This window comes from Nyctereutes procyonoides, unplaced genomic scaffold (genome assembly GCF_905146905.1).
Source record: "Nyctereutes procyonoides isolate TBG_1078 unplaced genomic scaffold, NYPRO_anot_genome, whole genome shotgun sequence".
In the NCBI taxonomy this organism is placed as follows: Eukaryota; Metazoa; Chordata; class Mammalia; order Carnivora; family Canidae; genus Nyctereutes; species Nyctereutes procyonoides.
The window spans coordinates 36,921,916-37,140,431 of record NW_026575131.1 but is presented as its reverse complement, the minus strand read 5'-3'; the positions used below and the strand labels follow the sequence as shown (position 1 = coordinate 37,140,431).

The window sequence follows — 218,516 nt, the reverse complement described above, 5'->3', positions numbered from 1 at the left end:
ACTCTGAGCAGTGTTACTGTGGGCTGTCTAAGGCAACAGGCCCCAGCTCTAGTCCTTTGTCAGACAGAAGGGGAAACTGAGGCCCAGAAAAGGAAAGAATGGTTTGAAGTCACACCGAAGTTCAGCACCAGGTCTCCATGTCCCAGGCTCTTTCTGGCATGTGGCAGCAGCCATAACAGCACCTGCCTTATCTACCCTGGGACCTCCCAAAAGCCTGGCAAGGGTACAGAACACGCCCCATGCCCTACCCCAGCTGCTCCTCCCCTACACTTAGTGGCTATGGCCGGTGACCAACCAACACCCTCCAAACGCTGGAGCCACTTGGGCGTCCTCTTTATTGCTGTTCTCCAGGTGCTGGCATAGAGTCCCTGGGCCGAGGGGCCCGGGCTGTGAGGGGCAGGTGGCAGTCCCTCAGGCAGTAGACGAGAAGGTGCATTCTGGCATAAAAAGTTTTGGGGAAAGGATCCTGCGTCTGGGAGTTGACAGCGGTGAGGGGAATGGCGTGCACTTCTTAGCCAAAGACACTCTTGGCAGGTCCAGCTTTGGGCTTCTCAAAGACAGTCTCCGAGCCAGTCCGGCTGCCGCTGAACACTGATGGGGCGGTGGAGCCGGCTAGTTCTGTGGGGAGGACACAGAGGTGTGGGCATGGGGTCTCCCTTTACCGGGGGAGGGGGTGTCCCCTGAGCTCAGGAGCTCTGGATTCTCAGGGAATGACCTCGGACCCCTCGCACTGTCGCCCACCCCCAATGACACCCATCCACACCCTCCAACCCCACCACCCAGGGGGATACTCACCACACTCCCGCATGACCTGGTAGGTCTTGGACTTGATCTCCTGGTTCTTGGCTAGGTTCCCACGGGCCCCCTTCAGATCTTCCTCCTTCACAGGGGGGCGCTTCTTCTTGATGGGGGCATCCGGAGCACCAGCCTTGGAGAGCCCAGAGCTTCATCTTACAACCCCAGGCCTTGAGGCTCAAAGCCCCTTCCCACCTCTGTGCCTTGGCCCTGAGATCCCTTTTCACCAGTCACTGAACTCAAGTCAGTTTAAGGCCCCACTCCTCTTCCAGGAAGCTTTCCCAAATGTATTCCATCCACCACCTGCAATCTCTCTGTCCTTCTCCCACAAACTGGGAGCTTGGGGAGTGTGGCTGCTGTGGCCTCACACTGTTAGCCTGCCTGACCAGGCTCAGGCCTGGGCACAAAGGGCAAAGGGGAGAGGGACTGGTTTGAGGTGGAGTTTTAAGGGCTTAATTCCAAAACCTGCTCGCTGGGTGGCAAGGGGTCCCTTAGGGATTGTCTTTCTCTCCCCCATATTGCCAGTGTTTACCTTGTGTGTTTTGGGGAGGCAATAGGGTAGAGCTAGATGCCCATGAAGTCAGCCCCACCCACGGAGCAGGCAGCAAGGAGAACCCTCCACTTAGCATGCTGGTCGCTCTGTCCCTCCAGTACTAGGCATACGCAGGCTCAGCGCTTATCCAACCCATCACCCCCAGGCACCCATGAGTCTGAGGCCTCATTTCTTCCTAAGCCCTGGGGACAGGTGCAGGGAATCCCTGGTCCCCGAGCCTGGGCTGGGCTGCTGGGGCAACACACTACACACTGTACACGGAGACCTATCCTGCTGGGGAGACGCCAGAGCAGAGCTGCGTACCTACAGACCCAGCCTCACATGGATGTGTACATACACACTCACGGCTACACATGGAGCTACATGCAGTCAGCTTCCTCACACACACAAGCATACACAGAGATTCAAAGTATCATACATGTTGTCTCTACCCCACTGGCAAACCAGACGATACCACCAAACCCAAGATAAATAGGGATTTGTCAGCAAGCTGGGGCCCAGGCTTGCCCTCCCTGGGCCCTGGCCTTTCAGGGGCTGCAGACACTCCTCTTTACACCTGGAGTTCAGCTCAGGACACAACTGTCGAGAGAGGACAGCGTCCAGGTTCCCAGCCCCACCCTGGCACCCACCCAGCCTGCGCTGGACCCTCCTACCTGCGACATGGTGGGTGCTGTACGAGAGCTGTTTGAAGGTGCTCCTCTGGCAGGCAGAAACCAGTGGAAGGGATCAGAGCAGCGCCAGCCCTCCGGGGCTTATATGGTCCACTTGCCGGTCCAGAAAGCCACTCCCCTCCTTGACGGGCTTCCTGATGATTCAGGTCCGTACTGCCTGTAGCTTCAGAGTTTATTCTTAGAGATGAGAGGGCTGGCTAAGCACTGCTGCCTGGGGATGGCAGACAGCCGGGGGGACCCTGTGCCCTTGGGGACAGCTGCTCTATGCAGGCAGGAGGTGCCGAGCCTGGCAGCGAGCAAGGGGGGTGTTGATGAACGCGGATCTTGGAACAAGTGTGGCAGCCTGAGCTGTCCACCTGGGATAGTCCATCCCGATGTAGTGGGTGTCCCCGAGGGAAGTGAGGGCCCTGAGCCAGGCTGGGCCATTCTGAGCTTGTTTTCCACTCTTCTATCCGCCACCCCCACCCTCCCGCCCCCCTCAGATTCCAGAGGAAAGAGACTTTCCATCTCTGCACAGCAGCAGGGCAGGAGCTTCCTGTGTCTGAATCTCAGGAGCATTTGCTCACAGGAGCACAGCCCCCCACAGTTCATAGGTGAGCACCCGTCCCGAGGGACAGCCGGACAGCTGCTCCATCTGTGTGGGCTCTTGTGTCTGACCATGGTCTGGCTCGCAGTGCAAGTTTAGCAAGGGACGAAGAGGCAGGGGGTCAAGTGCCCAGGAAGGGCCAGGGAAGGGCACAGAGTCTGGCTGGCTGAAGGCACCCACAGGTACCAGGCCTGAGGACACTTAGGTTGCCGGAAGAGGGTGAGTGACATCTGAGCCCATTCTAGCCACTGAGCTGTGGAGAGCGCGAAGGGTCCAAGGTTTCCCCTGGAGGTCACTTAGCTCTCTGCTACCTACTAATATCCACCCTTAAAGGGGAGACCATCGGGGTGCATGGCAGTGCTCTCCATCTGCAGTGGGTGTGGGGAGTGGATGTGGGGGGGTGTCTGCCACCCCTAAGTTCCTTGTCAGTCTGTGATGGAGATTATTTTTATCCTTGGAGGCTCCAAGCAGACGGAACCCCACCAGGCCTGACATTTGGTTATCCCCAATGCCACTCCACACATGCCCGCCCAGTGAGGCAGCGAACAAGCGAGCAAGAGGGCCAGGAGGGCCAGGCTGCTGTTGTCTGGCCGCGGGGCTTGGAGCCGGTGCACGTCTCTCAGGACGAAGCTGGAGGGGAAGGAGAAGGCCGACGTGGCGGCCAAGGCGCTGCAGATGTCGCTGGCTTACCAGTTCGTGACCCCGCTGACCTCCATGACCATCAGGGGCATGGCGGACGAGGACGGCCTGGAGCCCGTCATTGACAAGCCCCCCGAGGGTAGGGCTCTGCGAGGGGCAGGCGGTGGGCGGGAGGCTCCTGGGGGCCCCAGGCCTCCGGGCCTTTGACTCTCTTCCCTTTCTCTCCCTTCCAGATTCCCTGCCCTTGGGTGAGTTTTTAAACCAGGCTGGTTTTCGGGAGGGGCTCCTGGGGCCCTGCAGGCAGCTCGGCCCCCCAACCCCGCCGCTGCCCCCGGGGTGCCTGGGGAGCCCTCACGCAGCTTCCATGCGGGCCTCCGGGAGCCTGCGTCTGCCCGCGGCCGGGCCGGGGTGCCCAGGGGAGGGTCAGCCGAGGCCGCGGTGGCCTCCGGGCCCAGGGTGCCTCGGGGAACGAGGCCCGGGCCTCCAGGGGGTGGTGAGGGTGACGCTGGCCCACGTTGTGTCCTCCGCAGAGATGGTGGGACACAGAAAGAGTAAGTGGCAGCGCCCCACCGCCCCGCGTCTCTACCTCGCCCCTCGGGCGGCCCATTCAGCCCTGAGCCGCGCCCCCTGAGCCGCGCCAGCGTTGCGTTGCCCCAGGAGGAAATGACGGACAGCAGGAGGCTCGCTCACCGCCTCTCCCGGGACCCTCACCACAGCCCCCTGACCAGGCCTGAGTCCCCTTATGCCACCAGCTCCGCCAGGCCCCCACGGAGGGGACAGCTGAGGGGCTGGCTCCCCGGCAGGCATCAGGGGCTCGGGGCCCTCCTGCTCTGGGGCTTCAGGCCTGCCGCCTGGGGGGGGCTGGGAAAAGGAGCCCGCAGCCCCAGGGAAGTGGGGTACCATCTCCTAAGTGCCGTTCCCTCCCGCCAGCGTTCAAGCTGCCGGCTTCACAGCCTTCCCCGACTGGATCCAGTCCCGACATCCAGCAGTTGCCAAACCAAGTGACCGGAGGCGAGTTCTGGGGGGGGTGTGAGGGACACCCCTGCCCTGCTCCTGGCCGGCCCCAGCCCACCTGCCCGATGCCCAATCTAACGGACTACTCCATGCTATGCCCCCAGTGGACACTGACCCCCACTTCCTCATCCACGTGCCCCAGAAGGAGGATACCCTGTGCTTCAATATCAATGAGGAGCCCGGTGTGATCCTCAGCCTGGTGCAGGACCCGGACACAGGTACTCGTGACCTCACGGCCTCTGCCAGACAGAGCGGGGCTGCACTCCTGCGCCCTCGGTGGTAGCCACCGACACGACAGTGTCCATGGCCTCCACTGCCCACAGCCTGGGCCCCGGTCACCTGCTGAGCTCAACCCACCTCCTTCTCTCCCATCGACCTGCCTGGGCCCTAGGTGGCACCTGCTCTTGGACGTGTGACCCCTGCAGGCACCCAGGACCCTGTGCTTAGAAGGGCCCATGCTCGGTTTAATGCTCTGCTCTAGTTGTCTCGAAGTTCTTAACAGTTTTTGAGCAAAGTCCCCTCACTTTCATTTTGTACCAAGTTCTGCAAATTCTGGAGTAATCCTGCCCTGCCTTCCCCCTCACCTTGGCTGAGGGAGCCCGAGTCCCTCCCCCAGCAGTGCTCCCTGTCCGACTGTCTGTGGGCCACTCTCTCCCTGCCTCCCTCTGAGTCCGATCAGGCGGTCTGCAAGGATTCGTTGAGCACCTCCTAGGGGCTACAGGTGCAGTAGGGACTGAGCCAAAGTCCCTGTGCTTGTGCAGTTTGGCCAAGGGAGACAGACAGGCAAACACATTCTCAGATGACAATTTGAGAGCATGAGACATGCCATGTTGGGATAGTGAAGGCAAGGAGGGGGCTTAGGGCTGCTCAGTTGAGAGGAGGCCTCTGTGACCTGCTCCTGGGTCAGGGATTAGGGCGACAGAGAAGGAGCACGCCCAAATCCTATCCTCGGGGAGACAAGACCCCTGGCCTGGGGGCCCAGAAGCAAGGGCTAAGCAGTAGGTAGTTAGCCCTGTAGGAGTGGGGAGGGAGAAGTGCTGTGTGGCCTCCACTCATCCTGAAGGCCCCCTGGCGAGGGGGGAGCCTCAAAGCCAGTGTGGAGTGTGGGTGTCTCCCAGGAGGGGGGCACGGCATGAACAAAGGCAGGCTGGCAGGCATCTAGCGAGAGCTGGCCCCTCCCTCACCCGGATGGCCCCTCACCCTCCTGCAGGCTTCTCCGTGAATGGGCAGCTCATCGGCAACAGAGCCGGGAGCCCTGGGCAGCACCAGGGCACGTACTTTGGGCGGCTGGGGATTGTGAACCCCACGACAGGCTTTCAGCTGGAGGTGACCCCTCACAACATTACGCTGAACCCTGGCTCGGGTGGACCCGTGTTCTCCTGGAGGGACCAGGCTTCACTGCGGCAGCATGAGTAACCAGGCTGGGGCCTGGGCCTGGTGGGGGGGCGGGGGAGGCAGGTGGGGGGAGGCCTGGGGAGGGATAAGGCAGGAAGCCCCAGAGCCAGCTCAGCTGCCTGAGCTTGCCGGGCCCTCGTCCCCTGAGCTACGTCACTGAATGTCATCCGTGTGGCCTCCGTGTGGGCTGGGCAGACCTGTTGGGCCCTGTGGACCACCCCACCCGTTTCCCTCCGCTCCTGGACCCTCGCTCCAGGCCGGGCCGCCTGCGTGCCCTTGCCCAGCGGTCCATTTTCATCACCACCACACAAAGCCAACCCACGTCCTGGGCCCAGCGCCAAGGCCACCTATTCCCTGAAACCCACCTCATCTCTTCTCCGCTGGACTCGAGCTCTCTGGGCGTCTCTTTCAGCACCTATCTTAGCACACCTTGTGCTTTTGTTTGTTCCTTCCTCCACTCACTCATTCTCCCAACTCTGCCAAGTACCAGAGCGGATGCTGGGCAGCAGAGCTTTAGGAAGGAGAGAGCAGAGTCCAGTGTGGAGGACACAGATGATGAGTGGCAGTCAGAGAACACGGACTTTGATATTAGAGAAGCTGGAGTCCAAGTCCTGCCTTTACTGCTTAGCAACTGTGTGGCCTGGACCTGGGCAAGTCCCTGACCCTCTCTGAGCTTCACAGGATCAGAGTGAGAACAAATGATGCAGTTTGTATGGAGGGCTTGGCACAGTGCCCAGCACATTGTAAGCCCCCCCGCCCCCAAAGCAGCATGTAGCAGGTAACAGCCCTCCATCTGGGAGCGGGGGGCGTGGTGCTCATGACAGCTGGATCCAAGAGGAGCAGGGCAGCTGCATGGAGGGGCGTGTGGTGTAGCTGCACCTGCCCCCACGGCCACCTTGCCCTGCAGGGTGGTAGTGACCATCAACAGGAAGAGGAACCTGGTGGTGGCTGTGGAAGATGGGGGCACGTTTGAGGTTGTCCTGCACCGGGTGTGGAAGGGGAGTGCCGTCCACCAGGACTTCTTGGGCTTCTACGTGCTGGATAGTCACCGGATGTCGGCTCGGACACACGGGCTGCTAGGTAACCAGCTGGGCAGGCAGAGGTAGTGGGGTGCACTGTGGCAGCCAGGGGGCTCACCATGGCTCAGACTTGCAGCTGGTCACCGGGGCAGGCCCTTCTCCAACTCGGCCATCGAGGCTCAGAGCTCCAAACAAGGCTGGTCCTGCTCAGGGTCTCGTCCCTCAGAAAGGCTGTGATCAAACACAAGGTGAAACTACACCTTAAGTGGGTCTGGGGGCGAGCAGGGAGAGGTCCGATTGGCAGCAAGGTCCAAACAGACCAGATCCCCGAGGCCTCCTGGGTGGGGTGACTCACTGGCCCACTGCTTTTCCTGGTGGCCTTCCTGCAGCACTTGCTGCCTGGGGGCACCTACCCCTAGGACCCTCTCCCCAGCCAGGTTCTTGCCGAATTAGTCCGAGAAGGTAGGAGGTATAACCGGCTGCCAATAAATCTGCTTTCGATGCCAAAGGGGTGGCTTTCGATGCCAAACCGTATCAGATACAGTCCCGCCCTTAAAAAGACAAGCATTCAGGCCAGTCTGTGACTCCCCAGTGAGCACCTGCTGAGCCCCGGGCCCCCCAGGATAACTGCTGCTTCCAATGTGCCTTTCCAGGACAGTTCTTCCACCCCATTGATTATACAGTCTCTGACCCCCACCCGGGCTCCGACCCCACAAAGACAGATGCCACGATGCTGGTAAAGAGCCACCAACTGACGGTCACCAGGTAGGTGGCTGCTCTCCCAGTATGTCTGCCCTTGACATTCCTGTCATTGGTCGGGGCCTTCCTCCAGGTGTCACAGAGGTGGAATGGGCTTCCTGTGGGGGGTTCAAAGGGTAACCCCAGCTTTCTGTATCTCCCCAGGGGCTTGCAGAAAGATTACAGCAAGAACCCCCGGCACGGGGCTGAGGTGACATGCTGGTTCGTCCACAACAATGGGGCGGGGCTGATCGACGGCGTTTACACTGACTACATCGTCCCGGACATCTTCTGAGCCCCCTAGGCGGCTCACCTGTCCTTTCTCGGGACCATGGCAGAGGACAGCATCCTGACCGGCTCCCTGTGCCACACCTCTCTGGTCAAGCTGATCCATGTGTCAAAGGCCCCATGACTTCCATTAAAGGGAGGCTGAGTCTAGCCCAGGCTGGCTGCTTTTGGGGAGGGAGAGTGGCAGGGAGGCAACCCAAGATATTGCCCCTCAGAGGACTCTGAGGTCAGAGCACACCCGGAGGCCGCCAGGGACCTACTCTGCCCCCACCCCACCCTATTCACTGCAGCTGCCCCATTCCACGCCCGCTGAGCACCTGGAGTGCCCCCTGCACACAGCTCCCCTCAGGGACACTGGCTGTTTATACCGGCACCGTTCTAAGTGTCTTTGTGGAATTAACTAAATGCATCTAGATTCGAAGCCCAACAGCCCTCAGGGATACCTGTGCCACACCCAGCTATAGCCGAGGAAACGGAGCTTAGGGGACTTGTCCAAAGTCACTTGTAAGTGCCAGAGCTGGGCTTTGAACCCATGCTGCGTGGTGTCAGCATCTGTGAGCTTAATCCCCTATGCGGTTATTCCCGTCAGGCTGGGCAGCGGATCACAGCCTGTTGGGATTTCTCTCTAGATATTCCAAAGCATCAATAAGCATATGAAAGGAGCATAGAAAGTACATACAGATCGGGGGTCCCAAAAAGTCCTGTGGGAGCTGGATGCTACACCCACTGGCACACGGTCCCTGGAGGCGGTTCCAGGGCCTTCCCCTCAGCTCAACATTCCAGCTTGGGTTTGCGAGCCCTGAGAGCCAGGACATTTCCCAAAGGCAAAGACAGCCTTGCCCAAAAGTGGTGATTTCAGGGAGCTAGCAAGAGCAGCCCACTGGCTCATGGTGAGGCCTGAAAATGATGCCCTCGGGGCTCCTTCCCTGGCGTCTTGAGAAGCACTGGCCCTCTGGTGAAGGTTGATGGGCCTCTTTTCCAAAGGTTTCTACTTTTCCTCCGCTGGTTTCCGTGCAGTTCCCACTACAACGGAGGCCCAGGAGGACCCAGATCAGTAACTCAAATCTTGAGCTCCAGGGCTGCCCTGGGCCCCGGGAGCACAGAGCTCTGGGGGAGGGGGCAGTAAAGAGGGGGGAAGAACAGCGTTTCAGAGCCCAAGCACCGACTGGAGCCTCCTGGGCGTTGTAAGGGAGGGAGAGCCCGGGACTGCGGGATCGATGGCTGCTGCCCGGAGAGACAGGCCTTCCCTCCTGCAGAGCGGAAAGGCTGTGAGCCCCAAGAGCTCTTAGATTCCATCTCACTCGCCACCCTGCACGTGACTCTGGGTCCCTCCAAGTCCCCAGCTGTCCCTCCAGTGCCTGTTGAGCAGCCACAGAAGCCCTGGGTAGAGTTGTCCCTCCCAACAATGTCCAAGTAATCGGGGACGAGGAGGCACGTAGAGGAAAGGGCCAGGGAAGCTCCACAGGCAGCCACGGGGCTCCGAGGGGCTGCTGGACAACTGTTGGGAGGACAATAGTCCTGCCAGAGACACACACCCAACCCCCCCCCCGCCCCCCGCCCTATCACCCAGTGGTCAGTGACCACAGATGCTGAAAATGACTGCACAAACGAGATTCCCAGGAGCCAGGAATCCCGGGACCAGGCTGCAGGGCTGGGTGCTCCAGCTCCGAGAGCTGCAGGGTCGGGTCCCTGTCTGTCCTGAGCTTGGTGCCAGCCGGCAGCAGGGGTGTATAAGGATTCCAGAGGCCTGGGGAGCACGGGACCCCAGCCAGTCTGCCACACGGGTGGTGGCCACCTCGGTGTCTGCTTCATTTGGACCAACGTTGTCTCGTTGACTCGGCAACTCTCTGTCATTGCTTCTGTGGCTCCAGCCACTTCCCGCCACTAATCCACTTCTTCCTCATGGCTCCTGCTGCCTCATGGAGTCTTCTTTCTGCCTTTTCAGCCTTTCTCTGCTCCCAGCAGTCAACTCTCTCTGTCCAACTCATAGTTGGATGTGGAGCTTTTTAGCCAAGGACATAGGACACCATCAATTAGCTGCCCTCTGCGCAGGCGGCCCCATCCACACCAATCAGTGGTGGCTCCATGGGAGGATCACCGGGTCACTTTGCTCAGAAGAGCATGAGTATGGCAGGCACATGGCAGCCATGTGGAAGGTCTGGAGGCTGGCAGGGCCGTGGGGTGGCCCAGGAGAGACTGGGCTCTGCCTCAGACGCTGCCATTGTCCAGGAAGGCAGGGCTCCAGCCTCAAAGGAGACTCTTAGGGGAAGGAGTGTCCAGGAGGTGAAGGCAGCTGAGTCCCTGGCCAGGCCCTTGGAACACAGGGATGAATGGGATGCGGCCTGGCTCTCTGGGAGCTCAGTGTAGACGGACGGCCTGACCCAAACATGCAAGTCTCAATGAAAGGTAGTGATGGAGCAGGCCCTCGGGAACTGAGAGCCCGGAGCAGGGCTGTCTGGGTCAGAGAGGGGACAAAACAGGAAGGCTTCTGGAGGCTGGACTCAGGTCTGGCAGGAAGAGAGGCACGAGGTGCAGACAAAGGGGGTGTGCCAGGGGGAAAGAGTGAGTTCAGAAAAGCAAGCTGAAGCCAGCTCACAGAGAGGGCTGGAGCGCAGGACCTGGGCTTTGTCGTTCCCCTGGGGCCTCGAGAACCCAACGAGGGTCGTGAGCAAGGGGTGCAGCCCCTTGTGGAGAAATGAGCCTCAGGGCGACAGGCCCGCTATGTGCCCTGGCTGCCTGGAGAAGGCTGGAGGGCTTCCATCCAGGAGGCCAGACCCCAGGCCATGTCAGTGGTGCAGGTAACAGGCAATAGTGCTGAGATGCCCTTGGCTTTCAGCAGGACGCCACACCCTATGAGCACCCCCGCCCCCCAGGGAGCTGAGGGCCCATTTGCCAGCACACAGCGTCTGCTTTCTCCAGGAGACTCCATGTCCCAACACTGTTGACAGTCCCCATGGGCCCTCTTGGTACAGACAGATCCAGGACCTGTTATTCCACCCACGCCCCAGCTTCCCCAGGGGAGCCCCCCGCCTTCCGCTCTTCCCATCCTACACTGCAGGTCATTGACCCCAGTTGGAAAACACCAGGCTCACCATATAAGGAGCATAGGCCGGGCCTGTGTGCTCAGCGGTGGCATCTGCGTGGTGGCCCTGCCTCATCTTGGCCCTGCTCTCTGGCTTGGTGGCCTCTGGCTTTCTGAGAAGCCCCTCCCGGCCACTGGGGGGAAGTAGCCCCGTCTTCGCCCTCTGAGCATGTCACATGGGCAGAAGCGACAGGATGGACAATCCTCTATGTGGCGAGAGGAGGAGGCAGAGGGCTAGGCAGTGAGCTGCAGGGGACAGCGTTGGGTGTCGCGCTCTTAAATCTCCTGTGACCTGCATTTCCCCACCTGTCAAATGGGTGATGCACCAGAAACAGCTCCCCTCGCTGAGGGGCTGTGCAGGTCCACATCTGAGACAAGGACAGATGACTCCAAGAACGGCTGAGCCACGCCTTGTGGGGTGCACTGGTGGTGGGGGCATTCTGGGGGTTTGGGGCCCAGGGAAAGGCAGAGGGAGTCAGGGTGTGTGGGGGCAGGGTGAGAGGTAGTTTGGTTCTCCCAACCCTGCTCTCCTGGGACACCTGGAGACCTGCCCTATTTGGGCCTCAGTTTCCCCATATACTCGGAGTTCTTCCTAGTCTGAAGTGGCTCTGGGTGGGTCCTATGTCCAGAGGCCCCTCAAGAGGTATGTGTATGGGGGATCTGCTGGACCCTGACCTCAGCCCAGAGCCTGCTCCCAGGCTATGGTGGCCTTGGCCTTGGCCTGATTCCTGTGTTTGTCTTTGTTTTTGCAGAATGGATCCTCCCAGAAGGGGTGAGAACTTTCACCAGGGATGGGGTGGGGTGAGCAGGGTAGGATGGAGCTGCTTGCCCAATAGCAGAAGGGGTGGGCCATAATGAAAGGGCCCTCCCAGTTGGCACACAGCTCCCAGCCCTGCCCTGACCGACCCCCATGTGACTCACCAACTCTGGGAAAGAATGCCACAGAACATGCCCGCAGACCTCTCTGGATGCAGCCCGTGGCCGTTCTTCCACCAGCCCTTCCTCTCACAAACATACCTAGCACTTGCTCGGAGCAGGCCCTGAGCACCAGGCTGGGGACACACATCCTCACGAAGCATCTTTATATCCTGCTCCACGCAGATGCTCCCTAGACCTTCCCTCAGTCCACTGCCCCCACCGGAGAGGAGGTGTTGGGGACTTGAAGGCCCTCCCCACACATTCTCCTTGGCACAGGAAATAAGTGCCAGTTTGGGGACAGAATCAAGCAATTACCAAAGCAGAGGAGGAGAGCCGGAGTGTGTGTGAATGTGATTTCTTTCAAAGTGGAGGTGAGCCGAAGAGCTAGGGCAGGTGCTCCCTGGCCAGAGACGTGGTGCAGCTGGCGCACGTCTGATCAGAAAGGCAGGACCTGTCTGGAGGACCCTGGAGCCCTGAGGATGACTGTCCAGAGGGTGATGGGGAGCACAAGAGGGCTTAAGTGGGGAATGGACAGTCAGACTGGATTTTTAGAAGACCTCCCCTGGCTACAGCTAGCTGCCCAGAAACACATCCAGAGTTAAGGAGGCAGAGCAGGGCCCCTCCCTCTCCTTGTTCCCCTCCCCTCATCTTGGCACCAACACGCGCAATACCATCCAGCATGAAGTTCCTTCTCATGGTGCAAAACCCCTCCCTAAGTGGCTTCTGGGTGCTGAGCTCTAAGGCCGGCTGAGAGGGTCCTGCCCTCCAAGGAGCCCCTGGTCTTTGATGGGGAAGGAGGCGCTCAGAAAGGCCAGAGCCTTCCAGAACCAGGGTGGCCAACTGAATGGGAAGACCGAGGAAACTGAAAGGGCCACTCACCAGGCAGAGGCCCTGGACTCTGCAAGGGGCACCCAGAAGGAGAGCAGCCAGGTGTAGGGGCTGCTTTCCCAGAGGCTGGTCGAGCACTGTCCTCTCCTGCAGGTCAGCAATGGCATCGAGGTCTACAGCACCAAGATCAGCTGCAAGGTGACCTCCCGTTTTGCTCACAATGTCGTCACCACCAGGGCTGTCAACCGCGCAGACACCGCCAAGGAGGTGTCCTTTGACGTGGAGCTGCCTAAGACGGCCTTCATCACCAACTTCACCTTGTGGGTGTCGCCATGGCTGCTGGCTCCAGGCCAGAGTGGCGGGGTGGGAGTGGTCTGGCTCAGCATGAGCCCCCAACTCTACTCTCCTTCCTTGCAGGACCATCGACGGTGTGACCTACCCCGGGAATGTCAAGGAGAAGGAAGTCGCCAAGAAGCAGTATGAGAAGGCTGTGTCCCAGGGCAAGACAGCCGGCCTGGTCAAGTAAGCGCGGTGCCCCCTCGGCCTTGCGAAGAAGGGGCTCAAGGGCTCAAGGGCTCTCAGAGATGCAGACAGCGACAGCCACGGTCATGGTCACTGAGAATATTTCATGGTTATAGCAAAACGTGTCTGTAATGCTTACAGCATTGTCCCACTTAGGAGTGGAGGCAGGCAAGGCTCGGAGTGGGGAGGGATTCTCCTAGGGGCTGGATCTGAGCCGAAGGCCCAGGAAGGGCAAGCTCGCCGTCTGCAGGGCAGTGTTGTATCCCCTCCAGGGCCTCTGGGAGGAAGCTGGAGAAGTTCACAGTGTCCGTCAACGTGGCTGCGGGCAGCAAGGTCACCTTTGAGCTGACCTATGAGGAGTTGCTGAAGAGGCACAAGGGAAAGTACGAGATGTACCTTAAAGTCCAACCCAAGCAACTGGTCAAGCACTTTGAGGTAATCAATCACCCCTGCAGCTGCTGAAAGTGCAGGGGTGTGGTAGGGAGTGGGGGTGGGGAGGGGTGTTGCTGGAAGCGCCCTGGGGCAGACCCCAGAGCAAGGTTGAGAAGCCACCATGGCTGAGGAGCATCGGAGCTGAGAGCCAAAGGAAACGCTTAACTGACTGAGACACTCAGGCTCCCCTGGGAGAATCTTCTAACTCACTGGGGAAATTTTCTTGACCCCACGAAGCTGTTTCAACTCCAGACAACACACAACTAACAACCACAAGTGATGCTTTCTTTTCTTTCTTTTTTTTAAAAAAAGCTTTATTAAGATGTGAAACTTTATTGTAAACCATTTTACAACGTAAGTACACAGTCTCTTCCCTTTCATTTCAAAAATGCATTTCTGTGAATCTTAACACCACTGATGAAACACCCCCACCGGAAGGGCAGTGGAAATAGGCCATTGTTTGCTCGCACAGTTCTGAGTTCTAATAATCATCATGGAAAGTGAAATCAAGTAAGACCAACCCACCCACCCACCCAGGAGCTCAAGGTGCTGACAACTGTTGGACTGGAAGTCCCTTGCCCTTCAGAGCTGCCAGTGTTTCACAGGGTAAAACAGAAAGCTCGCCACTCCTGGTCAGAAGTGTGTGCAACTTCTAAAAGCCAGCCCTACCTACATCCAATAAGGTGGCTGCTTTCGCCAATGAGAAGTTCTCAGAGCTGTCTATCCCTGGCTGCAAAAAAGCCAGTAAGTTATTGTCTGGAGGGCAGAGTGGGCTCCTGGGTAGCCTTCCGTTGGGGACTCTGAGCTGCAGGCTAAGGACTAGATTGCCTAGGAATTGAACCTTTATAGGTTTTCCCTTTAAAGGCATGACAGGTCACCATTTGCCTAGGACTCTCAGTTGCCAGGAAGAGGCATAAGTTAAAGCTTGAGGCAGGAGGCCACCAGAGTGCCTGAGGGTTAACAGATGGGCCAGACCTTCACCTCAAAGGTCTTCTGAGCAGACCAAAAAGCCACTGCCGCCCAAGATCTCACCAACATCCCCGCTTGCCATTGTCAACATCCCACTGACAGCAAAAGGAAATAAGGCCAATGATTCCTTCCATTCAGACATGATGGTTATACCTCATCAGGTTAGTTCCATTAGGTACAGGAAACTTGTTCATGACTTACAAGCTTCCGCCATGGGTGGCTTGGCCAAGGTCCACATCTGGACAGATCAGATGGACAGCACACAACATCCAGTTGGTGTCCCATGGTTTCTCAAGCACTGTGCCACTTGCCATGTGGCTTGGGTAAAGAGCTGTACCTCATAAGGCACCTAGGGGCAGGTGGTGAGGAGACTCATCCCAGGGAAGGAGGACAGCTCGGGAGGAAGTTCTGACCATGACCCTCTGCATATGGTCTCTTGGGACAATTGTGCACCACAGACAACCCCCAGTGACTGCAGGAAACATTCTAGGGAATACAAACTCTGTGCATGTGTGTAGGTACATGTGCAAGTGGAACACGTGTGCATGTGTGTGTGCGTGCATACACACACACACACACACACACACACACACACACACACACACACACACACAGGAAGGGTAGGGAAGGCCTAACCGGTGAGGCCACGCTGTCCAGTCCTAAACACCACAGGGTCCTCTATAATTAGACACTCGTCTCCTGGTCAGCCAGCTCTATGTGGCCCAGAGACTAAAGCCCTTATTGAAACTCAGGATACAGGGAAAAACCACCCCTCACTAGCCACCACTTTGTTCTCCAAACCCACTGGCCAGTAGGCCCTGGGACAGGCCTTGGGATGAGCGGATTGTTTGGGACCTATGTAACCCCCACCTTCCACCTTCCAGGGTCTGTGGTTCCCTGATCCGCTGTGCCTTGAGCTCAAGACACACAGCTCTGATTCTGAGCTTAGGAAGGTGCAGGAAAATAGTGGTGGGCACAGGTGGTTCATAAAAAATAATGAAATAGGAAGGAAAAGTAGGGAGAGCCAGTGATGCCACGAGGGGCTAACACAGAGCAGGCACATCAGTTCTGGTCTTCCCCAGCACCTATTCTCAGGGGAGACATCTCACCATGGCTAGAGGACGGGAGGGGTGAAGACCAGAAATGAGGGCAGAAGTGGTCATGGCCTCCAGTCTTGCACGTAGCCTTCCCTCCTGCCGCAGACGCCCATGGCGGCAGAGTAACCATCCAGGGTAGCAACAGGGCCCAGCTCCTTTCAGCCCTCTGGTTCTGGACTGCTAGGGGAAGATGGGCTGAGAAAGCTCCCTGCCCCTGCCCATGGCCAGGTGGGATTGTGAGAGGGAAGACAGGTCCAGAGCTTAACAACTTGACTCTCATGCCACAATTCAGACCCAATCTACTTAAGGGCAGCACCTTGTATGCAGGTCTAAAAGGAAGGTTCTGGGCCCGGTGGCCTCCCTGCACCTGTCTCACTTCTAGTTTTCACCTTAGTGGTGTAGTTTTCTGTTCCTTAATTTCTGTGGCTGCCTCTGGGCCATGATAAAACACTGGCCGCTCCACTTCCACAGCAGGGTGAGTGCCCAGGCCAACCCACTCCACTGTGGTCAGCAGACTCCCAAAGCTACAGGGGCCTGTGGCCATGCAGAGGAGTGAGTGCCTCTCCTTGGGGAGGGGGCCCAGGCTTAGAAGCATCTTCCCTGCCTGTGGATGCAGACAGTGAGCTCTCGTCTTGACCTGTCCCATCTCCAGCTGCCCTGCAGCTTTGGAGGATACAAGAGACAGGACCACCAGGCCAGGGAGGTGGTTCTCAGACTGCTATGCATAACAGGGGGACAACACTAAGCCGGCAGACAGGGGGCAGCCTGAGAGGAGGTGCTGGTCTGGCAGCTGGTCCAGAAGGCTCCACTTTGTGCCAGGAGCCAAGGAGGCTCAGACTGAATTCTAAACTTCAGATCTGGAGACTGAAGAGGGTCAGGGAACACATAGGGGTAGCTTCACGGTCTCAGTTTCTCTGGACACAGAGCTCTAGGCTCTTTTCTTGGGCATGTCTAAGACCTTTAAGCTGCCAGCAGAAAATCCAAGCGTCTGGACAGAGTGCTTCCTGTCCCACTTGCACCAGGGCCCTAAGGATTGGCCTTCGGACCAGCTGCCTCCTGCTCAGGCCTGACCTTTACAGAGCCACTGGGTTTGTTCTTTTCAGGTAAGGGCTTATCTCCCTTCCTGTTGGGACCATTTCCCTCATCTTACCGCAGGTTACCTAAAAATATTCCAAATAAAAAGCTCCCGACTTTTTCTTCCCGCAAGTTCACATCCCACAGAAGGCAGACAGACCCATTTCTTTGGGGATTAAAAAGAGTTCTTAAATACAATAGTATGAAAATATAACTTAAAAATATAAAAGTCAACAGCATACGGAAGACTTAAAAATCTATGTTTTGCCCATTAGTCCCATAGGAAATAAACACATACTCAAAAAACATTAACACTGTGACAGCTCATAAAACCGGCTTTAGAAATCAGTAGTTACAAAGCCATTTTGAGTAAGAAAGCATTGCGGTTCCAACTTGGTCAATGAGTGACTTTTAGCCCAAAATGTGTTACGTCTTCACACTCCCAGAGCCTGAGGGGAAGGCTCTACCTGGTCTGCGTGTGCGTTTGGTTTTCCTCCTCAATGCCACCCAGCCAGACACGGGATGGGGCCTCTGGGTCCCTTGCAACACTGTTTGGGACAATGACAGACAAACAAAACGCCTCGCTTGCATATTTGGTCAGTGTTTGTAGTGCAACTGATTGGGGACCTCTGGCTGCCTTGAACCCCTCGGCGCTGGCCCGTCCTCCCTCTGTCAAGTCACAGTCGTCTGGGAGTGGGCAGAGACAGCAAGAGGGGTGGAGGTAGAAGAGGAGGGGCAGAGAGGAGGGAAGGAAGGACACTGCGGAGCCGCCACGTGCCGACCCAGCAGCCGGCTGGGCCCCCAAACCTGACCCCGACACAGGAGTGTGTCATACGGGCAGCCCAAAACGGTGTTTCTTTTTCTTCGCAGGCTTCAGAGGGGTCAGTCTGCGCAGGTCCTCCTCCACATCGGACTCCTCCATCTCGTCATCGGCTGAGATCAGGATCTGGGGTGGTGGAGAGGCATGGCCTAAGTCACCCCCAGTGGGGCCTTCTTCCTCTGCCCTCCCTCCACCCTGGCAACAGGGTGCTAATGCCTCTAGAAGGTCTCAGAGCCTCAGGTTTCTTTAGGAGAGGGTGAAGGGGAGGCCACTTTACAGAGTGAGACCACCCAGACATCACTCACTCCCAGGATATTCACAGGCTACTAAAGCCAGCACCAAGTTGACATACCCGCCCCTCTGTAGTGCTCCCCGCTTCTCCATCCAACCTCCAGCTGTGATGGAACCCCAGTTAGAAGAGACTCAGCAACGAGCCACACCCTAAGTCATCCTGGCAAAGAACCCCGTCTGGACACAGGGTGATACAGGTCCTTGAGGTTGCCGTATAGACAGCAAAAGCAAACTGAAGAGTTCTTTTCGAAAGGAAAAGAAAACATCTGTAGAGCATACATGAGGCAGGCAGATTTCAGAGCAGCTGCTTTGAACCAACTCTGCAACCTGTGAAGACACATGGGAGCCCTGCACTTTTCTGATCCCCTGGAATGACTCAGCTGTGGAGCAAGGGCATCCAGGGCAAAGACTCATTTACTGCCGACCTGCTGCGCCACTTGCCTGGCTCTGCAGACCTCTGAGCATCAGGAAAGGACAGGGACGGGGTATCTGTGCAGGGGAACATGAGCTCATTCTTTCCCAGGGGCAGGATGGCTGTACCACCTCTTTCTGGACCACTCCCTGGGTGGGTCCCTGATTAAACTTTCTCTCTGGCTCCCTATCTACTGCCTATATAGGCACACCTCAATCACAAAGCACCTTGCCCAGCACTGGTACCTCTTTTCATGTCATTTCATCCTACCCTATGGGACACATGCTGCTATGGCTATGATATGTTTCACAAACCCAGATGTCACCCCATGTGGCCATGACTGCTGAGTGGCTGCTTCTTCCTGTACTGCTATTTGTCATTCATCTAACGTTTGCCAGTCTGTTATGACAGGATGGGCCCCGCGCCAGATCTCAGGGACATATAGAGAAGTTATGGGTTTACCCTCTGTCCTGCTCCTCTATTCAGATTTCAAAACTCCCTCCAGGGTGCCCCCAGGAGTCAAATAGGCTGTTTCAGGGTCCTCACAGGGCTTTGTTAATGCCTCAACATCAGAATGATTACACAATGTTATAAGGAGCTATTCAGACACCTTCATCCAGTCTGAAGGTCTTTCAGGGAAGACATTACCTCAGCCATTTCTGCAGCCCCATCCTGACTGCAGAGCTCGGCACACCATGAAAGCTGAGGCCGCCTCTCAGGAGGCAGCCTGGCCTCACCTTGCAGCATGAAGAGGTACAGGCTGCCCAGAGAGCATAACTTTGCTCCACACTCCGATTTATGACCTTCTGTCTCCCTGAGGTCCCAACCTTTGAACTCAGGAGAGCTGACAATAAGGGGAGGTGAGGTTACCTATGTTTTAGAAGTTTCTAGCGGGCTTAGCCAACACTTCTGCTGCTCTGCAGTGGTAGGCAGGGATTTAAACACCTTAACGCTTAAAGGCAATGATCAGGCCCATGAGAATCCTTGTCAGCTTCCCTGGAACACAGCAGCCCCTCTTTTCTCTGTCCTCCTCCACTGGCAGAGGTCCATACTGTCGGAGGCAAGTCCCTGCTGCCCCATCGGGTGTTCCACCTCCCTGTTGTGGGATGGCCAGGGCCCGCAGGAATGCATCCCTGCTGGATGGAGGTGGTCAGCCTCTTCTTCCCCCACTGCTGAGTATTAAGAGGACTAGAGGTAAATGGAGGCCAGAGACGTCCTCAGGTCAGGGTGCAGCAGAAGGGCTCGGCCCTACCTCAGACTCTGACTCCTCGTGGGATGCAGCCCTTCGATAGCGGACCTTGCTCCCATTCCTCGAGTCCTGGTTGGCTCCCCTTTCTTCTAGTTTAGCTTTCGTCCTCCCTTTTCTCATGAGGAAATTATCCACTACCCAAAACATCAAAGCCTGTGGGGAGGAAATGTGCATGTTACTCTGGGATATGCCATTCGTCAAAGCAGAGCAGACCCCACTGCCATTCTTCCCACATGCTCCAGATTTACCATGCCCAGAACAAGGGGAAGAAAAACTTCATCCAGCCCCCCTGCTCTCTAACAAGCTTACAAAGAGATTCCCACCATCTATGTCCTTTGCTTCCGCTTTCCTATCAAAGAGAACCAGCAGGAAAATCCTGACCCTCTTCACCCTGAGTGCTGGTAACTGATAGGGACAGCCTGTCTTGGGCTTTTGCCTTAGCTGCTGGCAAGGTTTCTGGGCTCCTGGCACAGGCTGAGCAGCTGGCCCATACACTACCATGATGGTCAGCGTCAAGTGACTTTATTGTTCCTTCTTACTATTTCTTACTTCTTTCTAGCCAGTGTACTCAGGGGTTTCTCTTGGAGCTCTGGGGTCAGGGATAAAAGGAGTGAATTCCTACATCCTGATCTAGAAGTCGCTCGTGGTGCATGTGGAGAGCCTCCTGGGTGGGAGGTCCCCCGGCAGGGAGGGCAAGACAAAGTTCCTAGGATCCTCCATCTTGCACAGGAGGCTTAGAGCAGGGACCTGCCTGCTGAGGAAGCAATCCTACCATTTCCAGGCCTGGGGTGGGGAGGGGCCTGGGGGCTATGAGGAGCTTTCTCTGTCAGACTCAGAACTTTAAACAGGACACTGGAAGGCAGAGAGCACACGGGGGTAAAATGCAACATGGCACTGACATTGACAAAGAAGGGGACGATCAGCATGACGATGGCCAGTTTCAGGTCTGGGTTTTCAATGGGATTCAATAGGGCCACCTGTAAAGAGAAGCAGACTCCGTGAGGTAGGGAGAGATCACAGAGAAGGTGCCTGGGGGTCGGGGGGCAGCAACACAAATCACCCATGAGGCCCTGGGCAGGGTGGCTTAGCTTAGACAACACCTCCCCAGAATCCTGATGGGAACAGCACCTCACACCCAGGGCCACACAGTCCACCCCCAGGTATGACTGCTAACAAGGGACAGACCTGGAGAGAGCACTTGGAACAGTGAGAGCTTTAGTGGCTTTCCCAGTGCCGTGCACATGGGAAGTGTAGTGCACTTACAACCACCGAGCAGAGCAGGGCCCACCCACCAGGAGGCGCAGAGGGCAGGGCTGGTATGGTTTCGGGGAGTTGGGGGGAATGAAGTCGATGGATGTTCATTATAGACACTAGCAATGAGGTGCCAGGCCATGTTCTAACACAAATCCTGTATCTCAACCACCTCCCGAAGGACAACAGCCCTGAAAAGCCTTGGTTTATTTTCTTTTTTTCTTTTTTTTACTTTTTATTTATTTATGATAGTCACACACAGAGATAGAGAGAGGCAAGGCAGAGACACAGGCAGAGGGAGAAGCAGGCTCCATGCACCGGGAGCCCAATGTGGGATTTGATCCCGGGTCTCCAGGATCATGCCCTGGGCCAAAGGCAGGCGCTAAACCGCTGCGCCACCCAGGGTTCCCTTTGGTTTATTTTCTTAAAAAATAAAACTAATAAGTAAGTAAGTAAGTAAGTAAGTAAGTAAGTAAGTAAGTAAATAAATAAATAAATAAATAAATAAATAAATAAATAAAACTCGGACACAAATAAAACCCAAGAAAGCCAAGTTCTGAGCTACTTAAAGGCTCTTTGGTTGGTTTCATGTGACCATTAGGATGAAATGGGCAGTGGAGGCTTCTATCTACACAGCACCATGGCCAGAGGGCAGGGCCAAGAAAACCCTGGGAATGTGTGACCAGCTGCTTCCTGCAGCAGCAAAAGGCTCCATTAAACCACTGGCCAAGAGAGGGGTGTGAGGACATATGCAGATGAGGAAAACACCCTCCTGACAGTTATAGTCATGAGGCCTAAAAACTATAGCAGCTAGTATGCAACCTGCGAGGAAGGACTCTTATTTCCATTGCCTTTATGTATCCCAAAGCCTAACCTAGAGCAGGCATTTGCATGATTCAAGTAGATGGATGCTAAGTGAAAAACCAAGTTCTTGCTCTCAATAGGCTGCCATGCCACACAGAATCCAGACTGTATTCATGGAGGTGGGGGGAGAAAAAAAAAGAAAAAGAAAGAAGGAATCTGGTTTTCCAGTAAAGCTGGGGTGTGTGAGTGGTAAGGGAATAAGTACTAAGTACTGTCTTGCTTAGCATCCCAGGGAGCTGCTAAAGAAGGGACAAGAGGCAAACCTTTTTCCACTGAAGTATGAGGAGGACGATGAAGACGACAGACTTTTCAAAAATCATGATCACGATGTAAAGAGCACACTGCCCAACCCAGGCTCCGCACTGCAGAGGGTCTCCTGCAGGGACAGTGGGTGCGCAGTCACGCGGGGTGCAGACACCAAGATCCGATTCCATGTCCCTGCCCCATGCCCTCCCGTGAGCCCTCAGGCTCCCAGCCCACACCAGAGCCCTGGCTCTAGAGCCATTTCATGGACCCCTGATGCACCCAGAATCACTTCAACCCAAACAGACACATGCGGGTGGGTGTTTCAGACAAAATCAGAAGATTCCTAATTTGGAGATAGCACAGTGGTGTTTCTTTCAAGAGATTCTAAGATACAATTAAAAAGACTAAAGTTAGTAAGTGCTCACTGCTGGGGCTCAGAGAGCTGGCTCTTTCTCTCCACTGGCAGAGCTGTGTGAAGTGAGTGCTATTATTATCGGATGTTGATTTTTCCAGTGACCGTGAAGCTATCCATCCTCTCCTCTGACCATAGGCTGGCTGATGTCTGTGACTACAAAGGCAGCACACCACCTCTCTGCTCATCTGCTACCCTGAACCACCCTCCCCGGCTGCTCTTGCTGCTCTCAGCCCTGACAGCAGACCCCGATTGTGTCTATATGGGGTAGCCCAAAACAGCTTTAGCTGGGGACAGGGAAGGTAAGCAGGAAGCCCTCATGGCAGAGGCAGGAGAGGAGGCACTGTGCCTTGGGGCTGTGACAGAGGTCCATCTGTGACCCCATCAGTCACTGTGCTTGAGAAATGGAGAAACCTAATAGTCCAGGCTGGGGCACATGCAGGCCCTGGAGGGCCTCCAGAATGTTTCAATAGGGACTAGAGGCAGGGTGAAAGACCAACCCCAGGGACAGATCTATATCCTCAGAGACAGGCAGAATGCATGGGATGGGCCCCCAGGGAGACACACATGCCTCCCCAAAGTGGGAGATTGAGGGAAGGGCTGATGGTGGGGACGCCCCGGTGGCCTGCTCTGGAAGCCCTACTGGAGTTGTCTGACCATTGCTGGCCAGGAAAGAGGGTGGAGGGCAGCATTTCAGGGGAGGTAAAGGCCCCAATCTAGGTTGTGAGAAGAGAACTTGGCCCAGAGAGAGGGCTCTGATGCTACGGTTTCTGTAGCCATCCCTGCCCAGACATGGGTGTCAGAGGAGGCCCCAGCCCAGCCAGAGCCTGCCAACTCTACGCAGTGGAAACGCAAGTGAATGCCTTCATGCAGCTGTAATGGACACACCACCAGGCCATTCCCTTTTCTGGAAAACCTCGGGAGAAGGGTGCAGAAAGCATGCAGAAAGCCATCAGGGCTTCTTCTAAGCTTGTCCTGTCTACTTTCACTTCTCGGATTGGACACATCTGAGCCAAAAAAACCACTTCAGAAGCACTATCTCTCCTAGCCAGATTTTTAAGGGAGTGCTGGAATCCTTTCAGTTCACTACGTGACCTTACTGAGAAAAGTTCTCAAAAATAACAGATTAAAGTATTTGTTAAAAATCATTAAGATTGGAGATAGAATGTATTAGTAGGAAAATCTCTGAATGGGGACTGGCGTGTTTCAAGGAAACAGACCAAGGGTCCAAACTGCATGTCAAAAGAAAACCTGTCTGCTCCAAGTGTTTGCTCCATCGGTCCTTAGGTTTGAAAATGACCGATGAAGGGGGACAGGCTGTCCGCACCCCCTGTGCTGCCCAGCGCATGGCTGAGTATCAGCGCCTCAGCTCAGCTGCAGCTGCATCCTCTTTCATTTACTTGCTTTAATAAGGTAAAAAACATGGTGAAAAAAAAAGAAGAAAAGTCCTCTGTAAATGTGCTCCCACACTAGCTCCCTCTGCTGCATCCAGACCGCTGGCAGCCCCTGCGGGGTGAATGTGTCAGCTGCTTTGCTTTTCAGGTCTGTCTCACTGGAGAACCTTTCAGACCTTCCCACTGTCTCATCATCACAGGCATTCCCAACGTGTCCTGCTCCTTACCACACTGCACCACCTTAGGTAGATGGGGGTTTTGTTTGTGTTGAACAGCTTTTTAAGGGGAGATCGCATGGTACATGCGATGGGGGATGACAGATGGTACATGTCTGTCTCCCAAGGCTTCAGGAAGGGAGCAAAGTCTAGAGACCACTGGTGCCTATGGGACACAGACCCTACTTTCTGGGCTTCTGAGTAGTGAAAAGCTCTCTGGTCACCAGACTGCAAGCACACCTATCACCTGGAGATGTCTCACCCCTCAGAGCTGTGTGGCTTATTCCCCAAGTCCCATGGGCTTGTTGGCTTGTTGTTCATCCTCTCCTCTAAGGACAAAGGAAGCACCTAGAAAACAAGCCCTTCTTCTTTACTTAGCCGAGAAGAGAGCTACGGGGCCCTACATGGAAATATTGCCTCAAGAAGACAGGCCAGTTAACAGGTGTGGTAGGTAGAATAATGGCCCCCACAGAGACATCTACATCCCAGTCCCAGGAACCTGTGAATACGTTAGGTAACATGGTCCAGGAGAAGTATGGCTGCTAACTAGCTGCCTCTAACGGAGAGTATCCTGCAGTATCCACCTGGACCAGCGTACTCACGAGGGCACTGGAAGGAGGTGCTGGAGGGTCAGTATGATACCATGTGACAGGAGCATGACTGCCTGCTGGACCTTCAGGGGGAGGAAGGGGCCATGATCAGGAAGTGCAGGCAGTCTCTAGGAGTGAGAGTCTCCAGAAGGAGCCAGTCCTGCCGATACCTTGATTTTAGCCAGTGAGATCCATGTGGGATATCAGAACTATGCAGCTATACGGTAAGAAATCTGTTGTTTGAAGCCACTAATTTTGTGGAAATTTGTTATAGCAGCGACAGGAAAGAAGAACACAGACAGAAACAGAAATCGGTGCGCTGTTTTTCCTTAGCCCAGTAAGGGAGGACTCAGGATGGACATCCGGAGACACCCTGGTTTGAAGACTATGGTTCCTAAATGCAGTGGTGGGAAGATGAGGGTGGCACAGAAGCAAGAGGCTCAAACTACCACTGCCTCTTCCTCCTAATGTACTCTTGGGGATGCAAACCCAGTATGGTGGGAATGGGTGGTGCTCCAGGACCAGATGTGCCCTCCCTCTGGCTGCCAGGTAACTGGCTGTGGGTGGATCTCCCATAGCACCAGTCACTATAACTGAGTCGAGAGCACTGCCTTCCAGGACAGACCTCAATAGCAAGCATAAGAAGCAATGGTCTTAGAGGTGGAAGCAGATAAAGCCATGCCCACCCCCACCCTCAGCTGTGCACTGGCTTCTAGTGTCACTTAACCCCTCTGGGTACCTAGCCTGTAAGTGAGGATGACACCGCTGTGGTCCACATGTGTCCTCCAAGCTGACGGCTCATGACTCGGGGTTTCTCAGAAGCCTCCCCTCGAGTCACATGAGCACACACTGTGTGTCAGACACTATCTTAAGTCTGTGACTCATCAGGCATCAAATAACAAGACTAAGAAAAGCCCTCCCCTGAGTTCATCTCCCTTCAAAGGAGACAGTTACTTAAGATTTCTAGAAATACCCAAGGCACTCATAGCCAGCTCCACTGATCAGCTCCCTTTCTACATTAGTGTCTTGTGAGTCTTAAATCATCTAGGAGTGAGCAGCCCTTTGACCCAGAGGCATGAACTCTGTGAAGGTGTGACCAGGAAAGGAGGTGCAGACCTAGAATTCCCTCCCTCCTATCCTGGGTGTCCTTCCGTGGCCGAGACCCCACTGATGTTGTCCCCACTGAGACCAGGAGCTCCTGCTCCCAGACAGCAGGGGGGCCAGGTGTGAAGGTGGGAGAGACCTGTCGTTGCCCCTTACCCCAGGGCATGGCAAGGCCTAAAGAAGGCACTCCCACCACAGCCCTGTGGAGGCTACAGCCAGCCGCTTCTCTGGGAGTACAAAGTAAAGGGGGCAATGCACTTGTGGCTCTGAGAGTGTGAGGGAAGCTTCCTAATTAGGCTGTTGTCCCAGGGGTCTGAAGAGAGGGGAGTGGGTCAAAGATGAGCCAACACCCACAGGACACCCGTTTTAAGGCGTATCTCTGCGAGTGAGGATGGACATGGTATTCCTGGTGACTGTATGTGCCCAATGCTGGTGAGGCCAGCCTCTAGTCAGGAGACAGTAAAGAGCCCCGAAGTGGGGGGATGGACCCTCCAGTCTCGACTTGCAGCCCCTGTAGCGAGATGGCCCAATGACAAGACAAGCACAGAGACACGCAGCAGAAAGAGGGCCACCTTCCTACTGAGCATCTCCCAAACTGAGAGCCATCTCCATTTCTCTAACGAGTTGGGCAGGTCGTGGGAGCTTGGGGAGAAGCTTGGCAGAGTGAGGTGCCTTAACAGCCTGTAGGTGGGGCCCTCAGTGCCCTCTGCTGGCAGAGGCAAATGCTGTGCCCCTCTCTGCGTCTAGGGTCTCTTGGCTCCTGCCATCAAATGGCAGTGAAATGTACACCTACATACTACAGATGTGTGGCATTCTGACACCAGCAGGGGGATGGTTTTCAGGCCCCAGAACCAGCCCCACCACTACACAGAGGAGACAGCCACCAGCTTCTGAACCTTCAAATTCATAGGCCTGGAGAACTGAATGGGGCAAGGAACAAAGCCCTTGGAAGGCCCCTCCACAGCCCCATCCAATGTCCATGCTATATTACCATATTCGCCAAAGCGCAGGGACTCCCACTGCTGCCACTCCACCAAGACACTGACAGCACGCACACCCACGTAGATGAGCAGCATGCCCACGGTGGCGTCCAGGAGGAAGTTGATGAGGTACCTGGGAAAAGAGGACACAGCAGTACTGTCAGGAAGCACCCTCCAGGGAGCAAGGGCCCCTAAGCCCAGCCCTGTGTGCTTACCAGGGCCATCTTCAAGCCTGATGACCTGGCACTTGGGCCTGTTCTGGGGGGGAGGGGCCTGTGCAAGAGCCTGCAGGGCTCACTCCCAGGAGCCCCAGCAAGGCCTACCCATGTTAGCATGCTGACACTCATCGGGGTCAAAGAACTTAAGGGAGGAGCAGACAAGACATAAAGATCTCAAAGGGTCCTACCAAATGAAGCCTTGACACAAGACAGAGCACCTGGAAACAGCCAAAAAGTCAATATGGAAACAGATCTTAGTTCATTAAATCTGCTCCATGACGCTGTTCATACCCACAGCCCCAAGGAAGTGCTGCTCCAGGGTAGTTCAGGACATAGCTTCTGAGGTTTCTTAGACCAAAGAGGGAAGGGCCTTGTGGCCCTTGCTCATCCTTGTGTTTCAGAGCCTGCCCTGGAGGCAAGTGTGAGTATTTCTGGAGAGAGCTTTACTCCCATGGAAAAGGCAGGATGATGGAAGGAGAGAAGTGTCAGTAGAGCACGCCCCACCTTGATCACGTGTTCTTGTAAGGCCTATTTCCATGAGTCTGACACACATCTCTTGCCTCACCAAGGAAAGGCCCTCCCTCAAGGGCCCTGTCCCCAGAACTTGCTGGGCATCTTGACCATAAGCACCAGTTCTCCAGACAAAGCAGGAGACAGGCAGTCACTGGGTCAGATACCAGCCTTCGGGATGCCAGGTGGCTCAGAAAGCTCGAGTAGTTCCAGATGCCAAAGACCAACTGTGATGCCTTCCAGTTGCTGAGGCTTGAGACACTTCATGCAGACTCAGAGCCCCCAGCCAAAGACAGAGGCTTTGGCAACATGCACAGCAACACAGTCACTGGAGGGAGCAAGCCCCTGCTCTGGAATGGTGAGAGAACCAGCTGGGCGGACAGCGGTTTCCCCTGCTTGCCCTTCCTCTTTAACATCACAAGGGGTCACTCTCAGACCAGAGACCAAGGCATAGAAACGGCTTCAGAGGCAGTTTCGCCAGGCTCACAGCTGGCCCCGGGCTAAGCTGCTCTCAGACTCTCATATCTAATTGGTTTCAAGTGGTTCTCACATCTGAGGCTCACCCTGAAAGTAACAAGAACACCTGATATAAACACACATCAGTTCATTCATTTCCTCACCAAATATTTACGCCTACTGTGACCAGGAAAGGAGGTGCAGACTCTACCCAAAATAGATGAGGCTGGTGGGCTGGCCAGCTTCAGGCCCCAGCTCCAACACTATTGAGATGTGTGAATTTAAGTTATGCCCTCTCTCTGCCTCAGTTCCCCAAGCTGTAAAATGAGGATCACCGAAGTATCTAAATGATAGGGCTGTTATCAAAATCAAATAATACATGTGAACAAGACTTGCCACATAGTAGGTACTATACAAATGTGTTTGAATCATTACCCCTCAGAGTCACAGAACCCTGGATGTCATAAAAACTTAACTCCCTCCCAAAGCTGTCCAGATGGAACAAGGAGCAGAGCACCCAGCCCACGGGACCCCAGCAGCCAAAGGGGGCAGCTCATCCCCCTCTCTAAATTTCTGCTCTCCTGAGCTGAAGCTGGTTTCCCTTCCTGGTTTGCAGATTCCCAGGATGCCTCCAGGCCAGCCCAGCCCAGCCCAGCCTGTCCTCCACCTGTAAAAAGTCACAGGGCAGACAAGAATGGCAGGACCTGGGACAGATCCCAGGGCCTACTCACTCTTCCTCAGGGCTGGGGCCACCTCTACTCCCCCAGCACCACCTGCTCTTCTACCCAGTGCTGGGGCTCTTACACCTTTCCTAACTCTTAACAACATCTCCAACTGAACCGTTAACTCCCAGAGAAGTGACCCTAGGGTTTCCAGTGGTGCTTATATAATCAACTTCTGAAACTTTCACAGGCATCCTGGGGATCTGGTGGGGCACACAGGACAGGGGAGCAAAGTGGGCTGAGTCTGGCCTCTCAGTCAAGTGTCTTCACCATACCAAGCTCCACCTAGGGCCTTTTCTCATCCAGGCTGAGCACTCAAGATCTGTCAATAGCCCCTTCTCCATCCTGGCTGTGATTCAGTTTGTCAGTGACCTTAGAGCTGTTTCATCTTCTTTTTGTAGACAGGCAATGGAGGTGCTGCAGGGGAGAGCCATGTGGCCGAGGAGTTAGGTTAGTGTGGCTGTCAGGAGTTAGGTTAGTGCCTTCAGCGCCAGCCCCTGCCTCTTAGTCTATCCTGATCAACAATATCAAGACGATTCACCAGAGGATGACTCCAGCCTGCTGGGGGGCTCGAGAGTTGGAAGGACAACAATCTCTCCTAACCATCCCCCCTACAGGAGGATCACCTCTTTAATTCCCTACTTTGGGACTACACACAAACATCCAAACAGATCACAACCTATCTAGGTCTTAGAGAAAGATCCTGAGCAGGGAGACTTTATAACTTCCTTCTGAAATCCAGGCCTGGACTATATCTATACAGTCACCAAAAAAAGGAGGCTTCAAAGAACCTTCCAGTCCAAATGATCTTAAATATACACGAAGCCTCTTGGCAAGGGATTCATCAGCCTTCTGCCCCACTCTTTTAAAGACAGGGCAGATCAGGACTGGACAGGAGTGTGGGGGTGGGGTTCCAGGCAGAGGGCAGCTAGCTGGTGGGGTTGAAGGCCACCAGCACAGTATGACTGGAGCAACAAGTCTGAGCCAGGAGGGTAGGAGATGGAGCCAGAAGGCAGGTGAGTTTCCTTTCCCACTAAATCTGCTGAGAGAGGCACCACTTGGGGTTTTCAGTCAGACTGTGAGGGGCTGTGTGGAAGGCGCACTGCAGTGATGAGCCAGAACCCAGTTTGAAGGTCAAAGAGATCAATGGTGGCCAACTATGGCTGTGACCCAGAGTGGCTGGCACCACAGAAAAACCCCCATGTCTCCCGTTCTAGCAGGGACACTCCTTCACGGCACTACGGTGCCCTGCCAGGGGCTGCTCCCTGCTGGGAGGCATAAGGGCACTAGAACACCCAGGGCCAGAGCTCGGATGAGCAGAAAGCCAGTGGGCAGGGCGACTGTCAGCCAGCAAAGCCCTGAAGGCCCACTGACAGCTGTGTATTTGAGCCCATGGGCAGCACACAGAGGATGGTCTCTTAGGGGAGCACAGAGCCAGAGGGAACGTGACTGACAGCAGAAAGCGAGGTCAGTCTACGTTTCAGTGGAGGGGTGGGTGATGTCTGTCCTCCAGTATGGGCCACTTACAGTGAGCAAGGGTCCTCTTCAGTAAGATCTGCTAGGTACACATTTGCAAAGTGGATGAACAGCATTCCTATGGCTTGTTTGGAAGTATCTAAAAACCTGTACAAAAGAGGATTAGCACTTGTTATCACACTGACAGGAGGGTTATATCCAATTTGGGGAAAATGAGAAGTCTGAAACAGGAAGAAAGCCACTGGGGAGAGATCTCAACCTTCCCATTCCTAGTCACCTCTTTCGGCGTCAGTACTAACTCAGGCTTGGCATCTTGGCTACCTTTCGAAACCTTTGATAACACACTGCATCTGAAATCCCTAAGACGCCACTGATTTAGAACACATATTTAAATTAGGTGCGTTTACTTTTTCATTTTTTGTCATTTCAAAATGAAATGCTGGATCACAGCTTTGCGATGAAGTCCAAGGCGCCTCTATTTTAAAGAGCCCCAGTTCCACGTCCCTCAGAGCTAAACGTGGTTCAAGCCTAACAAGACACACAGATCCAGCACTGTGCTAAAGCCCTAGAGATTTCTGGCTGCAGCCACTCAAGCGCTGGGCTAGATCGAGGTGGGCAAACTGCTTTGGTAAAGGGCCAGAGAGTAGGTATCTTAGGCTCTGCAGCCACTGCTCATCCTGTCAGTGTAGTGTGAAAGTGGCCACATGCCCTGCCAGTCCTGTGACACATCAGTGGTGAAAATGGACAGTGGGCCACACTGGGCCCGTGGGTGGTAGTCTGCCAACCCTTGGGCTAGACGGCAGGAGTTTCAATAAAGAAGAAAAACAAGCATGTTAGTTCTGGGGACACCCCGCTGTCCTGTCTACAGCTGGCCTTTAGTTTCTCCTCTGCCATGAACACCTGGAGACCGCTGGTGCTCTGTGGCTGAGAGATGTCTCTCTCAGCCTCCCAGCCTGGGCATCCAGGTTTGGGCTGGGGCACTAAAGGGGATGAAGAAGGGGTACACAGGCATGGGGCATCAGCCACAGAGTCTCAGGACTGAAGAGACCCTAGAGATTATCTAGATCAACCCTGGGACTGAAGCTTGAAAATCATTTCCTAAAATAATGGCAAAGTAGAAGTCCCCAGAGGGCAACATGTGACCCATGGAGCACCCCAATTCCAGATGTTCCCCGGGTCCCCCGGCCCAAGTGAGATATCCAGACTCAAGAGAAACTGATTGGGGAAAATGAAAATAAGAAAGACCAAATTCACAAATAACACACTGAAGGTCAATCGAGCATGTGCTCCAAATGCTGGAAAGGCGCCTTCAGCACACTGATTTATCTGGTCTTCTCTGGAAGGGAAGTGGCTGTTTTGTTAGCAGAGCTGCAAGCCTAAGACAGCCCAGGAGAGTCAGCTCCTTGTGGACATGATGTCCTGAACAGCTGGCTGTCTCCTTTTTCCTGGAGTTTTGTCTTTCAAGGTGGTGTCTGAGGTTCTAGCACCCTTTTATGAAGGAAAAACTGCCACTGAACGGTCATCCTGGGACCAGAAAGACTGGTTCCAGGGGGAGGAGTATTGATATGGTATATGTGACTAATCTCCACATTGAGATAATGTTTTGCTTACACATACGGACTACAGAACCCAAGGATTTTTCGAAATCTAACAACAAGGAAACATAATTAAAGGAGCTTGCAGCACACACTGTTTCTGTCCAACCTCCTGTTTTCTAAAATTGGGTGGCTGTGTGATGACAGGATAAAGGCAGAGCTCAAAGTTATCTGGAGGAACAGAAGTCTTTCATATATGACGTAGTTCCTGATGATTAATTCAACTAAGGGAGTCCAGCACTTTGTCATGCAGAATCGGTCACACTGCACCCCCTTCTCCCCACCCCCCCCATCACAAACTCCAAAGTCAACAGCATTCTAGAAGGGTGTTAATATTTCAATACGCACCATATCCTCCACGGCCGTCTCTCGTGCTTTGGTTCTCTGAAGCGCTTGACTGAAAGAAAACACACACATTGAGTAGCTTGCCAGAGTGACACCAAAGCAAAACGCATACAAGTGGCATTATCAGTAGTACACTTAGGGTTTGACCCTGTAAGTTACTTGCTCTTTCAACGTGTGACAAAATACAATAAGCTGTGAAAGTCACAGAGGCCCTGCCCTGCTGATGACCAGTACAGCCTCTTCAGAACTGGACACTTAGGAAGAACAGCTCCTCACAGCATGTGGAAGAGTGTATTTTTGTTTCCTTTGCGACAAGGTTCTCTCAGAGAGCACCTGGAGCCCACAAAGTGGAATGCAGTTACTTCCAGTTTCAGGATATGTTCTACACCCAATGAGAGATCCATTCGGCCACCCATCCGCCCTGCCAAGTATTCACTTGGTGCCCACCCCGAGCAGGCACTGAGAAAACAAAGACAAACGCAGCTGTCCAGCAGGAGAGCAGGCATGTAACCATCCAGTGAGGCAAGTGCCAAAGGACAGGTCTGTCTGAGGTAGAGCGAGGGCACAAGGGAAGGAGAACCACCCCCGTCTGCCTAGAAAAGCATTGCTCAGGAAAGGCTTCATTGGTGGGAGGGGACAGAGCACACACCACGAGCTCAGAGGTACAGGGACATAACACAGCAGACAAACTGAGCTGGAGCCACATGATGGAGGGTCTTAAATGCCAGGCTAAGGAGTCTGTAACGAATTCTGTGGGGAAGGAAAAGCCAAGGCAGAGGGCTAAGCAGAGTCAAAGACATGGCTGGAATTGTGTTTTAGAAAAATGGCTCTGAATTGGGTAGATGGTGGGTTTCTGGGGCTGGAGAACACACTGGCTGAGCCCCAGCACCAGGCAGGGGTGCACACCGCTACAGAATAGCTGGGGTGTGTGGGGTGCTCATTCAGCAACAGACTGACCTCAGATGGCAGAGGGCCACCCAGACACCTTCACCTCAGGTCTGCAGACACAACTTCAGGCATACTGTCTCCATGAGTCTAGCCACTAACACCAGCCTTGAAAGTGCTGCATGCGTGATGCTGCTCCTCACAGAAGTACCAAGGAAAAGACACACCAGTGCAAACCCAACGGAGGACTCCTTGTCACGTGGGCGGCGAGAACCAACTTCTGGCGGAGCCCCGAGCTGCCAGTGAGGGTGCAGGAGGAGGAGGGGTAGACAGGGAGGGAGAACTTGGTGCCCAAATCGATCGACCCTACTTCTCTAAATGAATACAAGCAGCCTGCAGTTTGCAAAGCAAGGACTGTCTATACACAGAAACAACAGGTCTTGTGTTCAGAGACACATTTGGGATAGGCTAAAAAAGCAAGAGGAACTAACTGTAAGGAGCTCTGTCATTCTGTTGATACATCACACAGCCAATATATCAACAACGTCAAAGGATCTGGAGGTGGGGCCAAGAGGTTCTGCTCACCCAAATGGTTCCCAAAGGCAGGGGGCCTCCTCCCCACAAGTATGCTAGTCTCACCGGGTACTCGCGAAGGAGATGCACATGAAAGTGGGCCAGGACAACCATCTGGAGGGAAAGCTCCCAGTTAGAACCAGAGCCACGTCATGCTCATTTGTGCTTCTGCCTTAGGGGAATCTGTCCCCATCAGTATAAAATAAACACCTCCTGAGGAGAATGCCCTCATTCTAAGCAAACACATGCTGCAGTACCAGAATGACTGTAATTCACTGGCAATTGGTTTAGGGAAAAAAATTACCCGCTATAAATCATATAAAGTAACCACATGATAAATGGCATAATTATAATACATTGGAAGCAATAAATGTAACATCAGCTACTATAAAATAAACCTGTTATTTGTATTAATATAAGACATATAAAGAGAAGCAAATGTGGTGGTGTGGGCCAAATCGTGTTGACACTCCAACTCACTTGTTGAGGCCCTGACCCCCAATACCTCAGAATGTGGCTGTAGTTGAAGACAAGTCTTAAGAGAGGTCATTAAGGTAAAATGAGGTCATATGGGTGGGTTCTAATCCAACACAACTGGTGTCCTTAGAAGAGATTAGGAGCCACACAGACTGAAGGGCAACCATATGAGGACCCAGGGAGAAGGCAGCATCCACAAGCCAAGGGACAAGGGAATTGGAAGAATCCAGCCCTGCCCATACCTTCACCTGGGACTTCCAGTCTTCAGACCTGGGAGAAAAGAAATTTCTGGTGTTCGAGCCACTCAACCTGTGGTATTTTATGGCAGCCCTAGCAAACTAATGTGTGTGGCAATATGATAATCAGAGAGCCTAGATGAGGGGATATCTGAGTATTCATTTGTTAAATTGCTACTTAAGACTTTTCTGTAGGTTTAATATTTTTTTCAAAATAAAAAGTTGGGAGGAAAACATACTGTAAAAGCATGCACTAGTACAACTAGTACAATAGATGGACCCATCTGGCAATATCAATCAAAATTTTCAGTGCCCAGGCCCCTTTAACTTGCAATGCACTGCCATGTAGGTGTTCTACAGGCATTACTGCAACATGTGCTAACACATACATGGCTCTTCACTATAATGTTGTCCTAACAAAAACCCAGAAAGAAACCAATGTCTGTCAATGGGGGATTGGGGATTCACATCACGGTATGATGCAGCATTAAGCTGTCACTGGAAACAAGGTAACCTGCATGGGTTCATGCGGAAAGGTTTCCAAATTATATTCATCAATTGCAAAATAATGTGTCTCCCATGATTCTGTTCATATCCATTTTTTTTAAAGATTTTATTTATTTATTTGACACACAGAGAGATTGAGAAACAATGAATGCACAAGCAGGGGGAGCTATAGAGGGAGAAGCAGGCTACCAACTGATCAGGGAGCCTGATGTGGGGCTCAATTCCAGGACCCTTGGGATCATGACCCAAGCCAAAAGCAGACACTTAACTGTACCCCAGTTCATGTTCATTTTTTAAGGATATGTAGTTACGTTGGTGTTATGCATGCATTTTTTTCCCCTAGAAGGATACGTAACTATTAACAAGGGCTGCTTCTGATAAAAGGAATTATGGTTCAAGGGAGTAGAACTTCTGTATCATTCTGAATGGTTTAAAACATTCTTCTATATTCACATTGCTTTTATTTCAAACAATTAATGAACAAAAGACAACCTGTGTCAGAGACCTGTGCTAATATAGCAAAGTGGAACATGGGGGACACCACGTGGGTCATGGGGGCTCTGGGATAAGAAGGGAGAAGAATGTGTGCACATGCTGGTCCATGCTTGGGGCCTGGCTTCACACAGGAGCACCTAAGAGAAGATTCAGAATGCATTCAGATTCTCCTAAATGGAGGAGTGTGACTTCTGCCTTCTTCCTCTCCATCTGCCAGCCCCTCTCCCTAGAATATTTCAGTGTCTAAAATCTTTTTATTTTTTAATTAAAGGCAGAAGAAACATTAAAAAAGCTCCTCCAGATCTATCTAACAAGGCAGGAAAACTCAGGAAACTTCATTCACCTATGCAGTTGCACTGTACTAAAGGGCCTGTGGTGTGACAGGCCCTGTTCCGGGGACAAAACAGACAAAATCCTTTTGCCTTCCTTGCATTCTCGGGGTGGGGAGAGCGAAGAAAATATGTGGAGAGTGTGAAGACGGCGACTGTGACACTAAAGCGGGAAAGGAGAGAGGTCTGCAGGTGAGCCAAGACCCATGGAAAGGGAGGGGAGAGTCACAGGGGTTGGTGGAAGAGCCCTCAGGTGTAGGGGCTGGGCCTTTGAGCAGCAGGAGTGTGGGCATGAAGTCAGATCTCCTCAGCCTCATGGCCAGGGTGACCTGGGGGCAGTCATGGGGCAGGAGGACTGTGGCCCACAGTAGTTGTGCTCAGAGTGGCCTGAGGACACTGCAGTAGAAGCAGGGACGCAGATCAGACCACCGCAAAAACGCTGGGGGAGTGGGTGCCCAGCCCAGGTGGCGGCAGGAGAGGGTGAGCGATTAGAGGTGGGACCCTGGCTGTACCTTCAGCGGTGAGCTCACAGGATTTGCTAACAAGGTGGATATGGCTGTGCATCCAGGATGACTCCAGAGGTGGGGACTGACATAGTTCTGCTCATTTCTAGTTTTGTTTTGGTGATGGTGGCTGGGGGAGGGGTGTGGTAAACTGGAAGACACGAGACATCTGTGCACAAGAAACAAGGAGCTGCTCCTGAGTCCCTCATGGATGGTGAGCTAGGCACCCGGTCCCATGGAAACAAGTCTGTTCCGTGCAGGAACCTGGCAGCTGCTCCCTGGAAGCCATGAACAAGAAGGCTCATGCAGAGTGGCTCAGGCACAGCACTAAGACAGCTGATCTTTGCTCAATTAATGGTGTTTCTGCAGGATGCAGAGAACTCAGATGGAGCCAGAGGCCAAAGCAAGATGCAATCCTTTCTAACATATCCACCGCATAGCCTGAGGCAGGAGGCTGGGGCAGAGGGCTCAACTCAAGTGTAGGTCAGGTCTCTGAAGGCAGGACAACAGACCCAGAATCCCATGCTGACGGCCTGAAAGAACCCCTAGGAGGAAAAGGAAACAGCAGAGTGAAGGATGGAGATTGGGGACAGGGGAGGGGCTGCAGGGGTGTGCAGTACTCAGCAGTCCCTGACACCTGGCACACCGGCCCCATTCCATTCCTTCAATGACACTGTGCTTGGCCATCTCCAGGCCGTGGTGGGCTCCTAAGCAGGTGCTATTTATGCTCATGTCCTGAAGAGAGGCATAGGGTCCTGTCACCCCTAAAAAGGAGCAGTGGCCATGAACCAGACAGATACAGCTTTTGAGTCCTGTCTTTGCTACTATCTAGCCATTTGACTTTGTGTAAAGAGAGAGAGAGAGAGAGAGAGAGAGAGAGAGAGAGAGAGAGAGAGAGAAGATAGAAAAGGGCGCTGCCAGGTTGGCATCAGGATTAAATGAGAACAAACAGGTGGCAGGGGCTGGCACAGAACATGTGTTCAGGAAAGTGACCTGCACTCAGCGGTCCCTGCCTTCCCATTCCTCCTCTCAGTGTCTACTCTCCTTAGGTCCGGCACTGAGACACCCTGTCTTGGTCTCTAGGTCTCTGTCATCTGCAACCTGACTTCTCCATGGGACCCAAATGCTAGGAGGGTCCCAGGATTCCCCAACCCTGCTGTCCTCCCTAGGCTGACTCCTTGTGCTCCTCTGGGTTTCTCTTCTGCCTCCCCAAGGTTCTGTCCTCCTTGCACAGGCTCTCCTTCTTCCTAGCTTCTATGCTAGGGCTCTCCAGCCTCCTCCCCACTCACCCCTTGCCGCCCAATCCTGCCTGGCCTCACCACTGCTTCATAGAAGGGAAGTGTCATCCCTTCTGGGGCTCCTTACTTTCCTCCCACACTTAACTGTCAATCTCCCCTGCCAACCCTACAACTTGTCTTCTAGATGTGTCCCTTTCCCCATTTCTACCACCAAAGTAGTCTAGGCCTCATGACTGCTTTCCTATGCTAAGGAGACTGCCTCCTAACAGGCTTCCCTGCCCCTGGCTCCCCAACTGCCCCAGCAACTCACTTGCACTTCCTTTCAGTTACAATGAGCAGTAGCTATGCTGGGGACCCAGCATCCATCAAAACAGCCTGGTCCTTGTGCTCAGGGAACTCTCCATCCATTACTCTACACATCATTTCACTTGCCTAAAACACTGCTCCCCTTCTTTCCTAATCTTACGCATTTTTGAATTAAAATACATTTTTGGGAAGAGATGAACATATGGAGAGTATATAAAATTCAGAGTACATTCTTTTGCTTGGTGTTTGGACAGTATTTCCTTTTTAATCCCTTTTTTTTCAACATTATATTTAAGATAGGTCTACTGTAAGCAGCATATAGGTGAGCTTTCCCCAAAAGTCTGGCTTTGCAATTGTAGTAGTGGGTTGAACGGTGGCCTCTGAAAAGATACATCCAAATCTTGCTGTGCCCCCCTCCCCAATCCCTGTGGATGTGACCTTACCTGGAAAAAGGATCTTTGCAGGTGTGATTAAGTTAAAGAACTTGAGACCAGATCATCCTGGATTAATGAGGTGGGCCTAAATCTAATTACAAGTGTCCTCTGAGAGAGTAGAAGGCACACGGGAAGGAAAAGGCTTTGTAAAGATAGAGGCAGAGACTGGAGCCTTGCAGCCACAAGCCAGAGAACCCCTGAAGAGGAGGGGATGGGGAAGGATTCACCCCCAGGCTAGGTGTATGGCCCTGCCAACAGCTTGATTCTGGATTTCAGGCTTTCATTATGGAGAGAATTTCTGTGTTATTAAGCCAAGAAGTTTGTGACTATTTGTATGGCATCCCTAGTAAACTAATAAAGCATTTCTTTCCTTTTTCTTACAAAAAAAATATATTTTTTAAAAGATTTTATTTATTTATTCATGAGAGACAGAGAGAAAGAGAGGCAGAGACACAGGCAGAGGAGAAGCAGGCTCCATGCAGGGAGCCCAACGTGGGACTCCGGGTCTCCAGGATCACACCCTGGGCTAAAGGCAGGCACTAAACCACTAAGCCACCCAGGGATTCCCCCCCAAAAAAATATTTAAACAGAATACAAACATACTGAGTGAAAAGTCTCCCTTCCATCTGAAATCCCAGCCTTGTATCCTTTTTCAGAGCTAACCACTATCACCCAGATCTTGCGTGGCCTTCCAGAGACACACCAGGTGAGTCCAAAGAGGGACAGACAGATTTCTCTTCAAAGAGAGACAGCTGGTCACGTGCTCTACACACTGTTGGACCCCCGCTGCTCTCACTGAATGGCCCCCTGCCTAGATTTCACCTACTGTACACATGGCTCTACTGCTTTTGTTAGAGGCTCTGTGGCATCCCACGGACTGGCTGTGCACCACGCAGTGAACATCCCTGCCACATGTTGTCTGAGCCGGTGTGGGTGAATGCCTAGTGGTAGACTCGCCACGTCAAAGGTTACACGCGCGCAGCAAACTAACTCTGTCATACCACCTCTCCAGGGACTGCTGCAATTTGCATGACCGCCCACTTGCCCATATCCTTGCCAGCAAGGACCAGGAGCAAACCCTGACAATTCCATCACCATAGAGGCTGCCTCTTCATGGCTGTAATATATGTACTCACTGGGTCACTTGGGTGCCTAAGCACCCACAGGGCTCACCACCACCCACCACCTCTGTCATGTGTACTCTCAGCTCATAGCCTCCCCTGATGGTACAAAGCACAGTGCACAATGCTCTAGAAGTTCTGCGCTGTGAGTGCCACACAACAGGAAGACAGCTATGGCTTATCTGATTCTGTCTGTCCCACACCAGCAGCCATGTCACTGACTGCTTACATACAGCTGTCGCTTGGCTTTGCATACATCTCTCCAAGTCAGCATCTACAGGGTGGGGACCAGGCACCCCACTTCACTCTCCCTTTCAGAGCCTCACCTGCTGTGAGACTTGCTGCATGACTGAAGAGAGCTGAGTTTTACATATAGGCATTTCCTTTTATGTCACAAGGAGGAAGACAGGAGAGGTGGTATCAAAAAATCATGGGCTGATAGGGGTGTCTCGCTGGCTTAGTCAGTGGAGCATGAGACACTTGATCTCGGGGGCTGTGAGTTCAAGCCCCATGTTGAGTGTTGGAAACTGCTTAAAAAATACTATCTTAAAAAAATCACAGGGCTTAGAAGGGGAACAATTACCATGCAGTCCTATTTAGAAACTGAGTCATAAAAAAGCACAACTGTTCTGAAATTAAACCATACAATTTAAGAGAGCTGTTTGACCAATGCCAGGCGTAGTATGAGAGAAGCAGAGTCTAATCCCCTCAGTGTAAAGAGTGGTGAAAATGGTGGGGAAGGAGTATCTGTCCAGGGTCACAGTTAGTAGTGGGCCTGGGATAAAATCAAGCCACCTGAGCCAGTCTCTTCCTCCAACTGGCCCTGGCTGGGCCAGAGACCTCAAGCCACACCTTGCTGGTTCTATAAGCCCAGGGCTCCCAGTGCACAAAAAGGACAGAAATGGTCCTGAGGACAGGGGTGAGCAAATACACCCTCACTGTAGAACCAGCAATCAAGGAAAATGTTTCTGCATTTTCCTTAAATTATAAACCAGTCAAGCGCTATCCCAAACCTCCTTAATGCCCACTAGTGGTGGGAAAAGCCCAGAGGTACCAGTTTCTTTAGGGCAGGAAAAGACCCCAGAAAAGCCACTGAGGCAGACAACTGGTTGCCTTCCCCAAATCCACCCATCCCCTTTCTTCCTAAGAACTTAGCTGCACAGGTGACAGACCACATTCCCAGACACCTTTGCAACTGGGGGTGGCCACAGGACTATGTTCTAGTCGAAGAGAGTGTGAAGCCCAGGGTGGGCTCCTTTTCAAGGAGAAATGAAGGGCCCAGTGATTCTTACGGCAAGGAACTAGTGGAAGTCAAGCTGGGGTTAGTCTGAAGTTTAGTCCCCACTTTATCAAAATAGTTATTATTTTAAGCAAGTCACTTTTTCGGGTCTAAGTTTCCTCAACTGTCTACTTAAGAGGGTCAGCATGGGGAGAAAAGTAGCTGTGGCCACCATCACTAGGTACTTATTACAGGTACTTTACAGAATTATTTCTAACCTTTATGACAACACTGAAAGGTGTCATTCTCATTTTATGGGTAAGGCCAAAGGGTTTGCCTTGAAGCTATAAATGACATAAGCAAGACCTACATCCAGGTCTCTCTGACCGTAAAGCCCGTATTTCCCCCGCTGTCCTGAGGAAACCTAGTCCAAAGGCAACAAAAGTTCTGGTATGGGTGTACCATAAGCCAGAAGATCAGGCCCCCGGATTCCAGTCTTCTTCCCCTTAAGCTACCCTGCACATGAGCTGGAGTGAACAGAGCATGACATGCCTCGGTCAAGCCTTCCAGCGCGTGCCCCACCTCCCCCTCCTCAGGGAACACAATTCAGGCTTTTTGGGTTGGCACACTGGGGCCCTCCCCCTGGCCTGGCACCGTTCATCTTGGTCCTATTACCCAGATAGGTCATTTTGGCTTGGGAGGGCCCCCACGTTCAACTCTTAGGCATCCCTCCACATTTAGTTCAGGCAGTTCTACGACCTGCCTCCTCTGCAGTGGAGCTAAGCATCCTTCTGTCTGGCTACGAATGCATACCTTTGGATTTACATTTCATGTGCAATACAAGGATCTGTCTCCTCCACCAGGCAGTTAGTTAGAAGCTGACAGAGACCTTGTCTTATTCATGTTTATAACCTTAGCACCTGGCCTCGTACCTGGCAGGAAGCAGGCACTTAACTACTAACCAGAACAAATGGAGAACACACTGGAAGAGCACTCAAGTCAGGGGAGGCAAGATCTTAGTGCACAGGGTGCAACCTTTGGTCCTATACCTCTCTGCAACACTTACTGTGGGCCAGGGAAGGTTGTTTAACCTCTCTGGGCATTCATCTGCCCCTGTGGAAAAGGGAAGGAGTTTCAGTAGCTACCTCCTACAAGTGGTAATGAGATAATATATTACCGTACTCAGGAAGCACTGGGCACATTTCAGCAGGAAGTAGCAGGGCTCTTACTGCTGGAGGAAGACCCAATCCTCAGGCACAAAGCCCAGCGGCAGAGAGCAAGAGAGTACATATCTGAGTATAAGCTGTGCATCTTGAGTTTTTCTTTCCTTTTATGTTATAAATCACTGTAACAAGTTTGGAAACTAAGGAGAAGTTATCTAACATGTAACCATCTGAATACAACCAAACCTGTTGGTTGTTACAATGCCCTCATTCTGGTTCCCAAGCTCTTTCTGGCCTGTACATTCCAGATGGGTCCAGGACCAAGCCCTGTACCCTGGCTGTCAGCCTCCATCAGCTCTCACCAAAGGCTGGTCGCTCAGAAAATTCTCCAAATGCAGGGGCTCTGTGAGGTGAGCACACAAGAGCAGTGACAGGCATGACTCACGAAGGGTGGCAGGGCATGCCCTAGGCTGCAGTGGCAGGGAGGGTAGGGGGGTGGGCAGGAGGAGCAGGAGAGCCTTGTCATCCCCAGGGCAGGACACATGGGTGGTGCAGAACTGCCAAGGGACTGGCAGGACAGATGCCCAACACCAACTGTGAAGGCTCAGAGGACCTTCTGAGGTCCTGTCCCATTCTGCCTCCTGCTACTCTCAGCTGATGAGAGGAGATCCACTGTGAAATAAAGTCTGTGGGCACAGAATTTCTTCTATAATCACTGAGAGTCAGGAAAAGACTAGAACTGATGTAGCACTGATTCAAGAAACACCATGAGACAAGACACCTATCCCTGAAGGAGGAGGAGCGGAATAGCGGAAGAAGGAGCAGGTCGGAGCTGCTGCCCATGTGGGCAGGTTGACAGGCACCCCGAATTCAGCACCTTTCAGCACTACTGCCCACTCTGGGCATCCTGGCCTTTGTGCCAGCCCCTTGCTTGGGCCTGTCCACCAGGACAGAGTGCTGCAGGCCCCAGGTCCTTCTCAGTCCCCAGCCACCTTTCTGACCTGCACTGCCCCCTGCTCCCTTCCGCTATTACACTGGGAAGCAAATCGATAAACTACCACCATCCTGTCAGCTAGAACAGTGCTCCTGGTGGCTTCACACACTCAAAATCAAGACATTTTATTATTTTTTAAAATGGTAGATATGTTTTTTTTTAATTTTTATTTATTTATGATAGTCACAGAGAGAGAGACAGAGAGGCAGAGACACAGGCAGAGGGAGAAGCAGGCTCCATGCACTGGGAGCCCGATGTGGGATTCGATCCCGGGTCTCCAGGATCGCGCCCCGGGCCAAAGGCAGGCGCCAAACCGCTGCGCCACCCAGGGATCCTGGTAGATATGTTTTTTAAAGTTTTAATTTAAATCCCAATTAGTTTCAGGAGTACAATATAGTGATTCTGCACTTCCATACATCACCTGGTGCTCATCACGACACCCAATCACCTATTTGACCCATCCTCCCACCCCCGCCCCTCTGGTAACTATCAATTGGTTCTCTGTATAGTTATGAGTCTATCTCTTGGTTTCTCGCTCTTTTTTCCCCTTTGTTTCTTAAATTCTATACGAGTGAAATTATATGGTATTTGACTTTCTCTGACTTATTTCAGACTATGCTCTGGCTCTATCCATGTTATTGCAAATGGCAAGATTTCATTCTTTTTCTATGGCTGAATAATATTCCATTGTATGTGTATATACCAATTCTTTATCCATTCATCAATCAATGGACACTTGAGCTGTTTCCATAATTTGGCTATTGTAGATAATGCTGCTATAAACCCTGGGGTGCAGGCATTCCTTTCAATCAGTATTTTTGTATTCTTTGGGTAAATACCTAGAAACAGAATTACTGGAACATAGGGTAGTTCTATTTCTAACTTTTTGAGGAGCCTCTATATAGTTTTCCACCGTGGCTGCATCAGTTTGCATTCCCACCAACAGTACACAAAGGGTTCCCCTCTCTCCACACCCTCATGGACACTTGTTTCTAAAATCGAAACTTTTTAATGGTGGAATTTCGTAACCAAAAAGGTTGATGAAAAAGCTATCTTTGAAGAGAGACCTTTCTAGTGACCCTTCAAAAATCACACCCCATGGGTCAATACCATTGCCCTTTTGATCACAGGGCTGACATTTACCCCGGGCAGAGAAGGCTAAGTCAGCTAGTTGGAGAGTAGAGAGCAGGCTGCATTTGCTCACTACACTCAACAAGCACCTTGTCTGACCAGAAACAACTGTGAAAGCCACTAGGGAAACGGAGAGCCCACAGCCTAGAGCCTGCGTTGAGCCCACATGGGACAGTGGACTTCCCACTTGACACCTGCTTTGCCTCTTAGCCTTTTCCTGGGGCAGAGCCTGCAGAGGAAGAGCTTCAGAGGCCACCTGCAACGGCTCTTTGCCACAAAACATCCCGCTCAGAGTCACTGTTTTATGTAATAAGACACAACTATCCGTTCATTTGTTCACCTACCTCTCTCCATCCACCCTCTACACAGCTGCTGGTGGAGGTCTCAAAAGGCAAATAAAATTATGTCACCCACCACTCCACTGAAAACTCCCATGACACACAATTGTGTCAAAAGACAAACTTTACACTGAAGATATGTACATTTTACTTTATGTAAATACCTCCATAAAAATTTTAAAAACAACAAACACAACACCCTCCCATGCTTTTCCATGACGGCTAGAATAAAATGTAGGCTCCTTCTTGCAGCCAAGGGACCACATGACTTAGGGCTCTGCCCACTTCTCTGGCCTTGTCCCCTCCTTCCCTTCTGCCACACGGGCCTTCTGTCCAAGCTCCATCCTGCCTTAGCACCCTGGATCACACGGCACTTCCTGTCTGGACACCTCTCCTAGTTTGCCAAGTGGCAGCTCCTCCTTTCTATTCTTGATGCAGCTCCCAGCTCATCTCCTTGGAGGCCTCTCTGGAGGCCCACAGCCCCAGGTGTGCATATCCTGCCTTGCTTCCGTCCCTCATTCACATTTCCCCATTCTATTTTCTTCTCCACAACTACCCCTTTCATCTCAGAAATTAAAAAAAGATTTTACTTATTTGTGTTTGTGAAAGAAAGAGAGCGAGCAAGAGCACGCACATGAGTGGGGGAGAGGCAGTGGGAGAAGGAGCAGCAGACTCCCCACTGAGCAGGGACCTGATGCAAGGCTTAGTCCCAGGACCCCGGGATCATGACCAGAGCTAACGGCAGTCATTCAACTGACTGAGCCACCCAGGGGCCCCTCATCTCAGAAATTCTTATGTGCTTCCTTGGCTACTATCTGTTTTCTTCCCCTAGAAAGTAAGCTCTGCAAGACCAGGAACTTTTACCCCCATAGTCTTAGCATCTAGAGGGTCCCTGGCTCTGAACAGGTAGCTAAATAATATTTATTGAACAAAGGAATTCATTCAGTATCACTTCAGACATATTTATTGAGTTCTGTCCAGGTATTTATTTTTAATTCAATAAGGTCTGAATTTCCACGATGGGTTCTCCCAGAAGCTTAGCTTGCAAGCCCTCAGTCCTCTAACAGGGCAAAGTTGCTTAGCTCTTTGGTTTTGGACAAAATAATCTGCCAGCAAGACTGCCAAAAGGACAGCCACCCAAAACCTCTCTTCCTCCTTGCCAGCCGCAGGGCAGGGAGAACCGGCCAGTCAAGGTCTCCCTCACCACATTTGGCCTTAGATGCAAGAACCAGACAATTTGGGTTTGTAAACAGCTGAAGTGCTCATGAACATTTTTTGGTAAGGACCAGATGAAGCCAAGGTTCACAGTTAGCCAGCTTTAATCCTCCTACACGGAGGTTCTGCCAAAGGCTGAGAAAGAAATAAGAAAAAAAAAAAAAAACCCAACTGTCTAGCAAATAAATATGCTTAGCTTTCTAAACACAGGGTGTCCTTAGGACCGCAGCTTCCCCCGGGAGCGGGGCAGCGGTGCCATCTGCTGACGATGATGACCTCGGCAGGGCTGAGGGGCACTGTCACTGTGCATGGGGCTCTGTCTGTTGGGAAGAAATGTGAATGGCTGATAAACACACAAGAAAAAAATAGGCAATCTCAATAAGGTGGGTTTTAAAGATGCAAATTAATAATTCTTCTTAGCCAGATTAGCAAAGATGCAAACCCTGGGGGAGATTAGGAAACAGGGGCTCTTAAACTGCTGGTGGACAAGTAAATGGTACAAATGCTGAGGATGTGTGGAGGAGTGGATCTGTGATCTTGTCCTCAGAGCCCCCAGGTGAGAGGGAAATTCAGTTGGTGTCAGGGTGGCCACAGTGAACAGAGCCTTCTGGGACCCAGGGACACACTGGAGATGGGACGAACGAGGCCTCCAGCGCACAGAGTCTGGAGAACAGGAAGAACAGGAGGAACGGGAGATGTGCAAATATTCCTAAAAAGGGAGGCCTTGTCAGTATAACTTCTTCCTTCATGCTGATGGAGGCACCAAGTGTAGTCAAGCTGTCCTAGAAGGACAGTGTCCCTGAGCAGCCAGGGACCCTCTGGATCTGGGGAGCTCTGAGACACACAGCACCTGCTCCCGCCCTGTGGTACCCCTGCACTGCTGACCCATGCTCCCAAACTGTAAACTGTAAACTGAGGCATTTCCTTTGATCTCACAGAGGATGGAGACAGGTATGGTTTTTTTCCCTACTGACCCACAGACCACTTGGAAAGTTGGCAGTGGGATTTTGGAACTATTTATTATGATTTTAACCATTTAAATCCCATGACCCAGAAACCCCACTTCTAGGATTTTCTTCTTTAATTGCATTTACCCCAAAATCTGGGTAAAAGAGTGTATTGTAGCATTGTTTATGAGCATGGAGAATTTAAAAATCACCTAACTGTCCATCAGTGGAGGAGGGCTCACATGTAAGTTATCATCCAGTGGAAGTCACTGTTAAAAAGTGAAGCAGAAAAGGTACCCTTGGAATGGGTGGATTTTATGGCACGTAACTTACACCTCAACGAAGCTGTTTAAAAACTGGGGTGAATCTAACTGCATTGATATGGAGAAACACCCACGTTAAGTGGGGAAAAAAAGCAAGTCACCAAAATAGTAATGTGTCACATGAACCTACTTTTATTTTTAATGATATATACCAATAGAAATTTTAAGGCACACACACTAACGGATCACCACAATTAGCCCTCTAGAGGATGGATATGGAGAACTTTCACTTTCTATGCTATATATTTCCATAAAGCTTTAGTTGTTTACATGGAGCATGTATTACTTTTATAGCTAAAAAAGGTCTTAAAAAGTGGTTACTTGGGGGAAAAAAAAACCTGCTGCTGCTAAAGACAATAATTTTAAAAATGACAAAATTACAATTTTGCACATTACATTATTAAAAGCCTTCCTCAAACCTAACTCATTAACAAATCTCCTTCTGAGAGAAAAGCTTCCAACAAGCAGAACTCACTGGAGACAGAAAACACCTCAGCTTCTACAACCTCATAGCTAATCAAACAGAAAAAGCCCCAGGGCCAGCATTGCTCAGAGGTAACCTGCACATCCTTTGGCCCAGCTCTGCCATGGAGGGTAACCCCCATAACTCAGGTAGCCAGAAGGTGGTCTGGGCACTGCTTCCTTTGGTCAGAGAAGACACCCCCCACCCCCACTGTGCAGGGATGAGCTACACATTGCAAGATGGATTTTCATCCTTGTGACCCAAGGCTTGAAGTGATTCTAGCTGCTTAGGGTGATCCAAACTCAGCAAAGATCATATAATGGGTACAGGAAGAGCTCTCTTGACGTAGTTTTCACACCTGGAACCTGGATGGAAAGGATACAGATCCAGCCATACATCTACCTATCAAGAGTTAAACGCAGAAGCCAAAGGACTGGACACAAAGTTGCCAACTCACTTAACTGGGTCATTCACTGCAAGAATTTCACCAGGGGAAAACCCCCAATGTACTATGTTTCATTCATAAAGATGACCACACTGGCCCTCTGACCTCTTGCAGGCCATATACTTTAAGTGCCATTCCCAAGCAGTGGTGAAAGGGCCACCCAGCCACCCACCTCACTCAGGTGACAGCCCTGGTGAACACTCTGGGAAGCAATGTGAGGGTGATAGGTTGAGGACACTAACAGATCCCCAACCATACCCTGCTTCACCTTTGAAGAAAAACAGCCTTATTTACTACCCACACTCAAAACACGTAACTTATTCAAGGATGTTCTGGGAGGATGTCTGAGAAAAACCGGATCAGATAAAGCTTCACCATGGTGAATACTGAAAGCTCTGGATGTAAATTGACCCAGCCACTCATGACACCTACCCTAGGAGGTAGACAGTACCATCCCAACTTTTGGATGAAGAAACTGGATTTCAATGCAGTTAAGGAACTTTCCAAAGTCCCACAGGTGGCGAATGCTAGTCCAGACCAGAACCCAGGCCCTACTGCTGATCTTCAACAGCCCCCCACCCCCACTCCCCATTGAACAGGTTCTGGCATTGGTCTGACTGCCCTGGGCTTCTTGATACAAAAATGTACAGCTTGTGAAACACAAAACTCTACGTGCATTATCAAAAGTCAAAAACAACCTCCCAAAGAGAATTAGCTGAGAAAATTTAAATATAGATAAACAATTCAAGAACTTTATCCTCCACTGAGGATAGCTAGCAGTGTGTTTGTCTACAAAGCACACATGGTCCAAAATTTCAAGGCTTGGGGTAAGAAGTCAAGTCTTAACTCATCAGGTTAATGTTGGGAAGGTTTGGCTGTCCAAGTTCATCAGTATGGGGAAGAAGCCATACGGGCTGAGGCCATCCCAGGTCTCCTCTGTCAAGCCTTGCCCGAGGCTGCTCCTGCCATTGCTTGGCATCCCTCAGTACAGATCAGGCTCTTGGGCAACCCCACACCTCAGGTCAGCCCAAGCGGTGGGGAGGAGGAAAGCCCTGCATCTCCCAATACTGTGAAACCCCCTCCTCCATCACCACATTCCTCTGCCACCTTCCACTGGTCACTGCTCCAGGCTCTGTGCTCCTGGGCTGTCATGGCTAAGTGGCACAGTTAATTGAAAAGGTCAGTTCACAGGAGAGAAGGGTTCCCTTTCTCAGGCCGTAGTCTGGAACAAATTCCCTGAACAAACCAATGAATCTCTGTGAATGTGTTTGGGTGGTGTGGAGAGGAGGCAAGGATCTAGCAGCAGGACTGGGCGGTGGTGGGGAAAGAATGGAGGCCTTGGAAGCAGGGCACTGGGTTCGAGCCCTGACTCTGCCTTTGACCTGCTGCGAAACCCTCCAGTTCCACCCTATACAGGAGTCTGCACTTAAGTCACTTGTGTTTTTCCAATTCTAATAAGCGACAGTATGGTGTGAACTGTCCTACCTCCTCAGGCTCACCTGTTATGAGGCCAGGGCACCAAGGTGGGCCTCAGAGAGCTCACATCTATTCAGCAGCTGCCATGCACCAGGTGAAGCACCTTACCATCTCACTTAATGCTCATACTAACCTGTTAAGACAGGTAATAACCTCCCTCATTTGGAGCACAAGAAATAATCTCAGAGTGTTCACAAGTCACCTGGGCTGAAGCACCCAGTGGTAACATGACTCGGTCAGTGGTCATGAGGCAGCACCCAGTCTCCTGTGAGAGAATCACGCATTCACTCAGCAGAAGACTTCATCTGGGACAGGGCATGGTGGGGGGCGGGGGGAGGGCTTAACCTTTGAATCTTATTAGTGGAAGTGAATTAATAAGCATCCTCAGCAGAAAAATTAATAGAAGACTTGTTCTTCTCTTAATATGAGAGTCAGAAAACTACATTTAAGACCTTTTTCCCCAGCTTCTCAAACCCAAGGCAGTTAGCACACAGTCTTCTCCCTTCCAACAATCCCAGGTGTGTAACAAGCCAGAACCTTAGGAGAAGAGAGGCGAAGGACTTCATTTCCTTAGACCCAGCCTGGGAATCAGGAGGCAGCACAGAGAGCAGCCGAGAAAGCCTTCACTCTTCAACAGCAAGCTGACCCCAAGGGCTCTTGGGACCTTAAGTGCCCGGATCATCAGGCCCCTAGGAGCTACAACATCTGAAGTCCTCCTTGGTGGGCAGGGGGAGTCCTAACCAGAGTGGTCTGGTGGATGCTTCAGGTGCCTCGAGTTCTGCTCATAGCAATTTCTCTTCTCCACAAACAGGTCGAAGGGGAGAGAACAAGTGACCAGTGTGTACACCAGTAGAGGAGGAGGAACGATGTCAAGGGGCCACGACTCCGGACTGGGAGCCCCAGGCTGCCCTAGGAAAGGTGGGTCTGAGTCACATTAGGATTCCTCACCTCCCAGTACTCCCTCTGTCCCCCGCTATGATCCCTCCAATCCTCCTTCCGTGAGAGCACTAACAAACTGCCAGTGTATGGCACAGTGGTCACAAGAAGCATTTCCAATTTTTTCTGCATCCCTTGTCCTGTGACCCAAACTGCAGAGTGAGCGGCTACAGGGATGAAAGCTAGGCAGACAGCTTGGCGGAAGAGCAAGGCAGAGGAGGTCTGCCTCCATCTTTCCTTGAGGGCGCTGAAAACCACAGCTACGGCTACTGAGGGAAAGCTGCCCGGGCATCCTGGGCTTTGGAGAAGGACCTGCTGGGTGCTGCTTTGGAACTAACAACCGTATCCTCCTTGGTTCCAGCCTTCTCAGAAGTCTAAAATGGACATAAATTAGTCTCAGAAAATCCCAATACCTTGGCCCTGCTATTTACCATTTCAAACAGGCCTGTCTTTGCCAGCTCTTGATGAGAAAGGCCAGACACAACTCATGAGGCCCTGGGAGAAAAGGAGGCGTAGGCTCTACCTGTCCTCAGACCCTCCAACGCAGGATCAGTGCCAGGGAACATGCTTCCTCTGGGCTTGCTGATCCACTAAGCTACCTGCAGGACACTTACGTAATAAGCTTCTCACCACACCTGATGCCATGCAAGAGAAGCCAGACGCTGTACCACTTATGTGGGTGGGCAAGTACAGAACCCAAAGAAAGCAGAGCACTCTGTCAGGAAATGACCAAAATAATCTAACACAGGAATCAGGAGAGAGGTAGCCATGCCTACATATATGCTAGGGATAAGGGAAGAGGAGGTGGCTAGGGAGAGACTGATGCTCTGGGCACTGAACAGACTCTATACAAAGACTCTATAGAACAAAGCTATACACTATATACAAGCCAGAACTTCAGCAATTCCTCTCTCTCAGCATTGAAATATAAGCTCCTTGGGCGGCTGGTATCTTTGAAAGAGGCGTGAAAAGGAAGATCCATCAACTGCATCCTAATAAAAAAGGTACTAAGACGACCAAACACGTGTAAAAAGTCACTGTGCAAAGAATGAGTGGGCTCCATTTCAATTATTCGTCCTTGTTTTCCTCCTACACATAAGTCAAATGCTCATTATACAAATTAGTCTGAAATTTATCTCGTTCAACAATCTAGTATAGACTGTAGAAACTGATTTCCTACCAGTTAAAATACAAGCAGTGAGCAATGAGGTTGGGTTGGCAAATAGAATATGACAAATTGTCCCTCTGAGGCCCTTAGGACCCAAGCAGCAGCCAACTCTCACGTTGGGGGAGATGTTCACTGGCAACTCTGAGCCTGTTTCAATCACCTGTGAGGACTCAGCCCACTCACCAAGGTGAAATCCAATCAACAAGCTCTCACTTGTCTACTCAATACATAGATATACCTGAATCAATCCTCTTTGACCACTCAGCATACAAGCCTGGAATCATGAGTTACTGGTTCAAGTGATCTGTCTTCCTAAATAGATCACAGACTCTCCAAGAAGAATGATCAAGTCTTAACGTGCTCCACAACTCAGTGGCTTAAAACCCTGAACATTTATTATTAGCTTAGCTGGGTAGTTCTGGCTCATGGTCTCTTGTAAGGCTGCAAACTTATAAACCATGGGAAGCCTTGGTTCGGGCTGGAAGAGCTACTTCTGAGAAGCTTCACACACAGCTGCTGGGTGGACTCCTCAGCTCCTCAGTGTGAACCAAAGTTCACAAAGAACCTGAGTGTCCTCAACACACGGCAGCTGGCTTTTCCCAGAGCAAGTGAGCCAAGAGGGAGCACACCCAAGACAAGAGTTGCAGTTTTTAAAGAACTTAATCTCTGAAGCGACACACAGGCACGTTTCTGCCACACTCTGTTGTTGGTCACACAGACTAACCCTGAGGCGATGTGGGAGAGGACTACACAAGTGTGTGAATAGCAGTAGTGGGGATCACGATCACTGGGGTTGGTCACAGAGGCTGACTGTCCTGTGCCCTACTATGTTCACGGGAATTTGTACTGAATGTGGAACAGATTATGCTTTCCAGAGGGGGAAGCTGAAGTTGTTCCTTCGCTCTTCAGTTCCGTCTTAGCTAAGACACTCACACGCTCTGCCGACCTGGCTGGCTACCACCCTCCAAGGCAGGAAGAGTGAACAAGGCACTAGGAGCAGCCACCAGTGTTTCTGTCCAACGCCAAAGGAGCTTCCCCTATTTTACTTCAATAATCAAAAAAGTGTTTTCAGCTAGATTCAGCTTCTCAATCACCCAAACAAAGGGGCATCGTCATCAGTGCGATGAGGTCTGCCAACCAGGGCAGCAGGTACCCGAATGTCGTCATGGAGGGGCACCGGGAAGGGCCAAGGGCCTGGTGCTGATGGCCTGCTTTGGCAGGTGATCTGACAACAGAAAGGAGGCACCAGGATCACACAATCTCTCAGAGCCCAGAGTCACACAGTTGCTCTGCTGCTTGTTAGTATGGAGGCAGTAATTCTTTAAGTTAGGAAAGGAACTCGATTTCTCCCCAACGTTTAAGTCCTAGCACCAGACATAACCCCTGAGATTATAACTAGAGTTGACAAAACTTGTAAAAAGGGCCTAGGAGCTGAGTTGGTAAGGCTAGCGCGTAAGGACAGGAGCCACTTGCTTTGGGTAAGAGAGTATCAAAGTATCTTCATCCTTTTTTTTTTTTCTGCCTTTGTAGATATGAAAGATATTTCTCCCTGGATACAGAATGGTGGGTTAACAGGCTTTTCTTTTCAACACTTTAAAGATGTACCACTGTCTTCTGGCTTGAATAATTTGATGAAAAGTTGGTGTCAGTTCTTACGTTTATTTCTCTATATGTAGTGTCTTTTTTCTCTTGATGCTTTCATGATTTTCTTTTTATCGTTGTTTGCCAGCAATCTGATTATGGTGTGGCTTAGAGTCACTTACCTTGTGTTCATCTGCTTGGGGCTTATGAAGCTTCTCAGATCTGTGTGTTTATAGAGTTTTCATCAACTTCGGAAAAAGTTCAGCCACTAGTCTTCAAATATTCTTTTCTGCCCTTTCTTCCTGACTCTTCCAGAAATTTAATTACATGTTGGACTCTGATACTTTCCCACGGGTCACTGGGGCTCCGTTTGTTATTGGTCTTTCTTTTGTGTTTCATTTTTGGTTCATTTATATTGACTCACTTTTCTCCTTCATCACCTGTAATTTTTTAAGATTTTATTTATTTATTCATGAGAGACACAGAGAGGGAGGCAAAGACATAGGCAGAGGGAGAAGCAGGCTGCCTGTGGGGAGCCCGATCCGGGACTTGATCCCAGGATCACAACCTGAGTCAAAGACAGATGCTCAACCACTGAGCCACCCAGGCATCCCATCACCTGCAATTTTTTATTAGAGGCTATACATTATGATTGCTGCATTGTGAAGTATTTATTTGGATTTGGTTGTCTTCCTTTAATGAGCACTGATGTTTGCTGAAGTGAGCAGTTAAGTCTATAAAACAGTTTGTCCTCAGGCTTTTCCCCCCTTCTCTTTTAAATCACATCTGAGGTATAATTTACATACCAAAACGCACCCATGTTAAACATAGTACAAGATTTTCGAGAAATGTGTACGCTGATGTGACCCCTGCTACCACCAATATACTAACTTCCATCACCCCCCAAATTATCTCATGTTCCTTTGCAGCTGGTCTCATGCCTACCACTCCAAGGCAATCTGCTGTCACTACAGATTCCGTTTCTAGAATTTCATATAACTGGAGTCACATAGTATGTACTCTCTTAAAATGGATTCTTTTGTTCAGCATGTTCATGCAAGTCGTGGCATATATCACTAGTTCATTCCTTTCTGTTGCTGACATGTATTCCTTCATTCGGATATACCACAATCTGTTTATCCATTAATGTGGTGAACAATTTGGATTGTTTCCAGTTTTGGGTAATCGTGAATAGAATTGCTATGAATATTCACATGCAAATCCTTTTGTGGCCCATCATGGAGCTCAAACTTACAACCCTGAGATCGCCTGCTCCGACAGAGCCAGCCAGGTGCCTCAGGTATAATTTTTTTTATAAGAAACTCTCAGTTTTCCAAAAACGGTTGTATCATTTACGTTTCTGCTGTCGACATATAATAGTCCCAAAGTTCATATTCAACTTTTGGTGTTGTCAGTCTTTTTAATTTTAGCCACCCTATGGGTACCTAGCAGTATCACTGTTTAATGTGCATGTCCCTGATCACTAATGATATAGAACAGCTTTTTATGTGCTTACTGGCCAACTGTAAATCTTCTTTAGAGAAATGTCTATTCTGATCCTTTGCCTATTATTAAATTACACTGTCTTTTAACTGAGTTGTTAGAATTCTTTACCTACTCTGGATGCAAGTCTTCTGTCAGATATTTCTTTCCCAGTCTGTGGCTTACCTTTTCGTTTTCCTTAAAGTATGTTTTGAAGGTCAGAAATGCTTAATTTAGATGGAAGTCTGACTTTCCTTTTTTGTAACAGTTCAAGCTTTCCATGTCCTAAGAAATCTCTGCCTTTCCCAAGGTCCTATGTCTCCTTCTGGAAGCATTATAGTTTTCACTTCTACATTCAGATCTGTGCTGTCGTTGTGCTCAGTTTTTGCATATGGCATCAGGCCTGTTTTTAAGCTGTGTGCCCTTCCTGCTGGGGTGGGCAGTGCAGTTTGCAGAGTGGTCTTCTCAGATAAGGTGGGATCTTCAGAGGTGTCTCCCCAATGCCCCCGGTGTTCAACAGTCTCTCATCCAACCAGACAGAACAACATCTCCTAGCCCTAGAGCAGTTCAGCTTCCAGCTTCCCAGCAGCTGTTTTGCCCCCTGAGTTTCACCCCACACATGCACAGACTCCTGTGCAGAAAGAGACTTGAGGAAACCCCTGAGCAAATGTCTAGCATTTTTCCTCCATGTAGTTCCCTTTCCTCTATATTATCTCTGGAAATTCCAACTGCTTTGGCTTCTTCAACTCTGTCTCAACTTGGCAAGGCTGCTGGGCTCTGCTTGGGTTTCTCCTCACTGCTCTGAGATCTGGAAATCACCTCCGGCAGAAAGTTGTGAGGGAGACCACAGGACTTACCTCATTATTTTCTGTCCCTCAGGGACCACTACCCTGAGTTGCCTGTTGCCTGATGTCTGCAAACAGTTGTTTGGTATGTTTTGGTCTGTTTTCTGGTTGCTTATAGAAGGGCAAGTTCTAGACCAGTGACTCCTTCGTTGGCAAAAGTCTCTTCATTTACTTTTGTACAGGCTCAAATATTAGGTTGATCCACAGAGGGCAGGTTCCTCTCATTCAACAACAGGACCTGCATTCCAATCTCCTGGTGTACCCATCATCCCTACAAAAATTGCCGCAACGATGCTCTCAGTGAAAAACCAAGCAGCTGAGAGACAATGCAACCAGATGGTGTCAAAGCAGTCCATGTGCAGGGGCAGCAGAAGTACACCGAGGTTAGAGTAGCAGTGTCTCTATGTCATGAACTACATGTGAACCCTGCTCAATGCAGGCTGGTCCAGCAGTGGAAAGCCCCAGCACTGGAATGAGAACACCACTTTGAATCCCAGTATTCCACTTAGTGGCTGCCACAATCTTAGGTGTTTCACTTAACATCTAACCTGAACCATGCCTAGCTTCACCAGGTATATGATAATAGGGGTACCCGCTTCAGGAGGGTAATGTGAGAAATAAACGAGTTAACATGTGTAAGGTGCTTGATACATAATAAGCATTATCCAATGTGACTCAGGACTGTCGCCAGATCAAACATTGGTCAAAGTGCCTTCAGCCAAAATACCTCAGAGCCTGTGGTTCTGACTTCCCAACCAGGGGAGGCTTTACAGAAAGACTGAAAACGCATCCTACATTTACAGTCTCAAAATATCTGCCCCTCCCCCAATTTACTTATTAATTACAAAGAGAAAAATGTTAACTTCACAGTGGAGAGACCTGGAGGAACTAGCTTACTGTAGTCCTCAAGAGAACTATGCCAATAGTGGGATAAACTCGCATCAGGTAACTTAGGCTCTGGCACACTGAGGAGGTCACAACATCACTTACGCAGCATCCTGGCCCAAAACACATAACCTGAACGTAATCATGAGGAAACATTGGACAACCCCACCTGGGACATTCTACAAAAACATTGGTCTGTTTGACTCTGTACTCTTCAAAAGTGGTGCGGCCAACAAAGACAAAGAAAGGCTGAGGACCCATTCCAAGATGAGACTAAGTCTCTTAAGTGTCACTGCTGTCCTCCTGACCAGCTTCCAAGTGGGGGCCATCCAGCCAGAGCACCAGCCTGACCAGTAAGCCAGACCAGGCCCAATGGGAGGCAGAGGTCATATGGGTACAGTACGAACTATCTGTCCTGCAACTGAACAGTATGGGCTCGGGTAAGGGAAGTTTCTTGGAAGCTGGGGAGGATGTGGCTGGGTGGGAAGGGAACATGGGTAAGGGGAAGAGGCAGGAACGGGTCGGACAGGTGAGGGAAATAGGAGAGAGCAGCCCTGGGGCATCTTGCCATGTCCAGTGTCCAATAACATGGCTGTTCTTGGCCTAGGCTATGAGGCAGACCACGGTGGCTGCACTGTCTGCAGCACAGAAAGAGTTCAGGAAAGGAGGGCCGGGGCACCAGGGCCAGGAGCCTGGCTGTCCTGCAAGACACCAGGACACCTCCTTAGTTCAAGGCAAAGAAGGACCTGCCACATAACAGCACCGGCAGCTATGGCCAGTGTGAGTGAGAACAGAGAAGCTCCTCGGTATGGTTCGCTGGCTCACCAGGTATGAACACCTTCAGAAAGCAACCCTCCCATCACTACCTCTCCTCACTCCCGTGCCTCACATTACTGCAGACCAAAGTTCAGCCTAAGCCATGTCCACACTGGCCCAAACTGAAAATCTCCATTTTGGGGGGAACAAGATCATTATTGAACAACTGCCACCCAGCATATCATGCCACCAATAGCAGCTTTGGTGGTCCATAGCAAGACCACAGTGTGTTTGCTGGCTTTGTTTTTTTTTTAAACCTAGTTGGAGTATTTGTAAGTTATTTACTTAAACATGTTGGGAAAAAAAACAAATCCATATGTAATCTGCTCATTGGTCTGAGAGGCAATCTAACATTCTTGTTAACTCTCCTTTCACAAAGCCTATTTATTTATTTATTTATTTATTTATTTATTTATTTATATTTTTTTTTTGCCAGCAATTGATCAGATTTCTCACAGAGAAATGGGGATACCAACCAGGGATCTTGACAGAGAAAATACATTCATGTAGGCCTCCTCCACTGTGCCTGTAGGACCCCAGCACCTGCCCCTCATCATTGGCCTCTCTTTCCCAGGCTTCTGGACCCCAGTTCCCTGCAGAGCTCAGAATGAGGGTCGGAGCAGCAGTGAAAACAGCAGATCTGCTGTGTTGGAACGGCCTGCAAATATCTGGGGCTCAAACTCACCACCCAAATAGAAAACCTGCTCTCATGCTCTGACTGCACCCTGGCCAAGATGCTCACGTGGCCCTCAAGTCCTCAAGGTAAGAGGCGGTGTACCCTGCTCCTGCAGGATGGCATCTTGGGCTTATCATGTAACTGGAGCAATGCCAGCATCTCTACATCATTTTCCATGTTATTACGTGAAAATGTCTTCTAAGAAAACGGAAAAGCTCATAAAGAAAACTAATGAGCTTAAGAGGTTAGAGGAGAGGGTGGCTCAGTCAGTTAAGTATCTCTCTTCAGCTCAGGTCATGATCCCTGGATGCTCAGATCCTGGGATAGAGCCCCGTCTTGGGTTCCCTGTTCTTGCTCTCTCTCAAATAAATTTTAAATCTTTAAAAAATTTAAAAAATTAAAAAGAAGCTAGCCCAGGGTCTAGAACAAAAGCTGGGGGTGGGGGTGGGGAATGGAGAAAAGCATTTTGACAGAGGTGAACATATAAAAAAAATATAAGGTTGGTCCTGCTTGTGTCCTAAACTACTATGCAAACAAATTTGTCCATGGAAGAGAAAACTAAAGACAAAGCATGAAAGCTCTTGACTTCTAGCACTGACTGGGGATAGGAAAAGCCATATACTCAACACCAAGTCTTTCAAAGAAGTGTTAGAGTCAAAAAAAAAAAAAAAAAAAAAAACAATGGTTGAGTGCCCCAGCCAGCCAAGTGATCCTACTTCCCCTATCCTGTGTGCCACTCCACAGCCCCCCCATGAAAGCACACCCCAAGTAAGGCCCAGCCTCATACAAAGCGGCTCAAGTGTGGCCTGACAGCGGCATAACACACCCTTTAGGATGAAGGGGACACGAAATCAAAGGAAATGTGGGAGGGCGTGTCAGATGCTAAGACAGGGTTGCAGTAACTCAAGTTAGAAGTCTTTTCATCATAGGCACAAAAGTGATTTCAGTGGTTGACAATCCTGTGGTAGGTACAGGATTTCTAGGATATGCTGACACCTGGTGTTCTCATAAGAGATGTTCTTTAGCAGAGCCCAAGCCCATCAAAGCCTGGGACCGTGCTCACCACCCCGGCAGCAGTCCAGAATCGAGGCTGGAAGCATCCCTGCCTCCTCTATACCCATGTGTAATATGATGGGCCACCAGTGAAAGCTAATTAGCAATAATGAGCTGCTTTGTTTACTAGCTAAAAGCAATGTCTCAGGAGCTGGACAGTCTATTCCTCGGCGGGGGGGGGGGGGGGGGGAACAGACCCCGTAAGATCCACAAGGGATGTGATAAAGCTGCTTCAAAGGAGGGACACCTGGGTGCTTCAGCGGTTGAGCGCCTCCTTTCAGCCCAGGGTGTGATCCTGGAGTCCCAGGATTGAGTCCCACATCAGGCTCCCTGCATGGAAAATGCTTCTCCCTCTACCTGTGTCTCTGCCTCTCCCTCTCTCTCTCTCTCTCTCTGTGTGTGTGTCTCTTATGAATAAAGTAATAAAATCTTAAAAAAAAAAAAAAGCTGCTTCAAAGGAAACCTTCTGAGGGAAATAATCCAAATGAAGCACAGGGTAAAGCAGAACCTGATCTGCCCCCCAATAATTTAACTCATCTTCCTTTTTAAGCACAAGCTGTAGGAAAAGAGGCCTACACTGAACAGGAAGGCTGTCTAGAAGTTTCTGTCGCATGCTCTCCAGCCCCCAGGATGATGGCCCTACTCACAACCTCCTCTGGGCCTTGGCTCTCACCATTCTATGTCCCCTTTGAGTTGCTTCCACTCCCGGTGCTGTGCTCACGGAAGGCTTCCCCATGGACACTTCCCTGGCCGCAACCAGAACCCCTCACCCTTCCCATCCAGGCTTCCACAATCACCTCCGCACTGTCCAGGCTGCAGCCCATTCCAGCCAAGAGCCCCTGGAGGACCAGGTGCAGGTCTCAGCAGGTCCATGTCAATGCAGCACCCAGGCCCTTAACAAGCCCTGCCAGGGCACTGTTCTCATCCTTCAGGGACCACATACTGACCATATCTGTTCTCTAGGGCTCCCCCTGAGAGTTCACTGAGTGACCTCCAAACTGAATAAAGGCAGTTCTCAACAGGGACTGGGCAGTGTCTGGAGACATTTTTATCTGTCTCAGCCCAAGGGAGGGGGGCGGATCTGACATCTAGTGGGTAGAGGCCAGGGGTGCTGCTAAACACCCAACAATGCACAGGACAGCACCCGCAGCAAAGAACTATCTGGCCCCAAATGCCAACAGTGCCAAGTTGAAAAAGTTTGGGTTAGATGGAAAACTTCCGGGGATCCCTGGGTGGCGCAGCGGTTTGGTGCCTGCCTTTGGCCCAGGGCGTGATCCTGGAGACCCGGGATCGAATCCCACGTCGGGCTCCCGGTGCATGGAGCCTGCTTCTCCCTCTGCCTGTGTCTCTGCCTCTCTCTCTCTCTCTCTCTCTCTGACTATCATAAATAATAATAAAAAAAATAGATGGAAAACTTCCCAGTAGTGGAGCAGGTTGAGAGGCTCACAGACCACTTCCACACATACATGAGGGAAAGGATAACTTCAAGGTTCTCCCTAACTCGAGGTTATTAACTACACTCCTTGCAGCACCAGGGAAACAAATTCTGTGAAAACCAGCAGGTAACCCGAAAGCCTGGAGAGCCCTCCTCACCAGTTACTGAATGGACTCAGCTGTACTCCATCCCCAGTGCCCTAGGTGGCTTAGTCCCCAGGTAGGGTTGCCACCCTCACACAGCCAGGGAGAACCTGCACAAAGCCTAGACTGGGAAAGCAAACCTCAGAGGTCACTCATATATGCACAAAATGACTGGTAAGTCACTTCAAATGCATATTTTCATGCTATCAATAGCCATAAAACAGTCTGAAGTTCCAGATACCACTTTGGACATAAAAAAGAATTATTAAGAAAGAAAATCAGAGTAGTTTAAGTTGGAAAAAATGAGGTGAAGTAGCCAGGGGGTAGGGTCCTCACAAAGTGCACCTGTGTGGAAAGGGGCCCAAAGAAGGCAGGCAGGAGTCAGGAGAAGGGGCTTAGCTGGACCTGGCTTACATTTCAGCTCTATACCTACTAACAGGATGTTGTTCACTATCCTTGTTCCTTCCAGGGTGCCTGGGAAGTACATCAAGTGCCGGGAACAAGAACCAGTACAATGGGAAATCGGTACAGAGCACGCTTCAGGAAAGACACCGGCTCTTGGGGCAGGCGCCCCCACTCACCTCCACGGGACCTGGGGTGGGTAAGGCCATGCCCTGCCATTACCCACCCCAGGTCCCAGGACCCAGATTAATCACCTGTAACCAAGCCACCCCAGTCTACCGGCTGCCCTCTCAAGGTCCGTGTGAGACTCTGCAGGTGAAAACACAGGTCAGGGGTAGGAGAAGAAAGGAAGGAGAGCATCACCTCTACATGCTAATTTGGATTTTACCAGCACCAGTGCTGGTTGTGTTCAAGTTTCCTACTAGTATGCAGTCTATGAAAAGAGGGCGAGAGGTAAAGATGTGCCAACAAGATAGCAGGAGAAATGTTTAACCTGATTCAGAAAACAAGTTACTCAAGCACTTGTGAAATGCTCTTCAATGGACTCTCATAATGCAAATACTGTAACCACAATGAGGATGATTTCACCCCTCCCCCTTACGGAGGGCCTAACATGCGTCTGATACTAATGCGGCTTCCTTACAGACGTTTTTCCTAATCCCCACAGTCCTAGGAAAGTTAGCATTTCCATTCTACTGGAGAGCAAAGAGAACCTTCGGGAAATATCAGGTAGGCTGCTCAAGGGCACAGTGAGGCAGAAGCAGAAATGGCAGCCAGGTCAGATTGGTTCCAGAGCCAGGGATCCTGCTATTTTTAATCACCTGTAAAATTCCTTCAAAGAGACTTCATCTTCATGCAAATATTATACTAATTGCAAAGGATTTTAAACAGATCATTAAAGCAGTGGAGGCTTGATAGGCCCCTATAGGGCAATGCTTGACAGAGGTATTTAAAAGGCTAAAAAATGCATTTCATTAAATTATTCTACAACTCAGACTGTCCTCCAATTCAGACAACTCCCTCTGGCCCTGATTTTACTCCAAATTAATTAAGTTTTACTATAAATAAAGGAGATCACTATTATGGATACATGCTACCAGATAAATCAGTGTTCAGAAACCCTGAAAACTTTCTAAAAATAAAGATTCCTAACCAGCTGCCACGGTAATGTTGGCCGCGCTCCTTTTCCCTGTGGGCACAATACCAGCCTGGGACAGAAAAAAAAGATGTTCTTCTGCCTTTGCCTCGGCTGGCACTCTGGAGGGAGCAAAGGAAATTGACGTTTATTGAGTGAGTGTTGGGTGCCCGGCCCAGAGACAGGGGCCTTCTCTCCTGAGCTCTAGCGCCACTCCGGCCATCACTATGTTCCATTATATTACCAAGTAACCACTGAGGGAAAAGTTACTGAGGAACAGGATATTCACATGATCTCAAAGTATCACCATCACAGAGATCATTTATTCATTGCAAAGGGGAAAACATACCTTTTACAAGGGAAAGATCCAGGGACCTCACCCCTCCACCAAGTAATCGACCCTACGATTACTAAATAGCAGGACTGCCTCATGTCATGCGCTTCCTGGCACAATGTAATATGAAGCACACAGCACTGCCTACAGAGCGTTCTTGCTGTAAAACAAGGTTACTTGAATCTAAAACCTCCTCCAGGGGATCCCTGGGTGGCTCAGCAGTTGAGCACTTGCCTTCGGCCCAAGGCATGATCCTGGAGACCTGGGATCGAGTCCTGCATCGGGCTCACTGCACGGAGCCTGCTTCTCCCTCTGCCTGTGTCTCTGCCTCTCTCTGTCTCATGAATAAATAAATAAAATCCTTAAAAAAAATAATTAAAAAAACTCCTCCAGGCCAAACTCAGGTAACACAGGGGTCAGTGAAGCAGCTCAAACACCACAACAAACTCAGACAACTCCAGAACATGGGACACCACACACAACTGGCCAGCACTCTTCAAAAATGGCTGTCATTAAAAAAAGAAGAAAAAAAAGGTGCATATAGGGTGAGATTTTTCTACAGTAAAAATGACTTCAAAACACAACTGTGTGGACCTTGGCTGGCTCACAGTTTTGAAAAACTGCTGAGAGACTTGTGACATGTGGGGAAGTGTGCTATGAACTGGCTGTTAGGTGATACTGTGGAGTTATAAATTTCCTTAGGCATGACTGTGAAACTCTGATTATGTAGAAGATTGTCCTTACTCTAAGGAGACTCAATTGAAGTTTTCAGGAGTAAAAAATTATCTTCAAATGGCTTGGCCAAAAAAAAAAAAATATATATATATATGTGTATATATATATATATATACACACATATATATAGAGAGAGAGAGAAAGAGAGAGAGAGAGGGGCACACACAAATGTGGCAAAACACAAAACACAATTTCTGAATCTAGGTAGAGCTAATATTGTACTCACTGTATTATTTTTCATCTTTCCTGTATGTTTGACATTTCGTAAGATAAAGACTGGGATAGGGTGGGAAGAGGGGATACCAGGGAGGGTGGTCCCAGTAGGTCTCTGTGCCTACAGAACACAAAGGAAGGCCAGTTCACCATGTGACAAAACACCAGGGACTCCTGTATGAGATTAAGATTACAAAGCTGGGCAGACTGGTTTGTGATATTACTCTGGGTCTCAAGGAAAACTATCGTTTCTCAATGCTGGCAGTGTTTCTATAAAACACTGACACCCTCTCCCAACTGGCTGGTAGTCCCCACATCTGTAACACAGAAATAGGCAGGTCGGCTTATCCAAGCTCTCAAAACACTGGTTGAGTTAAAAACCAGTTCCGTCTATACTTTGGCCCAGAACTTTGTGCTTGGTGAAGGAGGCTTGTGTTTGCTGGGCATCACACATCCTGAGAGTCAACACTCCCAAATGCCAACACACACACTGGCTGACACTGACCTCTGGCTGACAGCTGGGCCACAGCGCCGCTGTGCAACAGTATGCTAGCTCCTGGCCTGCTGAGCTCTGTTCTGCTGTGACTCTGGTCTGAGTGACTTCATCGAGTCACAGACTAGAGATAAAGCTACCAGAGCAAGACGAACGGTTGAGCAGGTGGGTCATGACAAGCCCCCTCGTTGAAAGCACTGCTTTCTACTCAGACACCAATGCTTCTCGATGATGTCCCAGAGAACCCAGATTGGGAAATCTCTTTATAAGCTTGCCTCTGAGGGTGTTCAGCTTTCCTCGAGTACAGAGCAGGTAGCTCAGGTGGAGCCACTGAGGGCAGTGTGAGATACGCCGACATGTCTTAGCCGACACTGAGACATGCCTATGGATGGTGACCGGTACAAGCCGTGTACATCTGCAGCGTGAATACAGGCTACATACATCACCTGGCATTCTTAACTCTGGACCATCTGGGCTGAGACGGTCTGAAAACCCCCATACAGAGTCTAGCACCAGGATGAGAAATCCTTGTGAGAATCAAAATCCTCCCCAGAGCTGGTCTGACAGGAAAATGGAGCAGGACCTCCCCAAAGAACTGGAGAAGTGTCAGAGAAGACAGCCAATGAGCCCATCGCTGAGGGGGGCAAAAGCACCCAGGAGAGAAAAGACTGTGACCCCCAAAGAGGGTAGGGCCTGTTAATTTAAACAGCTCAGGAGAGGGGACTGCTATTTAAAATATACTCGGCAAAGAAAACACTGGAACTGATGAAAGATGAAGTGGTCTCATCTTAAACTGAGAAGTCCCTCAGGGGCAGCACGGTGGACACTTGTCCTGGGGGCCTGGCACTCTTGCCAGCAGCTCTGCCTCCCCGGGGAATCGACGCTGTGTCTGAGAGGACAAAGCCCAGGCAAACCAAACTGCTCACAGAGGCACTTCCTGAGAGCACCACCAACCCCTTCACTCGTCCCCAGCAGAGTCACAGCAGAACTTAACTGCAGCCCTGAGAGATTCCCTCCTCGTCCCCATGACAAATTTAAGAGGTAAGCAAGGCAGACATGGTTGTTGCCACCCCTTCTCTCTGTCACTCCTCCTCACCACTGTCCCAGGAACCGGTGCCCATCCACAAGCTCCCTCCATGTCTAGACTTACACTGAGCAAAAAGGCCACTCTGTAGTCTGATCTTTGCATACAGAAAGCACCAACCGCAGCGGGGTTTGCCCATGTGCTCACACGGAAGATTAAGCAAAGTGAGTGTGTCCCTGAAGACTCCAGAGCCGTCACTCTGAACACAGACAACCCGGCACACTTCTCGGCGGCGAGCAACTCTGCCCCGTTAAAACCGCATCTCCCTCTCTGATCCATGAGTATCAAGCCCTCAGGAATACACCAGGCCACCAGCAGCAATCAAACCACGGAAAGAGGCAGAGCTGGGCTAGGAAATCTTAAGTCAGGGAACAAAATACAAGGTAAGACTGTGGTTCCTTCAGAGAGAAGGGCAGACCAGCTGTAGGAGACAGAAGTGGGACGGGAGTGGAGACCCACACACAATGTCTTGGAAATACACACGTACAGTTCACGCTCCCAAGTCAGCAGCTGATTTTGGCTACGTCGTCACAAATTATTACTGTGGGAACAAGTGGGCATTTGTTCAGCTGGGAAAACAGTAAGGCAAGTAGAGACTAAAAAGGAAAGAAAAGGTGGCATACATAAACAGTTGGACACTTGTGGTAAGATTTATCAAGGCCAGGCAACCAGAAGAAAGTGGAATCCAAGAACAGCCTCTTCGGGGTTACCCGAAGCCTGGGATAATTCACTCAAACAAGCCTGGAGTTCTAACAGGCAACACTGTGACCCCAGCAACCCCACCCAACGACAAATGCCCACAGCTGCAGCATCCGTTCCTGATGCTAAGGAGTGTACTTTTCTGCAGAAACTTTCCACTCTGCCCATGTGAGCACTATGGGGAAGTTCTGAGAACCAGTCATTTTGGAATTAATAATGCCTCTGTACGGATGGTTATAACCCTTCCTTCCCCCAAAATGCGATCACAGGGGCACTCCCAGGCCCACAGCCAACTGAAGCCTCCTGCCACTGTAATAAAGGGAAGGATGTGCACCAATTAACACAACCCCACGACGCATGGCACACAGTGCAACAGGGTGAAACTTCCAGTTTTCCAGAAAGGCCATCTGGGGCTGTCTTCTCCAGCAGGAAACTCTCAAGAAAGGGCTCCTGGGGGGGGGGGGGGCTTAGCACAGGGATTCTGCGGTCTCCCCAAACCCTCTGAGTTGCCTTCTCCATTAAGCCACTAGGTTGCCTGAGTCTCATGCAAAGGAAGGAAACTTGAAATACAAGTAATGGGGTGGGTTGGGCAGGGTAACAGCCAGGGGAGGCGAGGCTTGAGGTGCAACTTATTTAGGAAAGCCTGGGACAGAGATGGAACAGGTGGACCAGTTCAGGAAGAAAGGAGGGGAAGGAGGACACGTGGGTCTGAAGGCAGTCTGGGTGGGTCCTGCTCCAACCAAAACAGAAAATAAAGCTGGGAGAAAGCGGGGGGGGGGGGGGAGGGGCAGGAGGAAGTAGTACGGGAACCCGACGCGTGGCCTTACGATCCAGGTACTGCAAAGTAGAGGGATTTAAGAGCCGAGGGGAGGGGCCGATCTTTGCGGAGTGAAGAGGAGGAAAAAGCCCAGCGTCAGACTGGGGATTTAGGGATGCGGGTTCAAAGTGTGAAGGGGAGGACGGGAGGAGACTCCATGCGGAGGCACAAAGGGTTGTTCCAGCTGAGGGTTCCCGGCCCCAGGCTGGACAGTGCGGTGGCCTGATTTGCGATGACAGGGCAGCAGGGGGGCGAGTTCCGGGCAGTCCTCCCGGAGGAGAGGCGCGTGTGGGCTGTAGGGCAGGAGGCCCCCCGCCCCCGCCGACGGGCCCCGGGCCCCAGGCCTCGGCTCTTCCGGCAGGAGGCTCCGCGAGGCGGGGCCGGGCCGGGCCTGCGGGGCCGGGGGTCGGGGGTCGCACAGGCCTGTGGGGCCGCGGGGTCCGGGACTTACGCATCAACGTGCTGAAGGCCACGACGCCGAGCAGCCCCTGCAGGAAGATGCCGAAACTGTGCATGAGCGCGCCGCTCTCGCAGCGGCCCGCCCCGGACGCGACGGTGGAGGGCGGCCCGCCCGGCAGCCCGCGGCTCGCGTTCCCGGCGGCGCCCTGCATGGCGGGCCCGGCGGAGGGGCGCGGGGCGCCGCGGCCACCCGCCCGCCCGGCCTCGCTGCCTGCGGGGGCCGCGCCGCCGACTCGGGGCCGGGAGTCCGAGCCGGGAGCCGGAGCCTCCGCCCCGCGGCCCACTCGCCGCCGCGCGTAACCCGACGTCCGAGACCGCGGCGCCTGATTGGCTCGGCCGGGCGCGGGGGCGGGGCTCGGCCGCTCCCGCTCGCCCCGCCCCTGGGCGGGGCTCGGGGCTCGGGGCGGGGGCGGGGCGGGGGCGGGGCGGGGCGGGGCGGGCCGTGCGACCCGGCCACAGGTAGAGCGGAGCAGGTGAGCGCGGGGACCCTGAGCTCCGGGCCGGGACGCCTAAATGCTTTTCCTTTCTAAAATGAAGACTTCATGTCCTGCAGGATTTATTAAAAATACGCCTGGGTTCCACCCTCAGATTCCGACTCAGTAGTTCTGAGACAGGCAGGGCAGGATAATCCGCATTTTCAGCAAGCAGCCTAGATTATTCTGCAGGAGGCGGTGAGGAAAACAATCCAAGACTCTGCACACAGGCATATTCCTTCTAATCCAGACGTTTGGCGTCCTTCTGCTTTCCTTGTTGGAACGAATATTGTAGCCAAAAGCTCATTTTAGATTCGTCAATCAGGCCCGAGTCGATTTTCTTTTCTTCCCTAAACATTATGTAAATGATCATTTTAATCCAGTCGCTGTCGTTTAGAAATATGCAAGGTTTATACTGAAAACGTGAACCTAGCCCCATTTGTTCATTTTAAACGTGCTTCATAAAGTCCAATTGTTGACAACTGCCAGTGTCTCTAACATCCCCCTCCACCATGCACTTTTACTCCCACCTGAACCCTTTGACTCCTTGGAACCAGCTCTCTACCTCTACGAGGGGCTAGTCCCTATTCTCCCATCTGCCCTCCCAGCCCCTGTGGCTCTTCTCCAGACACCTCCTATTGGTGCTCTCCAGTCCCTAGCCTTCCTGCTGCATCCACTTAATGACAGTGTACGCATGGTATTATTCCAGTAGACAGTGCACTACAATTTGTGGAATAAATACGTATTTAGGGAAATTTCCCCTAAAAGACAGCCACCAAGGAATTCCAACAAAAAGGCTAAATGCCATACAAAAGCTTTCTGGGTTAACAGGAATATTAGCCTGATTATCCAGAGAACAAAAATGGTATTGGCTCCCGAGAGCCAATTCTCTAGCCCTTCTCTTACAATGCACTTTGCACCTCTGTGTGTCACAAATGGCATTCTAGCTGCATATACTACTGTTCCCCTTCCCCTACTGAATGAACCACTAACTCAAGGTGCTTTGAGCCTGCCTGACCTCCATCTCCCCAGCGGGCTTCCACATCACCTGGTGTATACTGCTCCACTACAGCTTTTCACACTGCTACATTAGACATCTCTTCTCACAGCTGAGCATGAGCCTCTTGAGGGTGGGAACTGGTTTTTAATTCACCCATGAATCCAGCATAGTGCCTGGCACAGAGAACATGGCAACACTTTTTTAAATTAAACTGAATTTTAATTTATAAAATTTAAAACTCTCCACAAGTATTGACCATGGGAAAATACAGAAAATCAGGTTAAGAAAATAAATAGGTAAGGGAAAATTGCATTACTGTCTTTAAGTCTAAGAAGGTCTCTTATGGGGATGCTCAACAGTTACAGTTCGGGTTCAGAGGGAACCAAACGAGAGGATATGTACTTAAAGCAGAAGAGATTGTGGGCTGAGTATAAGGAGACTGTTAATTGCTTGTAGATACAGGCAGCTTAAGGAAAGTTGCACACAGAGCTGAAGAATGAAGTTTTTGCAAAGCACTGCTTTGCTCATCCAGATGTGAAGGGATCCTTAAGGCCCGTTGCTGCTGTACCAAGGCAAATGTAGGCAAACAAGAAGCATTCTTCCGAGATCAGGGCAGATTCCCCAATGCCAGGAGCAATGTCGCTGTGGGGATATTCTGCTCTTCCTACCTTTCCTAAAATGCAATTCAAAAGTACCTAAATCCAAAGGGTAAAGATCAGACAGCAGGAGAGGGGGGGAAATTCTGGAAAGTTTCATTTTTTTGAAGTAAAAAGGAACTTTCTCCTCTCTTCAGAGATGATTCTGAGGCCCCAATGGAAAGAGTTTTGAAGAATTTACTCTGGCCAAGATGTCTTCTTTGCTGTCAAATGAAGTTAAACATAGCTTAAGACCTGTTTTAATTCTCTTACAACCACTTAAAACTGTCATAATATACCACAAGTTATTATACACTCTTATTTACAAAAAACCCCACGCAAAATATTCATCCAAAATAATTCTTTTTTAATCCCTTGAAGTTATACCCATCAAACTTGATGGGAGTTATTTTAATAGGTATTCTTGTGCATATTTCTCCTTAGTTATACTTTATCCTCAATGCATAACTTTTAAAATTAAGAGAAAAACAGCAAGCAGGAAGGATACAATGCAATATGCATTTTGTTTCATTCCAAACAAGCAGCTTTAAAAAAAAAAAAAAGCATAAACAAAGTGCATCAGTTCCAATAAGTTAGTATTAGAAAAAGGCCTAAGGACAGTGCTGGAACCAGCCAGAAGTCCCACCCTGGCAGGCCTCTGATTGTCTTTAGAGAATATTCAACCAAAAAAGGGAAGAAAGGAAGAAGAAATGAGCACTTAAAATCTCAAAAGAAGCATTCAAACTACAATTCCGTAGAGCCTTCTTACAAAAGGAGATAAGGAACTGTCCAGTTTTAACTTTGTCTGAACTTTGTATGGGGGTCCTTGAGTCATCTGCTGTGTGATTTGATTTACCCCAAAGGTAAATCCTCCTTCCAGCACTATTTGCTAACCTCCATTCTGCCAAGCGAGGCATGCAGTTAGGTTGACTAAATCATGTAGAAACCCATCATGACTGAGTTTCCACACATCCTGAGAACAGGCACCCCCATCAGCAATGGTGGCATCATCTCACTAGGCAGTATCATCCTTTGTCCCCCCAAATAGTCAGAGACCCTTGCTTCCTGACTCAGGGTTCACACTTGACTGCTGGTGTTAAGGACTTGTCCACCAAGGCTGTAGATTGTTTCTCTTTTAAAACAGTCCTTTGTGATAGGCCATAGCACCAGGACAGACCCAAATAGTATGGTAAGTCAGAAAAGATATAAGGGGAAGAAGTTTTAGGCCTATTTCTCCATTCCCCCTCTCCTGGTTTTGCTGGTTCTTGTGAAAAATCTAAGAGTTCTGAAACACCAGAAGCAAGAAAATCTCCTGTGCATTTACTGCCCACCACCTTCTCCACCTTCACCCTGAAGGCTGCCCTCAGAAACGAGGCTATTACCTATGTGGTCTGGAACAAGTACATAGGAAACCCCAAGTAAGAAGGCTTAGAACCAGATCCGTGGACTGAGCTTTGAGTTTAGAACTCTTCTGCAAAAACTCCAAATCCATAGGTGGCTTACTTGGATAGATTCAAATTTCCAAAGTTCATACATTCTCACACAAGGAGTGAGAATCATCATAATTCACAAACAGAACATTATAAAGTGAATGAAGTCATGGAAGAATTACAGTTGCATGAAAGGGACTGATTTCTTTTTGGCTTTGCAGGAGACTTTGCTCTACAGAGTTTCTGTGTGAGACAGCACCACAACCATGACCATGACACATGGTTATTTATAGGGGACCCAGGACCAGAGACATTCAAATTTTAAAAGGGGGTCCCCTTGTTCCCACCAAGATTTATACTTGTTAGTGACGTCTTTTCCTTTATCTTCCTTAGGCCAAATGATAACACAGAACATTTTTGAGTTTACACACACACACACCACACACACACACCACACACCACACACACAATCATCCCTAGTATACAGGACCACTGCTCAAACCCAATACCTGTTTCCACTGTTGATACTGAGCTCCTAACAACTCTCTCAGAGCTTCTGAGGTCATCAATCAAACCAGTGAATGGGGTCTTCAATATAAGTCTTTGGTCATAGGTGCCAAGTAAATGTGTCTGTGAGCTTTCCCAAAATTCCCATCTAGATAATTCTTACCTACTGTTAACAATTTCCTGATATTCTGTCCCCCAGAAATACTTTTTGGCTTGCGAGAGGGGGAATGGTTCTGAGTCCTGCCTATTGAAGGCCTCCTAAAGCTTTTAATCTCTATTCAGGTACTGCATTAGTGACAGGATTAATAAAAGAGAGTGAGAAAAAATATATTCAAGTCCTCAGGAAGCTTTGGTCCAAGGCCCTCTCTCTCACAGTGAAAATAATTTTATTTCCAGGATAAGAGGCATATAAAGGCCAAGCTCTGAACTGGTTTTCCATGTCTGCCTCTATCATAATTCAATAAATATTTGCCAAGAAGTCCATCTCTTCCAGAGGAAGATACTTAGCAAAGTATCCTTCCCTGACCTCATGTACCCACAACACTGATGCTGGGAGCCACCTACACTGCTAAAGAGAGGCAGATAGGTAAAGTCCCAGTAACACATCTCCTACATAGACACCTCAACTCTCCTTCCACTGAGGAAGACAAGGGCAGTTTACAAAGGAAAACAGCATGGTTTCCAGAAGCCCCCAAAATACAGTCAAAATGTAACAGCAAATCTTCATGTACAATAAAAGGTTTCCCTAACATACTAACATAGGCTATTAGTGGTCGGTCAACTTCAAGGTCCAGGAGGCTGATACAGTTCATTCACCTGCTTCCAAGTTTGTCAATTCAGAATCAAAAAATGGATCATGGGAAACTTTCTGACCTCGGGCGGCTGTGGGACCAGCTGAAGGTGAAATTCAGATAAATGCAGCCCCTTACAATGTACCTCTCATAAACTGAAGAGGGTATCAACCTTTAAAAAACAAAGTTCATGTAACCATGTGTAATATATATTTTACCCCAATATGGTGACTTACTATCAGGTTTAAAATCTGTTTTAGAATCGGAGGAATCAGACTGTCACTGTTGTCCAGTCAGGGCCCAGTGGCTTTATGAGGGAAATGAAGTCTAAATTTTATACTTTAAAAAAAAAAAAAAAAAAGCCCTGTGCCAAATTCTCAAACAATTACCTTCTCTTATTTAATACTGGGAGTGGGGGTAGGGGTATATAATTTTTTAAAGTTGCCTGAGAAACTGTATCTTACCATGAAAATGCAAGAAATATTAAGGGAACTCAACTTAGAGTCAGCTTCTCTCTAGGAGAAAGCTAAGCTTGAACAATCACCATATAGACAGAGAAGCCAGATGAGCCCTGACTATATCCAGAGTCCAGACCACTCAGGGCTGTGAGTTTCACCTTTCCAGGCGCTCCCTTTACCTATGGTTTTGGAGAAGGTAAAAGAGAGACAATATAAGGTATTCAATTGGTCAATTTCCTCTCATAGGAAGTAAATCTCATTTCCCTAAATAAAACGTTAAGTAAGTCTAGATGTTTTTTTTTTCCCTTGATCTTGAAAGAACTCTCTTTGCCTTAGTGCCTTAACTGCTGAGCTCTCAGGAACTTTAATTACGTAAAAGATACGCCCCCTGCCCAAGTCCATGTACATAACACTAATTGTTCCCAAGCATCTTATATATGCTTTTCTTCCATAGCCATAGAATTAATTACATTTTAAAAAACTGGATCTCTGAGTAAATTCAAACATATTAACTTTAACTTAAATGAAGCTTCTTTCCAGGTCTATCTGGTGGTAACCTGGGCAAAGAGCTGAGGCTTTCTCATATGTGGTTTGGTTGGAGGGCTTGAGTTAAGGTGGTTGTAAATGATCTAACGAAGAGAAGGTGCAGACTACAGAATGTCTGCCAATGTCCATAAACTGTTGTAGTGGAGGAGAGGAAGAAAAGTGAAAAAATCAACAATCAGTTTAAATTTGCAATAATATTACCTTATATTTCTATAGCTGTTTAGAATTCACCAGGTTTGTAGTTTTAAAACATTTTCAAATCTTGAAGATGAGTGATTAGGTTAAAATTTGCAGGTAACTAGGATGATTAAAAAAAAAAAAAGCAAAACACTCAGCAATGCAAACCATTTAAAGGAAGCAATCTATATGCATGTCTTTCCTCTTTCCTCCTGGCTGGAACAGCACAGCAGATGCTATTTATTGTCCTATAGTACCTAGCCGTGCAATCCTAAGTGAAATTCACCTGTAGTTTCATGTCATCTTGAGCTGGGCCAAAAGAAACACCTATAAGAAAACCAAGTTGTTGCACTGTTGAGCAGGAATCCTCAGCCTGCAGATTACTTTCAATTTAAAGATTTAACCAAGAAGATGAGTAAATGTGACTAGGCAAAGAGGTTTCCAGAATCCTTAACCACCTCTCAATCTTTATGCAGCCTCTGAGGACACAATGTTACAGAAACTCCATGCTCTGCATCACACCCAGAAACGTTCTATTGTGCTTCTACCTTCTCTGCCTGGAGACATCGAGAAAGAAAGTTAAATGGGTTTTCCTATGGGTCCAAGGAACACCTACTGAGTTTTACCCAAAGTGAGGACTTTAGAAATGAAACAGACAAATGTAGAGGAAAGTAAACATAAAATAAGAGCCACTGAAGTCCCTCTGAGGACTGATGGGGAGAAAGCAACTAAACAAAAAAACCCACAATCTTTTGAGAGACCACCTAAAACAGGGAGCCCAAACTGGGTCCAGATGGGAAACAATAACAGCAGGGTTTTCATGTCAGAGCAGGAACTGGTATAAGTGCTTACATGGTATTTTTAAGAAAGCAAACAGTGTTTTCTTCCCTCCAGCTTCTGTCATAGTTTTAGTGTTCATGTAGCTTAAAAATGGCATCATACAAAAAAATCTTATACATGGCTGTAAGCTCAATCATCAACAGAGGTAGTAAACAAAGGAACTCCTAAGAATAGATTTTAAAATGGATCAAAGTGTGACTGTACATTCAAAACCCTAGAGCCACGTAATCATCCCCAAAATGAACTGTTTTAATTTAAAAAAGCTTAAAAACACAATGACAATGAAGCACTGATATGCCTTAGGCACAGTCCCAAATCAGTGCTGACTTAAAGCTATGTCCTCTCTTTCCAAGAAAGAGAAAGTAGAGAACAAAGTTCAATCTACAATGGGAAGGAACAGAACAGAAAGGAAACAACCATAAGGGTGCTTTCCAGCAGCCTAGATTATTCTTCGTTTTCAAGCCACACCACTGGAAATGCTTATTCTTCTTACAGGAGTCTTTTCTTCACAACCTTTATTTTTTTTTTTTTAACTGCAATCTGCTGACCAAGAGATGCCCACATTTCCACTGGCAGAAGAGTCGCTTCTGTGTAGTTTTTGCTTCCTCAGTGTGGGTCCTCCTTCCCTGAAAGTGCAAAGAGAGCAAGCCGACCTCTGTTGGGCCCAGAGCCCCAGGGCTGTTTCAGCTCCACTGGTAGAGCGGGGAGAAGGATTTGCTGCATTTGTGCTTCAAAGACACAGCTCACTTTGGTTGTCCTTCTCAGTTGGCAAACTGCTCATAGAAAGCAAACTTGATTCTCTCTATGTGGTGGCAGAGTTTGATGGCAGGGCCCAATTTTAAGTCCATGCACTCTTGAACAGTGGGAAGGGTAAGGAGCAACAGGGCCTGCCCGTCAATTTCCTGTTAAAGCATAAAATACACATTATCCATGATGTGCCCATGGATGGCTGGTAATCAAGAGACCCCTGTTCCCTTTGGCTTGTGTCAAAATCAGAGTCCCTGTGCTTTCCCTGACTTACTTTTCCCCTTTACACAAGTATCACATAGATTCTTCTAAGTGCCCCATGCAGTCCTCCACACTAATGAATCTTTAGGTTAATGATAAACTTTTACTGAGGATTAAAAATCCATTCTACAGTTTCTGCTCTGCAAAAATGCAGTAAACGAACCAGCTTTGTAATTGGCAATCAAATGTGCCAAAAGAAACATCTCTTAGAGGATGCTTTCTAAATCTGAAAGATAATATTAACTATAAACTCCAACGTTTTCCTACTCTGTAACATTCATAAAAGCCTAATGAGCTCTTCAAAGATGTTCAGCTTGGAATCCCCCAATCATCAAAAAAATTTTATTTTAATATTTGTTTAAGGTCACAGACTATTTGTTTCAGAAAACTTGCCTTAAAACTGATCACCAATCAGTTTAGAACCTAACACATTACAGATGTTAATTATTTTTAAAAGCAAGCAAATCATTATTTTGGAAAAGAAGAGCAGAATTAAGCATGGCATGTTTAATTTTAAGCCATTTAAATATCTGGGGGATGAAAACAAAGTCTTAAAGAAAATGGCAACACAATGATCATCTGCTTAAATTGTGAGGGAAGTCGGGAATCACAATCTTTTACAATCCTTTTACTTCGATTCCTAAAATGTTCTAGAACTACATTTCTTTTCTTTTGGATAGAAATATTTTTCCTCAGACTTGTAAATAAATTGCTATTACATCCACAGTCCTTTGCTAAAGAGACAAATTACTAAAAATCAAAGGTCTCTATAATTACCTGGTCTAGAAATATTCTCGCTAAAGGCGCACAGTCAGTGGATCTGATGAACCGGACAACATCTGCCACACTCCACTTCAGGGGGTTACTCTCCAGGTGAAGCCTCTCAGCAACTTCAATTCTTATTTCCTTCAATGCCCACAACAAAGCAAACCAAATGGTGTCAGAGCTAGTTTATTTTTAAAAAGTCTCTCTATATAAATTCATAATCCTTTGAGGCAGGTTTTAAGTGGTTTTAGGGCACGATTTCTCCCAACAGAGATGGCCAAGGTCCATACACGCTAGGTACTCAGGAAATGATTGGCTTTTATAATAAGAAATATCAATGGGGGAAGAATGTATCTCAAACTTTCAGCACAAATAATGTGGACAATTTAACAGAGGAAAATGGTTTTTAACCTCCCATTTGTTTCCTGGTCTATTTTGACTCACTGTCTGGTAAGGTGCTCCAATGAACAGGATACTACTTTGGAAGGAAGAATGCTTAATTAAATCATCAGGAGAAATAATTTACTGCTTCAGTTATGGCAATACATGTAAAATGCAACCCAGTTTTAAAACAGTGACTTCACTGCCACTCTTGTAATGTGTATGTTATATAATATGCATATATGTATATAATATGTATGTATTAAATATAAATACATTAAAAAATAAAACAAAATAGTTGATCTCCAAATAATCCTTGCAACTGAATTTGGAATTCCTTAAAAAGAGACCTGAGAAATTCAACTGAAGCCTGTACTGAAATGAATGGGGGGATTTGGGTGGCTCAGTTGGCTGAGCGTCTGCCTTCACTTCAGGTTACAATCCCAGGGTCCTGAGATCTAGCCCCACATCAGGCTCCCTCTTCAGAGGGGACTCTGCTTCTCCCTCTATCCCCCACCCAGCTCGTGCTCTCTCACTCACCCTCTCTCACATAAATAAAATCTTAATGATGTCAGCATTCCTTTTTTTTTTTTTTTTAACAATCAGATTTTAGAAAACTCTAGAGACAGAAATAAAAGGCATCATATTTTTTTAAATGGGTACCTTTGGTGAAGGAGGTTTATTCTCATCATCAGAAAATGAGAAAGTGCGAAGCTCTCTTTTTCTCCGTTGTCTGTCTGGAGGCAGTGATGCAGAGATCTCACTTTGGGTAGGCGAGGAAGAGCATGACTTCTTCTCTGACATTTCTGACTCTTCCTGTAGCTCGTCCTGTTGCTCAGATGTACTGCCCTCACTGAGGGAATCGTCATCTCCTTCATCTGGGTCCTCCTCATCTTCACCTCCACTTCCCTAGAGCAACAGAGAGAAAAGTCTCACTGACATTCCCAACAAACCAGCTCTGTGTCACAAAACCACCTTCATTGGGCAGGGATCTGTGTCCGTAGTGTACAGCAGTGATATCTCAGCTTCTAGACAGGATGGGTCCATCACAAATCTCATACCTGGGGCGAGCCTGCTGGGGTGTTATCAACAGATGCAGAGGAGCGTTTCTTCTTATGGACAAAAACATTTTTCCGCCTCTTCCTCCTCTTACTGGCTTTTTTCAGGGCACATGCTAAGTTGCTATGCCCACCAGGTGGCCTCCCAATTCTTTTATTTTTCTTCTTTCCATAATAGTGTGCTAAATGGGAATGACAAAGAACAATGAAGTAGCTTCATGGTTTCTATACACCTCACACAAGAGATCCTACTAGGACAAGAGAAAACAGGTACACTGTGTTTGATTAAGGTTTAAATTATATACCATGAAACAATCTTAACCGTCCAGCTCTCAAATGTGCAGTATACTTAGTACTGACAAATGAATAAACTTGAATAACCTTCCCTCTATCGAGATATAGAACGTCTCCCTTCCCCGTCAGTCCCCCTCACCAGAGGCAACCAAACTGGATTCTAATTTCCATCAATATAGGTCAGTTTTGCCTCATCTTTGCAACATTCAGTAGATACTCTTTGGACAAGGTTTCTTTCACTCAGCATAATGTTTTTGAGTTTCCCCTCTGCTGTGTGTATCAATACGTCATTCTCTTTTACTGATGAATAGCATTTCCTTGTATAGAATATACTATTTTAACTACTCTCCTGTTGACAGGCACCTGGGCCATTTCCAGGTTTTGGCTGTTACTATCTGGCAATGAACATTTTTGCCCAAGGCTTTTAGTGGGCATATTTTCATTTTCCTTGGGTAAACACTTAGTGATGGAATTGCTGGGTCATATGGTAGATGGAGGATTAACTTTTAAAGAAACTTCCAAACAGTTTTCTAAAAGGGTTACATAGTTTTGATGCTCCCAACAGCAATGTATAAGAGAGCTAGCTGCCAATTTGTGGGACTGTCCATCTTTTTCATTTTAGCTAATTTAGTGAATGTCTAGTAATTTCTCATTATAGTTTAGATTTGCATTTCCCTGATGACTAACGATACTGAACATATTTTCATGTGCTTATCGGACATGTATGTATCTTTTTTATGCAGCATCTACTCTTTATTTTTAAAATGGTTTTCTCTTTCTCCTTCTTTAATTATTTATTGAGATATAATTCACAAAATAAAATTCATCATTTTAAAATGTACATATCCAGTGATTTTTTTAGGATATTCAGTATGTTTGCAACAATCACCATTATCTATCAGAACATTTTTTTTCCTTTTTAATTTTTTAAAAATTGAGGTAAAAAAATCATATAATATACAATTAACCATTTTCAAATGTACAATTCAGTGATTTTTAGCATATTCACAATGTCGTATAACTACCAGCTTTCTCTAGCTTCCAAATTTCTCTTATTACTGAGCTGTGGGAGTGTTTACTATATCCTGGAGAGAAATTCTGGGACGTCTGGGTGGCTCAGCGGTTGGGTGTCTGCCTTTGGCCTAGGGCGTGATCCGGGGGGGTTCCAGGATTGAGTCCCACATCGGACTCCCTGGGAGAAGCCTGTTTCTCCCTCTGCCTATGTCTCTGTCTCTTTCTCTGTGTCTCTCGTGAATAAATAAAGTCTTTATTTTTTTAAAAAATATTTTATTTATTCAGGGGAGGGGAGGGAACTTTCTGAGAAGTTTTTAATTTTGTTTTTTTTTCCCCTTTATGTTAGTGTATTCTATGACCTCCTAGAGATCTTGAGGATATCCTTCTTGTTTTCGAGGAGCTTTAAAGTTTTAGCTTTTACCTTAGGCCTATGATGCACCTTGAATTAATTTTCATATGTAGTGGGGTAGGAGCCAAGGAGTTTTTTGATTTAGAAATCTAACTATACCAGTAACATTTATTGAAAGAACTTCCTTTTCCTGTTAAGTTTTTTATCTTTGCTAAAAATCACTTAACCATATAAACTTTGGTCTATTTCTGGCCCCTCTGTTCTGTCCCATCACTCTGTGTGACTATTTCAATCACCCCACTACTGATTACACTATCTTTATTGTAAAACTCAAAGTCAGACAGTAAGTTCTCCAACTTTATTCTTCTTTCTCAGGATTGTTTTGGCTATTCTAGATCCTGTGAATTTTCATATAAATTTGAGAATATAAAGACAATTCCAAAAAGGAACCATATACATTCTAGCCTCTAAATATATATACTAGTTATATATTAAGATGAAAATGAAATATAACTTTTTGGCAAAAAAATGAATTCTACAGGATATAAATCCATTTGATATCACTCAAATTACTGAGAAAAATTGTAAACACACTCTCCTAAAGTCTAGGCTTATATCATTGTGAAAAATAAATGTAGTCAAAAAGCTAATAAAATCTGCATATCCTCCACAGGCTCAAAAGTGATATACACATATTTAGAGTATATTTCACTTAGCTACTAATACTTGCAATTTGCTAAACTAAGTACTGAATCTGACACTATAATAAGCTGACACCAATTCCTGCCTTAAGGAGTTTACAATCCAACAAATATAAATAGAAACTACAAGGTTGTTAGACTCCTATATGATTTTGCGATTCAAACACTGATTAGCAAGCTGATCATGCTAAATGACCTCAGATCAGTAGCATCAACAGTGTCTAGGAATTTGTTGGAAAAGCAGATGCATTTAGACCCCAGATACCCACAGACCTGATGAATCAGAACTTTCATTTTAACAAGATCCTCAGCTGATCTGCATGCATGATAAAGGTTAAGAGGCACAGGATTAGAGATCCCTAAAAGAAATCTTCAAATTTAACAAGGTAAAATCTTCCTCTGTATTAATTCTCCCAAATGACATCAGGGCTTGTAAAATTTAAGGGAGTAGGATCAGAATTTTGTCTGTGGGCAACAATGCCTGGACAAGGATTCCGAATTGGAAATTTCATCTTGTATGACTGTGTGTGTGTGTGTGTGTGTGTGTGTGTGTGTGCTGTGCGCGCGCGCACGTGCACTTTCACATGGGAGAAGATAAGCAATGAGGGAACAGGTGTTGCTGTGACAGTTTTGAGTGAGGCCCACAACTACCCTCTCTCCTACTGTTGATGCCTCCCAACCACCAAGGCTTCTTTGCTGCTCCTTCCAGACACAAAGCAAGCTTCTGCTCCTGCCTGCACTCTTGCTGCCCTCTGCCCAGAACACTCTCACCTAGGTTCTCTCTGGCTGGCTCTCCTGCTTCCTTCAGGAGCAGGCAGGAAGACTTCCCTAACTTCCTCTGAACTACCCCACCTCCTAGCCTTCCTTACTCCCCACTCCCCTACTTTGCTTATCTTGCTTTGTATTTCTCCATAGTACCTGTCCCTATGTGTTCACTTATGTATTAACTGTTTCCACATTAAAATGTAAACTCCATGAGTACAGGAATTTATTTTTCTTTACTGTAGCATCTCAATGATAGAACAGTGGTGGCATACAGCGGACACATAATAAATACTTGCAGCCTGTATGAATGAATCACATATCCTTATCATATGCAACAGGTAATTTGTATACATTCTATATGTGCAAATTAGCACATGAGTCTGTGGGCCAAATATGGTATGGCCCTCAAGCTAAAATGGCTTTTAAGCTTTAAAAGTGTTCTTTAAAGAAAGTGAAAATAAAAGACAGAAAATAAAACAGAGTAGAATATGCAGCAAAGATCATATGTCTAACAGCCTAAAATATTCATTATCTGGTCCTTACAGAAACAGTCTGTATACCTCTGTTATAGGTGAGTATCTGCAAAATAAAAACTTTCCAAGATATAAAGTATGGCCAGCTGTCATAGTTAACAAATTTGAAAAAGCTGACTCACTATATTTGGTCTTTGTAAGCACAGAGCAGTTCTCAGAACATTTGTCCAGAACCATCCGTGGGCCGAAGAGATTCGGACAGCACTCCAGCTTGATGCAGGTTTGCCGGCAGAACTCAGTCACCCGATCTGCTGTCTTCACTACCTCAACAGTAGCCCGGTAACTCTTTCCTTTGTATCTGCCGTGGAAGACGCCAGAGACCAAGTTTACTAGGCTAGTGATTACCCAGAGAAAATCAAGTGCATTCACAGACCTGAAAAATATCTTTGCTTCTCAGATTAGTCTATGTCGTTTATAGGTTAAGAATTCTAAAAATAATGAGTTTATGCATATTGTACTTAAATTTATCTCTTAAGCTATGACAGATAAACGTTGAGTTTTTTATATTAGCAAGTAAGGCTCTTGCTTTCTGGTTTCTCAGTTTAAGGTTTTCAAATAGGAACTCCTACACTAACTACTGAAAGAAAGTGACTTGCACTAAGGCTTTCCTTTACCCATGGACAGTGATCCTCAGAGTATGGTCATGGGTCATCTTAACCTGTCAATGGTCATGCTGACAGGGTCAGAATATAAGAGTAAATGTTTATAAACTTACACAGTAATTTGCAAAGGTAATTTTATGGATCTTAAAATCTAAAAACAAAAAAAAATATTCTTGCATTTTATGTCTTATAACTTTCAAATTTCTTGTAACTCATTTTTACCATATTTTATAATCGTATTGGCTCAAGACAGGATGGAAACTTACAAAAGAAAATTAATCTAGTCTTTCACCACAAATTGCTGAAGAAAAACAGGCCGAGAGGATATAATATTCTAACATGATGTGTGGCAGAATGGGCTCTGTGGCCTGTTAAACACAGGGAAGAATAAAGGGCAGAGGAGGCTACTCACTTGGCTTTTAGGACCTCCCCACATCCATGCCATACGGAGTCTTTGTCCAGCTGCAACTCTCGAAGGACACGACTGGGTTTATAGGCTGCATTGATAAGTAAAGTGAGGACCTGCATTCCATTTTTAAAGCAGAAATAGGAATTGGGAATGAGAAGAGCAGACCATCAGAATTTGTTATCTTGCAGAATGTCATTTAGAAGATTAATTCTAGTCATATTCATTAACAAATACTAACAAAATAATAATATTCAAGATATGACCACTGACCGAAGTTGCAAATAAGACAATAATCAGACCCTCTTAGACATTCAAAACATTATGGTCAGGAAGAAATTACTTAAAAATTACTCTGGTATATATGCTTCTGAATCCATTGCCAGTCATGGTAGGCACAGAAGCTCGGCCTCCCCAGACCCTGCCTTGCCACCCTATGGAGTGAAAGCCCCAACAGTACTTGTATCTGGTATGCCCAGTGCATGGCAGCCTGGCTGAGCAGCTGGGCAAGTCCAGCTGACCTGTAGCTTTATCATGGCCCCTGTGAGTGCCACACAGCCTCTGACTCCTAGACTATGCTCCCATTCATCCTAGCACCGCGTTTAGGAAACCTCTGACAAAAGCCCTTTCTACACTGGCAGAGGTGAACATGCTATATGAAGTACTACTTAGGTGAATGTTTCCTAAGGAGCACACATAATGACATGTGTGGTTCTCAGAACAATATATGAGAAAAGTGACTCATTTCTGATAAAACTTAGCATTGTCAAACATACGGCTTGTAGATCCTTATATGAATGAGTCTATGAGACTGCTGTGAAATTTCCAAGTTATTTTGCCCTAGGCAAGAACCTTACCTCTCTGAGGACCAGAACACAGTTCCCAGGTCCTACACACTGAGGCAGCTCAGCGATTCTTCCTTTGTTAAGATATGGCCCTGAGAAGCAACGGTGGTTGAAGTATATCTTTGGACAGCAATATTTTCCATTAATCATAACTGGGAAATGAAGAGAAACAAATATTCAGAACAGTCATTTTCCATTCTGTATTTCCAAAGTGGATTACCAGGGCGGGGGGTGGGGGTATGTGTGGCAAGCATATCCACCATTATATAAAGTTATAAATTACATATTTGAAGCTTAATACACTGCCTGAGAGTGCCCTTGAAATACCTTAGACTTATAACAATTCTATTACAGAGATCATCACTCAAATCAAACAACAGCCTGAATTACATGTAGATTGACTTCGGGGTTAATGTGATGCTGTTTCAGAGTTCCACACTTATATCAATAAAGGAAGTTAAGGATTGACTTTAAGAACTCATGAGGATGGGGTACCTTGGGTGGCTCAGTTGGTTGAGCATCCAGCTCATGATTTTGGCTCATGATCTGGGGGTCGCTCTGCACTCTGCACAGAGTATGCTTGAGATTCCCTCTACCCCTTCCCCAGGTAGCACATGCACGTACACACTCTCTCAAATAAATAAAATCTAAAACAACTATTAAAAAAATAAATTAAAAAAAAAACCATGATTTTTTTTTTTTTTTTTTTTTTTTTTTTTTTTTTTAGAAAGAGTTTGCACGTATACACGAGTCAGGGGAGGGCAGAGGAAGAGGGAAAGAGAATCTTAAGCAGTTTCCCCACTCAATGTGGAGCCCCACATGGGGCTTGATCTCAAAACCCTGATATCATGACCTGAGCTGAAATCAAGAGTCGACGTTTAATTGACTGAGTGCCCAGGCATCCCATGAGAACCCAAGATGATTCTTGATGGTCAATTATTCAATAATCTATTCCGGAATGTTTCTAGGCAGTGAGGGTAAATATTTTCCAGAACTACAGTTTATCCCCTTAGAACCACCAAACTAACATGCTGATAGTGCTCTATGAAGTAGGCACCCTCCTGTGTCTGGGATTCCTCAGAAGGCTGAAAGTATGCTATGAATACATCTCTAAGTTCTTTAAGTACCATGGGGTAAAAGTGGGCACAGAGACCCCTCTCTTCAACTATTTTTCTGTGTGAAAGCTATACTTCAATGTAATGGTTTTTTATTCCTTCATTATAGTTGGCAATTCCACTCATAAATATATGAAATTCAAAGACACTAAAGCATCTTCCTTTCCATATAAAGCAGAGAGAAATCCTACTGATGGACACTGTTTTGGGAAAAGGAATGTGTACACTGCCCACTGCTGATAGGATTCTGAAGCACAGAATGTTCAGTCTGGAACTAAGAATGCAGTCTCAGCACAGAGGGAGGACAGCATGTCTGCCACCACTTCTCCATTTGAACTCTGCCACCCAGATCCCCCTCTTCAGGATTAAGGTCCAGTATGCTCCCTCCTACTGGCAGAATTAGCAGTTTAAGGCTCTCAACTGTAAGTTATCCTGGAGTTAGCCTCAGCCTACCCTCTCACTAAAAGAGAGACACCTTGCCCATGATCCCACCCTTTGTGAGTAGGCAGGGAGCAGCAGCCTACTTCCAATAACTGACCAAAGAGGGAGTACACACTGTACCTCCATTAGGGATGATTCTGAGTAGCCACACCAGCTAAAAGGCTCTCTTGTGGACCAGAAGAAATTTCTGTCACAAAGAGCACTGCAACTCAACTTCTCCCTCTGCCCAATCCTGCTTCTTTACTGCCACCCCCGCCCCCCGCAGCTGTTCCCAAAAAGCACTTCCCAGTGAAATTCCTGCATGCAAGTACACTCTCAGACTGTTTCCAAGGTAACCAGAACTATGACAAAACAAAAATCACAAAGAACATGGCTGAGATCACTTGGAAAATATTAGTGTCTTAATTCTATAGTTTTAGTCAGTATTAGAATAGCGAATAATACATCAAAATTAGAGTTGCCTTATTTTTTATATTTACCTTACCTTTTGATACCAAATCAAAACCACAATGAGATTATCACCTCACACCTGTTAGAATGGCTATTATAAAAAAGACAAGCAATAACAAGTGTTGATGAAGAGGTGGAGAAAAGAGAACACTGGTACACCATTAGAATGTAAACTAGTGCAGCCACTATGGAAAACAGTATGGAGGTTCCTCAAAAAGTTAAAAAAAAACGAACTATCTTGTTATCTAGTAATTCCACTTCAGGTGGAATTTATCTGAAGGAAATAAATATACTAACCTGAAAAGGTATCTGCACCTACCCCCTGCCATGTTCATTGCAGCAGTACTTATAATAGTCAAGACATAGAAGCAACCTAAGTGTCCATGGATAGATGAATAGATAAAGGATGGAATATTACTCAGCCATTTAAAAAATAAATAAATACTGTTATTTGTGACACCACTGAAGGGACCCTGAGTTCATTTACTAAGTGAAATAAATCAGAGAGAGAAAGACAAATATCATATGATCTCACTTATACGTGAGATTTAAAAAACAACAACAAAAAGACTCCAATTCACAGATACAGAAAACAGGCTGGTAGTTGCCAGAGGCAGGGGTACAGTAGTGGGCAAAATGGGTGAAGGTAGTCAAAAGGTATAAACCTCCAGCTACAAAATAAGTCCTGGTGATGTAATGTGCAGCATGCTGAGTGTAGTAATACTACTAATATATTGTGCTTCTGAACACTGCTAGTAGATCATAAAAGTTCTCATCACAAGAAAACAAATTTATAACTATGTGGTGTTAGATGTTAACCAGATTTACTAGTGATCATTTTGCAACATATATAAATATCAAATCACTATGGTGTACACCTGAAACTAATATAATGTTTTATGTCAATTATATCTCAATTTAAAAAAACAAGAAATTTTTAAAAAGGTATTTACTAATAATGCTATTCTGCTGGGTACTCAAAAGATACCATTATGGTCAAGTGAGAGTTATCCTAGCAATGTAAGGATGATTCAACACTGGAAAAAAAAATCTATCGCTGAAATTCACCACATTAATAAACTTAGATAGAAAAATCATATGATCATCCAATGCTAAGGAAAATTATTTTGTCAGGGTGAACATATGTTTATGAACAAGGTTCCTAGAAAACAAGAAATAGAAAGGAACTTCTTAGCAGTTATATGCCAGTCATTTATTGAATAGAGAGAGTTTAAATACCTTCCCTTTGATATCATGAATAGAACAATGGTGCCACTATCATCATGCCTATTAAATACAGGGAAAAGTTCTAGAGAGCTATAAGGACAGAAGTAAACAAGTATAGTAAATTGGTTATTACAGGGCAGCCCTGGTGGCTCAGCAGTTTAGCGCCACCTTCGGCCCAGGGCGTGATCCTGGAGAACCGGGATGAAGTCCCGCATCGGGCTCCCTGCATGGAGCCTGCTTCTCTCTCTGCCTGTGTCTCTGCCTCTGTGTGTGTGTGTGTCTCTCATGAATAAATAAATAAATAATCTTTTAAAAAATTGGTTATTATAATAAAGGTAATTACTGTTTTGAAAAGGCCGTGATCCTCCACCTGTAAGTGACATCATGGGAAGGCAGTGATTGGAAAAGACAAGAATTTGAGTTTTGAACTTGAGTTACATTTTTGACCCATCTACTTATAAAGCTATGTGGCCTCTCCGAGCTTTGATTTCTTTTCTTTTCTAGGCATTTACTAAATGACATATAAATGCATCATCTGAGCTAGAATACACATAGCCAACATGCTAAGCATACAACCAGCAAAAATAGAGCGAAGAGCAATTCCAGGGAGACTTCCTGACAAAAGGCTTTGGCCTCCAGCTATGATTCTTGCTTCATTTATCAGGCATTGCCTCTGTGACAATCTGTTTTTCCAGTGCTTTATTTTTTTAATTGTGAAATATATACACACAATGTGTATACATCACATAAAATATTCAAAGAACAATAAACATCCACCTCTCAACCACCCAGCTTAGGAAAGTGCACTGCATAGAAAGTCCCTGGCTCTTCATCTAAACTCAGGGATGAGAATATTGATCTCCAGAGCCCTCAGCACCCAACAAGTGATCAGTAGAGAATAAATGGACAGAAATATTATCCGAGAGATACTTATTAAACTACATACAACTTAGACAATTATAAGTCTTTAAAGTCAAATTAAGAAACCATCCTGTGAAGCCACATCCTATAAATCAAATGTATTGTTTAAGATATAGTCCATTACAAGAAACTAAAGGTTCTCTTTTCTATAAAGAGAACTGTATATACTTATTTATACCTGAGTCTGTGGAGTTCAGCTCCTGATTCTTCAGGCCCTCATGGACAGTCCTGGAGGATGGTATTCTGGGTCAAGATAACACAACAAAATAGTGAGATAATCCTCAAGGTCAGTAAAATGTGAAGGTTAGTTTCCTTCAAATCTAAGAAGAAAGCAAATGTGGCAGATTGCAAACTGTGTAACAGAAGGTGCTTCCCTGATCATACTTTTTTTTAAACAATTGTTTTTAAAACTATGTACATTGTTTAATGAGCCAACAGACAGTCTGTAGACAGCGCTGTAATACTTCATATTCAAATCAGCTTACTTTCATTCATGTGAGCAACAAATTATAGAATTCCTTCTGGGACTCTCAAACCATAAGTAAGGTTTTCATCTTTTTCAATAGTCTAAGAACAAAAATATCTCTTATAAGGGTCTGTTTTCTTCTTCTATTGGTTTCAAAATTAAAGACATATTATGTTTTAAAAATCAGAGAATTATTCTCTATGCAGCAATAAATGAAATAGGCTAATTTTTAGAACACTAAAACAGGCTTTTTTATTTTTTCAGAACACTTTCTAAAACTTTGAATCCATCTTGACAATAAAGTCAAGGAGAAATCCAAGACCACATTTTTGGTATTGCTATCTCACTTTTCTACCTGGGACTGAATTTTGTGGCCTCTCTTTCTACTTCTGCTGTCAGTTTTATTACACAGCCTGAGAAGCAGCCATAACTTACACAGAATTTGCTATAGACTGAATTGTGTCACCTTAAAATTCATTCATTGAACTCCACCATGACTACATCTGGAGACAGAGCTCTTATGAGGTAAATAAAGGTATGGCTCTGATCTAGGAGTGTTGGCTCTCCCTTCCAGCTGGTCCCACCATGTGAGGATGCAGAAGCTGACAGTGTGCAGGAAGAGAGCCCGGCCAGAAACCAAATTGGGCTGGTACTTTGATCTCAGACTTCCCAGCCTGTAGAACTGGGAGAAAATAAATTTCTGTTGTTTGAGCCACCCAGTCAGTGGTATTTTGTTATGGCAGCTTGTGCAAACTAATACAGAATTGAAAACCCAGTGTTTAGAAACACACATGTACATGTATTTATAAGGCACCACTAATTAACTGCTTCTCAAAAGCTATGTATGAAGGTGTGCTACAAAGGGTTTCCGAATGGAACACAAAGGCACCCCTTTGAGTGCACCTTTTCTTTTAGAGCTGCTGTCTTTCACCTCAAGTTTTTTTCACTATAAAAAATCATATACTCTAATTTAAAGTTTTGCTCTTCCTTAATAAATAACAGCACAGAAATTCTATTTCCTCTCTTATTCAAATGTTTTCAGGCTCTCAAAGCCAAAGAAAACTCAACTAGGGGAACATCTTAAGAAGGTTTTATGCTTTCTATATAAAGCCATTTCAGAAAATACATATGCTATAAGGAAAAGTATGTAACCTATCAAAAGCTGAATTAAAGAATTATGCTTCCACCTGAGAAGATAACATATGAGATATACTCTCTGAAATACTGATTTTTTTTCCTAGATATTCTAACTTTCAAATGTCAACTGTTCAAACATACTAGTATATTACTTACTGTTTTTCTGGTTGAACCACTGCAATTTTCCTCTGTTTGTGTACTGAAAGAAGAAAATAAAACTACAAATGTTAAGAAAAATAAAAGAAAAGCTATATATGTACTAAGATAATATTAGCATATTTAAAACCTAGGCATGTATATATTTAACTAGTAAGTATTAGGAATTAAGTGCTGATATGTCTGAATATCTAGACTGAGGGACATTTTCTGGGTAGGAGGAATCTTTACACAATGATCAAAAATAATTTCAAGGCTCTTATCTCTGTCAATTTCTATGAATATTTTCTAAGCAGGAAAAGATATTCAAAAGAAAAACTGATTCTGGCAAGGATGCTAGGACCATTCAATGGGGCAGGTACAGCCTTTTCAACAAATAGTACTGGGGAAAACAGACTACTCACATTAAATTAAGTTGGACTCTTACCTTATACCACATACAAAAATTAACTCCAAATAGATCAAAGACCTAAACATAGAGGTGCCTGGGTGGCTCAGTAGGTTAAGCGTCTAACTCTTAGTTTTGGCTCAGGTCATGATCTCAGGGTCATGAGATAAAGCCCTATGTTGAGCTTTGTGCTAGGTGAGAAGCTTGCTTAAGATTCTTTCTATCCCTTTCCTTTGCCCCTCCCCTACTCTTTCTAAGGGAAAAAAAAAAAAAGAGAGAGAGAGTTTTAAAAAAGAAGATCTAAAGGGGCACCTGGGTGGCCCAGTCAGTTAAGTGTTTGCCTTCAGCTCAGGTCATGATCCCAGTGTCCTGGGACTGAGACCCATAGTAGGCTCCCCGCTCAGTGGGGACCCTACTTCTCCCTCTCCCTCTGCTCCTCCCCCTTGCCTCTCTCCCTCATTCTCTCTTCTCATTCTTGCTCTTTCAAATAAATAAAATCTTTAAAAAGAAAAAGAAAGAGACCTAAACATAAAGGTTAAAACTATAAAACTCTTAGAAGACAATATAAGGAAAAATCTTCATGACATCAGATTTAACAACCATTTCTTAGTTATGACACCAAAAGCAAAGGCAACAAAAGAAAAAATAAATTGGACTACATCAAGATTTAAAACTTCTCTGCATCAAAGGACACTATCAAGAAAGAGAAAAGGCAACCCAAAGAATGGGAGGAAATATTTGGAAATCATATATCTGATAAGGAAGGGATTAATATCTAGAATATATAACAAAATCCTTCAATTCAACAATAAAATTAAAAAGTACCCAATTAAAGAAATGTGTAAAACACTTGAATAAACATTTCTCTAAAGAAAATATACCAACATCCAGTAGGCATATGAAAAGGTGCTCAACATAGCTAATGATTAGGAAAATGCAAATCAGGATCATAGTAAGAGACCATCCTATACCCACCAGTATGGTTATTATAAAAAAGAAACAAAAAACTTCCCAACAAATAACAACAAACCCAGAAACAAGCAAACCAACAAAAAAACAAGTGTTGGGGAGAATGTAAAGAAAATGGAATCCTCATACACTGCTGGTGGGGATGTAAGATGGTGCAACTACTGTGGAAAATGGTTTAACAGTTCCTCAATGTATTCAACATGGTTATACTCGAGGAATGAAAACATAAGTCCACATAAAAACCTGCAGACAATGTTCACAGCAGCATTATTCATAACCATTAAGGAACGGAAACAACCCAAATGTTCATCAACTGATACGCGGATAAGGAAAATGTGGCCTATCACTACAATGTGATAGCACTAAAAATATACAGGAACAAAGTACTGATATACACCAGCACATGGATGAACTGTGAAAACATTACAGTCACAAAAGACCACATATTGCATGAATCCATAGGAGATGTCAAGAACAGGCAAATCTACATAGTAGGAAAAAAGTAGAGAAGTAGTTGTCTGGGGCTGGAGAAGGTGAAGAGGCGACTGCCAAGGGGTACAGGGTTTCTTTTTGAGACAATGCAAATGTTTTCAAATGCAGTTTGGTGAAATTTGCACAACTCCTAGAACACACTAAAAACAACTGAATTATAAGATCAAATTTTATGTTATATGATATTTCAGTAAAGCTGTTTTAAAAAGGGAGAGTAGAGTGGGATGACACTTTTAAGGTTAGGTTACAACAACCCTCTAGCTTCCACCTTCTTCAAACTCTCCTAATCTCTTCCTGGTTGACTCTGATGGAAGCCAACTGCCATGTTGGGGGCTCCCTATAAAGAGGCCCACATGGCAAGAAATTGAGGGAAGCCTCCCACCAACAGCCAGCAAGAAACTGAGGCCCCCCGGCCAAAAGCCACAAGGGAATGAATCTTGTAAACCATCATGAGTACACATGGTGGCAGATCCTCCCGCCTCGGGCCTTAAGATGGCTAAGTCTGGCTGACACCTTGCCTGCAGGCTCCTGAGGGCTCCTGAATCTAGAGCACCCAGATTCCTGACCCACAGAAATTATTAATATAAGCCACACTTGAGGCAGTAAGTGATTTGCTATGTAGGAACAATCAGAACACCACTTTGTTTTTCTCTGAAATGTCCAGATTCATCCTAATTGGTAGTAACCACTCAACAGATTATTTAAGGATCAGCCCCTTGGCCCGAAAACAGACAGCTACCTCGTGCTCGACGAGGGGCACTGAGGGGATGGCCGTTGGTTTCACACCAGCCCAAAGGAAATATATCCATGGATTCCACACTCACAATACATTCAGGTATGGGCTTCTTTGAACCTGTTTAGATTTAAAAAAAGTTTTAGACAGTTAAACAGCCTTCTTCACAGACTCCTTCTGAGACAGTATTCTATCATTGCAATAATGCAGACACAAAATCTCTTGAGCAAGTTCCTTTCACATGTAAGTCATATTTTTTCAGATATGGCAAACATCAAGGAAATAAAAGTAAACTATTCCCTACGCATACCTGTACATAAACGAAAATGGGGGCACCTGGGTGGCTCAATCAGGTAAGCATTTGACTCTTGGTTTTAGTTCAGGTCATGATCTCAGAGTTGTGGGGTCAGGCTCCAGGCTCAGCGGGGAATCTGCTTAAGAGATTGTCTCTCTCCCTCCCCCCTTCCCTCTACCCTCTTCCTTCATCATGCTCTTTCTCTCTCAAATAAATAAAATCTTAAAAAAAAAAAAAAAGAAAATGGGTAGTAGGTATACAGGGTGATCCCTAGTTACAGAACTGCAAATAAACAACTGGAACTTCCAGTAGTATTATTTAGATGGCTGACAAATATAGTCAATTTCATGAACTAACTAGAAAACAAAAGGCAACAGTGACAGTTCTTCTCAATGAGATATTAGTTCTGGTATTTGGGAACAAGCCAGAAGGTAGACCAGTGAATTTAACTCAGGATGTGATGTTGCTCAGCAGGGATTGTGTAAAATATGGTCCTTGACATCTGAATTAAATGCCAATTCTACAAACTGGAAAGAGCAGGTACCTAGTCTGTTTGGTAGCCAAATAAAAAAGAAACCCAGGCCATATTCAGTAACTGCAGTGCTGAGTGCTCACAAAATGCTTTCTATCCATAAATCTGTCCAATCATTGAACATTACTTTTATTACATCTTTTCTATTTTACATACATTTTGGTTCTATTGGTTGGGGGGGCAAACAAAATATTCTCTCTTAAATGAACCATGTGTTAATGTTCTTGCTCATATATTCTGGTCACATCAAAATAGATGCCATTTGACTTATACTTCCTCTTCAAAAAACAGGAGACTGCAGTAAAGGCTTTTTATTTACATTCATTTCCTAAAATTTGAAAGTCAAGGACAGGAAGATAAATTTTTAGCTAAGAATCTTGCATTACAAATTACAAGTGTCTTAGCAAGACCCCTATTTAGCTAGTTGATGAAGTCTAACAAGCCACATCATAGGGATAAGCAGACAGGATAGAGCAGCGGCCACAGGAAGGCTTCTTAGGGGTACAGCACTTACCCTCCAGCTGGAGCCACAGGTAGGAGCCTCTCACTGCAGTAATAGTGGCAACACACACTTCTTCAGGGAGAAGAGGGTTCACTGCTTCAAGCTTCATATTCTCCTTAAATTCATGCTCAGAAATGGACTGGAAAATAAATGAATCAAATCCAAACTCATACTCAGTATTAACTCATGTGCTCATCTGAAAGACCTATTCTAAGTAATATTTAACCCTAAAGTAACACTTTAAAGCTACAAATTGGGATCCCTGGGTGGCGCAGCGGTTTGGCGCCTGCCTTTGGCCCGGGGCGCGATCCTGGAGACCCGGGATCGAATCCCACATCGGGCTCCCGGTGCATGGAGCCTGCTTCTCCCTCTGCCTATGTCTCTGCGCCTCTCTCTCTCTCTCTCTCTCTCTCTCTCTCTCTCTCTCTGTGACTATCATAAATAAATAAAAAAATTTAAAAAAATAAAATAAAATAAAGCTACAAATTTATTTTGCTTTGTTTTCTTTCTTAATGAAGCAAAATCAAATGTCTGTCTCTCTTGGTATTATAAGCAGTTTATGAGGTCAGATACACTTGCATTATGCTACCTGTGTGACCCTGCTCAAGTTGTATAACCTCTTTTGCCTTAGTTTATTTCATCTGCAGATGACCTTGAGAACACTGACTTAACTGGGTTACTTTGAGTTTTCATAAAATAAAGTACCTAAGGTTCTGTGCCCTGAACCAACTGGCTCTCACCCACTGTTGGTTTGTTCTCTTCCCATAAAGGGCTCCATCACACAATTAGCTGTCTGGTTCCTAGTTCCATGTATAAAAAAGGCAGTCAGGATAAATAATGCTTATGAACAAGAGAAAATACACACTGAAAAATTTGCAACTTCTGGGTCAAAATGGAGAATTGAACTGTATTTGATTATTCTCTCTTCCTTCTGATAGCACCCTAAAACTGAGTGCTTTGGTTTTTTTAACATAAAAAAAGAATGAAAAGATTTGTTGAAAACATTTAAGAAGCATTTAGGTCATACCACTGGCTCCTCTACTCCACACCCAGGGCAACTATCCCATCCCTTTCCTACAAAAGATTTATCCTCCAGAGAGGTAAGACAGAAGAAGATCCCTGGGCAGGACGACACAGGAACTGCTGAGGGCATACACACAATGCCCCAAACAGCATGCACCTGGAATGCTGAGAGGTCTGTCCAGTCCTTGCCTCTACCCTCCAAGCAGACTGGAAATATGTGGTCATATGACAAGCCCAGGAAGAAACATGGGAACATATGGATTGCCAGACACATCCCACCCTAAAAAGAAATTCAAGATGCACAAGCCCCCCTCCCCCCAGCCTCAGAGCTTCCAATCAGCTTCATCTTTTAGTCTCTCCATTCTTAAATATGAGCAAACCACCGAGCATCACTAGACATCTAAAAACATGAAGCTAGGGACCAAAGTAGACAAAACAGAGTGGAGAAGACTTTATGCAAGAAGAAAATTTCCCAGAAGGCATGGGTAATTAACATCCCCTGAGTTAAAGAAACACTATCACATCTTCAAAACAAGAGTAGTACGTTATTTAAAGTAAATACTCAGAGAACAGAAACAGTTCTGGAAAATTTAAAAATGTGGTATTAAAAACTCTAAAGAAGGATTGAAAGATAAAGTGCATGTTATGTATACAGGCATACAAGGGTATGTGTTAACTCTATGTTAACACTCAAGGGAACACCAGTTAACAATCCACATACAAAGGAAAAGCCTTACCAAAGGATTAGCAAATGAATACCTATTAACACATCTTAAGTTAAAATAGACTGGTTCATCAAAAGATGATTCCCTGATTTAGATGACTTTCAATTAACCCAGTAACACACTGAGTCAGGAAAGGGAACTTCTGCAGCATATATTATTAGTGTCTCCCCACCCCTCAAATAAACTCTAAGTTTCATAAAGGTGTGTGTGTGTGGGGGGATGGGAATCATAGATTTCCTGATGTGATTGCCTTTGCGGAAACAGATAGAAGCTACTGGAAGATATGGGAAGAACTAGCAATAGAAACAAGAAAATTAAGCTATGAAGGGACGCCTGTGTGGCTCAGTGGGTTGAGCGCCTGACTCTTGATTTTGGCTCAGGTCATGATCTCGAGGTCATCAGATGGAGCCCCACATCGGGCTCCATGCTCAATGGGGAATCTGCTTGAGGATCCTCACTTTTTCCTTCCTGTGCCCTTCCCCTATTCGCATTCTCTCTCTCAAATAAATACATCTTAAAAAAAGAAAATGAAGTCATGAAAAACATGGTAATTATTATTAACTTGAGGACAAATAAAAAAAATCATAAAATAATGCAGTGCTCAGCTGTGAATAGTATCTGAATGCATATCATAGTGTAAATATCCAATTCATTTTAACCCAAAATTGCAATAGGCCTCTTATAGAAAGAGGTGGGTTAGACAGAGAAATGTATGTAAAATAGCTAAGTGCTCATTTACCATAACATACAACCAATAGACATGTCTAAAATTATTGACTCAAAAGATCGCAGCATACTATTTTGAAAATGATTTAAGTATAAACAATATCAAAACAACAGTGAGAACAAGAGGATTGAGTACTCCTGGAAAGGGAGACCACCGAAAGGGATAGGGCAGGAAATTGTTGTTTTATGTTTTAAGCTTTCTACTGCTATTTGGCATTGTAAACCAAATGCATATAATATTTTCACAGAAGTATTTTTAAATAAGTTTAATGATTTTTTCCACCTAGTATTTAAGCATTTTTTCATATTTTTAAACAACCAAATATAATAATGCAAACAAAAAAATTAACATGATTTCAACTAAGTAAAAAAATTGATAAAACTTTAAAAACCAGTTAAATTAACAAATTAACTTCCATAGTAAATGAATTTTTTCCTTGGACCATTTTATTATATCCAACAAGATGCTTATTTGGTTTGAGTGAGAGGGCTTAGTAATAACCATATGAAGGACAGGAAGCATAGCAGTCCCTGGTAGCCCCAGAGCATGGTGATGAGGGGACCAGGGGTTCTCACCGGAGGGAAGCACCTCTGGGGAGCAGCTTCAGCACCACACTGTTTGAGGTAGTCGGCCCAATCAAAGTCCTGGCCCGGGTAGCCTAGGTAAGGACATAAGAACAATAATTCACAACACACATGCCTGCCCAGCTTTTCCATTCTGCCAGGTGTCCACCCACAACTTCTCATTTGCTAATCTGAGGACTTTGTTCATTTTAGGGAGGAGGAAAAACAACCTATAAATCCAAAGCATTTTTCATGTTATAAAACAGAGCAACTCTGCTCAAATCATAGCAATATACTAAAATTCTTTGAATAAAATTTTTAAACTTTCAAGTTTCAAATTACGCATTTATTTTCAACAGTATTTTAATGATTAGCTGCTGGAAGTTTACCGAAAGAATTTAAGACACTTATGACTAGATTTGATTTGTACTAATAAATCCAGTCTTACTATCCATTCTATTCCAAGTTAGGCTCTAAAGGAAGAGACAGCAAATAATCTTTTTCCTCTCATGAAGCTATGCCCTTACACATCTTAGCCACACCTGACACAATGCTCTCAGTGCTGTTTTCAGATTCATGTTCTACAGGATCACAATACTCTTATAACCTCAATCATGAATTCATCTCAGAAAAAAGAGTTGAGCTTAACTGCCTGCTTAAGTCCACCATAGTCCCTGGTAGAGGCCTCTGAGACCTGACGCCCTGGCTCCACCGTCTGCCTGGAGGCCCCACTGCCCCACCGTTTCTGAGCAGCTCTCCCCTGCATAGAACTAAGCACCTCACAGGCACAGAGCGGGCTACCACACTATACCACCCGACAGCCAAACAGCCCCTGCAGTCAGCCCTCCTCTGCCCAGCTCAGACTGGCACCATGCTCCCCCGCCGCCTCCACCTCTCTACCTCACAGTAAATTAGCTGCCATTTTCAGTTACATAGTCCACTACTCTCCTCCTCTTTACTGAGACAGATGAATTGTCTATAACAATGCAGAAAGCTCCAATATCTTTAATAATTGTTTTTCCTTTTCATGGAAAGGGAGCAGGTAAGATAAGCATTTGGAATGTCCAGAGCCTTCTAGCAAAGCAAGAACTTCCTCCTGTCGGTGTGTACCCTCCCCACCCCGCCACCACCAGGCAGGTGTGCTTACTCTGTTCACTGATGGAGAACCTGAGAGGCTACATTACTGTTTTCCCCTATTTGTTCCTTGAAAGACTGTGCTACTCACTTTTCCCCCGGTGACAAACAAGCCCAATGTCTAGCTCATAGCAAATATTCCATAGATGTTTGTTGGATGAATGAAGGCTGAATAAACAGCAAAAGGTTCTGAGTTTTTGACTCTTGTTAACACAGCAGAGTACTTCTAGCCCAGTGTTCCAGCATTCACCATTTAGAAAGTGAAGCTGTGTTCACCAAAAGCCTACTAATAAAAGATATAGACTGCCAATCAAATAATCTGATTGCTGATATAAAACATTTGACATGCCTAGACAGTCTAAATTTAAAAATATTAAAAATTTCAGTCAAGCTCAATTAATGTCATATTTAAGGACCAAAGATTATATTTTGCAGGAGCACCTGGGTGGCTCAGTCAGTTAAGCATCTGACTCTTGATTTCGGCTCAGGTTATGATCTCAGAGTCATGAGATAAAACCCCAGGTTGGGCTTCGCACTGAGCATGGAGCCCACTAGAGATTCTTTCTCACCCTCTGCCTCGTCCCCCCACCCTCAGCCCCTGCTCATACACTCTCTCTCTAAATAAATTAAAAAAAAAAAAAAAGGGGGATCCCTGGGTGGCGCAGCGGTTTAGCGCTTGCCTTTGGCCCAGGGCGCAATCCTGGAGACCCGGGATCGAATCCCACGTCGGGCTCCCGGTGCATGGAGCCTGCTTCTCCCTCTGCCTGTGTCTCTGCCTCTCTCTGTATGACTATCGTAAATAAATAAAAAAAAATAAAAAAAATAAAAATAAAAAAATAAAAATAAATTAAAAAAAAAAGGTTATATTTTGCAAAGTCGCAAACACCAGGAAAATGAGTTGTTGCTTTCCTACCTACAGCTTCTCTGAGTCCTGCTCTTAATCATAAACCTTCTTCCCAAGTCTGACAAGCCTCACTCCAAGGGGATGCTCAGAAACCTAAAAATCAGTCATCTGCCTCCTACCACCCAGCTCTGGTACGGAGGCCTTTTCCCATATGCCAGCTCCTAACATTCCCTGTGTACTTTACCTTCACTCCTCTGTACCCTCACGACAGACAAAGGAGAGAGCAAACTAGGAACCTGCATGAAAGCTCAGGCTGTTATGAAGATATATTTGTCAAGGTAAGAGGACAGAACATACTTAATCTTTAATAGTTTTTTAGCTTAATTTGTAATTTGCAAATATGTAAACATATGGAATCAAGGCCTTCATTTATACTCATCTTGGGACCCAAAAATGTTAAGGACAGGCTGGGGCACAAGGAGAGACAGACAGACAAAAGATCCAGGTGATGCCATCTGATAAATCCTCTTCCTTCTTTTCTTTTCTTTTTCTTTCTTTCCTTTCTTTCTTTCTTTTTAAGATTTATTTATTTTAGATAGAGAGTGAGTGAGCACAAGCAGGAGGGGCAGAGAGAGAGAGAACATCAAGCAGACTCTACACTGAACACAGAGCCTGATGTGGGGATCGATCTCACAATCCTGAGATCACAACCTGAGCCAAAACTAAGAGTTGGACGCTTAATCAACTGAGCCACCCAGGTGCCCTGATAAATCCCATTTCTTAAAAAGAAGACCCTGAGGAACAATTCAGAACAGAACAACTACCTACCAGGAGGGGGGCTGATGTGTAAACCATTCTTTAGACTCCACTGCACAGGGAAAATACCAGGACTGTCGGCATGACACACAAAACATCGTTGTGCATGATTCTCTGGTCGCAAATCATCCATTTCTACCAGAAAGTACTTCTCATCAAAAACCTGCACATACAATTGGACAACAGAGACAAATGGTTTTACATGCATGTATACACACACTTATGTGTGTCTGTCATTTCCCTGACATAGACAAACATGTTACAAAACTTCATAGCTACAGTGAGTATGAATAATAACACTAAATACTGGGCAGTCCCGGTGGCACAGCGGTTTGGCGCCGCCTGCAGCCTGGGTGTGATCCTGGAGACCCGGCATAGAGTCCTGCGTCGGGCTCCCTGCATGGAGCCTGCTTCTCCCTCTCCCTCTGCCTGTGTCTCTGCCTCTGTCTCTCTCTATGAATAAATAAAATCTTTAAAAAATAATAAAAATAAAAATAAATAACACTAAGTACTCAATAAATGTTACCTATGCATCAGGCATTGCTTTAAATGCTTTTCAAGCATTAACTTAGTTTTAATTTTCCTTACAATGCAATAAGGTTGGTACCATTCTCAACTCCACTTTGCAGATAAGGAAACTGGATTTAAAAAGAGGATAAACAAATTGCCCCATTTTACTCAGCAAGAAAGAAGCAGAACGTACATTCAAATATAAGTATTTGGGCTCCAAATAAAATTTAGTTTAGACTGAGTGAGGAGTTCACCACATTTGCATATTAGATTTTTGGATCCTAGCCTAGTTTCAAATACCAATAAGGTTTTATTAACCTGCTCTGGCTCTTTCCCTCCCCATGGCCCTTCAGACTCCGGAAAGGGCCTTCTGACCCCAATGCAGGTTCAGAATTCCTCCCTTAGAATAATCTTCTCCTAAGGCAAAACAAATTTAAATCTCAACAGGTCAGAAAATTCAGGATCCAAGTGACCACTCCCCTAGACACACTTGTCTTCTGGCTCTACTCGGTAAGTGGGCCTCTGCTCTAGTCCTAACTGATCTCTTCTCTTGTGCCTCAGTACCAGTAACAGAGTCCCTAAAGCCTGACAACCTGCCCAGCTCCTGTGGTTACTCTCAGAATGAGCCTTACTTTTGTCAGCCTTCCAAAAGACTGGAGTCTGAGTGTGGACTCCATGCTGGAAAAATCCTAGACAGATCTCATGATACAGACCATCTGCCTCCCACCCCCAACACATCCCCTCACCCACTGAGCCCTGAACCTTATAGACACTGTCACCTGCGCCCATATTTCTGAGACACTGCAGCCTGCCTGCTGGATATATCCTCTCTCTAGCTGTATACAGTGAGACCTGCCCCAAAGACCAGGCCCCACAACTCTGGCATCCAAGCTTTGATTGGCTGGGGTGACCAGGCGAATGGGCCACAGAAAACTGGACAGTATAAATACAAAATGTGCACAGAAGTCATTCTAGCCTCACAACTTAGGAGAAACATAGCTTGCATTAGCAGAGCCTGAAGACCAAAAACTCAAACCACTTTTCTAAACCAGTCACCCTGACAGGAATTCTTAGCAGAAGAGCTGCCCCCATGTTACCTTAACAACTGTAGCAGGAGAGATCCCAAAAGGAGACCAGGGGTCCACAGCTTCTAACTTCATATTTACAGAGAATGAGTGAGTGCTAATCACTTGTTTGTCCTGAAATGCAAACACCAAGAGGGAATAAAAAGATAGTATTTTCACATTAATTTTATACTCATATATAGCTGAATACTACTCTTAATTAATTAAAATAGAACTGTCCAGTTTCTGATAAATAATTTAATCCTATATTATCTTTCCTGGAAAAAATTATTCAGAAACAAAAACATAGGAAGTACTCCTACTCTCTATATTTGGCACACAAAAGCCATCTGGAGGAAAAACAAATTTATTTTATAACGAGTTAGGGCTATGGAGTTAAGAGTGGAAAAGAAAAGACTCAAATGCTGTAAGAAAATGTTGGGAGAAGACCTAGGCTACTTTTTAGAAGAAAAACAGGACACCCATTACTCCAGCCTTCCAACCTCTTTCCTCCTTCAGACATTCCAGCACTCTCACTGACCCTGGGGATTACTGTGCACCCTGCCACCCCAGGTGCCTTACTCTGCTGTGAGAAGGGAAGAACCGATCCATCACATTTGGTTTTTACCTTAAATAAGTAGGATGGCAATGGCTCTTCCTCCTCCTCTTTCACTTTGGCCAAGATCTCTTGCCACTCAGCTTCAGTTTTCAGATGCCGGATGGCTTTTGTAAAACAAGACAGGATATTTTATTTTATTTTATTTTATTTTATTTTATTTTATTTTATTTATTTATTTATTTATTTATTTATTTATTTATTTATTTATTTATTTATTTTAAGACAGGATATTTTAAATGAGGAAAATTTACACACTTTATAACTGTTCTGAAGACATCCAACACAAACAAAAAAAGTCACTTTCCATGGAGAAAAGAAAGGGCTCCAGCCCACTTACACCGTCTTCATTCACAGAGCCTGTACCTTAACTTCAGTAGTTTGCCCCTCTGTTCAGAGCCTGGGTATTAGGCCTGGTGAAAATACCCGCAGCAACGGGGCATCTGGGTGGCTCAGTCGGTGAAGGGTCTGCCTCTGGCTCAGGTCATGATCTCAAGGTCCTGGGACTGAGCCCCACATGGAGCTTCCTGCTCACTGGGAAGTCTGCTTCTAACCCTCTCCCTTTGCAGCTGCCCCTGCTCGTGCTCTCTCTCACAGATAAATAAAATCTTTATAAAAAAATTTTTTTTAAACCTGCAGCAAGATCATAAGGACTGCTGTAGGCCACAAAATCATATAACACCCAAACAAAGGCACATAGTGCAAATTGCTTTAAACAGTAACTCCAGTTTTGAGATCATTGTTATTTCTTCCAATCAACAGTTCACTTTGAACTAAGACCTATCCTATTCCTACACCTATCTAAATACTACCTAGAGAATTTTTCTTCAACTTTGGTAAGGATTCAGTATGAGTTGAGGCAGGAGTCCATAAGGTACAACAAGATGTGTGGCAAATTGCTAAATTAGCAAACCAAAAGAAACATCTCTATTATGCTTTTGTAATATGCAGAATAACACATTTTTCAGTCTCATCAACATTAATAAAAGCATAATATAACAATAATGTAACAGTTAAAAGAAAAATGTTATATTACTCTTCACCTAATGGGGGCTGCAGTTCATATCCATGTTGAGCAGCCCAACCAACGTGATGAAGAAACGGATCCAAGTAATACAACCAAAGCTCAAAACTGTCAGAACTTGCAAGTCCTTCATAACGCAGCTTCAGCCTTCCCCCAATGTTTTCTACTACAGTAACAATCCAAGTGCTTAACGAGTCACGGAAAGCTTGACATTCTAGCCTGGAGCCTGGAGCAATGAGATCTAAAGGATTCCTCCCATTGCGGAGCTGTGGGTACAAGAGGTGAAATGATTACAAGAAGTTCAGATGGCATTTTAAAAAGTCAAGTTATAAAGGATCTCAAATGCACCTTTATATTTCTACCCACTCAAAGCCATGACACTGAAAGGCCTAATCTCATACAAGTCTCCATAATATTATTTCTAGATGATATGAAAATGTTTATCTTAAAGAAAATTCTACTTATAATGCAATGAAACTATTCTAACAGACCTCTGTCTCTAAGATTATGTTGTATAGTTTAATCTAGTAAAAACTTTTAAATTATCATTACTTAGTCTGATTATGAAAGCAAATATGATCACCATTAAATGAAAAATAACAACAAAAGTCAAAATCACCTCTAAGAAAGAACCACAAAAAATACTTTCACACCCACTCTAGACCGGATTTCCTACACACAAGTCAACACATCTACCTATATCTGTCTCACACTTTTTTAAAAATGGGAGCATTGTATACTCTTTTTCAATTTGTGTTTGTCACTTAATACATCACAGCTATCTTTCTATTATAGCACATATAAATCTTTATTCTTTTATACTGTTTTTATTGATATTCTGTGTTCTAAATGGGCAGTAATTTATCCACTTATCTACTGATGGCATTTCAGTTGTTTCTGATTTTTTATTCATTTCACAATAATGTTCCTACACAGTTGTTTTGATTATGCTGATGGAATGGAAAAGGTTAGCTATCACTCTAGATACATATTAAAAGCTATATGTATAGCTATATGTATAATAAAGAAAATAAAAGGGAATGCTGATTCCAATATCATCACTTAACTATTTATTAGTCAAACTCCCATTTTTTTCCTAATAAGAATTGGTCTGCAACACTTATAGATTTATATAAATGCAAAAGAACATATGAACAAATGAAGGAACACGTTCACAGCTAAAAATCAGGATGGGAGAATCAAGGTCAATGTAGAGCTGGATACCTAGTAATTCATTTGTTCATGATTTCATTCATTCATTAAAATGTTATGGTTTGTTTAGTGTGTGCCAGACACTGGCTAAACATAATGAAATGAGTCAGAGGATAAAATAAAAAGATCAACTGGAAATTGAGTATTTACCAATCAAGTTTTAAAGGTGAATGTGAATGAATCACAGAATGAGATGTAAGAGTCAAAACCATAAAACTTAAAGAAGGAAAAAAAAGACTACATCTTTGTGACCTTGCATTAAACAAAGCCTTCTTACATAACACCAAAAGTGCAAATAACAACAAAATAGATAAGCTAAACTACATCAAAATAAACTTTTGTGCTGCATACAGTATCATTAAGAAAGTGAAAAGACAATCCACAACGTATTTGGAAATCATGTATCTGACCTGGACTTGTTATCAGAATATAAGAACTCTTACAATTCTATAATAAAAAGACAATCCATTTTAAAAATGGGCAGAGACATTTCCCCAAAGAAGATACACAAACAGCAAACAGTACAGAAAAAGATGCTCAACATCATTAGGCATTAGGAAAATGCAAATCAAAAGGAGAAACTGCTTCATATTCACTAGCATAGCTATAACCAAAAGAGAGTAACAAGTGTTGGCAAAAATGTAGAGAAATTGGAACGTTCATACATTGCATTCCACATATGCCACAAAGAATATAACTGGTATGACAGAAAGTGACAAAATATAACTTAGAAATGTCAAAACCAATAAACTGATTTCACAAAAACAAGAAATCTATACTATATTCACTAACAAGCTAAAAAGCTCCATTAATTTAAAAGGACTGCTGAATGCACATAGCGGTTAATAATTCAATAGGTCCAATGTCTTCCGAGCTACAGAAACGGGGGTCTCAAGTCACCTGGGGTGGGAGTTAAAATTCCTGAAGTAGAATCAACACCTGCTCAGCTCCAGAGCCCAAAAAAGGCCATTATCTTCCAACTTCACAAAAGAATCTGGAAAACTAGATTTTTATGTGTTAGCAACTAATTCAGAACATTTTAGGTACTAAGAAAGGCACCAGTTGGCAACCTCTGAGGAGAAGTTTAAACCTGCCAGTACCCATTGTCTATGTCTGTAATAACAATGCTTATTTGCTGTAGAGTGATAAATGAACAACCAATTTTAAGATTCCTTAGACAGGAAATACCACCGAAGATGAAAAGGGTTTTCCACCTGATTCTGCAAGCAGTAATACTCACGCCTTCTAGCAGCGGTACAGGAGGGCTACATGCTCCCATAAGGGTCTGCCGCAGAAACTCGTTCCAATCAGACACTTTATCTCTGATGCCTAGATGAGAAAATAAATGAGTCATTACTCATAATGTCAGCTACAGAACACAGAGAAACGAAACTCAACTAATACAGAGAAGTTAAACCACCAGTGAAAATGATTTAGAGATGTATTTGTACTTTTAATATCTGACTCCAACATATTAACTTCTTTCAGTGATTAAAAAAAAAATCCCCCTCTAGACAGACCTACTTCCTGATTAGTTTAATAGGAAGTGTACACAAAACAAAGAGAATACAGTAACAGGGAGTTGGGCCCAATTTATCCAAAAGTTAACTACTTTATTTTTTAGGATGGGAATCCTCAAACATATATAAAGGTAGAAAAAGGGGTATAATGACCCCCATATACCCTAGTTTCAACAACTGTCATTTCACGGTCAGTCTTTCCAGGAGTTGTTAGCAAACTACAACTTGTGGGCTAATTCTGGCCTACTGTCTATTTTTGTAATTAATAACGTTTTATTGAAACACAGTCATGCCCATTTGTTTACTCATTGTCTGTGGCTGCTTTCACACTACAAAGGTAGCAATAGGTAGCTATTAAGAGGGATCACATGGCCTGTAAAGCCTAAAATATTTACTGTTTGGCACTTTGCAGATATTTTGTCAATCCCTGATGATCTATACTCTCACACAGTCCACCTCACCCAACTACTGAATATTTAGAAGCCAATTCCTAGGGGCACTTGGGTGGCTCAGTGGTTGAGCACCTGCCTTTGGCTCAGGTCGTGATCCGGGGGTCCTGGGATTGAGTCCTGCATCAGGTTCCCCGCAGGAAGGCTGCTTCTCCCTCTGCCTATGTCTCTGCCTCTCTGTGTCTCTCATGAATAAATAAAATCAATCAATCAATAAGGTGATTTTTCTATCATCCCTTTTTTGTTTACTAACCAAAATATCTTTTAAAGAAAAATTTCACTTCTTCAACTACTTCATTACCTTGAGGTACAAAAAAAGCCAGGATATATGTTTGACTCTCTTTATCTTCCCCATATTTACTGGCCTACAAAATCATCAGTGGCTTCCCTAGCATCTTCCAAAAGAAATCAATAAGAGTTCTGTTGACAAGTCTCACTAGGAAATTAATGACTAGATCATATATGACATGTTTCAGCCTATCGCAGCTATTATTCTACTGATGCTCAAACTCTCTTGTCTTTAACCAGAAGGAATCTCTTCTGACATGACCCTAGTAAACAGTCACTGACATCTTTCTTACTTTTGGTATGAATGGTGCCCCAGGCTCAGCTTGTACCTTTCCTGCCCCAGTCCAGGAATCAGCTTCATCTCCAAGGAGCTCTAATTTATTCAAGTCAAGTGGCATTTAGAGATCATAATTAGGGTGCTGAGAGTGCTCATTTTTAAATATTCTTTATACTAAGTTTGTGTTTCTAAGGCCTTCTCAGTATCTAAAACTAAGAAATATTTTCTCTTTTTTAAGATATAAATCACATCAGGAGTTCGTACTGATACTTCCAATACAAATTCACAAAGACGTTGTTTCTACTTAACTTCATTTATACAAGTTCTATTTCCTTTTTTTCCTGCTGAAAGCCCTAGCTCTCAATTACACATTTCATTATGACTTCATCCCACAATACCCGAATAGTATTTCAAAATAACATCAACTTTGTCATCAACAATGATTACTGAAAATAGCTTACTTTTGTTGTTGCTATGTTATATGCCTATTAGGGATGTACGTTTAAATTACTGTATATGAGAGTCAATGAAATAGTTCTCTGAGTATCACTTCACAAATCTCTATATACAGTTATATTCTTATGCTGCTTTTGTTTTTGTTTTTCAGAAATTTCTTTAAAATTTAATTTTGTAGTTATATAAGACACTTACATAGTTCAAATTCAAATCTACAAAATAGGTACAATTAGAAAATCTAGCTTCTTTCCCTCCCCCTGCCCCCAATTCCATTCCCTTCCTTCCTCACAGGTAACTTTTTTTTTTTTTAATGGGAGCAAGGTTCAAATAGCATTTTTTTTTAAGATTTTATTTATTTATTCATGACACACACACACACACACACACACACACAGGCAGAGACATAGGCAGAGGGAGAAGCAGACTCCCTACAAAGAGCCTGATGTGGGACTCAATCCCAGGACCCTGCGATCATGACCCCAGCTGAAGGCAGACACTTAACCACTGAGCCAATTCAGGTGTCCCCATAGGTAACTTTTAAAATAGATTTATTTTGGGGGACGCCTGTGTGGCTCAGTGGTTGAGCGACTGCCTTTAGCTCAGGGCATGATCTCAGTGTCCTGGGATTGAGGCCTGCATTGGGCTCCCCACAGGGAGCCTGCTTCTCCCTCTGCCTGTGTCTCTGCCTCTCTCTGTGTGTCTCTATGTGTAAAATAAAAAGTTTAAAAAATAAATCTTTTTTTAAAAAATAGATTTATTTTTAAAACATGAACTTCACATATATACATTCATATGCTCTCCCTCTCCTTCATTCTATACACATTTTTCTCTTTTCATAAAACAAGATATCCTGGAGAACACTCCCTAGCTGTAGTGTTGGTCCCCATAAATGGTCCCCATTTTCTTTTACCATGCACTGCAGCTTTCATCATCATAAAGTACCCTTTTGTCTCTTATAATGCTTTTTTTTTTTAATTTTAAATTTTTTTAAATTTTTATTTATGATAGTCACACAGAGAGAGAGAGGCAGAGACACAGGCAGAGGGAGAAGCAGGCTCCATGCACCAGGAGCCTGATATGGGATTCGATCCCGGGTCTCCAGGACCGGGCCCTGGGCCAAAGGCAGGCGCCAAACCGCTGCGCCACCCAGGGATCCCCTCTTATAATGCTTTCTGATCTGAATTCTACCTTTGCGAAATACCAAGACTGACACTACTTTCTTTTCCATGTGATTTGATTTTTATGTTTTTTTGTCTATCCTTATATTTTAACCCTTTCAGAATCTCTCCATTTAGGTGGGTCTCCTGAACGTAGCACAGAAGTAGGTTTTGCTTTCTGAACCAATCTGAACTGTTCTTTTAGTTTTAATATAAGACTAACCCCATTAACATTTATTGATATTATCAAGAAGTATGGCCTCAATTCTGTCATGTTGTTAAATATTATACGTTAGTGTGTGTGTATGCACAGTCTCTCACTATGTGATCTATTTTATTTGAACATATACTTTTTCTTTTTAAAATCTATCTTTTGGTGTTTAGAAAAGTTGTGTTTTTGTTCTTCTGGTTATCTCAGTATATACTAACACCTTTATATAACACTTTAGTTCTATTTTTGGACTATTTTCCATTTCTTTGTTCTATAAACAATACTAACATTAGCCAAAACTTCGTTTTCTCCTCCTCTTCACAATCTCATTTCAGGTAATAGTCTTTTATACTCGATTAACATTTAAAAGGTAATTAGTTTAATTACTCTGCAGTAAAGCTGGTTTTTTGAAAAGGCAGTGAGTGAGCTTTATCACTATGCACATGTCCCCTCCCTCTTGCTGCCTCACATTTTTATAGTCACACTGTATCTATACCATCAGATGAGGTAGCCATTACATACTATACTGTCTCCTTTGTAATCTTCATTGAGTTCCAAGTTCTACAGCTACACCTATATTTAACGTCTCATTAACAGTTCTTATACTAATTCTCTTCATTCACTTGGTTTTTTATTTTTTATTATTTTTTTTTTCACTTGGTTTTTTAATGCTCAGTCCCCAGTGGATGTGTTAGGAAGGGCTCACAGGAACACTATTCCTGAGTCTTCACACCTTTCTGTCTGCTTATGGCCTTTATACCTGAAGTTCAGTGTGGCCAGATGCAAACCCTTGTTTCTTAACAATGTTACCCCACTATCTTTTGTCATAAAGCATTAATGTCAATTAATCTGATGACAATCTGGTTTTCCTCCCTTTTCAAGAAATTTAGACCCTTTGCCTGAATAACCGAGGGATTATATTTTTAAAGTTCAAGCATCATTAGAACACACCTTGATAGAGCTGCTCTCACTTGATTTTCCCATGTAAAAAGTGAGCCCTTTCCATATGTGTTTCAGTCCTATTTTATTTCAGTCAAGTTTTCTTGAATGAAAGTTTATAGTATTTTATTATTTTATTGTCATGGTTTTCTTCGGGGACTTTACCCTAAGTCTTTTTTCTTTCCTCCTTTCTTTTTATTTTAAAATTTTTCTTCCTTTTCATCTTCCATTTCTCTTCAGATATTATTAAATATTAAATAGATTAAAAATCTATTTAATAGATTAAATCTATTCATGGTAGATTTGTTCCTGTTTAACTTAGTCTTCCTTCCTAATATCTTTTTATTTCTAGTTCTTGCCTAACTTTTACTTTTTCTTTTTTCTTTAAGATTTTATTTATTTATTCATGAGAGACACACACACACAGAGAGAGAGAGAGGCACAGAGACACAGGCAGAGGGAGAAGCAGGCTCCATGCAGGGAGCCCGATGTGGGACTCGATCCCGGGACTCCAGGATCATTTGGGCCAAAGGCAGGCACTAAACCATTGAGCCACCCAGGGATCCCCACCTTTTTCTCTTTTCAAATATCCCTTTTCTCTTTCATTTCTGAATTTTTATGAATTTTATTTATACTTTTTCTCACTGCTTCTATCATTGTTACTACTTTCTCTTAGCTTATTTTTTAAAAATATTTTATTTATTCATGAAAGACACAGAGAAAGAGGCAGAGACATAGGCAGAGAGAGAAGCAGGCTCCCTGCAGGGAGCCCAAAATGGGACTCGATCCCAGGACTCCAGGATCATGCCCTGAGCGGAAGGCAGCTGCTCAACCGCTGAGCCACCCAGGCATCCCATCTCTTTGCTGATTTTCAAATGTTTTTATGAGACATAATGTTCATATCTCTTTTGTGGTTACATTTCTCTGGAATGATTTTATTCCATCCTTCTCTCCTTTCTCTCCCTCTTGCTCTTTTGTTATAATAACCTTATACTCCATGAAAATCATTTAAATGAAATGAATTTTCCTAGACTCCTAGGATGAAATGGTAGGCCAGTCAGAGCTTCATGTCTCTAGAGCTTCCTCTTACAATGTTTTTTCACAAAATGCTTAAAAATATGGCAGCTAGGGGCACCTGGGTGGCTCAGTCAGTTAAGCATCTGACTCTTGGTTTCAGCTCAGGTCTTAATCTCAGGGTCCTGGGATAAAGCCCCATGTCAGCCTTCATGCTCAGTTTAGGATTCTCTCTCCCTCTCCCTCTATCCCCTCCCCTGCTCTAAGTAAATAAATAAATCTTAAAAAAATAAAAAGGCTGCTAGAAGCCCACAGACTCCCAAGGACCCTAACACCTAAATCTTCATTTCAAAATACCATTTTTCACCAAAAGAAGCCAGGATTCCTTGGAGAAATGGCTGATTTCAAGGAAAAGCTTCTTGGGCTACAGCATAAGAAATTACTCAAAGAATGATGGGAACATAACAAAGTACATATTAGCCAGCTTAAAGGGGTACCCACTTCCCAATTCGAGGGCAATGTGAGCATCAAAATAAATAATGACAGTAACGGACTATAACTTACTGAGTAAAATAAGAATCACAAGTCTACACTGACAAACACACATACATATATGTATGTAAATGGGGAAAAGGAAAGCTCTTTCTATTGTAGAAAGCCTATTATGAAATGTAGACAGAAAATACCATTTGGTAATCATTAGAGTAATAACCATTTCAGACAAAAATAATCAAGTGCTAAAAATAGTGGGTTGAAGTTTGAAGAGTGATGAGATACTTACATTAACTCAAAGTATCTTCCTATAAGATACTTAGTAATTTGAAGGTATAAAAGTAATCTTATGGTGGAAAAACCTGGCATACACCCAATTAATCAAGTGATAAAAGTTAATATCACCAGTTACATGTCCTAATAATGACTGGTGCCTTAGAAGAACTGAGTCACTTCTGCACTTTTCCAATCAAAAGTGCACAATCGGAGTCTAAGGAAACATCAGACAAACCCAAAGTGTGGGACCTTCTAAGAGAATAACTGGCTTGTACTCTTCAACATCAACACTAAGAAACACAGAGTTAGGTTAAAGACACTAAAGAGACATGACAATCAAATGCAATGTGATCCAGGAAAAGAAACAAGGCATGACCAATATTACTGGGAAAATTGGCCCATAACTTTCAAAAATGTCAAAGTCATGAGAGACAAAGAAAGTCTGAGAAACTGTTCCAGATTAAAGGAATCTTATGAGACATGACAACTGGATGCAACACATGATCTGGGATTCCCTTTTACTATAAAAACATTATGGGGAGATCCCTGGGTGGCTCAGCGGTTTAGCGCCTGCCTTCAGCCCAGGGTGTGATCCTGGAGTCCCAGGATCAAGTTCTGCATCAGGCTCCCTGCATGGAGCCTGCTTCTCCGTCTGCCTGTGTCTCTGCTTCTCTTCTCTCTCTCTGTGTGTGTCTCTTATGAATAACTAAATAAAATCTTTAAATAAATAAATAAATCATTATGGGTAAAAATTAAGATATACAGGTGAAATAATAGCATTACCTCAAAGTTAATTTCCTTATTTTGTTATTTTCCGGTGTTAACCAATGTCCTGATAAGTACATTAAGGTATGAGTAAAAGGCATCATGCCTACAACGGATTCTCAAATGGTTTATTAAAAAGTCACACATGTGTTTCTGTATGAAGAGGGAAGGAGGAGAAGGAGGGATACTATAAATTTGGTAAAACATCAACATTTAGGTAAAGTTGGCAAAAAGTCTCTAAGAATTTTCTAGGCTATTTTTGCAACTTTTCTGTAAATCTGAATTCTACCAAAATAAGGAGCTGAAAGAAAACAAATAAGCTCTGATATTTTCTTAAACCTGAAGCCTTCTTTCCCTTTCTCCATCTTTATGTGATCTTCCCTCTCCTTCTGTCCTACTGTCTCTGTCCTGTTTAATTTGGATTCTATTCCCAGTAAGGCTCTTTCCTGGAAGGGAACTTCAGTAAACTCATTTTAAGAGTTCATAGGTCTCAGATCACCTAGAGGTCAAAAGAGGACAGTCAAATCAGAAGAGAACTAACAGCATAGCAATCTGGCCCAACGTACTTAAAGACAAATAGACCCACAAGTGCCAAACTCAGAGAGCCTCACAGCTTTACAGGATGATAAGCAACTCATGTTCCCTAAGAGTATCGTAAAAACCCAAGGCTTTATGAAGCCCAAAAAATAATTTTCAAAGAGAGGGAAATGTGCATTACTCCTTATAGATATTTTCATTCAAAATGCTAACCCCAGAAAGTTAGAAAAACCTATTTGATGGCAAAATTGAAAACCTCAAGGTTGTGGACACAGCAGTACCACATCATGTCTCAACAGCAAGTATCTTATTACCTTCTGGGGCTTCAAGAGTCTTCTTATTCTGCTCACACCACCCAATGGGGTAAAGGTCAGCCTTCCTGATGTCACACCAGAAGTCGGCCCTCCGGTCCTCGCCATAGCCATCATAGCGAAGGAGCAGCAACTGCTCACAGGTGGTGATGATGGTGGCAACCCAGTAGGTTTCAGGGTCTGTTTTCACAGCCACTTCCAGTTTCATCCCAGGAGCAAATCCATTTTGCAAACGTGTGTCCACCTGAACAGGGAAATGTTACTAACCACCAGAAAAGTATCTCAAATGAGTATTTTCTTTAGCCAAAATTCTTTTTTAAGACTTACAATGCTGAGGCACTAAATGAAATAAAACTTTCTCAAGGGAAACCTGAGAAACTCCAATTCTAACTCACAGCAGTGATCCAAAAAAAACAGGGAACAGCCAAAGGAATTTTAATAGAACTCAGTATTTTCACCAAAGCAGCCTACTATGATTATAGAAAATGCTTTCTCTTAAGCACATAAATCACTAAATGTTCACCATTTTAATAGCCTTCAACACATTATGTTTTCAAGAGCAATTTCTACATCCTTCAAAAAAATTCATAAAGCTAGAAAAGGGTAAGGACAAAAGAAGCTATGATGATAATGAATTAGTATAGTATGTACTATATGTAGGGAGCCACACCTCCCAGTTTCCCTGAAACAGTCTATGTTTACTATCCTTGAATAAAAATAATGCCTTGTTTCTCTCTCAAACGGTCCTAACTCAGATGATACATTTTATGACCACAAAGCCAAAGGTGAGAAATTCTGGAACTACTTCAGTGAATGCTAAGATTAAATACACACACACACACACACACACACACACACACACACACACACAGTGGGAAATGAGAACCATGTTTCTCACTGTGGCAGAGAAGACCAGAGTGAACCTTGCGGTGCTGAACTGGAATCAGTGGTGTCAGAATGAGGTCACAATGACTGATAGAAAAATAGTAGAAATGTGGACGTACATGTGTGTTAATACATTTCCTAGCTCTGTGAATTGACAGGGACTATAAGTAATGATACTTATCAGCAATAAGCAAACTTAGTGTATAAATCTTGATTTATAAATGCCATCCTCCAACGAAAAAAGAACATGGGCTCCATGGAGAAATAAGTGATCCCAATTCTAGGGTAGGGAAAACAGTAAGTGCATGGAATATCTTATGATATTAGAAAGTAAGAAAATGCTCCAAAAATCATGGGGGCGATTGGAAGGGAGACGGGAGATGACTAGAAAGATCCCCAATGGTCACATTAGGGACAATTTGAGCAATAAAATAGTAAGACTAATGGATTATAACCCATAGATTTAAACAATATCCATGAGTCCATACTGTAAAAAATAAATAACAAAGGAGAGATGGATATATATATTAGAGAGGGGGCAAGAGAGAGGCAGAAGGAGAGGGAGAGGAAGAGGATCTTAAGCAGGCTCCACACCTGCATGGAGCCCAACGTGGGGCTCAATCTCACAACTCACAAATCCTGAGATCATGATCTGAGCTGAAATCAAGAGTTGGCTCAACCGACTGAGCCACCCAGGTGCCCCTGTAAATATAATAGATTTTTTATGCTACCTTGTAATTAATAATTTTGCTAAAGTTAGTCATTAACTTTGCATCTGTAAATTATTTTATTCCTCTATAAATGACATTTTTTCTTTTCTTCCTAGTCCTTATACATTTTAATTGTTTTTCTTAGCTTATTATATTAGCCAGAACCTCTAATATCAAATAGAAGTCATGTTAAGCAACATTTTTATCTTGTTACATATTTAAAAGAAAGTATGCATCATAGTACTATTAATAAAGTTTGGGATCCCTGGGTGGCACAGCGGTTTGGCGCCTGCCTTTGGCCCAGGGCGCGATCCTGGAGACCCGGGATCAAATCCCACATCGGGCTCCTGGTGCATGGAGCCTGCTTCTCCCTCTGCCTATGTCTCTGCCTCTCTCTCTCTCTCTGTGACTAACATAAATTAAGAAAAAAAATTTAATAAAGTTTGATGTAGACTTTTTGTAAAAAAGTCTATCCTTGGGATCCCTGGGTGGCGCAGCGGTTTGGCGCCTGCCTTTGGCCCAGGGCGCGATCCTGCAGACCCGGGATCAAATCCCACGTTGGGCTTCCGCTGCATGGAGCCTGCTTCTCCCTCTGCCTGTGTCTCTGCCTCTCTCTCTCTCTCTCTCTCTCTCTCTCTCTGCATGTGACTATCATAAATAAATAAAATTTAAAAAAAGAAAAAAACTTTAAAAAAAAAAAGTCTATCCTTTAGCAAATTAAAGAAATTCCCATCTATAGTTTACTGAGAGTTTTTCTATCACGAGTGGGTATGGAATTTTACCAAACATTTTTCTCTATATATGGAGTTGATAATGTGATTTTTTTCCTTTATTCTGCTACTGTGATGAATTATGCTTTTTAAATATATCTTCCTCACTTTCTTTTCTCCTGAGATTCCAATTACACAAGCATTAGACTTATTTATTTATTTTTAAATATTTTACTTATTTATTCATGAGAGACACAGAGAAAGAGGAAAAGACATAGGCAAAGAGAGAAGCAGGCTCCTTGTGGGGAGCCTGATGCAGGACTCAATCCCAGGGTCCGGGATCACACCCTGAGCCTAAGGCAGATGCTCAACCACTGAATCACTCAGGTGTCCCTCCACTTGATTCTTTCTAATAGTGATTGTCACTACTGAAATTCCTTTTCTATTCACACAGGTTGTCCACCTATTCTACTAGAGCCTTTAACCTACTACTCATAGTTATTTAAAATTGTCAGTCTGATAGTTTCAATACCTGGGCCTTATGAGTCTGGTTCTGTTAAGTGCTTTGTCTCTTGACAGTTTGCTGTTTTTCTGTTGCTTCTTCATGTGTCTCATAATTTTTGGTTAAAAGCCAGATATCCTGTATAGAATAATCAAGACTGAGGCAAAGAGGGGCACCTGGGTGGCTCAGTTGGTTAAGCATCTGCCTTCAGCTCAGGTCATGGTCCTGGGATTGAGCCCCAGGTCAAGCTCTCTGTTTAGCGGGGGAACCCGCTTCTCCCTCTCCCTCTGCCTACGGCTCCCCCTGTTTGCGCACTCTCTCTCAAATAAATAAATAAAATCTTTTAAAAAACAGATTGAGGCAAATAGGATTTATGCCTGGAAATGGGCATATTTCTTTTTTGGCCTTAAGTTTGAGGGAGAAAGTCAAGTCAATGTAGTTAGGAGTGGAACTGGATTTGGGTTTTGTTGTTGTTTATTCACAGTATACCAGAGGCTCCAAAATATATATTAGCATTTTCTATTTAAGATAATTTTCTTAAAAAAAAAAAGATAATTTTCTATTTAAGACTCATTTGCCAAAGTGCTTTTTTCCTCAATATTTACTGCTCACAGAAGACTGAGGTCTTCTCTTTGTGACTGCATCTCAGAGATCACTCTCTCCACACTCTTGCCTCTCTCCTACAAATAGACCTCTGTTACCCAGCATTTCCTAACTTGGTGGTTGAGGATAAGCAGAAGGACATTCTCTGAGATTCAGCCTCAGTCTCAGTCAAGTTCTGTGTCCTGAGTCTTAGGAGTGGGAACTTCTCAGTGATCTTACCCCTCACCCAACTGTAGAGGACCTCCAATGCTCCAATACATATTTCTACCCTTCTCTCAGGGACAGAAGGCTTTTATTTCTTCTGTTATAGCTCCAGTCTGCAGTGGATCTTGACCTGCACCCTGGGGTTAACAGAGTTTTGCATCCCTTCCCCTAGCAGCTTAAAGCTTTTGTTCTAGAAGACCCAGGTAAAGCGTAGTGCCTTTTCCAAAGCTGGTGCTATTTTCTCCATAAGATACATACCATAAGGAAAATTGTTTTACTATCTTAGACCTGTCCTCTTTGCAAATGTGGTTTTACCTCTTATTTCTTCTTTAGCCCTCTCTTCCCTCCCTCCTTTATTCCAAATTGGGTTCTATACAACTCTTGCCAGTAGCCTGCACATCCACCTCCATTTTCCTGGAGATCTGAGTACTACCAATATTGCCCGTGATCAGCTATCCACCAACACCCCTTCTCAGCATCTTCCTATAGTAGTGCCTGATTTTCACTGTATTTGGCAGCCCTTCACCATATACTGATTCAAGCTTACAAATATTTTCTACATTTGATGATGAGAGAGTATACATCTACTTTTCATTCTCCTTGTTGTCTTGTCATTCAAAGAGGTGGAATCTATCTCTTTAAAATGATGTCTTTTTATTTATTGATTTATTTTTTATTATTTTTTTTTAATGATGTCTTTTTAGATCTAGAGTTTTAATCAGAAAATTCGTCCTCTATTTTCATTTTGGTATAAACAAGCTTGTATAAATACATATTAGATTAGTAATAACATTAAAAAAAGAATTCAAAGATATTACATGATCACAAAGAGACTATGTTAAAAAATACTGAAAACGATTATAAAAGATTAGTCAATACAATATAAAATGAAATTCTTACTTAAAATACATAATTCTCACCACTTCAATTTAACAAAGACATAAGTGAACTAAAAATTAGAAAGGACAACTATTATGACTGAGTTTTTATAAAACAAACTGAAAATAGCATGACTCTTCAGCTTATAAAAACACCTATAAGAATATGGTTCAGGGCAGCCCGGGTGGCTCAGCGGTTTAGCACCACCTTTAGCCCAGGGCCTGATCCTGGAGACCCAGGATGGAGTCCCACATCAGGCTCCGTGCATGGAGCCTGCTTCTCCCTCTGCCTGTGTCTCTCTGTCTCTCTCTCGCTGTATCTCTCATGAATCAATAAATCATAAAAAAAAAAAAGAATATGGTTCAACTTCACAAAATCAAACAATTCTAAGTGAGCATTTGTGCCTTCCCAAATCCTAGAACTATGCCCTGTTGAACACTGCTTTGGGACTGAAATGTGTCTCCCCAAAATTCCTATTTCAAATCCTAACTCCCAATGTGATTGTATTTGAAGATAGCATCTTTATGGAGGTAGTAAAGGATAAATGAGCCCCTAAGAGTGGAGCCCTGATCCAGTAAGATTAGTGTGCTTATAAGAAGAGACACCAGAGAGCATGTTCTCTCACTCTCTGCCATGTGAGGACACAATGAGGAGGCAAAACAGGAAGAGAGGCCTCACCAGAACCTAACCATAATGGCAACCTGATCTCAGACTTCTAGTCTCCAAAACTGTGAGAAAACAAATTTCTGTTGTTTAAGTCTCCCAGTCTATGGTATTTCATTATGGCAGCCTGAAAAGACTAAGACAAACATGAAATCAATAGAATCAATAACTCTGTGTCTTAAGAGGGAATGTAAGTGAACAGGTTAAAAAACAAGGTCTGAATTGGGAGTATTTTCTTATGTTCTACTGGCATTACACAGGGCAAATAAGTTGTCAAAGGCTGAAGAATTAAACTGGGCTATTAGAGCATAAAACTATGCTGCACTGGCCACTAATATGATCCACTGTATGGATCCATTGCTTGTGTTTCTGCTCAACATGTTACTGAAATTCCTTTCAATGTGCAAACCAATGGTCATAAAACAAAGTGCAAGAAAATAAACCACTTTCTTCAATTAATGAGGGTTTTTCTTGACAAAAATAAGGAGCATTCATGACTTCTCAAAAAGACAAGTCCTGCATTGAGTGGCAGAAAATACACAAAACCAAAAAGGATTTTAAAATATGTCTAGGGGCATCTGGCTGGCTTAGTCAGTAGGGCATGCAACTCTTGATCTCAGGACTGTAAATTCAGGCCCCAAGTTGAGTGTAGAGATTACTTAAAAATAATATTAAAAGAAATAAAATACATCCAGTTTTCTTAATGAGGGTGGCAGCAGGAAGGAAACGGAAAAAGCACTCAAATCATTTCAAGTGCCCCAACTTAAAATAACTCTAAATTCTCTGATGGTACAGTGAGTCAAAGGAATAGGATATAGTTAGTAAAACAAATAGTTACTGGCTTACATGTTTAAAAGATCCATAGGGAACTGCAGTGGATCCTGTCTCTTCTAGATAATCTTCCCAGCTTAATTCCACTTCTTCCACACCAGATCCAGCATCTAGAATTAATATCAAAACAAAAGGAAACAGATGAGCCCCAATTAAAAAAAAAAATTAAGGTATAAAAACATAAACTTAGTAGCCCTAACTTATATAATTTACTTCACAAGTTAATTGATTTTACACACAAAATAATCATGTGTTCTTTTTAAATGGCAGGATCCTTTACTATATTGAGTATCAATGAATCCCAACAACACAGAAGTGTGACATGCTGTCTCCTGCTGGAATCCGTCAGGAATTCACCCAAATGGGATTCTGTAAAGCTGGTGAGAGTGTAACTATTATAATCACTTTGCACTACAATTTGGTATCTACTGCTAACTATTTAAGATACTTAATAGGCATTTCAGACTTAAATTTTCAACCTGACTCTTCCTTAGTACTCTCCAAGTAAGTAAAAGACATCACCAGCCTATATTTTGGCTCAATCCAAAAATGTGGGGTTATCCTTGTTTTCTAACTTTTCTTTCACATCTTGCATCAAAACCACTAGAAAATTCTGTAGGTACTATACCTTTAAAATATATCTCAAATCTAACCACTTTCTACCATTTCTATTACTCTCTCTAATCCAAGACCTAACTACTATATCTTTCACCTTTTAATCCCAATTATAATAAAATCTAAACTCTTTGGAATTGCAAAGGCCCAACATGGTCTGACCTCTGGCTACCTTCCCTGCCACCTCATCCCCAACCAGCCCCTTCTTTGTTCCCTGCACTCAAGTGACCCTGGGATTCTTACTATTCTCTAATCATGTTCTTTCCTCAAAGCCTCCTCTGCATTTATTTTCTTAGCTCAAAGACTCATTCCCTAGTGTCATTCCCAGCTTCATTTCATTCAAGCTTCTCCTCAAACGTCTTCTCTCCAGAAAAGCCTTCAATCAGTACTTATCTAAAGCAGAAACCCGAGACTCCGCTTTCATTATCTTAAAGACATTCAGTCCTACTCGATAGTATGCCATACATCGTTTTATCCTCCCCATTAGAAAGTAAACTCTATCAAGGCAGGACTTTGTTTTGGTCACTACTATAACTGTCACAGAAGACACAATAAATTTTTGTTGAGTGGGCAAAGACTCAAATATTCCAGAATCCAATAATCCCAATTTACATAAACTCTCTAAGAGTAGGGTTTTTGTGGTTTTTTTTTTTTTTTTTTTTTTTTTTTTTTTTTTACTGATGTATCCCCAGTACATCAAAACAATGCCTGGCAGTAGCAAGTTGACAATAAACAGTTGCTGAATGAGTACACCTTAGAGGAGCCTATGCTTCACACAACACAAGGAGGATGCTCGCCACAGCACTGATTGTAATAGCACCAGACAAAAGCAATCCGTAGGAAAAGAGATAAATTACAGCAATTCTACAATAAAGTAGTAGTATATAGCAGTTGAAATGAATGAATTAGTATTGACATAGATAAATCTCAAAAAACAACCAACCCACATTGAATAAAAACAGCAGGTGCAGAATGTAGGGCATAAGACGATACAGTTTAGATTTCAAAGCACACTTTGCAGTATCATGTTTATAAATGCATGCATATTAATAAGAGTATAAAAACAACGGTGGAAACAATATACATCAACTTCAACAGTGCTACCTTTGGAGATGAGAGGAAAAAACAGGATTAGAAGTACAAAAAAAAAAAAGATGAGAAGTACAAAAGAGGCTTAAACTCTATTAGGTTTTATTTCTTTCAAAAAAAGAGGGGGGAGGTAACAACTCATGAAAAGATGTTCAAAATCGTAAGGGACATGCAAATCAAGATCACAGTAAGACACACCTCACACCCACTAGAATGACCATTATCCAAAAAAGCAGAATGTAAGTGTGACATGGATGTGCACTGCTGGTCTAGGAATGTAAAATGGTGTATCCACTATATGGTAAACTATATGGTGGAAAACTATATGGTAGTTTCTCAGACAATTAAAAGTACAATTACCCTATGATCCAGCAATTCCACTTCCGGGTATATACCCCAAAGAATTGAAAGCAAGGACTCAGATACTTGTACACAAATGTTTGTAGCAGTAACAGTCACAATAGCCAAAAGGTGGAATAACCCAAGTGCCCATAAAAAGATAAATGGATAAATAAAAGGTGGTGTATACATACAATGGAATATTACTCAGCCTTAAAAAGGAAGGAAATCTGGACCATATGACAATGTGGATAAACCAAAGGACATGATGCTAAGTGAAGTGAGCCATTTGCAAAAGGACAGATACTGTATGATTACATATATATGCAAGAGCTAGAGCCATCAAATCCACCAAGATGGAAAAGAGAATGGTGGCTCCCCAGGACTGGGGAGAAAGGGAGATGGGGAGTTATTATTGTGTAATAGCTACAAAGTTTCAGTTTGGGAAGATGAAAAAGTGCTGGAGATCACTGTGGTAATGGTTGTACAACGTGAATGTACTTTATGCTACTGAACTGTACAACTAAAAAAGGTTAAAATGGTAAACTTTGTGTTAAGGATATTTTACAGGAATAAAAAAATGGAAACAGGGATCCCTGGGTGGCGCAGCGGTTTGGCGCCTGCCTTTGGCCCAGGGCGCGATCCTGGAGACTCGGGATCGAATCCCACGTCAGGCTCCCGGCGCATGGAGCCTGCTTCTCCCTCTGCCTATGTCTCTGCCTCTCTCTCTCTGTGACTATCATAAATAAATAAAAATTAAAAAAAAAATGGAAACAAATACTAGACCAAGTTAAAATCAATTCTTCACGTAGGTACCACACACAAGTATTTGTTATATTGTTTTCCATTCAATTTTATACATGTTTATTATATTGTTTTCCAGTTGTTTTCATGCATTTGAAATTTCTCACCAGAAATGTAACAAGCCCTCAGAGACTACATTGGGAGCATCCTGGAGGTATGGGGCAGCAGAAAGTCAATTTCCATTACTAGCACATGATAAGGCTGAACATTCATGGGCCTTAGCTAGGAATGAACATTCATGGTCCTTAGCTAGGAATCTTCTCCCTTAAACAGCATGCTAATTTACAATTAAAAAATAAACACCACCACCATTAAAAAGAATGAATTAAAGAACCAAAATCTCTCATAAATTAAAAACTACTAAAAAGCCAAGAAGAAGCAAATAATCTGTTAGAAAAATGAGCAAAGTACCTGAAAAAAGAATTTATCAAAAAGAAATGCATAAGGTCCTTAAATATATGGAAAGGAAAATAAATAAATAAATATATGGAAAGATGCAAATTTACTCATTTTAAAAGAAAATGAAATGAAAATACACTGAAGTATCAGATTAGAAAAAAATTTCAAAGTTTGCAACATACTCTATGGTAAGGCTGTAGTTAAGCAGGTAAAACATAATGACACAACCCTAGGGAAAGAGAACTTGGCAATATCTAGCAAAATACATATGTATTTACCTTTTGATCCAGCAATCCCACTTATAGGAATCTATCCCAAAGATATGTTGGCAAAAATACAAAAAGACACATGTACAAAGCTATTCATCGTAGCACTATTTGTAATACCAAAATTGGAAACAATCCAAATGTCTATCATAAGGAACTGGCTGAATAAAATATGGTATATACATCTATACAGCTATAAAAAGGAGAAGGGAAAAAATAAATAAATAAAAAGGAGAGAAGGATTACTACATATTGGTGTGGGATAATCTCCAGTATATAAGAGATATGAATATGAATGTAAGTGTATACACTCACACACATACTTGTTTAATAAGGATGAACAGTATCAGTTGAAAAATGGGAATGTTGTTACATAATTTTGACTTTTTGACTATACAGATACTTTAAACAACTTTAAATCAAAATAAAAAAATTCCAACTAAAAATGAACTGAAACAAACTTGCCTGTTGGTGACATAACCACAAGGAAAACGAGTACTTCATGTCATATTAAAAATATAATATCTGCAAATCCCAGTGGAATATACTTAAAGGCACAAACCATAAAGAAATTTTAAACCTCACACTGTTATCTTATTAATACTTGGAATGTTAGTACTGTTGAAAAAATTACAGAAATATTATAGGGTAAAAAAAAAAAAGGGGGATGATATTAACATTATGAAACAACACAGTTCCAAAAGGAAAGAGATACAAGTATAAACCAAAGAAGTAAAATTTTTAAATTAAAATTGTAAATATAAAATATTTATATTTAAAAAAAATAAAATAAAATATTTATATTTTTATAAATTAAAATATAAATATAAAATGAAGTCATCTAATTTTCTTTTCTCTTGAAGACTGAAGATCTTGAAGATCTTGAACATAGTTTCTAGCTATGTCTATGGATAAGGCCTTTAAGAAATGACAACCTAGTATCAATGAGCATCCCAGCACCCAGTCTGAGATCTTGAAATATTACATCCACTGTTAAAAAGGAAAAAATACACAGTTTCCCAGAGAAATGGTAGATTGTAAGTTTGGGACAGAAAATATGCAAGAAGTACCTAGGAATCTGACTACACTAGAAAGCAAGGACTAGAACTATCAAAGATACATGACATCACACCAAAAGAATAGGGAACCAATCTGAGAGAACTCTCGTTGCTCTAGAATGGGGCAGTTTGATCATCAAATGAATGAAAACAGTGATGGAACCAAATTCATCAAGTGTGTGTGTGTGTGTGTGTGTGTGTGTGTGTGTATTGTACGTGTGTTTGTGAACGTGCATGCATGCACTTTAAATCTACGAATTAACAATAATATTTAAAACAAAACAAATCGGGGATCCTTGGGTGGCTCAGTGGTTTAGCACCTGCCTTCGGCCCAGGACATGATCCTGGAGTCCCAGGATCGAGTCCCGCATCAGGCTCTCTGCATGAAGCCTGCTTCTCCCTCTGCCTGTGTCTCTGCCTCTCTCTCATAAATAAATAAATAAATAAATAAATAAATAAATAAATAAATAAATTCTTTAAAAACAAAACAAATCAACTTCTTAAATGGCAGAGTGAATACCTCAGTGAACCCACTTTCCCAGAAAAATAGCAAAACACTGGCTAAAAACGATGAAAATCAAGCATTTCAAAGTTGTCAAATTACCTGAAGGCACAAAACAAACTGAAAAGTTAATTGTTCAAGACAAGCCACAGGACTGGTTAGAAGAGCAGGGTTGTGGCTTAAGTTGGGGCTATTCCCATTCCTCATCCCTCTTTGCTCAAAATAGAAATTTTGGAATTGAAAATATGGTAACCTTAAGAAAACTCCATGGTAAGCTCCTTGGCAGAATAAGAAAGACAGGAAAGAACAACTAAAATTAAAGACAGAGCAAAAGAAAACACCAAATCTAAACAACAGAAAGAAAACATCGAAAAAAAAAGAAAACGGGTAGGAAATATCAGAAAGGGATACAGAACATAAAGACTCCTAACTCTGGGAAATGAACTAGGGGTGGTGGAAGGGGAGGAGGGGAGGGGGTGGGGGTGAATGGGTGACGGGCACTGAAGGGGGCACTTGACGGGATGAGCACTGGGTGTTATTCTGTATGTTGGCAAATTGAACACCAATAAAAAATAATTATTTAAAAAAAAAGAAAACATTGGAAAAAAATTTAAAAAGCTTCAAGGAGCTATGGAACAGCAATAAAAGATCTAACACTAGTGTCAGCAGAGTCCCAGAAAAAGAGAAAGAGAACAGGGCTGAAAAAGTATTTGAAGAAATAATGGCTGAAAAATTTCCAATTTTGACAAAAGATGTAAGATTCAAGAAACTAAGAAAACTCCAAACAAGATAAACCCAAGGAAATATGTGCAAAGATACACCAAGAGTCAAACTTCTGAAAACTGAAGACAAAGAAAAAAAAACTTGAAAGCAGCAAGAGAAACAATACCTCTCTTAAGGTGAATATGTGTGATTCCAATGACAGCACACTTCTCATTGGAAGCCATGGAGCCCAGAAGGCACAGTATTTTTCAAGAGATGAAAGAAAAGAATTTTCTACCCAGAATTCCATTTCCAGCAAAAATATCCTTCAATAATGAATAGGGAAATTAAGGCACTATCATAGGAAAGTAAAATACTTTATCACCAGCAGATCAACCCTAAAAAAAAAAAAAGGCTAAAAAAATTCTATAAAACAGAAATGGAATGATAGAAGAAGGAATCTTAGAAAATCAGGAAAGGGACAATATCAAGAGTAAAAATATTGAAAGAATACATTTTCCTTCTCCTCCTAACTTTAAATTATGTTTGACAATTGAGACAAAATTTTAACAGTGTCTAATGTGGTTCTCAAAATCTGTAGAGGAGGGATCCCTGGGTGGCGCAGTGGTTTGGCGCCTGCCTTTGGCCCGGGGCGCGATCCTGGAGACCCGGGATCGAATCCCACGTCGGGCTCCTGGTGCGTGGAGCCTGCTTCTCCCTCTGCCTGTGTCTCTGCCTCTCTCTCTCTGTGTGTGACTATCATAAATAAATAAAAATTAAAAAAAATCTGTAGAGGAAATATTTAAGCCAATTATAAAGGTAAAGAGATATAAAAGTAGGTAAAATTTCCACACTTGGCTCAAATTAATAAAATGATGACACCAGTAAAGTATGGTAAGTCATATATAGGTAGTGTTATACCTAAATAGATAGTTTTAGGACAACCACTAAACAGCCATACAAAGAGATACATTGAAAAACACTATATACAAATAAAAAAATGACTTGAAAAAGAGTGACAACACCAAAAGGCAGAGGGGATGTGAAGATACTGAATCTCTCATCCATTGCTTGTAAGAATGTACTCTGGAAAGTAGTTTGGCCATTTCTTTATTAAACATATAATCCAGCAATTGTGCTCCTGGGCATTAACCCCAGAAAAATGAAATTTTACATAAAATAAGTATATAATAAATATATGTATATAATATACATGTATATATAATATATATTTATATAATAAATTTATATATTACATAATTATAATATTATGTATAAATATAATAAATGTATATAATAAAGAGCAGCTTTATTTGTAATAGCTAAAAACTGGAAGCAACCAAAATGTACAATAGATGAATGGTTAACCAAACTGTAGGACACCCATGGAATACTACTGAGCAATAAAAGGGAACTGCTGATGCATTCAAGAATTGGGATAGCTCTCAAGGGCATTATCTTGAGTGAAAAAAGCAAATCTCGAAAAGTCATACACTGTGTGATTCTATATATGTAATATTCTTGAAATGACATGGAGAATAGACTAACAGCTATCTGAGGTAAGAGAAGGTTGGGGGAAAGTGTGGGGTAGATGAAGGGGTAGGAGAGAATAGCTCTTTCTGGTAATGAACAGTTCTGTATCTTGACTGAGGTGTTGGTTACAGGAATCTACTACATACACTTCATACATCTGTCAATTTCCTGGCTTTCATATCGTACTATACTTACATGAGATGTAACCAGTTAGTCTAGAAACTGGATGAAGGGTACACAGGACCTGTCAGTACCATCTTTGCAACTTCTCATGAATCTATAATTATTTCAAAATAATTCAAAAGTAACTATCAAAATAAAAAAAATTTTAAGATGTCTGTTCATACAAGTTATGTGCTTCCTCAACAAATATTTTGATACCCCTGGTGCAAGGTTCTCTCATAGGGACAGAGAAAGAACTCACATCTTCAAAGAGCTTCCTTCCCATTCAGTGGTAGAAAGACAAGTCAAATAACAGAACACAGGTAAGTAAAGAGTTCACTACGAAAAATGAATTCTGTTCAGCAAAACCAATACCTGCATCAAGCTGCTGCTCCCCGTTCATTTCCACAGAACATGGGCTGTCTTCTCCCCACACAAAGGACAGGCGTTATGGTTCTGCTATGATCTGAAGATTATCTGCAGCTCTCAAGCATCTGTTCAATGGGCATCCAGGGGTCCAAATGAAAGTGCTGGAAAAATCAAAAATAATACATAAACAGCCTGAAGTCCAAGCGTGTTTACTGATTCATAAGACCTGTGACTTCAGTGAATTGGGAGGGCACGTGAAACAAAAACACATTGACAGAATAGAGGGGATTAGAGAAAAGATGGATACTTTTCCTAATTTTGGAGACTATGAATATAAGTGTGAGTGTGTGTGTATATGCAGACACAGCACTATCAAGATCCTAGTATCTAAAAATCACAAAGACTAACACTGTATGAATCACCATTCTTTAACCTTAGATTGTAATATTTAGCACCATGACTCCTACCCATAAAAGTTCTAACTCCTAATGAATTCCTGAAGGGAAAAGGTAGCTTTCAATGCTGTCTTATCCAATGAATAAGATTAAGGATATATTACTTTATCTAGTTTTTCACTCCATTTATCTAAAATATAATGCAGAACCAAAAAGTGTCAAGTACATTAGTCTACGATTATAAAGGAAACCTCTCCAAAATAAACTCTAAAACCATTTATTTTTTAAACAGCTTTATTATAATTCACATACCAAAATTTCCCACTTTAAAAAGTGTATAAATCCATAGTTTTGAGTAAATTTACAGAGTTGTGTCACCACCACTATACCCAGTTTTAGAATATTTCCATTACCCGGAAAAAAATACTTCATTCCCACTTGTAGTTCCTCCTCATTCTGTCCAGGCACAAAACAGGTAGGTACTTGACCTTTGCAGTGCTCCAGAGCAAGGAAGTAAGAGAAGCAGGTTTTAAACCAAGCAAATTGTCTGTATTCCATGTCCTCAAGCACTGTATTTTACTGTCTCTCAATGGGAAGCAACTGAGGATTTCTTTAAGCATAGAAAGGAAATGATCAAATCTGTGTTTTAAAAAAGATCACTCTGGACCCAAATAGAGAAACCATAAGGGAGTGACAGCAAAGACAACATACAAGCATTAAACTTCTACGAGGCAAAAGACACCATAAATAAAATTTAAAGGTCAGAGTATATCTTGAAAGTTCTTATCACAAGAGCTTAAAAGTTCTCATCACAAGAAAAGAGATTTTTTTTTTAACTATGTATAGTAATGGATATTAACTAGACTGATTTTGGTGGCCATTTTGCAATGCATACAAACATCAGATCACTATGTTGTACACCTGAAACTAACAATATTATGTCAATTATACTTTACTAAAAATAAATTAATAAGACAAAGGAGATAGGTGAAAATATTAGCAAATATAATGGATTTGTTTCCATATAAAGCTCCTGCAATTCAACAACAAAGAAAAATGAGCAAAAATATGTAACTGATCCACATTTAAAAATCAGAGTTAAAGGGGCAGCCCGGGTGGCTCAGCAGTTTAACGCTGCCTTCAGCCCAGGGCGTGATCCCAGAGACCCAGGATCGAGCCCCACGCACGTCAGGTTCCCTGCATGGACCCAGCTTCTCAGCTTCTCCCTCTGCCTGTGTCTCTGCCTCTCTCTCTCTCTCTCTCTCTCTCTCTCTCTTTCTCTCTGTGTCTCTCATGAATAAATAAATAAAATCTTAAATATATATATATATATAAATCAGAGTTAAAGCTTATAAAAATGTGTTCAATCTCATTAGGAGTAAGGAAAATAATTTTTAATTATATATGACTTTTTCACCTTTCAGATTGGTAAAATTTTTTAAACTAAAAAAGTCCAGTGTTGGCAAGGAAAGTGGACAAATGGGAGAACTTAGAAGTACAGATTGTTACCACCTTTTTGGAGAAGAATTCAATGGAAAATAATTTAACTTATAAAGATTTAAAAGACACAAACTCTTTGAGCAGTAATTCTGGTATTAAGAATCTTTCATACAAAACACACGTGTGGAAGGCTTCATAACCAGTGATGCTTGCCGTAGTATCATCTTTAGTGGAAAGAAACCAGAGACAACCTACATGTCTACCAAATAAGAATACGATGGCCACATACATTATGATATACCTATTTAGGAAATATTCTGCAATCATTAGAAGAATTTAAGTAGATTCATAAAAGCACATGGGAATGCTGTCTATACTGCTGAGTGGAAAAAGCAAATGAAGGATTTAATTTATATTAACTTTTTAAAATCCCATGTCCACTGTTTATTTGATTACATTTGTGACTTTTTTTTTTAAGATTTTATTTATTTATTCATGAGAGACAGAGAGAGACAGAGACAGAGACATAGGGAGAGGGAGAGGCAGGCTCCATGCAGGGAGCCTGATGCAGGACTCGACCCCAACACTCCAGGATCATGCCCTGGGCCAGAGGCGGCGCTAAACTGCCGAGCCACCTGAGCTGCCCTACATTTTGACCTTTAAAAAAGATTTTATTCATTTATTTGAGAGAGAGAGCAGGAAAGGGTGGGGGCAGACACCCCCCTCCCTTGAGTGCAGAGCCTGACATAGGGCTAGATTCCAGGACTCTGACATCAAGACGTGAGCCAAAGCCAAATGTCCAACCAACTGAGCTGCCCAGGTGCCCCTACATCTGTGACTTTTAACAAATGACTTAACTCATTTGGGCCAATGGCATCATTTGTAAAAGAGCAAATAACAGTACTGTACCTACTTCAGAGGACTGCTAATGAAGATAAGATAATCCATGAAGAGCACATAGCATACAGCTGGCTACATGGTAAATGTTAAGTTAATGTTAACTCTATACACAATGCTGACTTATTCAAGTTCCTACAGCACTAAGTATATCATCTCTATAGAGAATATCTTGTCACTTCATCATGGGTTTGATGTAGCAAAACCAATGCTACATAAATATCTGTTGGTTCACTAGGTTTCAAGATGTCATCCACTGCTTATGTTCATAAACTCTTGGGATATGCCACCATATTTTGTGCAGAGTGCCACCTAGTGCCAAATGGTTTTATACACACATACACATACACACACACACACACACACACACCACACACACACACACAAAATATATATAATAAGTGAAGCTTCAAAGGACAAGAGAGAATTGGGAAAACCATAAGTCTTATGAAGCTGAGAGCTAAGGCTGTGATACTTTTTCAATCTTACAGCATCACTAAATTTTAACCAATGAACAATCAGCTCATCATCTTAATTGGATTATGATAAATAAACTGATGAAGCCTTTTGTTGTGGAACATCTGTCAGATCTCTTTACTGCTCTCTTTCTATGCAATGAGGGAGGAAAACCCCAGTAAAATATACAGGAGCTTAGAATATGGAAATTTAATTCATTTTTCATTTATTTCCTATTTGGATTACATATTTTTTACTTTTTTATTTTTTTTTCTTTTTTACTTTTTTATCATTGATTTCAGTATTACAATTCCTCTTGTGGTGAATAGAACACATTAGAGTTCTTCATTTAAATATGTTCTCATGAACTACCTGATCTGAGCCCCGCTCATCTTATTTAGAATATTTTAGTAAAATAAACAGTGCCTAAATATTTATAAAGCATTCTAATAAGACCTAGTAAAGCCAGTATGAGCCATACTAAAAGCTAAGCATACAAAATAAGCCTTGAGGTCAAACACACACACACACACACACAACTTCACACACACACACAGAAAACAAAAATGAAAATGAAACCCAGGCAGAATAAAACGAAACTAAATTCACTATTTAATTTTTGGAGATACAGCAGTATAAAATATGGAACAATTCCCTTTTAACAGCTCTTTTAAAAGACCTAAAAGTCATAAGAGCAAAAAGCCTTCATCTTGTTTTAGCTTACACATGCAGTCCACACCCTAAGCCTCTACTAGCAGGCTTCATGTTAATGAACTTTGTTTTCAAGGCTAAGATGAGCCTACACTGAGAGCATTTATTACATGGAAAAGTTACAATATTGCAAGAGAGATTTCTGTAGGATAGATCCTCAGCCAAAATCATTTAACAGGTCACAGAGAAATAACTTTTAAAGCACTTAGGAAGAAGGAAAGCAACTCAGTGTGGCTCTAGAGATATGTATCCAATAGCTATAGAAGTTGAAAGAAAATACTTTAAATGCAGTTAAGTATTTAACAGGTAGTTATAAAAGGAAAGTTCCCATTGAAATGTTTAAATTTTCACTCCTATCCCTCAACTTAACAGATGGAAATCCAGTAATAATTTCAAGTATGCTGTGAAATATGGTAAATGCAAACAATTCATCAAATCAGATGTTCTATTGGGGGCATATTTCCAAAATAAGTGCCCTTGACAGCAAATGCTAGTGGTAGAGTCACTGTATTTTTTCATTCCCCAACAGATGTAGATCCTGTTGGCTTTTCACTCTCTCCAATAGTCAATCATTACTACCTGACCTTGTACACATCCTGAGAGGCTACCTAAATTAAATGTTTTGCTTCCATCTGTCAAATGTCAACGTAATCTTATTATTGAGGACAGAAATCTTCTATTGTTTCATTAAGTTGTTTATTGCTCTTGTTTTAAACCCACTGCTCCATATCTAACTAGGAAGACTAACAAAATAAATTAAGTTTAATAAAGTCAATCTTAGCCACTCACATCACCTAATTAAAACTGACCCTAACACAACTTTTCCATGATTATGTAAACCCAAGGCACACCTATCTCATTTGAACAAATCAGTACTAATGAATTTATAAAACCAATAAAACTTTTAAACAAAACCCAGAACTCAAGAAAACCCTAAATTTTTTTTAAGGTGTTCAACATCACTAATCATCAGGAAAATGCAAATCAAAACCACGATGAGATATCACCTCACATCTCTTAGGATGTTGTTATCAGAAAGACCAGATAACAAAGGTTGGTGAGGGTGTGGGAAAAGGGAACCCTCATGCACTGTTAGTGGGAATGGAAATTGGTGTAGCCGCTGTGGAAAACAGTGTGGGGTTGCCTCAGAAAATTAGAAATAGAAATAACATACAATCCAGCAATTCCTCTTCTGGGTACTTACTCAAAGGAAACAAAATCATGAACTCAAAAAGATATCTATACTTCTCCTATTCACTGCAGTATTATTTACAATAGCTAAGGCATGGAAGCAACTTAAGTGTTCACTGATGGATATATACACAATGGAATATTATTCAGCCATTAAAAAAGAAGAAAATCCTGCCACTTGCAACAACATGGATGGACCTTGAGAGCAGTATGCCAAGTGAAATAAGTCAAACAGAGAAAGACAAATGCTATATGATCTCACACATGGAATTAAAAATATATATATCAAAACAAAACAAAAGAAATCTCAAACTCATAGAGAACAGATTGGTGGTTGCCAGAGGTGAGGGGTGGGAAAAATGGGTGATGGTGGTCAAAAGGAATTATTTTATAATTTCAATTATAAAATAAACATGTCCTGAAGATGTAAAGTGTAGCACGATGACTACAGTTAATAATACTGTATACTGTATATTTGAAAGTTGCTAAGAGAGTAAATCTTAAAGGTTCTCATCCTAAGGAAAAAAGTTTGTGTAACCATATGTGGTGATGAATGTTACCAAAATTTACTGTGGTCATTGCTTTGCAATACATTCATATATTAAATCATTATGCTGAAAACCTTGGATTAATACAATGTTCTATGTCAATCATATCTCAATTTAAGAAGTTAAATGATGAGGCAATATTTCAAAAGGGTTGTTTTGAACATGAGAAATTTTAAAGCAAAATATAGCATAAGTATACATTGTAATACTACATGGCCATTAAAAACTGTGTTAGAGGGCAGCCCGGGTGGCTCAGCGATTTAGCACGGCCTTCAGCCCAGGGCCTGATCCTGGAGACCCTGCATGGAGCCTGCTTCTCCCTCTGCCTGTGTCTCTGCCTTTCTCTCTGTGTCTCTCATGAATAAATAAAATCTTTAAAAAAAATAATAACAAAAAAAAAACTGTGTTAAATGTTTTTCTTTCCAAACAAAATCCCAAGAAGGTATTTTATTTTAAAATGCTAATTTAGGGGATCCCTGGGTGGCACAGCGGTTTAGTGCCTGCCTTTGGCCCAGGGCGCGATCGGGGGACCCGGGATCGAATCCCACGTCGGGCTCCCGGTGCATGGAGCCTGCTTCTCCCTCTGCCTATGTCTCTGCCTCTCTCTCTCTCTCTCTCTCTCTCTCTGTGTGACTATCATAAATAAAAAATAAAAAATAAAAAATAAATAAATAAATAAATAAATAAATAAATAAATAAATAAATAAATAAAATGCTAATTTAAGGAGCACTTGGGTGGCTCAGTCAGTTAAGCGTCCAACTCTTGGTTTCAGCTCAGGTCATGATATCGGGGTCGTGGGAATAATAAGCCTTATGTCTGGCTCCATACTCAGTGAGGAACCTGCCTCTCCCTCTGCTCCTCCCCCCAAGTGCTCTTTCTCCAAAATAAATAAATAAATATTTTTAAAAATAAGACATAAAACACTAATTTAAAAATACCATTTATGGGATCCCTGGGTGGCGCAGCGGTTTGGCGCCTGCCTTTGGCCCAGGGCGCGATCCTGGAGACCCGGGATCGAATCCCACGTCGGGCTCCCAGTGCGTGGAGCCTGCTTCTCCCTCTGCCTGTGTCTCTGCCTCTCTCTCTCTCTCTCTCTGTGACTATCATAAATAAATAAAAATAAAAATAAAAATAAAAATAAAAATACCACTTACAAGAGAAAATGTACAACCCAGCTACATTTTTGCAAAAGATGATATGTGATGAGGGTAGTTCCTTCTACCAAAATATGTAGATAGTAGAGTACTAGTGCAAGAAACGACAAATACACCAATAAAGCAGAATGAGGCTGAGAGAGGCATCCACATGAGGATACAGTGAGTCATAAAATTGCATCCCGTATCAGTTGTGAAAAGACAAACACCCACACAGTGTTAAAGAGCTGGCTATCCATTCTAAGAGGAAAAACACTGGATCCTTGCTTCACACTGCCACATAAATAAATTCCAGGTGAATTAAAAGAGCAAAATACGAAAAACAAAACTCCAGACAAATTAAAAGAAAACATACGGGAATATGGTTTTAAATTCTGGGACAGCACAGACATCCGTAAGCAAGGAGGCCATAAAATGGAATATTTAAAACTTCTGATTGGCAGAAAGACACCATAAACAACTTTAAAAACCAAGCCACAGGCTAAAAAACATTTCCAGTATATATAATACACAAAGAATTAACATCATAATTGCAGAAAGCAGCTATAAATCATAAAGAAAAAAGGCCAAACCTAATGGAGAAAAAAAAGTCAAGTATGAACAGGAATTTTAGAGAAGAAATATGAATGATCAATAAGCATATGAAAATATGTTCAATGTCAAAGACTAAAATGAGTTATTCAGATTGGCAAAAATAAAAGATTGATAACATCCAATATAAGCGAAAATACAGAGAAAAATGGATGCTATCATTACTAACTGAAGAGTATAAATGCCTACAACCCTGTTAGAAATTTTATTCCGTCAAAAAAATTCTCTCGCATTCTTTACAACCACACAATTCCATTTCCAATATCTATTTCAGAAAAATACTGAAAGAAAATTAAAAAATAAGTAGCATAACATTTTCAAAGAAAGAGATTAAACTGTTGTCATTTCCAGGGCATACACAGAGAAACACCCCCATGTGTACAAATATAAGGGCCTAAATGTGTGCTTGAACACTGTTGCACTAAGGAGGACATAAAGATCTCAACATCAATCAGTAAATCAGGGCACCTAACATGAGGCTTAAAAAGAATAAAATAGTTTAATGGGGACAGAATTTATGTCGGGGATGTTCCACAGTTTGGGGAACAGTTTATACATATACAGGCATACCTCATTTTATTGCATTTCACTTTATTTTGCTGTGCAGATAATGTTGTTTTTACAGATTGAATGGCTGTAGCAATCCTATGTGGAACAAGTCTATCAGCACCACTTTTTCCAATAACATACACTTTGTGTCTCTGTGTCACATTTTGGTAATTCTGGCAATATTACAAACTTTGTGATATTAGTTATAGTGACCTATGATCAGTGATTATGACTTGCTGAAAACTCAGATGATGGTTAGCATTTTCTAGCAATATTTTTAAAGTAAGGTATGTACATGGTTTTTTGGAGACATCATGCTATTGCACACTTACTAGGCTATCATATGCTGTAAGCATAAGTTTTATATGCACTAGGTAACCAAAAACTTCATATAACTCACTTTACTGCAATATTTACCTTATTGGGGTGGTCTGGAACCAACTGTGCAGTCTCCAAGATATGCCTGAAGACTTTAGTGTATGTAGGTATACTAAAACACACACACAAAACTATATATTTCTACAGGTACACATATATATGTGCAGAGGCCTTTTTACTTTTAAAGATTTTATTTATTTATTTGAGAGCGAGCACACGAGCAGGAGGAGGGGTGGAGAGAGGGAAAAGCAGACTCTCCTGTGAGCAGGGAGACAGATGCGGGACTTGATACCAGGACCCTGGGATCGTGACCTGAGCCGAAAGCAGACATTTCACTGACTGAACCACCAGGGGCCAGTGCAGATGCCTTTAAAAGAGTCCGGAGGGCAGCCCGGGTGGCTTAGCAGTTTGGCACCACCTTCAGCCCAGGGTGTGATCCTGGAGACCAGGGATCGTCCCGCTTCGGGCTCCCTGCATGGAGCCTGCTTCTCCCTCTCCCTGTGTCTCTGCCTCTCTCTCTCTCTCTCTGGGTCTCTCATGAATGAGTGAATGGATGGATGGATGGATGGATGGATGGATGGATGGATGGATGGAGACTACTAATGCATACAGTTTCTTTTGGGGGCACTGAAACATTCTAAAATTAGATTGTCATGACAGCCCTACAACTCTGAATAAAAGCCATTCAGCTGTACTGTACACCTGAAACTAGTATAACATTCTATATCAACTATGCTTCATCAATTAAAAAAACACTTTGTACTACCATACACTTTAAATGGGTGAGTTTTATGGGACGTGAAATATATCTTGATCAAGCTGTAATAAAAAAAATAAAGTCATCTGTATTAAGAACATAACTGGACATCACTGGGCCACATGGGTGGCTCCATGATTGAGTGTCTGCCTCTGGTTCAGGTCATGATCTCAGGGTCCTGGGATCAAGTCCCACATGGGGCTCCCTGCAGGGAATCTGCTTCTCCCTCTGCCTATGTCTCTGCCTCTCTCTCTGTGCCTCTCATGAACAAATAGATAAAAACTTATAACATAAAATAAAATAGGGATCCCTGGGTGGCGCAGCGGTTTGGTGCCTGCCTTTGGCTCAGGGCGCGATCCTGGAGACCCGGGATCGAATCCCACATCGGGCTCCCTGCATGGAGCCTGCTTCTCCCTCTGCCTGTGTCTCTGCCTCTCTCTCTCTCTCTGTGACTATCATAAATAAAAATTTAAAAAAATGTTTAAAAATAAATAAATAAATAAATAAATAAATAAATAAATAAATAAATAAATAAAATAATATCATTTCTGTAGTATCTGGGAGGCACAATTGATAAGCGTCTGACTCTCAATATCATATTAGCTCGGGTCATGATCTCAGAGTCATGAGATTGAGACTTGACTCAGGCTCTGCACTTATCACAGTCTGCTTGTCCTTCTCCCTCCACCTCCATTCCACACTCCACCCCCCGCCCTCTCTCTAAATTAAATAAATAAAATCTTCAAAATAATATTTTTTCCATTTTCAAGTACAGAAGCCAAGGACAAAAAAAGAGACAAGAAATCCAGGTACCATTAGGATATGCAACAAAACAAGGATAATCTAGCTGTCATTGGTTTGTATTAGTTAAGGGAATGCTATGTTCCAACTGATAAATTACAGTTGCTGAATCCAAAAGATATTTTTCACTCTGAGAAAGTTCAAAAGGGTGTTCCTGATGAGTAGACACCTCTCCTCCACATAGTAATTCATCAGGCCAAGCCCCTTCCACCTCATAGCTCTGCATCTTCAACAGAGGCTCCCCAAATCATTGAGTACAAGGGGATCATTCGTGGAGGTTTCCTTGATCCAGGCCTTCTACCCACATTTTACTGTTAAAACTCAGTCACATGATCCCATCTGACTACAAGGGAAGCTGGGAACTATAATGTAGTACTTACCACCATTAAATATGAGCATTTAGAATTAATATTACCATTTTTTAGAACTTACATTACTAGATAATATCAGTGATTTTGTTTAAAGAAGGCTCTGTGAGTCAACAGTAGTGATACTAATGAACTGCCACGGAATTGCAATTAGTTAATAAATACCTACTGAGTGCATACGATCTACTACATACTGTTTAAGTAAACAAATAGAGGGGAGGAAAACCTGCCTTCATGAATCTCACAATTCAGTGTGGGAAGATAGATAATAAAGTATAAAGTATGCTGAACAAAAATGAAAGGGCAAAAATGAGGCAAGGAAGGAGGACATGGAGTTACTTTCAAAAGGGTAACCCAGGCCTCAGTGATGAGGTGACACTGGCTGACATCTAACGGAAATAAGGAAGTGGGACCAGGGGAATAACATTCCAGAGAGAAAGTGCAAAGATCCTGAAGTGGGAGCTTGTGAGGCACTTTCAAGGCCACTGCTGTTCAAGCAGAATGATCAGCGAAGATGCTAGGAAATGAACTCACAAAGGTACCAGGCACCAGATTATGTACAAACATGTAGGCTGCTGTGAAGATTTTGGTTTTGAGGATGCCGCTGGAGGATTCTGAGCAGAAAAGGGATGTAATCTGACCTATCTTTCCAAAGGATCACTCAGCAACTATGTTGAGAATAGACTTAAGTAAAGCAAGAGCAGAAGCAGGAAGACCAATAGACAAGATCCTAGAACAATCTCAGTAAGCGTACTAGCAGCCAGGTCCAGTGGTAAAAGGAGGTGACAAGGGTCGAAGGGAAACTGGATGTGGGATGTAAGAAAAAGAGCAGGGTCTGGGCTGACTCTAGGCTTTTGGCCAAAACAACAGAAAGGATGAAACTGCCACTTGAGGGGTAAAGTCTGAAGGAGTAGTAGTCTGAAGAAGAAAATGCAGGAGTTTCTATAGAAAATTGACCATGATTAATTTCTTCATATCAAAGGTTTGCTCTCTGAGTTTTATGGAAAACTTTTTCCATCAACAAAAGTATAATTATTACATTCTTTATATGAATAGTGTTCCCAATTTATAAGCTATTTCCATATGCTATACTTCATTCAAGCCTAATAAAAACTTTAGAATAGCTGGAATGGCTTCTATCCTGAATTCGCACATTGGGAACCTTCCTGTCAGTTCTGTTCTCACATTTCACCTTCTTTTCTAGGTTTACTGATCATCCACGAAGGCATTTCATCACAATAATTCAGTAATTTATGCTGTTTTACTATTTAAAATCCTAATTTCAAAACCCATAAACTTCCCATTAAAAGCACTTTAAGGTCAATTTTTCTAACCCTTCTTTACATGTCCTTCAAAAATGTCAAGCATGAATAATTCTTAAGAACTGATTCATAGTATAATGAAGTTGGAAATCTCATGCCAACCAATTTATAAATCCCTAATTCACAGTAAGTATGACCATTTCACAGCCCTGTTTCCTTAGCAATTGCTAACTAGTACCAGAGTACCAAGCACTAACTCTACACCGGATACCAAGGTCACTAAATCATGGTTTTGAAATTATCTTTCATTGTACCAAGATATGACAGCAGCATTTAAAAATCATCTCTTTATCCTTGTGTTATCTTATAAGCTGGAGAAATGGCAGATCTTTTAAGAGTTCAAATACCACATTTTTCAAGGATTATGGGCTGTATTTATAGGAGCCAGGTACATGAGCACATATAGAAATAGTCAATAGGTCTTGTTCTGATTAAATAAGGAGGCATCTGATTCACCAATATAAACACTGCCAAAAATGCACCTATTGCAATAATATTATAAAATGATTACATAAATAGACCATGTGCAGTTATGAAAAGCCTTGAAACTATTCTGTGATCTCCTAGTAGCTGTTTCTCTGCCTCCTCACATCAAATGACAGATCAGAAACTTCATTCCTATTCAACAGATGCTTGTTAACCATTTACCAAAAAAAGAGTATTTGAGTACCTACTCTGTATGTACCTACCACTTTTTGCATGTTATATAATAAATAAAATACTGCCTGACAGTATATGTTAAGTATAACATAAGTGTGAACTATTTTCAAATTATCTTATTTAAACCTAACCATTCTACTTATCCCATATATGATTCCCCCATTTTACAAATGAGGAAACTGAGGTTTAGAGAAACTAAATAACCTGTCAGTTCATTTAGTAAGCAAAGAGCAGGGGCAGCACTTGAACTCCAGTCTAATTCCAAAGCCTGAACTCCCCTAGGCTTCCAGGCTTTTCTCAGAGCTCAGGCTTTAAGGATGACTGTGAGGTATGTCTCCTATAACAGAAAGTTATGGCTTTACAGGATTTACACTCTAGTTCTTAATTATTTATCCAACTTCAAGGTTCTGTATTGTTCTAATAGAATGGTGAGTAACCAGGAGTCTAGATGGCATCTAACTGTTACCATCTATGAACTTCTAAAATGTTATTTTAGGGCAGCACAGGTGGCTCAGCGGTTTAGCACAGTCTTCAGCCCAGGGCCTGATTCTGGAGACCCAGGATCGAGTCCCACGTCAGGCTCCCTGCACAGAGCCTGCTTCTCCCTCTGCCTGTGTCTCTGCCTTTCTCTCTCTCTCTCTCTCTCTCTCTCTCTCTGTCTCTCTGTCTCTCATGAATAAATAAATAGAATCTTTAAAAAAATAAATAAAAATTTAAAAATGTTATTTTAGTAGGTCCTTAAACTAGATTAATTCATATGAAAGAATAAAAGCCTAATTAAAACAAAATCTCTTGGGGCGCCTGGGTGGCTCCGTCAGTTTAAGTGTCCACTCTTGATTTTGGCTCAAGGTCATGATCTCAAGAGTCATAGGATTGAGCCCCATGTTATTAGGCTCCTTGCTCAACAAGGAGTCCCCTTGAGATTCTCTCTCTCCCTCTGTCCCTCCTCACCCACACTCATGTTCTCTCTCTAAAATAAATCTTTTTAAAAAAATCCCTGAATTACTAAATACTTGTAAAAAGAAATAGAAGGTCCTTATTCTTTAAATGAAATGATAATCAAATTAATCTGTTTCCAGATAAAAGGATTTAAAAGAATTTAATTTATAACATTACTGATTCAAGTATTAAGATTAAAGTTGATCCTTGAATAGGTTAAAATTCCAGTTTACTTCTGTACACACCTAGAAATCACTTTCTTCACAGCACTGCACAAGATTAACTAAGCCCAGTCCACATTCCACTCTCAAATTCACTACAGTCACTCCTACTAGCCTGTTCTGTCCTTCCCTCTCTTCTCCTCGCCCTGAATCCCAGATCTGATCTGCATGGCAAAACTCTGTTCCACATATTAGACTGCACACACCCAGTCCGTCAAGTAACTGTGTTCTGGGCCCTCTGTGCAGCTATGTGACTCGGTCCTAGCTACAAGAGAAGACAAAGTCTGTTGGAAACTTCTGAGAAACACTCTCATTCCCAATAAGAAAAGCAAGATAGTTTCAAAATATCCTGAGTCTTGTTAATACCACGCAATGTTCACCCAGAACTCAGGTCAGTAAATACACTGCATTAAAATGTATACAGACTATGTACTACTTCTCTTGGGGGCCAGAAAACTTCCAGTGTTAGATGTGGGTATAACACCAACATGTAAACTCCATGAGGACATGCACTATTTCATTCAACCAATATTACTGAATGTCTGTTATGTGCCAGGCTTTGTGCTGGCCAACAAGGTAGACTAATGTCCCTGCTCCTAAAACATAGTTGGAACTCAATTAATACCTGCTGAATTAATGAACTGCAACTTCAAATAAATAATTACTGAACCAAAAATATGGTAAAACAAACAATTTTTAAATTGTAAAACTTGTAAGTTTAACTGAAACTAGTATTTAGATAATTTTATACCTTGCATCTCTAGACCAAGCAGTTTTTGCTAAAGGCCTGAATACACACACACACACACACACACACACACACACACACACACACACTTCTTTTTTTGATACCAGAGAATATTTAATGCGAAGAGCACTGCTAAGGGGATCCCTGGGTGGCTCAGTGGTTTAGCGCCTGCCTTCAGCCCAGGGTGTGATCCTGGAGTCCTGGGATCGAGTCCCACATCAGGCTCCCTGCATGGAGCCTGCTTCTCCCTCTGCCTGTGTCTTTGCCCCCCCCCCTCTCTCTCTCTCTCTCTCTGTCTCTCATGAATAAATAAATAAAATCTTAAAAAAGAAAAGAAAAGAAAAGCACTGGCAATCAATCATACTTATTATAAATAAACTGGAGAATTTCTGATGTCTCATCAAAAAATATATGTATGCTAACTATAGGAGAAAGTACCCCTTCGGTATTAATTTTGCTGTACCTCTAAGGAATATGTTAAAGAGTACACTAAATACAGAGAAGTAGTCAATGAAAATTTAAATCAAAATTCAAAATCTGATTTTTGCCCCCTCCCCCCATCCCGGCCACAAAAACTATTGTGAAAGGTAAAAAAGGGAAGTCGGGAGCTGGAAACAAAACAATGAGTATTTTTTTTTTTTTTTAATTTTTTTTTATTTATTTATGATAGTCACACAGAATGAGAGAGAGGCAGAGACACAGGCAGAGGGAGAAGCAGGCTCCATGCACCGGGAGCCCGACGTGGGATTCGATCCCGGGTCTCCAGGATCTCGCCCTGGGCCAAAGGCAGGCGCCAAACCGCTGCGCCACCCAGGGATCCCAACAATGAGTATTTTTAATTATTCATGAATTTTGATATCCTTATTCCCCTATTCTCCCTCCAATTACCATGACCAAGAAGAATGAGTCACATGACTGTAATTTGGACATCTGGTAAGAGTGGCCTAAAACTCCCAGACATTTGATCAAATTTACATTAGCCTACAAGAGAGTCTGGCAGTGGGAAAGATTAATACTTAAAAGAGATCATCGAGAGACCAGAGATACTAATATAGTTTAACTGTAAGAGCTAGCTACAGACAGAATGAACAGAAACCTGAAATAAAGGCCTCCATGTGTTTTTGAAGTTCTTAGCTCAAGATTAAGAAACTGACCTCAAACCAAAAAGACCCAGAAGTTCAAATCAGGCCTAGAAAGTTACTTGTCTCTACCTCCCAAACTGGCTACTGGTGCTCATCTCATTACAGGCAGCCCCTGGAAAAGGAAGCCCCCTGGGAAGAGGAGAGGGAGGGTCTGCAAACTTCCTGATAACTACAGTAGAAATCAGAAGGGCAGGTCAGTTAGAGGAGATACAAAGTACACATACACACACGAGAGAAAAGCCTCCATCAGATGGGACCTAACACACCTCAATTTGACAGTCCATGCTGTTCTCTCCCTATTAAACTCCTAGTGGCCTCACATGTGATATTATATATGCAAATTCTCTGATACATATAGTGTTGGAAGTAACATAAAAGCCGATTATATTTTATTAAAAGCAGACTATTCTCTTGAAGAAAAGGAAAAAAACAGAAGCTGAATAATGAGCAGAACTAAAATTACTCTACACAAAGTTCAGCACAGTAAATGCCTTGAAAAAGGTCACTCAGCAAAACCAATAGAGGTGTTCAGAAGGAAATTCAGGTCTCTGACTCTGTTTTTGTCTTCACTGGTTAACCAAATGCTTCTCTGAACAGTGAACAAGACTCACAGCTGAGAGGGGCGCCTAGGTGGCTCAGTCGGTTAAGGGTCTGCCTTCAGCTCAGGTCATGATCCCATGGTCCTGGGATCGAGTCCCACATTGGGCTCCCTGCTCAGCAGGGAATCTGCTTCTCCCTCTCCTTCTGCCTCTTCTACCTTCTTGTGTTCTCTCTCTCTCGCTCTCTCTCTCTCAAGTAAATAAATAAAGTCTTTGAAAAAAGAAAAGAAGACTCACAGCTGGGGAATGGCTAACAGTGAGAATAGAATGGACCAGACAAACCACAAAAAGGAGACTTGGCTAAAATTTCCCAGGCCAGTGCTTGCTAGCTCTACTTCCTTATCTGTTAAATAGGGAATATACAAAGATTGAGAGCTTGTTGTGAAGATGAAATGATAATGTACATAAAATAGGGCACCACACAAAATAAAAAATTTTCAGGGACTAACTGAGCCTTCCTAAGGGGAGAAAATTAAGGTGTATGAATGATCAACACTTTATCGAAAATAACTAGATAGTCCTAAGAAGGAAGCACGTGGCCTCAGAAGCCAGACTGCTAAGTGTGAGTCCCAGGTACATAGCTAGCTTGGGCAAGTTATAGAACCAATTTATGCCTCAGTGTCATCTAAAAAATGGAGATGTTAACAACTGCACCTATCCCATAAAGTAACTGTGATTATTCAATCAATTAATGCATGTAAAAGTTTATAGTACAGTAGACCTCAAAGCATAGTCGTTATTATTGCTTTAATAAACCTCTTAGTAGACTGACGATTCTTACTGCCACAAGGATGATTCCCAGCCCTTCAGTACTTGAAACACTCATTTTTCTTACCAAATACCCTTCTAACCCCTCCTAGCAAAGTTATACAGTAACTTTTCTTTAATTAAAGTCTATTCCTTTAATAATTATTTGATGGGGGCAGCCCCGGTGGCCCAGTGGTTTAGTGCCGCCTTCAGCCCGGGGTATGATCCTGGAGACCTGGGATCAAGTTCCAGTTCGGGCTCCCTCCATGGAGCCTTCTTCTCCCTCTGCCTGTGTCTCTGTCTCTGTCTCTCTCTCTCTCTGTGTGTGTGTCTGTCATGAATAAATAAATAAAATCTTTTAAAAAAAATATTTGATGGAATGGAAGAACATTGAGTTTAGAGAACAATCAAAAGGCTAAGAAAGAATCAGTGTGATGAAGAGCCACCATGAGAAACTTTAGAATCAGCAGGAAGGCACATAAACATAGCCTTTGTCCCCCAAGGGAGTGAAGAGTCTTCTTCCTTTCCCCCAGAGGCCTGGAGAAGGGTGGCTGGCAAGCTGTAGTGACTAATGTCTCCGGACCCCAGGGAGGCTGCCTTTTGTGCATCAGTCACCAAACTTGAACTTCCATCCAGTCTCCTCAAAGCCTTCAACCGAAGGTGTGATCTTAAGGCTGGATGCTTTGGGGGTTTTGCTGCTTTATCTTGCTATAGTAAGCACACAGGCGTTTTTTAAAGCTTTATGTCAGACTTTGAAGACTCCTCGACTATAATCACACGTGCTGTACAATTAATTCATTAGGACGTTTTAAGACTTTAAGGCCCTGGGCAGCCCCCGGTGGCGCAGTGGTTTAGTGCCGCCTGTAGCCCAGGGCGTGATCCTGGAGATCCTGGATTGAGTCCCATGTCGGCTCTCTGCATGGTGCCTGCTTCTCCCTCTGCCTGTGTCTCTGCGCCTCTCTCTCTCTCTCTCTCTCTCTCTCTCTCTCTCTCTCTCTCTGCATCTCTATGAATAAATAAAATCTTAAAAAAAAAAAAAAGGACTTTAAGGCCCTAACAGCAGCAGATTATCAGTTGTAAATGTCAAGGACCCCTGGACAGGCTCTACCCCTCAAAATCACTATAAGCACCTGAACAGCATCATCAAGTAAAAACCAGTCCCTCAGGAACACCTCCCAACTCCTGGGCAATGCTGTTACCCTCTGAGGCATCCGTGGGAAACTGCCTATGGTGACCGTCTACTGAAACTTCGAGCCATCATGTCACGGCCCAAAAACCTAAGAAGCGTGCTGAACATTTAGTAACAATGATACAAGGAAGAAGGGTAAGTTATTTAGAAAAAGAATAAATTATTTAGAAAACAACTCATCAGTAGCTTTTAAAATAAGTGCTTCCTGGAAAGGAGTAAGTCTCTGGTTACTCCGAGAGATAGGTTGGGACACATGCTACATCTGTACAATAATCCAGTGCAAAACGTTAAATAGGCATAAAGGAAAAAAAAAAGAGCCTGTTATGCTAATTAGGAAACTAAGTGTAAAGCAAAAGCTCAACTGGCAGAACAGTCTACTACCTGCTATTCTAGAACTCAGTGGGATGCCCGGCAGCTTGTTGTCTATTTGGTATTAGAATTTAGTTGCAGCTTGTTGTTTGCTTTTGCAATACCCACACATATTAATCTAAGTAAACTTTCTCTGAAAACTAGAAGTGCTTATGTTAAACGTACAGAAATATTTGGTTAAATCTCTGCTCCTTTTATACAACAAAAAACAATGAATGCCCCCCCTTCCACTTTCATATTCTTCCTCTAAAAACAATGTTTTTTCCTACCATTAAATTAAGTTAATTTAAATAGAGTATTACAAAGATTGCCAGTTTTCCAAGATTAGCATTTATCAATTCTACTTTCTAGAGAGTACAAAAATATCTACATAATTTTCAATTCTTAATAATGCTATGCTACATTAATTTTCATATTGTATAAGAAAAAATAGTTTTTACAAAATATAAAACTTCTTTTAGCCTTGGATAAAACTCTAACTGCAACAGGTGCCTGAAGTCATCAAAGCTGACTGATAAGAATTAAAAACTTTATTTGCAAATTAACACCACAAGGTAAGCTGGAGGCTAGTAAACGGTTACTAATGTCTCTTTCAGAGGGGCAAAATTTCCAGCATCATCTCTGAAAACTGCTCTGATTTATATTCTAAAGTGTGAGATGGGGGCAAGGGCAGAAGAAGGTTGTTATTTTAATTGTTGTATTTAAACTGTTGAGGGGCACCTGGGTGGCTCAGTGGTTGAGTGTCTACCTTCAGCTCAGGGAGTGATCCCAGGATCCAGGACAAATCGCACATTGAGTCCCACATCGGGCTCCTTCAAGGAGCCTGCTTCTCCCTCTGCCTGTGTCTCTGCCTCTCTCTCTCTGTAGCTCTCATGAATAAATAAATAAATCTTTAAAAAAAATAAACTGTTGAGAAAATAAATGAGCTAGCTGGTTAACACACACACTCAGGAAAAACATCACCAGCAAGAGAACAACTCTAAGCACACACTGTATCATTAATATTTTTCTTCAATATTTTCTAACAATTTTAAGTGAGATTATAAGTGCAGTACTATCTATTCTCTACTAAAGCATAAAGTATAAAAGAGAACTCAATTTTTCTTTTCTAAACTCACATTAAATCCCTCCAATCATTTGCAGATAAGCACAAGCTCAGCTACATCATTTGGACCTGCATGGGCTCAACCAGATGATGACAAGACAGGATACCAAGTCAGTCCTTGCTGATCAGGAAACCCAATGCTTTCAGAGGCCTAATGTCAAATCTAACTACCAAAAGTCATGAGCTTACTTCAAATTCGTCTAAAAGCAATCTTTTAAGAAAAGAAAAAAAAAATCAGGAAGCCGTTCAAACAGCAGAGTCCTACTCTTACCCAAATCTTTAACCCTCATGCACTGTTAGTGGGAATGCAAACTGGTGCCGCCACTATGGAAAGTAGGGAGGTTTCTCAAAAAATCAAAATAAAACTACCATATGATCCAGCAACTCCACTTCTAAGTATCTGAAACAAAACCACCACCTCAAAAGATATCTGCACTGCAAAGTTCACTGCAGCATTATTTCAATAACCAAGACATGGAAGCATCAATGGATCAATGGATCAAGAAAATGCGGTATATACATACACAACAGAATATTCTTCAGCCTTGGGGCAAGCGGCGGCAGCGCAGGCTGGGTCAGAGGCCCCAGGCAGGTCCTGCTGGCATTCCCAGGGTGGGCCGTCCCATCCAGCCAAGTGTGTGCCCTACTCCAGTGATTCCCCGGCTCCTGGTTTGGCATTCTCACTGGCCACCTCTTTCCTGGGAAGATGTTCCTGGTGGGCCTCACAGGGGTATTGCCTCGGGCAAGAGCTCAGTGATTCACGTGTTCCAGGAGCTGAGCTGTGCAGTGACTGATGTTGATGTCATCGCCAGGCATGTCGTCCAGCCAGGATACCCCGCCCACCGGCACATTGTGGAGGCCTTTGGCACCGAGGTCTTACTGGAGAACGGTGACATCAATCGCAAGGTCCTAGGGAACCTGATCTTTAACCAGCCTGACCGGCGGCATCTGCTCAACACCATCATCCACCCTGAGATCCGCAAGGAAATGATGAAGGAGACCTTCAAGTATTTCCTCCGAGGATACCGCTATGTGATTCTGGATATTCCCCTGCTGTTTGAGACCAAGAAGTGCTCAAGTACATGAAGCACACCGTGGTGGTGTACTGTGACCAAGACACCCAGCTGGTGCGGCTGATGCGGCGGAACAGCCTGACCCGGAAGGATGCGGAGGCCCAGATCTAGGCCTAGCTGCCCCTGAAGGACAAAGTCTGCACGGGACGTCAAGTCCTGGACAACTCGGGGGAGTGGAGCACCACCAAACGCCAGGTCCTGCTCCTGCATGCCGTGCTGGAGCGCTCCCTGGACTACCTGCCACTACAGCTCGGGGTCCTGACCGGTCTAGTGGGCATTGCCAGCTTCCTCTACACCTGCTTACCCGCTACCTCCTGCCTTCCCCCTAGCTGGCCTCTCCCAATGTGGGAGGCCCCGGGCCTCAATCTTAGAGGCTGAGGCACAAGCCTGTCAACTCTCTCTCTCTCTCTCTCTCTCTCTCTCTAACTCTGGGCTGAGCATGGTACTGGGCCAACCCTTCTTTGGAGTGTATCCTGTCTGAGGCAGAGGAACAGCCCTGTCAGTGGCACTCGTCCCTACCTTTCCTAGGGCTCCTCCCTCTGGAGCCACCCACAGAATGCTATTCACAATGGGGCATGAAAGCAGTGGTAGGAAATTGTTGTAAACTTCTTGTGGGTGTAGGTGAGGAACACGTCAGAGTGGCCAACGGTACTGTTCAAAGCTGGGCGGCTCCCTGGACTTGAACCCTCTCCAAGCCCATGCCCCATCATGACCCACACCTGCTTCCTGAACTGGGGAAATCATTTTGGACCAAGGGCCACCACCTTGGGACAGCATTCTCCCCCAGGTTGAAGCCCTCTGCAGGATGCAGTGAGGCCCCCGCTGTAAGTACTGCTGTGGCAGGGCCTCCTGTGGGCTGACCCACTGCCCCCAACCGTGGCATTTCTCTAGCACTCCCCACACCCACTCACCACCTGCCACCAGTTGCCTCCCACTCTATGTCCTCTGCGCCCTGAACTCAGTAGTCCACATGCACCAGGCTGTTTCTCCCTCTGTGCCTTCCGTGTGCTGTTCCCTCACCTAGAATACCTTTAGTTTTTCTACAGCTGGGTAACTCCCAGCTCAAGCACCACCCAAAGCCCCAGACTGGGTCAGGTGCCCTGGGGACTACTCCCTCCGTGTTTTAGTTTAACCCACAGAACTGTAATCAGCCAAAAGCTGGTTGGTCTCTCCTACACTGTAAGCCACTCGAGGGCAGGAACTGTGTCTCGTCCATCTCTGTGTTCCTGCTGCAGAGCCTGACTGGCCATTGGTGCTTAATAAAATAAAGTGTGTTGATCTGAAAAAATATATATATATTCTTCAAATAGCCTCAGAAAGTAAGGAAATCCTGCCATTTGCAACAACATGGATGGGCCTTGAGAGCACTGTGCTAATGGAAATAAGAAAAAGACAAATGCTGTATGATCTCACTTACATGTGGAATCTAAAAAAATCAAATTCATAGATTCGGATTAGTGGTTGCGAGACATGGCGAGGTAGCCAAATGGATAAAGGTGGTTAAAAGGTACAAACTCCTAGTTATAGGATAAGTAAATCCTGGGGATGTAATGTACAGCATGGTAACTGCAGTTAACCATGTATTGAGGGACGCCTGGGTGGCTCAGTGGTTCAGCATCTGCCTTCAGCTCAGGGCATGATCTCAGGATCCGGGATTGAGCCCCGCATTGGGCTCCCTGCAGGAAGCCTGCTTCTCCCTCTGCCTATGTCTCTGCCTCTCTCTCTGCGTCTCTCATGAATAAATCAATAAATCTTTTTTTTTAAATGCTATATTGTATATCTGAAAGCTGCTGAGAGTAGATCTTAAAAGTTATCATAAACAAAAATGTGTACATATGTGAGGTGACAGATGTTAATTAAACTTATTGTGATCATCATTTTGCAATATAAACATACATAAATCACTCAGTTGCACACCTTGGACTAATACAATGTTATATGCCAAATGTATCTCAATAAAACTGGTAGGAAAAAGGAATTTTGATGTTGATACCCACAGTTACTCTTAAAGTCAAGGACTTGGTTATTTTCTCTCTCTAGTCTCAGTTCCAAATAGACACTCAATAATGTTTGGAAAGAAGAGAAAAAGGAATGAGAACCTAACTCTAAAGCTGAGAGATTTGTTTCTGTGAGAAAGGAAAATCTATGCAGGTCAAGATAATGCAGAGTGCAGAGTAATAATAAACAGTTACAAGCAAACAAGCTGGTGGCCTACGTAGAAACTCAGAACAAATCCTGGGGAAATTAAGTTTCAATGATAAAATCTAGCCACAGGTATTCAGGAGTTCAAGGCACCAACTTAATCATTACATAATTGGGGGAAACAGCAAGGATCCAGTTATTGGAAACCTTATTACCAAGGTCAAAAAGACTCAACACTAGGACTGACCTTAAGGTTGCACTAGTGAGTTACTGCCACACTTAAGCAATTCATGTCTGTATCTCCTTCGGGTTGAAGATTATTCCCAGAGTCTGGGAAGAAGCTGGCTCTCTTAGCAGGATCTCAGTAAGCAAATGAGGTTATAACTGTAGAAGTGGATAGCTGGATGAAAATGACAAAGTCCACAGAAGGAAAAGGAGTCAATTCTCAGGTGATCTAAGTTGGTTGCAGCTTGGTTTGTGATTTTTAAATTATCAGATTCTCAAGTCTGAGGCTGCCTTTCAAGAAAAAAAAAAAAAACTAATCATTTTCAAAAGCAGAGTACCTTTCAGGATAAACTAAGAAAAATGACAGGTAGATCCACATACCCTACAACATAAAGGGAAAGGTAACTAAACACACATTCCCAAGCAGAATTCAATTCTCCTTGAAAATGACCACAGCACCTTGCAGCACCTTCCAGAGGAGCACTCCAACCCACCAGAGCCTCCAGGCCCAGCCCTGCCTCAGTCTCTAGGACTTGGCGCCCTGCCTGGCTGCAGTAAGCAGGCAATCTATGGTCTGCAGAATGAAATTAGTGGGGATAGTTCTGTCATCTCTTCAGATAGTATTGGAGTCTCAACTTTCAGTACTTTTCATAATTATCCTTTAATTTAAAGGAATGCCAAAAAACTAAAATAATTATTGAAAAGCATCTCAACTCTGAAAATCTGATGCCATGTTTTACAAGTTTAGAAAAATATAATGTACAAAATATCACATAAGAGACCAAAAATTCTTGCCTAAACAAAAGACTTAACATTCATAAACTCCAACTAAAAACTACTAAGAACCTGTAGCTTTTGCACTTTAATCCATATGCTAAATAGACATGGTTAATCATAGGTATCTTTGGCAGTATTTTTTTTTTTTTTAAGTAATCTCTACACCCAACCTGGGCTCAGAACTCTGAGATCAAGAGTCGCATGCTCTGCTGACTAAACCAGCCAGGCTCTCAGCTTTAGCAGTACTTTGTATTTGTGGCACAGCTGTTATATCTGATACATAATACATAAAAGTCCATTTTAAAAGAAATTACTTTAAGGGATCCCTGGGTGGCGCAGCGGTTTGGCGCCTGCCTTTGGCCCAGGGCGTGATCCTGGAGACCTAGGATCGAATCCCACGTCGGGCTCCCAGTGCATGGAGCCTGCTTCTCTCTCTGCCTCTCTCTCTCTCTCTCTCTCTCTCTCTCTCTCTCTCTGACTATCATAAATAAAAATTAAAAAAAAAATCTTTAAAAGAAATTACTTTAAAATCTGACCTATTATATATGTGACACAGATTAGCTATTCTGCTGCACTATTTAAATAGCTGCTACATTCACAGCAGTTACCTACAAAACACATGATCTTTATGTGCTGGCACTAAATGTCTAACCTCCAAGGGCTAATTCTAGGCTGATCAATTAGTACACAAATCTCCACCCTCGCCCTCCATTCATTTAGCTCTGACCATTCTTAGCATCTACTACATAGAACTCCTTTTATTGAGGTATACCAACTTTTATGACATGTTACCAAGTTATTGTGACATTACTTTAGTGTTTAAAACAGATACAATGACAGCCAAACAAAGAAAAATATCATCCCACTTGGGAAGAACTGTGAAAATGGAGTTAACGACAAAGATACAAAAAGTGAAAAAAGTAATAATAGTAAAAGCACAATCAAATTTACATCAACTTTGTAACTTTTCTTATTTATAGTTAAGATCAAGGAAAGAACAGAAAACCATTTCATAACAATAAAGCAGTATAAGAGAAAGCAGCATCATAAATCAAAGCTGTAAAAAATAAAGTAAGCAATTATTCTGTGCTCATTACAAAATACTATGCTGGAAAAAAATAGAGTCGAGATTGTAATTTGCTCTTATAAAGCAATAATTCACCATACATACAGTCTCTGCCTACAAAGAAGCCAAGAAGAACACTCTTAAGCAGAGTTTCCAACAGAAGGGTTTGTTCATAAGACATTAATGCAGAGAGAAGGAAAAAACCCTCAATTTGCTAATTAGTTGAAACTGTTTGTCTGCCAATTCAACTGGGAAATGGTGCATTAGAAAAAATACCTACCACAAACAACTTGTTAACAGAGTCACTGCATTTGCAACTAAAGAGATCATACACAACTATAGCCCTGGATAACAAAATAGAAGAGAAAGAGATGTTTCTTTTAACAAAAGTAATCCAGCTAAAAATAAATTATGAGGGAATGACAGGATCTCTAATAAAATTAATGGATCTGTTGACCATCAAGAACAGCTTACATCAATCACAAAACAAAAGACAATCTGAGGGGCACCAAGGTGGCTCAATCAGTTAAGTGTCTGACTTCAACCCAGGTCATGGTCTCAGGGTCCTAGAGTCTTGGGATTGAGCCTTGCATCTGGCTCTGTGCTCAGCGGGGAGTCTGCTTCTCCCTCTTCCTCTGTCCCTCTCCCTGTTTATGCTCTCTCTCTGCAAATAAATAAAATCTTTAAAAAAAAAAAAAAAAGACAACCCAAAACATGTGTTCCCTGATGGAAGAATATAACATCAACTATGAAAAAGTCTTGGGCGGGGGGGAGGGGGGGGGAATCAAACCAGAACTGGATGGAACTTCTATCCAATAGAGAAGTCAGAGGAACAAGATAAACATCACTATGGTGACCTCAACTTTTACTTCACACCATACATAAAAACTCAAAATGAAGCATAAACCTAAATGTGAAAGCTAAAATTAAAAAAATTAAAAAAAAAAAAGCTAAAATGATAAAACATCTAGAAAAAAAGAGAAAATTTTCTTGGCCTGGGATTGGCAATGATTTTTTTAGATATGACCCCAAAAAAGGCACGAACAATAATTAAAAATTCAACAAACTGAGATTTATTCAAAGTTTAAGCCTTTCTGCTCTTAAAAGATTCTATTTAGAAAAAGAAAAGACAAGTCACAAACTAGGGGGTCAAAACCTGCAAAACATTTATCAGATAAAGGATCTGTATATAAAAACTCTTACAGGGGTGCCAGGATGGCTCAGTCAGGTAAGCCTCCAACTCTTGGTTTAGGCTCAGGTCATGATCTCAAGGTCATGATGCACTCCCTGCTCAATGCAGAGTCCGCTTCCCTTCTGTCTCCCTCAACCCTTCTCCGCCCCCCACCCCTGCCCCACCCGGCGCTCTCTCTCGCGCTCTCTCCAAAATAAATAAAATAAATTGTTTTTTAAAAGAAAAAACTCTTACAACTCAGTAAACAATCTAATTTTTTTAAACAGGCAAAAGCTATAAATAGACACTTCCACAAAGAGAATGTATGAATGGCAATAAGCACATGAAAAGATAAGGAAGCATATTAAAACCTCAAGGAAATATCATTACATACTAACAAAAATAGGTGAAGTCAAACACTAGCAACAGCAAGTGTTCACAAGGATGTAAAGAGACTATAGCTCTCACACAATGCTGGTGCAAATGGAAGATGGTACAGCCACTCTGAAAACAGTGGCAGTTCCTTAAGAACTTCTTAAGAGCTGTATGTTTAAATACAGTTATCATACAACTCAGTAATTCCACTCTTGGGTATCTACCAAAGAGGGATGAAAACATATCCATACAAAGATGTTTACACAAGTGTTCACCACTATGAACAGAAACAACCCAAATGTCCATCAATTAGTGAATGGATAAACAAAATATGGTGTATCTACACAACAGAATAATTCTCAGCAATAAAAATGAACTACTGATACATGCTATAACAGGGATAAATTTCAAAAACATCATACAAAATGAAATATGCCAGGTGGGAAAGATTACATACTGAATGATTCTATTTACATGAAATTTGTAGAAAGGCAAAACTGTAGAGAAAAAAGCTAGCAGGAGTGCCTGGCTGGCTCAGTCGGTAGAGCATGCAACTCTTGATCTCGGGGTTTTGAGTTCAAGCTCCAAGTTGAATGTAGAGATTATATAAAAAAAATAAAATCTTAAAAAAAAATAAAAAATAAAATAAAATCTTAAAAAAAAAAAGCCATCAGTGGTTGCCTGAGGCTAGGGCAGAGGCAAGGGTTTTCAGTAACTAGTCACAAGATCATTGGGGGTGGGAGGTGATGGAAGTATTCTAAAACTAAATTGTGGAAATAGTTGCATGATTGTATCAACTTACTAAACCTCAATAACATCAACAGAGGGAAAAGGGTTCCATACCACCTAAACAGGTGCATATAAATATCAAGGTTCCAGAAACCTCAATTTTTCTTAAATCCTCAGGTGATCCTGAGTGGAAAAAAAAACTCACTTTCAACATCCTGAATTCAACAGAATGTGGATGGCAGCTCATACTCCCTGTGCTCTTGCCAGTGTGTAGCTCCTCATTTCTAATACAGGAACCACACTATGCTCTAGCAAAGGAAGGAAAGGAGCGTAGAAGAGAAGAGCACTACCTGTTTTAAACTTTGTTTTCTGTGTCACTGCCCAGTTTATTCTTCGAAAAGTTCAAATATTACTTTCACTATGTATTGTGCTATTTCTGAATTACAACAAAAGCAAGAGAATAACTATTTCAAATTAACTCCACATTTAGTACTTTATTTGCATAGAGTAAGTGCTCATTTAAGCACCTGCTGAAACTGCCCACACTCAATAATTGGAGCAAAACCTGGAAACCTGTCATAAGGGCCCTAATAAGACCACTGAGCCACTGAGAATCTGATAGCCACTGGGCTCAAGAGCCCACAAACTCTTCACCTAGTCAGCACCAGGTTGCTAAACTTGGAGCAGCAATTTTCAAAGGAGCCTCCTCTCTTCCCCAAGAAATCTGGTATTAAGTATACAAACAACAGGAAAATAAAATCATTCCAGTGTAATTTGATCAGGATTGATATTTATATATAGATTTCCAATGGTTGGCTGTTTTTGTGTGTATGTGTGTTTAGTTTTTTGGGGTCTTGGCTCAAAATGTTTTACAAAAATATGGTATTACATTTTCATTCCAGAAACAGAACTATTCTTTTTATATCACAGTTTCAAAAACAAAAAACAAACAAACAAACAAAAACCTCTACAGGTTCTGCAGAACAGCCAATACCATAAATCAAACTGTAATCTTCACATAGTAAAGAACTTAAAATACTGGTAATACCTATGGGATATTTAATAATATTTTTAAAATTAACTGATTTTTACATGCCATAAAGGTATTATGGTTAAAAAGTCGTAACTTTAAATACTAAATTATTTATGAAGGACATAATACTCAAGATTTGCTATAAAATGATGCAGTGAAGGAGACAAAATTGTATATACCTGTCAGAGAGGAAAGTACAGACAAAATAAGCCAGCCACATGTTGATAATTGTAGAAAACAAGTAATGGGATTTTGTTTCTGTATATGTTTGAACATTGTCATAATAAGAAGTAAACCATGAAATAAAACTATAGTGATAAATCAGCCTTCTCAAAGATTATAACAAAGAGGCAGTGGCATACCATTAATTGTCTTAAAGACATAATAGAGTGCATGGTTAGTCACATCAACGATATTCACAGTGCTACTCAATTGGAGAATTTATCCATTCTGAGCAGCAAGAGAGCTGATTCTCATGACAAATACCTAAATTACATTGTACTACATCCAAAACACAGTTGGTATTGTAAAGATCTTTCCAGAAAAATCAATGATATTTAACAAGTATGCACTGATTAAAAGATCATCACTGTTACCTGAATATTTCCAATTCCTGACAATTCTTTTATTGACACACCTATTCTTTCAATAATGACCGTTGAAGCTAGAAAAATAAGAGAAAAAAAAACTGGTCTATCACTGGAAATCCATCTCTTGAAGTTATCATACGGGATTTTAACTGAAAAAGGAGCGCTATCACCAACTGCTAGATCACAGTCAGGTAATGAAACAAATTTGTGGTTCCTCCTGTTTTATGCTCTCATAGCATGATACATTCATTTTTCATTCATAGCACTCAGGGGCATTTCTTTCTTCTCTTTTTAGTGAATTGCTTTTAATGACTTAGGTGGTTTTATCTTGATTTTCATTTTTAATTATAATAGATAATCAAGTGGCAGATTCCTGAAATTTTGAGACAAGCTTCCTTATCACTCATGTACAAAAAAGAAACAAATGGACTTTTTAAAAAGATTTTATTTATTCACAAGAGACACAGAGAAAGGGACAGAGACATAGGCAGAAGAGGGAGAAGCAGGCACCCCTCGGGGAGCCCAATGCGAGACTCAATCCCAGGACCCCAAGATCATGACCTGAGCCAAAGGCAAATGCTCAACCACTGAGCCACCCAGGCACCCCTAAATACTGGATCTTAAGTCCCTCAAACTTTCAGTAGCATGATCATTCATTTGTACCACCTTGAACATCCATATTGACACAGCCAATACATGCACCTGCTAAGCTGAAGCAGTCCATCCCTGGTACCAAAATGGGTCAAAGGGAAGGACAAAAGGGGATGCAACTGTTTCAGTCTGAAGTATCCTTGACAACAAGATCCTCAAAATCACAAAAGTGCTTACCTTTTGCTGAGGCAAGAGACAGTTAAATCAGAGGCACTGTGTCTTAACAAAATGCAATACTGGTACAGAGTAGTAACTTTTTTTCTTTCAGCACATATTCAGATTTTTGTTTTGTTTTGTTTTGTTTTTCCTAAACCCTTGGAAGTAGGGTTGAATGTAGTCAGGTCACTTTTCTTATCAACCAGAAAAAACTTACTGAATATGGTACCACGCTCTGAGGGCCTGAATGCCAGTTAAGAAAACCTCACAGAGGGCAGCCCTGGTGGCTCAGCGGTTTAGCGCTGCCTTCAGCCCAGGGTGTGATCCTGGAGACCGGGGATCGAGTCCCACATCGGGCTCCCGGCATGGAGCCTGTTTCTCCCTCAGCCTGTGTCTCTGCCTCTCTCTCTCTCTCTCTCTCTCTCTGATGAATAAATAAATAAAACTTAAAAAAAAAAACTCACAGCGACATAAGAGGGCAAATGATGACTACTAAATACTCTGGAGACTGCAGCCAAGATGGGAGTAAAAGTACAGGGAGGCCTGGGTTTAAAAGCAGGTTTCAGAATGAAGATGTTATTTTGCAAAACAGGGAAGATGAAGACAGTTCCAGGCAAAGGATAAGAGCAAAGGCATAGGAATGGGAAAGTGCAATGTGTGTCTCAAGACACAGGAGTAGGCCATTTTGGTTTGGGTTGAAGGCTTCAAGACAAGTCATGAGACAAGACTGGGACATTAGGTTGGGGGTAGCCTAGAGATACCATTTATCAAGGGTTTGAACTTCAACCTGAAGGAAATATGGGCACACTGAAGGTCTGTGAACAGGGTTAAGTGATCTGAAAGTAAATGTAGTGTACATATAGAGAGATGGGCAGTGATGTTCAGGATGGAGAAGAGGAGCCTGGAAGCTAGTTCAGGGGATGCTTCTTCAGTAATTCTAAAAAGACTGGAAATACTAAAAGAGGAAGTAACAGGAAAGAAATCCTTCATTTATAGAACACATCTACAGTTCACAAAGGACTTTTGCTTAAGAATAATTTGTAAAGGGATCCCTGGGTGGCGCAGCGGTTTGGTGCCTGCCTTTGGCCCAGGGCGCGATCCTGGAGACCCGGGATCGAATCCCATATCGGGCTCCCGGTGCATGGAGCCTGCTTCTCCCTCTGCCGGTCTCTCTGCCCTCCCCCCCTCTCTCTGTGACTATCATAAATAAAAATTAAAAAAAAAAGAATAATTTGTAAAGTAGAACATCTGTCATTCTACATATAAGAACCACAACTCAGGGCATCTCCTTTCATGACTATTTGTCCACTGGATAGTAAGCTCTGTGAGAGTACTGCAGGGACCATGTTGATTTTTGTTTGCCCCGGTATCCCTGCTGCCTTGCAAAGAGCCCTGTAATACTTCCTGTATCTGGGAGATATTCATTACATATGTGACAGATGAGCCAGCAAATGAAGAGCACACTGCTTCTTCCACTCTTGTTTGAATGATATGAAAATACTTTTTCAACCAAAAATATTTTTTATTTTGTTTTGCTTTGTTTTCTGACAATGAAAAGGCCTTCACAATAACATTTTTTTTTTTTGAGCTACCTAGACTTCTTTTCCTACCTCAGGGAAAAAGAAGAAATGCACAAAAGGGAATGGCAGGTTCTCTGCCACCTTCACTATGGTTATCAGAAATTCATTCCAAGTGATATACTATTAAGGAAACAAAAAAGGTTAACATCTGGTAGTTACTTTTTCAAAAATGTTCTATTTTCTTGCAGAACAAATTGGATAAATAACCATGCACATGAACATCTATAGTGTCGAGGTAAAAAAAACCCTGGCCTAGAAGGCTTGTGCCAAAAAGCAAGAAAATGATCCAGAGAATAATGGAGGTGTGTCAAAAGAACAAAAAAGTGAGCTTTGACAAGGCTCCCACTGGCCAAATCTGGAATAATTCACACATCAATATAAGCAGTGAGAATAACAAAATTTTAACTCATAGGGGATCCCTGGGTGGCGCAGCGGTTGGGCGCCTGCCTTTGGCCCAGGGCGCGATCCTGGAGACCGGGGATCGAGTCCCACCTCAGGCTCCCGGTGCATGGAGCCTGCTTCTCCCTCTGCCTGTGTCTCTGCCTCTCTCTCTCTCTCTGTGTATGACTATCATAAATAAATAAATAAATAAATAAATAAATAAATAAATAAATAGATAAATAGATAGATAGATAGATAGATAGATAGATAGATAGATAAATAAAACTCATAGAGTAAAATAGAAAAAAATGAGTCTATATTGACATAGATCTATAGTAAATAAACTGAAACTTGATGAGGAAGGGGATAATTTCAAAGTATCTACTCACAAAATACTAATTACAAATAAGATACAATGAGACACGACACCATTTCTGTGATATTCCCACCAAAGATTCATAACCTTAAGTTTACTCTTGAGAAAACATCAAACCCAAACTGAAGGACAATCTACAAAATAACAGGCCTAATGTTTCCAAACAAAATACCAGGCCTAACTTCTAAACACATCAATATCCCTAAGACCGTGAAAATCAAAAGAAATGCTGAAGAACACTCAGCAATTCAATCGCAAAGCATGATTCCTAACTGGTTCCTTCTGCTCCCCCCCAAAAGGTGAAAGGTGGTAAGGCTGGAAAGGGGAGCTTCACTGGGGCAACTGGTCAAACCGGACTGCGGTCTGAGGAGTATTTGATGGCTATACTGTACTTACTACGGGAGAATGTCCCTACTGTAGGACACACACACCAGGGTATCCCGGAGAGATGGAGATCAGAAGGGCAACCTACTGACAAAGGCTGGAGGGATAGGGGACAGCTCTCCTGTACTTCCAAATTTGCTCCGTTTTTCACTGTTTCAAGTTTTTTTTAAATCTTTTAAAAATATTTAGTATCTCTCCAAAGCGAACATAATAATATACATACATATATATTCTTTCCGATGCAGTGCTCTCTTTGTACCAAGAGTATGAAAGGAATCTCCCATTAGAGTACTAGGGAAGCAGTGTGAAACAGCATTGCATAACAAAAAACAAACAAAAACCAAGCTTTATGCATTGTAATACTGACTTCAAACTCTAGTTCATCACATACAAATTCATGACCTTGGAAGATTTTTCACCCTTCTGGGTCTCAAAATCTCAATCTATAAAGTGGGAATGCCAGCTTTTTGTGCAGAGTAGCTCTGAGGATGACATGAAATGGTGTGTTTGAAAATGTTTGAAAGGTTAATAAGCATTCAAAATTAGTTATCTGCTGCTCCAAGCAAAGTATTCACAGCTTGTGTCTAGTTGGGAAGTGTGCATCTCAGGAAGCCTGAGAAGTAGGGCTTACAGCTTTTCCAGCTACAGGAATATGAAAGATCCCTTTAATCCAATACCCGTACTTTCTGGATCAGCAGATGAGACCCTGGACACCTACTGGCAGAGGCAAGCACTTGCCATCCCAGAGAAACCAGTGTTGGTCTGCAGCTTTGAGCACTGGCACATGCACACCTTTCACCTTCACAGAACTCTGATGCAAATATTATAATAACTGAAAAGGCGAGGAAACCAAGGCTCAAGCAAGATTAAGAAACTTACTCAGAATTCAGGTCTTTCTAACTCCAAAATTCATGAATTTCCCACTAAATACTATCATTATTTCCAAACATGCTTAAGAAAGACAACACATGAATATGTTTAAAAGCTTTTCTGGGGATCCCTGGGTGGCGCAGCGGTTTGGCGCCTGCCTTTGGCCCAGGGCGCGATCCTGGAGACCCGGGATCGAATCCCACGTCGGGCTCCCGGTGCATGGAGCCTGCTTCTCCCTCTGCCTATGTCTCTGCCTCTCTCTCTCTCTCTCTGTATGACTATCGTAAATAAAATAAAAAAAAAAAATTTAAAACAAAAAATAAAAATAAAAAAAAATAAAAGCTTTTCTGTATCCTATGCACTCGAGCTATGAGTCCCTTACTCCCACGGTTCCCAAAATGTTATCACTGTAAAACAGAAATTACTTAAGCCCTAAATCTTTGTCCATCAACATCCTCAGTGATTTACAATAATCTTATTCACTCCCCTATCCCAGACTTGTTTAGGAGAATCAGCACAGTGCTAAATAACGTAAATTTCTTAAAATGTCTTCCTGCCTTCAGTAGTTTCTCTTATTCTCACTTTTTAAATTTATATTTTTACTAATCTCTACAAGCCAACGTGAGGTTCAAACTCACAACCTAGAGATCAAGAGTCACATGCTCTTCCAGGTGAGCCAGCCAGGAGCCCACTATTCCCACTGTTTTAGAACAAGATTCTTCACCTGGAGTCTTAGGGTCCATGAAGAGAACTCAGGGGTCCATGAATTTGAATGAGAGGAAGTTATGACACTTGTTTTCATTAACCTCAAAGTGAAATTTAAGATTGTCTTCAAACACGAATGTAAGCAACAAATCACAGCAACATTAACAATAACTGTTACTCTGTCACCACAGAAAGAACATATTTTCATATCATATTACAGATAGTGCAAATATATATAACTAATTTCCTTTGTAATCCTATGTATTGCATTTATTTAAAACCATTAACCTGAGAACAGGTCTACAGCCTTCACTAGTTTACCAAAGAGGTACATGCAATACAAGAAAGTTTAAGAACCCCTGGTTTTGAACAAAGTTGTTAATCTGCTGAGAAATTGAGAGAACACAGGGAAAAAAGCTTGATGCCAGATAATATAATCCTTTACTCTGTGAGTAAATCTGGCTTTTAAACACATGAGCATTTCATTCAACAAATATTTTCTGGTTCCTAGACTATGCTCTACTGCATAGCAGCTACAAAGATAAAACATCCTTTTGCCTCAAACTAGTGGGAAAGAAGACCAAAGTAAGTAGCAAGGTAGAATAAAATATATACTAAAAGAGAAGGACAATAGGAACCTTTTAACTCAAACAGTGGATTCTCTCATTCTCACCAAACAAACAAGGCACATTTGGGAAGGAGAGAAGAATCTGAAAACTGTTCTAGCCCTCTGTTGCTCCTATAGCCTGGAGCGCAGGGGAGAAGGCCAAGGGATACAGGTATCAAGGGAGAGCCATGGTCCAGTCAGGGGAAATGGCTCATTGGTCCTGATTTAACCCTCTATCGAGCCAGTAGGCCCTTTCTATTCCTGAAATGCTTTTGGGAAAGGAAATTATACAAGAAATTTGCTTTTCTTTACATAAAGTAAGTAGGGAAAATGTGCACGGGGGTAAATGGAGCCATATTTCAAAGTAAGATGACATTCACTTAATTTGTTCAACCAAAATATAGTATGTCTATCTAATGACATTTTATTTATAGCATAGTATTTGCTTTACAGTAGCTGACTCTGGAAGTAGCAAATGGGCCTCTCTCTGTATAAGTAGAACCTAACTCATAAAACAAGATGTTTAAATAAGGTAATTTGTTCAAGGCGTCCCCCAATGAATTTTAATTCCATAATATCTATACCCTATCAACAAAAAGACACCAGGTAAAAGATGAAACCATCCAGGCAAAGACCACTAACCTTATAACATCTATTTCATATCTTTATCTTTAGAACCGTTTCCCAGTATTTACCAACACAGTTAGAAACCAACATATTTATAATGTGTGCTTGACCATTCTCACAATTCACCTCCGACCTCTACTGAGCACAGACACTCCTTTGTTCCGGGCAGAATCCCAGGGACGGCCAAGCATGCCACAAAGCTCAGTCTTGCCTTACCCTAAAGGATTTTACAATTAGGGACGGAGCCACCACTGAGGGAATTTTTGAAAGGCAAGGCATTAGAAAAGTTGCTGCACAGAGAAAAGAGAGTTAACTGTAAGTCAAGGGAGCTGCAAACAGCCTCATCAAAGTCAAAGCAGGAGCCTTATATTGAAAGATGGAAAGAACCTCAGAAAGCCAGAGGAGAGCAGGAGACATTCCCATCAGAGCAAGCAGTGTGCAAAAGCCAGCAAGGCAGGGATGAGGCTGGCACCAGGTGTGCGGGGGAGGGTGGCCAGGGTGCTGTACGCTTGCATGTAAGGTGGCAGGAGAGCTCAAGCTCTCGGTGTACAGAAAGGTAAGGCCAAGAGACTGTAAATAACATGCAGGAATTATATTATACTCCACAGAAGGCGCTGAGTAGGAAAGACCCAAGCAGTACTACGTTGTGAAGTTTGTCACCTGCCATACACGCCAATTATAGGACAGTGCAGACTAAAAGCTGACAAGCGGGAAGGTGCCAACTAGCCCACAGATGAGCTCTTGGGGCAGACAAACAGTGGTAAGGAAAGACTAAGTCGGAGAGACATTTCAAAGGAGGAAATAAGAGAAAAATCAAAGATGACTCCAAATGCTATCATGTCAAAGGCCAGACAGTGAAGAACTGAGATCTGCGAGTAGGGTGCATCCTACTGGGATGCTACCTGAGATGAAGAGTCCCAGGAGCAGCTGAAAGGTAGGCCACCAGCAGGGGAAGGACAGAGGACTCAGCTGCACTGTGGGTGAGAAGGCCATAGGCACCGTGTGGGCAGCACCGTGTGGGCAGCACTGTGCAGAGAGCTGCATATCAGAAACTCAGGGAAGGGGGAATCGTAAGGGGGGAAAGAAGGAACACTTTCTGTGAGCCGAGAGGCAACTCACTTTGTGTACCTTATACAAAGAAATCCAGAGGTCAGAAGCAAGAAAGTCTCCTCTTACAAAGAGTGAACCACCAACAAAGCAAAGTAGGAAAGGGAGTTAAGTACAAGGGAGAACCAAGATTCACAAAAGGGCACTGGTGTGGCCCACATGAAGGCCACTGGCAAGTACTGGGAAGCTCCACTGGGCAGCAGGAGCAGGGACTGTGGTGTGGGTGGCTGAGAAGAGAATGGCTCAATACAAAGTGAATGCAATGAATGGAAGTCAGTATTTGGATATTCTGGGCGGCAGATGAACAAGATTTAACGGCCACTTAAAAAGGACAGCAACACAGTGCAGTTCTCGCAATCCTCTGTTTATCTTAGTAATTAGGAAAACACTGACCAATAAACACAAAGGTCAAGAATTAGGGCCCATCCTTCATATTATTCAAGGTGCTCGAACTAAAAGTAAAGCGAAAAGTACACTTCTGTTTTTGCAAGCTCAATTCCAATTCAGCTATCAATAAATTGACATAATACTGATTAGAGCATATTCCATCTGCTTTACATTTGAAAAGCTAACATCTCTCAAAACCGCACGCTAAAGAGACTAAACAAAAACACAGAGATTGTTATATGCTACTAAGAAATTAAATATTGGGCAGTTCCGGTGGCCTGGCAGTTTAGCACCACCTTCAGCCTGGGGTGTGATCCTGGAGACCTGGGATGGAGGGATGGAGTAACACATCGGGCTCCCTGCACGGAGCCTGCTTTTCCCTCTGCCTGGGTTGGTCTCTCTCTCTCTCTCTCTCTCTGTCATGAATAAATAAATAAAATTCTAAAAAAATTTAAATATTTTATGCTATCTTTCCTAAATCCTAAATCATGTTTTTATGAATGAAACATCCAAAACACCTAATCAAAATCATCTAGAAACTTGCTGGGGCATCTGGCTAGCTCAGTCAATGGAATAGGAGACTCTTCATCTCAAAGTTGTAAGTCTGAGCCCCAAACGGGGTGTAGAGATTACTTAAAAGCAAAATCTTAAAAAAAAAAAAAAATCATCCAAAAAGTTTGCTATCGGATTCGATTATAATGTTGGTAAAACCACTCACTGGTTCAGTGGAAAATATCCTTCCATCTGCTCTCAGTGCAGAACCCTAAACAGTGATAGACAGTCTGACCCATTCACAAAACACACCTAGTTACAACTTATGCATTAATTTGTACTCCATATAATAAAAGTACTCATTCTTCAACACTTTACCTAAAGGATAAACTGTTACAGAGGGACCATAAGTAACAAATAAACCTAGAATGGGAAGAATATGGCATCATGGGTACGGTACACCTCTTGGTGGCACACATGACTGAGCTGTTCAAAGCTGACCGAGGCAAGCATTCTGCTAAATTCATCTTTCTACCCACCACTGCTTCAAAATTTTATAATACTGAACACAATGTAAGAACTTTATTCCAGGGGATCCCTGGGTGGCTCAGTGGTTTGGCACCTGCCTTCGGCCCAGGGCATGATCCTGGAGACCCGGGATCGAGTCCCACATTGGGCTCCCTGCATGCAGCCTGCTTCTCCCTCTGCCTGTGTCTCTGCCTCTCTCTCTCTGTGTGTGTGTGTCTCTCATGAATAAAATCTTTAAAAAAAAAAAAAAAAAAAAGAACTTTATTCCAGATAAAAGAATTTCAGGCAACAGATTCCTTACAGATTCTTAAATTCATTCAAACTGTAACAGACATTCACTATCCTTAATGAGTCATTAACTCAGGATACAAACCTCACTTGTTACAGAACATGACTTGATCTTACCTTACATAAGAGACATTTTCTCAAAAATATGTTCATGATTTTCAACAAAAAGAAAAAAAAATTTACAATCATTTCCCTCTACCTTTTATCAGAAACATTTTTACAAATTAGTTGCAAAAAAATACATTTGATTTTTTTTAAGATTTTATTCATTTATTCATGAGAGACACACACACACAGAGAAAGAGGTGGAGACACAGGCAGAGGGAGAAGCAAGCTCCATGCAGGGAGCCTGATGTGGGACTTGATCCTGGGACCCCAGGATCACACCCTGGACCGAAGGCAGGCGCTAAACTGCTGAGCCACCCAGGTGTCCCTACATTTGATTTTAGATTATACTCATGACTTCTAAAAATCTTCTGTGAATAATTTTAAAACTTTATTTTAGAGACAGAGAAAGAACCTGTGGTGGTGGGAAGTGGCAAGGGAGAGGGACAAGCAGACTCCTCTCTAAACGAGGAGCTCAAGGCAGGGTTCAATCCCACAACCCTAAGACCAGAACCCAAGTTGAAACCAATGGCTGGACCTAAATGACTGAGCCATCCAGAAGCTCCTTCTGGAAGAATTTTAAATGACTTATACCTTAAAGTAGAAGAATCTAGAATTGACAAAAAATAGTGTGACTCCTAAGAATTAAGAGTGATTTAAAATCATATTTTTTGTCACAATCTAGGAAATGCTTATAACTCGGTATATTACTATGTTTACTTTGGGTTTTTTCTTTGCCAAAATGTTCACATAATTTTGTTTCTATTAGACAAAAACCAGTTAATTAGAATATTTCAAAAAGGAACATGGCTTATTTATGAAGGATTATTTTCTACAAAAACTGTCTTAAGGTGAAAGAAGAAGAGAGCTGACACCTGAACACTCATGGTGCCAGGCACAATGCTAAATGATGCCTCATCCATTCAACCACCCTTTGAAATATTCCCATTTTAAAGGTAAGGAAATGAGGCTTAAAGAAGTTTTTAACTTGCCCAAGATTACACAACCAATAAATGACAGCCAAATCCAAAATCTAAATTCATTTAGGACTCTTGAGGACAAGCCTTCAATGAGTATTGATAGAGTGAATGAATAATGACACAGCTGGCATGAACTTCAATACAACAGAGAGAAATTATGAAGTTGGAAGATCCCAAAATGAAAATATAAAGCAAACTCATCTGGGGTGTCTGGCTGGCTCACTCAGTAGAGCATGTGACTCTTGATCTTGGGGTGGTAAATTTGAGCCCCATGTTGGGGGAGGTAGGGATTACTTAAAAAAAAAAAACTGTTTTGTTTTTTTTTAAATAAGGCAACCTCACCTCAATAAAAATAATTTAAAAAGCCAAAATCATCTCTGCATCATAAAAACTAATAGACCTCCATCTACCCGTTTTCTAGAGTCAACTATGAAATACTGGCATGACTGGTGACTGTGTATTGGCAACTCACTGTGGTTTTTCTTTGTGTAGTCTTTTTTTTTCTTTGCATTTCACTGTTTTAATGTCTACTTCCCCAGTTAAAACCACAAGTATGGCTACAAAACAAGAAGAGACAAACAATAACAAGTGTCAGCAAAGATGTTGAGAAACTAAAATTGTCCTACACTGCTAGTGGGAATGTAAAATGACACAACCATTTTGGATAAATAGTTTGGAAATTTCTCAAAAAGTTAAACATAGAGGGGCACTTGGGTGGTGCAGTCGGTTAAGCATCTGACCCTTGATTTTGGCTTAGGTCATGATCTCAGGGTAGAGAGATGGGAGTCCCCATCAGGCTCTGCACTAAGTGTGGGGCCTGCTTAAGATCGTCTCTCTCCCTCTGCTTCTACCCACTCCCCACCCTGCTCTCTCTCTCTCTCTCTCCCTTAAAATAATAATGAATAAAATAAAAATGAGAGAGAAAATAAAGTCTACAACTATTGTCAATTTTCTGCCTCAGATGGCCAGGTATACCTGGCGAAGAATTATTTCATCAAAGACCACATAACCGCTTCTGTCTTAGTTAGATTGCTGCTTTTTTTTTGGGGGGGGTACCTTACCTTTAACAGCAAGAGAAGAGAAAATATATAGAGCATTCTAAGATCCAGAACACAGTCCTTAAGTTAAAGGGCAAAGGAAGAAAAAGTACTAAAACTCGAAGTTCACACTCCTCACTCCAAAGTAGGAGCCACCTGCTCACTCAGCATCAGACCTCACGGCCCCCCTGGACTTCAGGAACCTCACGGCCACAGCCTGGACGATGGCAGAGCCAGCCTCCCCGGCACAGTCCCAGCAGAGGTCGGGTGGGGGGGGGGTGGCATAAAGCAGGCAGTGTCGAACTTTCACCAAGTGGGTGTACTGTCTCACGCCCAGAATTGGTGTGGAAAGCTCCCGTGGCTCCACATACCTACTTCCTACAGTGAGATTTAGACACTTTTGGAAATCTAGTGAGTATGTCATGGTATCCTACTGTATTCTAATTTGCATCTTTTATATAAGAATTTGGTCTCTGGACAAAAAAGGAAATTCTTGAAAATTCTGAAAATGCTGGAGTGATTTTACTGTCCATGGCTACTAATATAGTGATACTGACTTTAATAGCTCACTTATTCACCCACACTTATCAAGTGGCGAACAAAATAAAGTCCCTGTGGTCTTATGGGACCACAGTCTAACCTGCTTACGGCAATCTCCCACATCCCCTCCATGTGACTCAGTCTTACACACTTAATAATGAAAACCCCCTCAAAGAGCAGAGGGAAAGGACTGCAACATGTTACATTGTCAAGTCCAAGGCTGAACCTAAATAGCAACTTGGGAGTAGTTCCAGCATTCACAGGAGACCACCTCATGAAATAAGCATCCCCATGCCTCTTTCCTTCTCTCGCAACTTATACCTCCACTTTTCAAAAAATATTAACAGTATTTCTAAAGTAATATCCTTGACAAAATGAGTGTGACTTCTTGTAAGTATCTGTCTACATCCTATGCTATTTCTTTTCTTATTAAGATTTTTATTTATTTGACTGAGAGAAGAGAGAGAAAAAATACAAGTCGGGATGAGGCGGCACAGAGGGGGAAGCAGGCTGAGCAGAGAGCCCGAGGTGCAGATCCCCAGGCCCTGAGATCATGATGTGAAGCTGAAGGCAGACGTTTAACCAACTGAGCTACCCAGGTGCCCCCATCTTGTGCTATTTCTAAATCCTTCTCCTCTCCTTAAAGAAGACACAACTCAATGTCCAAGAAGTAGCAATAAACTCCTGCTTCTTTACTTCTTTAATACAAATTAGATATCTACTCATATTCAGAAAACTGAAGAATCCAAGAGCCAGGAGAGAACAAAGTTAATTATGCAGAGCCAGGTGAGGGTGCCGAGGAACTTCCTTTATTTTCCCACCACCTGCTGGCATCTGCTTCCATCCTTCAGACAACTCCCTTTCCTGAGGCTCTCGATTCCCCTCCAACACCCATTTAATAACACAAAACCTTCAGCATTCCTTCGGTACTACATCCCTTCTGAGCAGCATGCAAACATGTTCTAATGCTGCACACCAGTAAGAAAAGTTCCAGGGAAACTGAGTGGAGAAAAATTAGAGGAAGACAAACCATGAGAGATTCCTAACTCTGGGAAACAAAGGGTTGTGGGAGGAGAGAGGGTGGGAGGATGGGGTGACTGGGTGACAGGCACTAAGGAAGGCATGTGATGGGATGAGCATTCGGTGTTATACTATATGTTGGCAAACTGAATTTAAATATTAAAAAGAAAAGAAAATAAAATTTCTAATCACCCCTCAAGCCCTTTTCTGTTCCCTTCACAGTAATATGTCTCATCTCAGACGCTGGTCCACATGCTACTTCTCCCTTCTTCCCCGATTTGGCTACCGTCTATCCTAACATACTGATGTGGCACTTGGCCAGGCAACTGTGACCTTCCGATCGCCTAACCCAATCTAGGCCCCCACTGACTCAGTAAACTGTCCCTCATCCTGAGTGTTTTCTTCCCTCAGCAAATGTGACACACTCTCCTGGTTCTCCTTCCTCCCCTCAATTCAGTCCTTCTTAGTCTTCTGGCTCCTCCAGAACCACATCAACTAAACTACCAGGATTTCCTTGAACCAGGTACTGAGTACTTTTCTCCCCACATGCATCCGACGTTCTCTTCCGAGGTGATGTCATGCAAATTTGTGGCAATGAGCACTACCAATATTATGAAGACATGTATGAGCTCAAGACATGTATGTCCAGGGCAGCCCCGGTGGCGCAGTGGTTTGGCGCCGCCTGCAGCCTGGGGTGTGATCCCGGGAACCTGGGATGTAGTCCCACGTCGGGCTCCCTGTCTGGAGTCTGCTTCTCCCTCTGCCTCTCTGTCTCAATAAATAAATAAAATCTTTAAAAAAAAAAAAAAAGACATGTATATCCAAGTACTCATTCAGAATCTCCACTTCAATGTTCCACAAAACCAACGGTGAGCTCCAATTTACTCCCCAACTCAACTCTCCCTGGCTTCCCCACCTCAATACTACACAATCAACCAAGCCCCAATACCAACCATCACCCCAGCCATTAGCAAATCCTATTGAGTCTACCATACCTTAAAATCAACCACTTCTCTCCGTTCCTGCTGCCATCACCCTAATTCAAGCTGGACTACTGCAATAGCCTTCAAACCACCTCCCCTCTCACTCCCGAAGTCCATTCACCATGAAGCAGGTATCTTTTTTCTTTTTTTTTTTTTTTAAAGAATTTTCAAAATTTTAGGGGTGCCTGGGTGGCTCAATCAGTTAAGTGCCTGCCTGCAGCTTAGGTCATGATCCCAGGGTCCTAGGATGGAGCCCCATGTGGGGATGGGGAGGGTGTCCCTGCTGAGCAGGGAGCCTGCTTCTCCTCTCCCTCTGCTTCCCCCACCCCCTTACTTGTACACTCTCTCCTCAAATAAATATCTTTAAATAAAAGAGTTCTCAAAAGAGCAGATAGATACCTTTGAAAAGGCAAAGCATATTCTGTCACAATCCTGCTTAAAGCCTTTCAGTAGGCTTTAATAATAAACTCCAAACCTCTTACCAAGATCTACAAAGCCCTGCAAGATCTAGTCCCTACTTACACCACTCCACCTTCTTTCCATCCATACTCCCTCTATGGGTTCCTACTTCACCGCAGACTCTTTTCTACCTCAGGGCCTCTGCAAGTTCTATTCCCTTGCCCAAAGTGCTCTCCTCACAGTTGTTTCCCACCCTGCACATCTGATATCACCAGCATAGGAAGATTTTTTTTTCTAATCACCCTGTTGAGCACATCCCCCTCTTACTCTCTAGCATATCACTAAGTCTACCTGCCAAGTACTTGTTGCAAATACTAGATTCTATTTGTGTCCCAACTGGTTTAGCATCTCCCAACCCTCCCACAGTAAAAGCTCCCAGCTTGTTTGGGTTGTACATGCAGTACTGATGAATATCTGTAGGATGGTCGGCAGAAAGGAGAAACAAATTGAGAATGGAGGAAAGACATTGAAAGAGAATGGAAGAAGTTATTTCCAAACTGTATCTAGCTTCCACCAGTTTTATAACTGAGATCTGACTATTCTGTAAGTGAAAGCAGAGGGTCTTCATTGGCTAAGCTGAGCCTATCAGTGATAGTCTATATATGACTTAACCTCTTATAAAGTATCACTCTAGCAGCAACCTATCTCATACTCAGTGCATTTCTATTCAAAGGCGAAACTCAGTTAATGCTTTTCTACAACTAGTCTGAGGAGTTACTAGGGCACACCTAAACTTGTGATGCAAATTGAGAAAAATATGCTTAAAACATAATGCCAAAAAGAAAAAAAGATAATATAAAATCCAAGTGTTTTATGCCTAAATTCATTACAAAGTACCTCTAAAATAACAAAACATTAATGTGGGATAATCTGTAAATGGGGATACATTATGTTACTATCTCTTCATTTGTATATATTGAAACGTCCCATAATAAAATAAATAAAAGCAAATGCTTCTAAGAAGTTAAGATCAAGGGTCTCCAGGTCACAGATATTTTCCTAGCTCTAGTGTACCCCACTTAGAGATTTAAAAAAACACGTAACAGTTTCTAAAGGCATTTCCTTCTTTTTTCTTTTTTTAAGATTTTATTTATTTATTTAAGAGAATATGCATGGGGCTCATGGGGAGGAAGAGAGGCAGAGGGAGAAGCAGACTCCATGCTAAGCAGGGAGCCCAATGCAGGGCTGATCCCAGGGTCCTGGGATCATGACCTGAGCTGAAGGCAGAGGTCTAACAACTGAGCCACCCAGACGCGCGCACACACACCCAGTTTCTTTTTAAAGCCTAAAGGTATTTCATAAGACATCAGCTCCTTAGAAGCATCTGAGGATACAGGAAAACAAGACTGACTTCTCACCTGCTCCAGGTTGCAGCCTCCCAGCCCCGTCAGCCCAGCACCTTCCTAGGATGAGATCCTCCAATAAGCTCAAAAACAGAGCAACTTCAGGGTAAAATAAAATCATTTTAAAAGGGGAGATAGGGGATCCCTGGGTGGCTCAGTGGTTTAGCGCCTGCCTTTGGCCCAGGGCGCGATCCTGGAGTCCCGGGATCGAGTCCCACGTCGGGCTCCCAGCATGGAGCCTGCTTCTCCCTCCTCCTGTGTCTCTGCCTCTCTCTCTCTCTCTCTCTCTCTCTCTCTCTCTCTCATAAATAAATAAATCTTAAAAAAAAGAAAGGGGGAGAACAGTGGAAGCATGTAGAATAAATGATTTTTGCTTATATTCTAATAGAACATTTTTCTCATCGAATTTTGATAAGGGAGTATTTCTAACATGGTGTTTCAATTTCAGAAAAGTACTTTCGTAAGACTAAAAAGGCAAATACACTAGAGGCCATCCCTCCCCATGCAGTACGGCCCGTCCTCTCAAGGATTCTTTCTCTATAGCATTAAATAAAATGTTATAGCTGTCAGTAGTAAAAACACAAATATTAAGCCTCATTTATTCAGGGGCATAAAAAAACAGAAGAATCTAAGCTGCTCTGGCAGTTAATTTTTTTGCTGTAGAAACTACTCTGGCATATGGGAAAATAAAAATAAAAGAAGTTTATTTTCAGTTTGTTTGGATGAAGAAAATAATTTTTAAATCCTATTAGAAAACTAAGAGACTGGTACAATTTTAAGAAATCGATTATATCAAAAAAAAAAAAAAAGAAAGAAAAAGAAATTGATTATATCCTTACAAGTGAATCCGTGAACATAATGAGATGGGTCCAAACCAGCACAAGAAAAATCTTTTAATTTATGGTTATAAGTAGCATAGGATCATCCTTAAATAAAAGTAATCAGCATTACTGATGAATGAAATAAGCTGGTACGTGAACATAAATTATTTAATTCATCAAAAACATAGTAAATTACTCTCTGAAGAGACTTTTTAATATTAATAGCCCTTAGAATTTCAGTTTTTAAGGAAAAAAGGATGTGAATATTATAAAAAATAAATCACGGTAGAATTCTAAATCTATAATCACTGCACAGGATTTCATTTTGTTGTGGGGCAGGGAGGATGAAGTAAGTCATTTCTTGATCTATCGATGATATACTTCACATCCAAGAAACATACCCTCAACCTAGATTCTGGGCCAGTCTTAACTGGGATCTAGGGAAGTGAGGAAAGGACAAAGGGAGGAATGGGAGTTCCACCAATTCCAACCATTTCCACCATTTTCGCCCTCCGTGAGAGATTAAAATGGCTGTCATCCCTAATAAAAATAAGATTATTGATAGATCGATGTCATAAATATTGATGAGTACTGAACAAGAATATGGTTAGTAATCAAGTATATTTAGACTTTGTTGCCCTTGTTCATAAAGTCAGAAGAGAAAGGAAGGGAGAAGAGGAACGACTAGATACTGGCAATTCATCTTGGGGGAGTGGGGAGCCAGGGATTATTTCAGAAGCAGAAAAAGGAGCACTTGGTCAGAGGTACCATAAATATAAGCCTGTCACATCCTAGGCCTGTAAATGACAGCAGGACTCTGAGTAACGACTCTGTAATCAGATTAGGAGAAGCCAGTATGATCCTTTAGGTGACAGAGATCTAATCTGGGACACAATTGGGCCTAAACACAGATTTACTGAACTCACGGAAATGAGCACTTAATCACGCTAAGAGATCATGGCCACAGTGAAGATATGTTTCCTGTCGTGTTCCATTTCTAGAGCTGAGTTCAGTTTTGTGGTTCAACACATGGATGTGACTAGGCTAAGTTGGGATTTAATTCTTAGCTTTCTAATGTTTCACTCATGATCTCAGATCTCACCTTGTGCTATTAATTGAACATCACAGCACAAACCACTCAATTTTGTTTGTCCTACATCTAAGTTCATCTCCCCAAATGAATTAAATAGCCCGTGCGCTAGACAGTTTATGTCGGTTCTTAGCCCCTGAATCATTAGGCCTGAGATCTACGTTCCCAACCTCCTTGTAGCTTGGCTCCCAGGAGGCTCTAGTAGCAGCCCTAACAGGAGTATAGGTTCCTGCCTGGTGACAGTCAACTCCAGCAGCATCGGTGCAAAATGGGGATGTGCAGGCTCCGAATAATACCACATTCCCCATTTGCTCCTCCAGCACTTCCTTTTGTACCTAATTCCTCGAATTATACTTACTCTTTTTTTTTTATCCTGAAATCAAGACCTGAGCTGAGATCAAGAGTCAGGATACCTAACTGATTGAGCCACCCAGGCACCCCAAATTAGAATCCTTTTTGACTGAAGCACCTGGAGTGGTTTCCTGACTAGATACTGGCTGACATTCCACCAAATTCAGAATTTATACAATTCACGGGCCAAGATGAATCCATGCTACTTCTGTGCTATGAAATACTCATTCAGGGATCCCTGGGTGGCGCAGCAGTTTGGCGCCTGCCTTTGGCCCAGGGCGCGATCCTGGAGACCTGGGATCGAATCCCACGTCGGGCTCCCGATGCATGGAGCCTGCTTCTGTCTCTGTCTCTGCCTCACTCTCTCTCTCTCTCTCTCTCTGTGTGTGTGTGTGTGTGACTATCATAAATAAATAAAAATTTATAAAAAAAAACTTTTTTAAAAAAAAAGAAATACTCATTCATTCAACAAATTTTTACTGTGCACCTACCATAGGCCAGACCCTGTTCCAAGTGCTAGAGATATAGTAAACAACATGGACAAAAATCCCTCTTCTCAAAGAGCTAACATTCTAGTGGAAAATAGAGATAATACACAGATAAATAAAATACACAGTGTTAGCATTAATGCTAAGGAGGGGAAAAAAAACTAAGCAGAGGCAGGGATATGAAATACTGGGAGAGGGCTGAGATTTTAGATACATGGGTCACTGAGGTGATATTTGGAAAAAAGAGTCCAAGGAAGCAAGGGAGTCAGTCGTACACATATCTACAGGAAGAACATTCCAGGCAGAGTGAACACCATGGAAGGAGACCTTTGCATGCCAGAGGAAAGCAGGAGTCCTATGTCGCCAGAACAGATAAGGAGAGGAAGTCTGAGGAGTGGGGAGGCTAGGCGATGGGAGCCTTATGGGATACAATAAAGACATTAGCTCAGCAGTAGATTCTGAGCACAGACATGACAACATATGACTACCTGTCAACAGGATCCCAAGAGTCAAGGGCAGACTGGAGGGGGCAAGGGCAGAAGAAGAGGACCAGTTAGGAGGCTACTGAAATAAGTCCAAATGAGACTGGATGTTAGCAAGGACCAAGTGGTGACAATCAGGATGCTGAGCAAATCCAGAATAGACCGTGAACTCCTCCTATCTGGTCCTTACAAAGTCAGGGGCTGGTCCCTGAATCTTGCTGGAATTCACATCAATAGAAATTTCTTTTTTTTTTTTTAAGATTTTGTTTATTGATTCATGAGAGACACATGGGGGTGGGGGCAGAGACATAGGCAGAGGGAGAAGCAGGCTCCATGCAGGGAGCCCGACGTGGGACTCGATCCCAGATCTCCAGGATCACGCCCCAGGCTGAAGGCGGCACTAAACCACTGAACCACGCAGGCTGCCCTCAACAGAAATTTCTAAAGGACTCCTACCCAGTGAGAATATAATGGCTTTTGCCAAGAAAATTAAATAATTATAAATTAACATTCTATAATAGTCAATATAGGAAAAAACTAATGTATAACATATGCCAGGTTTATAAAAATTTTAACATTTTCATAGAAATATTAAAGAATCAATAAAGAAATATAGAATTTAATGTATCTATAAATTCTATTTTTATTTAGCTGACTAGATTGGAGATAAAGTATTACCCTAACTATATTTCTAAGAATGAAATTATCATATGTAAATTTCCTAGAGAGCAATGAGGAATTTTAAACCTAGCAGAAATCTGAAAGTCTCATTCTCTTCATGTTGGGATGAATAAAGTCCAGATATAAATGAAGCTTGGTCCTTCTTCAAGCATCAGAACATATTTTAACAGTGGATGGAAATATTTCTGAAATATATTTTCACTTCCTTATCTCTGTAAGAGTGAGCATCCTGAACAAACTTTAAGTTTTTCTTAATAACTGATAACTCGAAAGAATCCTTACATCCAGCACCAAGGTAATGCTGGGCTTTGCTAACTGCTGCCACCATTATGCATCCCTGACAATCTCCACTCATCTCCTTCCTAGCTAATAGGGTCTATTCTACACAAGACTGGAAGAGTTAGGAACCATTCTAAAAAAAAAAAAAAAAAAAAAAAAGGAAACTAGATAAAAATAAAAAAAGAAAAACAATCAGCTTTGGTACATGAGCCTTACAACAATTATTGCCAGCACTTACAAATGGATTTTGCCCCCAAAAAGGATGGCTGGAGAGGTGATATATGTGCTGTCTTTTAGTTCTGCCCCAAATGGAACTCATCAGTTCTAGGAAAGCATAAAGTTTAAAATTACTTAAAGAGATATTAACTTTCTGACCATTAACACTATAAATATCACCACATAAAATAGCAAATTGCCAGGCCACCCTGGTGGCTCAATCTTAGGTTAAGCATCCAACTCTTGATCTCAGCTCAGTTACTGATCTCAGGGTCTCAAGTTCAAGCCCCACACTGGGCATAGAGAAAAAAGAAAAGAAAAGAAAATTGCTACGGTAATATCTATTTCTCAAACAACAGCTTTAAAGTATAAATAGAAAAGTATGGGATCCCTGGGTGGCGCAGCGGTTTGGCGCCTGCCTTTGGCCCAGGGCGCGATCCTGGAGACCCGGGATCGAATCCCATGTCGGGTTCCCGGTGCATGGAGCCTGCTTCTCCCTCTGCCTATGTCTCTGCCTCTCTCTCTCTCTCTGTGTGACTATCATAAATAAATAAAAATTTAAAAAGAAAAAGAAAAAAAAAGAAAAGTAACAAACTTTAATAAAAGGGCACTTCATTTCTTCTACAACCTACCCCACCAAAATTCTCCAGTAGGTGGACATAAACTTACGTTTCTGGTCCCTTTACTACCATTCTACCAAAACTAGTTTATTTTAAAAATTAACAATAAAAAAAGTTTAAAGTTAATCTATATCGGAAAGTTTCACAAAAACAAAGAACCATAAATCAAAATAGCAAATGACTCACATGTAAGCACTCAACATAATAAGCTCCCTCAGTAATTAAACAGCAAATATGGGAGCTCAACAGATAATAAAAAGTTAAAAGTTTGAGGCCTACCGAGGATATTCTCTAACTCTTGCCGAGCTGCATGCTTATGGTCAGAGGTGGACTGTTTTCCCTCCATCCCTGTGTCTGACTACTACACACTCCTCCAGTTCCAGATGTTAATAGCCCAGGGATCATTAGAGCTAGCTCTTTGCTTCCTCTGTTGCTCTCAAAGAGAAAGAGCTGGAAGGAACCCCACCAGGTTTAAACAGCTTTAGGAGGAAGCAGCACTAAAGATAAAGGATTGGAAAGGGATTTGCAAAGAAAAAATTCATGGTTATTTTCTTATTTTACATTGGGCCTTTTCTCCATTAAAAACCAAAATATTAAAAAAATATATTTTAGCTTAATCGAAAGTCTACACTAACTATACAATATATGAGTAAGTATTCACCGATCACTCACTTCTGACCTTTACTCCCACAAAAATTATTTCCAAAAACCATACCTTACAAGATATTAGCTCCTTCCCACACCTCTGTCAAAATATCTTCCTTAGTAAGTACTTTGTACCTTTCTGATAGCACTTACACAGGAGCTATTTCATGGCAAATCTTACCACAGTACTGTAAGCTTCTCCAGGGCAGGGAGCTCACTCTACTTTGTATTCCTTAAACCTCTGGCACTAATGCTTCACTTCAAAGCTACTTAGTGTTTGCTAAATGAATTTCTGTGATATTAGATCATGATACCTCCAATTCATTATTGAGGAAAAAAATACAACTTTCTAATGCAGCAATAACACTACTGCCACCAGGGAAGGGTACTGCTACCCTAAGACAAGGGAAAGCAATCCAATGCCTATCAACCGCTTCAAGTCAGCTCCTCTGATTAGTCCTAGTGTGCACACTTGCCTATCAGGAGCACCGTTCTCAACAAAAATGACTGGAAGAACCTGAGAGGTCATTAGAGCAGAGTCCCTCTATAAACGTATCAGGCATCATCCACAGGCAAACTGCGTGCACTTCAGGTTCCTAATGTTAAAACATGCCTCCAAGCCACTGCTTCTTCCACCTGTTCTTTAAACATTGGATGGTCCAACTTGCCAGGCTATCCTGTGGTCTTGTAACTGTTTCACAAGAAAAAGAATCTGGCTAATCCTAAATGCCTGCTGACTTCTATACTTGTTCTTATATCCCTTCTTTAAGGCACCTTATCAAACCTTAAAATTTGCTTTCTGACATAGTGTGTAATACTGTGTGACACTCTCTTTGCCACAAGCCCAAGTCTACAAGTCACATCCTTTTGCCTGCTTTCATCGGTCAAAACTACTCCCTAGAATACAAAATACATAGCAGAAAGGCAGCAAGAGCAGAGCAAATACACATGGCTCAGGAAGACCCACCAGCACCATCAATGGTTACATGCCCCTCTGGGGCAGAGCACTGCTGCTCCCAGACCCACCTCTGGCTCAGTGTGCATGTCCTCTGAGCACGCAGCATCGGCTACTGGTTAGGAATATACGACCACAAAGAAAAATACACCCTCAGGAACTGCCACACATTCTGAGGAAAGCATTTTAGAAGTGACAGTAGTACACAGAGGAGATACTGATGGGGATATGAATATATGGTCTGAGTAGGGTTCTCAAGTTCTTCCAATAAAGGGTAATGACTAAGAACTTGGACCACTGAGATATATTAACACCGTGGGGTTCAACTACAGAATGCATCAAAATTCCAAATTCAGTTTCTTCAGAAATCACTGCACTGGAACCACAGCATCATGTTTAAAATTCCTTACCAAGTAGCTCAAATAAAAAGCAACTAGTTTTTATTTTTTAATCTAGCTATATATCTGCCAATCAATCAAAAGAAAAAAAAATCTTCGAAAGTGATATAATGTTAGCCAACCCATGGTGCTGCAGTTTTCTCAAAACCAAAATACAAAATAAATTATCTCAATCTGTAACAAGCAGCATGCACTCAGGGCTTGGGTTTTAAAGGTCCGATCCACACCTCAGTAGTCTAGGTGCATCTGCAGATGCTTCAGGAACTTTGCCTGCAGGGGAAGTGGAGAGAATGGCGGGGCAGGCAGAAGGCCCCTGCGAGACTCTCTGATTCCCCTAACTCCACTGCACCCACTTCCTCTCTTTACACACAGGGGATCAGGTGGAGGTTGGAGAATGGTCTCTACAAAAACACTAACTCAGAAAAAAAAAAAAAAAGTATTAGAAAGCTTGTCTTGATCCAAGCACATTCAGTTATCATCAGTCCATGATATTGTTTGTAGCATTAAAAAACTGGAAATAACCCAAAATGCATACCAACGGGAAATTGACTGAATAAATTAAGGTAGCATCCTGGAGACACTTGGCACCTACCTACTAAGGTAGAGCACACAACTCTTGATCTCAGAGCTGTAAGTTCAAGCCCCAGCCTACTTTAAAAAAAGAAAGAAAAAAGTGCATCCATGTAACAGACTACTAGCCAATCACTGAAAAAAATGAGGCCAAGCTTTGTGTACTTGGATATATCTAAGGTATTTTAAATGAAAAGAGTATACCAATTTGTTTTAAGTGGGTGGCAAATATGTTTTAATACAAGTAGAATTTTTCTGGGGAAAAAAAAGAAATGAGCAGTAATAGTGACCTACAGAAGGGGCTGAAGGACTGGGAGTCTCAGTAAAGGAGTATACTCTTTTTCACAATTTGAAAACATTTTACTATGTACACGTAACTCTGTTAAAAAAATGAAGAAGTACTTAAGTCTGTGATTATGATAAAATTAAAGCAATGGAAGAAAAAGTGTTGCCAATAAACGCAATCTTACAGGGCAGCCCGGGTGGGTCAGCGGTTTAGTGCTGCCTTCAGCCCGGGGCCTGATCCTGGAGACCTGGGATGGAGTCCCACATCGGGCTCCCTGCATGGAGCCTGCTTCTCCCTCTGCCTGTGTCTCTGCCTCTGTGTGTGTGTGTGTCTCTTCTCTATGAATACGTAAATAAAATCTTAAAAAAAAAATCATATTTTATGAGGAAATATTTTCACATAAGATGTTCTTGTCTCTGAACTAACAAAGAACTTTAGAATTACTCGAGTCCAAATTTCCTAAACCCTCCCCAGCCAAAAGTCACTTCAGTAATAAACGAGAGGATTTCCCCCCATAGTTTCAAAATTTCCAAGACTTCTCCATTTCTAAACAGAACTAGGCAGGGAAAGCCTAAGTAAGTGTGTCCAATCTTCTTTCCACCTCTATAGATGCCTCCCCTGGTCTCAGGGACCCCAGAACACTGATTCAATTAACAATAGATCACTGGATCTGATTCTGAAGCTCTGATTAATGCACCTGCGAGGAACAGGCTCACCTCAGTCACACCTGGGCAAATGAAGTTGCAAGTGGCATTGCCCCACCCTACACCCACACAGAACCAGACTGCTGACAGTACTCTCTGCAACTACCACCATGAAAAGTAAAGAAAATGACTGGAGCTAATGCCCTTCAATTGGATTTTTTACTAACGGAAATAGATCTCTTGAAGATCTATAGATGTGCAAGTGTCTTGGAAAAAATGATATAATATGCTAATGAAAATGAAATTTTGCTAACCTAAAATATTACCTAAAACAGATACTCTAAGCAGCAAAATATGATAAAATACTGACTTCTTATAAAAAAAATTTCTGAACATCCAGAACTAAAATTATAACACTATACAAAAATCTCCAGGCTTAGAAAAAAAAAAATCCTGGGGTGCCTGGGGTTCAGATGATTAAATGTCTGCCTTCGGCTCAGGTTATGATCTTCAGGTCCTGGGTTCAGGCCTCACATCGGGTTCCCCACTCAGTGGGAAGTCTGCTTCTCCCATTCCCTCTGCCTCTCCCCCGACCCCTCATGCTCTATCTCAAATGAATACAAAGAGTCTTTAAAATATATATATATAATTTTAAAATTGAAGAAAAAATACTTCTTAGATCATTTACAATTTGGTTTATTCACACCTCTATTTAACATATACATATTTGGGGACGCCTGAGTGGCTCAGCGGTTGAGTGTCTGCCTTCAGCTCAGGGTGTGGTCCTGGAGTTCCAGGATCGAATCCCACACCAGGCTCCCTACATGGAGCCTGCTTCTCCCTCTGCCTGTGTCTCTGCCTCTCTCTCTGTGTCTTTCATGAATAAATAAAATCTTTAAATATATATATATATTTGTCATGCACTGTTCTCAAGTACCAGGCATGCCATGCTGATTAAGACAGACCCAGTCCTCCCTCATGCACTGCTGGTAGGAATGCCAATTGGTATAGCCACTGTGGAAGACAGGCATGGAAGTTTCTCAAAATGTTAAAAATAGAACTACCAGGCAGCCCAAGGTGGCTCAGCGGTTTAGCGCCACCTTCAGCCCAGGGCCTGATCCTGGAGACCCGGGATCGAGTCCCGCCTCAGGCTCCCTGCATGGAGCCGGCTTCTCCCTCTGCCTGTGTCTCTGCCTCTCTCTGTGTCTCTCACGAATAAACAAATAAAATGCTAAAAAAAAAAAAAAATAGAACTACCCTATGATCCAGCAATTGTACTGTGGTATTAACTAATTGAAATTGATAGATGCATCCCTATGTTTATTGTAGCATTATTTACAATAACCAAATTATGGAAGCAGCTCAAGTGTACATTGACAGATGAATGGGTAAAGAAGATGTAGTGTGTGTGTGTGTGTGTGTACACACATACACAGTGGAATATTATTCAGCCATAAAAAGAAGGAAATCTTGCCATTTCCAACAACATGGATGGAGCTAGAGAATAATTATGCTAAGTTAAATAAGCCAGTCAGAGAAAGACAACTACCGTATGATTTCACTAATATGTGGAATTTAAGAAGCAAACAAGCAAAGGAGAAAGAGAGAGAGAGAAAAGCACACCAAGAAAGCCTCTTAACTATTAAGAACTCATGGTCACCAGAGGGGATTTGGTTGACGGGATGGGTAAAATAGGTGATGGGGATTAAGTAGTGCATGCGTCATGATGAGCACCAGGTGATGTATGAAGAGGTGAATCACCATATTGGGGATCCCTGGGTGGCGCAGCGGTTTGGCGCCTGCCTTTGGCCCAGGGTGCGATCCTGGAGACCCGGGATCGAATCCCACGTCGGGCTCCCGGTGCATGGAGCCTGCTTCTCCCTCTGCCTGTGTCTCTGCCTCTCTCTCTCTGTGTGTGTGACTATCATAAATAAATAAAAATTTAAAAAAAAAAAAAGAATCACCATATTGTATACCTGAAACTAATAAATATAAGACTGTTAACTACACTGGAATTAAAATTAAAACTTTAATTTCAAAAAAAAAAAGACCTAGTTCCTGTCTTCATGAAATTTACAAGAGTAAACACAAGAACAAAGCATCAGGGCACTCTAGTTCTCTCACAAGGAACAATAAGGAAAAACATCCTTGGAGTCGATTTTAATAATCTCTACAATGTGGCTTCAAAGTATATATAATAAATTAAAATTTTTCTATTTAAATCTTAAAATGAGCTGAAAATAAGATAATTTCATATAGTGATAAGTGGCATAAAGAAAACCAAACAGTAATGAGAAAGTAGTGCCTGGAGTGGGGGGTAAGGAACTAACTTGTTATGCTTGGAGGGACAGAAAACACATGTGGTGGTATTGTGGGGAAGTGGTGGAAAAGTGGGAGAAATGGACAGGGGACAAATCACAAAGGGCATTATAAGCCACAAAAGGAGTTTGGATTTTATTCTAAAGACTATGGAAAGTCACTGGCAGGCTCTAAGCCTGGGAGTGACAAGAGGGAATCTAACTAAACATAATAGCTTCTTGTTTAGAACACATCTTCAAGAAGAAAGAATGTCATAAATGGTAGTGCTGCAATATTGCTTCTGTGCCTTCATCAGCTATAGTTTATATCTACGCTTTACTCTCTGCTAGGTTGTGTGCAGGGTACTGTACACAGGGTCCCTGACCTTGAGCTCAAACTCTGGTAAAGGTGAGAAACACTGAATAATTACAACTGTAATCTTTGTAAGAGTGGAATATGTAGAATTCCTTGAGCACCCAGGGCCAAGGGTAGTTATCTGCCCTGGAGGAGTCCAGGAAGGAAGACCTCACACAAGAGCAGAGTCAGAACCCTACAAAGGGCAAGCAGAGATTTCCTGAGTGCATTCCTCTCTGTGCAATACCCACACCACTGGTGGGACACAAGAAGACGTACGGGCTACAAAGACTCTTCTTTTAAAGTGTGTCATATAAGACTTTTATGGTGGAATGGGAGAGAAAACCTAACATATATAACTTGCAACTGCAACTTCACAGATATTGGTTAAATAAAAAATAATTTTTTTGGTTAAATAAAATTTTATTAAGAACCTCAAAAGCACAAACTTCCAGTTATAAAATAAATTAAGTCCTGGAGGTTAACATACAGCACGGCAACTACGGTTAGTAACACTGTATTAATTATTTGCTAAGAAAGCAGATTTTTTAAAAGTTCTCATCACAAGAAAAAAAAAAAAAAGCTCTGTTAACTGTGTGTGGTACACGTTAACTAGACTTACTGCAGTGGCCATCCCCCAATATATACAAATACTGAATCATTATGCCAGATACCTGAAGCCAATATAATGTTGTATGTCACCTGTACCTCAATTTAAAAATTAATTATCTTTTTAAAAGAACTTCAATTATTTGCTGTTCTCACCACACTGAAAATGTGGTAGTCTACACATCACTTCAACAAGTGGGCCTATGCTCTGTGTGTGTGTGTTACCCATAATGAGCTACGGTTAAAAATTTTTTGAGGGATCCCTGGGTGGCGCAGCGGTTTGGCACCTGCCTTTGGCCCAGGGCGCGATCCTGGAGACCCGGGATCGAATCCCACGTCGGGCTCCCGGTGCATGGAGCCTGCTTCTCCCTCTGCCTATGTCTCTGCCTCTCTCTCTGTGTGTGTGACTATCATAAATTAAAATAAATAAATAAAAATTTTTTGAATACCAACTTTCATGCAGCCATTTTTATGAGCCCCCTTCTCCCACCAAAAAAATACTTTCATCAAAGTTTTCAAACAGAGATGTAGGAAAAATTCCAAATACTCTCCACTTAGATTAAAAACTGATTAACAGGGCAGCCCCAGTGGCTCAGCAGTTTAGTGCCACCTTCAGCCCTGGGCGTGATCCTGGAGACCCAGGATGGAGTCCCGCATCGGGCTCCCTGCATGGAGCCTGCTTCTCCCTCCGCCTGTCTCTTCCTCTCTCTCTCTCTGTGTCCCTCATGAATAAATAAATAAAATCTTAAAAAAAAAAATGATTAACAATTTACAAGTTAGCTTTATGTGTGTATATACATGAACATATACATATACTTCCTGAGCTATTTGGAAGTGTTAGAGACATGACATCTTACCTCTAAACTCTTCAGCTGCTGTCCCCTAGGAATAAGAACATTCTCTTATATAATCACAGCACCATTAGCACACCTTAAAAAAAAAAATTCAACATCTCTTTAATATCATCTATCATCAGGTACATAGTTTTAAAATTTTAAGTACAAAGAAGGGGCTTTGTTGAGAACCTTACTGAAGGAATTATTCCAACAAACTGATTAGATTTACTATTATTTGTATTTCATTATCTTTCATTTCTAAATGTAATACTTTATAAAATTTAAGTTAAAAGTCCAATTTTTAGGGGCACATAAGTGGTTCAGTCAGTTAAACATCTGCCTTTGGCTCAGGTCTTGATCTTAGAGTCCTGGAATAGAGCCCCCCACATCAGGCTCCCTGCTCAGTAGGGAGTCTGCTTCTCCCTCTCCCTTTGCCCCCCACTCAGGTGCACACTCTCTCAAGTAAGTAAAATCCTTTTTAAAAAAAGCCTAGGGAACCCTGGGTGGCGCAGCGGTTTGGCGCCTGCCTTTGGCCCAGGTCGCGATCCTGGAGACCCAGGATCGAATCCCACATCGGGCTCCCAGTGCATGGAGCCTGCTTCTCCCTCTGCCTGTGTCTCTGCTTCTCTGTCTCTCTCTCTCTCTGTGACTATCATAAATAAATAAATAAAAATTTTTAAAAAATAAAAATAAAAAAGCCTAATTTTTAAAAGTCAATTTATTAAATATTAAAAGGAGTATGATGATCAAATACGGCAAAAAGTGTGAAAGTGGTACATGCAAGATTGACATTTTGGAAGTGCTGTGTTTATGGAAGGACACTCTAGACAAAGGGACCTCCACAAAAAAGGATATGCAGAAGAGCAGGGTCCTGGTGTAACTGGTGAGTAAAGCACGTGAGAGAGAGGGAGATGAGTGGGACAGGTCACTGAAGGAAAGCTCCTTCAGGATTCTGAGCCCTTCACCCTACTGGCAAAGGGAGTTTTACATGATACAATCAGGTTTGTTTGGAAAGCTCTATCTGGCCACAGTGTGTCGGATGGACTGGAGAACAGGGAAGAAATAGGCGGGGGGGGGGGGGGGGGGGGACCACTTGGAATCAAGAGAACGAGGTTTATATTTTTCTCTGCAAGTATTTAATGTTTTAGTTACATTATAGGTTGAATAAACCTACATTAGTAAAGGGACAAAACAAAAATGTAAAATTAAACTAAGCTTATCTTGAATGTTCATATTCTAGAAATGCAGCTTTAAAGACAGAAAAGTATAGTCAGAAGAGATGTAAATTTTGAAAGGAGCCCTTGGGCACTTCTGAAGGTTTCAGCATTTAATGGAACTGGCTTTTTTTTTTTATTATTCATGATAGACACAGAGAGAGAGAGAGAGAGAGAGGCAGAGACACAGGCAGAGGGAGAAGCAGGCTCCATGAACCGGGAGCCCAACGTGGGATTCGATCCTGGATCTCCAGGATCGCGCCCTGGGCCAAAGGCAGGCGCCAAACCGCTGCGCCACCCAGGGATCCCCTGGAACTGGCTTTTTAATACCCAGTTTCACTTTCCAAAGTGGCTTTCCTTTTCCTTGGCAAGATTCATCACTGGCACTAATTTTATGTTTATCAGTCACAAAAATTTCCAAAGGAAAACCAATGGGAAAGAGGCAGGGTGCAAAACAGATAAAGTGATTTTCAAATACACAGAGTGCCCTCAGGACAGTACTGGCAGTAACTCCAGGAGCTCCATGTACAGAGTCCAGGGGCCAGATGCCAAATCTGCCTCAAGGAGGAGGAGTTGGGCAGCGCTGGGAGGCTGGCCCTTCACTCCCTTCCCCAAGGAGACCTCTAGTTTTATTTATGTTACATATTGGGCTTCCTAGAAAGATTTCATTTGAACAAAGGGATCCACGGCTTTAAAAATGTTTGAAACCCAAGGAGTCAGAACTGCACGAATATTCTTCAGGCAGAGGCTGGAAATCCAAGAAGATTCTGAGTTCCCCAGGAGAGCTGCCGGGGAACACGAAACGAACACCAACACTGAAGAGGAATGTAAAGAAAGAGACCTCGGCAGACAGGCCTACCAGAGGAGCAGCAGCTTTGGGATAAAACGAAGGGTTGTCTGGGACCTGTGGATTTTGAGGGGCTGGTGAGGCATCAAAACTGGAGGTCCAGATAGCAAAGGTCATGTGGAAGGAAAGCTTAGCAGAAAGGAGGGCACAAGGGCCAGGTGAAGTCTAAATGCAGATGAATCCACCAAGAGAGAGATGTAAACAATGAAACAAGGGAGGGTCGAAAAGGTCACAGAAGGCAAAAAGAAAAGGGTCTTCCTCAAGACAGGACCCTGTGGGGCCACCCACACCCAGGGCCACCTCAGCAGGTGACTCTGAATTTGGGATAGCCTGTGTCCAGGAAGAGAGAGAGCACAGGCTAAGACTAGTTGCAGGTGGTGTTCTACAAAGCAGAGGCTGCAGAAGGGCTAGGAAGCAAGTGAAAGACTGGACAATGGGTCCAGGTCTGAAGGGGCTGGAACTCTGAGAGAAAAAGGAAATCACAATGAGCTGCAACATCAGCCACGGGTATGGAAGCCCCTTGAGGAGACTATAGAAGAATACCACACCAGAACCTAAGATTTCACTAGCAGGGGTGTTCTGGAAAGAGCTCCTTTAGGTAAGTTGATAGGAAGCCAAAATCAGTGTAAAGGGTTGGGCCGATGCCTTACGGCCCTGGGTCTGGCAGCAGAAGTCATGCAACGCCCCCTCTCAAACACTCATTGCAGAGAAGGGACACCCACTCTAAAAGGGAAGGCCAGAAGAGCCTGCCCAGCCCCTCCATTCTTCCCTTGTTGCAACTACTATTGGCAATAAAGGCCTGGCAACAGTCATTTAAAGCTGCTTTCAGTTCACCCTGGAGCCTCTAACTGCCCTTAAGGAAAACAGGGTTTCAATAACATCTAGAAGAAACTCTGTTTCCCAATTTGTGTAAAATGTTACTTGTATTGGGGCTCCGGGGTGGCTCAGCCACTTAAGCATCTGCCTTCCTCTCAGGTCATGATCCCAGGGTCTTGGGATAGAGTCCCCAGTCTCTGGATCCATGCTCAGCGGGGAGGCTGCTCCTCCCTTTCCCTCTGCCCTGCACCAGCTTGTGTGTGCTCACTTGGGCATGTGCTCTCACTCTCTCCCTCTCCCTCCCAAATAAATAAAATCTTAAAAACAAAAGTTACCTGTGTTAATAATAATATAAACTATGCATATTTTAAATGCAAATATAACTAATGATTGAGGACTGGGAAACTGGCTTTAAAAAGGAAACAAAATGGGGGTGCCTGACTGGGTCAATCAGTAGAGCATGCAACTCCTGATCTTCTGGTCATGAGTTCGTCAAGACACACAGTGGGTGTGGAGCCTACTTAAAAAAATTTGGGGTGGACACCTGAGTGGCTCAGTGGTTAGGCATCTGCTTTTGACCCAGGGCGTGATCCCAGGATCTGGGATCAAGTCCTGCATCAGGCTCCTTGTGGGGAGCCTGTTCCTTCCTCTGCCTGTGTCTCTGCCTCTCTCTGTGTCTCTCTCATGAATAAATAAAAATCTTTAAAAAAAATGTTTAAGGGAAACAAAATGAGGGGGTAACCCGGGTGGCGCAGCAGTTTAGCACCGCCTGCAGCCCAGGGCATGATCCTGGAGACCCTGGATCGAGTCCCACGTCAGGCTCCCTGCATGGAGCCTGCTTCTCCCTCTCTCTGTCTCTATGAATAAATAAATAAAATCTGTAAAAAAAAAAAAAAGGAAACAAAATGAAAATAATAAACATTAATTACATTAAGAGTTTAAAGGGCTTAAATAAGTGATCATAACAACAACTATAAAACATCCAGTTTTTCCAAATTTCTAGCTTTAGTTACTAGACCACCAACCCCTGCCCATTTTGCTCAAAAAATAAATAAGTAAAACTAATCAAAAGGAAACCAGGTGTTCCTGGAAAGAACACCTGCTAATTTTTTTAGAAAGAAAAGTATGGGGGCACAGGGCTGGCTCAGTCAGTAGAGCATGCAACTCTGATCTCAAGGGTGTGAGTTAAAGCCCCTCACTGGGGAGGAGGGAGGGAGTGACGGAGGGAGGGAGGAAGGGAAGGAGGGAGGGAGGGAAGAAAAGAAAAAGAAAAAGAAAAAGAAAAAGAAAAAGAAAAAGAAAAAGAAAAAGAAAAAGAAAGGAAAAGAAAAGAAGTCTCGTCTAACAGTTTACTTACAAACTCCAATGCTTATTTTAAAAATTAACAAACTGACTCATATATAAACTGGACTTTTCACAGTACTTAACTGACAATTTAGGAGAATCAGTGATACACAAGAGGGAAAAAATGGAATAAAAGAGGTGCCTCACTAGTGTCCTTGGGACAGTATTTACCAAAGAAACTGACACTTTCAGAAAAATCTTACTAACAACTAAACCACTCTGATTTAAAAACTGAGAAGTTAAAGCACAGACACACAAAAAAATCAGGCTTCCTAACATTGTCAATTTTTCAAGGATTTCAAGAAAGTCAAAAGCAGTCTCGTCTAGAAGGTAGTGATGGGAATGGTGATCAAGAGGTGCCCCAAAATACCTGTCCTCTCCAGTAACAGTATTCAGAAAACTCACCCCCATGTCTATTATACTAATATATGCATTAAAAAATAAAGAGTTAAAACAATAATGAAAGCAAAAACGTATGTACACCTCTTTAGCCATTCTGAGAATGCTAACTACTTGACTCCTAATCCTTAGCTTTGTCAGACCTGCTTTCCCTCTGTGACTGGATATCTGCATTACACAAATGCAAAGTGAAAGTAATAGAATAAATTTAAAATATAAAGATTTAATTATGCAGTATCATTATTATGTAGGTTATTGAGCCTCTTTAAATACTAAGTTTTCCATTAATACAGAAATAAGATGTTAAATATGGCAAAACCTCAACTAACCGGAACAGCTGGCGAATGAGTCACTGACTAATCTTGCCTCTCAGATAGCGAAAGGCTTATGTACAACTTTGAACACACAAATTTTTTTGGTTAACTGTTCTGGATAAATGCTTTGACCCAGACGAACATGGCGAACATCAGCGATTATACAGAAAGATGTGAAACCTTATGACACACAAGGCTCTCTGTCCCTACCCAAAAGAGATCCCAGACTGGAGCAACCCTTGCTTTTTACTTTCCCGTCTTCCACCAGTTGTCACATTCTGCCTCCAGCTCTCTTAACGTTCGTTCCAATAACCAAGTGTGTCAGGACTGTGTCTAAGGAAAAGGCACGTGGTTGTCACAGCTTCACTGGCAACCCACAGAGTTCTTCCAAAGGAGATAAACCAGTCCTCCTGTACAGGGTTCTGTAACCCCTACTTTACCTGCTGTCAAAATCTTTTTAAAAATGTATTTCCTGGGGATCCCTGGGTGGCGCAGTGGTTTGGCGCCTGCCTTTGGCCCAGGGCGCGATCCTGGAGACCGGGGATCAAATCCCGCGTCGGGCTCCCGGTGCATGGAGCCTGCTTCTCCCTCTGCCTGTGTCTCTGCCTCTCTCTCTCTAACTGTGTGCCTATCATAAATAAATAAAAAAATTAAAAAAAAAAAATGTATTTCCTGAAAAGGAAATTCTGATGCACATGCTATGCTATGGCTGAGCCTTGAGGACATTATGCTGAAACAAGCCACTCACAAGAAGACAAATACAGTATGATTCCACATACATGGGGCAGCCAGAGTTGTCAAAGTCATAAGACAGAAAGTACAATGGTGTCTGCCAGGGGCTGGCAGGAAGAGGGAAATGGGGAGTTACTCTCAGTGGGCTCTGAATTTCAGTTTGGGAAGATCAAAATGTTCTGGCAATAGATAGCAGTGACAATTGCACAACACTGTGAATGTATTTAATGCCCCTGAATTGTACATTTTAAAATGGGAAATTTTATGTTATGTATATTCCTCACTGTTTACCATGTTCTAGACAGGTGACATGCTAGGTGATTCTGTTTTGTCACCATCTCATCACTCCAAGAACATTATGTATTTTGACACAGTAAAAATGAGCCAAATGTATCTTAAAATTATGATCCCAAATTACTATATACTATTTTTTTAATTTATTTATTTATTTATGATAGTCACAGAGAGAGAGGGAGAGGCAGAGACACAGGCAGAGGGAGAAGCAGGCTCCATGCACCGGGAGCCCGACGTGGGATTCGATCTCGGGTCTCCAGGATCGCGCCCTGGGCCAAAGGCAGGCGCCAAACCGCTGCGCCACCCAGGGATCCCACTATATACTATTTTTTAACACCAAGAAAGCATGTTTTACAGAAAATGACCCATAAGAAAAACACTAGCAAAAACTCCAAGACCAGAAAGCACTCTACCTGGGCAGCAAATTAATATGAAAAGAGTGAAACACTAGCAGCAACTCACAGGTAGCCTTACCACTCAGCAGATATTACATGGCAGCCACCTCAAATATCTTTTAAAAACTATTAAAGGTAAAAATAATAATAATAATAATAATGATAATAATAATAGCAACAATTTGGAATTCAAATCAAAATACTTGTTAGGGGCACCTGGTTAGGGCTCAGTGGTTGAGCATCTGCCTTTGCCTCAGACCATGATCCCAGAGTCCTGGAATCGAGTTATGCCTCTGGCTCCCCACGAGCCTTCTTCTCCCTCTGCCTATGTTTCTGCCTCTCTCTGTGTGTCTCTCATGAATAAATTAAATCTTTTTTAAAAAAATCAAAATACTTGTTGGTTAACACTTCAAATTGATTGTCAGCAGGAAAAACTCTTGAGGCATTTTAATAATTGCTAAATTTCTCCACTCATCTCATGTTGTCATTCCAAATATGTGACTGTCATGCACTTCCAACTGCAGACAAACGACCTCTCTCTCATCTAAGACCCTCTCCAAACGTTGTCTCTGACCAGAACCAACTTTCCCAAACAGGTACTCTCAACTGCCCTATCGACCCCAAATGAGTTTAACAACTAACCTTCCTCCAAATTAAGCAAATGTCAAAAAGGAACCTGCAATGCAGCACTGTAACCTATTAGAAACGCCACCTCATAGCCTCTACCTGCACAGCCAAATGCTTGACTCTGAAGTTACCAACTATCAAACCACAAAATTTGAAACTTAGTACCTTTTAACACAACATACAGTTTACATGTTTGCTTCGTAATTATGTCCTTGAGTGATCATCTAAAGATTAAGAGACCCGAATACAGTCAAAAACACCCTCTTGAATAAGAGACTAGAAATTATATACAAATCTTCAGGTGCCTCTGAGTTAAAGGCAAAGGTTTACAGTCAACCTTGTTAAAACTTCTGCAGTGAAGTCATAGTTTTTCTATTAATACTTCTTTGTTTTTATCCTCTCTCCCACTTTTGTAAAATTTTAAAATGAACTTGCAACCTGATCACATACTTTTAATTTTAAATCATTTTCCAATAGTGCTAGTACCACTTGAAAAAACAGTCACATCGAAATCCTGCTCCCTCAAGTCTAATGGTTCAAAATCTCCCTAGTAACCAAAATCCTTAGGGACTTTCATCCAATTTAGCAGCTATGTATAAAAAGAAATATTTATTTCAATTACAAAACATCCCAGTTAGATAACAAAAATTACTAAAAGAAAACTACCCTGTAATAATAAAGTTATACCATTTACTTTGATTATACGTTTTTTTTATTCTCATTTAAATCATTCCAAAATATTGGTTAACAGCCAAATAATTCCAGACAGTAAAGTTTTAGGAAATTATTAGAAAATTTTTAATATAAAAGTATTTGGCGGGAATCCCTGGGTGGCTCAGCGGTTTAGCACTGCCTTCAGCCCAGGGCGTGATCCTGGAGTCCCGGAATCGAGTTCTGCATGAGGCTCCCAGTATGGAGCCTGCTTCTCCCTCTGCCTGTGTCTCTGCCTCTCTCTCTCTATCATAAACAAATAAATAAAATCTTTAAAAAATATATATTTTGCATTCAAAATACCTGCTAACATAATGGTCTATTTTCTGCTTTGTAGTCGTTTTTTAAACATTAACATGAAGTTTTAACAAAAAGGTCAATGAAGTTTAGACAGTTCACCTGTTCTATAGACTTCAGAGTCAAATGATAATGTGCATCCACACCCCAATTCTGTAGCTAAGCCCAGTCTAGTGACCACTGAGAAAGCAAAAGTACCCTACCGAAGCAGCAAGGTTATGGATAGGAAAAGCATTTTTAAAGAGAAAAATCAAAATTTTCAAAGAAACAAATATCAGAAGAGGAAATGCCTTTTTATAGGTATCTTGCTTCTCATTTTGCACCTTTAGTTGCATCTCTCAAAATTCAATAAGTTTTAAGTTAAATATCTGATACCGCAAAAACTAAGAAATCTAAAAAGATGCACACACACACACACACACACACACAAAACCAGTGGATCAATCATCACTAAGTGATGGATTACTGTCTTAGCAAATGATGCTGTGAATCTTGGAGTACAGTAACCAAATCCAGCTTAATTGTTGGCTAGTCAACTGACTGGCTTAGTCATAGAAAACAGAATTATTCAGCAGAATCCATTTCACAAAGGAAAATCTTTGAACTTTGTGGACTATGCCCCCATAAATCCCTACCACAGGCTTTAGACAGTTCCCAACTTTACATCACAGATGTCCTTGCAGTAAAAACACAGGCCACTGTGAAGAATTACCAAGAATTCACTTACAATTTCTAACTCCTTTAGGAGCAGAAACAAGAAATGTACAGGAATACATTAAGAGGTATTTGGGGAGAATAAGCAAATCGTTCCAAGTACTTCCTTTCAGTGGTGAATATTAAAAAAAAAAAAAAAACTTTTTAGAGGGCTAATATAAAAAGGTATCCTAATCAGGTTGAAATAAAAAAAAATTAATCGCACCTGACATAATTTTTAGTTACCTTTTGTTTTTGCTTTCATCACTAGAGCTTTAATGACTTGATAAACCAGGCGAATATCCTGCATATATAAATCAAGTTAATTGCTGTCATTTAAATGGTTGTTAAAGCTTTATGTCCACATTCTTTAATTCACTGAACTTTAAAAAATCAATTTTCATTCAATTTTCTCAGCAAATTCTAGGCTTTAAGGAACTGATTCATCTACTAAAACCCTAAACACTGACTTGTTGGGAAAGTTCATGATCCATCCTTCCAAGTCTACTATCTGGAAATACACCAGTATTCCAATAATGGGAAGTAACACATCAATACTAGGCCCGTGACCACAAGGATGCCCAACAACCACAGATCCAAACCTGCAAAGCCCTGCAAAGTCTCACTCAGCTGGGTAAGTGGCCTTCTGGCTAAGAAGTCTTAGAATCCCAGGTAGTAAAAACCGTTATAAAGGCATTTAGGGTCATGGCAAAAATGACCATAACCCCAGATTTACACACCTGTTGTCCCTCAGCTTACTACTGCCCTTCACCCTCAAAAGGGTCCTGTTGTGAAGCAAAAGTCCCCTTGGGGAGGGGAGAGGCGTTTACTGAACAAGAGAAACGTAAAGGGAGCCCTTTGGGAGGCTGAAAATGCTGTATCTTGGTCTGAGTGTGGTTATTGGGCCACATAAGTCATTTAAGGTCTTATTGTAAATCAGACCTCAAATAAAAAAATATATATATAATTTTTAAAACACACTGAAATACATTCATAAATGCCTTTGTTCAAATAAGTGACGTAAATACTAGACGTAGCAACTAAGATTTTTCCAAATGTATTTTAATAAAGATGTATATTTATTGTGAACACTTTTACGTAGAACCTGTCAAAATACAGACTGTGGTGTTTTGTTTTGTTTTGTTTTTAATCTCTCATTTTAAAAAGTTGCCAAATTGAGATCTGAAAGCCTGCAGAAAGATCATCTACTACTCACTCTGATTTTGCAAATAAGGAAAACCAAATCTTTAAGGCTAAGAACCATATCGAGATAAGGCAGCTAGTCAATGACAACAGTAGCAACAGAACGGTTTCCTGATCTTGAGCCACTCCCGTTTCCACCAGGCCGTTACTTTTGTGACACTGTAAACAAATATGAACTCTGGATCTACCTGGGGCAGAGAAGGACTTAACACACTCCTCAAACTACCAGGCCAACGGCCCCCAAAGCGTACACACAAAGACACGCCCATTTTCCTCTTCTCAGGACAGCTGGCAAATGATCAATTACATTTTCAGGCCGGCATTTGTCCTGCGATTCAATCGGGTGTGACATGTCTCAAACGTGCTTCCAAGGAGGAAAAGGTATATTGCAGGGAGAGGCAAAAATGCATCTCAGTTCCTTTCCAATCTCTTGGATGGTTTCTTGGTTCTCAAAACTATGTCACTAAGTTAAGACTCATGCAGACATCGCTTGGGGCCGTTCACCAGCAGCAGGGCTTTGAGTGACCCGCTGGGAATAAGCCCCCAACACACACACACACACACACACACACACACACACGCGCGCACGCGCGCGCTAAATAAAAAACCTGGTCTCTGCCCCGGGCGTCCGGGCCAACTCTCTGCGCGGAACAGGACTTGCGAGCGAGCGGGTGGACCCGTGCCTCGCGGCTTGGGTCCGGACCCCGGGGAACAGCTAGCTGACATCTCGCTGGAAACTTAACATACATCCTTTCCGCGGGAATTTATTTCTGGCTCTCACAAGGCGTTTCTGCTCCCCGGCAGAGCAGGCCTTGCTTCTCGGCGCTCTCCGCTCGCCCTCTCCGCAGCCTCCTCTTCGCGGCTTGAAACGAGACTCGGGAACAGAAATCGAAACGGTCTCGGCCCTCCGGGGCGCGCGGCTCGGGGCGCGCGGGTCCGGCCGGGGTCGGGCGAGCCCACGGCCCGCGGGCGCGCCGCTCCGGGGAGGCCCCAAGACACCGGTTGCGGCGGCCGCTCCCCGCTCCCCGCTCCCCGCTCCGCCCGCGGCGCAGAGGCCACCTCGGCCCTCCGAAGTTCGCACCGCGGCGCGGGCAGCGCGCCCCCCCCCCCACCGCGGCCGCCGGCCCCGACCCCCGGCCCCGGCCCCCGCTGCGGGTTCGCGCCCGGGCCCCGGAGCGAGCCCGGGGGGCGGGTCCGCGGGGGCTCGGCGGGCGGGAGCGCGGGGAGGGGCGCGCGGCGGGGAACTTGGGCGCCCGCCGGCACCGCCGCCCCGCCACTTCCCTTTCACGCCCGCGGGGCCGCCGCGCACCGCGCCGCCCGCCCGGGGCCGCTCTCCGCCGCGCCGAGGCGCCCAGGCGCGCTCCTGCAGCCGGGCCGGCCGGCGCGCGGGGCCGGGGCCGCGGGGGCGCGCGAGGCCGCGCGCGGGCGCCGCGCTCCCCCCGCCCCGCCCCCGCCCCAACGTGCCGCCGCCGCCGCCGCCGCCCGTTGGCGCCCCCGCCCGCGCGCCCGCCGCCCGCGCGCCCGCCGCCCGCCGCCCGCCGGCCCCCGGCGGCTCTCCGCCCGCAAAGTTGCGCGGCCCGCCTCGGGAGGGCACCGCGCCGCCCCCCGCCCGCCGCCGCCGCCGCCGCCGCCGCCGCCGCCGCCGCCGCCGCCCCTCCAGGCCGCCGCGCGCGGGAAGGCCCAGCTGGCCGCCCCGCTTTTTTACCTGCCGGGAGTTTTCGCGCGCGCCCTCGCTCGACCGCTGGCTCTTCCCCTTCTCGCGCTCCTTCTCTTTCTTTCTTTCCTTCTTTTCGCTTCCCCGCGCGGGCGCTTTCTCCGCTCGCGCCGCCCGCGCCCGCCCGCGCCCGCCCGCGCGCGCCCTCCTTCCTGCTGGGCTCGCGGAGCGGGCGGCCGGCAGCTCTCCCCGCCCCCCTCCACCCGCGCTCCGGCGGAGGCGGCGGCGGCGGCGGCGGCGGCGGCGGCGGCGGCGCTCCGCGCTCCGACTCATTCCAATATGGCACGGGCGCACCGCGCATGCGCCCGCGCCCCCCCACCCGCGCTCTCCCGGCAGCCCGCGCCCCTCGCGCCGCGCGTGTGCCCCCGGCCCGCCCCGCGGCCGCCCCGCCAGCCGCCCCCCCGCGCCCGCCCCCGCGCCCGCGCCCGCCCCCGCGCCCCGGGCCCCAACTTGCCGCGGAGTCCCCGAGGCCGTGGCGCAGGGCACGCGGCGGCGCCTGCGGGGCCCCCGACGGCGCGGGCGGGCCCGGCCAGGGAGACGCGCGCGCCCCGCGGCCCCAGCGCCCACCCGGTCGCCCCCCGTTCCCGAGGCTCGGGGCGGCCGCGGCCGGTCCTGGCTCCCGGGCCCCGCGAGCCGCGCCGCTGCCGTCCGCACGTGACCGCCCCGGGCAAGGCGGCACGAGCGGGGGAACGGACGGCGCGGGGCCCCGGCCTCCGCGGGAGGCGCCCGCAAAGGCGAGTGCGCCCGCCGCCCGGGGCCGCAGCGAGGGGGCGCAAGACGGCGGCCGGGCCGGGCCGGGCCGGGCCGGGCCGGGGCGGGGCGGGCCGGGGGCGCCGGGGGCCCGAGGCGGGCGCAGAAGCCCCGAGGCGGCTGCGGGCGCTCTAGGTTTTCGGAGCTCGGCCCCGCCCCTGCGAGCGCAGATGTCCGCGGGACGCCCCCCGCCCCCCCTCGGGATGGGAGACCCCGCGAGGGCCCGCGCGCTCCCGGCCCCGGGCGCTGAGGGCTCCTGCCTCTCGGGAGGGAGGCGAGGTCCGAGCGAGGTCCGAGGTGCCAGCGCGGGCTCAGCGGCTCCCCGGTGACCTCAGCACCGCCGCGCGGGGGAATACGACCCGCTCCCCGGGCGCGCTTGCCCGAGTTACGCTGCTGGCTGAATTTGAATCCAGATTTTTTTTTTTTTTTTTTTTGGCCACCACTTAAAAAAGACGACATGACAACCAGAGAAAAGAAAAAATGTACAAAGTATCCGTAAAACCTCCCACCTATATACATGTCTTTACATAGTTGCAACCGACCACACAGTTTTCTCTTGTGTTTGCGGCTATACTATCCCTTCGCGTTTTCTTCGCTCGCATGATCCATTCTGAAGGTGTGCGGGTATCCTCCTGCGTTTATTTATGCAGTCTCGTGATAGGGTATGTTTGGGTTCTTCGCCTTCGTTTGCTAATATGTCCTTTAATCCTGCACTCAGGGCAAATTCCTGGCAGTTGAGTTACCAGGTGGAAGGCAGAGGGGTCTTGCTCCGCGGTGCGGGAGCACCTGCCCTAAAGCTCTGCCCGGCTCATGCTGCTGCCTCCCAGGAAGGATTGTAGAGAAGTGTAAGACACATCTCTAAGCAGTGGGAACCATCTTTTTTCCCCTCCTACTTTACTAGTGTCTGTGAGTAGTTTGAGGTTACTTTAACCTTTCCTAGATGACTTTAAAAATGAGTCTTTTTCCATCATTTACTGTCTATTCCCCTCTCTGTGAATGGTTGTTGATATCCATTCACCTGCTGGGGACTTGAAGCTCCTCTGACTTTGAATAAGTATTTTTTTTTTGTATCATCAGTATTATTCCTGTGTCATCAATGATGCAGATATTTCCCAGTCTGTTGGTCTTTTTTGTTTTATTTTAATGTTCAATCTGTCATTCTAGTCCTTTGTGATTTTATCGCTCGAAAGCTGACAAAACGAGCTTTCTTCGACCCATCTGATGGTCTATTTTCTGCTACTTTTCTTTCTTTCTTTTTTTTTTTTTTTTTTTTTTTAGATCTTATTTATTTATTCATGAGAGACAGAGGGGGAGAGAGGCAGAGACACAGGCAGAGGGAGAAACAGGCTCCATGCAGGAAGCCCAGTGTGTGACTCAATCCCGAGACTCTGGGATCATGCCCTGAGCCAAAGGCAGACACTCCACTGCTGAACCACCCAGGTGTCCCTTCTGCTAATTTTCTACAATTTCACTTTATACTTAATTCTTTGATGATTATCCATCCCAAGTTTATTTTCCTGTGTGGAATAAAATATGGATTTAACTCACCACCAGCATCACCAGTTTTTATTTCTTATGCAATCATCATTTATTAAATAACTTTTCCCCTGCTTTTTTTTTTTAGTAAGATCTATTTTTACAGTAGGCTTTTGATTCCGGTCGATCTGTTTCTCCAATTCTTTTCACCGACCTCAGTTGGAGCAGATACCATACAGATCTAAATATTGGTTCTTTAGAATAGGTTCTAACATCTAACAGGGCTATCTTGCCTTTCACAGAGCTTCCTGTTATTCAGAACATCACTTGGTAACCACACCAGTTTCCTGTGACCATACATATTCTAGTAAACATACAGGGAGTAAGAATGCTGGCTTTGAAGATGGGACCATCAGGTCCAATTCTTACCACCCCCATTACCTTAGCAAGTTACTTGTTCCGTCTAGGCCTAGGGAATATATAAAATGGGGGTAAGAGTAACACCTGCCTCACAAGCTCAATGCTAGACACATAGTAAATGTTCAGTAAATGTCACCTGTTGTTACCGATATTTTTAGTTCAGGAAAAATGTTTTTGCACAGAGTTGAAATAAACCTATGAATTACTTTAAATAGATCAAATACTCCATAATATGTCATTTTCCCCAACTGGGACATGTGCTATCTTTCAATTTATTAAAATATTTTAAAACTCAGAAACCAGATTCCTTGTTGACACCAACCTCCCTCTACTTCATGACCCCTGAGGAGGAGGAAGAGTGGAGATTTAAAGGAATCTTCATGGGGGCGGGGCGGGGGAGGGGATTTAATAACCTGCCCATTTGAGAGTCTGCCTTGTGCCTAGCTGGTGTAGGTGTGGGTGTGGATACACACACAAGAAATCTCCTTTAACCCTTGCACCATCCCTCAAGGTAGATCGTGATGTTCCCTTGTGGCCAAAGAGCAAACTGGGAAAGTTCCAGGCCGCTCTTAGGGAGAGGCAGAGCTAGGCTACAAACTGGGTATGCCAGTTCCTGCTGCTTGGAAATTCAGGTGGGAGTCATGCACAGAAGAGGCTGCCCCCAGAAGAGCACAGAGAAAACTGACTCTGGCCATGGCACACTCCTGCCTCAAAGCCTCCCAGGGCCTTCCACCCACCACAGAGCCTTTGCGCACACTGTTGCCAATGCCTGGTACATTTCCCCTCCCACACCTACCTTCACATGCCTGGTACCTTCACACTGTTCCAGTATCTGTATAACAAGGTAGTCCCCTCAGAGAAGAATGTCCCTACCTATCCCACATAAACAGATTCTCTCTCTCTCTCTCTCTCTCTTTCTCTCAACCTCCCCCCTCCCTTCCTCCCTCCTAATTGTTTCTTCATAATTAGCATTTATAATTTAATCTGTGTCTGTCTTTTGTTTGGGTTGTCACCTTATCTAATCCCACAGAAAGCTATCAGACCCCCTGAGGGCAGAGATGAAGCTAGCCCTTTCCCTGCCAGGCAGTGGGTGATGGAGGAGAGGGTGTCTCCTGGTCAGCTGGCGGCATCTAAGACCGGAGCTTGGCTCACCATGAGGCACCTTGGCCGTTCCCAACGCTGTCTCTATTTCCTACCGGTTCTGTGGGGTAGAGGTTATACTCCCTATCCTCGCTGACCAAGGGGTGAGTGTTTAACCATCCCGGATGAACGCCCTATCACTGCGGGTAGGCCTGCTCGCTGCAACGGTATATCTGCCCAGGACCTCGTTCTGGATGAGAACAGGAGGACCAGGCCCAGACCTTAGGAACCAGTAGAGCCCTCAGCCAAGGCTAGGGGCTGTGTTCAACCCCAGAAAAACTTAATTAAGTTCTGAAGCCTGCCAGGCCCTGCTGTCAGCAATCAGCAGTCCTCCATTGCTACTGGGCAGCCAGCTCCCTTTAATCAGCCCAAGTGAGACAAGTCACATAATGACTCCCTGTGGCTAATTACCCAAGTGATCAAGAGATTACCACCAACAAGTCACTGCTCACATCATGCCACTCTCCACAGAGGCCTGGTCCACTTGCTAGCCCTGCTGCCTTGGGGGCACAGGCCACGGACATGTGCTCCCCTAACATCTGCCCTGCTCCACCTCACTTGTCTTAGCTCCTACAGATGACCCTGCCAGGCATCCATCCCTCTCTTCTATCCTGTGTTGCAATGGAAAAGGTCACGGGCTTGGGTCGAGTCCAGATTTAATCATTGCTTCTTTATAGGACCTTCTTTTTTGGGAGCCTTCACATCTCTGGGTCTCAGTTCCCTTATCTCTATCAAATGGAGAAGAAGCCACCTGTCTACCTGGGTCCTGAGAATCCAAGGACATAATGTTTGTAAATACTCTTTACCAACTATAAACAACCGAATTATGAGAAATCATTGGCCTTGTCCCAAAGCCACTCCTCTGGGAGACCTCTCAACATCTCTCCATTTCTTTCTCTGTCTACCTAAGTCACTTAGCTTGTTTTCCCCAGTTGCCTATCTTGGGAAAGGCACAGGCCCCAGACCCCATTTTCCAACCTTGAGTGCTACAAGCCCAGGGCCATGCCCGGCTCATTCCCAGGGGGGCCCTCTCTGCCTCCACACCCCTCTTTTCTCAATTGACGGAGGAAAAACAAATTAATGGTCATAATGAAAAAAAACAAAAAAAACAAAAAAACAAAAAAAATGGTCATAATGTTCTCCATTTTATATTATTGGGCTATGCATTTTTACACCTTCAATTTCTCATCTGCTAACAAGAGCTCACAGATACCAAACAGGTGACCAAGGATACTCAGCAATACAAGGGCAACAGGGCTGAGGTTCTTCTTTGGAGTGGTGAAATGTTCTAAAATTACATATGGCCATGGCTGCACAACTTCACGATATACTAAAAAATACAAAATTGTACACTTTTAAGGGGTGAGTTTTATAGTATGTGACTAAGACCTCAATTAAAAAATAGTATGAGGGGGCACCTGGCCAGCTGTGTCAGTAGAGCATGTGACTCTTGATCTCGGGGTCGTGAGTTCAAGCTCCACGTTGAACATAAAGTTTCCCTAGAAAAAAAAATGTATGGGGCACCTGGATGGCTCAGCGGCTGAGCACCTGCCTTTGCCTCAGGTTGTGATCCCAGGGTCCCAGGATCAAGTCCTGCATTGCGCTTCTTGCATGGAGCCTGCTTCTCCCTCTGCCTATGTATCTGTCTCTCATGAATAAAAAAATAAAATATTTTAAAAATTTATGAGAGAAATCTATAGTGACTGTCACAGAGGGCAGAAACTGGTAACCCTTGGGTCAATGTGGCCCAAGGGGTGCATTGCTTAGGCAGCCAGTGAGGTTGTTCACAATACTCTCTCTCTTTTTTATTTTTTTTAGGCATAATTTGCGTACAATAAAATGCACTCGTTTTATAGGTGTACATTTCTCCTTGTGCTGACAAGGGTGACCACCAACACAATCAAGATACGGAACATTCCATCACCCCAGAAAGTTCCTCTCCTCCCCTTCCAGGGACTCCCCCTGCACACAGGCAACCACTTATCTGATTTCTATCTCCATAGACAAGTTTTGTCTGTTTTTTAAAAATTCATTATAGGAGCGCCTGGGTGGCTCAGTCAGTTAAGTCAGTTAAGTGTCTGCCTTCAGCTCAGGTTGTGATCTCAGAGTCCTGGGATGGAGCCCAGTGTCAGTGAGTTCTCTGCTCAGCAGGGAATCTGCTTCTTCCTGTCCCTCTGCCCCTCCCACCCTGCTCGTGCTCTTTCTCTCTCTCTCAAATATATAATAAATAATTTTAATTCATCATAGAGCAGTATTCTTTTGTGTCTGTTTTTAAGATTTACCCATATTGTTAGGTGTATCAGATGATTCCTTTTTATTTTATTCATTTATTTTTAAGTAGGCTCCATGCCCAACATGAACCTTGAACTCATGACCCTGAGATGGAGTCACATGCTCTACTGACTGAGTCAGCTAGGTGCCCAGATGATTCCTTTTTTTCACTCTCTACTATTCAACCACTCCTTTGTTTTTGGTAAATAATATTATTTCAAGCATATAGGATGCCCAAGGAATAAAAGTTCAGCTGCTCCTTTTTATACTGCTCTTCAAAATATTGTGCCTCCACTAAGTGACATTTGGAGTACATATCCTTTAGTGTGTTTACTAATGTTTAAATCATTATTTTATACATATATACTATTCTAGTAAAATACCACATACATTATAAAACACCTGGTAAATATAGAAACTTTAAAAGGAAGATGAGAAGATATTACTTTTAAATAATTTTGATTTTATTTATCAAAGGATCTAACCATTATGCCTCTCAAAAATATTATATTAAATGATTATATAATGATGACATTAAAAAAAACTATGATATCCGTGATATTGTTAAAGAAAGGAATGTGATTAAAAATCACATTTTTTATATTGCCAAAGTATATGAAGATATACAATAAATTACGCATACTTAACTGTATAACTTTTTTTTCTCTTTTTTTTAAACTTTTTTTTATTTATTTATGATAGTCACAGAGAGAGAGAGAGAGGCAGAGACACAGGCAGAGGGAGAAGCAGGCTCCATGCACCGGGAGCCCGATGTGGGATTCGATCCTGGGTCTCCAGGATCGCGCCCCGGGCCAAAGGCAGGCGCCAAACCGTTGCGCCACCCAGGGATCCCTTAACTGTATAACTTGATTAGTTTTGACATACAACTATAACTATGAAACCGTCAGTACAATAAAAAAAAACAAAGATTTTCATCACCCCAGAAAGTGTCTTCACATCTCTTTGCAATCTTTCCCTCCCTCCACCCCACCCCCAGGCAGCCACTGGTCTGCCTTTTTTTTTTTTTAATTAATTAATTATTTATTCACGAGAGACACAGAGAGAGAGGCAGAGACACAGGCAGAGGGAGAAGCAGGCTCCATGTGGGGAGCCCCAGGCAGGACTTGATCCCAGGACCCTGGAATCACAACCTGAGCCAAAGGCAGATGCTCAACCACTGAGCCACCCAGGCACCCTGGTCTGCTTTTTTAAACTACAGATTTTAGTTTGCAATTGCTAGAATCTTATATAAATGGAATTATATAGTAGGTACTCTTTTTTGCCTGTCTTTAAAATAGCATCATTTTGAGATCCTTTCATAATAGGAGCTGATTCCTTTTTCTTGGTGAGTAGTATTCCTTGTATGGATATACCACAATTTGTTTATCCATTTCCTTGTTGATAGGCATTTGGGTTCTTCCCAGCACAGGGCTACTATGAACAAATAATTAGTAATTAGTAATATGACATATTTATGAAAATATACTATATATTAAATATTATAAATATACTATATATTAAAATTTAATGTGCTATTAAATGAATATGTACATGTAATGAAATACATAAAGTGTAAATGAAAGTACAAAGTAATTATATAACATATAGTATAACATATGATACTTATATAACATGTATTAAATATATTTGATATATAATAAATGCTTCATTAACAGTCATATATACCAAAAAGTATATATATATACACACATGCACACCTACTTATACATGTAAATATATAAATATACACACACACTTTTATTTTTTTTAAGATTTTATTTATTTAATCATGAGAGACACACACAGAGAGAGGCAGACACAGGCAGAGGGAGAAGCAGGCTCCAGGCAGGGAGCCTGACATGGGACTCGATCCTGGGTCTCCAGGATCACGACCTGGACTGAAGGCAGCGCTAAATCTCTGAGCCACCCAGGCTGCCCACGCACTTTTATTTTAACATACATGTCTTTAATAGGGCATTTAGTCTCATCTCTTGCAGTCTTCTACCCATTGGCTCTGGGTAGCACATTGAAAAGAAGCAGTCACCCAGGATTCACCCCAGAGAGGCAAATTCTAAGACCTGGGGTCAGGTTAGGGCTGAGGAGCTGGCATTTAAACCAGGACACCAGGTCTCCCTATGCTGGCCAAGGGCTCCTATCTCTGGCTGCTTGCAGCCCAAGAGCCAGGAAGGAGTTGGGAGCAGAGCCAGCTCAGCCATAGAACATTCTCCAGGCCTGTCATGGCCCCCCTGGAGGGTCAAACCTAGGAGGTTTGTGAAAAGAGCTCACTGTGGGGTCCTTGGGAAGGAGTTGGCAGCTCAAGCCCACCAGGAGAAGAAAAGGCAAAGGGAGATGTGATCACGATTCCTTCTAGTCTCTCCCCAGAGCCACCTGCGGGGCTCCGGCAAACAGCCTAAATCCCTCTGCTGCACGGGGTCCCCTCTCCACACCAGGCCTGCTTGCTGTAATTGGACACCACAGTCTCCGCCTGTCACAGACCTTGTGTCCCACTCCCCACCCCTTCCCATGCTGCCACTTCCCATTTTTTATTAAGGTTAGTTTATATACCATAACTGTTAGCATATTGGTGTGAATCTATAAAATGTTAACAAGGACATTTAATTTGTTTGCTTGATGCCTCTTCTAACAACAGGGCAGTTTAATCTCCCTGCTGAACAAAAGCCTCACGGTGACCTGGAGGGGCTTCCCAGCCAAAAGCATCACACCACGTCTAGGCCCCCATTTGGTCCCTGTTTGTCAGCACTGGGTGGATTTGGGAGGAAAGAGGTTTCTGCATAATACAGACAAAATCAGGGAAGATGCCAATGGACCTTGCTTTACCCGGTGGCTTTGTACAAAATGAAGTGTGGTCAATTGAATCCTAATTTTCTCATTACTTACTATAGCTCCTGAGATGTGTGATCTTCATTCCTGCTGGGTCTTGCTCCCAAGGCCTTCAATTTTCACTCTCCACTGTCTTCATCCAGTCAGATCTGGAGTACAAAACCCAAGGCAATCACTTAACATCTTGATATCAATTACTTTATCCTTAAAGTGCGGCTAGTAGCACCTGGGCTGTTGAAAGCAGGCACTGCACTCAAAGATGTCTGGAGATTCTTTCGGCTCCAGGATCCAGGATTGAGCTGTGAACACACTTGTGAATATTTCAGAGAAGGAGTTTTCTAGCATGTTTCCAAGCAGCAGAGCGGGACGAAATCACTCATCCATCCTTCCTCTTATTGACGCCTGCTGTGTGCCTGGGCAGGCTGGACTGAGGCCCCCAGACAGGACTGTAGTATGCCTTGCCCCCCCCCCAGAGGTGCTCCCAGCTGGTTGACACTCTCCCTAGGGTTAATTCCATGACAGAGGGCTATAGACAAAGCCTCCTTCCAAGGGAGGAGGCTTGATTTCCTCTCCTGAGAAGGAAGGAAGAAATCTGAGTCGTAGCCCAGGCCTGCGTATAACTTTTGGGGGCACAATCCCTTCTCTCTCAGGGCCTTGCTCCTCCTCTGTGCAGGGGGTGGGGTGGGCAGGTTGGAGAGAGGCTATATTATAGACCTTCTCAGCCCCTTTGCACTGGGTTATGTGATAGATCCAATATGGTGGCGGGGGAAGGGCTCCTAGGGACAGGCAGCCTTAGGGGCCAGTTGTCTTCAAACAGCAACTGTCTCGTGTGCCCTTCCTGACAGGACCCCAGCGACCAGAGGATTCGATAAGCACATGTACCTAAAGCCTTCATGTGGTGCTTGATTTGTAGTTGGTGATTCCCAAATGCAAGTTCCCTTCTCCCTCCCAGAGGATGCAGCCTGCACCTGCCCATGTCAGCCAGACCCCTCCATGGCAGTAGGATTCTGGGTCCTTGGAGGATGTCTACCACTCCTAAAGCCAGGCCCATCTCCAGATGGGGCAAGGAGGTGAGCTCTTTGAGGCACCTGAGGGTCTGGAGCAGAAAGTACTTCCAAGGATGAGAAACAGCTGAAATTTGCATACATTGCTATTGGCAGTTTCTTATAAAGTTCAACACATACTTACCCTGTGATCCAGTTTCTCCACTCATAGGTGAAGAAATAAAACCGCAGAAATAAAAACATGTCCACACACAGAGACTTGCACAAGAATATTCACAGTGCTTTTATTCATTACAGCCAAACACTGGAAACCACCCAAATGCCCACCAACAGAAGAATAGGTAAACAAATTGTGGTATGCCCATATAATGCAATACTACCTGGTGATAGAGAGGAATGGACAAATGTTATATACAGAACAACAAGGATAAATCTAAATAACATGACAGTGATCAAAAGAAACCAGACCCAAAGAAGAACATACTGTATGACTATACTTACTTGATATTCTGGGACAGTGAAACTAGTCTCTGATGATAGAGGTCAAAATAGTGGTTAATTCTGGGGTAGGATATATAGACTGGCAAGGGATGCGAGGGAATTTTCTGGAATGATGAACCTTGCTCAAGGTCACTGTTACACAGGTATCTGTCTACATAAAAGCCGTCAAGTTGTGCAGTCGTGATTGGTGCATTTTACTGAATGTAAGCTATTCTTCAATAGGAAAAATAAACCTCCAGGGTGCGCCCTTGGGAAGGCGTAGCTGTGGGGAGAAGCAGGCAGGGGCTTGCCCCTGCACACTGGGACTCCCTTCGTCTAACGCATCCTGTGGGACCCTGGCTGAGAATTCATCTTCCTGATATCAGTCACAACCGAGCGCCCAGGCCACTAGCTGGTGAATGAGCTCATTAACAGGTAAGTACAGTTTACAGCATAGAGACTTCTAGGCTTTTCCCACCAGCACACCCGCAGACCACAGCCTGATGGGCTACATGCATGCTGCCCTCAAATGAGCGGGACTGCCTCTCAGCGCAGGACCCCAGAGCTCTTCTGAGGCCCTAGGACTGCCTGCCTGGGCAGCTGTCGCCAGCCTTGCTGGGAGGGTGTGCTCGGCGCTACCCTTTCCCGAGGGTCCACTCTGGTGTAGGAGGCAACAGGGCAGGACCCCAATAGACCTCAGCAACCGCACCCACTCTGGGGTCACCTGTCTGTGTTTGTTACTGCCCTGTTTTTCCCCAAGCTCGGCCTGTCCACTCTTCCCTCCACCTGAGCACCAGCCTTCTGCAGACTGCCCCCTACCTGTGACCGCCTAAGCCCCAATTCTGCGGGAGAAATGATCCCCAGGGACCCACACCCACACCCACCCCCTTGCCAAGACATGGTTTTCCTCATGTGGAAACAGACCCCCCCCACACACATACCTACCAGGGGGCCTTCCAGGTAAGGCGTGGACTTACAGGTGTGCCCGGATGCCTGTAGACACGGGTCCACAGACAGCTGGCACCGGACGGACAGTCACCGTGTTTGGGGATCTATCTACTAAACCCCAGGCAATTTTGGATGAGCAAGGGCTTGTGGCCCACCTCATATGTGTGCAGCCCGGACTGGGGGGGTCTGTTCATGGGCTGGCTCATTCGGTTCTCACCGCAGCCGTGTGAGGTAGGCAGTGTTCGCCCCCTTTACAGATTGCGAAGCAGAAGCTCAAGAGAAAAATCACCTGCCCCTGATCCATCCACCCAGACATTCTCTAACATAGCCTTCAGAGTGCCTCCGGCAGGCAGAAGGCTCATCCCGCCCTCACCCCTGCTCTCCCTCCCTGCCCACCCTCTCCCATGCAGGGCCTTCTTGGGTCAAGGAAAGAGCCCAGGGCCTCCTGAGAATGGGCTTTGAAAGCCCATTTCTGGGGCACCTGGGTCGCTCAATGATTGAGTGTCTGCCTTCGGCTTAGGGTGTGATCCTGGGGTCCTGAGATCAAGTCCTGCATCAGGCTCCCCACGGGACGCCTGCTTCTCCCTCTGCCTGTGTCTCTGCCTCTCTTTCTGTCTCTCAGGAATAAATAAATAAAATCTTTAATAAAAAATAAAAAGCCCATTTCCATTATCAACTAGGTTTGCCTTCTCTTACCTGGAGCGCTTGGTGGCTAGCCCAAAATCCCCAGTGCTGAGGGGCATGGAAGAGGGACAGAAGCCCAGGGAGGGTCCGGAGAAACACTTGAGACAGGTCCAGGACACTGCAGCCTCTCCCAGCACTTAGCCTGGTGGATGCCAAAATCCACACTGAGCTCCCACGACCTTGGCCCCACCTTCCAGCTGCCCAAAGCACCCACCTGCCCATCGCCGCTCTACCTCCCGTCCCCGGTCCCCCTTCACCCCATTTTCTAGAGGCAGAACTAGTAAAGCCAGAGAGAATGAGATTGCTCCTCCAGGGGCAGAGGTCCAGGAAAGGTTGACCTTTTCCAAGTGGATCACTGCAGGCCCACGCAAAGGCCATGCCAGCCCCATGTTCAGCCAGCCCTGCTGTCAGATGTCGGGGAGAACTCCAGCTCAAGTGGAGTCCAGGTTCAGCCTAGACGAGGGGGCCCATCTAGCAGCTGACCCCAATCTCCAGGGTCTCCCAGGCTCAGAAAAGGAACCAAGGTCTGCAGTTGGCAGGCTGTGCTTCAGGAGAGGGCTCCCCAGACAGCTCCTGCCTCGATGGGAAGACCAGCCAGGCCACACATCACAGCAGCAGAGGATCAAGGGCATGGGGTGGGCCTCAGGTACAGGAGAGAAGTGAGAGGTGAGAGGGGTCGTGGAACGAGGTGGAGCCAAGGGGCCAGGTGTCTGCCAATGCAGGGGGATGGAAATTTAGTGGGGGAAAGACTAGGCAATTGTGAGCACCGGCCTGGGGAGGAAAGGGACAGAGGAGAAGGAGACAGGCCAAGTCAGGGTCTGGAGGTGGGGACATGGGTGTGTGCAGGGAACAGTGAGAGGCTCCTCCCAGGGGAGTGCTGCAGATGGGACTGGAAAGGATTTGGGGGGTTGATCAGAGAGGGCCTGGATGCGGATAATGGTGAGGATTACTGACACGGATGGTTCCAAGGGCTCATTTGCACTGCCATCTTCCCACTGCAGCCGCACGAGGCGGCTCATTAGCCCCTTTTACAGCCAACTCCGAGGCTGAGAGAGGGCAGCAGCGGGGAGCAAGCAGTGAGCCCCAGGCTCTCAGTCCCTGCGCGCCCCCTGCAGGCGGCAGTCGTGTCCTGCTGTCTGGGCATAGAACCAGGAATTTTTGCGAGGAAGAGACAAGGCATGCGTTTTAGAAAGTCTGTGTGTGTGTGTGTGTGTGTGTGTGTGTGTGTGTGTGTGTGTGTGACAAGTGACACCATAAATGAAGTTAAAATGCAAATGAGAGACTAGAAAAAAGTATTTGCACATGGGTAATAAAGGAGTAAAATACCTCACACAGAGTGCTATGAGTAAGAAACAGAAAAAAGCACGGTGGGGATGGACCAAAGATATAAATAGACTCTTCATAGAAGAGGAAATAAAAGTGGCTGCTAAAAGAGGCACCTGGATGGCTCAGTTGGTTGAGCATCTGCCTTTAGCTCAAGTCATGATCTTGGGGTCCTGGAATGGAGCCCCTCCTCAGGTTTCCTGCTCAGTGGGGAGTCTGCTTCTCCCTTTCCCTCTGCCCCCTCCCCTCTGCTCATGTTCTTGCTCTCTCATAAATAAAATCTTTTTTTTTTAAGTGGTTGATAAATGAGAAAAGATGAGTCAGCAAAATGAAAAAGCAACCTACAAAATGGCAGGAAATATTTGCAAACCTGACAACGGGTTAATATCCAAACTACAGAAGGAACTAGAACAACTTGACAGCAAAAAACAAAAACAACCTGAGGAAGAAATGGACGTGAATATGCGTTTTTCCAAAGAAGACACCCGGACAAATGGCCAACAAGCACATACGCAGAAGTGCTCAGCATCACTAATCAAAATCACAATGAGGTATCACTTACACCTATTAGGATGGCTATTATTAGAAAGAAAGAAAGAAAGAAAGAAAGAAAGAAAGAAAGAAAGAAAGAAAGAAAGAAAAGTATTGGTGAGGTAGGTTGGGGAGAAAAAAGAGCCCTGGCATGCCACTGGTAGGAATGCAAATGATATAACCATCACAAAAAACAGCATGGAGGTTCCTTATAAAATTCAAAACAGAATTACCATATGACCCAGCAAGGCCACTTTTTAGTATTGATCCAAAGAAACTGAATTTGGAATCTCAGAGAGATATCTGTACTCCCAGGTTCATTGCAGCATTATTCACCATAGCCAAGACATGGAAGCAAACTAAATGTCCATCAGCAGAAAAATGAAAAATTGAAAAAATGGTACACGTGCACGCACACACACAGAGGAATATTATTAGCTATAAAAAAGAAGGAAATTCCACCACTGGTGACATAAATGGACCTGGAGGACATTATGGCAAGTGACACAGAAAAACAAGTACTGTATGGTCTCACTTATTACACGTGAACTCTAAAATACCCAAACTCACAGAAGCAAAGCGTAGAATGGCCACCGGGATCCAGGGGAGAGATAAACTGGGAGATGTTGATGAAGCCGTGCATAGTTTCGGTTATGCAAGATAGAGGAGTTCTGGAGAGCTAATATGCAATATGGTGACTGTGGGTAACAACACTGTACTGCGTACTTGAACTTTGCTAAGAAAGAGGATCCTATGTTCTCACCATACACACACACACACACCCCAAAGGTAACTATGGGAAATAGTGGATCTGTTGGTTATTGGTTATCACATTGAATATGCGTATTAAATCACCAATTTACATACATATACACAATTATTCTTTTAAGATTTTTTATTTATTAGACAGAGAGAGAGAGAGACAGACAGACAGACAGACAGACAGAAACAGGCAGAGGGAGAAGCAGGCTCCATGCAGGGAGCCCGACGTGGGACTTGATCCTGGGTCTCCAGGATTACGCCCTGGGTGGAAGGTGGCGCTAAACCACTGAGCCACAGGGGCTGCCCCATATATACAATTAAATAAATAATAAGATGAGCAAATTCACATTGAAAGGAGATGTTTTGGCAAAGTATTCGTGCAACAACTCTCCTTATCCCAGGTGGGGACACAGGCTTCTCCCACCTCCCTATCTGCCCCCATCTCAACTCAAATCTAATGGAGGAGGTGAGGAGAAAGGAGAAAATAAGCTCTAAAAATAGTTAGAGATGTGAGCTTTTAAAGGAGAAGGATTGGGCCTTGAAGCCGACATGAGGGGATGGAGAGAGGGAATCAGGGCACGGAGTGGCAGTGTCCTTACCTGGTGTCCTTACCCGGTGTCCTTACTGATGGGCTGCCTACAGGACCGGGGCATTCAGCACCACCCAGCACCATTCCTGGGAGATGCGCACGCAACATTGGATAAATCGGCTATATATGTTAAACCTACATACTAACAAGCACTTTCTGGTTTTTTTTTTTTAATTTTTATTTTATTTTATTTACGATAGTCATACAGAGAGAGAGAGAGGCAGAGACACAAGCAGAGGGAGAAGCAGGCTCCATGCACCAGGAGCCCGACGTGGGACTCCATCCCGGGTCTCCAGGATCGCGCCCTGGGCCAAAGGCAGGCGCCAAACCGCTGCGCCACCCAGGGATCCCGCACTTTCTGTTTTTATCTAATAAACCTGTTGGTTGGGTAGCACAAGTATTATTATTCTCATTTTATAGAGAAATACCAAAACACTAACCCTTGCAAACCCTGAACTTGGGGGGAACAGGCCATGGGAACTTTTCGATTTATTTATTTATTTATTTAATTACAATTTATTTTGTAATTTAAAAAATTTTTTGTTTCTTTTTTTAAGATTTAATTAATTCGAGGCAGAGAGATCACACACGTGTGGAAACAGAGGGAAGGACAGAGGAGGAGGAAGAGGGAGAGAGAGAATCTCAAGCAGAGTTTGCACTGAGCACAGAGCCTGACCTGGGGCTTGATCTCAAGACCCTGAGTGATACCAGGAGCTGGACGCATAGGTGACTGAGCCATCCAGGTGCCCCTAATTTTTTGCATTCTGTTTTTTAAATGAAGATGTGTTTGTATATTTTTACATAATAAAAACTAAATAATTAATTTTAGAAGTTAAAATAAATTTTTTTTTGAAAGCTGAAAACAAGGAAGAAAAAGTGAAAACTAAAGCCCAGGAGATCGGTGGAGAAGCTATTGGCAAAAGTATGGTGAGGCCTGAGCCTGGCTGTCCTCATCTGTAAAATGGGTACACCGATTCCTATGGGCCCTGGAGCTGCCAAGAGGACCCTTGAACTAATGGGGGTGCGTTCTGCAGTCTGAGGGGTTTATTCCCCTGATACTTAGCTAGAGAGCAGGGTTCCCCTAAATCCCTTGTTTGTATCTGCCTGTGGAGCTACCCTTCCAGCCTGCCTGATGCCTGTGTTCTCAACACACGAGGGGCCTGTCTGGGCTATAGAGAAAGGTCTGGTTTCAGGGCTATCTCCCCCATCAGACCCTGGCCCTTAACAGGGCCCTACACCCCAACCCAGAAGCCAAGCCAAGCCAAGTCTCCATTCAAATCAGCCTCATAAGCCTTATGGGCCACAGCATAGCCACAGCTCCATGAACAGGCTCCCAAGACACCCTCACTCACCAGTGCCCCCGGGCAGCACTGGGACAGCCAGGCTCGGCCTCCAATGCCTGAGCCCTCACTCGGCATATGAGTATGAGGCCCAGCAGTTCCAGGGCCCGAGGCCTTCTCCCTCTCTGTCACAGGGTAGAAGTGGGGCTGTCTGAGCCAGGAGCTACTCATCCCCCGCCCCGGTCAGAGAGCTACAAGCTTGCTTGGAAGGAATAAGGCCAAGTGAAGCGCTCAAAAGCAGGTCCTTGATCTCCATGGCTGCAGGCACAGCCTCATGAGGTCAGCAACCGATCACTGGTTCCCTTAATTGGCACCCACTTCCTGTTAGCATCAAGTGGCCCTAAATGAGGAGTGGTCATGGCATGGAGCCATTTCTTGCATGGCTCCTCCGGCCCAGGGGAGGGGCTGGGCATCCTCACAGACGGCATGTGCCCCAGAGGCAGTGCTCCTGGGCCTCACTGTTGGTCAGGTCCAGATGAGGGCAGATGCCAGATGCCTGGCACCTCGTTCCTGCCACCAGGGGCCCAGCATGCATACACATATTCTTGTCAGGAGAGTTACAGGGGGATGTCTCCGCTTTGCCATTACCCTGCCTGGGCTGGAATCCAGGTACCACTCTTGCTATGGGACCTGAGGCAGATGAAAGCCTGCCTGAGCCTCAGTTTCCTCATCTGCAAAAACAGGGTGATTTCAAGAGTAATGGCCCTGAGGAGTTCGGTGTGTGCCTGGCTCATGGTCAGCCCTCAGGAAATGTCTACACTAACCCGATGGACAGGGTGCCCTCAGGTGACTCCTTCCCTGCCTCAGTTTCCTTACTGCACCAAAAGAAGCCTGGAGGGCCTCTCCTGCTGGTCCTAAGAAGGGAGAGTGACTGGGCGGGCTCAGGACTGGGTCCATCGGAAGTGAAAGGCTAAAGGCACCGGGGAGGTCCTGTGGGGCCCGGGAGCCAGCGGGAATTCCCGCCAGCATCTCAGCCCCCGCGGGCGCCCACATGCAGGGGCGCGCCCAGCGCTGCTCAGCTCAGCAGCCTTCTGGAGGAAACGAAGGGAGGGATCTGCCCTCTAGTGGCCACTGGTGGTCAGGCCTCTCCCCAGCTCCCGGGCCTCCCACTCCCCCTCAGCCTTCTCCCAGGGCCTGCTTCCTGCGCGGGAACGAGCCCATTTCACAGGGGCTGAAACTGAGGCTGGTCCCTGGAGCCAGCACCCAGGAATCTTCATCTCGGAGCACCTTTGAGCTCTGATGTCCCTGTTTCCAAATGTGAGTCCCCTTGCCCAAGGCTCTGAGTGGTCCTAGGGTGACAGGGTCTGAGTCTGCCGTTGGGATGCCTGCCTGCGCCCCAGCATGAGGGCGCTCACAGTCAGTGGTCAGCTCTAGGGCTTAGGAGAGCCTTAGGCCTGGACTGGGGAGTGTGCTTGGGCCCGCTGGAGCGGGGCCTTCCCTGACTGCAGCCTCTGACATCAGGCTGTGACCAGTGCACCTTGGAGGGGCGGTGGGGGGCAGGGAAGTATCACTGGAGTTGAGAACTTGGCCTAGCACTTGACACAAGAGGTGTTTTGCCTCTGGACACCCTCATCTCTGCCCCAAGCCCCAAGAGAAAGGGAGCAGGGGACACAGGAGAGGAAGGGAATGTAAGGGGAAGTCCTCCTTCTCAAGGAGGCAAGAGTGTGTGCCTGGGCAGACAAGCAAGTCTTTCCTTGCCTTTCCTGAGCCATGGCCCGAGGTTAGGACCTCAGCCTCAGGAGACCCCCAGTCTCTCCATGCCAGACCCCGAGCCCCCTGCCTTTCCTTTCTAGAGCCTGACACTGTGAAGAGTCATAACTCTTGCCGGGTGCAAGATTCAGCATGAACACGGTACATCTGCCCATCCCTGGGGGCAGCTGGCACCCAGGTAGGAAGTGACCGGGACAGTCCAAGCCGCAGTGGCTCAGTGCAGTCCCACCTGGGTCCTACAGGAGACCCAGCAGCTCTGGGGAAAGGCCTGTTCCAGGAAGCCTCCAGGTTCTGCCAAGGACATCACAGCTCCAGCCACCCCACCCCCATCATCCTGCTCCCAATTAGCACTAATTGGACAAGAGGGAGAACCCACGGATGGTGCAACAAAAGCACTCACGTCTGTAGGGTCCCAGGGAGGCAGGCCCCACCAGGGCCCAGGTGAGCAAGGCTTTGGGGGACGGGCCCTAGGGTCTCTGTCTCTCTGAGGGGCATCGAGTGACGGGCCACATCTGCCAGGGACCCCAGTGGTCCCAGAAGAAGTCTCTCCAGGGTTAGGGCAGAAGTTGGGGATGGGGAGCCTGACACAACCCCCACTTAGCCTAGCATTTGAGGCCTTCACACCAGCTACTCACCCCAACCTGGCCTCTCATTTCTTCTGCTCCCGGTCCTCACATATCCACCCATCCATTCACGTCTTCACTCATCCATTCATGCACTGAGTGTCCATGGAGCCCCTCAGATGGCCAGGCCCTGCAACCACAAAAATGACATGCAGCCATCAGCAGGGCCTTGAAGGCCTGCTGAGGGCCAGGCCCTTGTCCCAAGGGCACTGGACGGTCAGAGGCAGACCAGTGATGAGGTGGGCCTCGGGGTAGGAGGTTCCTGGTGTTTAACTCCTCCACTGGCGCAGCCCTCTCCTCTACCACTCACCCCACGCAGGCCTGGGCCCAGTTGGGTATGGACCACACTGGCAACCCTTGGGCTGGTTCCATTTCATTGCTGGTGAGGAGAAAAGGCTGGCAGCGTGGTGTGCCTGTGAGTGGAAGGCTCGGCCCCATTTCCTCCTCCGTGCAGCTGTGGTTGGCGCTCCCTGGTGAGGCTGTTGTTCCCTTGATCACTCAGACTGGTCTCCGGGAACGTGCCATCCATGAGCAGGCCTGAGGCCACGGGTGCTGGCAGGAAGGCCCAGGACTGAGGGTAGGAGGGGCCCCGGGTCCAAGCTGCTAGGTGGTGGGGCATACACCCGAGCCGCCTGAATCCAGCCCCCAGAGCGAGGGCCAGGAGCCTCCAACCTGCTTTGTGCCACACCACAGTGGCTCAGGGGCTCCGTCTTGAGCTGCGGTGACAGGAAGAGCACAGGTGTGTCCGTCCTGGCGCCCGTTCCCCAGAACATCCCCGCCAGGGAGACAGAGGCTTGGCTTGGCTCCCCTCCTTCCCCACCTTAGGGATCAACCAGTCCTGGGCAATTTGGTGTTGCCATGACAACCACACACTTTCTTCCTCCCTACTTAGCAGATTGAATCTGAGTTGCAGATTAAATCCTGGTGAGTTGTCTGGTTAGAAAGCATGTGTCTGCTTGGAGAGATGCACGCATCCTCAATTTCCCGGGTGCTTCTGGTGCCCACTCCTTGTTTCCTGATGACTGGGGCAGAGGGGATGCGCCTCGCACCGCTCCCTGGTGCACTGCTCCCAGGGGCGGTCCTGCCCTGTGTCAGAGCCCCTGAGATCTGGCTTCCCACCTGCACCATCCCTTGGACAGAACTCTGGTGTGCCATCTCTCAGGTAAGCTGAGCAGTGGACGCCAGTGGCAGCAGACAATGCATGGGCCTCTTTGATGTGAGGCACAGGGGTTTCTGGCAAGAGCTCTGGACTCAGGAGGCTCTCTCTGTCCCCTTCAGGGGCGTGTGCTACTTTTAGGGGCTCCGGCAACCATGGCTGAGAGTTGCCTTGTGTGAACAGCTGGATGACTGGGCCCCTCAGGCCCCAGAATGACCTTAACCTCCGCACTTTCCCTGACCTTAGCCAACTCTGACCAACAGAGATCAGAGCTCACTGGGAGTGGGGTCGGAGACCAGCCCCCCAATGAAGGAGACCTGGGGCAGGAGGGAAGAAGGCCCTGTCTGGGATCCTGGGTGGTGGTGCTGGTGGCTTTGGGAGGCATGCAGGGCCTCCCTGGGGGGGGGGGCATTGTGGCCATGGAGTCCTCTCCAGAGGGCTTGGGCTGTCATTGGTCACCTCCTACCCTGTATGCCAGCTGCCTCCAGGACCCGCAGGCCCACCTTGTTCATGCTGAATGCTCAGTGCCTCGTCTGGAGCCAGGACTCTTCCCAGTGTCACCCTGGCTGTTGAATGGGGCCTGGTTTAACACATTTAAGAGGAGGTAGCCAGAGCATGATCAGAGAAAGGTATGGCCCCACCGTGGTCAGGTCTGCCTGGCTAGGGATGGAAAGGGCATGGGGGAGCATTCATTCTGCCCTCTGCCCTCAGGGCTCATGTGCAGTCCTGCTGCACATTAAACCCTCCACGTGGCTGTCACCCCCCTGGGCTGTGGCAGCCCCGGGGCTGTCTCCTGGTTTAGGCATTTATGGTGTGGGCTTGGAGTTTTGTAGGGGAGAGCATAAAGTACAGGAGGAAAAAAAAAAAAAACAGAAGAAGCAAATGGAAAGATAAGAGATAATGAATAGCTTGAGGAAAAACAACGGACTGTAGCAGAAAGGAAACCGTATACCACTGGGTCCAGCAGAGAACAATGTTTACGTGGTCTTCAACACATAAACACCGAATATCAATCTGCCCCAGATGGTGACATTAGAAGGACGGAGTGATGTGTGTGGAGAAGTGGCTATCAGAGCTCATTTTCCCACACATAGGAGCTCTATGTTCAAAAGGGGGAAAATCGGGCAGCTCAACAGTTTAGCGCCAACTTTGGCCCAGGGCGTGACCCTGGGGTCTCAGGATCGAGTCCTGCATCGGGCTCCCTGTGTGGAGCCTGCTTCTCCCTCTGCCTGTGTCTCTGCCTCTCTCTCTTTCTGTGTCTCTCATGAATAAATAAGTATAATCTAAAAATGTTTTTTTTAAATAAAGGGAAAAAAATCCAGCAAGAGCAATATAAGTAAATTATTTAGAAATAAGGAGGGAAACGGAAGAAGAATTGGCCAAAAGAATGGAAAGGAGGGGCCACAGAGAGGGAAGCTCAGGGTGGGGAGCAGAACCTGCCAGGTTTGGGTCACCAGCTTTGTCATATCATTCAACTTTTAAAACTTTGCACACATATTATTTTGATCAAAAGAAAAATTGAAAAGAAAAGCAGGTAGGGTTTAGATAGAGAGCAGGCTGAGGTTGAGAAAGAGTGAATCACCCAGGGTAGTGAAGTCAGGAGAGAACAAGCGGGGATCTGGGCTCACGTCTGTGGCCAAAGGCAAGAGAGCTTGGGGTGATCTTGTCAAGACCGTGGACTTAACCTATGCTCTGGCGGCTCACCAAGCACCCACAAAGGCTGCAAGAATGGGCTTGGAGCTTACGGGGATGCATGCCATGCCTTTGGGCAGGGACACAAAGGCTCAGAGCCACCAGCCTGTGGAGGGCACGTCATCCTGGGGGGTGGAGTGGGAGCAGCAGGCAGAGATGCCTTCCGCGGGCTGTTCCGCTTCCTTTCTGCTGACTGGTGGCTTTTGTTCCCAAGTGCCCCATGCAGTCAGGCTGATTAATCAGATTAATCAGAGGAGAGCTGGGGCATCTATGATGCTCCTGACACTTCTGGGAAGCAATCCTTTGTGACAGACGCACACTCTCCACGCTGAGCCTGCTGCACCCCTCTGAGGCCAGGGAGCCAGCGGAGCCTGGAGCATCAGGTCCTCGTTGCCCGCTTGTGGTCATTAGGGACTCCGAGGCCCACTGTTCCTCCAGGGTTCTCCTCCCTCAGCAGTGAGAAAGGCTGTCGGTTAAGTGACCAAGTGCCAGGCTGCTGTGATACCGCAGTTAATGCTGACCATAGCTGGGTGCCCTTCACGTGAAGCCCTTTCCAGATGTGGAACCCAAGTGAAAGAAGAGGTTTGGCCCACTGGCCAGCAGATCCTGAGTCTGGGCCTCCAGGTTGGCCAGTCAGTCTTTAACTTAGCGAGACCTAGGCAGTTTTCTCTCCATCCCAGGCTTCCTTTGGGCTCAGCCTGGAACCAAGAGGCAGTGACCTGCTCTGATATAGCAACTACGCTATCAGCCTCTATCTGTAGGCAAAATGCAGAAGCAGGTTTGGTACTTAGAGGTCTTCCTGTCAGGGACTATGATGCAGTTTACAAATTAGCAAAAAATTGGAGACAACCTTAAAGAGTATACCATGTAGTTAAAAAGAAAAACATTACAGAGGACAGTATAGGCAGGGTAAGGTATGTGCACCATGTGTGAAGTGAAAAGAGGCATGGACAGGATGTGGCCTTTTAAACAGTCTATAGGGCACTAGCTGCCCAGGGATTTATATATATTATATATATATAAATAATATATATATAATATATATGTATTACATATACATATTTCAAAGGACGGGGGCAGGGGCAGAGGGAGAGGCACAAGCAGACTCCCCACTGAGCATAGCGCCCAATGCAGGACTTGATCTCACGACCCTGAGATCAGGACCTGAGCCAAAACCAAGAGTCAGACCCTCAACTGACTGAGCCACCCAGGTATCCCTGCCCAGGGATAATTATATATTGTATAATTTACAGCTTGTAATTTAATATTAAGAAATCTATAAAATGCAAAATAATATCAGGAGATAAAATCACTTGTTGTCAGGAGAAACAGTGCATGCAGACATGTGACTCTGGCCCACTTCCTCTGTCTGAACACGGCCCCGGCTCCAGCCTCAGAGCACACAGGCATCTCCGCTCTCCAGACCCCAAGAACTGTGGCTCAGTGACTTTTCCTTGGCTCCCATGATGGCGCCGGAGTAATAGTGAGCAGGGATGAGAATCTTCTGGAGATGGAAAAGAGGTCAGGTTAACCCCCAGGGTCTTCTGTAGAGACAAAGGCAGGGCTGGAGTTAGAATGTGGTTCTCCAGCTCTCTGGCTCTGTTGATTATCTGGATCACCAGCTAGTTCCAGGGCCCAAACCTCATCTCCCAGGCCGTAAAGGCAACTGGAGCCCTGGTGGAGGTTGGAGGAGTGGCCCATGGAGGCAGATGGAAATGGGGGAACCTGGAGCAGTGGGCTGTGAGGGTCAGCACCAGGCACGCTCAGGTTACAGCTCTTTGAGGAGGAGCAAGAGGAAGGCCTGACGGACCCCCCATCAGTGAGATATGACCCCAGATACTGAATGTCAACAGCCTTACTCCTTGCCCCGAGGATCAGTGCCAGGCTCAGACATGTCTGGTGTCTGCGGGCTGTCCAGGAGTCCTAGCTGTGGCCAGGAAATGTGTCCCTTCTTAGGAAACCCCATCTCAACAGTGGCACCCAAGACAGCACCCACAGGTACCCCAAGAATTGCCTTTCTCTTCCTCCCAGCTGCTTCTGGAAGGAGACAGCCAGTTGATCTGAACCTGGCACCCTCATCCCAGTCCAGGGAAGGAAAAACAGAAGCAAACACAGTCTACAGAGGTTAAGTCTGATAGGGTGACGACAGAGACAGCGCTCGGTTTGGGTTGCCTTAGGGTAAGGAGGAAGAACTCCACAAGTTTTGTCTCAGCCGTGATGAGTGGGTTCAAGCCGAGGACGCCGGCAAACTGGTGAGAGAACTGTGCTGGGGTGCTGGGCCCGGGCCTCCCGCCGAGGCTGGCGGAGCAAGTCGGGCCTTCCCTCTCGTGCAGAAGCAGCTGGCCCTCCGGGGACAGAGCCCGCTCTCTGCTCATCACCCGGGGCCTTTTCTTTCTGCTTTGATCGAAGGCTGTGGGGAAACCTAAACAACCAACCGAGGCGATCTGTGACATCGCTGAAAATCACTTAACCAGCTTCTGAGGGGCCCTCTCTCATTCGGGGTGCTGGCCGCCCGTGGCCCTCTCCTGAAGCCGTGGCTCTGCCTCCCAGGCCTGGCACCAGAGTTTGCCACGATTCAGGAGGCCTAGGCCTGGCTCCGCACAGCCTTCCAACCCATGCGCTCCCCCTTGTCGGCTGCTCTGGGCAGGCTGGGCTGAAAGGAGCTTCCGTTTCCTCTTCAGTTGTAGCTTCGCCCTCAAGGCAAGGGAAGAAAGGACTCCCAGGCACGTGCACGTAGCTTCTGTGGCCTGGAGATGGGGCAGAGGAAGCAGGCAGGGGTGAGACCGATGTCCCCAGAGCCACAGGTCCTCACCAACTGTTTGGCGGAATTATAACTCCGCTCACAGGGCAAACACGAGGCTGGTGCTAGGCCACCCCCTGCTCAAGGCCCCACATCGTCTCCTTTATTTCTGGCCACGTCCTAGGAGGCAAGGGCTCTTATCTCCATTTTCAGATGAGGAAACTGAGGCTCGAAGGGAAAATGCCTTGCTCAAGATCACACGGTTGGAAGTGGGGCTGGATCTGCCTCCATGCCCCTCCCTGGAGGAACCCCCACCACAGTCTGCCTTCCCAATTCTCAAGGGAGAAAGAGCACAGGGCTGATGGGTGGGACGGGGACAGAGCAGCCTGGGAGGCCAAAGGCACAGGCAACCGAACCTGACAGGGGCAAGGGCCCAGCAGCTGGGGAGTGAGGAGAGGTGGGAGGGTCGGAGGCCGGATGGCAGGTGTGGACAGCAGCCGAGCTCCCCAGGGCGCCCTCAGAGTCACCCCTGAAGGAGCCGAGGAAAGGACGGGATGGGGATGCACAGTGCCATGCACTTTGGGTGGATGTCCTTCGTGGGGGACAGAGCTAAGGAAAAGTGGTGAACTCCCGAGTGTGCAATGCCTTTGCCTCTCTCTCTGCTAGCTCAGCCAGAAATAGCCGGGTCCACAGGGTGGGAGAGTGGGGCCCGGGCGCGCATGGGGGGGCAGTGTCAGGAGAGTAAACCAGCCAGGGGATGGGGAGCAGAGGAGAAAGTGGGAAGGAGGCGGGCACACCGGGTGTGGAGGAAGCCTTGCTCTGGGCTGTTCCCCGCGGCTCTCAGAGCTGCCGGCTCACCTCTGCTCTCGCCCCTTCCCTGGGCCCGGCAGGGTGGCTAGTGACGGATGAGAAAGCTGAACACAGATGGCAAGATGTCCTGCAAAGTGAAGAAGTGGCCTGGGAGCCCCAAAGTCAGCCACTTTCCCACTCCTTGGTGGTATCACCTGGGGCCAGGACACCCACAGACAGGGTGGGGGGAGCCTTTTCTTTGTAATGCAACATCATTTTTTGGTAAGATTTATTTCTCTCAAATGTTTCTTATTCAAGCTAATGCTAGTGCCTGTGCAAAGCAATAACCTCAAATTCTTTAACATGGAATGAAGACTGAGAGACTGAGGCGGGGTAGGAGTTGTAGAGGGAAAGGAGCCCTAGGAAGTCAGAGAAGAGCTTTAAGACACCAAATACTGTGGATTTCGATGTGTTTTTGCTTCTGTTCTTGACAAAAATAACTTTTATTTCAAGCAAACTCTTTTTTTTAAGATTTTATTTATTCATGAGAGACATAGAGAGAGGGAGGCAGAGACACAGGCAGAGGGAGAAGCAGGTGCCCCACGGGGAGCCCCATGTGGAACTTGATCCCAGGACTTCGGGATCATGCCCTGAGCCAAAGGCAGAGGCTTAACCACTGAGCCACCCAGGTGTCCCTCAAGCAAACTCTTTACCCCAAAATTTCAAACTTAATAAAAGCGGTCCTGCTCCTGCTGGAGTGGGAACAGGAATGGAAGCAGGAGCAGAGGAAGAGAAGGAGTAAA

General features: G+C 44.7%; 5 protein-coding genes and 1 pseudogene across 10 annotated transcripts; 3 read left to right on the top strand and 3 right to left on the bottom strand.

Annotated features, from left to right (window-relative positions):
• Positions 1 to 307: 307 nt before the first annotated feature.
• MUSTN1 (musculoskeletal, embryonic nuclear protein 1) lies at positions 308 to 6,542 on the bottom strand. Its single transcript, XM_055344837.1, has 4 exons — positions 6,019 to 6,542; positions 2,002 to 2,196; positions 796 to 928; positions 308 to 618 (listed from the first exon to the last, which is right to left on the bottom strand). Exons 2-4 carry the CDS (start codon positions 2,008 to 2,010, stop codon positions 512 to 514), a joined length of 249 nt encoding a protein of 82 aa, XP_055200812.1. The 5' UTR covers positions 2,011 to 2,196; positions 6,019 to 6,542; the 3' UTR covers positions 308 to 511.
• LOC129522517 (inter-alpha-trypsin inhibitor heavy chain H1-like) lies at positions 3,128 to 7,848 on the top strand. Its single transcript, XM_055344835.1, has 9 exons — positions 3,128 to 3,383; positions 3,478 to 3,492; positions 3,775 to 3,795; positions 4,175 to 4,255; positions 4,363 to 4,476; positions 5,469 to 5,670; positions 6,561 to 6,733; positions 7,326 to 7,437; positions 7,576 to 7,848. Exons 1-9 carry the CDS (start codon positions 3,281 to 3,283, stop codon positions 7,703 to 7,705), a joined length of 951 nt encoding a protein of 316 aa, XP_055200810.1. The 5' UTR covers positions 3,128 to 3,280; the 3' UTR covers positions 7,706 to 7,848.
• Positions 7,849 to 10,393: 2,545 nt separating this feature from the next.
• LOC129522129 (inter-alpha-trypsin inhibitor heavy chain H6-like) lies at positions 10,394 to 14,793 on the top strand. The gene is made up of 7 exons (XM_055344283.1): positions 10,394 to 10,496; positions 11,533 to 11,581; positions 11,946 to 12,069; positions 12,680 to 12,846; positions 12,944 to 13,048; positions 13,321 to 13,483; positions 14,482 to 14,793. Exons 1-7 carry the CDS (start codon positions 10,394 to 10,396, stop codon positions 14,791 to 14,793), a joined length of 1,023 nt encoding a protein of 340 aa, XP_055200258.1.
• Positions 14,794 to 16,939: 2,146 nt separating this feature from the next.
• Positions 16,940 to 66,201, bottom strand: STIMATE (STIM activating enhancer). Its single transcript, XM_055344836.1, has 8 exons — positions 65,972 to 66,201; positions 31,774 to 31,822; positions 29,882 to 29,977; positions 26,460 to 26,581; positions 21,771 to 21,883; positions 20,292 to 20,369; positions 19,396 to 19,545; positions 16,940 to 17,566 (listed from the first exon to the last, which is right to left on the bottom strand). The coding sequence occupies exons 1-8, from the start codon at positions 66,129 to 66,131 to the stop codon at positions 17,450 to 17,452; spliced, it is 885 nt and encodes a 294-aa protein (XP_055200811.1). The 5' UTR covers positions 66,132 to 66,201; the 3' UTR covers positions 16,940 to 17,449.
• Positions 66,202 to 73,064: 6,863 nt separating this feature from the next.
• On the bottom strand, positions 73,065 to 192,669 carry SFMBT1 (Scm like with four mbt domains 1). Of its 6 annotated transcripts, none has more exons than XM_055342909.1 (22): positions 191,478 to 191,726; positions 189,774 to 189,831; positions 124,163 to 124,317; positions 116,334 to 116,428; positions 110,335 to 110,575; positions 102,880 to 102,968; positions 100,447 to 100,693; positions 99,416 to 99,510; positions 98,821 to 98,922; positions 97,226 to 97,376; positions 94,432 to 94,514; positions 91,394 to 91,520; positions 90,059 to 90,172; positions 87,471 to 87,513; positions 85,890 to 85,954; positions 81,570 to 81,709; positions 80,719 to 80,828; positions 79,827 to 80,002; positions 76,052 to 76,230; positions 75,654 to 75,899; positions 74,622 to 74,750; positions 73,065 to 73,738 (listed from the first exon to the last, which is right to left on the bottom strand). In XM_055342909.1, exons 3-22 carry the CDS (start codon positions 124,188 to 124,190, stop codon positions 73,598 to 73,600), a joined length of 2,601 nt encoding a protein of 866 aa, XP_055198884.1. In that variant the 5' UTR covers positions 124,191 to 124,317; positions 189,774 to 189,831; positions 191,478 to 191,726; the 3' UTR covers positions 73,065 to 73,597. The 6 variants fall into 6 exon arrangements, with proteins under 6 accessions (XP_055198884.1, XP_055198881.1, XP_055198879.1 ...); XM_055342906.1 differs by lacking the exon at positions 191,478 to 191,726 and adding an exon at positions 180,866 to 180,938; XM_055342904.1 differs by lacking the exons at positions 189,774 to 189,831; positions 191,478 to 191,726 and adding an exon at positions 192,436 to 192,669.
• Positions 144,141 to 144,836, top strand: LOC129521460 (dephospho-CoA kinase domain-containing protein-like; annotated as a pseudogene).
• Positions 192,670 to 218,516: the final 25,847 nt, after the last annotated feature.

Bases quoted from the DNA above. Each gene is read 5' to 3' on its own strand.
- SFMBT1 (XM_055342904.1), bottom strand. From the start codon at position 124,190: ATGAACGGGGAGCAGCAGCTTGATGCAG. The intron at 94,515-97,225 runs GTAGGTAGTTGT...GTCCTTACCTAG, and splicing joins ACACATCAGCCCCCCTCCTG to GCTACCCGGGCCAGGACTTT. The intron at 80,829-81,569 runs GTAAGGTTCTTG...AATGGAATGCAG, and splicing joins GTGTTCTGGTCCTCAGAGAG to GTCCTCACTTTACTTATCAA.
- MUSTN1 (XM_055344837.1), bottom strand. The intron at 619-795 runs GTGAGTATCCCC...TCCTCCCCACAG, and splicing joins CCAGGTCATGCGGGAGTGTG to AACTAGCCGGCTCCACCGCC.
- STIMATE (XM_055344836.1), bottom strand. From the start codon at position 66,131: ATGCAGGGCGCCGCCGGGAACGCGAGCCGCGGGCTGCCGGGCGGGCCG. The intron at 26,582-29,881 runs GTAAGTGGCCCA...CTCTTTTCCCAG, and splicing joins GAAGAGGACCCTTGCTCACT to GTACCTCATCAACTTCCTCC. The intron at 19,546-20,291 runs GTCAGTGCCATG...TCCTCCCCACAG, and splicing joins TCGTCCCCTTCTTTGTCAAT to GCTTTGATGTTTTGGGTAGT.
- LOC129522517 (XM_055344835.1), top strand. From the start codon at position 3,281: ATGTCGCTGGCTTACCAGTTCGTGACCCCGCTGACCTCCATGACCATC. The intron at 4,256-4,362 runs GCGAGTTCTGGG...CTATGCCCCCAG, and splicing joins GCCAAACCAAGTGACCGGAG to TGGACACTGACCCCCACTTC. The intron at 5,671-6,560 runs GTAACCAGGCTG...CTTGCCCTGCAG, and splicing joins GCTTCACTGCGGCAGCATGA to GGTGGTAGTGACCATCAACA.
- LOC129522129 (XM_055344283.1), top strand. From the start codon at position 10,394: ATGAGCCTCAGGGCGACAGGCCCGCTATGTGCCCTGGCTGCCTGGAGA. The intron at 10,497-11,532 runs GTAACAGGCAAT...TTGTTTTTGCAG, and splicing joins AGGCCATGTCAGTGGTGCAG to AATGGATCCTCCCAGAAGGG. The intron at 11,582-11,945 runs GTGAGCAGGGTA...GGGGACTTGAAG, and splicing joins TTCACCAGGGATGGGGTGGG to GCCCTCCCCACACATTCTCC.